This window comes from Aethalodelphis obliquidens, unplaced genomic scaffold (assembly GCF_003676395.1).
Source record: "Aethalodelphis obliquidens isolate GAN/ISIS:26980383/991018 unplaced genomic scaffold, ASM367639v1 scaffold50, whole genome shotgun sequence".
NCBI classification, from domain to species: Eukaryota; Metazoa; Chordata; class Mammalia; order Artiodactyla; family Delphinidae; genus Aethalodelphis; species Aethalodelphis obliquidens.
The window spans coordinates 9,406,341-9,626,961 of record NW_020837994.1 but is presented as its reverse complement, the minus strand read 5'-3'; the positions used below and the strand labels follow the sequence as shown (position 1 = coordinate 9,626,961).

The 220,621-nt window shown below is 40.0% G+C and overlaps 3 protein-coding genes across 18 annotated transcripts in view; 2 read left to right on the top strand and 1 right to left on the bottom strand.

Moving 5' to 3' along the window:
• RAB30 (RAB30, member RAS oncogene family) overlaps positions 1–58,129 on the top strand; it is an 80,695-nt gene extending 22,566 nt beyond the window's left edge. Inside the window, exons 2-5 of the mRNA XM_027083529.1 lie at positions 42,329–42,429; positions 45,769–45,852; positions 52,039–52,222; positions 56,988–58,129. Of these exons, the coding sequence (XP_026939330.1) occupies positions 42,337–42,429; positions 45,769–45,852; positions 52,039–52,222; positions 56,988–57,238 (612 nt within the window). The 5' untranslated portion in view covers positions 42,329–42,336 and the 3' untranslated portion in view covers positions 57,239–58,129. The remainder of the gene's footprint in view (positions 1–42,328; positions 42,430–45,768; positions 45,853–52,038; positions 52,223–56,987) is intronic.
• An 11,806-nt stretch (positions 58,130–69,935) lies between these two features.
• DDIAS (DNA damage induced apoptosis suppressor) lies at positions 69,936–105,473 on the bottom strand. 12 transcript variants are annotated; one of them, XR_003428107.1, is made up of 10 exons: positions 104,838–105,076; positions 99,582–99,652; positions 98,987–99,111; positions 98,049–98,095; positions 97,584–97,712; positions 90,667–90,828; positions 89,025–89,142; positions 85,265–87,900; positions 81,710–81,993; positions 69,936–70,196 (listed from the first exon to the last, which is right to left on the bottom strand). XR_003428107.1 is itself a non-coding variant. In XM_027083523.1 (9 exons), exons 5-8 carry the CDS (start codon positions 97,694–97,696, stop codon positions 85,300–85,302), a joined length of 2,994 nt encoding a protein of 997 aa, XP_026939324.1. In that variant the 5' UTR covers positions 97,697–97,712; positions 98,049–98,095; positions 98,987–99,111; positions 99,582–99,652; positions 104,838–105,076; the 3' UTR covers positions 69,939–70,196; positions 85,265–85,299. The 12 variants fall into 12 exon arrangements, 11 of the variants coding, with proteins under 11 accessions (XP_026939324.1, XP_026939323.1, XP_026939314.1 ...); XM_027083523.1 differs by lacking the exon at positions 81,710–81,993 and having other exon boundaries at positions 69,939–70,196; XM_027083522.1 differs by lacking the exon at positions 69,936–70,196 and having other exon boundaries at positions 80,538–81,993.
• PRCP (prolylcarboxypeptidase) lies at positions 105,223–178,473 on the top strand. Of its 5 annotated transcripts, none has more exons than XM_027083526.1 (10): positions 105,223–105,301; positions 106,797–106,979; positions 144,392–144,532; positions 147,646–147,747; positions 150,832–151,013; positions 151,250–151,407; positions 152,089–152,261; positions 167,489–167,653; positions 168,599–168,786; positions 177,357–178,473. In XM_027083526.1, the coding sequence occupies exons 2-10, from the start codon at positions 106,812–106,814 to the stop codon at positions 177,571–177,573; spliced, it is 1,494 nt and encodes a 497-aa protein (XP_026939327.1). In that variant the 5' UTR covers positions 105,223–105,301; positions 106,797–106,811; the 3' UTR covers positions 177,574–178,473. The 5 variants fall into 5 exon arrangements, with proteins under 5 accessions (XP_026939327.1, XP_026939325.1, XP_026939329.1 ...); XM_027083524.1 differs by lacking the exon at positions 105,223–105,301 and adding an exon at positions 105,601–106,450; XM_027083528.1 differs by lacking the exon at positions 105,223–105,301 and having other exon boundaries at positions 105,601–106,979; positions 177,357–177,573; positions 177,675–178,473.
• The last annotated feature ends 42,148 nt before the right edge of the window (positions 178,474–220,621 follow it).

The following is a 220,621-nucleotide window of genomic DNA, read 5'->3' as shown; positions in this document are numbered from 1 at the left end:
AAAAAAAAAAAAAAAAAAAAAAAAAAAAAAAAAAGATTATCTGTTTAGATGATCTGGGTTTCTGATAGTAACTTCTAGACAGCTTTACAATTTGCCCAAGGCGTCTGTTCAGGGGACGGCTAAGTGTATTTTTGATTTGGTGGAGCAAGGTGAATCTTAATCCTGTTTATCTGAGCTCTGGGCCATTTTTGGTGCCGCTGTCATCCAAAGGGCCAGTAGAACTGCTGCATGGTCCCCGTGTTGTATCATTTGATACACATTGACCCAGTGTACCCTCTTGGTGGGGGATTTAGTTCTTAGGGTTACTGCTGCAGAATCCATTTATTCAATCAGACAAATAACAATTGAGCTCCTGCTGTGCGTACTGATTCAGACTTGGGAATGCTCTGTGTGCAGAGCCAGAATGGGATTGATTGAGCAGAATTAGAATGCTAACATTTCTGGGTTTAAAGGGACTTTAGAGCTCATCTAATCCAGGGTCAGCAAGCTTTAAAGGGCCAGAAAGTAAATATGTTTTGTTTAGAGAACCGCATTGGCTTAGGGGGGTCTCTGATGCATATTATTCTTTATTTGCTTCATAACCCTTTAAGAATGTAAAAATCACTCTAAACTGGGGGGGACCATAGGCTGGATTTGGCCCAGGAGTCATAGTTTGCCAACCTCTGATCTAATCCATTTCCCTCATTTTATCAAAGAGGAAACTGAAATGATCCTCCCACTGCGTGCCTCCCCCCTCCCCCTCCCACCCAGGGTCACACAGCTATTTCTTGACACTACTAGATTGGTGACCCTTTGTAAAGAATCCCCAGAGGAAAAAAAAAAAAAAAAAAAGAATCCCCAGAGGTTCAGGCCCACATCTCAAAATGCCTAGTAACTTTGCAAATGTATAGTTTTGGTTTTGAGGGAAGTTTGAATCTTAGTTAATTAAGTCATTAGGTGTCTGCCACATTCTACGCACTGTGTTTGGGACTGAGGATGCGAAGTTAGCATGACAAAGTCCCAGCCCTCAATCAATTTAGTTGCTGGTGCAGGCAGATAAGATGGCAGTGTGGAGAGTAGCATATGGGGACAAGTTGTGGGTGCCACGGGAGCACAGGAAGGCTCTCTTCCCTCAGTATGTGGGATGCTTGTGTGGATGAATGAATGAATCCATACAATGCTTCTCCCACACTTGTATTTTGGAAACCACTACCCAGCCTAAAGGAAGGGGACAGGGACCTGGCTTCCCCTGCACTTGCCTATTTTTCTCTCTGGGGACTGATACCTTGTGCGCATCCTATGTATGCAGAGGTAGGTTATGAGGTTAAAGGAACAAAAGTGAAAAACGACTCAGAGAAAGATGGTTTATTTGTTGTACCAGTTTATCTAAGCAGTGTTACTGAGACATATATGAAATCATATAAGAACAGTCATAGAGCCTTTTAATATTCTAGTGCTGGAAGCAATTTTAGAGGTCCCTTAGCTATACCCTTTCATTTAACAGACAAAGAGTGTGAGGCCCAGAGATGTTAAATTTCTTACTCTGGGTCACAGCTAATTAATAGAATCTTAGGGTTATAAAGGACCTAAAAAGATATCTAGTATAACCACCCAGATAATAATAAATAATAATAATCATAGCCAACATTTACTGAAAGTTTACTGACATGTATAGGACTATATATTATCTCACTTAATTCTGACAGTAACTCAATGTAAGAGATATGATTACTGTCCCCACTTTACAGCTCAGGGAACTAAACTTGAAGAGATTAAATAAATTTGCCCACATTCACCCAGCCAAGTGGTAGAGCCAGGATTCAAGTCCAGGCTCAAGTGCTTAACCTGCTCAGAGCCCTTTACTCCAGCTTGTCTAAGTGTTTGGACTGTGCTTCTCCATTAGCTTATGAGCTCCTTGTGGGCAGGGGCCATGTCCCCTTCATCTCTGTTTCCCCATTCTGGGTTTGGCATGTAAAATTTCCTCAACAGATGTTTTCTCAATGAATGAATCAATGCGTCTGTCAATCAACCCATGCTTTAAGCAGTTAACACTGCTTTAAGCAGTAACAAGTAAATGGGGACTTTAAGCAGTTAACATGCTTTAAGCAGTAACAAGTAAATGGGGACTCTGGCTGAGCCAGACCCATGCCCAGGTCTGCTGATGTCTAGTCCTTCTACCAGACACATATGCTAATAGGCAGATGTGGGCCAGGAAAGCCCATCATTCTGCAGCTGTCTTTACAGTGTCAGTGAACAATTTTGAGAATTAATGTGCACAGAATTCTCTTTGAACATCAAAGGTCCCTTGAAGACATGATAGCCTGGTTGTTTTCTCTAATTCGGATGAAGTTTGTGGAGCCACTGGAAGATGCTGTCTGTATGTGGTACCTTCTTCCTTTTGCACAACCATTTTAATTTAAAGTTCTAGTTTCAAACTATAGTCTGAGACATCCTGGGGTTTGTGGGTTAAAGAACTGAGGGATTCTGTAAGAAAAAGTGGGCATGGATTTGGCTTTGAGTCAAATAATGCCTAAAACAAATATTTTTGCTGCATTAAACTTTCAGTTTTGATGGATGAGAACAACAGCTCATTAAAGTTACAGTACCTTGAGACATTTTCTTTCCTTTCTTATATAAATTGAATGTTTTTCTTACCTGACAATGGTAACACATGGGAATGCTTGAATGGAGTTTTCTGAAGTCGAAGACATTTTAATAGATTTGTAGAGATTGTTCTGAAAAATTAATCACTCTATCTAGATTACTATTTTTATGTAAAGAACAGTGTGGGCTTTGTTTGCTGTTCATTGTAGGCAGACGTCCTCTATATGGCACAGGAAAGCCGAGGTCCTTGGACTTCATCTCAGAAAACCATATCCTTTGAACCTAGGCCCCTGGGTTGGTTCATATAAGTCAATACACAGCATTAATAATTGCTGCATATCACTTGGGGGAAAATTCAAATTAAATAAAGGAGGCTTTCATCTGGTTGTGAAAAAACACATTTCCATTATATTGATAAGAATCTGAGGGATTTTCAGGGGGAAGAGATGTAATACAAGATACTTTTCTCATTTGTAGGCATTTGAGAAATCCCTTAAAATAGAGAAACATTTGATATTTGTTTCTAACACAAAATAATTCAAAGACCTGCCCATGGTTTTTGCCAAAGCTTTTTTTCTTTTCATGCTTTAGCCAACTTGCCACCATTTTTTTTTTTTGCGGTACGCGGGCCTCTCACTGTTGTGGCCTCTCCCGTTGCGGAGCACAGGCTCCAGACGCGCAGGCTCAGCGGCCATGGCTCACGGGCCCAGCCGCTCCGCGGCGTGTGGGATCTTCCTGGACCGGGGCACAAACCCATGTCCCCTGCATCGGCAGGTGACTCTCAACCACTGCACCACCAGGGAAGCCCTTGCCACAATTTTTTTCTGATTATATCAGGGAGAAAACCTCACTTAGGGATTGCTTGCTACTTTTAAACTACAGTACCCCCGATTTACTGCAGTTTCTATCTGTTCTGTCTCCCCCTTCAACAACAGTAGTCTCTATCTGTTTAAAGGGATGGGAGGCAGAGGATGGCAAAAAAAGGATGAGAAGGATCTATTCACTACATAGTGGTGTGCTGGGTTACCAGATAAATATTTAATGTCACCATGTTCTGGAGAGAGGTGGTAATTTTTCTTTCTTTTTGTTTTGAAAAATTTCAAATGAACAGATTAGTGCAAAGAACATTCAAAAACTCTTAGATTTACTAATTGTTAACATTTTGCCACCTTTGCTTTCTCTCTATATGCAGATTTATGTTTTAGGGGGGCAGACATCGTCATACTTGGTCTCTAAATATTGTCAGTATTTATCACCTAAGTATAAGGATATCCTTCTGCGTAACCACAATACCATTATCATGCCCTAGAAACTTACATTGATTCCCTAATATTGTCTAATATACAGTCTATATTTAAATCTCACTTTTGATCAGTTACCTTTCACTGCATAATAAATCCTGCCAAAACTTTGTGGCTTAAAACAACTACTATTAATTAATGCTCATAATTCTGTGGGTCAACGGGGTGGTTCTTCTAATGTGGATCAGGCTCAGCTGACCTTGGCTGGGCCCCCTCAGAATCTGGAATCTGTGCTGGATCTGCTAGGGGCTGGCTGGTCTATGTTGCCTCAGTTTGGATGGCTGGTCTTTACTCTAGAGGGTCTCTCAGCCTCCAGCAGTACAGCCCAGACTTATCCACGGCACACAGGCAGATTCTGAGAGAGAGTGGAAGTGTGCAAAGCCTTTTGAGGCTTACGCTTGGAGCTGGCACAGCATAACTTCTGTTGCAGTCTTTTTGCCAAAGCAAGGCACAAGCTCCTTTTGAAGGGAGGTGCTGCAAAGTCATATTGCTCAAGGGCATGGATACAGGGGAACGAACAAGTGCAGGCATTTTTGCAAGCAATCTGTCACACCCCTATTGTCCAAATAATAGGAATAATATTGTTAATTTTATAATGCTGATAACAGTTAATTGTTTTTAATCCAAGAGCTAATCAAGGACTATGCATTAAATTTAGGTATGTATCTTTAGTTTTTCTCTCTCTCTGTCTCTCTCTGTAAGTCTCTCTTATTTTTTTTATTTTTAAAATTTATTTATTTATTTTTTGGCTGCATTGGGTCTTTGTTGCTGCGCACGGGCTTTCTCTAGTTGCGGTGAGAGGGGGCTACTCTTCGTTGTGGTGCGCGGGCTCTAGGTGCGTGGGCTTCAGTAGTTGTGGCACATGGGCTCAGTAGTTGTGGCGCTCGGGCTTAGTTGCTCGGCGGCATGTGGGATCTTCCCGGACCAGGGCTCGAACCCGTGTGCCCTGCATTGGCAGGCAGATTCTTAACCATTGCGCCACCAGGGAAGTCCCCTTTAAGTCTCTTGTAATCTATGATTCTCCCTTCCTCTTTTTTGTGTTTTATGACACTGATATTTTTAAGATCCTAGGCCTGTTTTCTTAAGAATATCTCACAATCCGAATTTGTCTAATTATTTCTCCATGATTATATTCAGGTTAGCCATTTTTGGCAAGAATTCTAAATAGCTGATGTTGTTTACTTCCCACTGCTTCACAAGGGGAGGCACATAATGTTAGTTTACCCCATTATTGGTGATATTCTGTGTAATCACTTGGCTAAGTTAGGGTCTGCAAGATTTTGCAATCCTAAAGGTGCCATTTCCTATAGATAGATTTGTATTAAATCTGAACATTGGGTGCTAAAGTTTTTTCAGTCACATCAACATGTATTTATTAGATACCTACTGTGTATCTAATCTTGAATTTAGTGCTATGGAAAATCTAAAAGAATGGTAAGGAATGTTGACTGTCGGAAGGAATATATAGTTTGAGTTTGAGTTACTCTTTTAAAAACTGAGCAGAGTACAGGAGTGGTGATTCTAAGTTAATGATTGGTTTATAAAAACTTTATTGAAGTATAATGTACATACAGAAAAGTGCATGTATAAGCATATAGCTTGATGGAGTTTTCAAACTGAACATACCAGAGTTACAGTATCCAGGTTAAGAAACAGAATATAAGCATATCTCAGGAAGTCTGATTTTTAACCATAGAGAACTTGTATCAAAATGATGGTTATCTTTTTTTTTTTTTAAAGAAGATGTTGGGGGTAGGAGTTTATTAATTAATTAATTTATTTTTGCTGTGTTGGGTCTTCGTTTCTGTGCGAGGGCTTTCTCTAGTTGCGGCGAGCGGGAGCCACTCTTCATCGCGGCGCGCGGGCCTCTCACTGTCGTGGCCTCTCGTTGCGGAGCACAGGCTCCAGACACGCAGGCTCAGTAGTTGTGGCTCACGCGCCTAGTTGCTCCGCGGCATGTGGGATCCTCCCAGACCAGGGCTCGAATCCGTGTCCCCTGCATTAGCAGGCAGATTCTCAACCACTGCGCCACCAGGGAAGCCCGGTTTATCTTTTTTAATACTAATTTTTGAGTATTAAAAAATCAGTGTCATTTTGATACTGATTTCAAAATGGTGTTATCTAACTTGATCACTCTGTATTCATCCAGCTTGATTTGGAGTCTCTTTCAGAATGTCCATACACCAGTTTCTCCTCCTTGATTCCTGTCCCAGAGCAGAAGGTGACCTCTCCTTTCCCAAGGGTAACCTTTCCCTATGCCTTCTGTCCCTCCCCTCGTGACTTCCTTGGGTCTGGTCCTCCTTCTATTTCTTCTATCTCCTCCATCTGTCTTTTGTCTCCTGCTCCTTAACCTTCTATACTTGTCAGTGGTCCTTCTGCTTCTCCTCATCAGGCTGCTGTTCTTTCCCTCTCCTTTTTATCCCCAAACTTTTTTTTTTTTTTTTGCGGCATGCGGGCCTCTCACTGTTGTGGCCTCTGCCGTTGCGGAGCACAGGCTCCGGACGTGTAGGCTCAGCAGCCATGGCTCACGGGCCCAGCCGCTCCGCGGCATGTGGGATCTTCCTGGACCGGGGCACGAACCCGTGTCCCCTGCATCGGCAGGCGGACTCTCAACCACTGTGCCACCAGGGAAGCCCCCCAAACTTCTTAACAGACTGCCTCCTCTTCCTCTTTAACCCATTCATCCAAACGCCTTATGCGACTTGGTTTCTTTCCTCACCATTCTAGTGAAGTTCATCAGCAAACTCCGAGTTACTAAGTTAGCCTTTGTTCTCTTAGATTTCTGCTTCCTTTGGAAGTCTTACTCATCTTTTCTTTGAGACTCTCTCTTCCCTCAGCTTCCATTTATCGTGTGCTCTTGGTCATCTGCCTACCGCTCTGAGTGTCCCTCTAACAGTTTTGACTTAAGAACAACAGTAATTCCAGCTTCTTTTGGTCTGTATGAGAATGACATTTCTTAGTACCTTTTTTCATGGACTATGGGTCATAGTTATCTGCAGTTTGAAGATTGTGGTTCTAAAAGCAAATTCTCAATTAAATCGATGTAAATTCTCTATAACCTTAGTTTCTTGATGCTGTGCCTGGTAGGAAATCAATAAATGTTTGTTGGAATCATTTATTCATTCAATTATTCATTTATATGTTCAAAAATATTTACTAAATGGATTGAATTGTTTGTGAAATTTAACAGTAAGTTACTTTCTTTCAAATTATTGAAATATGGCTTCTTTGTCTTTTTCTTTCAACCTTTATTGAAGTTTGTTTATTTGCTTGGTTGTTTTCCTAATTTGAATAATTACTAGCTATATGACTCTTGGATAAGTTATTTAAGCTCTAGAGTCTGTTTTCTAATTTTTAATACAGGGATAATAAGTGCCTACCTTCTGGGTTGTTGTAAGGATTAAATGGAAAAAATGCACTGAGAACACACAGCATATGCCTAGCATGTAGTAATAGCTTAATGAATATTGGTTATCATTATTATTCTCACTATAATGTGTCAGATGCTGGACTTGGGTCCACACAACAAACATCCTAAATTAGGTATTGTTTTTCTCATTGTTCAAAGAGAGAAACTGAAACTTAGAGGATTTAAATATGTTGCCAGATGTCACAGAATTAATAAATTGCAGATCTAGGATATCTGATTCCATAGCTTGTACCTTTTGCTTATACAAAAAGCCTTTCATCATCTTATATGACACTTAGAAGTAAACTAGGAGTCACTTTACAGTGAATGAAATAAGCTAATATTGTTCTCATTTACCTTCTAGAGGGTAGGAGAGCTCTGCCCTGTTGGGCAAACTCTAGTCCTGAAGGTCAGATTAATAACATTTTATCGTAAAACCATAGAATTCTAGGGTTTAGAAGGATTTTAGGTTTTGAAGGATTTGCCCACCCAATTATTGAATTCTCTAACCATCTAGCCAAGGGGTCATCTGGTTTATTCTTTAACTCTTGCAGTGTCAGGGAAGTCATCATCACCCCAGGGCACCTCATTCCATTTCCCACAGCTCTGACCACGAGACAGCCCTTCCTTATATATAACTGAATTCTGTTCCTAAATCTCCCTTCCATCCATTTGTCCTGGTGTGGCAGTGATGGATGGCCCATGAAGTAAGTGGAATCCCTGTGTCCTAAGGCATTTATTCTCCATTTTCACCCCCAACACCTTTTCTTCCCCATTAAGTAGCTTCAAGCCTTTAATTCACAGCTTTCCCTGAACAAACAACTGGGTCTACTTTTTTTTTTCTTCTTGATGTGATAAGAATAAGAAGCATGCTATCTCATGAGCATTTTGCTTTTTCTCTAGTCTTTCTCATAATACATGGTACTTCCATCTACCCAGTTGTTCAACCTAGAAACCCAGGAGTTTGTTTCCTTCCCCATTCACATACAGTTCATCATCGAGTCTGTTCAGACCTATCTCCAAATGTAAAACCCACCTCTACTGCCATCATCCTGGGCCAAGCCACCATCATCTCTCCCCTGATTCCTAACTCTTGCCCCCTCCCTGCTGTCTGTCCTCCACACAGCAGCCAGAATCATCCCTTTAAAGCACAGATCAGATCGTGTCACTGCTTTAATTAAAACTCTTCTTTGATTTCCCATGGACCTCCCGACAAAATCCAAACTCTCTTCTGTGGTCAGCAAGGCCCTGCCTTATCTCAAATGTTCTTTCTTCCCTGTTGCTCACTCAGCCTTGGTCCCTGGTGTCCTTTATGTTCTTCAGACGTCCCAAGCCTTCTTCTGCAGGCGGTACTTGCCCTTCTAACATATTCCTTCTGCCCGCACTCTTCTTCTAGTTTTGCAAATGCCCGGTTCCTTCTCTTCTTTCAGATCTCAGCTAAAATGCCACTTCTTCAGAGCGGCCTGCCCTGATCACCCAGTTGAGGTCCTAATCTCATCATCTGCACCTCTCTTTCAGATCGCCTTGTCTTATCTCCTAATGAGAAAGTTAAGTTCTTGGGTAACTGGACCTACATTACACGTTAGCAGTCGGATCTTCTACAAGCGGCACAATAGCTTCCCAGAGAAGGTGCTCAATAGATATCGGAGGAATAAATGCATGGCCTCATGACTGAATGTTGGAGTCCTATTAAAAATGCATTTGAGGGCTTCCCTGGTGGCGCAGTGGTTGAGAGTCCGCCTGCCGACGCAGGGGACGGGGGTTCGTGCCCCGGTCCGGGAGGATCCCACATGCCGCGGAGCGGCTGGGCCCGTGAGCCATGGCCGCTGAGCCTGCGCGTCCGGAGCCTGTGCTCCGCAACGGGAAAGGCCACAACAGTGAGAGGCCCGCGTACCGCAAAAAAAAAAACCCCAAAAAACGCATTTGAATCTGAGCTTTGCCACTTTCTGTGTGAGTTTTGGCAACTTATGTTACCTCTCTGGGCTTCAGGTGCCTCATCTGTACAATAGCCGTCTTATCTACCTCACAGCATGTTATGAAGATTAATTGAGATAGCGGCTGTGAAGGTACCTGCCACAGCACCTGGCAGTATTAAGGGTTCAGGCCTCCTCCAAGCCTGGTGCTTAATTCTAAACATGTGGAGAAGAGTTCTATCAAGTTTCAGCCTGATTAATGGAACTGTTTGTATGGTGTGCCTGTGTGTGCGTGACCCCGTAGCCTGGGTGTAAGATGCCTGTGACTCCCCTCAGGTAACACTTGCCTGCCTGGGAAGACAGTTCCAACCCTGCATATCGGCTGTGGTACAGAGTGTTGCTCAGTCAGGTAACTCAGAGGTGCCAAGCCCAGGGCCTTCACTGGGCTGCTGAACACAGACTCCCAAATAACGCAATGAGCAGACATGACATTGTGTGGCCCGTCTCTTGCCAGGGTGGATCGGGATGCTCTGTCTAGACAGTAGTCTCCCTTGGGAAATCACAGTTGCTCTAAGAGAAGGCACACGTTCTCCTGTTAGGAATACGAAATAGGCCTGTGAGCTATTGATGGGAGAGGGAGGGGGGTTGCTGTGAGGTGTGTGGGCTTATGGAGAAGGGCCTGCAGAAAGGAGCTGTCGGCTTCTACGTGCACAGGTATCACGGGCTACACCGTCACGGTGGTGGCCTTCTCCTTCATACTTGCAGTGTCAACAGAGCCCATGGGAAACAACCCTGTCAGCCTTCCCAGAGCCACGATTCTGTGGATTGCTTGGAGGAATTGAAAGGTGACCCCAGAATGTGAATTACCTGCTGAGAAGCTGGCAGGAGTCTCTATGCAACTTGCTCGCTTGGCATGACTGGCCTCTGTGATTCCCATCTGTAGGCTGTAGGGTGACTGGTTTCACATGGGGGTGGGCTCCAGAATTAGATAGACCTGGGTTCAAATCCTGGTGGCGTCATGACCTTGGCCAAGTTACTTAGCATCTAGCCTTAGTTTCCTCATCGAAAATGGGGATAATAATGACCCGTATCTTGTCTGGTTGCTGTGAGGAGTAGATGATATAGTGTGTACAGAAATCTTAGCTTACTTCCAGGCACATAATTTTTTTTATTAAACAGGACAGGTCAGGATTTTGAGTTTATTTATGATGCACCTCACCCATATTGGACTTTGAGTCTTGGTTCCCCACTTGCCAGCTGTGTGCCTTGGACAAGCTATCTAACTTCTCTGAGTTAGGGGCTTTATCTGTTCAATGCAGTTTATAATTCCCACCTCATAGTCAAGGTGGAATGAGACCAGAGCGACTGACACGTAGTAAGTGATCAAAATATTCATTTCCTCCCTTTTGGTTCTTGAGTATCTGAAATACTGTCCCTTTAAGCTTGTTAAGATTCCTCACTAGCCTCGTATGCAGCTGTGTTCAGACAGCTTTGGCAGAAAGAAAGAGGCCCTTTTTTTTTTTTTTTTTTTTTAAATGACTGTTTCATAATCTGTTGGCTCAGACCTGCTGCTGCCACACCCTGTGCTTCTCAGGGTCCCTTGGTCCTGTTGCAATTAGCGTGTGCCTTGCCTCTCACCTAAATGACCCTGGAAGGTGGCTGCTATGGAAAGCATTGCTGAATACAAAATGGATCTTCCTCCCTGCTCTTTGGGGCGAAGCTGGCTCAGGGATTCCTAGCAGCAGGAGGAGGGGCTGGTGGGCCTGGAATGCAGTTGGACTTAGTGGCCAGGAGTTTTCTGGTTTTCATTAAAATTCTCTGGCTGTCTTTTGGGATTGCTCCATAGTCATTGGCTATGACTCTGCAACAGAGCTAGTTGTGCTGTTCTCTCAGCTACGCAGGCCCATCAAATCACAGTGGCCCTGAGGATGAGAGAAAATTGAAGGTGGGGAACAGGCTGGCTAAGGGGTCTTGCTCAGCAGTCTTTGTGATAAGGGACCCCCATCTACAACTGCAGAGCTTGAGTTTCGCAGATTCTTAAGTACCGATGTGGAGATAGACAAAGCTGAGCTGGGAATTGGTAGCAGAGAGAATCCCCTTAGAGCTTACTCCTAATGACAGACTTGCTCTTGAGAGCAGATAAAGGTTTCTTGGCAGCTGTCAGAGGATCCCCAAATGTTTAATGAATGAAATCAGTCTGGTCGAATCATTTTTCTAAGGTGCTGATACTCTCATATGCCCAAGGGATTGGGGTTGGATGTCACTTCTCTGAGGGTGACAGACGGTATTAGAGTAAAGAAGATTCTGTTTTTAAATGTTAATTTGTGGTAGCTGAAGAAATCTCACTTGAGATTGGAACTTGAATCTGAAAATCTAGATTCAAAATCATGACTTTGCTGTTGACTTGCTCTGTGACCCTGGGCAAGTGACTTCCCTGGGTCTCAGCTTCCCAGTGGGGTTGTAAGGATTAAATGAGATAAACTCTGTTAAACTCTTGGCATATCGTATGTTCACAGTAGATGGTAGATGTTGAGATAAATTGGGCTAGATTTGACCTGTCACTCCAGCTCACCAAGATATATGCCAATTCTGTCATCTAAAACATTTGTTCCATGTCCGTCTCAGCTTTGTGGCTTTTAAGAATTTGAGGCAAATGTGTTCCCTAGGGCAAGCTGAATCTCCTTTCACTGGAAAAATACATCAAAACCATATGATGTTTCCCCATGAGAGGCTTACAATGTTGGATATTTCATCTTCAGGTAACTTAGTAGAAAAAAAAAGAATTTTTCCTATCCTTCTCGATGGATAGGTTGTGAGAAAGCCATTTTAATTGATCTCGGGTATACATGTCCTTGATGGTCCTCCCAAGAGAGCATCACGGAGGCTCCCATTTGCCTTCAGAGTTAACTCCATTTCCAGTCTTTTTTCCTTTCACTCTTCAAATTCTATGTTCTAGCCACAGTGGACTGCTCACAAAAAAGTAATTCAAATGGAAACTATCATACATACCAAAGAATGCTTTAAATATATATTTACAAGTAAAGAACAATATGGTGAAAATTGTATATCCACCATCTAATTTATCAAATTGAACATTACTGATTCCTTAGAAACTGCTTGTGTACCCTCTATCCCCAAATCACATCTCCCCCCGCTTTTTTTTTAATTTTTATTTTTTCTTCTTCTCGTCGAGGCAATGGTTATCCTGACTCTTGTGTTGAGCATCCCCTTACTTTTCTTTATGGTTTAACCACCCATGTTTGTATTATTAAACTGTACATTGTTTAGTTTTTTTTAAAACAAAGGATCAAGTGCAAATCTAACAAACCTGTTGAAAAAGGGCAACATTGCCACTATTAGATCTAAAAATAAACCGAACAGACTCAGGTTCATAGTCTGGCAGTAGCTTCCCTGGGGGTTGCAGAGGATTCTGATGGGGAAGTCAGAGGGCAAGGCTGTGAGTGAATCCTTGGAAATACAAGGCTCACCACTCCTGGGGCATCTGGCGGGGCTCAGTGTGGGCCAGACACTGGACATCCGGTAGGATATGGGCACGGAGAATGGACTGCTATGTCTCTTCTACTTCTGCTTTCTTTGTGGCCCACCTCCAGCTCTCAGCAAGTAGGCCAAAGCAGGCCATCTCTTCTGTGGGATGAAGTGAATGCCCTCAGTTAATCCAGATGGACAGCATGGAGGGGATGAGCAGATGCTTCATTAGCATATGGTCAAGGTCAATAGTGCCAGAAAGAGTCTGGACCAAGTTTACCCGTCATTCTTGTCAGATTAAAAAGAGAGTATGCAGTACCACCTATGGAATATTCTTACCTAAAAGTTGACCCCTAAATCAATCAAACCTCTAGAGCTAACTTTTTTCAAATTTACTACTTTATTTTAAAATAACAATAAAAAAATTGAATCGTATGGTAACATAAATAAAAACTCTGTTTGCCAAAACAAAAAGAAATTAGCAAGAATGCCTTGTTTACATTTCTGCAAATTTCTTTTTTTCTTCCAGTTTTATTGAGATGTAACTGACATACAGCACTCTATAAGTTTCATGTATACAGCATACTGATTTGATTTACACATCCCATGAAGTGATTATCATAATAAGTTTTGTGAACATCCATCATCTCGTATAGATACAACACTAAAGAAATAGAAAAAGAATTTTTTGGACTTCCTTGGCAGTCCAGTGGTTAAGACTCTGTGCTTTCCCTGCAGGGGATGCGGGTTTGATCCCTGGTCAGGGAACTGAGATCCTGCATGCTGCATGGCGTGGCCAAAAAAAAAAAAAAGAATTTCTTTTTCTTGTGATGAGAGCTCTTAGGGTTTACTCTTTTATGGTGCCAACTTTGATTTATTAGAGAGGGGAAAGGGTGACAAATTAAATTACACTCTAAGGAAGCAAACAGATGAATTCAGAGTGTTGGACAACTGACTTGGCTTCTGCAACAAGTCAACAGCATGAAAAAAATAGTAATGTGACTTAAGAATCTGAAAAAAATAATAATGTGACTTAAGAATCGTAGCTATATGTAATGCATGAACCTTATCTTGATTCAGATAGTCTGTGTATTAGTTTGCTACAACTGTCATAACAAAATATCACAGACTGGGTAGCTTAAATAACAGAAATTTATTTTCTCAGTGTTTTGGCAGCTAGATGCCCAAGATCAAGGTGCTGGCAGGGTTAGTTTCCTCTGAGCCCTCTCTCCTTGGCTGGCAGATGGCCACCCTCTTCCTGCCTCTTCACATGGTCATCCCTCTGCACACAGGTGACCCTGGTGTCTCTCTGTATTTTCTAATCTCTTTTCTTCTTCTTCTTTTTTAAAAACTTATTTTATTGAGGTATAGTTGTTTTACAATGTTGTGTTAATTTCTGCTGTATAGCTAAGTGAGTCAGTTATACGTATATATGTACTTTTTCATATTCTTTTCCATTGATCTCCTTTCTTCTTATAAGGACATCAGTCAGGTTAGATTAGGGCCCACCCTAAAGGCCTTATTTTAGCTTAGTTACCTTTCTCAAACCCCTATTTCCAATTATAGTCACATTCTGAAGTATACCAGCACACAGGGATTCAACATATAAATTTTTTGGGGGGGGAGGGCGGATACAGTTCAGCCCACAACAGCCTAAGTATAAAAAGGCATTTTTGAGATGGTGGGGAAATTTTGTTATGGACTGATAAAAAGGAATTATCATTAATTTTTCTAGGCACGATAATAGTAATGTGGTGTTAGAAAATGGTAATGTAGAGATGGATTCTGAAGTATGCAGAGGTGAAATGCTATGATGTGGAATTTGTTTTAAAATATTTAAACAAAGAAAAAAATAGAAAAAAAGAGGATAGATTAATTAATAGGCCAAAACGTTCATAATTGTTGAATCTGGGTGATGGGTATCGGGGCTTACTTTTGAGTATGTTTGAAAATTTTATGCTCATATATTTTAAATATTTAGGTCAACAATAGCAAAGAGGGTTTAATGGCAGTGGGGTTGTTGGTGATGACCGTCTTCAACATGTCTGCCCTTTGAGTTGTACTTCTCCAGTCTGGTTGACTTCTTTATGTGGTCCTCTTGGGGTCCTCTGCTGCCTGTCTCTACTAGATCCACTGTTTCTTTTATACAGTTTGGTGAAGGACCTCCTACACAAGCTTCTTAAGAAAAGGTTCATGGAATGTGAATTTCTGAGATCTTATATACCTGAAAATGTCTTTGTTCTATTCTCATACTTGATCGATAGTTTGACTGGGTTCTTAGATTTCATTCTAAGTTGGAAATCATTTTTCTTCAGAATTTTAAAGGCATTGCTCATCGTCTTCTTGTTTTTATTGATGCTGTTGAGAATTACTATCTTGTTATAATTTTTCTTTTTTCTGTTTTCTCTTTCTTGGAAAGTTCTCCTATTCAGATATTGGGCCCCCTGTACTGGTCCTCTAGAATATTCCTAACTTTTCTTTCCTCTTTTCCATGTCTTTATCTTTTGATTTTACTCTCAAGGAGATTTCCTCAGTTTTGTCTTTCAATCTTTTTGTTGAATTTTTAAAATTTCTGCTGTTGTCAATTTCTAAAAGTTTTTTGTTGTTGTTCTCTTAGTGTGTCTTGTTTTATAGTGTCCTATTTTTGTTTCATGGGTACAGTTTTATTTCATTTTTGTGAGAATATTAATGGTATTCCCTGCCCCAAACCCCACTCCTCTCCACATGGTAGCTGTTTCCTTCCAGTTGCTTTTATGTGTTTGCTGTGGTCTGTATCTTCATTAGAGACTTCCCCAATATGTCACTCTGAATGTGATCCTTGGTTGTGTTGCTTCTAATTAAGGGCAGGGCGGTTGGATAAAAAAAGCTGTTGAGTGCTCGCTTTGGCAGCACATATACTAAAAAAAAAAACCTGTTGAGACCTTGACATTTTGGTAAGTGAAAGAAGCCACTCACAAAATACCACGTAGTGTATGATTTCGTTTATACGAAATGTCCAGAATAGGCAAATCCATGGAGACAGAAAATAGATTAGTAGTTGCCTGAGGCTGGAGAGTAGGGTGACTGCTAACGTTATAGGGTTTTCTTTGCGGTGATGAAAATGTTCTAAAATCGATTGTGGTGATGGTTGTACAACTCTGAATATACTAAACACCGCTGAATTGTACACTTTAAAAAACTGAATCGAGTATGTAAGTTACATGTTAATAAAGCTTAATATTATAGCTTAATAAACCACCCCAGTGGTGATGGTGATACAACTGTGAATATACTAAACACCCTTAAATTGTACACTTTTTAAAAGGGTGAAATGAGTTGTGAGTTATATCTTAATAAAACTCTCAAAAACAAAAAAAGCTTTCGGTAGTGTGATGAATTGGGAGATTGGGATTGACATTTATACACTAATATGTATAAAACGGATAACTAATAAGAATCTGCTGTATTAAAAAAAACGCTTTCAAGAAACCAAATATAGGATGGAGATCATTATCTCTGGGCCTCCCTGTAGCTTGATCTGGGCGGGCTGTTTGCTGGGAGCCCCTGGGACAGCATCTTCAGGTTTTCCCTTGGTTCTGTTCACCCAGGAGGACTCTTCCATCCTCCTAGCAGACTGTGGTCCACTTGACAACGTTCTGGCAGTCAAGAGGAAAGGGCATATGAAAACCTGTTACATTTCACCTTCAGTAGACACAGCGCCCTGTCTTTTTCTGTTCACCTTCAACTGTGCTGGGCATTCCTGGGCCAGAGACACTCTTACTTTTTATTATGGGAAGTTTCAAAGATTTACAAAAAGTTGAGAGGATAGTGCAATAATCCCCTACGTTCCTATTACCCAGGTTCACAAATGATCGCTTCATGAACATTTTCCTTTCATCCATATCCCCCATGCCCTTCCTCAGATTATTTTAAAGCACATACTAGACATTTCTGTTTTATGCTTTCTAGAGACTGAGCCTCCAGAATTTCGTCAGTCGGCGGGGGTGGGAGGTGGAGGTGGTGTCTGGGGCTCTAACTTCTTTTCAGGCAGCTTTCACTGTGGTCTCTATATAAGCATCCTATACGCCTGCTCTAGGGATACCTGGTACCGCCAGTCCTGGGCCTGGTAAGAGTCTGTGGTTTAAATCAGCCAAATTCTCAGCTTTCCTTGCATCTGGTTTAGGATTCAGATTTCTTGAGTCTGCTAAGTCTGTTAACTACTTATTCATCTGTTTCCCAGGCTTCCCAAATTTGACACCATCATCTCTCCTGTCTCCCTGGCCTGAACGGTTTTGTTATTAAGAAAAAAAGCAGGGGTCGGTGAAATTAGATGCATCTGTTCAGTGTGCCCCTTCTCAGGAAGATTGGCTGCTTTTTTGTTTTTCAGTTTTGCTATGTCCATCCCTATTCTAATCAAACCTAGAACCCTCTTTTATTTATTTACAGATGATTGATTTATTTGCCTGGAAAACTCCTTTCCGATCTTCTGAGGAGTAAGAGGAATGTCCTTGTTTTAACACGCCTCTCTTCTGACCTTATGCCCAGGCAAAGTTAAGGAGTCCCTGCATTTATGCCTTGCTGGCATTTTGTCCTCACCTCTGATTCTAACACTGTTTGCCTGAGCTCCGTGTGCTGCATTGCAGTTGGTTTTTACCTACCTTCCCTGTTGGTTGGGGAAGCAGAACTTGTGCCTAGGACTATATCTTGTTTTTCTCTGTACCATGAGCACAGTAAAGCTTGTACTGTACCTTGCTCCCAGTAAACATTTGTTAACCCCCAGACTGGGTAATTGAGCACCATGCTTCCAGGGTGGGGACAGGCAAGCAGACAATGCCCCTTTTCTTCTTGCCTCTCACAGGTCATGACTGTGATAAATATTAAGGAGCAAAACATACCTTGTCGGCTTGTTGTTATGCAACATTGTGCCCTTAGCTTTCAAGTCTGGTGTTTTTTTACCCAGTCAGCAGGTTGGAAAGGGTGGGAGGGTGGCTGTAAGGGTGTAAACATCCTACCAAAGAAGGAATGGACTCACTCAGAAGAGGGCTCGTTTTCCCTCCCTTGATTGAAAGGCTTGTAGTCTACACTCTGCCTCTCACTAGAGAAGGGAGGGAATTCATTCTGTCTCAGCTACTCACTCAGCCCTGCAGGGTCTTCTTCCTCTTGGACATGATACCAGGAGAATTTTTTAAATTGCTGATGATGTTGTTAAAGAAATATGGTGTTAAGAAATTATTTTGGAGAGGTCCTGTTAAGATGCAAATGTATAACTTTGAAAGGGTACCATTTAACCTGTTTCTTAACGTATGATCCTCAAGATGCTATAGATATCTTCCAGGGGGGAAAGAAATGGAGATGGGATGCTACGTTAAGCAAAGTTAAATAGGGTCCCTTCCAGACCTCCCAGAGCCTTGCTGCTGTGTATTGTGAATCTCCTAGAGGGGTATGCAGTAGGCAGCATTTCCTAAGTTTAGTTTACTTTTCATCTGAGGGGCCAAGAGCATTTTAGTAACGTGTTTTGTGGAACACATATAACTCTAGAAACAGCCCCTCAACTTAAGTTTATCCTTTGAGGTCCACTTGAAATGCCACTTCCTCTAAAGCCTTCCCATCTTCCCCTAGAGATATCTAAACTTTTCCTTCTTTGAATTGCCCGGGCTTCATTTGTCTAATTGTCTCCCTACCTCTTCTCTACCCCCTAGTAGGTCATAAATTCCTTGTACATGTTGTAACAATTTCACTGCATCTGGGACATTGCCTTGCACGGAGGTACTCGAGGTGGTTGCAGTACTGCTTTAGTGCCTTAACTGAGTAATCCTCAGAGTTCAAAGGGCACTGTCAGGGGTAGGAACCAGGGCTATGGACCAAGGAGAGGGCTCACAGCGAAGGCACAGGGCCAGTGTAAGAGCCTGGGCATGAAGGACAGAAAAAGAGAAAAATCTGGAGATGCTGAGAATATAAATCAAATGTACTGAAGGCCAGTTGTGTGCCTGACACCCTGCAGTAAACTTTGAATATTTAAACTTAATCCTGACCTTTCAAGTAGGTGAAATTCTTTCTGTTTCCTAGATGCAGAAATGGAGCATCAAAAAGGTGAAGCAGAAGTCAGTGCCTGTGCTGGGGATACAAAGATGAATAAAGCCCAGTCCTTTTCCCCAAGGAACCCTTGTTTTATGGAGTAGGTGGGCCTGTAAATAAATAATTATAAACAGTGGGGTAACTACAGAGATTAAGCTGTGGTCAGGGTCATATGGGAGAACCAAATGGGAGAACCTAACCTGTGTATGTGGGGAAAGGGTGGAAGCTGACAAATCCAGGAAGGCTCCCAGGAGGAGAGCGATGCCTGAGCAAGGTGGATTAAGAGTGCAGGGACAGCAGGGACCAAAAAAACGAAAGCATGGGAGTGAGAAATATCATGAGGAATTCATTGTTACTAGAGTACAGGATGTGAGGTAGGTGAGAAATAAGGCTGGAGAAGTTGATAGGATGTAATAAACAAGTTGAAGAGTTTGGGACTTGATTTTGAAAACCATGGGAAGCCATCATAGGGTTTTTAGCAGAAGAGTGGGCTGTCCAGCACATTTTGGATACCTACCCAGGTGGTGGGTGGTAGGTAATAGTATTCCTGTTTTCTAGGTGGGGGAACTGAGGCTCAGAAAGTGACTTGCCCAAGATCACTCAGTGTATCAGACGTGGAACAGAGCCACAATTTCAACTCAATCTGGATCTTTCCTCTCAAAGTAACAGTGGCCAACAATTACATGGAATTTCCTACTGAAAAGTACTCTCATTCTGATATTTGACTCAGAGAATAGTTTTAAGACTTAACGTGATCAAGGAGTTCGAGTCTTTTGAGCATGAGCCACCCGTTCTCCTTGCTTGGACCTTGCAGTAAACCTTTCTCTGTTCCCCTCCCCACCAAAAAACAAAAACAAAAAAAAAAGGTTTAATGTGAGCAAGAGCTAAATTTACATGGTACTAGTACTTACTGCTATAAAGTTTCAGAGAGGGAGAAATCAGGGAGGACGTCATGGGGGAGATGGCATGTATGTTGCCCTGAAGGAAGAAGTAAACTAGAACAGATAGTGAGAAACCAGGTGAGAGAAAGATGGGGTTGAAGGGGTGGTGCCGTGTCCATGTGGTAGAGCAGGAGTGGGCATGGAAAACAGATGACAAGAGGCCACTTCCTGGCACAGCCATAGTCACTTGCTTCCTGAGGTCGCTATGTAAATAGGAAAGAAACAAAACGATCATATAATGATTTCCGTCTTCACTTTGCTGAATATAAATACACAACTAACCTTCTAAAAGTATTTTTAACTACCTTATTACAGTCACTAGAGAGTTTATTCCCTGCAGTGTTCCCCCTTACTCTGCTCTGTGATTTATCTCAGTGTCCCCTTCCCGTCCTCAAACCCACTCTTTACATTAAAGGGCAGTTTTGGAGGGTTCCGCCTCTAGTAGGACTACAGCTAGATGTGCACTCATGAATGACATTTGAGTGAAGATGCAATAATAGAATTCTGTATGATGAACAGAGCTTGGTTACATACAAGAAGCGGTGTGTTTGTGTTAGCTCTCCCAGGTTCTCTTAAGATCCCTTCTAACTCTGTTCTGATTACCTTCAGAGCCTGGAGTTGTGATCTTTTGCAAATGCTACTCTATTAGATTACAGTCATTGGTGTGGTGGAAAAAGGATGCATGTATGAGTCAAAACAGACCTGGATTAGTATCCCATCTCCCTGCCTACCATTTCTTTTGCCTTGGGCACATTATTAACTGGGTTAAGACCAAGTCTTGTAGCTCCTTGATCTTCTAATTATGCCCCCTCTCTCTCTGCCATCATGAAATTTACCCTCATCACAGGATAATTCTCAATAGCAAATAAGCATTCTCTAGTATTTCTTACCTGAAAACAATCCCCCCCGCAAAACAATCCAAAATGTTTTCTAATTTTGTCTCTCAAATGTTATAAAATAAATTCGTTATTTAATTTAAAACTCTGTTGACCATATACCCACCCTCTAGCTATCTTCTAGTTTCTTTGTTCCCTTTCTCAGTAAAACCTAAAAGTTGTCCATTGTTTTGGCGTTGACTGCTTCCCCTGACTCTAATCTCTTCTCATCGTTCCACAGGGACTATTCCTGTCTGTGTCTGCCAGTGACCTTGATGTTGCCAAGTCGAAGGCCACTGCTTTGTTTTAGTCTTACTTATTCTCTCAGCAGCATGTGACAAAGTAGATCTCTGTTTTCTTTGACACTCTACTTTCCTGGGTCTCTTCCTACCACTCTGGTCTCTTCTTCAGTCTCCTTCTGTCCTCAGCCTCTAAATGGAGATGTGCCCCATGTTCTGAAATGGCCCCCTTCTCTTCTCTATTTATTCACCCTCCACAGATGTCCTCTTCTAATCCAATGGCTTTCCCTAACATCCATTTGCTAATGACCCTCAAATCTGTAGCTTCATCCTCAAACTTCTTCTGGAACTCCAGATTCATGTCCAGGTAGATCTCTAAGAGACATTGCAAATTTAACGTGGGCGGAAGAGCACTCTTGATTTAGTCTCTACCCTAAACTTGTTCTTCTTTCAATCTTCCCCACCTCAGTAAGTGGTGCTAGTATTCCCCTCAAGTGCTCAAGCCAAAATGTCTAGGCATTACTTTTGATTTCTTTCTTTCTTCACCATCATCATCCAATCCTTCAGCAAGTTCTGTCTTCTCTATCTTCAGAAACATTCCCAAATTTATCTCCTTCCCTCCATCTTCATTACCAGCACCCTAGTCCAAGCTACATCATCTCTCACCTAGACTACTAGCAGTAACCTCCTAACTAGTTGCCCTGCTTCAACCGGTATCTATACCGCAATACCCTCCATTGCAGGGACCAGAGAAATCTTTGAAAAATGTTAATTGGTTTATGTCACATTCCTAACCACCCCTCTCCCTCCAGGTGGCCTCCTGTTGCACTCAGAATGAAGTCTAAACTCCTTGTCCTGGCTGACCAAGCTCTATGTGACCTGCCCCATGTCAGTCTCAGCCCTCTTCTCCTTGACCATGCACCCAGCCTCATTGTTCTATTTTTGGCTCCTTGCACATGCCAAGTCCATTCTTGTTTTAGCGCACTTTGCATAGTTATTCCTTCAGCCTAAAATGCTCTTCCAGTCTTCATGTGCTTGTCCTTTTCTTATTCAAATCTCATCTTAAATAGAGTTGCCTCAGAGAGGCTTTCTGTGACAACTCACTCTAAAATTGCTGTCTGGGTACACTCTGTCCCTTCCTTTACTTTTTTTTTTTTTTAACATCTTTATTGGAGTATAATTGCTTTACAATGTGTTAGTTTCTGCTTTACAACAAAATGAATCAGTTATATATACACATATGTTCCCATTAGCGCTTGCTACTATCAGGAATTTTCCTTGTTTATTTATGTATGTGCTCATTTCCGCATTCATTCATTGCTCTCTCTGCTGCCTAGCTAGAATGTATACTCTATGAAGATGTGTGGCGGGGGAACTTGTCTGCCTGTTCATCACTGTATCCTCTGCTCATGGGTCGGTGACTTGCACATAGTGCGTGCTCACTACAAGTGTATGGAATGAGTGAATATGTTTATCTCATCTGTAGAATTCAGAGGCTAATACTTATGTCTCAGAGATGTTGAGGACTTGCGTTATCAAATTTGATAATGCGTCTAAAGTGAACGGTTCTGTGTCTGGCACCTTCTGCTTAATAAATAGAAACTATATTATTTTTAAAGTATCTAGCTCATTATAGACATTGAGCAAAGATTAATTCTCTCTTTTTCTTGCAGTCTGGGTCCGCTGCAATATTTTATATTGAAATAACCTGCACTCTGAACAAGGTTAAAAAATACTTCCCAATCAGCTTTTTTTTTTTTCCCTAAAGAAAAGGTTTAAAAAGTGCTGTTCAATAACTAGTCAACATCAGTAAGTTTAGAACCATTATTAATGTCACTTCTCCCTCCCCCTCTTCCAGTACACACAGAGACACTTCATTATAACAAGGTTTGGCTTTCCCCTGGGAAATTATCATTTTCTTTTCTTTGGTTATATGATCTTTGCCAATTAACTCTCCTTAGGATCAAAGTGTTTTGGGGTTTGCTTTCCTCATCCTTGTGTTTAGGTTCTCTGAAAAGTATTCCTAGCTTTTGCATGTTCTGATCAATATTTCTTTTGCATTTATATTTATTCAGGATCTACTGAGTGCCAGGCAATGGGGATACAGATAGGAATTCATAAGGGCCTCTGTCCTTTAGGTCTAGTGGGGGAAGCAGGATACCTAAACCAATGAGGATAATGAAGTATCTATGAAGACAGTCTCCACAGAACACAGTGGAGGCGTAAAGGAGAGAGCGGCTAATTCACATGGGGGGAGGGGAGGAAGGTTCCAGAGCTATGTGGTTCCTTGCCAGCAACAAGGAGAGAATGGCCCCATGTGAGTCAAGTTGTGGATGAACCTGCCTTGGGGGCCACACTCTGGGAGCTGGGCATGGCTATGTGATCATCGTGGTGATGGTAACTCAAAGGTCACGAGAAATGAAGCCAGAGATATGAGCAGGGGCTGGGTCATGGGTGGCTCTGTATGCCCTACTAGGGAATTTGAACTTTCTCCAACAGTGACAATAATAAGAGCAACACCTAAGATTTATTGGGTCCTTCCTGTATGCCAGGCTCTCTTCTTTGTGCTTTGTTGTATTAATTCTTTTCAGCCATACAGTAACCCTATGAGGTAGGTACAGTTATTATCCCTATTTACAAATAAAGAAATGTAGGCACCAAGAGGATAGGGAACTTGCCCAAGGTCACCCAACTCATGAAGGGCAGAGGTAGGACTCAGACTCAGGCAGTTTGGCTCCTACGTTCGCCCTCTTCACCAGGGTCCTGTCCTTCCTCTCACAGAGGGCTTGTGTAGGCAGCCGGGAGCCCTGAGGAGACTGAAGTGTGGGAGTGACATGGTCAGATTAGTTCTTTGGAAATGTAGTGGAGTCACACTGCACCTTGTCCGGGGGTTAGTGTCTAAAAGCCTCTAAAGCAAAGAATGCAGCGTGACGTTTTTCCTCGAAGTGGGGAGTATCTGAGTGAGGTTTGTTATGTTAGCGGTGGCATCTCATTGTCTCAATCAGCCCAGCAGCTTTCCCCCAACCTTGCAACAGAAGGCAGAGGCTTTGCTAGATATGCATGTAAGAGATGAAGAGTCAGTTTGTATTGAGGGACCCTGTTTTGTTTTGTTTTTTTTTAACATCTTTATTGGAGTATAATTGCTTTACAATGGTGTGTTAGTTTATGCTTTATAACAAAGTGAATCAGCCATACATATACATATATCCCCATATCCCCTCCCTCTTGAGCCTCCCTCCCACCCTCCCTATCCCACCCCTCTAGGTGGTCACAAAGCACCGAGCTGAACTCCCTGTGCTATGCAGCTGCTTCCCACTAGTTATCGGTTTTACATTTGGTAGTGTATATATGTCCATGCCACTCTCTCACTTCGTGCCAGCTTACCCTTACCCCTCCCCATATCCTCAAGTCCATTCTCTATGTCTGCGTCTTTATTCCTGTCCTGCCCCTAGGTTCATCAGAACCATTTTTTTTTTTTTAGATTCCATATATATGTGTTAGCATACGGTATTTGTTTTTCTCTTTCTGACTTACTTCACTCTGTATGACAGACTCTAGGTCCATCCACCTCACTACAAATAACTCAATTTTGTTTCTTTTTATGGCTGAGTAATATTCCATTGTATATATGTGCCACATCTTCTTTATCCATTCATCTGTCGGTGGACACTTAGGTTGCTTCCATGTCCTGGCTATTGTAAATAGTGCTGCAATGAACATTGTGGTACATGTCTTTTTTTAAAATCTTACAATTAAAAACTCTATTTTACCATGAATTTGGTTGAACTATGGATCAAATTTTACTGAGTATGTATAGACTGAGCCATTTCTAGAATTTTTTTTTGAATTTTACTTATTTATTTTATACAGCAGGTTCTTATTACTTATCTATTTTATACATAGTAGTGTATATACATCAATACCAATCTCCCAATTCATACCCCCCCCCCCACCGCAACCCCGCTTTCCCCCCTTGGTGTCCATACATTTGGTCTCTACATCTGTGTCTCTTTTTTCTGCCTTGCAAACCAGTTCATCTATACCATTTTTGTAGATTCCATATATATGTGTTAATATATGATATTTGTTTTTCTCTTTCTGACTTACTTCACTCTGTATAACAGTCTCTAGGTCCATCCACATCTCTACAAATGACCCAATTTTGTTCCTTTTTATGGCTGAGTAATATTCCATTGTGTATAGGTACCACATCTTCTTTATACATTTGTCTGTTGATGGGCATTTAGGTTGCTTCTATGACCTGGCTATTGTAAATAGTGCTACAATGAACATTGAGGTGCATGTATCTTTTTGACTTATGGCTTTCTCAGGGTATATGCCAATAGTGGGATTGCTGGGTCATATGGTAGTTCTATTTTTAGTTTTTTAAGGAACCTCCATACTGTTCTCCATAGTGGCTATATCAATTTATATTCCCAGCAACAGTGCAAGAGGTTCCCTTTTCTCCACACCCTCTCCAGCATTTATTGTTTGTAGTTTTTTTGATGATGGCCATTCTGACTGGTGTGAGGTGATATCTCATTGTGGTTTTGATTTGCATTTCTGTTAATGATTAGTGATGCTGAGCATCCTTTCATGTGTTTGTTGGCAATCTGTATCTCTTCTTTGGAGAAATGTCTATTTGGGTCTTCCACCCATTTTGGGATTGGGTTGTTTGTTTTATTGATATGGAGCTGCATGAGCGGCTTATATATTTTGGAGATTAATCCTTTGTCAGTTGTTTGAAAAGCCCCAAAGTGTCACACTCCTGCAGAAACCGAGCCCCTCCGTGACGACAGCATACTCAGCCTCCCCTCACTCTCTCCAGGGACCACATTCAATGGGCAGCAGAGCCCAGGCATTGCTTACATAGTGATTTTCCCTGTTGCAGTTTCTCTCGCTGGAGGGGTCCATGCTGGCTTGGATATCAGTAGGTATCAAGGAGGTTAACTATTCTGGGTCAGCTGACCAATTGGATTTGATTCCTTCAAGCTTTTTCTGATCTGAAAACTTAGTCCATTGTCATATCTATTATCTTTTCCAAGTCTGAGAAAATTCCTTCTAATTTCCAATGATGTCAGCTTTAGTAGCACAGCACTCTCCATGCTCCCCACTTATGGTTACTGATACTGGCCTGCGAGTCTTCTGCAGGTGTTAGGAACTTTGATCATTCCATCTGTTCTGTCACAATGGTACGATATTGCTGTTTTTTGCTTACAGTCAGACATTGTATGAGGTCATTTCTCTTGATAGTATTTCAAAAAACCCGTCGCTGTATGTTCCTACAGGTCTTATGTTACGTTCTCCAGTTTTTAAAAATTGAAATGGGGCTTCCCTGGTGGCGCAGTGGTTGCGAGTCCGCCTGCCGATGCAGGGGACGCGGGTTCGTGCCCCGGTCTGGGAGGATCCCACGTGCCGCGGAGCAGCTGGGCCCGTGAGCCATGGCCACTGAGCCTGCGCGTCCGGAGCCTGTGCTCCGCAACGGGAGAGGCCACAACAGTGAGAGGCCCGCGTACTGAAAAAATAAAAAAAAATAAAAAAATAAAAAAAATTGAAATGATTTTGTGACTACTTTAAAGAAAATGTTGTCATGATTCCAGTGATCAAAACCAAACCAAACCATCTAGTGCACAGGAAAAAGAGACAGGGAAGAACACATCAAAATGCTGGCAATGATTGTGTTCCTTTTGGTAATTCATTTTCCCTTTTTCTACGTTCTCTACGTTTTAAAAAAATGTGTCTGTGGTACATGCAAAATGTTAAAAGCTTGTTTATAAAGCTGGTGTGGGGGGGAATGAAAGTTAAAAAACAAAAAGCTCCCTGTGATCTCATAATCCAAACACAGTATATGTTCTTGCTTTTGAAATGCCCTTGTTCACATACATGCTTATTTTTTATAGCTGCAGTTCTGACAAATGCAGCTTTGTGTCTTCTTTTAATTTTACAGCCTATTTTCAACATTATTTCATAGTTCTACATAGTTTTCATAACTGGCATGATTATGGCTGCCCTGCATTCCATGGTGTTGATGTTCCATACAGAGCTATCCCAAGTTGGACATTTGGATTGTTTCCAGTTCTTTTAGATAAGATGTAATGAGAATTTTTGATCATGTTGCTTTTTGAGTTTGTTCAGTTCTTTTCTTAAAGTGAATTCCCAGTAGTGAGCTCTGGGCATGGAAGGTTTGAACTCTGTTATGGATTTTGGTCTGTACCAAGGAAGATGCTGCTTTCTAGAAGAGCCAGTTGAAAATGTGGATGGTCACTAGCTGGGTTTGTGTGTACCTGTCTCCTGTTTCACTCACCAGTATTGAGTCCATGTATTTTAATAAAGTGTATTGTTTCTAAAGGAGTCATGTTTATTGATGAAAATTTAGAAAAGATATAAATATATAAAGAAGAAAATCTATAATCCCACCACCTAGACTAAGCATTTTTTTTTTTTTTTTGCGGTACGCGGGCCTCTCACCGCTGTGGCCTCTCCCGTCGCGGAGCACAGGCTCCGGATGCGCAGGCTCAGCAGCCATGGCTCACAGGCACAGCCGCTCCGCGGCATGTGGGATCCTCCCGGACCGGGGCACGAACCCGCGTCCCCTGCATTGGCAGGCGGACTCTCAACCACTGTGCCACCAGGGAAGCCTAGACTAAGCATTTTTAAAATGTATTTTCTAACTGAAAGCATTTACACTAAGATCAGGAGCAAGACAAGGATGTCCACTCTCGCCACTGTTATTCAACGTTGTTTTGGAAGTCCTAGCCATGGCAATCAGAGAAGAAAAAGAAATAAAAAGAATACAAATTGGAAAAGAAGAAATAAAACTGTCACTGTTTGCAGATGATATGATACTGTACATAGAAAATCCCAAAGATGCCATCAGAAAACTACTAGAACTAATCAATGAATTTGGTAAGGTTGCAGGATACAAAATGTACAGAAATCTCTGGCATTCCTATACACTAACAACAAAAAGAGAAATTAAGGAAACAATCCCATTACCATCGCAACAAAAAGGATAAAATACCTAGGAATAAACCTGCCTAAGGAGGTGAAAGACTTGTACTCAGAAGACTATAAAACACTGATTAAAGAAATTAAAGATGACATAAACAGTTGGAGAAATATACCATGTTCTTGGATTGGAAGAATTAATATTGAAAATGACTGTACTACCCAAAGCAATCTACAGATTCAATGCAATCCCTATCAAACTACCAATGGCATGCTTCACAGAATTAAAACAAAAAATTTTACAATTTGTATGGAAACACAAAAGACCCCAAATAGCCAAAGAAATCTTGAGAAAGTAAAACGGAGCTGGAGGAATCAGGTTCCCCAACTTCAAACTATATTACAAAGCTACAGTAATCAAGACAGTATGGTACTGGCACGAAAACAGAAATATACATTAATGGTACAGGATAGAAAGCCCAGAGATAAACCATGCATATATAGTCACCTAATTTATGACAAAGGAGGTAAGAACATACAATGGAGAAAAGACAGCCTCTTCAATAAGTGGTGCTGGGAAAACTGGACAGCTACACGTAAAAGAATGAAATTAGAACACTCCCTAACACCATACACAAAAATAAACTCAAAATGGATTAAAGACCTAAGTGTAAGGCCAGACACTATAAAACTCTTAGAGGAAAACATAGGAAAAACACTCTTTGACATAAACCACAGCAAGATCTTTTTTGACCCACCTCCTAGAGTAATGAAAATAAAAACAAAAATAAACAAATGGACCTAATTAAACTTAAAAGTTTTTGCACAGCAAAGGAAACCATAAACAAGATGAAAAGGCAACCCTCAGAATGGGAGAAAATATTTGCAAATGAAACAACGGACAAGGATTAATCTCCAAAATATACAAACACCTCATGGGGTGCAATATCAAAAAACCAAACAACGCAATTAAAAAATGGGCAGAAGGCCTAAATAGACATTTCACCAAAGAAGACATACAGATGGCCAAGAGGCACATGAAAACAGGCTCAACATCACTAACTATTAGAGAAATGCAAATCAAAACTACAATGAGGTATTACCTCATATGGGTCAGAATGGCCATTGTCAAAAAAAAATCTAGAAACAATAAATGCTGGAGATCAATGGAACAGGATAGAAAGCTCAGAGATAAGCCCACGCACATATGGTCACCTTATTTTTGATAAAGGAGGCAAGAATATACAATGGAGAAAAGACAGCCTCTTCAATAAGTGGTGCTGGGACAACTGGACAGCTATGTGTAAAAGAATGAAATTAGAACACTCCTTAACACCAAACACAAAAATAAACTCAAAATGGATTAAAGACCTAAGTGTAAGGCCAGACACTATAAAACTCTTAGAGGAAAACATAGGCAGAACACTCTATGGCATAAATCACAGCAAGATCCTTTTTTGACCCACCTCCTAGAGAAATGGAAATAAAAACAAAAATAAACAAATGGGACCTAGTGAAACTTAAAAGCTTTTGCACAGCAAAGGAAACCATAAATAAAATGAAAAGATAACCCTCAGAATGGAAGAAAATATTTGCAAACGAAGCAACTGACAAAGAATTAATTTCCAAAATTTACAAGCAGCTCATGCAGCTCAATATCAAAAAAACAAACAACCCAATCCAAAAATGGGCAGAAGACCTAAACAGACATTTCTCCAAAGAAGATATACAGATTGCCCACAAACACATGACAGAATGCTCAACATCACGAATCATTAGAGAAATGCAAATCAAAACTACAATGAGGTATCACCTCACACCAGTCAGAATGGCCATCATCAAAAAATCTAGAAACAATAAATGCTGGAGAGGGTGTGGAGAAAAGGGAACCCTCTTGCACTGTTGGTGGGAATGTAAATTGATACAGCCACTATGGAGAACAGTATGGACGTTCCTTAAAAAACTAAAAATAGAACTACCGTATGACCCAGTAATCCCACTACTGGGCATATACCCTGAGAAAACCATAATTCAAAAATAGTCATGTACCACAATGTTCATTGCAGCTGTATTTACAATAGCCAGGACATGGAAGCAACCTAAGTGTCCATCGACAGATGAATGGATAGAGAAGATGTGGCACATATATACAATGGAATATTACTCAGCCATAAAAAGAAACAAAATTGAGTTATTCCTAGTGAGGTGGATGGACCTAGAGTCTGTCATACAGAGTGAAGTAAGTCAGAAAGAGAAAAACAAATATCTCTATTTTAAAGAAATGAAACTGGAAATTAGATGCTACTTGATGAATGTGGTTTATGTAAAGAGGTAAATCAGAGGTTCAATGACTAGTACCATTGTCAAAGAGAAGACTTTATCCTTATATCAAAAACAGTAAATAAATATAATGTTTTAAGTTAAAAAAAAAAAGAAAGAGAAAAACATATACTGTATGCTAACACATATATTTGGAATCTAAAAAAAAAAAATGGTCATGAAGAACCTAGGGGCAGGAGGGGAATAAAGATGCAGACCTACTAGAGAATGGACTTGAGGACACAGGGAGGGGGAAGGGTAAGCTGGGAAGAAGTGAGAGAGTGGTATGTACATATATACACTACCAAACGTAAAACTGATAGCTAGTGGGAAGCAGCCACATAGCACAGGGAAATCATCTCGGTGCTTTGTGACCACCTAGAGGGGTGGGATAGGGAGGGTGGGAGGGAGGCTCAAGAGGGAGGGGATATGGGGGTATATGTATGCATATGGCTGGTTCACTTTGTTGTATAACAGAACCTAACACAGTATTGTGAAGCAATTATACTCCAATAAAGATCTATTAAAAACTGTATTTTCTTCCAAGTATATATTTCATAGTGTTATATCATGTTGCTCAGTAAAAGTGTAACCATTTCTCCATTGTTGGATACAGGCTTTACTCGATCCATTTTGGGGGTCTATTCTAAGTAATACTGGAATGAACTTTCTATGTGTGCTACTGTGAATGAACCTTTGTGCACATCTTGGAATCATTCCTTAGGAAAATTCCCAGAAGCAAAATTGCTAGATCAAAGAGTGTGGATGTTGTTAAGGCTTTTGATAAATATTGAAAACTTGCTAGTGAGGAAAGTTGTGCCACTTTATACTTCACCTGCTTAGACGTCACTGGCTGGGTGAGAGGTGGCAAGGGCCTGAGCCAGGTTGGTGCGGTAGAGACAAAGGTAGTGCAGAGAGGGGTATTCAAGATACATTTCTGACAGCACATCTGCAGGCCTTGGCAACAAATGGCTTATGGCAGGCTGTGTGCTTGCGCGTGTATGTGTGTGTTGGGGGACCAGGCTGGGGGAGAATTTCTACCCCATCTTCCAGATAGGATTTGCCAGGATGCAGATAAGATAATTTACAGGACAGCACCTAGCAAACTTGAGGTGCTCTATAGATGTAAAAGCTTATTGATAGTAACTATGAAATCCCACCCAAAAGGCTGTTTCAAGGATGAAATGGGCTGGTGTGTATGAAGCCTCTAAGCTCTAGGCAAATAGTCATTCTCCTGTGACCTGGCACAATCTTGGGAGATAAACTTGGGAGAATTGCTACATTTTATCCTCATCCGTTTGAGTCATAGAGCACGTGGACACTTGCTTTCCTTTTCCTTTGTCTCCTGCTTCCAGTGAGGAGGGAATCAGCTTAAACAGCTGAGGGTAGGGTCCAGCCTGGAGTGACGGGGAAGGAGATACCTCCATGCTTGGTCTGCCTTGGGTCCCTAAGGCAGAGGGAAGTGCTTGGGGCTGCAGCCGTGACCTCTGGTCTCTTGGCTGGGCCACATTGTGCGCTCACCCTGGGGGAGGAGCCTAAAGATGCTGATAATGAGGCCCTTCCGGTGCAGCCAAACAGGCGCAGGAAAGCTTCTGCAGAGGAAAGATTAGACACAATCCCCGATTTAGAGAACACGATGGCGGGGGTGGGGGGTGGGGGACAAACCTCCCCCCCTCCCCGGAGCTCTTTGTGGGTGGTATTGTTTATTGTTGGAGGAGAACAATAGAGGGAGCCTGGCCTGGGCTTGTGCAGAAGCTGGAAACAGCAAGTTGGGTCTGGGGAAGGCCTTTTTTAGATCAGTGCAACAAACATGTTTTGCAGACTGAGGCTCCCAATCTTGGAAAGGGATTAATGAGTGGGACGGGTATCTTCCTTTTCCCCTGGAAATCAAGGTGCCAATACTACCAAGCGCATCCAAGGCTCTTGGTCAAGCACCTGCCCCCAGGTGCTGTGGTACAAAACAAATTAGCTCTGCCTGGGGAGTGAACTGAATGGGGGCCCAAGTGGGTCCTCAGCAGTGGCCCTCCCTCCTCCTCTCACTTATATGTGGGAAAACACATTTGGGCTCAGGGCAGTGACACCTTCTCACTGTGGAAGGTTAAAGAGCCTTGTTTACTTAAACAAGATCATTTGGAAGTGTGCTTTGGTTAAAGTTCTGATGAAATGCTGTTTCTTGGATTACTTTTCATTTTTCTTCTTTGTCCGGTATCCCAAATCCATTTTGTATTTCGAGGAAATAGGAAAATATAAAAGACAATATGTACAAAGAAGAAGGTAAACTATTTTATTGTCTTGGTTTTGAAAATAATATTGTGGAGATCTCAGGCCTACTTTATTTATTTATTTTTTTTGCATGTCTTAAAAACTATTCCCAAGGGCTGCTTTTTTTTTTCTTTTTCCTCTCTTCGAGATTCCTTTTATTGGATGTAATATCCCTCCCAATGCAAGCAAGCCAAGGGCTGCTTTTGACCTGCCTCCCATCCACGGGTCCATGCCAGCTTCCATTGGTGGTTAGGCCCGTGGCCTCGCCCAGTAGGGATTTATATTTGCAGACTTTATTTGTCCTGGCGGCAGCTCTGATTTAGAGTCAGGGGACCCACGTGTCTCTTCTGACTCTGTTGCTTGCATGCTGAGTGGCCTGAGGTGAGTCACTCTCCTACTTTCAAATGCCATTTCTGTGAAATGGGGAGAAAAGGACAGGCTTCTCCTGCTTCCTCAGGAAGATTCTGTGTCAGGGTACAGTGAGAGTAATTTCTGAGTGGTAATACATGATTTACATGGGCGAGAGTTTTGTTTTTATTAGTGACACAAATAGACTATTTTTCTCTCCATTGGATTTGGCTGTCATACGATGGGTATTTGGTTTTAAGGGGAGTTGATGTGAAAGAATGAGCCTACCATGTCGAGTCTTGCTGCTCTGAGACATGTTTTAATATATACCATGAACTAGAAAAAGCAACTGCAGAACTTGGGTGGAACATTCCTTCCTGAATCTCTGTCACAGGAAGGGGTGCAGCAGGGCAGACAAAGAGAAAAACAAATAGAGACGGAGCACCCCAAACATATTTTTAAAAGGGCCCCTTTCTCTGTATTAGGACAACTACCTTGCCTTTTTATTCATTTATTTATTATTATTATTATTATTATTTTTTTGGTACGCAGGCCTCTCACTGTTATGGCCTCTCCCGTTGCGGAGCACAGGCTCCGGACGCGCAGGCTCAGTGGCCTTGGCTCACGGGCCCAGCCGCTCCGCGGCATGTGGGATCTTCCTGGACCGGGGCACGAACCCGTGTCCCCTGCATTGGCAGGTGGACTCTCAACCACTGCGCCACCAGGGAAGCCCTACCTTGCCTTTTAAGCACTATTGTAGACTGAATGAAAGGGCAGAGTCTATTAAGAGTTAGAGGTTGTCTTCTTTCCCAGAAAGAGCTACATACTACAGCCTCTCCAGAAGCAAACACTGTTGCTAGTTTTCTTTTGTATTTTTCGGAGATATTTTATGCATATGCAGATAAATAATTATATGCCCCTCTTTTCATACTATACACACCATTCTCCACCTTGCTTCTTTCACTTAATGTATCTTACAGATATCCATAGTGGGCTGCGTGGTTTTCACCATCTGTACAACTATTTTCCTGCTGATGGATTTAGGCTGATTTCTTATTTGCTATTACAAACATTGTTGTAATGAATATCCTACTCCATGTGTTTTCGCACATGTGTATCAGTATAAGTGTAGGACAGATTCCTAGGAGTGAAATTGCTGGGTCGGAGGGGTTATAATAGCCCTTTTAGTTTTAACTCAGTATTGCCCTCCATAGAAGTTGCATTGATTTGCCTCCCACCAGCAGTATTCAATGCCCCATTTCTCTACACTCTGTCCAATACAGAGTGAATGTTGCCAATCTGATATGAAAAATGGCCTCTGATTACAAATTGATTATAGTTTTCATTATAAATTATTATTTATAATTATAAATCATTTAGTTTGAATTTACTCAAACTATATGAGTGAGGCTGATCTTTTCTTTTTTTTAAATGTAAGTACCATTTTAATTTCCTTCTTGTAAACTATCTGCTCATGTCCTTTGCCCTATTTTTCTATTGGGTTATTCATTTTTTCTTATTGATTTGTAGGAACTCTTTATGCATTTAAGGAAATTAGCCCTTAGTTATATGCATTTCAGGTATTTTAGTCAGTTTATCTTTTACTCTTTTGCAATGCAGAATTTTAAAAAAATTAGTCAAATGGGTCACTATCTTTATTTTATGGCTTTGATTTTGAGCAATTCTTAGAAAGCCTGCCCCACTTTAAGATTTATATATTTATGTATATCCTGCTTTCTTCTAGCACTTTCATGTTTTCGTTTTTAAAAATCCAAATCTTTAATCCATATGGAATTTATTTTAGTATAACTCTCACAGAGTTCCAACTTAATTTTGTCACAGAAAAACTTGGATTTTGAATCCTGATACTTTTACTCATTAGCTGTGTAATTTTGAACAAATAGGTTAACTTCTCTGAACCTCAGTTTCCTTATCTATATATAAGAATAATAAGCCTACCTAGAAGGAGGAGATATGGGGATATATGTATATGTATAGCTGATTCACTTTGTTATAAAGCAGAAACTAACACACCATTGTAAAGCAATTATACTCCAATAAAGATGTTAAAAATTAGCCTACCTAATGAGGTTGTTGAAAAAGGTAAATAAGATTATATATGGAAACAGCACAGTTCCTGGCACATAGTAAGTGTTCAAATTATGCTCCAAATACCCAGGAACCTGGGAAAACAGTGTGTTCATGCAACGGGGAGAAGTTCTAGGTGCATAGGATACAGAGGTCGCCTTGCAACTCACCAGTGTGTGACTTAGGATGAATCACGTCATCACCTAAACCCTTGGTTTCCTCACCTGCCTAATGAATGATAAGAACCAGTTCTTGTTGGCAGGTCCAGATTAGATCATGTCTGTGAAAGCATTTGGTAAACTGTAAAGGGCCCTATGAAAATGCTGGGGATTATGGCCTGATGAATGAGGAGCAGCCACGGCACAGGTGGGTGTTTGCCATCCCTGGCCAAGAAGAATAATTAACTCACAGTAACTTGAAATTAGCAGCTGATGTAAAGCAAGTGAGCTGCAGCAGTTGATTAAAGTAATGTTTAGTAATTGCCTTCTAGTAATTAAGCAATAATGAGCTTCCTGAGACAGAACCTTGTTAGAGCAAAAGACAGATCAAACAGTTCCAATTCATCCTATACTTCTTGAACACAGCCAGTGGAGTATGCAGACACGAGTATCTTGTTGAAGCGTGGTCCTTGTCTTTAAGGACAGACAGTAGGAGCAATAGATGTGTAGGGCACGGCCCCTCCACCAGACAGAGCACGTGTGGATATGTACTTGGAGGAAGGTCCCCAGTGCCCTGGGATTGTCCAGGAGGGAGAGACTCACTTGCTCAGCCCTGTGTGCCAGTCTGAACCCAGTCCCTGGAGTCTGGCCCAGATTCTGAAGAACCCCAGCTCAGTAATGCTTTCTTCAAATATTACTTGCTGCCCTTTTTTATTCCTTGTTTGGTTGTTTTTGATGTTTCTAATGTCCTGCCCATCTTCCTCCACAGCTGGGGTTGTGCTTAGGGCCTCTGTTTCTACTAGACCTGATGAGTCAAATTTTCCCTGGGTAGGAGTTGCTAGATAAAATATAGAATGCCCAGAGACTTCCCTGGCAGTCCAGTGGTTAAGACTCCACGCTCCCAATGCAGGGGACCCAGGGTCTATCCCTGGTTGGGGAACTAAGATCCCACATACTGCAACTAATCCCACAAGCGACAACTACTGAGCCCGCATGCCACAACTAGAGGAGCCCACGCACCGCAACTAGAGAAGCCCGTGTGCTGCAATGAAGACCCAGCTCAGCCTAAAAAAGTATGTCATAGGAAGTATTTGGGTCATACTTATATACTAAAAAATTATTCATAGGTCCCATGTAATATTTGGAGCAAACATATCAAAATTTATTTGTTTGCTATCTGAAATTGAAATTTAGCTAGGTCTCCTCTTCCTTCCTTCTTCCCTCCCTCCCTCTAGCAACCCTACCTGGGTAGCCCTGATTTCAAATGCTATAAAATAGCATTTGACACTAATGTTTCGTGGAGGCTTAGTAGCAAGGGATGTTAAAAGGTATTAATATAAGAAAAGATTTTTCAGCTAAAGTCATGTTTGGTAAATCCTGGATTAAACAGTTAGCCAGTTTTCTTCATTGTGGAAATTTTCAAAACCTTTTAAATCTCCAACATTGCGTTATAGTATTTAGTATTTCTCAGTTATGTCACTATCTTCCCCCTCCCCCTTCCTGAGTTTTTAGGGTCATAGGAGCAAGTGTTGAGTGAAGGCTGATGGGCATTCTGGGTGTCCATTCTTTTTGTAGACCGTGAGTTCTGATTCTGGGTTTTGGGAAAATAGCACTCTGTAGAAAACAAAAAACTTCTTGTAATATTATGATTGTTTTTGTTTAAAAAATCCATAAATGAAAAAACGCATAGATGTGAGAATATATATATTAAAAAAGTTAGAAGGATGTATGCCAAAATATTAACTGTACTTACCCCCAGGTGGGGTGTGGGTAGGGAAAAAGATTTCCCCCAGGTGATTTTCTTTCCTTTTTGTTTGGCTGTGTGCTCTGCAATCAGTATATGTGACTCTTGTCAGAGGGTTGAGGGAAAAAAATTTTTTTGATTATTATATTTTTTAAAACATTTGATTATTATACATTTGATTATGAATCACTTTTCCATATATTACCTGATTTGCCTCTCAAGCAACTCAGTGGTGTAGGTTCTGATACTATCCCGATTTTAGGGATGAGGAAACTTTACACGGCTCTCTGGCAGACCCAGTTCTCATACTGCCTCTTTGGGTTAGAGAAGGGGCAGCACACGCTGTCCTGGGGGAGGGGCTGTCCTGGGGAGGGGCTGTCCTAGGAGGGGCCCTGGCGCCTGTTCACCCACCCCTTCCATTTATAGACCAAGGTTGAGACCTTGAAAGAGAAAAGGACCTGCGTGAGACACACGGTTTTTGAACGAGGACAAGTCCCCCGAGTATCATTTTCTTGGGCAGGGGCTGGGGGTCAGAAGCCAGGGCAGGGATCTGGCCCTGTGTTCACCAGAAGCCTTGACTTTATCTGTTACCCTGAGCCCAAAAGGGCAAGGGGAAAAAATGTTCTGATGTACAGCAGTGAATACAGTTTGTTTTGTTTTTTAAAAAGGTCACTTTGATAAATGGTTTATGTTGCCAAAATCACATTGCTTAGAATTTTTTTTCTTTTAAGCTTTTCATAGTACATCTTGCTTCCTTATCCTTTTTAAACTCATTTTTTTCTTTTCTTCATCTCTTTTTCCTTTTTTGAATCTTCTGTACATATCCATTTATTTAGAGCTATCGTGGTGATGATATTTGAGGTTTCGCTTGTTTATCTGAGTAGCGTTCCTGTTTATATTCCCTGTGCCGATACTTGGTTACAGGGACAAATGGTGACTGAATTGTGGATGTGGTTTTCAAGGAAAAGTCTGGGTCCAGCTCCTAAAAGAGACCTGGGCTTGGAGGGCATCATGAGGAGCTGTGCTTGTATGACCTAGAATCAGTGTGTGGTCCTTTCAATGTGGGTGCATTGCTCCTAGACCAGGGAGGTTCCAGAACACTGCAGCTCCAAGGGACCTCAGGGCACATTCAACTGACCCTGCAGCCCTCATGACAGTTACAGCAACGCTGTCAGCCACGAGGCAGGGGGCCGCAGCATCCTATTTCAGTAGGAGCAGGGCTCTGGAGTCAGATGGATCTGTCTTTGGGTCCTGGTCCTAAGACTAACTAGCTGCATGACTTTAGGATAAACTCTTTGTGCCTGTTTCCTCTGCTATGATTAGGGATGGTAATCATAGTACCCTACCTCATACGGTTGTTGTGAGGATTAAATAAGTGAACACATGTAGAAGAATACCTGGCACATAATAAACATTGAATTAAGTGTCAGCTATTATTAACAATAATAGAATATACAGTTCTTAGAATTGTGCTTGGCCATTAGCGTATCTTGTGACATGTTTGCTCCCCAGACAAGGTGCAACTTTTGTTTTCAGTTTTAGGGCTGCGTGTAACTAACTGCTACTGAGTGGGATCCCCCTCCTTGGATGCTGTCTCGTCACTTGGTGATTGGTGATGCCTGAGCTGTTACATTACTTCCCAAACAGAAAAGCTTCCTCAGAGCATAGTTTCCAGAGATTCTTGTGAGCTTTTCATCCAGCAATGTGTTTTCTATTAGAAACAGAACAGTAACCACAGCCAGTAACCTGGAGTTTACAGTCCAGCCGTAGCCACAGGCAGCCTGCATTTCTAAAGAGACCAGACACTTTTTCTCCCAGAAGTTTATTTAAAAAAACATTTAACGGAGCATTAAAATAATTTCTTATAGAAAGGAGAAGGGCCTTCACTTTTTTTTTTTTTTTTGCGGTACGCGGGCCTCTCACTGTTGTGGCCTCTCCCGTTGCAGAGCACAGGCTCCGGACGTGCAGGCTCAGCGGCCATGGCTCACAGGCCCAGCTGCTCCGCGGCATGTGGGATCTTCCCGGACCGGGGCACGAACCCGTGTCCCCTGCATCGGCAGGCGGACTCTCAACCACTGTGCCACCAGGGAAGCCCGGGCCTTCACTTTTAGTCTGTGGCTTGCTCCAGGTGGTCTCTACCCGAGACTTGACTATGAACGTGACTCTGGCCACGTAACTCTTTGCCTTCCTGCTCTGAAGGTGCATAATTTGGGCACTGTTGACCTTCTCTTAGGAGCCCTGTTTCACAGGTCTTTGTTTTTGGACATTCTTCTCTCGATTCTCTGCTTTGTTTCTTTGACCTCTGCCAAAGATGGAGAAATAAATGTGTTGCAAACAATCTAAGCACAGAAAAAGAATGTGGCCCAGTACTGTGTTCTCTTTTTGTTGACTTAGGAAGCAGTGAGTTATGGTCCGCATATGAGCCACAGAGCCTCACATCTTCCTGCTCTCCTTGCACCTAGCCCTGAGATATATTTCCTTTTCACTTTTAACAGCTTTATTGAGTTTTAATCCCTGCCTTTTTAGCCAGAGTCTGACCTTGGTTCTTATTTAAACTGCTACAGTGTGGTAGAAAGAGTTCTGGATTTGAAGCCAGAGGGGAAGAGAAAAAGGAAATCACATTTATTGAGTCTTACCCTTCATCATTCCATTTCTTCAGATCTTTCTTAAGATGCTATTATAAGCCAGGCATTCTGAAAGGCACCGTAGGGCAGTGCTTCAGGGATGTGGGAGCTGGACCCAGGCTATCTGGGTTTGAATTGCACTTCCATCAGTGAAGGGGGACCCACCGTTAAGTAGGACCTTAATGACTTCTTATTTAACTTCTCCTGTGCCTCAGTCTCCCCATCTGTCAAGTTAGAATGCTAATAGTGTCTACCTGATAGGAGTGTTGTGAGGATCAATGAGTTAATAATAAAGAATGAGGTGATGATGATGATGACGGTGACAATGGTGATGATAGGGAGGGGCTGGGGTCAGGGCTCAATCAGACAGAGACTTCACTGCTCTCATGCTGCTCACAGCTGTGTGTGCGCGTGCACGTGCATGCTGAGGGATGAACTTGGAGTGTGAGACAGATATAAATAATTAAGTACAGTAAAACTTGGTGAGTTACTATAGGGCAGGGGAGGGGACTGTGGGAGCATATGGCAGTGAGGCTTCTTTTGATGGCATGTATACCTTCTGAACTTGAAGTCTGGCTGTTAGCTTTATGACTTTGGGTGACCCTCAATTTACTCACCTGCAAAACAGGTAACATAAAATACCAGCCTCATAAACTTGTAAAAACAAATGGAAATAGACATAAAGTGCCAAGTATAGTGCCTGGCATATAGTGAGTTCAGTGACTGTTTATGGACCCAGATTCTTTTGTTTTTTTTTTTTAAAAAAGATGTTAGGGGTAGGAGTTTATTAATTTATTTTTTTTTGCTGTGTTGGGTCTTCGTTTCTGTGCGAGGGCTATCTCTAGTTGTGGCAAGTGGGGGCCACTCTTCATTGCGGTGCGCGGGCCTCTCACTCTCTTGGCCTCTCTTGTTGCGGAGCACAGGCTCCAGACGCGCAGGCTCAGTAGTTGTGGCTCACGGGCCTAGTCGCTCCACGGCATGTGGGATCCTCCCAGACCAGGGCTTGAACCCGTGTCTCCTGCATTGGCAGGCAGATTCTCAACCACTGTGCCACCAGGGAAGCCCTGGATCCAGATTCTTGACAGAGAGATATTTTTCCTTCACAGTCCCGGTGAACAGAGACAGAACCCCCTGGGCTGCCACCTGCACGTTGGCTTGGCCGTCAGTCATCTTTCCAAGGATCATTGGAATCCACATAGAAACCACCTTTGCACACAGGGAATCTACTCCTCTGGCTCCTTCACAAGTCTCAGTGCAGTGGACTCCCCTTCTGTCCTTCCACCCTGCAACCCTCAGCCCTTTGAGCTTCAGCTGGCTGGTAGGAGTGACTCCGGGCTGCTCTAGCCTCCCAGGCACCCTTACCATCTTGGGCTCGCTGATCATCCTTTTCCTCTTCCTCCAGAGTCCCTTGGGCTTGTTCTGCCTTCACCTTATGAAATGAGTTTTTTTCTGGTTTTCTCAATTTTATTTAACTTTGTTATTGTTTTTTTAAAATTTATTTATTTAATTTATTTATTTTTGGCTATGTTGAGTCTTCGTTGCTGCCTGCAGGCTTTCTCTCTAGTTGCGGCGAGTGGGGGCTACTCTTCGTTGTAGTGTGCGGGCTTCTTATTGCGGTGGCTTCTCTTGTTGCAGAGCACGGGCTCCAGGTGCGCGGGCTTCAGTAGTTGTGGCACATGGGCTCAGTAGTAGTGGCTTGCAGGCTTTAGAGCGCAGGCTCAGTAGTTGTGGTGCACCGGCTTAGTTGCTTCGCGGCATGTGGGATCTTCCCGAACCAGGGCTGGAACCCATGTCCCCTGCATTGACAGGTAGATTCTTAACCACTGCGCAACCAGGGAAGCCCTGTTATTGTTTTCTAACTTTTCTCATGTTGGTTTCAAGGGCAGAGACTGTCTCATCTCTGTATTTCCTATGGTGACTAGCACAGTGCTGTAGTAGGTACTCAGTAGACAATAATTGTTTTTACGCGGGTAGGGCTTTGTGGTTAACCAAGCCTCTTTTGTATAGTTTTTTTTTTTTTTTTTCAAATCTGCACCACAGTCCTCTGAAGTAGACAGAGCAGGTAGTATTCTTTTTAGCACAATTAAGAAACTAAGGCCTACACTTCAGCCATAGGTCCATTGATTACTTAATTCTACAGAGAAGATATTTACTGAGTGTAACTCTGTCCCATGGGCTAGGAAAATAGAGCTGAAAGACATCATCCCTTCCCTCGAGGATGAGGCAGATGTTTGAACAAATAATTGTATGAAGTTTCAGGACAGAGGAACAATGAACGTGTTTATTGGGGGAAGATCAGCGAAAAATTGAGAGAGAAAGAGACGCTTGCATTGGTCCTTAAAGGGTTGACTTCACAACACAGAAAGGGTGGGCGGGAGGGCATCCCAGATAGAGGAAATACCATGTACACAGCCTATGGGAATGAAAAGACCAGCACCTTGGGAGATACTGCAGCATCAGCAAGGCTGGCAGGAGGTGTATAGCAACGGGGTGGTGATAGAAGGGAAGATGGCAGTAACTCCCACTGGTAAGACCCCAAGACCCCCAGGGCTTGCAGGAGACTGGAAGCTTCCTCCCTTTGTTCAGTCTCCCAGTTTCTAGCCCTTCCTCCCAGAGGCACTCACAGCATGTACATAAACCACCTTTCAGCTTTGGATGGGCTCCCCTTCGCTCTGCTTCCTTGCACCCCCAGCTTGTCTGCACAGAGATTTGCAATCTCCTTTTGATGCTAAAAGAAAACATCTTATCACATGAGAGACCTGCGACCTGACTGCTTGGAAGAATAAAGTTTACCAGGTGAAATGACCTCTGTGTCATTTGCTCTTTGTGGTGTGAGGTGACTGGGAAGGAATAAAGTCCGTCTGTGACCAAACACCTGTGTTCCTCTCTCACTGGCAGGGTCACCAGAGGGGAGTGTTAAATTGCTCCTCAAATGAGTCAGCCCTGCTGTTCCTGAGGAGACGGGGTGGTGCAGCTTGAGCTCTGTGGGCAAGTCTGACCAGGCCCATCTCACTCGTGCCTGTGTTTGCCTTGCAGCTGTGTAAATGAGTATGGAAGATTATGATTTCCTGTTTAAAATTGTTTTAATCGGCAATGCTGGTGTGGGGAAGACGTGCCTAGTCCGACGGTTCACTCAGGTAAGAAGTCTGAAGTCTGGGGTCGGGTTTTTCCATCTGGCCTTCGGGGTTAGGGGATCCTGACAGGATGGGTGAGTGGTACCTACGCCAGCCTCTTGGCTGCCAATGCTTAACGAGCCCTTTGCAAGTGTACCAGCTCCATAGCCTAGTCTGGAGGGTTTTTTTTCGACATTTAAAAATTTTCATCTTATTTGAAGTCTCAGCAACGGTGAACATGACCACTATTTTCTCTGTGAAATATCCTTTGCTCTTTCTTTTCTTTTGACTTTTTAAAAAAATTGAAGTATAGTTGATGTACAGTATTATATTATAGGTGTACAACATAGTGATTCACCATTTTTAAAGGTTAGACTCCATTTATAGTTATTATAAGATGTTGGCTGGATTCCCAGTGTTGTATAATATATCCTCACAGCTTATTTATTTTATACGTAAGAGTTCGTATAGACTAGAGTTTCTGAACCATTTCCAGGGAGCACGGCTCAGTGGGTCTCCACCAGCCCTCCCACGCCTCTCATGGCTTCTTTTAGTAAAAGGGGTGAGTGGTTTTGCTTTCAGTCCGCAGTATCAAAAATAGCTTATCAGATTAAAAAAAAAAAAGATTACTCGTTAATAATAATCCAAAGGTGGAAACAAATGAATCTGGATGTCAAGTTAAACCTAAATGTTAACTTTTTAAAAACTCAAATTCAAATTAAACCCCTCAAGCTCCCTGCTGATGCCCTCTCAGTTCCTCCCAGAAAGCTGATCAAATCGTTTTGGTTTAGAACCAAATATGCTGATTTTTCTAATCTATTCCACGGGAATGAAATGAGAACAGTGAAGGACTATTTGAACTAAATTAAATGTTCCCTCTGGGTTGAGTCCTTATCATTTGTTCTAAGTACAAGTTCCCTTTGGGGCTGCCCTTTTGAGAATTACTGCCAGAGATTATATACCTGATTTCACACAGAAATGGGTGGGAAATCATTCTGAGGTTGACCTTCTTCTGTGTTTTCCTGGAAAATTATGAATGGCATCCTTTTCAGGATTTATCATGCATGCATCTTGCATTTTCATAAAGTGCTAACGGGGAAGGTTGAGAATAGCTCTTCTGTCTAAGGCACAGGGCAACCTGGTGCCCAGGAGAGAACACTGGCTCGAGAGTGGAGACACGGGCCCTCGTCGCAGCTCTTGCCCTGTAAGCCTGGGGAAACTCCGCCCCCTTGCCGGGCCTTCCTGCCTCCCTGTGATCTCCAAGGCCCCTTCTAGCTCTGACAGTCTGTGGTTCTCTGGAAAACTGGAGAGACAGATTGGTTAACACAAATAGCTTGAGGGCAGAGAGTCATCTTTGGAAATGTCAAGGTTTTTCCCATGATAATGAACGCAGAATAGGACTTTTTACTAAGCCATGGCCTGGTGAAATCAAAAGTAACAAGCTGACAGGCATCTGGGCTCAGTCAACCGCCATGGCGTAATATTGGAAACTCCAACTGGTTTTACTTCCCTCTACCATTAGTAACCTTTCTGCTTTTGGCAGGAGGACAAGACTGCAGAGACGTAAAGTTTTCAGTCCCTTTGTCAGAAGTTCCCTTGACCTTGTCTAATGACTGAAAGTTCCCTTAGAGACTTTTCAGCCCGCTCTTCTCATTTTATAGGTAAAAAACTCAGGTCTTAGAGGGATGAAATGACTTGTTAGCATCTCATATCATGTTAGTGGCAAGGCTAGGAGTAGAATCCAGATCTTCCGGTTCACAGCGTGATATTTTTTATCTTTTGCATGTTCTAACTTCTGAGACCGTAGGAGTCTGGCTTTTCTTTTTAAAAGCATAATTCTTGTCATTAGGGGTAAAAATACTTTGATTTTTAAACAGTAATTTTTACCAATAAGCACACCACCCCTTATTTTTCTTTTCTGTTTACTTTTTACTCCTCCCAGTCCCTTAACTCCCCCCAAAGTTCATATTTCATAGACAGGATTATGTTTAGTTTTGTTATTTAGTAGACAGTTAAAATGAATTGGATTCAGCTGTTTTTGAGGCATGAGGAATTGGGGAACAGAATGATGAGGGAGACACTGGGAAGGATTTGTTTTATTTTTTGGCATTTGTTATACTGCAAAACAGCTGGAGCTGTAAACTTGAAGCTTGGCAGCCTTGTGTTTGAGCCAAACCAAAATAGAAGAAAATTGATTCAATATTTGTAAGCAAAGTTGTGAATGTTTATATTTACATCTTTTGCAGACGTGCAGTGGAACAGTTTCTGTTGGTCTGATGCTCAGTCTTTTAAGTTCATACTTTAATTAAAGAACCCTCTTGTTAGGGAATGGACTTAATTAAAGATGCCCCAGTCTTAGCTCCCGGAGCTAATACAGTCCATTTTACTTTAATTTCTGGAAATTCTGGAGTATGAATGTGAAGAGGGAAGAGAAACTAGGTGAAGGGTTCTTTCTTGATAGAATTCCTTCCCACTTCAACTCCCTCCCTAAGCTTACAGGAAATATTATGTGACAGTAAATTACATTATACATGTAATTTTTCTAAAATCATACCTTTCTAGTTCAGCTTCCAATTTGATGTAAAGCTTTGTTTTGAAATACTTACATCATACCAGAGAGAAGGACTGGTTTGCCTAAGGTCACTCAGAGATCCTTAGGCTGCTGCCTCCTGGTTTGGTGCTATTTCTACTATACTGTCTCCCTGGATGACTGCTTTTCTTCAGTTATCTTCCCAGGGTCATTGGCCCTGATCTCATGTAGTTATATCTGTATGGTACAGAAATAGTTATCACTCTCAGGGCGGATGGAAATTCAGAGGATCACTGTCTCATTCATGTTTCTTGTGTTGAGTTCTTGTTTGTTTTTTCATCTTGGTTGTTCACCCCCATGGCTGTCCATGCCCTAGACTAATAGCCAGTTTGAATCTTCCTTGAGCTTACCCTTTAGAGCACCTGTCCGTTTTGCCCCCACCCAGACCATCCTGATCTCATCCCTGCAGCTCCATGTCTTATCCTTGTGTCTGATTTTTCTGTTTCATTCTTTGAAGTCAGGTCCCCCGTCCTTTCCCAGTTCTCTTCTTTTACCCTCTGTCTGCTTCCTCCTTTCTTTGTACCCCTTTCCCCTTCCTTCTTCTTTCAGCATTTCTCTCTCCCCCATCCACCCTCCTTTCTCCTCCCCTCAAAACATACACACAAAGTTAAATTAAACAGGGTTCCCATGACACTAACCAGAGTTCTCTCTTCTAACAGTTAACTCAGCCAAAGGAAGGAGCTGGCGATGGGTAGTAATGGGGTGGGGTGGGGGGAGAATCTCATTTAATTGAAAGATTTGCTTATTGTTATTTTCTATTATTTCTGCTTTAGGGTCTTTTCCCCCCAGGACAAGGAGCCACAATTGGAGTTGATTTTATGATTAAGACAGTGGAGATTAATGGTGAAAAAGTAAAGGTAAGATACTAAGTGTTCAATAAGGGTTTCATTGTGTTGTGTGAGAGGAAGTAGTGTTTTCATAACATTTATTAAATCACCTAATGGAAACCCACACTGAAAATAACATACTCAGCCATGGCAGCTTATTTCCAAACAGAGTTCCTCTCTTCCATTTATAGGGGCAGGAAGGGGTTATGGGTGATGTGTTTACAAATGGGAAGACAGAGAGAGAAGAGCTGAGGCAAGTTTGTCCTGTCTCTTGTCATGTCAGACTTCCCTGGTGGTCCAGTGGTTAAGACTCTGCTTCCACTGCAGGGGGCATGGGTTCGATCCCTGGTCAGGGGACTAAGATCCCGCATGCTGTGTGGCATGGCCAAAAAAAAAAAAAAAGGAAGAAATTTCTTTTGGGGATCTCTTGAGTTGGGCCATTATGCAGAGCTATATCTTCTTCTTTTTTTTTTTTAAATTGGAGTACGATTGCTTTACAATGTTGTGTTAGTTTCTGCTGTACAATGAAGTGAATCAGCTATGTGTATACATATATCCTTTCCTTCTTGGACCTCCCTTCCCCCACCCCCATCCCACCCATCTAGGTCATAACAGAGCACGGACCTGAGCTCCCTGTTTCTTCTTAATAGCAGCTTCATGAAAGAGCCTCCCGATTCCTACATTCATTATGGGTCATTCTGTTGTATGAATCATTTATTGGAATTATTCTGTCTACCACCCTACCCCTATCCCTAGTAAGGGAGAAATACTAAATGAGGGGTCCAGGAAGGGTCCATGATCTGCCCCGTCCCCTTTGTGGCCTCTGGATGGTTTGGTACCTGTATGAGCTATGGCGTCTGAGTTCAGTAACAGGAGAAGGGAGGTAGTATTTTTCGAGTGCCTAATATGCATCAATCCCCCTGCTACCTGTTTTTACATTTAACTTAATCCTTTTTGTAAACTCTGTGAGGTAAGTGGTAAATTGTCTTCATTTTATAGTTTTCAGAGAGGTTGAGTGACTTATTTATCCAGGGCTACACAGTTTAGCAAGGGAGGTAGGCAGGATCTGAACCGGTTTTGTGTGGGCCAGTGCACCTCACTGCCTCCCTGACAGGGGTCTCTACTGCTCTGAGAGCAGAGGAGAATGAAAGCATAGTAAGCCCATTATCTCGGAGCAAGGAAAGCGGGAGGTGATGGAAAGAAGTGTGCAGTAATTACTTGGGGGACTTCCCTGGCGGTCCAGTGGTTAAGTCTCTGTGCTTCCACTGCAGGGGGCATGGGTTCGATCCCTGGTCAGGGAACTAAGATCTCACACGCCGCATGGTGTGGCCAAAAAAGAAGAAGAAGAAAAAAGACTAAATTACTTGGAAGGAGGGTAGAGATACTGATCTTTGGCACTGTGCCCCTCAGAGTTAGTGAAATTCCACGGTCAGATCTTTCAGAGCTGAGTCCCATGGAAAGAAGCGGTGACCCTGGCATCAGCAGCACAGTGAGGACCCTGGCATCAGAGTTCTAGCCAGATCCCAACCTCAGCATCCCAAGTTTGAGTCCATGTCACTTGCATCCTTCTCCCATAGGTACCTGCACTCCCACCTTCAGATGCCTCAGGAAGGGCAGAGAAGCTCCGGGGTGCTCTTACAGCATGTCACAGACATACAGAGATGTGTTTAGGATGAGGCTCCTGAGTGGGGGACAGTATCTTTCCTAGTGCCTCTTCCAGCCCTGACTCTTCAAAGGGTTTGTTTTTTTTTTTTACTGCAAAGACATCTACACTAAATACAATAGTGATGGAGAGCTGGGGGCTCTGGAAAATAAAAGCAGGGTGTGGAATCCACATAAATGCCAACTGGAAAGGTCAGAAAAACTGTGCATTGGGGTGGTGAGAAGAAGCTGGGTGGGGAGAGAAGGGAGCCAGGCGTGTGCACTTGAGAGGCGGCGGCAGGAAGAGCCACTTGTAGTTCCCTCCTGTTCCAGCAGAGGCAGGTGGTACCATCCCAAGGAGCTGGGTTAAGGTAACTTCTGTTTTAGGCATTGTATTCCCAGATGTTTGGGTTTCCCATTTATATACATATATATGTATGAGTTCATTCCTTTGACCAGAAAGGTTCATGCCTGCCATATGCCAGGCCCTGGGAATAGATAGCAGTGAATAAGAAATGGTCCCCACTGTTAAAGAACAGGCTTATTTTTCCTTCCTGAATCCCCAGATTTAGGTATTACATTTATGCCACTTTCCGTGAACCATAACCTCATTTTGAAGTACTTATTATACTCAGCTAAAATCCATCTTTTTATAGCATCTAACTCTACCACGAGACCACAGGCTCCCCAAGAACAAGGTTTATATCTTACTCATCTTTGTATCACAGCACAGTGCCCGTTCCCATCATCACTTTAGGCCTCTGGACCTTCGTCTATGAGAAGTGAGAGTTGGTTCATCTCCGAAATCCAGTCCTAATTAATTTGCCTGGGATTTTTTCTAACCGTATATGTAGAATCAAGATAGAAAATGACCCTCTTCAACTACATTAGTCCAAGGGTCTCATTAACACTTGGACATGTGAGGAGAGCAGCCCAGGCTTCACTAAGGAAGCAGTTGTTGTCTTATTATTGTTGGTGTTCTTTAACATTTACTGAATACCTCTTCTTGGTGAGAGTTAAGTGTCTTTTTGCTAGTAGTTTGCAGGCTTTCTCAGGGCCCCATAGAGCCAATGGAAAGAGAATCCACCCGTGGTTTGTACAGGATCACCCACCTGGCGAGTGGCAGGGCAGGACCAGAACCCTGGTTTCTCTCCTGACTGCTCATCATCCACCCTCAGCCTCTCCTACAAGTCCCATTCTTTCTAGGATGACTCCCAACATCACAGGCAGCTAAGCAAAGGTGATAGAAAGATTCTCATAGGTATTAAGTCTTAGTGCCCAATCAGTAGAGGCAAAGTTGAGGAAGAGGCCCTTCTCTTAAAGTGGTCTGTATTATGAAGGTGACCTTGGGTAGAAATTATAATTAAAACTTATATAGAAGTTTCTCCTAACCACTGATTTTTTCTAGCCTATCATAAATTAATGAGTAATAAGTAAAACTCTAAGCTCAGTTTATGACATTTTAACCTTAGGAGATTATAATAGAAGATTTGCTGGATTTTTCTCTCATCAGGTATTTACTGCATAGATAGGAAAGTCTTGAAAGTATGCATATGTATTTCCTCTCTCAGCCATCTGTCCATCCTTTCATTTATCCAGCCATCCTGTGTTAGGGTGGATGCTTTGTGCCAGGCACTGTGTTAGGTAAAGCATCTTTGTTCCCTAGTAACTTACTGTCATCTTGCTGAAACGTTTCATCTGTGAAATCTTCTTTAATACTCTGCTAATCATTTAAGCAGAATGAATCCATCCTTCCTTTGTGATTCCACCATCCTTTGTTCATTCAGTTAGCCATCATTCCAATGTGTCCACCACGTACCATGGCCTGTTTTAGGAAGGCAGTAGGGGTATAAGGTTAAATAAAAGGCAGCCCTTACCCTTAGAGAACCTAGTCTAACAAGGGGACATAGTAGTAAACCAATGATTGCAGTACGTTCTTGTAGCAGAGGCAATAGAGGTGTAAGTGGTGGTACAAAGAAGAGAGTAGACAACGGTGCAGCCCCATACTGGAGGTGAGAGTGGTTAGAAAGCCCAGGGCAGTGGTATTGAGAACATATTCATGGACATAAGACTAACACCAGGAGACACTCTCCTGCTGGCCCCTCTTTAATAAAACATCTCATATCTTACCATGGTTAGTCAACTATGTATTCATCCTCCCTGTACTAGGAGCTTTTTGAGATCAGGGATTGTGTTTTATTTATCTTTGCATCCTATCTGTGCTTAGCACAGTGTTCTGCATCTGTTAATGATCTATAAATGCTGAAAAAGAGCAAATGAATTGCAGAGAGAATAGTGAAACCAAGTTGAATAATCAAGGCAGTGGAATATGGATCTCCTCAGGAATTAACCATAGGGCTAGAAACGGGCAGCCTCTTTGGGAAAACAGCCTACATCTCAGCCAAGACATACAGTCAGTATTCTAGAAAATATCTCAGTGGTTTTCATTCTCAGAGCTGTTCTCAAGATGTGCCAGTCATGAGAACATACTGATTTCTAATGATTGGCAGTACTAAATCCAATCACAAGTGTTTCTCGAGGCTCTGTGCGGCATTAAAATAATAGTCTCTTGTTCTAAGACACAGCCTGGCAGAGGGGAACCATGTCCCTAGGTTTGAGGCAGAGAACAGAAGTAGCTTTTGTCCTGGCAAAAGCTGTAACATCTGTATGGTCGCCTTCAGCATACACAGGCTTTCATGTACATCATCAAAGGGCAGCTGTGACTCCAAATCAAAGGAGAGCCTGTGTGCCACTGATTGGTGGCAGGGACCACCGGTCACTCATCAGTCTCCTCAGCTAGACTGGTCTGAGCAGAGGGTGATACCAACTGCCTCATCCTCTTTGGATGCAGATGTACATTTAAATCAGTCTCTGGCAGCAAAGCAGCACGGTGTATGGACTGAGTCCTCTCCTGGGAGTCAGAAGGCCTGGAGTCTGCGTCCCAGCCTTGCGAGTAACCTGTTAATGAAAGAGAGGCATAAACTTGCCTACCTTACTGGGTTGTTGTAAGGATGAAATGAGACCGTGAATAAATATTTGAACATTTACTCTTTGCCAGACACTGGATTTGGTATAGGGGATAAGGGAGAGTAAAATGGACCCCAGCTTCCCCCTCATGAAGCTTTCAGTCTAGTGAGGAAGACGGTTCTGAAACAAGTTATTACAAGTAACTAAGTGATCCAAGTGTGTCAGGTGCTGTGAGGGAGAATTGCAGGGTAGGTTGCAGGAGAGATTATTTGGGGGTGGGGATGGGGAATCTGGCCTAATCTGAAGGTTCCAGAAGGTCTCCCCTGAGGAAATGATGTTCTGTTAATGGGGGTGAAGGCATTTTGTGACATGTGAAATTGATGCAGTTAGAAGGGAAGATTGTTGTTGGTGTGATTTTTCAAGGTCTCGGATTTGTTCTGCACTCAGCAGTCGCTCTGGGGAAGAGTTCTCTTTCAGAGGTCTGCTCTGTGCAGGGAAATTCAGGTTGAAGTGAGAAGTGTTTTGCCTTCTTTGTTATTAGAACCATCAGGTAAATGACTTCAGCAAGTTTGCATATTATTAACCTCTTTTTATAAAGAAGCCACCGAAGCCCAAAGAGATTAAATGACTTGCCCAAGGTCACAGAGCTTACAAGTGGTGGAGAGAAATTATTTTCTTTGCCTGCCATGGCATTGTTCCTGTTTTCATTAACAAAGATAATACCTTAATATATTCATTTGAATGGATTTTTTTTTCCCCTCTCCAGTTGCTGACTGAAATGCCAACAGTCACAGTGACAGCTTGCCCTGGATCCTGACTTTTGTAATTGGGCATGCATTATGATTAAGAGCAGGGACTCTGGGACCACACTGCCTGGTTGAATCAGCTCTAGGACATATTGGCTGTGAGACACTGAGCAAGTTAATTAATCTCTCTGTGCCTCAGTTTCCTCATGTAAGAAATGGATATAGGAATAGTACTTACCTCATAGAGTTGTTGTGAGGGTTAAGTGAGTTATTCTATGTAAAGTGTTTAGAATAGAGCTTGGCAAGTAAGTGCTCAATAGTTTGGTTGTCTTTTTTAAGATTTTTTATAAAGAATAGAAGGGATTGCTTATGACCAAAAGGAGAACGTTTGAAATATGTTATATGAATGCAAAGCTTTAATAAGACATAGGAATATACTTTCTGATTTAGGAAATAAACAAAATGGAAAATTAAAGATATGAGCAATGAAGAGTCTACAGATAAAAAAAGCAATTCTTATGGGAAATAGGCTTATAATAAAAATTAAGTAGATTATAAATACCCTAATTTTACCTTTTAAATGAAGTTATACAAAAATAATCTAAATGCCTTAAAAAAAAAAGAATAAAGGGGAAAGTCAAAATAATTTAACAAACTAAAAAACAAAAATCAAAGTGAATCCCTATCTTTAACCAGGCTCACCCAACAAATCTTTAAAAAAATTGTAGGTGCCTTTTTCTTGGGGCAAAAAATAACCATGAAATTATCTGGGTGAAGGTGCTTCTGTTTCTAAACTAAAGCAAGGCAGTGCTGTCTTTCTTTTTTGCTTCACCAACCTGATCCTTCTCTTCTGCCTTTACAGCTCCAGATCTGGGACACAGCAGGTCAAGAGAGATTTCGGTCCATCACCCAGAGTTATTACCGAAGCGCCAATGCCTTGATCCTCACCTATGACATAACCTGTGAGGAATCCTTCCGTTGCCTTCCTGAGTGGCTGCGGGAGATAGAACAATATGCTAGCAACAAGGTCATCACTGTGCTAGTGGGTAAGTAAGGACTAATGAGGAGGGACATTGATTTGTGAGCATCAGAGAATTTAGAATCACATAAGGCCACATGCCTTGGTACCTTCCGAGAGTATAGTCTACAGCTGTATAATTCATGTGGTCAACATTCAGTTCTTCTAAATGAAATTGAAGAGAAAATGAAATAGATCCTATCCCATGGTGATGGTTTAGAAAAGTAAAGTAGAAAATGTTGCTGATTGATTTTCCTATCAGTGCAGGCTCTAGGGAAGAAGGTGGATTGCCATGAAAGTTATGTGGGCTGCTAAACATTACAAAAAAATCTAGGCCATGGAAACTGCTGGTCTAGAAGTAAAATATATCTACGTTGATAAGGAATTCATTATTGAAGCAATTACTTTTTGCCTAAAAAAATGGACTTTGGTTAATTTTTTCCCTTCTTACATTTATACTGATTTGAAAAATTCTAATTTTCAGAAAGAATAAGGGAAATTCTGCAGTTTGTTTCCTCTTGTAGGAGGGTTGAACCTCTATTTAGAATGGGGGGAAAGCAGAAAATAACCCATGGTTTTTTTTTGTGGTGACAAATGCACCCATTAAAAATGAAATTGCGGCAAAACAGATTAGATTGTTAAAAATCCTCTACTGGTGATGGAAAAATGTTAATAATATTTGGTTGTTAAAATGTTTTCTTCCTGAGAATTCCCTGTCAGTCCAGTGGTTGGGACTCCGAGCTTCCACTGCAGGGGGCACAGTTTTGATCCCTGGTCAGGGAACTAAGATCCTGCATGCTGTGCTGTGTGGCCAAAAAAAAAAAAGAAAAAGTTTTCTTCCTAAGAAGGAACATTGTTGTATATTCTAGAAAGACCTGAATTTTGGAAATCCAGTAGAGAACCTCAGAAACATTAAGTTAAAAATCATGGTTAACAGTAAGTTAAACACTTTATAGAAAGCGTTATAGCTAGTGTATATGTGCCAGGAATCATATTAGGAATATTATGTGTCATGATCCCAAATTTACAGATGAGGAAAGCAAGGCTCAGACAGGTGAAGTTCTTTCCCCAAGGTCACTCAGCATGTAAGACTGACTTCAAAGCCTGTGTTTATCCAGCTGTAACGTGCTGCCTTGTAACAGATTGCTGGACTTTTCCTTCAAGCTGCTGGGTTAAGTATCTGCCTCTCTATGAGCTAATGCTCCATGCTCGGTCCTGAAAACCCTCCTGCACAATGGAGAACCTTTGCTGTGAAGAGCTTGAAAGACCTCCACTTTGGACATAAAGTCCTTGAGAACATGAGTCAAAGCATTACTACTTGGGATTCTATATAAAGGAAGTTAAATGAATGTATGAGGGGACATGATCAGTCAGCTCAGTATGAAAGAGGCACTACCTTTTTTTTTTTTATTTTTTTTTCCGCGGTACACGGGCTTCTCACTGCTGTGGCCTATCCTGTTGTGGAGCACAGGCTCCAGACGCGCAGGCTCAGCGGCCATGGCTCACGGGCCCAGACGCTCCGCGGCATGTGGGATCTTCCCGGACCAGGACACGAACCCGTGTCCCCCGCATCGGCAGGTGGACTCTTTAGCACTGCGCCACCAGGGACGCCCAGCACTACCTTTTTATTTATTTTTTATTTTTAAAAAAGTTTATTTATTTATTTATGGCTGCATCGGATCTTAGCATGCAGGATCTTTCGTTTCGGTGTGTGGGCTTCTCTCTAGCTGTGTGTGGGCTCCAGAGCACGTGGGCTCTGTAGTTATGGTACATGGGCTCAGTAGTTGCAACACAAGGGCTTAGTTGCCCCGTGGCATGTGGGATCTTAGTTCCCCAACCAGGGATTGAACCTGCTTCCCCTGCATTGGAAGGCAGATTCTTAACCACTGGACCACCAGGGAAGTCCCAGCACTGGCCTTTTTTTTTTTTTTAAACATCTTTATTGGAGTACAATTGGTTTACAATGGTGTGTTAGTTTCTGCTTTATAACAAAGTGAATCAGCTATACATATACATATATCCCCATATCTCCTCGCTCTTGTGTCTCCCTCCCACCCTCCCTATCCCACCCCTCTAGGTGGTCACAAAGAGGGGTGATCTCCCTGTGCTATGCGGCTCCAGCACTGGCTTTAAAAATTTTTTTTATTATGGAAAATTTTAAATATAAGCAAAATAGAGAAAACAGTATAATGAACACCCATATGCCCATTTCTCAGATTTGACAATTAACAACTCATAGCCCATCTTATTTTATCTTTTCCCCATCTCTTCTATCTGCCTTCCCCTTCAGATTATTTTGAAGCAAATCCCAGATGTCATATTAATTCAATTTATATTATTTCAGTGTGTATCTCTATAAAAGATATAAAATTTTTTAAAAAAGAGAACCTAACCACAATGCCATTTTCACACCTAAAAAATATTAATGAGTCCTTGATTGACTCATCCATCAGAAATTTATTCAAATCAAGATCCAAATAAGGTCTGTATGTTGTAATTAATTTTTATGTCTTTTGATTCTCCTTTTAGCTATAGCTTATCCCTCCATTTTTGCTCCCTGGGAATTTATTTGTTAAAGCATTTGTTTGTCCTGTGGAGTTTTCAAGTCTGAATTTTGTTATTTCACCCTGGTGGTATCATTTGATATGTTCCTCTATCACCTAAATTTGTGGCAGATATGTACGTAAATCTAGAGCCTGGTCAGATTTAGGTTTTGTTTTTCATTTTAGCAGATATACTTTATAGTTGGTATTCCAAGGTACTGTTCTCATAGGACAGTCAAGAAAAATGCTTGATTCTTTCTTTTCCATTTATTACTTTCCAAAGTAATGAGTTGGTTCCCTAGTCTTCCAAAAGCAACTGTTGAAGTTTGTTTATATTTTGAATATTGCTATAGATTTAAATATATTTGATGTATTCTAGCCCCTTGCAATTATTATTATTGATGCTTCAGTTGTTCCAACTTTGACAGTGGGAGCTTCTTCAGCTGGGCTCCTGAGTCCTTTTGACATGACTCAGGAATCTTTGATAATTTTCTTTATTTCTGGGATGACAAGTGTTCGAGGCACATCCAGTGCATTTCCTACCCCAGACCTGGAATTAGGCATTTCTTCAGGAAGCGCTGTTTCTTTTCAATGGGAAGTTGTATTTAGAGGCTACAACCAAGGTGATAGGAATCGTCTTTACTAGGTGATGGCTTTTAGGCTTTTCAGTGGACAGAGCTGGTGTGTGTGTGCGTATATGGTGAATTCTGTGGCATCCACAGGGGGTTGTCTCATTAGGCTCTGTGAAACGTTTTGATTGACGAGACTACCATAGACCACATGGTATCACAGTCACTTAGAAGGATACAGGACAGGAAACACAGCTTAGTAGTAAGCCAGCATCAAGCATTCCTCTTCAGTGGAAGCAGCCCTCATAGCAGTCCACAGAGCTGTCCAGGACCTCCCGGGACAGTTCAGATGTGAAGGGAAAAGGCTCACTTCAGGCAAGTGCAGGATCTGCCCTGGCTAGAAGCCTCAATGCCCCATAGGAGCCCATCTCTCTTGTAACAACCCGACAGGCCTAACTTTCAGGGTCTCTTCAGGTGAAGAATCATCACACTCAGGGAAGCCTAAAGTTAAGGCTTTCCATTAGGTATTTATAATTCATACATAGAATTCCCAGGCCAGATGGAATTTATCAATCAAGGGTCACTTTTACCATGAGCAATGTTGGGAAGTAACACAGTTGGCATATCACCTTTGTCAGATTTCCAAAACAGAAGTTGAAAATTTTTTAAAGATAAAATAACACCATGAATTATTCACACTGATACTTCCATTTGTAATTCAGGACTACAGAAATTTTACTTAACCTCATTAATCTTATATCCGTATTTCCTTTCTCCCATGCTAAAAATCCCTGTCCTAATGCCACTGGCATAATTACTCATTTGCTTTATCCCTTAAAACAGGTATAGTAGCCCCAGATAAATGATGCCAGCACTACCACCAACAAGATAATTACTGGACAGTTCAAGATTTTTTCCTTCAATTCTTTTTGTCCTTAGGGTATGTGCCACTGGGGATACATGGTTAAATTACTGGTTAAATTATCTTCAACTCACCTGAAATAGTTCCTCTTTGTGTGGTTATGCCACTTCATGATAAACAGGTTCATTTGTTTAATTTTGCTTTCAACTTTAGGAATTGCTTTTTAAATTTAATTTCATATTAATTGTGTAATCGTGTAAAACATTGATAAGATTCTGAAGTCAAATCTATAAAATGAAGTATATTTAGAAAGGGCTGGTTTTCATCCCTCAAGCTTGTTCCTTTCATAGGTAACCATTATCTTTAAAATTAAAATTTTGTTTTAGTCTCCCATTAAAAAAATAAGAATAAAGTGTATTTTTTCATCCATTTTTCTTAGAGAATTGTATATTATATACACTTTTTTCAACTTTGCTTTATTTGCTTAACAATATATCCTAATGTCTCATTCCATGGCAGCCTACAGAGATATTCCTCATTGCTTTTTATGGTGCTAAGTAGCTCCAAATAACTATGGATGTGACATAGTATATTCAGCCAGTGCCCAACTGATGGGCTTTTGGGTTGTTTCCAGTTCTTTGCCATTACAAATGGCACTGGTATTTTAAAATAAACAATCCAGGAATCACAGTCACATTTGTTTTGCTTTACTTGCCCATCTCTCTGGTTTGACTTCAGATACGGAGTTGAATTTTGATGTTTCCAAACTTGCAAAAAAGTCAAATGACGATTTCCTCTTTGATTTTACCACTATTTTAGGCAACAAGATTGATCTGGCTGAAAGGAGAGAGGTCTCCCAGCAGAGAGCTGAAGAATTCTCAGAAGCTCAGGACATGTATTACCTGGAGACCTCAGCCAAGGAATCCGATAACGTGGAGAAACTCTTCCTTGACTTGGCGTGCCGCCTCATCAGTGAAGCCAGGCAGAACACACTTGTGAACAATGTATCCTCACCCTTACCTGGAGAAGGGAAAAGTATCAGCTATTTGACTTGTTGTAATTTCAACTAAAGGCTGAGGCAAGGAGAAGCAAGAGGAATCAGCAGTTGCCCTGATGGGCCACCAATTGCTGGGGAGATCTGGCGATGACTATGGGTCCCGCTCTAGGACCTTCTGACTCCTGTGGGCTCCTGAGCTTACAAAGCATGGCAGGCCAAGGGCCTCGTCCACAGGCCAGCATTAGCAGAACATATAATGGTTTCACCCTTTTGCAGTCTGGAGTCGGATCAAGGAGAAAATTGCACTAGGCGCTCCATGATCTGCAGAGCATGTTGCTTTTGTTTTTTTTAAAAAAGCAAGTAAAATGCATTCCTGAACACAGTCCAGGGGGAGACGTACTGTAGGGATCCCTCCTGCACGTCAGTGGGTGCATGTGGGGGCTGCTCTTTAGGGCTTCTGGGGGCCCTGGTTTTCTTGTCTACCAGGTAAACCAAAACTGGGAACGCCAAGTCCTGTCTCTGGTGCGTGTTGATAGCTCCATGGAGATTTTGAAAAGTGTTATTTCTCTTTTCCATGGGCACTTTCAAGAACTTTGGGATGTAAAAATGAAACGAAACCTTTACCCGTGACAACAGTAGCAATCATTGTTTTATTAATGTATACAAGCTCCATGACTCCTTTTGGTGCTAATGATTCCACTCTTTCACAGACCAAACATTTTAGTACATTGATGTCCTTAAATACATTTCATAGAAATAAAAACGAAACAAAACAAAAAAAAGAAAAAAGGGAAGTCCATTAATCAGCTGTCTTTCTCAAAGTCTCATTATCACCTTTTCTAGGGTAGATTTGTTGGGAAAGAGAATACTTTCCTTTCCTGTTCCCCTCTAAATCTCTACCACTTTCTTCTTCAATTCTCCCATCTTTCCTGCCCTTTAAGTAAATGAAAAAGTTTGAAAAATGGAAAAAAAAAAGAGAGAATGGTAGATACCCTAATATAAAAGATTAGCTCTAAAACATTATGAGTAGTGTGAGAAAACAGACCCGATCTGACCAAAATACTGTGGATTAATGGACTGCCGTGCAGAGTTCCAAGCAGAGCACAGTCCTTGATAGCAGGTCACATCTTTTACTTCCTGGTACTATCCATCTTGGACAGACCAAGGCTTAGGATTTTGTAGAAGTTTTTAGTACGGTAAGTGAGAATAGCAACAGATGAAAAGTCTCACAATTTTTGTATCTGCAATGATAACCTTAGAAAAATTCTGCTTCTAGAAGCAGATTGAGTAGTCATTTGTCATCTCCTTGTAGTAATATTACTCTCTGACTCATGACCATTCATTCTTTCCTGTTTCTTTTTCTTTTCCTCTCTCTCTTTCCTGGTCTTCCCTTTTTACCTCCTCTCCTCCTTATCCCCCTCCTTCCCTCCCTTCCTTATATACATGTGTTACTGCAAATCTCCAATTCAAATGGAGGTATATATGCCTTTACTTAGCCAATTTAAAAACAGAACTCAAAATGGAAGCCATGCTGCTGAATATGTGTTACTGTTTCTTCAGTGCCATACTTTGATACCTTCCAATTTGTTCACTGATATAAATGCAAATTGGGAAAATAATTAAACCTATTTGCTGTTGATGCTGTCAGATGTTTCTGTAGCTTGCTGCTTAGTATAATTGAGGGATGAGTAATGGGATAAGGATATGATACATAATTCCACTGTTGCTGTAGATGGTGGCAGTCTTGGTCCTGATATATTGATGTGTGAAAGCTACTGAGTTTTAAAGCAATGAGTCATGTGGAGACACAATATTGGTGAAGCCTTTCTAGCATTTCCTTAGTAGGTTTCAGAGCGACCTATCTGCACATGGGGACTGTACATATTGTTTAAGGGACTGATACTTATGGTTGGCCTCACCACGCTTGTCCTGATCCTATGGGTAAGAGAAAGAGATCCCAGAAGTTTGAAATGCTTTTATTTTAGAACCTATCTCTATAGGAAAGAAAAATCATTTTAATAAACATCAAACAAAATAATTTATCATGGTTGCCTTTCCCTCCCCATTTTCCCCACCAAGCCAGCAAGTAAAGGTGTTCAGAAAAGTTCATCAAAGTGGGCAGAAGAACTCTTTTTAAATGTTGAGGAAATGTCCCTAAGTTTAGGTTTACTATCTGTCATTTAGGGCAAAAATCCAAAGTCCCCAGCATATCATGACTCAACTTTGTCTCACAGCATAAGTGTGTTGAAAATAAAGTTGCTTTATGAACTCAGAGAATAGAACATTGTTAGATTGGACAAATTTAGTTGTAAAATAACAGGTTGTAGGGCCACTCTTGCATTCTGAAATTATTTCCTAGGGCTCAGTCTCCTTTATCTACTCTTGGCCAAACTCAGAAGGGTATTAGAAAGCTCTGCTCTTGGCCCCTTTCTTCCCTGTGACCCTTCCCAGCCTTTCTGTACTTACAGTCACCCATCTATGGCACATCAGCAAGGACACATGAGAATGCAGGGCTTTGTTTCTTTTTTTCTCTTAGTTGTATGAATTCTAGATTAGGCCTTATGGACACTTGTTCACTGATGTATCTCAAGTTTGAGAACAAGCCCTGACAATATTGTAGGTGCTCAATAAATATTAGTTGAATAAACGACTTAGTGCCAAGAGGAGCTTTTTCAGTTAAACAGAAATTTATCAAATAGAACTTGAGAAAGGACACTAATTAAATGTGGCCATCTTAACACAGGCCAGGACCTAAACTTACTGGTTTGCCTACTAGTCCTTATTGTCTTGGCAATATTTGCTAAGATGAACCTTCTTAAATAAAAATGAATTCTCATTTAATGGTGGATGAAACAGAGAGTTGCTTTCTCATAATTCAGTATGGCTTGATCTGACTCAAAAGACTACCAGAGTCCATGTCTGCCTCCATTTTGGTGTGATCTTTTTCTTTTTTTTAATAATGTTACTAAATATATGGCGAACTTTTCTTCAATTTACAACACGTCGTATTCATGTCATATAGTCAGATTTGGGGAATCTGTGAAATCATGTAGTTTGCTTATATTAATGATATTATGGCTTTGTCCAGACTGTATCCTCAAAGGATTTTATGCTTTGTCCTTTACCTATGCAAGGCTTTTTAGTCCTTTATGTGCTTGTGTTAGATCTATTGAATTATATTAACATTTAAATTTGATTATATGGGGCCAGTTATCCTTTCTGTGGATTACTTAGATAGGCCATTAGTTTTTCCTGGCCATTTTTTCCTTCTGTTTTTTTTTAGTCATTTCATGTTAGCACCTCTACCTGAGTAAAGAGGAAAGAAAATAACTAAAAATGAAAGTGAAATGGATTGATTTGACAATGTGTCAATTTCTGAGTTAGAGTTTGGTAAGAAAGGTAAAAACCACTGGCCAAAATAAGACACTTGGATTAGGGCTGTTTCCTGTAAACAATTTAGACTTGCTGGAGAGGGGAGGCAGAATTTAACCAAAGGCTGGATTCTTCTTTCTTCTTCTGTTTATGAATTTATGTCTTTGGAGGACACTGGTGACATCCAGTGTTAGATCATGATTTGCCTCGTTTGCCCTTTAAGCTATCCCATAATTCTTCCAGATCCAGCATCAAGTTTCAGTTAATGCATCTTTCTGAAAAAACACCAGTTGCAAGTGATTTTGAATTGGTCCTCTGACTAAAATGGAAACTTCTTTTTTTTAATAATAAACTAAGCTACGTGAATGAGATCATATTATAATAAGGAAAAAACTATTTAATTTTTTGCCCCATGTATCAAACCAATAGCTTTAAAGATAGACATTTTCTATTTCTTAATCCTGCAGAACTCTGTATTTCATAACCATAAGTACTTTAGGGACTACTGCCCTATTAGCCTGTAGAAGAGCTCTTCTAGGGTTTACCCTTTTTTTCTAGAGTTTTTTTTTTTAACTTCAACTGGTTACTTATTCTCCTCAACCATGGCCCCGACAGATGTGTTTCAGTGCAACTATAATCCTCTTGAGACTTAACTTGAAAATGAAAAGCAGTGAAAAAACATGTGTTATCTCATCCTTCTGACAAAATGTACTCCATGTAAGCAGTGTGTGGCTGAACACTAATTTGGGGATAAGAGAGGGATGTGTTTTTTTGTTTTTCTTCTTTTTGGATTTCATATCTGTGACATGAGCCTACTTGTGTTTGGAGGGAAAACTGGCTTCCCTGACATTCTCACACTGGGGAGAAAGCATACTGAATTAAGAAATTATCATCCCTTCCAACAGCTCATTAATAATGTTAGAGCAAGGGAGATGATACTTCATCTCCTTTCCTAAACCCATGGGAACATTGCAATCATTCTGGGGAGCCATAGTTTAAAAACAAACTGAGGCATAACAAAGATGGTGAAGGAGTTTAAAATTTAAGACATCTGAAGAATATTTGAAGGATTTAGGGAAATATAGCTTGGGAAAGAGAGAGGAACACAGTACGTTAGAGCAAGACTCTGTTGTTCAAAGGGGTGGAACGAGGCCCACTGAATAGAGGTCATAGGGCCACAGATTTGAACTTCACGTAAGGGAGAACTTTCTCAAAAAGTTGGTTCACCATGGAAGGGGCTGCCTCTGTCAAGCAAAGGCTAGATAAGAACTTGGCAAAGATGATGTGGAGAAGATCCCAGCATTTGTTGGGGTGGCCCAGATGACCTATTAAAATTCTATGTTGTAGTACTTTGCTTCTCGTAACACGTTCAGTTAAATATCTGCTGACCCACAGCTTTTTTTTTTTTTTTTTTTTTTTTAAGGCTTTGCGCTTCTGCCCAAAGTGCATCCTACTCTCCAGGAAGGAGGGTGGTTACATGTCATTAGGTTGAGACTGGCTTGCTGTTATGCCCTAGGCTGGGATTGCTTTCCAAGTCCATTCATTGATATCCTGTTGAAATCACAAACTGATTCTTGAGTTAAAGATTAAAAAGGTATTGTTTTAGTAGAAGTTGAAATCTACATGAAATCATGGAAATTATGTATTTGTCACTTGCCAAACATAGGCCAAGCTCAGTGTTAGTGAGTAGTTGGTATTTCTTCAGGATTTCAGGATAGGCCTCTTTAGCAGAGCGGAATCGTCAGTTAAAATCCCGTAAATTACCAATGTAAAGTTTTGCAGCTCCTGTCACAGATGGGCTGATGGTCACTGGCAAAAAGCAGGCCCCAAAATCTATTTTGGAAAAGTCTCAAATGACATTTGGTTAGTCGATTTGATTCTCTTGAAAAAGCATGATCTGAAAATAATTTTAAAAGAACGGAGGCCAAATTGCTCTATGTAGAAAGTAACAAAATATAGGTCTTTGATTTGAAAATCAGAGATAACTATAAGCAACACTTGCTAATAAAGCCCATTACCCAAGTGATTCCTCCACCTGCAAGGTAACTTGCAACCTTGGAAGGCTGGTAGATGGCTCTTCATTGGTCTTTCTAAAAAAGTCATTGGTCTTGCATCAGTATGGTGAGAAACACTTCAGTTTGGGTGAGAATTTCTTTGACTCCTTTGGATAAGAAGTCAGAGCACAAAAGCTACCCTCTTCTTTAACTGACTTTGTGACATGCAAGAGTCAAAATTTTACTTTCCCACTGAGTTAAAGCAGAATTTTCAGAGGTATTGTGTTCTAGTTCCCTTGGCGGGTTGTGACTTTGACACTTCAGGGAGTGATGTAGGGAGGTATTTAGAAGGGGGGAACACTAGGCTAGGTGTTAGGGGTCCTAATATTCCCATGAATTAGCTATAACATTATGCAAAGCACAATCTCTTGCAGTTTCCTCCTCCACAAGATAGACTAATAGTAATAATACCTGTCAGAATTATTGTAAAAATTAGATAAATTGAAAATGCTTGGTAAACAGTAAACACTCAAATATTAGTTTTCTCCTTGATTAAGAGCAGACTTTGGATGGTCTGATACAACTATAGATCCTTAGAACAAAACAAGGAATCCTCCTGACTTAAAAAAAAAAACTCCATTTCTGAAAGGGCCTTAAAAGAAAATCACTCATTTGGTCCATTCTTCTGCCTTAGGGCATAACTGTTACCCAAGAGACTCCACTTCTTTACGTACTTCAAGAAAGGTATTCTCTCTCTCTACCCAGTGGGCAATTCCAGGGTCGTAAACTCATTATCAGGAAACTTAACCTTATTACCGAGATACCTCACAGTGCAATTTGAACCTCTCTCTTCTTGATCCCATTCTCCATTAGAAGATAAATGCGTTCATCCTGTTTTCTTTTTAAAGGGCCATGTTTGCCATTTATTATAGCCTTTCTGCCTCAATTTTTTTTTAATTGACAGAAAAATCTCATTAAGGTGATAATTATTATTCCCTTGGGGAATGTCAGGATAGGTATTTATAAATTCTTAGCTTCTTATTGATATCAGATTTAGATCACAATCTTACTGTTGATTAACTCTTCAGTTATCCATGTATTTTCTTCTTTAGTTAACATATAATTGATAACCAAGTATGCTTCTGAAGAATTATTCTGGTTATGTGGCTCTTGTTTTCTCCTCTTGGTAAAAATGGAGTCATGAATCCCAGTTTTGTCAACTGCTTTTAGGATGTAATTTCATACATGACATTATTTGATGGACGTAATTACCAACACCTAAATTTAGCAGGGTTTCTTTCCCTTTCTACATGTGCACTAAGTTCTGAAATAAAAATTGGAATACCAAATGCCTAATAAAGCAAAAATTCCTGCACAGAATATCAGAAGATACGAATCCGGTCTGCTAGGATAATTTGTCACTAGTTGGTTGAATGGTACAGAGCTTTTGTTTAAGGTTACACAGTCATGCCTGGGTTAAATAACAACAGCAAAACTTGATAAGCCCTCTGAAAAACAGCTGCTAAACATACTGCTTTCTGGAAAGTAATCATTAAGAATATATATTCTCTTGTCCTATACAGTTGCAGAATGTTAGTAGAACTTTCTTGTAGGCTCCCTGACAATGAATGTCAATTGATTTATTAAAAAAATTTTTTGTGTGTGAACCCTTTTATCCCTTTAAGGTATGTTGGGGCTTTCATGTTCCTGTTGTAGAAAATTTCAAATGACTGGAATGCTGACTCCTAATTTCTGCTCACTGAAGTGTCCTCTAGACATACCAGAAGGTTGGGGCTTCTTTGTTGATATGTAAGGGAGCTACTTAAATACACTTACATAAATGTAAGTGTGTGAGTAAAATTGCTATTTTCAGCAAAAAAAAACCAACAAAAACCTTTGCTTAAAATTTCAGATAAAAAAAATTTCAGATAATAAAGGGTTGAGTTTTTTTTAGATCATCTAAAGGGAAAAAGTGTGCCCATATATATTGTTGCATACATTTTAATGCATGACTTTTAGTATAGGGATGAAATAAAATACAAAATATATAATTCTGGAGGTCTTCTCAGCAGCTAGTTAAAATATTTAGAGAAGTTGTTTTATGAAGACTTAGAGAATCCCTGATTTCCCTTTTCCTATCTCTTTCGATCAAAATGTAAACATAGTTTTCACAAACATGTTCATCATGGAATCATATGAACTCAACTCTTAATTGGTTGTTGGTTTCAAGCATAGGCTCTCAGTAATATCTGAATACATCTGAATATAAAATCTATTTCAACACAAGCAAAATACTTGATTTTAAATGTTAATATGCAGATATTAACAGGATGCTGTATCATGTCTTATGTGTTCATGTATTTTTTTAATAAAATGCCTGTTAGAAATATAAGCTGATGATGACCTGAGTGCAATTAGCTGAAAACATTGTATAGAAAGGTGATTGTGTGAAAACGTCACTCAACATTAAAAAGGGGGATGAGGGAGCAGGAATCTGAGCAAAATATTTTAAAATGAAGTTGCATTTCTCTTTTTAAAATTAAGATATAATTCATACACCATTCAATTCACTCCTTTAAAGTGTATAATTCAGTGGTTTTTTTAGTATTTTTACAAAGTTGTGCAACCATCACCATTATCTAACTCCAGAACATTTTCATCATCTCCCAATGAAATTCTGTACCCATGGGCAATCACTCTCCCTGCTTCCCCACCATCATCTAGCAACCACTAATCTATTTTCTCATTATAGATTTGCCTATCCTGGACATTTCATATAAAAAGAATCATATAATATGTGCTCTTTTGTGTCTGGCTTCTTTCACTTTGCATAATGTTTTCAAGTTTCATGTTATACCATGTTTCATGTTATAGCATGAATCAATACATTCTTTTTATGGCTAAATAATATTCCATTGTATGTATATATGTACCAGATGTTACCTGTCCATTCATCAGTTGATGGACATTTGGGTTATTTTCACTTTTTGGCTATTATAAATAATGCTGCTATAAATATCTGTGTACAAGTTTTCTGTGTGGGCATATGTTTTCACATCTTTTAATTAGTCTAGCAAATCAAAGTCACTTGGGTTCATTTAAGTAGGGCCTCTTAAAATCCTACTTAGAGGATGCAACTTATAATCTTAGATCAACTGGTCAATTAGGAGATTCTTGAATAATGGCTAACACCCTAATATGGCTATAAGAATTTTTCTATGAGCCTATCATTTAGATAGTCAATTTCATGAAGACTGCTTCAGTCTTGTAGAAATTGAATTGTTATCACTAGAGAATTTCCAAGTCCTCCACATTTTTTGAAAGGGCGGCTACAAATCATGCTGGAGAGCAGCACTCAATCTTCTAGGATTCAATGAAGGAGCACTTTTTTTTTTTTTTTTTTTGGCGGTACGCGGGCCTCTCACTGCCGTGGCCTCTCCCATTGCGGAGCACAGGCTCCAGACGCGCAGGCTCAGCAGCCATGGCTCACGGGCCCAGCCGCTCCGTGGCATGTGGGATCTTCCCGGACCGGGGCACGAACCCGTGTCCCCTGCATCGGCAGGTGGACTCTCAACCACTGCGCCACCAGGGAAGCCCTAGGAGCACTTTTAATATACAATTTCCTTTACATATATCGACTGTCTTTTAAAGTTTGGGTTTTCCTTCTTTAAAAAACATTGTCAAATTGCCAAACCACTTGACTGTCCATTGTAGCTTCGGTTGTTATTAAGAAATAATTCATACTGAGAGTAAAAGTAAAAAGAATGTATTTTGTGTGCAAAGGATGAATGTATTAACAACTTTTTATTTGTAACAGAATTTTTTAAAAAGGTGAATAGAAATTGCTTTCCCATGTACTTGTAAATAAATAAACATTTCCTGTTGCCCACATTTGGACAATCATATGCCATCAAACTATGTAAAAAGCATACAAGCTTTAAGTACACTAATGTCCTTCAGCATGAAATGTGCTCTGGATTTGGGGATCTGGAGGCTTGAGTTTGAATGTCGATTCTCTAAATGGCTAACCTTAGACAAATTGTTTAACATTTTGCACCATGGATTTCTTTCTTATAAAATACGGGGCTACATTGAGTAAGGCCTCCTCCAATTATAACAGTAAATAAGATTCCTCTGCTATATTCAGGATGTGAAAATTATATGTTAGTTATTTCTAATGGTGAGAAAAATGTTTTATCCTATCATATATTGGAAGGAGTATTACACTGAGAAGCATGAGTCAAATTCTAGTCCCAGCTGATACTGAGAAGCTGTGTGACTTCAGGGTAATCATTTAATTTCAAGCCTTTATTTTCCCAACTGTAAAATATGGGCACTAGATTGGATATCTTTAAGATACCTTCCAGCTAAAACACATTATATGGTTCTATTTTTTTAGAGATATCATTTAAAATATTATCCTTCATAATTAGGAATAAGACTACTTATGCATTACTAATAAGGCACTCATTCACCCATTCATTCATTCGCCATTTATTGACCATATACTATAGGGTAGGTGCAGGAATCTGCTTTTAGATGTCTCTCACCTCCACTGCAGGAGTCACGGATTTGCACCTTTTCTTGAAACTCATCCCCACTTCACCTCTTGCCTCTCACTCTGCCTTGCGATATGCATTTGAGAGACAAATGTCCTGGATTAAGACTGAGTACAGTGGGTCATGGAGCATGGTAGAGTTAACAGGATAAAAAGGAATCGCACTATGACTTTGGGCTCCCTGGCATGGTGTTCTTCAGTTAACTGAGCATAGGCAATCTGTAACCTTATTTGACATTAACATTTTAACATTCATAAATACTGGGCTTTGCAAAATCACTTACTATAATTTTGCTTTTGTCAAATGATAGCTTCTCAGCAGTTGGTATGAGACTCAATTTTGCTCTTTTAACATGTTTATTAAAAAGATGTATTTGCAGGAATTTCTCTTCTGAATTTATATATCCTGTGCTTTTAAGTGTTCTATTATTAATATTAATTTGAACCATGTGAAATTGTGTTTTTTAGGTCAAAATCAGTCAGATATTGGCAATTTCATATGATTCTAATATGACCTAGTTAGTCGTAAGCAGCAAAGACTGGGAGGCAAATACCACCAGTTGGAGGAGAAACTTTGACTCTTAAGTGTTTTCATTCTGTTGTTGGGGGGGGGGGGGTTTGCCATTAAGGGAATTTTGACAAGTTTATTTCAACTTGTGCATTGGTTTTTTCCATTAGTTAAATGGAACAAATTGCAAACTCGAATAGAATTTTTAAATGCTTATTCATATACAAATCAGTACAGATCACTGGAAGAAAATTATAAATGTGGTTTATTCCCCAAATATCTAAATGTTTAGGTCACTGTGTTTCTCATTTGGGCAATGTAATGATTCAGATGTATAATTCTTTGGCAAATTGGAAATCAGTGTTTTGAAAAAACTTGAGAATCACTGTCATTAATTTACTCCATTATTTCACATCTTCTGACTGGCAGAATATACCTGCTATATGCTATCTATATACTCCCAAACACATCTGCAGCTGAGAGATGAAACCTGGAGCTATTTTTAAACCACAATCATGTGGCTGTGCTTTTGGCCAGGTGCTCACCTCTGAAGATTTCAAGAATCAAAATATCTTATTTCCATTACTTGCAGGAAACCACATATTAGTAACATAAGACAGACTATCTAAATTTTAATACTTGGAATTTATTCAGGCTTCCCAGAGAATAGTTGTATTTTCACATCTAGATAAAAATAAGCTTGAGGAAACAGGCTAGTCTTTCTGACTTTGATCTTAAAGATGAAACCACAAGAACTAACAACTTGCATGTGGCCTAAAATTCTATAAAGTTTACTGATGTTCATATTTACATTTAATCCTGATTGTAAACTTGTGAAATACTTTCAGCACTTTTGGAGTAGAAACTGCACAGGTAGGGACTTCCCTGGTGGTCCAGTGGTTAAGACTCTGTGCTTACACTGCAGGGGGCACGGGTTTGATCCCTGGTCAGGGAACTAAGACCCTGAATGCTGTGTGCCCAAAAAAAAAAAAAGAAAAGCGCACTGGTATAGAAGACAAAGATTAAGACCCTGCTTTGAACATGGAAAGCATTCTAGGCAAGTTATTTAACCTCTTCTTATCTCAGTTTCCTCATTATAAAATGAGGGTCTCAACATTGGTATTCATTTATTTATCAAGCACCTAGTATGTCCCAAGTAGTGTTCTAGTCACAGAAACTATAGCAGTGAACAAAGTTTAAAAAAACAAAACAAACACAACTTAATTTCATGGAATTGATTTAGCATGGGAGGGGTAGAAAATATGAACCTGGGCAAGGAGAGAAGCAGTGATGGTAGAGTATTGATACGTCATATAAGGTGGTTAAGGGAGGCCCTCATTGATAATATGTCATTTAATAGTAGACCTGAAAGAAGTGACAGAGTGAATGGTGTATGCATTTTGGTGAAAAGTGTTCTAGGCAGAGGGAACAGAATGTACAAAGGCCTCAAGGCAAAGGGATGCCAACAAGGCTAAAACAAAATGAAAAAGTGAGGGGCAAAGGTTTGAGGGGAGTGGTGGCATGGATCATTGCACCTTGGAGTCCACTGCAAAGACTTTGGTTTTTAGACTTAGAGTGAGCTGGAGCCTTTGGAGGGTTTTGAGTAGAGGAGTGACTTTACTTACATTTTAACAAGATCACCCTGATGCCCTGTTGAGGGTAGATTATAAACAGGCAAAGGCAGTACCAGGGAGACTATTTAAGGAGATCACTGCTATAATCCAGGTGAAAGAAAGTGACTTGGGACATGGGAGTAGGTGTGGAGATTGTGGGAAGTGCTCCTATTCTGGCTCTATTTTATTTACCTTTTTAAATTTTTTTAAATTGAGCTGGGGCTTCCCTGGTGGCGCAGTGGTTAAGAATCCACCTGCCAATGCAGGGGACATGGGTTCGAGCCCTGGTCTGGGAAGATCCCACACGCCGCGAAGCAACTAAGCCAGTGTACCACAACTACTGAGCCTGTGCTCTAGAGCCTGCAAGACACAACTACCGAGCCCACATGCCACAACTGCTGAAGCCTGTACGCCTAGAGCCCGTGCTCCGCAACAAGAGAAGCCACTGCAATGAGAAGCCCCGTGCACTCAACGAAGAGCATCCCCCGCTCACTGCAACGCCCGTGCGCAGCAATGAAGACCCAGCACAGCCAAAAATAAAATAAATTAAAAAAAATAAATTAAAAAAAAATTAAAAATAAAATACTAAAAAATAGAGCTACTCATATTTTTAAAAAATTGAGCTATAATTGACATATAACATTGTATTAGTTTCAGGTGTGCAACATAATGATTTGACATATGTATATATTGCAAAATGATTGCCACAATAATGCTAGTTAACATCCATCACCACACACAGAAACAATTTTTTGTGTGTGATGAGAACTATTTAACTTTTTATTATAGAAAATGTCAAACATAGGTAAAACATAGTAGACTAGTATTGATATAATGAACCTCCATGTACACATCACTCACCTTCAACAGTTACCGACTCATGATCAATCTTGTTTCTTCTATATTCCCATTTTCTCCATTCTGTAGTTTTGCAGCAAGGCCCACATATCATGTAATTTCATCTAAAAATACTTCAGAATGTATCACTAAAAGAATTTAAAAGACAACAATATTATAATCATATCTAAAAAGTTTTAAATAATTTTTAATGCCCTCAAACATGGATTCTGTATATATTTTAAAGATAGAGCCTACAGGTCTTGCTCATGGTTTATTTATTTTTTTGGCTGCCCTGCACAGCAGTTTGTGGGATCTTAGTTCCCTGACCAGGGATTGAACCCGGGCCCTCGGCAGTGAAAACACTGAGTCCTAACTGCTGGACCACCAGGGAATTCCCATTGCTCATGGTTTAGATGTAGAGAAAGAGGAGCCAAGGATGACACTGAAGTTTTTGGCTTGAGCAACTGGTAGTGTTTTACTGACATTTATAAGGAAAACACTGTTGGAGGAGTAGTTATGGCGGGCAGGGTGAACCAGGAGTTTGGTTTAGGACCTGTCCAGTTTGAGATGTCTATTCGATATCCAAATAGAGAGATTGAGTTGGCAGCTATATATATGTTTCTGAAATTTGGGAAGATCAGGCTGGAGGTAGAAATTTGGGAGCTGATACCACAATGATGGTACTGAAAGTCATAAAACTGTTTGATGTCACCAAAGAAGTGAATGTAAGTGGAAAAGAGGACTGAGGACTGAACCCTGGAGTACTCCCAACACTTAGTCAGGGATAAGAAAGAACCAGCAAGGGATAGAACACATGACCAGTGAAACAGGAAGAAAACAGAGTGGTATTCTGAAAGCCTAGTGAAGAAAGTATTTCAAGGAGGATGCAATCACCTGTGTCAAATGCTGCTAATATATTAAGAGAGGCAAGGACTAAGAGATGACCGTGGAGTTAGCAAGGGTGAAGGTCATGGATGATGCTGAAAGAGTTATTTTATCAGAGTGACGGGGATGAGAGAATGCCTTGCTTGGGTTCAGGAGAATCAGAAGAGAGATGAACAGTGGCTATAATATAAATCTTTTAAGGAGTTTTTGCTGATAAGGGGTGTTGAGAGGAATATGAAGTCAAAAAAGAGTTTTGGGGGCTTCCCTGGTGGCACAGTGGTTGAGAGTCCATCTGCTGATGCAGGGGACACGGGTTCGTGCCCCGGTCCAGGAAGATTCCACATGCCGTGGAGCGGCTAGGCCCGTGAGCCACGGCCGCTGAGCCTGCGCGTCCGGAGCCTGTGCTCCGCAACGGGAGAGGCCACAGCAGTGAGAGGCCCGCGTACCGCCAAAAAAAAAAAAAAAAAAAAAAGAGTTTTGTTTTTAAAGCAGGATATATTAGCACTGATGGGAATGATCATGGAATGAGACAGTGAGAATGTTAAATAATATATATGGGTACCTAACACATAGAAGGCATACAAATGTTAGTTCTTTTCTCTTCGGGCCTTTTTAATAAAGAGTTAAACAAGCTGGAGCCACAGACAGCTATTTTACTAATTAGTGGGCATCGAGAGCAGAATTATTTAGCTTTAGATAATTGTGCAAGGCAAAATGTGGGTGAAATACAGATATATGTGGCATATTTGGTTACATATAATAATAAACCCGAGAAAACAAGGCAGGGTTTCTTTTTCTCATGTGAAAGAAGTCTAGAGGTTGGAAGCCTGGAATGGGTAGTACTGTGGTTTCATGGTGTTATCAGTGACTTGGGCTCTCTCTCATTCTGGCCTCTATTTTCAAGACCACCTTCCTGTCCAGGATAGCTGCTAGAGGCCTAGCCATCACGTCCCAGTCTCCACAGCAGGAAGGAAGAAAGAGAAAGGAAGGAGGAAGAAGGGCTTGATCCCTTCATTCTAAGGAAACTTCTTGGAAGTTCCACACAACATTTCCATTTATATCTTTCTGACCAGAACTTGACCTGCCAGGGAGGCAGGGAAATACAGTCTCTCAATAGGGCATATTTCTCTCCTGAATAAAATAGGGGTTTTATTACAAAGGAAGAAGCAGAGAATGGATATTAGGGTAGGCTGTTAGCAATCTTTGCCTTAGTATTTGTGGGAAGAGCATGGACAAAAGACCTATGTTTGAACCCTAGCTCTACCATATACTGGTTATGGCCTTGAACAAGTTATTTTATCTCTGTGCCTCAATTTTCTCTTCTTTAAAATTGAGCTAATACTAGTGCTCAGAATACTAGTGCTACTCTGAGGATTAAATGAAATAATACAAGTAAAGTGCCATTGTGTCTGGCATATAATAGGCACATAATAAATAACACTACATATATGAAATAAAAATTAGTCATCTAGCAGGCCATTGAGAGATGGTGTCTTAGTCTCTTCAGGCTGCTATACCAAAATTCCATAGATTGGATGGCTTATAAACATCAGAAATTTACTTCTCACAGTTCTGGAAGCTGGGAAGTCCAAGATCGAGGTGCCTGCAGATTTGGTATCTGGTGAGGGTATGTTTCCTGGTTCATAGATGGCCATCTTTTCACTGTGTTCTCACATGGTACAAGGGGTGAGGGAGCTCTCTGTGACCTCTTTAATAAGGGCTTTTCCCTCATGACCTAATCACCTCCCAAAGACCCTACCTCCAAACATCATCACTTTGGGGATTAGGTTTCAACATAGGAATTTCGGGGATGGGGGGGACACAAACATTCAATCTACAGCAGATTGTATTAGTTAATTGGGCTGACTGGCTGCTTAGTTACAGGTTCAATATGAGAGTTACCATATCCACTTCCCCTTTGTTACATAAGAAATACCCCAAGATCTAAGAGAGCTGTAACATACTGTCAATGGCATTTATTGACTCCAGTTAACTTAATCATGTCCCTTAAGCTTATGCTTTCAATGAATCCCTTTATCTGATACCAGCCAAGCTGTAAGCCCTGAGACAAGTAATCTGGTTAAGGCCTGCTGAAAAAATGCCTGTTTTACCAAACACATGTATCTTAAGCTTAGATCTTCAAAGAGTGGGAAAATGCTTCTCCAGCTCCTGCTGATTTTTAGGTCTCTGTTTTAGCCATCTTTGATAACATCTATTTTGGTTGGTTGACTTTGTAATTATTGGAGTCATAGTCAATGGCCAGTGTATACAGCACCTGGATCTAATTACAGGTGCTATTGTGTCCATCAACCCAGGCCCTGAGCCCCTGTATTTGCTGTATACAAAATGAGAAAGCTGCTGGTCAGCCCTGGGTTTTGCAATGTCATGAGTTATCATTTCCCACCCAAGGCAGGCAAGGGATGGACAAACACCTGGCTCTTGGCAGAGTTGGTAGCTCGAGTTAGCAGAAAATTCTTCAGCCAGTGAAGGAATTGTGATGAAGGGAGATAGGCCAAGCGGTCATACACTTCAGCTTGGCACCTAAAGGGAACTGCAGGAAACAGACTGAATCCTATTAGGGAAAAGGCAATATTTTTATAGGTGAGTTCATTTCTCTCCCATGGAGATAATTTTCTCTTATCACATAACAAATTAATTTAGGCTGAAAGTGCAAGTGATGGATCAGATAAAAACAGTGCAGAATACTTCACCTGCCTTCAACCTTAAATTATTCAAGTGGCTGCAGCCACTGGTCAACAAGAAGGCAGAAGTTGTCTCACAGAGAAATGCCTGGCCTAAGAGGTGAGGGCTCTTGCAGCATTCCCCCTAAGGCCTGAGAGGCGGTGCAGTGCACTGGAAAAATCAGAGCTTTGGCTCTGCCACTTAGTGATGTGGCCTTGGCCTTGAGTGAGTTACCTGACTTCTGTAAATGACAAAGTATGTAAAATAACTATGAGGACTGGCCCAAAGAGAGATGCTCCACCTGTCTGTGCCTTTTGTTTCCCTCGTTACAATGCACCTACTTACATTCTTTTCAATTATTTTTAAAACATTAAAAAATATAAACTAAAACATAAATGCAGGAAAACAAGTGTATCATTTAGTAAACTATCATAAGGTAAACACACTTGTATTTGAGTCAAGAAATAGAACTTTGCCAACCATTCCTGAATCTCCTCTCCTTCTCAAAGAAACTATCTTGACTTCATAGTGATCAAGGAATTGACATACTCAAGTGTGCATCTCAAGGCACTGGAGTTTAGTCTTGCCCATTAAAAAAAATTTCATGCGCCTTTTAAATGATTTACAGGCTCCTCCACCATCTTTTTCTTTTCCTTAAAATCATCTGTTGAAGAACATGCATTGTCTGATATGCAGTTTCCTAGTCTGGATTTTGCTGATTTCATTTTTATTGGTGTAGGTCTGCATGTTCTTTTGTCAGTTGTGTATTTTGCAAATTGACAGCTAGATACAGAGGCGAGATTAGACTCAGGTTCAATACTTTTGGCAAGATTAAAGGAAGTGATATATTCTTTCATCTGGAAGCATATAATATCTTGTCTTTTTGGTTTTTTTGAAGATCTAATTGACTTTATTGAATGATTTATGAATCAGGCAGCAAGTCATCTAGTAAATAGACAGGTGCTCCTTGTCTCTTTTTGGAATATTAGCAGCCACTGATGCTCAATGAGCACATCCATTATTCATTGGGGATTGCAAAATGGTGATATTCCATTTCTATCATTTATGAAATGTATTAGTTGGAGTCTTTATAAGGAGAATCTCCCTACAGCTATTTGGTTATCCAATGGTACAGTTTATATAAGAAAATTAAGATAAATGTTTAATTCTTTCCCTTTGTTTTTATAAGTTTTCAAGACAATGAATTGGTTCTCTATCATCATTTGAAGGCACCTAGTGTTTAAAGTATCATTATACTCATGAAAGATATATACATATATATGTCTATATGTGTATATATGTGTACGTGTATACATATAATGCCATACACTCTGATTTTCACTTTTTAAAAAAATTTTCACTGGTTTTTTTGTATCCTTCCAGTAATATTCTACACATATAAAACCATTTATAAATGTTGATGATTATTTGTTTCACTATTTTGCTATTAAAAACAATGCAATATGGGATATCTTTCTTTTTTCTTTTTTTTTTTTTTTTGTGGTACGCGGGCCTCTCACTGCTATGGCCTCTCCCGCTGCGGAGCACAGGGTCCAGACGCACAGGCTCAGTGGCCATGGCTCACGGCCCCAGCCGCTCCGCGGCATGTGGGATCCTCCCGGACCAGGGCACGAACCCGCGTCCCCTGCATCGGCAGGCGGACTCTCAACCACTGCGCCACCAGGGAAGCCCTGGAATATCTTTCTTTAATACTTCTTTATATATGAATATAATTGTGGGATAACTTTTTACAAGTGGAAATGCTTTTATAATTTTCACAGATAATGCCAAATTATCTTACACAGAATTCATACCAATTACATTGCCATCAACAATGAATCAGTGATAAGGGATCATTTCCAAAAATACTTTGAGTTGCAAGGGGGAAGCAAGGGGTCAGAAAAGGATTGGATTTTAATAGAGGGAGAAAGATGGGAAGAAGCCATGGTGGAGGTGAGGAATCGGAATTGGTTAAAGGTATTACAACCATAGAGCAGATGCTAATTCAAAATGGTGTCTGAAGAATAAAGGGGTAGGTGAAAGCAAACAGAAAATTCTGGTATTGGAAGGTGTGGTGGTGTAGAAAGAACACTGAATTTGATGGCAGGAACATGTTCCACACTTACTGTCTTATTTAACTCTCACAGTAGCTTTAAGAGGTATTATTTCTGTTTTACAGATAAGATAGTAGAGGCTATGGGGATAACAATATTTTACAGGATTGAATGAAAGCTAAATGATATAATGTATGTGACATCATGTATTAGAGTGTGAGCTTCTTGATAGCAGTTATCTTAAACCTAGCACAGTGCCAGGTACATTCTGGAAGGCAACAAACAATTTGCTGAATACTTCTAATGAATGATAGAACCTAACAAAGGTCTGCCACATAAGTTATGGCTATCAAGAAATGGTTATCGACTCTTTAAAGACCAGCAGCTAAAAGAAAAGTCTGGCTGGCCGTGGTATCACATTAGATTCTGGTACGTATGCATACATAATCAGTCATCTAATAGGTATAGGTATGACTTTCACAACTGATAATTATCAAAGAAATCTATAAAATGAATAATGCTGATTGAGAAAACCATGTATCTAAAATTTCTCTCTTAGATAAATTTAGGAGTCTATATTTTATGTTTTCCTTGGTAAACACTCTAGGGAAATAAAAAACAGCAGTTTACATATACTTTACTCATTAAATGGTAACAATCTATTAATGAATTGAGGTTGGTTTTTAAATTTAAAAATTTACTTCACCACTTCCTTTCAAAACTAATAAAGGCATTTGTATAATAAAAGGCACTTATGCCATAATGTTAATAAAAATGGAAATAAAATTCAGATCACTTAAAAGGAGGGAGCAAACCATAAGACCCAGTACAGTGGCTATAACTGAGCATCATGTTTGGTTTTGAATTCTTTACAAGAAAAAGGAAAAACAGTCAAGGATGCAGTTCTCATTATTAGAAAATAATTAAACATATCAGTTTTAATGGGAAGACAGGTTCTTTTGCCCCTGGTATTAAATTATAACCAAAACATTTCGTTGCATCTTAGGTAGAAGATCCAGACTAGGCAGTGACTTTAAAGAACAAATGCTAACTAGATAATCCTTCTAGTTTTCCATCAGCTTTTCTCTAACCTTAAGTTTCCAGAGTATTTTTCTATTTAATAATCCTATCATTAGTGCCAAGTATCCAGAAAACACATGATGTTTGTTGTATGAATTCTTGAATTAAAAGAAATGTTGTTGCCAATCTTTATTTAGTATTCAATAATAAAGGAGGCAGAATGGGGCAATAGAGTCCTGGAGTAAGACTTAGGGTACTTCACGTTCTAATCTCTACCTTATGTAAATGTGAATTTTGGGAAGACTTTTAGCATCTTTGGGTCTCAGTTTCCTCATCTATGAGGTTTAGACCAGTGCTTTTTAACCTTGGATTCACATTAGAATCACCTGGAGAGTTTAAAAAAACTACTGATATGTGAGATTTATCCTCACAAATTCTGATAAATCTGGTCTGGGATGAGATCTAGGCATCAATATGGTTTTAAAAGGTCCCAAGTGATTTAAATGAGCAGCCTATGGATGAGAACCACTGATTCAGATGTTTTCCAAGGTCCCCTCCAGGTCTAAAATGCTAAGAACTGATGAGATGCAATATTTAGAAATTTAATAACTGTTTAACAGTCTAATAAGGTAGCTGCAACTTTGAGGGTAGTTTTTTTTTATCATCTAAAAGGAGTAAAAATCCTGGGACATTTATTATTAAATGATAATTCATGGCAGGTCAAATACTGTAATATAGTCACAAATAATTCAGCCATAAAAGATGGACAAAATGCTTAGGGGACAATCTTAACTCAGTTTTCATTGTTGTGTGAGGTATGGGGGACAGAAGATAACTTGCTCATGGTAAGGAATCTAATAGGATTAGGAATTGCCCATCAAGGCAGGACCTCAGAAGGTCTTCAGTGTAGGGGGAATCAGATATAAACCCTCAGCAGTGGAGGAAGGAAACAGTCCCTAAGAAGTTATAGTCATAATCTGACCCCTGTATGATTTAGCACCCAAATTCAGCTCATTTGGCGGATCTAAAAAACTCTCACAGTAGAAATTAACACAACATTATAAATCAATTATACTTCATAAAATAAATTAAAAAAATAAAAAGCCCTCAAATATGAATTTAGTTTAAGTTGTTTTATACTGGTAGTGATTCCAGGCACTTGGCAGAAGCAAATGGAAATCCTTCCCCAGAAAACATTTTCTTAGGCCTCAGAATTCTTATAAATAATTTTCCAAAGAAAACAAGTAGCTCCAGCTAAACTAGGCCTCAAGGAAACATGGCACTATGAGTGAGAACCAGCAGAAAAAAAATATGACAATAGGGACCTATCAAGACTTTAGTTACTGAAACTGTCAAACACAGAATATAAAACAACTATGCTTACTGTGTCTGAAGTAGTAACAGACAAACCTGAAAATGTCTAGAGGAAAAAGAACACTTTAAAATGTGATCTAGCAAATTCAAAAAAAAAAATCCAGCTTTCAGAAAATATATAATTTTTGAAAGAAAAACTCAATGGGTAGGTAGAAAAGTAGATTAGACACAGATGAAGATGTCAGAAGAAATTGTATAGAATGCAGCACAGATATAAAGAGGAAAACAATCAAGGAAAGGTTAAGAGAAATGAAAGAGTGAGAATGCATAACATGTTTAATTGGAATTCTCAAATGAGAGTGAATGGAGTAGAGGCAATATTTTAAGATTATGGCTGAGAAATCTTTAGAACTGTTAAAAGGCACTAATGCACAGATTCAGTAAACTTAATGAATCTCAAGAAGAATTAAAAGAAGAAATCCGAGGCTTCCCTGGTGGCACAGTGGTTGAGAGTCCGCCTGCCAATGCAGGGGACGCAGGTTCGTGCCCCGGTCCGGGAAGATCCCACATGCTGCGGAGTGGCTGGGCCCGTGAGCCACGGCCGCTGAGCCTGCGCGTCCGGAGCCTGTGCTCCGCAACAGGAGAGGCCACAACAGTGAGAGGCCCACGTACCGTAAAGAAAAAAAAAAGAAGAAATCCATATCTCAACACATCATTAATAGAACTGAGGAACACTAAAGGCAGAATAAAAATATCCAGAAAGAAAAATATCAGATTACTTAAAAAAAAAAAAAAAAGGCAGTTAGCTGATCTCTCAACAGCAATGAGAGCCAGGGACAGTTGAATGGCATTGTGAGTGCAAAGAGAATAACTCCTACCCTAGAATTCTACACTCAGAGAAAATATCTTTCAAGATTGAGAGTGAAAAATTGGGAATTCCCTGGTGATCCAGTGGTGAGGACTTGGTGCTTTCACTGCTGTGGCCTAGGTTTAGTCCCTGGTTGGGGAACTAAGATCCTGCAAGCTGTGTGGAGTGGCCAAAAAAAGAAAAAGATTGAGAGTGAAAATAAAGACATCTTCAAACAAATAAATAAATATGCAAATTCAAAAAACCTGAGTTTTCCATCAAGAAAATCTCAACAGAAGAAATAATTCTGGGGACTTCCCTGGTGGCACAGTCATTAAGACTCTATGCTCCTGATGCAGGGGGCCTGGGTTTGATTGCTGGTGATCCCACATGCATACCGCACACAACTAAGGAGCCCGCCTGCCCCAACTAAAGACCTGGTGCAACCAAATAAATAAATAAACAGTAAACTGCCAAAGCTAGGACACTCAAAACTCAAAAAACAACTCTGGATTAAAAGAAAAAACTACATAGATAAAAGTTAAAAAAAAAAATTCTGAAGGTTTTATTTCAGACCAAAGGAAAGTGATATAAGATCTAGGATAAAACATAAATTGAAGAGCAAAGAGAATGGTAAATATGTGGGTAAATCTAAAACAAAAACAAAAAAAATATAAAAAACTGACTATAGAAACTATATCTTGTGGAGTTAAAAATATAGAATTAAAACTTATGACAAACATAATTAAAAGAAATAGTAAATGTATTAAAAAGATTTAAGGTCTTTGGGAAAGGATTATAAGAAAAAGAAGAAGTCACAAAACATTGAATAGACAGGATAAACAGGAAGCATGAAATATGATAAACTCAAATATATTTAAATTATTACATTAATTGTTAATGGATGAAATATTCCAGCTAGAGGACAAAGATTGTCAAACTGGACAATAAAACAAAACCAAACTATATGAGGTTTACAGGAAACATTTCTATGATGTAAAGCTACAGAAAGATTTAAAAGAGAAATGAGGGACTTCCCTGGTAGCACAGTGGTTAATAGTCCGCCTGCCAATGCAGGGGACATGGGTTCGATGTGGGATCGAACCCATGTCCAGGAGGATCCCACATGCCACGGAGCAACTAAGCCTGTGGGCCACAACTACTGAGCCTGCTCTCTAGAGCCCACGAGCCACAACTACTGAAACCTGCACGCCCTAGAGGCCACGCTCCGCAACAAGAGAAGCCACTGCAATGAGAAGCCTGCGCACCACAATGAACAGTAGCCCTGCTTGCCACAACTAGAGAAAAGCCTGTGCACAACAACTAAGACCTAATGCAGCCAATAAATAAACAAACAAATAAAAGAGAAATGAAAAACAAAACCCACTAACCAAGACAAAACTAATGTAGTACAGTAATAACAATTAGATTTTAGGACAAAAAGCATTAATAGCAATGAAACGGGACTTTCCCCATGTCCATCAGGAAGACACAAGATTGAATTTGTGTCTAATAACATAGTCTCAAAATGAAATAAAAATTGACAGAACTAAAAGGAGAAATATACATATTCATAATCATAGAGGGAGATTTAAAAATCCCTCTTTCAATAATTAATAAAACAAGGGAAAAGTCAGTACAGATATAGATAATTTGAACATGATTAATATATGTAATATACACATATAAAATTCTGTGCCCAGTAACTGCAGAATATATGTTCTTTTCAAGCACACCTAGAACATTTACAATCTGGCTATAGATTGGGCCAGAAAATGTCTCAACAAATTTCAAAGGACTGAAATAATATAGAATAATTTTTCTGACCACAGTGTAATTCAGGTAGAAATCATTCATAAAGAGATAGCTAGGGAAAGAATCCTTTCTGTTTGGAAATGAAGAAATACATTTGTAAAAAATTCAGGGGTCAAAGAACCCACATGGAAATTATAAAACATTTTGAGCTGAATAATAAAACACTAACATACAAGTTTGGTCTCAGGAGAGTCTAGATAAAAGACAGATTTTGAATTAAACAGCTTATGGGTGGTAACTACAGATGAGTGGATAAATTCAACCAAAGAGTACATGTATTGGGTTGGCCAAAAAGTTCATTCGGGTTTTCAACAGAAGGGCCAATAACAGAACACTGAGGCACCATCTTTTAAAAGGCAGGCAAATGAAGCAGTCAAGGATAATAAGAGGGGATGATCAGACAGTACCTCTAAGAGCTGAGTAAGAAAGGACCCTGACCAGCCCCATGCTTCAGGGAGACTGATGCTTTGGAGTGTCTTCCTCAAGATTTTCTAAATTCACCTCCAGTTCCTGGAACTAAGGAAGGCACCCTGAGCCTGGATCTGGTCCCCACGTAGACGTGGTCGCCAGAATGCCTCTCTTGAGATTTTCAAGTCCCACTTTGGTGCTGGGACACATGCCATTTCTCCCATCTGAGGTACTCTCTGACCCTCTAACCCACTCACCTACTCTTCATGTGGAACAAAAGCTCTAAGGAGCTCTGGGTCTTGTGCCTATGGAATTTCCCTGGGTCTGAAGAGTGGACCATTTCTACTGGCCGAAGCAATATTTCCTTCACACAATAGTAGGAAACTGAGCTGCCAGAATGGTGCTTTTAGGTGACTCTCATATTGGACACAGAATGAATTCAGGGTTTTGGGTTACCAAACCATTGACCCTTGAGATTGAGTTGTATGTGTGGGTCTGTGCATTGGCTCCCACTGGTCTGTGTTCCAACTATGGGACTGTCTTTGGTCTGTAGACCACCAAGTTTGTGAGGATGGTGACATTGTTCTTAAATTCTGTCCACCTCCCACCACTGGCACCAGGGAGGTCCCCTTACCCTCTCTGCAGGTTCTGCACTGTGTGTCAGGACAGGCCCATCTAATCTGAGGCCTTTTAAGACTGCTGCTCTGCTATGCCAACTGGCTCTTCCAATCAATGTCCTCTCATTTCCAATTGACAGCAACCTTGTGCCCTCTAGGTATGGGCTTAAGCCATGCTGATGGAGGAATGGGCATTCCTTGCACAAATGAAACTATTCTTCTTGCTCCATCCGTGGGCCTCTTGACTATTCTTCCTGGGTGTGGCTAAGAGATCACAGTTTGGGAATGCAGTAATTACAGCCTAAAAAGTTCAAGAGAAGACACGGTTAGAACATGTGCTCTACGTCTATGCTAGAAAAGTCCAAATGCTAAATATCACCAGAAAATGAATTATTATTCACATTTTCCTGCATACTCTGTGTAAGATCTGCATTTTTGATAATCATCAGTGAAGCAGAGTAACAACATTTGAGAGAGTTACTGGAAGCCAGTACTCACGGTGGCACAATGGATGCAGCATGAGTAAAGATGTAACCAGCATTAAATAAATGACATTAGGGAACTGTAGAGGTAAGATCTACATAGTTCAATACAATAGTAACTACATTACTACTCTTTAATCACAGTGGGAGATATGAAATTAGCCAGGAATGGCACATTTGACAATAAAGAACATGAAGAGACTATTACCTTGGCCTGAGAAAGGGGTGCTGCCTGTATACTATAAAGAATCTTCACATGCACTGACTGGTCAATAAATGCACATCTTTTTCTTATCCATTATTCTAAATCTTCATTGATGAACTCTACCTTACATGGGACCATGAATTTTGTAATACATCTTAAAATCAAATTGTTTATATAGGGCCCAGCAAAAAAAAAAAAAAATTGCCCTGCAGGCATACCTGATCAGAGACTAGGAGAAACCAGAAACCATGAAAATGTTACCTGTATATAGAGTGCAAAGAGATCAAATAAAATAAGGAATGACAAATCCATTGGATTTGAGGGTTAGAAAACTACCAACACCATAGCCACTGGAGGTGGGGGAGAGAGAATAGATTGCAGCAGGTTGAATAGTGAGTGATGTGAAAGCTGACAGTGACTATTTTTTGATGGAGACTGGCTATAAACAATAGTAGCTAGAAGTGAGGGAGCAAGTATTACATGGAGTATCAAAAAGAATGAGTGAAACCGACTGTACATCACTGAGTAAGTAAAAATTCTTGAGTACATAGTGATAGAGAGCAGGAAATGGAAACTCATTAACACCACTGGTAGGCAACTATAATACAGACTCTTTACTCTTAAAAAAAGGAAAAAAAAGAAAAAAAGTACCTGTAGACTAGAGAGATCTGGTGGGCAACATCTTAAGCAAGCAATCTCACTTAGCATCATTAATAGTGGGATAACTTGATACTGTGTCTCCACTGATACAATATGAAGTGCACAACATAAATCCATGAAATATCTCTGCCCCAACCCTAAATCTAATCAGGTCTTTAGACCTTATTTACAGGAAACACTGGAGACAGAGAGACAAGGTAGTGATACTACAAAGAAGCAAATACAAAAATCTGTATGTGGGACATTCTACAAAACAATGGTCTGATATTTTCATAAACCCAATGTTGTGGGAAAAAAGAGGTGAACTTCTAGAAAAAGACACAGGAGACGTAACCAAACCCCATGGAGTCACCTTAATGAAATCCTGGTTAAACAACATCGACAACAATTACAACTTAGGGACAAGTAGAAAAACTTAAATATGGGCTAAACATTAGACAATGTTGTAGAACTACTGTTATAGTTTTTAGTGTGATAATGATATTGTACCAATAATTATGTAGAAGAAAGTCCTTATTTTAAGAAAACTCATGTTGAAGTATTTCAAGGTAAAATGTCATATCTGCAGCTTACCTTAAAAAGGTTCAGCAAAGGGACTTCCCTGGTGGCGCAGTGGTTAAGAATCTTCCTGCCAATGCAGGGGTCACGGGTTTGAGCCCTGGTCCAGGAAGATCCCACATGCCGCGGAGCAACTAAGCCACATGCCACAACTACTGAGCCTGAGCTCTAGAGCCCGTGAGCCACAACTACTGAGCCCACGTGCCACAACTACTGAAGCCCACGTGCCTAAAGCCCATGCTCTGCAACAAGAGAAGCCACCACAATGAGAAGCCCGTGCACCACAATGGAGAGAAGCCCCCACAGAAAGCTCGTGCGCAGCAACGAAGACCGAATGCAGCCAAAAATAAATAAGCTAATTAAAAAAGGTTCAGCAGAAAACAACTATATATATCTATAGACACAATGGAAAAAATACACCCATACACAAAAGGCAAAATGTTAAATGATTGAATCTAGGTCGTATGTATAGATGCTGTAACATTGTATCATTCTTTCAACTTTTTTGCAAGTTTTCAAAATTAAAAGTGGGGGAAGGGGAGAGAGCCAGTAGAGCAAGACGATAAAGATGGGTATAATGGATCAACAGCCCAAAAAGAAAGATTAGCACTAAATAGGAGGTGTGCATTATTTCTGAGGTTAGAGGAAGAAGAGTTGTGGGTGAGTCGATACAGACAAGTGGGTAAGTATGGGTGTGGGAAGGTAAGGGAATACAGGTGATCTCCGTGAAGTACGAGGCAAGAGTAGGTAGGTCGGTGGCACGAAGAATGGTGAGTATCTGGAATAGTTGCTGTGGGGAATGGCAAAGAGAGCTGACCAGAGACGCACAAATATTTTACAGGGTGCAGCTGAGGTGCTGCTAAGGACGTGAATGTCTAGAAACTATTCTTCATTTTTGCTCCTTATTAGCCCTTTGAGCTTATCTCCCTATCAGAGACCTGTTTACTCTTCTAGACCATGAGTTTCTGAGGTAAGAGCTTGACTTTCATTTTTGAATTCCCAGCACCTAGCATAGTGCCTGGCATGTAGTAAGCATTCAACAAATAATTACTGGATAAAATAGTGACAGTTTCACATTTACCTCTAAATTGTAAGTTTTTATTGACCTTTCTTCTTATCCCCAGCCCATAGATGCTGCTGGGTTAACTGATTCTCTGCCATGCTCCCAGAGCAACATAAATTTAATATCCGTTAAAAACTTCTATCATCGCATTTACTGCATTGTATTGAAATTATCCATTGTATTTCTGTCTTACCCAGTAGACTAAAATCTTTTAAGATCAGTGGCGTTGTAGCTTTGTATCACAAACTCAGAACAGTAGTTGGCTTAATACATGGTAGACATTTTCTGATCTAAGCTGAACAATTAAGAAAGACTTTAAGTTTTGGTTTGCAAAGGTTTTATTTCTGAATGTATGTGTGATTTTAACAAATACTTTCAATAAGCAAAACTGACAATATTACATAAGTACAATCAATAATATAAGATAAAGTGCCAAATTATCTGAAATCAGAGTATTCTGGATAAAACACTGGGAAGAACAATGGCTTCCCCCCATATAAAAAGGCACAACAGCACCTCTTTTCTATTTGCTTCTCTTCAAGTGTTCAAAATGGTAAGAATGCTTTCCATGACACTGGAGGCAAGAGTTTCCAAACAGACTTACCTTTAAAAGCTCAGAAATTGGGTTCAGGTGACATTTTATGAGAACAATTCAGGAGACCAAGCACTTTTAGTTTCAGGCACTGAAGGTGACCAACCTTCTGAAAATGGAAGGCAACATTTGACTTCTGAATGCGAAGCAAGTCCCAAAACCGACTCCTTGAAAATCCAGCCTAACCCTGTACTGTTATAGTCAGGAGATTTCTGTTCTGCTGCTGTAAGCATATTCTTCAAATTTAACTTTTTCTTAATTAAGCATTTATCAGTTCTTTGTTTGACATATTTCAGTTTTTTTCTTGGTAACTCTTTTTGATCAGGAGAATTATAAGCAGCTGGGCATTTCCTTAGACCCATGGCCTGGAATCCAAGCATTTCTGAAGGAAATACTTTTTGTGTGGTAGGAGGGACCCATTCATCAACATCAGTTTCAAGGTACTTAGCAACAGGACAGTTGTTGGAGATCTCTGGTTGTGTAATACTAGATATAGTAGGGCTTCTGGATTTCTGGCTGGTTGTCTTTATATTTTTTGGACAGCTTGGGGTGGTTTGCTGTGCATCATTTACAGTGGAAATCCTTGTCTTTTTATAGTTAGCATCAAGGTCCAAATAAAAGGCAGGTAATTTTTTGAAAGCTCCTGTCATTCCATGAATTCTAGTTTGGTGGAATCCTATAACTGGAGTTGACTGTGAACATGGAACAAAGTCTTGGCTATCTTCAAAATCATATTCTGAATCTGACTGAAAATGAGGTGGAGAGGGACACGTTTTTAGATACAGAGAGGCAGATGTGTTTTGCAAGGATAACTTTTGTGAAGACTGGCTGGAGTTTTCAGAGAATGATCTCAATGAAAAATCAGATTCTGTAGGATGACTTTCTGCCGAAGACTTTCCCCACTGTAACAAAATATCCTGTGACTTTTTGGTCATTTCTGTTGCCATGTCCATTTCTTTAGGACTATCATCAAAGAGATCAGCAGAAGCATTGTAGCCACCTTCATGACCAGCAGAACAGTTTGCTGTTAGGTTATTACCAGTGTGCTCATAAGACATTTCTTTCAATGCGTTCGTACTTCTATCTGGCATACTGCAAAGAGCTTCTAAAGGATATGTGAGTTTCCTGCAAATTGTCAAACTGTCACCCTGGTTCTTTGGCCGCCTACAGTATTGTTTATTTTCTAAGTTGTGAAGGTTGGAAACATCATTATATCTCCTAGAACTCAAAGTTGTCAACTTTTCACTCCTTTCGGATAGTGATTTTTCTCCACATCCATTAAAATATTTGCTATTGAGACAAGAATGGTCAGTCTCTGAAGTATCGTGCTTAAGTGAAATTTCAGCCTCATGTGGTGGAATTCTGGTAGACTTAAGAGTAACTGTTGTGCCTGAGCCTTTTGAAGATGGAAACAGAACTGACAGGTAAACATTTGGTAGAAGATTTTCAGAAATGCCTCTTTCACTACTACTTACAGAGATAGTCTCTGCTGTGTTCTCTGGTTGTGACTCCTTATGAATGCTAGGACTTGGATTTGCTTCACAGTCGGAAAGGAAGTTATTTTTGCTGGAGTTTGCTTTGACTGTTGCTTGTGGTGATCTTAAGCCTACAGGTGGTGCATGCAAGGATCTAGTAGTTCTCTGTGGAGTCACGGATATCCTGCTGTGGTCTGCATGTAATTTACTGACGTCATTATCTAGATGACATTTCCTGCTACTGCCATCTGTCTGGGTTATAGCAATCTCACTTTCGATAGCTGCCAGAAATTTGTTTAGGCTTTCAGAGAGTGGAAGGTCAGCCCAGATCTCAGGGTCACAGTCCTGAGAACCCCCAGCTATCTCTTCAAGTCTGAGTGATGAAGGTGGACAACACACAGATCTCTCCTGAAAGCTAGCGGGGGTATCTACATCATGATACTGGTGACATGTTAGCTCACGCTGGGAATATATATTTTTAACTTCCACTGCACTGTGGAAGGATTTTGTATTACTTGGCTCAAGGGGCTCTTGCACTTTCAAAGGGAATAAATTAGAACCAGGAACTCCAATTTCATGATGATTGCTATGAACCGCACTTGGCTGATCAGCTTGTAAGCCAAGTTCTTCACCCAGCTTTTGTGCTGCACTATTTTGATCCATATAAGAAACAGGGCTCCATAAACCCTGAATGGTATCATGGCAGCTATTGGAACCAGTGGCCTCTGCAGAGGAGATGCACATTCTGTTCTGGTGAAGAGTATCAATGGCCTTGCTTTGTTCTGAAGCTGAAAAATCATCATCATCTGTTAGTTGTGAAACAACGGAAGTGAGTTCAAGTGATAGCTGCCAGAATCCTGAAAAATCATCGCTGCCATGGGACTCAAAACAACAAGAACTGCTGTCAGGGCCACATATGCTGCTGACATCGCTATTTGAATTTTCTAAAGCAAGTAGGTGGCTATTAGGTGCCTGGGAGCCACAGCGAAGTTTCCTGATATCAGAAAGCTGCAAAAGCCGATGGAAATAGTCAATGACAGTGAAGCCTACGACACCTGGGTCTGGTAGAACAATCTGGCAAGCTACTAGCGCTTTAACTTCTCTCTTGTGGTCTGAGCACTGCTCTAAGAGGTTACTGGAACCTGAACCTTGTCGATGTTGGCTTTCAAAATTCTGTGAAAGAAGTAAATGAATTTAAATCAGAATAATATTTTCTTCCTTTGACTCAAATGTGAAACAGGGTTTTAAAAGGTTAAAAACAGATGCAACTATAACCCCCACCCCTGTAATTTCAATTCCTCTAGAGTTATAGGGTTTAACGCTAGAGGAATTGAAATTATGGGGAAGTAAACCTTGGAGTAAAGAGACTTGTCTTTAAATTTTGGTTCTAAAATTTCCTAGTGTTGGGACTTTGGACAAGTTATTAGCAGCCTTAGTTTTCTCATTTATAAAATAAGGATAAAAATGCAGGATTACTGTATTAGCAATAACACACAAAAAACTATAGTGCTTAGCAAATAGTAGTTGCTCAATAAATGGTAACTACTATTATATTTCTCATTAGCTTCCATAAGCTTTCAGTGTTTAAAGGAATGTTCTCACTTTAAAAAAAAAAAAAGAAGAAAAAGAGCCGTCTGAGATTTTAAGAAAGAAAACCTCTGAGCTTCTAATTTCATCTTCCCTTTGGGTTTTCTCACTGTTCAGCTGTGAAGTGCTGTATTCCGCTTTTTAAAACACTGACTGCAGTGTAGGCAAAATACTGATTTGTTCCCTTTAGCATACAAGAGACAGAAAACGATTACTCCTTCAGTCAGCACATTCTCTGGACTTTTTCTATAGTCACTTTTATAATTATTTAAGATGATCCTTCCTAACCTATTCTTACAGTTATCAACACTCAGTTACTTTGCCTTCAAGGTTAGTTCCCTCTTTCTCCCTTTATAGATAAGATTAAAAAGCTAGAGTTGACGAAAGTTTTACTACAGAACCTGAACTGAATTTAGAGGGTATAGTAAATACCAAATATCAAAACAAAATATCTAGCACTTGTGAATTTATAATAAATTTAGATTTTTAAAGTTCTGAATGCATTTGAATGGGGCTCTTCTAACTTTTGAAAGAGGAAGTTGTCATACATGGTATTTTAACAGATCACCTATAGCCTATTTTTACAACGCTTAAAGTGCTTCCACAGGCTCTCACACTTATGACTCCTAAAAACTATTTAGAAAATTAAAATCATTTCATTACAATGGAAATGTTAGCATAATAATAAAAAGAAAGCTAGTCTCAATTACCGTCACTCCAAAAATAAAGCTTTGTCCAACAAAGCAAGTTTCAACTGCTTTAGTTAATAGGGTCTGAGCTGCATCACTGTCCAGTGTTTCTGGAATTTCATTACGATCTTGAATGTACCTTGATTGGAAAGAAAATAAAAAATGGGAAGAGATAAGCTTTGAAATTTTAACTTTCCACAAAGAAGACACAATTAGTTTGAAAATACAGCATGAAACTTTTGAGTTACATATAGGGGGGAAAAAAAAGTGACTTTAAGAGCTACGCATCTTGTTCCCTCTAGGTTCTTATAGCCTAGAAAGACAAAAACAACTGATCAAATGTGAATAAAGTAGATGCCTGCCTAGTAATCAGGCCCAGCAATTATTCTAAAAGTGTCAGTGGGAGTAGTGCTGGGATCTTTAACCCTTCTCCTCAAAGCAGAGGGGGAAGTCTTTCCTCATCGCTGGCAATCCTGGCTGTGGTCCCTTGGCCCTCCCTTTCTTCAAATCACTTTGCTCTCAACTATAAGGAGATGAACAGAGATTTCCTCTATTAAGTATTAGGGGAGGAGGGCAGAAGATTGAACGGGAGAAAAAGTTTCAGTTGCTTACATATCTCCTTACATTCTCAGAACATCTTAACAGGTCAAACTATGCAGATGAACTTGCAATGCAAATGAAATAAATGACAAAATTCAATTTCTGATATGCAAATATTCCTTCAAATAGCTTCTTCCACCTCAAGAGACCTTAGCCACTTGATTTGAAAAATCCTTCAGTTTGAAACAATTTTACTTTCTTTTTTTCTTTTTTCTTTTTTGCGGTATGAGGGCCTCTCACCACTGTGGCCTCTCCCGTCGTGGAGCACAGGCTCCGGACACACAGGCCCAGCCGCTCCGCGGCACGTGGGATCCTTCCAGACCGGGGCACGAACCCGCGCCCCCCGCATCGGCATGCGGACTCCCAACCACTGCGCCACCAGGGAAGCCCTACTTTCTTATTATATATTTCTCTAACTTGGATTAGAGTTTTGTAATTTAATAGTCTAATTACAGTTTGGTTGGAGCATGGTTTAACATCATCACAATAGGTATTCAGTAAATAAACATCTTTCTATTTCTCACTTGATTATCTTTTAAATGAACTGATGATCTGAGGTCGAGTGATCATCTGTTTTTACTAAATGCATATTACCTTAAAAACACATATCTTTGGGGGCTTCCCTGGTAGCGCAGTGGTTAAGAATCCGCCTGCCAATGCAGGCGACACGGGTTCGAGACCTGGTCCGGGAAGATCCCTCTACCGCGGAGCAACTAAGCCCGTGCGCCACAACTATTTAGCCTGCGCTCTAGAGCCCGTGAGCCACAACTACTGAAGCCTGCGCGCCACAACTACTGAATCCCGTGCGCCACAACTACTGAATCCCGTGCGCCTAGAGCCTGTGCTCCGTAACAAGAGAGAAGCCACCACAGTGAGAAGCCCGCATGCTGCCACGAAGAGTAGCCCCCACTCACCACAACTAGAGAAAGTCCACAAGCAGCAACAAAGACCCCACACAGCCAAAAATAAATAAAACAAAAAAACCAAAAAAAACCCACGTCTTCAAATTCTATTGATGTTCTAAAGTAGTAGCTAGGAAAAAGAATGCTTTAAATATTCTTACCTGTGCAAACCAGTGGCTGTAAGACCAAAAAATGCATCTAAGCAGCTTCCAAATACAGTAATACCAAATAATTTGTTTGATTCTGCAACTTTTAAGGCAAGCTTATATCTGTAACTGGCATTTTCAGCTTCACCAGTAGAGCCACATTTTGGACAATTAGACCTGGAAAAGTGGAGGAAAAAAAGCATAGAGACGTTCACTTACTTTTTTTTAATATGATGTAAAACAAATCTGGAAAAGTAAAGATTAAAAATAATATTTTATGTACAAAATGTACAAGTTACATCCTTCTTAAACGATTTCAGATCAACCTCTTTTGAATTTTCTCTATTCATAACAGTTACTTTACTGATTTAAATTAAGTAGCACCAAATTGATAGAAATTGAAGGAAAACTGTGTGTGTGTATGTGGGGAGAGAGAGGGGTGTGGGGAGGGAGGGTGGCTGGTTGGTTGTTACTGGGTAGCTAAGTCATCATTAACAAATGAGGCATATTATAGTCTGAGGTTGGGGGTGGGGGCAAACTAGATATAATGAAGCAAGCACCACACCAACAGAAGACCTGAGTCTATCTTCTGTTAAAAGGACAATGAATAATCTCAAAACATTTAACAAATATTTATACACAAAGTACCTAGTCATATTTTTCTCACTATTATAAGAATAACTTTACTTTCTTTAATTTAGTTCATTGAAATATGCTGAGAATTTATTAGATTACAAAAAATAGGTACAAAACATCTTGTTTAACTTGTTTGTAAGGCAATTATGGCCAAAGGCATTCTTTTTTTTGGGGGGTGGTGGTGGTGGTTCATGTTTAATAGTGAAGATGGCCTAGGTCATGTTTAGACATTAGTTGGTTTTCTTTTTTTCAAGTTTGAATTCTATCAAACACTTTTTTTTTTTTTTTTTGGCCAAATCCTTTCTTATCAAAAATTACTGTGTATGGGCTTCCCTGGTGGCACGGTGGTTGAGAATCTGCCTGCCAATGCAGGGGACACGGGTTCGAGACCTGGTCTGGGAAGATCCCTCTACCGCGGAGCAAATAAGCCCGTGTGCCACAACTACTGAGCCTGTGCTCTAGAGCCCGCGAGCCACAGCTACTGAAGCCCGCAGGCCTAGAGGCTGTGCTCTGCAACAAGAGAAGCCACCGCAATGAGAAGCCCGTGCACTGCAATGAAGAGTAGCCCTCGCTCGCCACAACTAGAAAAGCCCACGCACAGCAATGAAGACCCAACACAGCCAAAAATAAAAATAAATAAATTTATAAAAAAAAAAAACTACTGTGTGTCAAGTATAACACTACTGTTATGTACTAGCAGTCTGGTCTTAGGATAGATACTAAATCCCTTAAATTTAGATTTCCTCATCTGTGAAATCCAGGGTTGAAGAAGGATAAAATGAGACAAAGTATAAGAAAAGAAAGTAAAGAAAGAATCTAGTACAGATCTTGTCAAATTAATGTGTTTAGTCTGCTTCTCCCTCATAATTATATTAAGTATTGTGATGGTTACCGTCACTTCTACTTATGCTTCCCCTCTTTTCTAGTTGTTTACAATATCTTAGAACTCTGCTATCCATTTTTCACATTCTTAATTTAACAAATTTACCCCTTAAAACATCTTATGGTAATGGTTAATCCTAGAACTGTTTTTTCTTCATGTCGCTAATGATCTGGCTTAAAAATGTGCATAGAAAATGTTAGAGACAGTTGTATAAATTTGATTGCTCCCAGACAGCCACTAGGGGGAGCCTGAATTCCATGGCTCACAAGGTGACTCTTGAACAAAGGTTAATCCTTCATATAAGAAGTTACTGGGGCTTCCCTGGTGGTACAGTGGTTAAGAATCCGCCTGCCAATGCACGGGACACGGGTTCGAGCCCTGGTCCGGCAAGATCCCACATGCTGCGGAGAAACTAAGCCCGTGGAGAAACTAAGCCCGTGCGCCAGGACTGCTGAGCCTGCACTCTAGAGCCTGCAAACCACAACCACTGAGCCCGCATGCCACAACTACTGAAGCCCATGCGCCTAGAGTCTGTGCTCCGCAACGAGAAGCCACCGCAGTGAGTAGCCTGTGTAGCCCCCGCTCGCTGCAACTAGAGAAAGCCCGCGCGCAGCAATGAAGACCCAACGCAGACAAAAAAATAAATAAATAAAAACAATAAATAAATTAAAAAAAGAAGTTACTGATTCATCATCATTACATCTGCGCTAATTATTAATTTTTTTTTCCACACTGATGATGGATCTGTGCCAATCCATTCATATAATCTTAACCAAATTGGCTGGAGTTTGTGTTGTAGTCTGGCCATAGAAGGAAGTGAAGGTAATCGACTTACTGGGGCATAAAACCTCATTAGTACCAAGCTCTAGTGAAATGAATTAAGTGTTTTAAATATATATTAGAACTTCTTTAAAAATTATGTACTAATAACGCATTCAGATCTAATGTAAAATTCTTAGCAAATCTTACAATTAATGTGCATCAGTGTTTTACAGTTTACAAATGTTTTCAACATACATTATTTCCTTCTGATACATAAACAAGTCATTTACTCCCATTCACAAACTGGGAAATTGGGGTGAATTTTTGCCCAATGTGACAAAGTTAGTGATTTTTATGACCAAATCCAAGGCTTTGGATTCCTTGCCTGGAGTTCTTTCTTGTTTAACTATAAGAACAGTATGGTTAATAATGAACTACCTTACAAATACAGAGTATCAATGATAGCCTAAGAAAGACTAGTATTAATGCATTATTAGCATTAATGCATATATACGCTAAATTATTTATACTTTTATGTTATATATAAAATGAAGATATTTATGTAGTTTCCTTTAATCCTTTTGGGAATAAGTCTGAATTGAAATAAATGTTAGTATGGAGTAATACAGATCACAGCTTTTCAAACTTCAGTATGTATACCAATCACCTAGGGATCTTCTTAAAATGAAGATACTGATTCACTAAGTCTGGGACAAGGCCCAAGATTCTGCATTTCTAACAAGCTCCCAGGTGATGCTGATGCAGCTGTTCCTCAGACCACATTTTGAGAAGCAAGGGTAGAGACAACACATTGAAATCACAGTCCTCTGATTTAACTTCTAGAGGCACCCCTATTTCCAAAATGTCATTTGTTATGGAATAGCAGTTTTCAAACATATTTGGTCTCAGGGATCCTTTATACTCCTAAAAATTATTGAGAATACCAAAGAGCTTTTGCTTATGTGGGTAATATCTATCTATATTTCCAATTGAAAATGAGAAGTTAAATGAAAGTGAGAATTCTAAAAAATACTTATTAATACCTTAAAAAATAGATCCATTGCATAGTTAACAAAAAGAACATATTTTTACAAAAAATAACTGTGTTCCAAAATAAATCAGTGAGAAGAGAGTGGCATTGCTTTATATTTTGCAAACCTATTTAATGTCTCTCTTGACAGCTGGATTCTCATACCTCCTTCTCTGCTCACTCTGCTGTGATATCACATGTCATGGAGCCTCTGGAAAATTCCACTATGCACTTTTACAAGAATGAGAGTGAAAAGGCAAATTATGCCTTAGAATTATTATGAAAAGTTTTGACCCCAAGAAGCCTCTGAAAGGATCTATCTAAAATAATACTTATATTTGCTACCTTTTTTGTTTGATACCAGTTAAAACATTCTTTCATTCATTTATTTTTCTAGGTTAGTGTACTTATATTTAGCCCCAAAGTAGAAAAATTGATGAGATTAGTAACTCTTTGAAAATGTGATGAAAGCAATGGACTCTCTTCTCTCCCAGAAAACTGCACACATAACCATAACACACAATATTTTACATATTTCACAGGTAAAGGTAATGAAAAATATTAAAAAATAACAGGAAAAGAAAGTTCTTAGTGCAGAGACAGATTTCTAGACCAAAGGGATAATGGGTTCCTTTAAGTGAATCAGAAGGGCAATTTACGTGTTTGGGCTGGCCAGATTGCTTATATGGACAAATGAGTCCCCTTTCTTGCTCATAATTTTTGGGAGTACATACACCTCCCCCATACATATATAAAATCATATATATATATATATATATATATATATGTTTGTTCCTTCATATGAGATTACCATATTCACATATACAAATGTGTACATATATATATATATATACATATTCACATATATATGAATATGATAATGAAGGACCAAACTAACTTTTATACAGCTGACCCTTGAACAACACAGGTCTGAACTGCAACAGGTTCACTTATACATGGATCTTTTCAAGAGTAAATCCTATATAGTACTATATATTCTGTGGTTGGTTGAATTCTTGGATGTGGAACTGTGCATATGGAGGAACCACAGGTATGGAGGACCTGCATAAATGGAGGAACTGCACATATGGAGGGCCAACTATAAGTTATACTGTGTAGAGGGTTGGCGCCCCGTGTTGTTCAAGGGTCAACTGTACATATAGTTTTTACATTTTTATTTCTTTATCTGTATCTTTATGTCATGGAATCTTTTTTGAAAAGAAATCTAATTTGGAACCCTAATTCAAGGCTGAGAATGGAGCTGTTGTTGAAACTAAAGTGGGGGCCCTAAAGCCCTACCTACTAGTCAGCACAATCCACTATTACTTCTCTAATCCTATCTCCTTCTAGAAGCATAGAAACCTAAGGCTCTGCAGAACAGTAATTTGAAAACCACCACTGCTCTAATCTTGGAGGTTAACAAGAGAAAAAAGTTAATCCCATAAAACACAAAACGTATTATGGTGGTTGTCACTAAGGATTTGGGGTTCAATGAAAAACTTTTAGGGAGCAGTCTTTTTGTTCTTCACTGTCTCTAAAATCTTCTGCAAAGGCTACAGTGTGGAATTCCTCTGTCATAAACTTGCTGTGCTGCAGCAGTGAGGAATTTCTGTTTCCTGTGCTGGCTTACAACTGACTCCAGGTAAGAAAAAAGGAAAGCAGAGATAACAGTAGAAAAGATAAGCACTGGAAATTATGGGAATAGACTTTGTGTAGCACTGTTAATGTAATATCTGTAGAGGAGAGGCTATATTTTTGTGGACTACATTTCCACAGGCAAGGACAAAGTGCTGTGGATTTTATGTGACTAAATGGTCCAATTAGAGCTCAGTTTTCTGAGGGCATCTTAAACTCTGGGAAAGAGAGCGGGAGGTATCATTCTGGATACAAATTTCACTGCTAATTTAGAGGTAATATAGTAATTATGGATCTAGATAGCAGTCAGACTGTTTAGGCTTGAATATGTTTCTGCCACTAACTATCTGGCTTTGTGATTTGGGGCAATTTATTTTACTTTTCTAAGCTTTAATTTTCTCCTTTGAAAGTTGGCATTAACAGTAGCATCACCTCACAGGGCTGTTGTATTAAAAGATATAATGCTTACAAAGTTCCTAGTACCATGTGTAGCATATAGTAAACATTCATTAATGTTATCTATTGTTATTACCAGTCTAAAGAGGTAAAAATGGCAGTATTGTTCAACCTAAATGGTTGTTATAGATTATCTTTAAAAGAAATGACTTGGGGGAAAAAAACTCAGTTTTAAAAATGTTTCACATTTATATATTACTAATTATGTATCACACAATGTTTGAAGCATTTATTAATTCACAACAATCCTATGAAGCAGATATTATTAGTTTCCCCATTTTGAGATCCAGATAATTTAAGTGACTTGCCCAAGGCTACAAAGCTTTAAGTGGCAGGGTTGAGAGTTGAACCCAGGCAGTCTGGCTCCAGAGAACTGTGCTTTTTAATCACCAGGATATAATGCAATAGGTAAAGTATACTTGCCCAAGATCATACAACTATCAAGTGCCAGAGCCTATCTACAACCCTGTTGTGTTTTCCGAAGCTTGAAATCGTTCCATTTTACCACACTGCTTCTAAGAATAGGTCCTGATCAAAGGAAAACAGTCCCTGTGTTTTAGTTTTTTCAGAAAATAGGTAGGAACCTGAAAAGAGTGAAGCTAAGTCTAGATCGAAGACAACCTAGACACTATCACATTGTCATTTATTCATTCATTTAACATTTATTGTGTATTTTCTATGAACTAAACCATAGGCTGAATGCTGAGGATTTAATGATGAATAACACAAATAGGTTCTTTCTCTCAATTTACAAATGAGTACTTGAAAGAATAGCTTAATAAAGAAATAGTGAAAACTACTGGAAGGATGACTTAAGAGTCCAGGTGTGGGTTGGAACTGTCAATTCCTCCCCATACAATGCTAACTAGACAAAAAAGACTAGTTAAGCATATTGCTGGCCTACTACTCTACTTACATACTACTAGGTACTTACTAGATATTCTTATTCTCACCCCTAGGAAGAGAGAATGTATTCTTAAGGAACTCCAACCCTAACCTCTCACCTGTACTCTATAAAGATCAGAGAAGAATCCTAGGCTCTCAGGTCTAGTTGGCCTGAATCTGGGCACCATAATAAAGTATTATGTGCCAAGCACAGTTCTAGGTGCTGAAGGATACAAAGGTTACAATAACAAAGTCCCTGTTCTCAGGGAGTTTATTCATTTATTAAAAAATAATCTGGAGATTATGCAAAAATAAGCAAACAATGAACAAACAAAAAACCCCTACACTATTTCCAGGGATATCCCAGAAGTGTATTAAGTTTTTGCATCAGGCTCGTGATTTCCTCTCTGAGAAATTAGTTTTCTTCTCTGAAGCAGGTACTTAGTAAAGACTTGGAGATAATGTGAAACATCCCTCTAGTAATAGAGGATTACCAGCCAATTCTATTCCAGGATTTACAGAAGAACCAATCTAAGAGAATCTTACGTCCTGATACAAATTTAATCCTTACTTGCCTTTGAGCCATAGGAAATCTACAGTGTACACTTGCATTTTCTTTCTCACACTTTCAGGCTTTATTTTTACCTTTTGGAGACCAGGAGTATTCGAGAGAAGCACTTTTGACATGAAGGATATATAAAACTAGAATTCTGGAGAGCAAGAACTGAGGCAAGAAGAAATTTTCTTCTTCTATTCATGTGTCCTCACTGTGGTCTGCAAAACAAAATAACCATGGGATGAATGGCAAATCTTTAATTGCATGTGTGTAATTCATTTCTTAGGAAAATCACTTAAACTTCACTGCAAAGTCAATAGATGTTTTTTTTTGTAGTAAATGTTAGTGTATTGGAAAACTAATTTTCTTTTTCTGTTTAATTAAGAAAATAAGATTTAAAACAGAGTAGTTCAAGCAAATATTCTGTTTTTGAATAAATGCTCCACCCCAGTAATTCAAGAAAGGTATCATTTAATTTCTTTCAACATCTTTATAAGAAGAGCTATATAGAACTTGTTTCCACTATTAATAGAAAGGAACTTAAATGAACTTACAGGAATGTTTAAAAGAAACGAAATTGGTGGGAAATAGTTCTTTTCAGCTGGAAAAAAAATCACTTCATTAGATTTCAGTATGTACATTTCTACACAGCTTGAAGAGGGAAAAAAAGACAATTTAGAGTGTACAGATAGAAAAATAAAAATGTTGCATGGTCAAATGAGAGTTCAAAGTGCTTTATGAGCCTTGTATAAAACACGTCAGAGAAGTAAAACAATAAAATAGCAGTTCGCCTCTTTTATACTTTCCTTTTAAAAACTCAAATGTTGGTTTATCAAAATTTTTAAAATTGATTAGCTTATTTATAGCATAATATAAATGCTCTGAAATAAAAATCTCTGTACATGTTCAAAATAAAGCTATACCAATAAATTTTCATTTGTAAACACACGGCAAAAGCTTTCAATTTCTGCAAATGGGTGAAACTTTCTGAGACTGGCATCAGCAAATTTTGACAAAGTGTAAGTCATCAGTTTCAAAATCATAAAAGAATCTTTTAGGTATAGCTCCTCCTGAGGATGATCACGAATTTAGAAATGTGATTATGGAATGGGTATCTTAAAATGTTTCTAATCCTGTCTACCAATCAAAATATTCCTGTGAAAATAAAATCTTGCCACCTAAGGCAGTAAGATGGAAACGTACAAAGATTATAGATAAATGGATTTACATAAATCACCGATCTATGTTATTAAAGCGGGCATAGAAAAAAAAATCTAACTCTGCTTAATTCTTGTTGTTATCCTTGTTTTTGAACCCTTAGGTATACATGACTAATAAGGTTCTACCAAAAGCAGATATGTCTTCCTAGATTTGGCTGTCACTTTAGGCTACATGGCAATCTCTAAGGACAAGGTAGAGGAGGTGATACAGGATACAAGGAAAAGGCAGAAAGAAAAGGCCAGAGAACACTGCTATTTTTAGTGCTACTTACCTCAAGTTCCTTTTACCAATGCAACAAATGATGGAATGTATGTCAGCAAAGGCATCCTCCCTCTACACTTCCTCTAAAATCCAGTTTGGGGTAGGGTGTAACAAGGTGGTACACCTGCCTATGAGCTAGGAGAGATAAAACAGGGCAAAACTCCCTCCTGAAAATGTCGTCTTTTACCTGATTAAAATCTTGCAGTTTAGAATGAAGCCTCAATTCCTCACAATACCTGTCAGGCCCTAGCTCATCTAGCCCCACCTCCTTGACCTCACCTTGTACCACTCACCCCCTTAATCACTGCACTTCAAGCCATGCTAGCTTTCTTTCTGCTCCTCAAACACACCAAATAATCTTTCTTAGGCTTCTGTGCTTACCTTTCTCTTTGTCTAAAATGCTCTTCCCTCAGTACTTCAAATAGCTGGCTCATTCTCATCCTTCAATCTTTAATGTTACCCCTTAGAGAGCCCCATTTCATCTCAGGTAAATACTTCCTTCCTCTTAGTTTCTATGATATCACACAGTTTACTCCTTCATGGTACTAATCGTGCTCGTGATATATGCAATCATGAAAATTATATATCAGATGATACATGCTTACTTGTTTTTGTTGGTTCTACCCCCATTAATCTTAAAGTTTCATGAAGATGGAGACCTGGTCTATCATGTCACCTATAAATGAAAAACATATATAAGCAGAAATATTTGCGAATTAATTTCTAAATTAATTGTGCAAGCACTAACTGCTGTTATTCTTAAAGGAAGGAAGGTTAAATTGTCATTATTTAAGGGTTTACTGCCCTCTAGTGGAGAAATAAATAAATTTGAGAACTGAAATGAAAAAGGTCATTGAAGTATTTTTTACTATTTGCGTTTCACTTGGTAAATTCCAGCAAATGGCTAAAAGATTTTCCATTCATTGGCTGGTGAAAAAAATGCAATAAGATCCTTTTAGACAGTCACTATTAGTTATTCCTTTTGTTATTTTCATAGTATTTCCTTATGATTCTTGTCATCTAGTTTGTTTTGCCTCTCTCTCTACTGCCTGACTTAAAGTATGTTGAATTAATGTTTGATGGATAACTGAATGAAGCATCAGGAATGAGCGAATATTAAAGTTAGGAAAACATGATCACAGACTTAGGAACAATTCCATATGTGGTATCTATTGCAATTTATCTTTCTTCTTGATTTTATTGGGAAGGATGGTGATATTGCATTACATTACTTTCAGTTCCATCACGGTCAGCAAACCATATTCCAATTTAATAAGTCCAATATATTTACTTATGTATCAATCATTTATTGTACAGCTGATAAATACCAGGTGATGGGAATAATATAAGAGATGGACAAAATATACAAGGTCCCTACCTGGTCACTAGACTTATAGTGACCAATAATCACACCAAAAAACTGAAATTGTGGAAAATTCTATAAAGAAAAAGTACAGAATACCATGAGAAAATACAACAAGGGGACTGATCTAGTCTTAGCTTGGCGGGGATGGGGAGAAAGAGAATAGTTAGGCACACAGATAACCTTCTTTTAAAAAGTACTTTCTCTCAGAGTTGTCAGATTAAAGGTGATTTTTATTTCCATTTTAAATATTTTCTAAATATTTCTTATTTAAATATTTTAAATATTTCATAAACATATTACTTTTTAAATTAGAAAAATCAATAAATATAATAAAAACCTTGGGTCCTCTTAATCTCTCACATATAGAAGTAGAAACAGGAGAATGAGATGGAGAGAGAGGGAGAAAAGTATAAATGTTAGGGAATTAATTAGGACCTCAGTTGGCTTTTGTTTTGACGGCCAGAGATTGCTCAAGTCAATGTCCAGGACTGAAGACTCTGATAGACTTATGCTTATGAAAATATGCTGGGTCCAGGTGGACATATTACAGTGCATTTTTAATTTAACATGGAATACTCTGGACTACTTGCTTTCTCTGTTTCTAGCCATGGGAGATGAACTATAATCCAAGATGCTTTACTAATTTATCACAAAAAATTACTGTCACAAGGAAGGAACTCATCTTAAGCCCATATCTTCTTTTGGATAAAACTAGATGTTAAAAAAAAACATATTAAGCTAAATTATAAACAAAGTTACTTGAAGAAGGGGCATTAGGTGAAGCAAATATTTAATGGACTCATGCTAACACAGGTGATGCACCCTTTTCACACTAGAGATGCTTTGGGTTCTCAAACTTTAGTGTGCATCAAAATGACCTGGAGGGACTGCTAAACCACAGATTTATGGGCCCCAATGTCAGAGTCTGATTTCATTAAGTCTGGGATGAGGGCCTGAGAATTTGCACGTCTCACAAGTTTCCAAATAAGGCTTACGTTGCCTACACGTGAAAACTACTATTAAGGCTTTTCAGCTTAATTCCCTCATTACCAAGTTTTTAGAAGGTAACTTAATAGCCTATAAAAAAATCATGCTCATATATGCACACACACTGATACAGTTTTTTCCTCCTTTGGACTAGATTAGAAAATCCAAAATAATTGGTCTACTAGAATAATTCTTCTTAAGTGTTAGATCACGGAGAAAAAATTTAATTAAGTATTTAATGTGAATTAGCCTATGGGGAGGGTGGTGAAGAGAAGTGTAAGATGTGGATTCTATTTTAATGAAGTTTATAACCTGGTTGGGCTCATAAATTCTTCTGAATGCTTTACAGTTCTCTCTCTTATACGATTATCTGATCCACTCAGAGAAATTAAGTAACTAATTAAAGGTCAAGAAGCAGGTAGCATCAGGTCTGGAATTCATGCCTTCTGATGAGTAGCTCACCAGTCTTTCTAGTCCATTACATTGTTTGCTCAAGCTTCACACAAACTATTTGTATTTGTTTCAAGGCTGTGACCAAAGGATGAAATCACTCCTTTAAAAAACTACTCTCCACTTCTAATGGCATACAGAAAAGGAGATATGACTAACTCTTCTCCCTTTCTTCATTCCTTCCCAAACTGTTCTTGCTTTGCAAGAAAATCTTTGTCACTTTGCTGCTCTCAGATTTCCCGTTTCACATTTTACAGGACAGAGTCCTCAGCTATGGAAAGGGTGGGTATTCTGAGTTGCTTTATTAAGACTAACTAATGGTCTCCTCAAAGGGTACATACTTTGTCTAATTTTCTAAACGCAGTCATAACAAGTCCCTGAGAAATGATTTTCTGACGTTAACATGAAAAATCTGGAAAGGGGAGAGGCAGGCAGGAGATAAGAAAATTAAATAAGCAAAAACCAGACAAAACCTCTTTTATTTGGAGAAATACTGGTGAAAAATATTTTTAAAACATTAGCCAGGAAAAGCTTAGTGAGTATAATGCACAGTTTGTCCACTGCATTTATGATAGGTAAAGTACTATTCTAGGGATGGGGAAGGGAACAGGGTTACAGATAGAAAAAACAGGTTCTCTGTTCAAAGAATTTATAATCTATTGGCTAAGACAGACAATGTACAACTACCAACAAAGTGACACAAAGGTACACAATATGTGTAAGTTCCAGACTTCCATATCTCAACTGCTTATCTGACAGCCAAATGTATTTGGATATCTCATAGTCATCTCAGGGCTTAATAGGCTAAAAAAAAAAAAATCTGAATTGTTAGTTTCCTTTCAAACCTCTTTAATAGTAACTTTCTCCATCTCAGTAAATGGCAGTACTCTCCAACTAGTAATTCAAGCCAGATACCCAGGAGTCAAGTCATCTTTCATTCCTTTCTTTCCCTCAAGTCCCACATCACATTCATCAGTCTTTTTTGACACCCTTCAGTCTATTTCCGCATCTAAAAACCATCATTCTGGGACTTCCCTGGTGGCACAGTGGTTAGGAATCCGCCTGCCAATGCAGGGGACACGGGTTCAAGCCCTGGCCCGGGAAGATCCCACATGCCGCGGAGCAACTAAGCCCGTGCGCCACAACTACTGAGCCTGCACTCTAGAGCCCGTGTGCCGCAACTGCTGAGCCCACGTGCCACAACTACTGAGGCCCGCATGTTCTTGGGTCCATGCTCAACAAGAGAAGCCACTGCAATGAGAAGCCCGCGCACCGCAACAAAGAGTAGCCCCTGCTCGCCGCAACTAGAGAAAGCCCACGCATAGCAAGGAAGACCCAACGCAGCATAAATAAATAAATAAATAAATAAGAACCATCATTCACTCTTCCCCTAATATTATTCTACCACCAGCTTAATCCAAACCACCATCATCTCCTGCTTATGCTGCTGTATTAGAATCCTAACTGTGTGATCTGGTCCCTGAACATTTCTCCAGACTCATCTCATAAAACTGTTCTTTCTGAACATGATCCAGCCACACTGGTCTTTTTTTAGGTTCTTGAACACTAAGATGCCAAGCTCTTTCCTGCTTTAAGGTCTTGGCATAACCTATTCACTCTGGAATGTTCTTCCTTTCTTCTGTTGCATGGCTGTCTTTTAGGTCTCAATTTAACTGTCAACTCCTCAGAGAGGCCTTCTCAGACCAACCCAAATCAAACAAATTCCACTTTACTCTTCTTAAGTCCACCCATAAAAGGTTTAAGTTCCATTAGAACAGGAATCTAGGACTGCCCTGGTGGCATAGTGGTTAAGAATCCGCCTGCCAATGCAGGGGACATGGGTTCGATCCCTGGTCTGGGAAGATCCCACATGCTGCGGAGCAACTAAGCCTGTGCGCCACAACTACTGAGCCCGCGCACCTAGAGCCTGTGCTCCACAACAAGAGAAGCCACCGCAATAAGCCCGTGCACTGCAATGAAGAGTAGCCCCCACTGCCCACAACTGGAGAAAGTCTGCGTGCAGCAACGAACACCCAATGCAACCAAAAATAAAAATAAAATTAAAAAAAAAAAGAAAGAACAGGAATCTCACATCTTGGTCACCATTGTAATCCTAGTACCTAGCAGTTCTTGGAACAGAGAAGGGAGGCATTTAAAAACTATCTGTAGCATGAGTAACTAACTACTGGGTGCTTTGTGACCCAATCTTGCAGGGTTAGGAAAGGCTTCTTAACTTAGAAGGCTTCATAAACGGAGACCCAAGGAATGAGTAAGAATTAGCTGTGTTGGTGATGGGATTTAGAAGAGGTCTGGAGGTGAGGGATAATGGTGCATTTGAGGAACTCAGAAAGACAAGAAGGGCCCTGTGAACCATGTTAAACTCAAACCTGAGGGCAAATAGGAGGGGCTGAAGGAAAGGTTTTTAATGGGGCATGCCAGATCAGATTTGTGCTTTATCAGCCTCCAATGTGGTGTCTGGATTGAAATGTAACAGGATTGAAAGAAAAAGAACCAGCCGGGAGGCTACTGGCATAGTTACGTAGTAGTCGTGCTGAACCAAAGTAATGACAGTAAAAGTGGCGAGAAGTGTATGGATCTGAGATATTCAAGAGGCTGGTATGACTGGCTGGATGTGAGAGATAAGAAAGGCACCTAGAAAACTTTCAAGTTTCCCAAGGGGGAGGGGGAATAGGGGAGAAAAGGATTGCGAGTTTGGGATTAGCAGAGGCAAACTATTATATATAGAATGGATAAACAACAAGGTCCTACTGTACAGCACAGGGAACGATATTCAATATCTTGTGATAATCCATAATGGAAAAGAATATGAAAAAGAATATATGTGTATAACTGAGTCACTGTGCTGTACAGAAGAAATCAACACAACATTGTAAATCAACTATACTTGAATAAAATTTTTTTTTTTAAAAAGTAAACTTTCAAGTTTCTGGTTTGAGCACACTGCTCAGTTAAGCTCTTTCCCTCTGGGTCGTCAAAGCAGTTTGGAAAAGCCAGCTGCCTACTTATCTCCGAGCACCTCAAAAGTCGCAAGTAGCACCTTTTCCTCCCTGTATGTCCGGTTCCAGACGCTCACCCGTGTCCACCTGATGGCACATACAAAAGCTAGCTGAGTGACTGCAGCAGCACCGTCTCAAATTAAAATAATTGACCTTCTTACTCTTTTACGCTCATAACCGCCCTTTTCTAGAAGAGACTGACTCCTGAAAAAACAACATAGAATGCACTGAGTCTCACTCAGAACGACGTTAAGGGTCTCGTTAGGAGTCTCCGGCCCTTGCTCCCCGAGAACCTCCTCTCCCAGCTCCTCACCTGAGGCACAGGACGGGGATCCTTGCCCGGGCGAAGCACAGTGACGCAGATCCACAAGACTCAGCGGAAAACGAGCGCCCTCCAATCGAATCTCCCGCGCTTCCTTCCGCCGGAAGTGACGCTATAGCCGTCCTTCCTCAGAGCCAATCAGAAGAAGGAGTCGCCGATGGTGGAGATTTAGCACAACAGCCTGTGAGCTTTTGCGGATGACCGTTTTTGTCAGACAGGGTTTGACGAAGGTTCTTTACCGACTGGGGGAGCACTAGTACAGTCTGTAAAGTTGGTTTTCGGGTAGCGTTGAGCCAGCTGGGCGTAGGGACCCCAGGAAGGGGTGGGGGTGGGCGGGAGCGCCCCTTGGACCGGGGTTCAGCGGGCTGACTGGAAGGAGAAGCGGACGTGGGTGCTGGGGGAGCCGCGAAGACAAAAGGGGCCTCTGCCGGCTAGGGATGGCACTGCCGGGGGGCGGGGGGAGGGGAAGGCGGGGCTTGAAGCGGTTGCGGGTTGCCGGAAGAAGAAAGGAGGCGTAACGTGGAAGAAGGGCCCTGTATCTAGTGGGATTCCCGGGCGACCTCCGTTGTCGGTGAGGGATGGCCTGTGTGGGCTACACGGAGGTTTGGGGTGACCCACCAACAGAGTACCATAGGAGGTGGTTAGGCTGACATCATGGAGGTGGGGTGCAAAGGAGCCACACTCAGCGGTCTGCGAAGCCAGTGCTCCACCGCCTCCTGAGTGACCTAGTGCAAGTACCAGCACCTCTCGAGTTTCCTCAGTTTCCTCAGCTATAAATGGGAATAACAATCATACAGGACCCACAAAATAGGTGGGATGGTTGAGTTAGATGAGATGGTGTGCCACTAAGCCTAGTGCTGTAGTGAACCATCAATATATTGTCATGGTACTGCCCACTGGGAAAAAAAGAAAAAGCACACAGTGAGAGTTGTGAGTTAACTTTTATTGGGGACAAAATGAGGACTAGAGCCCGAGAGACAGCATCTCAGATAGCTCTGTGGAGCTGCTCCAAAGAGGTAGGGGGGAAGGTCAGTGTTACATATGATTTTAGTGAAAGGGGGTATGCACAGTCAAGCACACATTTTGGCAGAGGCTAGCTGCTAGTCACAAGGAGCAGATGTCACCATTGATGATCTTAGTGCTTTTCTAGATATGAGAAGATGCAAGAATTTGGGCTCATAAAACCTCCTGAAACTATATCTGAAAGGCCTGACCTGCCAGTTTTTCCCAGAGCACAGAGTGCCTCATTCCTGATCACCCTGAACTCCTTTTAGGGTGTGTTGAAGGTCAAGGCTGCAGTGGCTAGTGACTTAATCCTTGTAGAGGCTGATGGCAAGTACCAATTTTTAGTTGGCTATAGTATTATCGATATTATTACTATTATATGGAATTTGTGGAGGACAAGGCTGTGGCAATGGAATTAGAGTGCGACCGGAATAAAGGTGGACTCTAAAGAGGGGATGGTACAAGAGAGAAGTAAAATCTGGTGGCACCTTCTGGGACGGGGACGGGGTCTGTATGGCTTGGGCGACCCGGGTTTGTGCGGAGTTGCTGAGGGGCGGGGTGTGGCTTTGGGTTTCCCCCGGGGAGGAGGAGCTTGTCTGCCGCGGGCGGAGCTGCGGGCGGGCCCGGCTCGGGCTGCGCGCATCTGCCAGTCTCCCTTTTACCCTCTCTGCAGCAGCCAGCCTGAGCCATGGGGCGTCGCTCCCTCCTGCTCCTGCTCCTGGCTTTCCTGACTCCTGGGGCCGCCACACCCGTACCGCCGGCCCTGAGGGCCCTCAGCAGCCTGCACTTGTCAACCAGCTTCAGATCCCGTCCCGCTGTTGCCATGAAGTACTCGATTCACTACATCCAACAGAAGGTAAGGGGGAAGGGGTTTGGGGTGGCGGAGCGGGTGGCGAGGACTGGCTTCGTGGTTCCCAGGCACCAGAGCTCACCTGAAATTTCGGACCCCTAATGCCTAGGACTTGTCTGAACTTTGGCTTACACTTTACAGATGGTGGCCCCAGGTCCCCAGTCTGTTTAAATTCTGTCCTCCCATTACCAATGATTTATTATCAGTTCTGGCTCTACACTCTCTTCTGTGATTGGCCACAGCAGTGACTCCAACGCCTTCTGCTTCCAGAGGCTACCCTAATGAAAACTCCTTTGGCCTCCCGCCAAATTCAAATTATTTAATCCCAACTCTGGCACCTACTTCAAGGTGACAGTCATCCTTTGTCCCAAAGCAGCCCCTAAATTCAAACTTCCAATATCTTATTAGATAATATCTAGTATTTATTCAACCTAAATTACCAGCCTGTTGTCTCATGTTCAGCTCAGAGTTGATTTTGTAGACCTTTTTAAATTTTTTTATTTTTTAAAAATAATTAATTATTTTATTTTTGGCTGTGTTGAGTCTTCGTTGCTGCATGCGGGCTCTCTCTAGTGATGGCGAGCGGGGGCTACTCTTTGTTGTGGTGCGCGGGCGTCTCATTTCGGTGGCTTCTCTTGTTGTGGAGCATGGGCTCTAGGTGCGCGGGCTTCAGTAGTTGTGGCACGTGGGCTCAGTATTTGTGGCTCGCGGGCTCTAGAGCGCAGGCTCAGTAGCTGTGGCACACGGGCTTAGTTGCTTTGCGGCATGTGGGATCTTCGCGGACCGGGGCTCGAACCCGTGTCCCCAGTGTTGGCAGGCGGATTCTCAACCACTGCGCCACCAGGGAAGCCCCGTGTAGCCCTTTTATTAAGAGTTTTTAACCTTCCCTGTTCTCCGTGAAACTGAACATATATGTAGCTCACACTTGTAAAAGAAGTTGTAGGATTTTCTCAAGATTTGGGGAGGGGGGTGGGGGTGAGCATCTCTATAGTTCTGAAGCCTGAGTTTAGGGGTTTAAGGTAGGCATAATGCCTTTGTGCTTGGCTGAAGCATGAGGTAGGTATTCCCTGAGAAGCCTGGATGAAGAAGTACATCCTGTGTGAAATGACAGGATCCCTTACAGTTCTGTATTTCTGGGAGCCTGTGAAAAGATAGGCAAAGATTTGGGAAAGGTTGGGATTAGAAGTGCAAGAGTCTGAGGTTTGGCTTTAGGAGTCAAATAGACCAGGATTCCAATCTACTACCTCTGTGACCTTGGGAAGTTTCAAGTACTTCTCTGTGCCCAATTTCTAGATCTCCAGAGGATTTGGTGATGGTTAAATGAGAGCAGATCACATGTCCCTAGCAGAGTATCTGGCCTCAAGTAGGCACTTATTAAACTCATGGTTACTGACCTATGAATTCTGAATAGGAATTTGAGATAGAGGGATGGTGTGAACTTATAGAATAATTTGTAAGAAATTGTTTTTAACCCAGAAATTTAGAGATTATGAGGAAGAGAAAGCATTCTAGTTTTAGCAGGAGTACTAGGAAACAGGGGTCTTTTTCTTAGGCAACTCTCTAGGCTACAGTTTCCTCATTTGTAAATTGAGAGATCTGGACAAGGACCAGTGTGTTTCACATTTTACTGAGGAAAATTAAGGGCTCTTTATGGAGCTGTCTCAAAGGGATGGGGAAGGCCCAAGTGGAATCCAAGTTAGGGTACCCCAGAACTCCCTCTCTCCCTGACCTCTTTCAGCCTGAACTTTATGTTTTTATCTGTTTTATATACTGGGATATTGCAGAGTTCCATAATTAAAGTGAAATTGAAGGGGAACTATTGGAATGAAGATCTCTACAATCCTTTTAGGAATGATGAGAGAGAACTATCAGCAGAAAAGCGGGGTAGGGAATGAAAGGGTAGAAGAGACTGAATGATCTCTTAGGTCCTAATTTATATTCCTTCACTGTGGATTCCTTTCTTGACCACTTCACTCTTTAGATATATAAGTTGAGGCCAGTTCTTTTTCCATTTTTGGTGATTTATAAGATCTGGCCTTAGCCATGTTTTGCCCTCTGGTTTATATTTAGTTCATATTTTAGGACACAGATTCTACAAATGTTTTATTACCATGATAATTTTCTTTACATCAACTCCAATTGAGTTTTATTTCATTTTTTTGAGAAAAACTTTCACATATGTATTTGTTGCATAATAATGGTTTTATAGTAATTGCCAACTTTTCTGGACCATAGATTTTTAGTTGGGACTGAAAAGTATGTGTAAACTCAACTTTAATTTTTTTAGTTAGAGCACATGAAATACTTTTATGCCTTTTAATAATAAACAATTATTATTATAACTAAGGTTTAGTTTTTTTATTTTTATTTTTTTTTGCGGTATGCAGGCCTCTCACTGTTGTGGCCTCTCCCGTTGCGGAGCACAGGCTCCGGACGCGCAGGCTCAGTGGCCATGGCTCACGGGCCCAGCTGCTCTGCGGCATGTGGGAACTTCCCGGACCGGGGCATGAACCCGTGTCCCCTGCATTGGCAGGCGGACTCTCAACCCCTGCGCCACCAGGGAAGCCCCTAAGGTGTAGTTTTTATTCAAGGTTTAATTTTCATCAAACATTAAAATAATTTTATTTATCTGTGGTTATATCTGTCCAGCTGACCAAGTGATTCCCAGCTGTCCTTATATGCACATAAGCTCCATGAATGGTCTTGGTAAAACAGCTGAGCCCTCCTTCATAACTCTGATTACTTGCAGAATGAAGGGCCAAGTCCTTGGTATTGTTCCTCATTTCATAACCCCAGCTGGTCTTTCAGCTTCATATCCTGCCATAGGCCCCTGCCTCCCCGCGCCTTCCCTGTACACATATACTTTTAGCAACATAGAACATAGAATTGAACTTGACTGTGTCAGAAATTGTGTCTGGAATACCATCCCTCTTCTCCGCTAGTTAAACTCATACCTCTATCCCAGCTGAAATGTCACCTCTTCTGTCTGAAATACCATCCGTCTTCTCTGCTAGTTAAACTCATACCTCTATCCCAGCTGAAATGTCAACTTTCTTGACTTTAGTTGGTCTTTTTTCACATGTACTATTTTGTATGTGTCTCCTCAGCTAGATAGCACTGTCCAGTACCCAGAAGAGCCCATAAAAATATAAAGTACAAAATAAATATTTGTTGAGGGAGTGAATGGATGACTATCCAATGAAAACCCAAACAAAGCAAAGTCTACCATTATTTAATTGACACAAATCATTTTTTGTTTATTTTTCTTTTTATCTTTTAATTCTGTTCTTTACCAATTATATTTTCTTTTCTTTCAGCGTCTTCAAATGTTGTTGATTTAGTAGGAATATTTGATATCTTTTATCCAAAATAACTGAATCAGGAGACCAGACAAAGGATAAGCACATCACTCGGGCACATCAAGACTCTGGGTACATGTGTGATGCCAGTGTTGTAAAAGGCTCCTTGGGATGCATGGCTTGTGGTTATGAGGTTTCCCTGCTCTTCATTACCCTCCTACTCCCACCCGAGCCCCTCTGACTGGAATGTGAATCCTGAGGGCATTTTACTATGTGATGTAGTGAGGAAGGAGAATGAGTCCTTTCAGGCTGTCATTTTCCTCACTGGTGAAAGTAGAAATCAGTGTTTACTGAATTAGTCAGGGTTCTCTAGAGAAACAGAATCAATAGGATGTGTCTGTGTGTGTGTGTGTGTGTGTGTGTGTGTGTGTTTATTTATGTATATCTTTCTCCACAGAGAGAGATTGATTAATTTTAAGAACTTGGTTCATATGATTGGTGAGCCTTGTAAGTCCAAAATCTGCAGGGTTGGCCAGTGCGCTGGAGACCCAGGGAAGAGTTGCAGTTTGAATCCAAAGGCAGTCAATTTGCATAATTCCTTGCTCAGGAGAGGTCAGTCTTTTTTTTTTTTTTTTTGGCGGTACGCGGGCCTCTCACTGTTGTGGCCTCTCCCGTTGCAGAGCACAGGCTCCGGACGCGCAGGCTCTGGACACGCAGGCTCAGCGGCCATGGCTCACGGGCCCAGCCGCTCCGTGGCATGTGGGATCTTCCCGGACCGGGGCACAAACCCGTGTCCCCTGCATTGGCAGGCGGACTCTCAACCACTGTGCCACCAGGGAAGCCCCAGTCTTTTTTACTATTTGGGCCTTCACCTGACTGGATGAGACCCACCCACGTTATGAAGGGTGAAGCTGCTATACTCGAAGTCCACTGATTTAAATGTTAATCCCATCCAAAAAACATCTTCACAGAAACATCTAGAATGTTTGACTATTTTGGACACCATGGCTCAGCTGAGTTGACATGTAAAATTCACCATTACATCTACCAAGGTTGTTGTGAGGGTTAAATATGGTAATTCAGGAAAGCACATGCATGGTGCCTGGAACATTAGGAAATTAAGGAACTTAATAGAGTAAATGCTGGTTCCTCCCCTGCTCTCTCTTAAAACCACACTCTCTGTAGTGCTATACCTTTCAGGTTGATCCAGATGCTGACAGTTGTGGTAATGTCTGTTCTAGAAACCTAGTGGTCAGTCATCTACACTCAACTGTTCTTACTTAACTACTGAGCAGTGTTTATGTGAGAGCTCTGCATCTTGGCCCAGCATTGAACTCATGGCTGCTGACTCCTGCAGGGCCTTCCCACAGCTCCTTCCTTATCTACTGTGAGACCATCACAGTGGACTAAGCTATTTTGATTTATGTATGTCCCTTACAGTTCTACTTTCAATTCCTTTTCTGGGTTTCCCTTTCTTGTCATGGTGGCCCTGATGTCTAGTAAAACGGAGCTGTGTCAGGCCTCTTGGAAGGGCCTATTGCTTTTTCTCCTCCTCGTCCTCTTTTCATTTTTCCCTTCTTCTCTTTTTCTTATTGGTTCATCTGTTGATGGCCTTCCCCTGAGGCCTGGAGCATACCGTCACAAATATTATGTGAATTCTGAACTGATTTCTGTTTTTGCTCACAGAATCATTGTCAGAAGGGGTCATTGTAGTCCACCCCTTAGATATGATGAATTGACTGTGATCAGAATTATGGAGGGTTAAGAACTTGATAGAGCTTGAATACCATACAGGTTTGAGAATGAATTCTGTTTCTAACACTACCTGAGTAACTTCAGACAAGTTACTCTGAGCCTCCATTTTTTATAATCAGCCAAATAGGGATAATTATACTACTCATCTCACAGACTTCTTGTGAAATGAGCTGGTATGTGTAAAGTGCTTATCAGGCACAGTTTAGATCACTTGGTAAACACTCAATAAATGGTAAATGTTATTTTTATTTTATCTTGCAGTTTCTTAATATGGCTTTTAACTTACCTCCTCTCCACTCAGAATAAAATATTTAAGTCATTCCTTGTCATACCTAAAATAATTATTCTTGAAAATCTTTGTGAATTCTTTTCTGTTACATAAGTAGTACATATGTGTCTTTTTACCAGTGGGATATAATATAGTACACTTGTAAATAAGGCATAGAAATTAATTGTTTTCCTCACTTGAAATCATTTTCTGTCACATAAGACTGATATATAAAGAAAGTCATCTGAAGCTATTTCTATTTTTTTTCTATGCTATTTTGAGTTTTGGTAAATTGTGGAGGGGAAAATACATGATAATAAATGTATCCTTTTAGGTTTTTGCAAATACCATCTCTTCTTGATAATAATACTAAATCTAACCTGTCTTTCTGATAGAAGAGTTTTGAATATTTTATCAGTTAATGCTAAAATGTAATTTCAGCAAAAATTTTAGATTTTGTACTGTCATGTTTGTATACATCAGCATACAGGGACTTTGTGCTTTAGCCACATAAAACACATTTTCAAAATTTGAGTGCTAGTATCAGCCCTGCCACTAACTTGTGTTAATATTGATACCTTGGGCAAATTGCTTCGCTCTAGATCTCAGTGTACTAATATGTAAGATAAGAAGATTAGATCTGCTGATCTCTGATGCATCTGTAATTCTGTTCACAACTGCCTCCTGTCTATAGGGCATTATATCAGGAGCTGTGGAGATGTAAGCACAAGTTCTATTTTTTGCCCTACCCATTAATTGCCTTCGGTAAATCAGACCTAAACAATTTTTCCATGTCAACTTTGAATAAGATACAGACTCAAATCATGTAAAATGTTTTTTAAATTAAAAATTAGCTCTCCCACTGATACCATATTTATAACATAGAACATTGTATTTATGTTTATGATTTTAAAGTTTGCTTGGTTGAAGGTGGATTGGAGAAGAAAGAAGAATCAGAGGTAAGAAGAATAACTGATGATATGTGTTATTTGTTTTCCTTCCCAGTGCCTTGCATGGTACCCTCTACATAGTATTTCTTAATAAAGATTTTTTGAATAGAAAAAATTGGCTATAAATTAAAATGAATATGGAGTAAGGGGGGAGAATAAATTGAAATATGCAGTGCATAAGTGTCTAATGCATTAATAATAATAATAATCTGCTACCATTTATTGAAATACTTATATGCTCTAGATACTGTGCTAAATACTTAATAGACATTCACTTATTTAATCCCTATAGCCATCCTACAAGGTAGATGCTATTATTGTCCAGCTTCATAGGTGAGAGAACTATCATACAGAGAGGTTAAGTTACATGTTCAAGGTAAACCACTTATCTGTACCATTTTGTTTTTCTAAAAATAAACTCATGAGTTCTAAAATGAATGTCATTACCCTGCTTGTTGTAGTAAGCAGGATAGGCTAGGTTGTGCTGCAGTAACAAAACTCCAAAATTTCAGTGATTTAACCCAATAGAAATTTGTGGCTCACAGTGTATTTCCATTCAGGTGAGCAGAGGGTTCTGCTCATTACATTCACTTAGAGACTGAGGGTCTGATAGAGGCTTCCTCTCAATTTATGCTTTCACGATCAATGTAGCAGTGGAGAAAGAACATAGAAGGCTTCTGCTAGCATGTAAATGCTCCAGCCTGGAAATGATAGGTCACTTCCTTTCATAAGTCATTGGCCAGAACAGGTTACATTGCTTTCTCTAACCACAGGGTGGGGAGACAAAAAGTATTGACTCTGGAGTGCCTAGAAGGAGAGAAGGCACTAAAGACTGCCATACTTAATCAGTCACTTACTCACCTACCCATCCACTTACTCAATGTTTATCTAATTCCTTTTATATTTCAAGCACCAGGCTAGGTCCTGGGGAGGCAGAGATGATTATATCCTGGAGGACTTCACGTTACATTTTTTGACCATTCCAATAGCACATACTTAAGTTGTATCTGAAAAATATGGAAAAGCACTAATAAATTTGTAACGTCTTGGCATTTATTTGATGTTACAGAAAAACCCGAACGAACATTTTGGCCAACCCAATATATGGCTGCAGCTCACAGATTGCTTCAAAAAATAGCCCTAAAGTGAGGCTGGTCTACTTAGTATTTTCTTGCTCAGCTTACCATCATCATATATATGTACATATACACATATATGTACACATTGAAGCACATAATAAAAAAGGGAATTAATTTATTCATATTGTCATTCAGTAATTAAAAATAATTGTTTTGGGGCTTCCCTGGTGGCGCAGTAGTTGAGAGTCCGCCTGCCGATTCAGGGGACACGGGTTCGTGCCCCGGTCCGGGAAGATCCCACATGCCATGGAGCAACTGGGCCCGTGAGCCATGGTAGCTGAGCCTGTGCGTCCGGAGCCTGTGCTCCGCAACGGGAGAGGCCACGGCAGTGAGAGGCCCGCGTACCGCAAAAAAAAATAATAATAATTGTTTTGCTTTTTTTTTTTAATAAAACAAACAATATATAGATTTATACAAAAAATCTTACTCATGCTTTGTAGGTATTAGATAATTGTCCATCAAAACAGGAAAATTCTGCATTGATAATATATATTTTATTGGGGAATATATAAAAATCTTTTTTCTTCTAGTTCACAATTTAAGAAAAGTCCTAGTTATTGTTTATGAGCAGCGAACAATGAAATTTATCGATTATCTAATCTGGGCCAGATATTATGCTAAAATCTTTTACATACTGGTTAATTATTACAATCACTTTTAAAAATAGATGGCTTCATTGAGGTTCATATAGGCTAAATGTCTCGATCAAGCTATTAAGGGAGAATATTGTGAGTTATATTTTAATCTGTTGCTTCCAAGATCTATGACCTTTCATTCAGTTGACACCATGATGCCTCTATGTTGTAAGCAGTAGTAACAAAACTCACATCTCTGTATCTATTTATATTCCACATTCAGTCTTTACAACAATCCTGTGAGGTAGATATCATCCTCATTTTTAGATGTGAACCTACCAAGGTTCAAAAAGATCAAAGAAGGAAACATCCAAAATATCCTACTTGTAAATCTACTGGTTTTTCACTGTAAATATATCATTGTAAGTGATTTGTGGTGTATCCATTAAATGGAATATTATTACCTGTTAAAAATGATGGTCTTGAAGTATATCTGATGATGTGGAAAAATAGTCATGAATTAATGATGTGAAAAAAACAAAATGGAAAACTGAATGTACAATGTATTTCCAGATTCATTTACTCAATTTTTTTTAAGTGCCTACTATGTGCCAGGCACTATTCTAGGCAGTGGGGAAAGAGCATTAAAAGCATTGGGAAGAGCAAGTACAAAAACCATGAGGTAGGTGTGTGCCTGATGGGAAAAACTGCAAGGAGGCCAGTATGGCTGGAGGGATGTGCCCAAGGGAGAGAGTAGTAGGGGATGAGGACAGTGAGGAGGAGAGAGAATGTACATACTCCTCTAGTAGAGAAGGAAGGCAAATGAACTAGGGAAATAGAGTTTGACTGCAGGGCCGTTGTGAAGTCTCATGCAAGTTAGTAAGACCACATGACATGGCTGTATGTTTCTATAGCTACATTCAGTTTCTTGGGTATGGGTGTGGGGTTGGTGGAGAATTCTTTTCAACTAGGATTTTGCCCTTTTGCCAAATGAGTAAAACAAAATGAGAGAGAGACATGGAAGCTGAGGGGTGTATGCAAAGGAGTTATGGACCACAGAATTTAAGCCAAGTAGGGAGGTGAGTGAGGATGGGGTGAGGGACAGTGAAAAGGTGGATAATGTGAGGTTGAAGGATTTGGAGAATCATAGTAGAAGAGGGAATGAGCTGGAAAGATAGAGGAAGTAGAATGCTTAAAATTGAGGGTGTGGCAGGATTACAGTTACTGGGAGTGACAAGGTCTAGGGTTTGACCATGGGTTAGTGACCAAGGTAGGTGAAGGACAAGGTCCTTGGAGGAGAGGAGCAAAAGGAACTAAAGGGCCAAGATACTGAAGTCACTAAGAGTTTTTTTTTTTTTTTTAGTAAGTATTTATTTATCTATTTATTTATTTTTGGCTGTGTTGGGTCTTCATTTCTGTGCGAGGGCCTTCTCTAGTTGTGGCAAGCAGGGGCTACTCTTCATCACGGTGCGCGGGCCTCTCACTATCACTGCCTCTCTCATTGCGGAGCACAGGCTCCAGACACGCAGGCTCAGTAGTTGTGGCTCACGGGCCCAGTTGCTCCACGGCATGTGGGATCTTCCCAGACCAGGGCTCGAACCCGTGTCTCCTGCATTGGCAGGCAGATTCTCAACCACTGCACCACCAGGGAATCCCATCACTAAGAGTTTTGAAAGGAGTTATGTTGGAGCGACAGTGAACAAGGAGCTAAAATCTTCAAGGCATGAAGGGAAGTGAACCAGGGGTCAGTAGATGATTGTAGTGAGAAGGGTAGTGGGATGTTATAGTTTGATGACATAATATTTAAAGGTAGCGAATTGGGGAAGACGGAGGAAGAATTAGGAACAATGGAAATACCTATTCCACCTCCAGACCCAGTGGTGGGAGAGGTTTGAGAGAAAAATCAACTACCAATTGAGAGGGTCAGATATGTTTAACAATATGTTTATAGCTGCACAGAGAAAGAGTAGAAGAAAATATACTAAAATAGTAACAATGGTGGAAAGATGTGTGATGTTTCATTTTATTCTTTATACTTTTCTGTATTTTTCACATTATCTGTGATGAATCTGCATTGTTTTATAATCCATTTAAAAAGAGTATTATTAAAAAAAAAAAAAGCAGTTGCCCTGTCCTGGCTCACACAGGCAGTATGTGGCAGTGTCAGAACCTGGGCCTCAGGACTCCAGACTGCACTACCCAGCACCACATCTCTGGGTAAGCGCTCAGACTACTCTTGTTTCTCTTTCGTTGCCTGGCTATGGCTGCTTTGCCATTTTTTCCTTGAATATTTTACATCCTTATCTTCCATACACAGCTGAAACAAGGATGACGAACTCATTTGAGTGGAGATAGAGGAAAAAAAGAACAATGGCCCTTTATAACCCCATTTCAACCTAAGATTTTACTGAAAGGAAGGGGAGAAGAGGGTGACAGGAAAGAAGAAAGGTTTCCAGAGGAATTGTACATGTTTCAAACAGACGGGGGGGAATTCAGGCCACCTAAGTAGAACCAAGGCATATATTTTCCCTAAGTCTCCAACCCCTCCTATCTGTGCTTTTCACAGATAGGAGCCCATGGTTCCTCTCATGGCTGCTTTGCAGATCATTCCCAAATCCATAATTGTAGATCGATCTGTCTCTGTCTCACTTTTGGCATATTTCTCTAAGAATAATCATAATAGTAATAATCGAAAATATTTATTGGGCTCTTACTATGTACAAGGCAGTGTTCTAAACACTTTACATATATTAGCTAATTAATTCTCACAGTGACCTCACGAGGTCTCGGTACTGCTATCCCCAATTTATAGATGGAGAAACTGAGGCACCAACTGCGTTTTAATTACTACCTCATCTGCCTCCTTATATTTCTACTTGGATCTGTAGTTCTAACTCAAAACCAGACTTATCTGGTTAAGTGGTGACTTTCTCCTGGTGGCGCTATTATCATTTTAAAAAAATTATTGAGGGCTACATATATGCCAGGCATGGTTCTTGAGACAATAGTTGGACTGCTCGTGTGGAGCTTATTTTCTGGTTAGGAAGTAGATAGTAAGCAAATAAACATTAAATAAATAAGATAATTATAGATTGTAATGATTGCCTTGAAGGAAATAAGCAAGGTGATATGTATGTGTAAATATGGGGTACAGCGGATGGGAAAGGCTTATCTCAGGAAGGTTTCCCTGAGGAAGGGACACTGGATCAGAGAGGGAGCAGAAAGTATAAAGTCCCTAAAGCTTGAAACGTCAGGTATTTTTGGCTCTTCTTTCTCCCATATTCTTTGTAACAACAAGTTACGTTGATTCTATTCTCAGAGTATATCTGTTATTTTCACTTGTATGGCCGTCATGCTTTGTTGCAGCTTCTATTACTGCCTTCTTGGACTGGAAGAGTCTCTTAACTGGCCTTCCTTGCAACCTACAGTTCCCCCTCCACTGCAGTCCCCATGGGCCACATTAATCACCTCCCCTCCAGTCAAACCACTCTTCCGCTCAGGACCTGCAATGATTCCTGATTGTTTGCTTTATTAAGAACAAAATCCTGTATGTTTGAGGCCTTCCACCCTTTGGCTGCAACCCACCTTTCCAGTTTGCTAATCTGTTCTCCACACATGCCCATTTCTTTCCTGTTTCTATGCTTTAATCCACATTGTCCCTTTGCCTGGAATGCCTCTTCTCTGGCCCTTCCCTCCTTTATCAACCCCTTGCATTTTTTAAGCCCCATCTCAGACACTGCCTCCTCCAGGAGCCATTTCTTAATCGCCCAGAAAGTGTGTGATTGGTCAGATCTTTCTTTGTACTTCTCTCATGGCATGTGTCTTACTCTAGCCTTGTGTTAAAACCTTTTGTTCCCTTTTTAAAGCAGGAAGCCTGTCTTGAAGGATCCATACCCCTCCACAGCATACAGCACGCTCTTTTACTTAGAGTGTCATCTGCACAAACGTTTTTTGAATCTATATCTTCCCCCTTCCCTTTTTCTGCTTCTCTGCACATTGCAGTAAGGAAAGGGTGTGTATGTATAGGGAAGGAAAGGGTGTGTATGTATAGGGAAGGAAAGAGTGTGGAAACTTGATTCTCAACTGTCTAAAAGGCTTTGGGGGAAGAAGGTAGGAAGCCAGGCAAATAAAAACAGGCTTACTTGTTCTCATCCTCTTATTTGGATGATCTGGAAGCTGGTTGTCTGTACTGACCCTTCTCCCAAAGTATCTACATAGAAGGAGTCGTGGGAGGGACTGCCGCAGCCCCTGTTTTTTCTGCTTTGTGTGAGGATGTGGGCTAGGGGAAGGGTGAAGAATGAATGTATCAGGAACAATATCTCCTTAAAAGCTGCTTCTGTGGTGGCTGTGTACTGCCTTTGTTTATCAGAGAGCTAAAGTAAAGGGAGTACTTTTTATGGTTTTGGCTTTTCATTTGTAAACAGAGGCTAATTAACTATGTGTATTTGTAAATCCTTGCTGTCTATTGTGTATGAATCAGTTAGTTCCAAGTTGCCCTTCAGTGCTGTGACTGGAGAGAAGCAGCTGACCTGTCTCTGTCAGGCTCATGATCTCTTTCTTGCTGCTTGTATTGTGAGGACTGCCCACGTGGGGTTAAGATAAGGCAGATTTATTAAAGTCAGATTTCTTTAGGAACTTTTCCCAGAGCAGCCCTGCAGTTTGGTTATATGATACAATTTATATGTGTGAAAGTATAACTATTACAGAAGTTATGATAGCTAACATTTATAGAGTAAAGCAGCACAGTTATATATTCATTCAACAAATATTTATTGAACTCTCCCTATGTGCCATATACTGTGTCAATAGCTAGGGATAAGGGGAAAACAAAAACGTACATCATGAAGCTTACAGTTTAGTGGGAAAGAAGATAGTGACAAGTAATTACAAGTGTGATGTGTGTTTTAAGGAAGTAGTTTGCTGCGGAATCTACGGTACGGTCCTAAGTCTTGCGTATTAGGGCTTCCTCTGGTCAGTAATGGTGTTAAAGCAGAGACAAGAAGCTGAGTAGGGGTTGGCAAGGAGAAGGGAGGTGATGGAGATTTCTGTCCAGGTAGAGGATGTATCATGTACAACATACTAATTTAGGAAAGAGTAGGAGGAATTGAAAGGAGGTCAGTAAGACTGGGACAGGGGGCAGAGATGATGAGGCAGGAGGTGGGCGATCAACACTGTGAAGTCAGTGTTGTCACTATTTCCACTTACACACTCATGATGTGGGTATTCCTTCTTTGAAGCTTTCATTGACTTTAAGAACATAACTTGGTGTTGAGTTGGTGCTGGGACAGAGCACTGCTCTGTTCACCATAGTACGACATGTTCACCTTGTGACAGGTACTGCATATGTGCTCTTCATATAATTATCTTAAACCCTGCATGAAGATACTACATCTCTTTTACAGAGGAATAGAGGGCTCAGAGATGAAGTAATTTTATTCATGATCACATAGCTGATAAATGATAACACCAGGATTTAAACTGAGCTTTTGTGTCATCAGAACCCATACTCCATGTTGCCTCTGTAATAGCTGTATTTCTGGAATAGATAGAAGATTTCGTAATTTATGGTCTGATTTAGAGATAGTTGTGGAAGTCATATTATATTAAGGAAATCCAGATTACACATTAATAAAGTTGAGGAATAAGAGGAGTTTCAATTCTCTTTTTAACAGCAAGTTGGGTGATTTTGGAGAGTAAAAAGAAACATAACAGAGTTTTTAACAATACAGAGCTTTCTTCTGGCTTTGGTTTTCTGTTATGGAAAGAAGAATTTAAATGAATGGGATTATAGGATTATATGGTAGCTCTAACTACCATATGATCCTGCATTCCCATTCCTAGGCGTATACACAAAGAAAACCATAATTCAGAAAGATACATACACCCCAGTGTTCATTGCAGCACTATTTACAATGGCCAGATATGGAAGCACCCTAAATGTCCATCGACAGAGGAATGGTTAAATATGTGGTATATATATACAATGGAATATTACTCAACCATAAAAAAGAATGAAATAATGTCATTTGCAGCAAGATGGATGGACCTAGAGATTGTCATACTGAGTGAAGTAAGTCAGAGAGAGAAAAACAAATACCATATGATATTGCTTATATGTGGAATCTAAAAAAAATGTTACAAATGAACCTATTTACAAAACAGAAATAGAGTCACAGATGTAGAAAAAAAACTTATGGTTACCGGGGGGGAAGAGGGGGCAGGGATAAATTGGAAGATTGGGATCGACATATATAACTACTATATATAAAATAGATAACTAATAAGGACCTACTGTATAACACAGGGAACTCTTCTCAATACTCTGTAATGACCTACATGGGAAAAGAATTTTAAAAGGAGTGGATATATGTGTATGTATAACTGATTTACTTTGCTGTACAGCAGAAACTAACACAACGTTGTAAGTCAACTCTACTCCAATAAAAGTTAATTTAAAAAAATGAATGGGAACTACGTTAGTAGCAGAAGGGGACTATGACACCTGAGACAAAATGTACTATGAAATATTTTTGGGTGGCTCTGTACATTCTAGAGTAAAGGATGTTAAGAGACCTCCATTGATGATCACAAAAAGGTATTCTCCATGGGGAGTAAAGTAATGAGGTCACTACTGTGGAACTTTGTCCCCTTAAGCTTGGTGCTTAATACAGTTTACCATAAATACATTAGCGAATCCTCCATTTTAAGCTTTCCCAGCAGTCCATGTACAAAATTTGGCTTGGAATAAGTTAATAAGAATTCATATAAAGGTCCCTAATCTATGCTGCATGGACTAGTCCCTGCCATATCTTCATCTTCCACTCCACTTGCAGAGGGCCTTGCATGTTCCCCCTCCTACCCAGTAACTCCAAAGGACAGAGGTCACTGTTTGGCACTCTGTTTTTGAAAGTCTCCCAGTCTCTGGGTTAGGGAGTCAAGTCCAGTTAACTCTACCCATGTATTTTGTTTTCTTTAGAAGTCTGGATATTGGTCTCATCTTTAAACACACTGTTTAGAATAATAGTACTAGGCTCCTGTTTATTTAATAAAGTGTTATTGTTTTAAAGGATATTAGACTGAAAATTTAAGCTAATCTCTTTAACCAGTTTTATGAGAAGGCCGGCTATTTGAACCATTGTTTTGCCACCTAAGAGGAAATAAGTAGTTCCTTGAGATGTGGATTTATAATCTTCAGCATATGAAGTGATGAAGGGGATATCACAGATTATTTTAAATTTCTTTATAAATAAGATATCCAAAGCCACCGTGTTTCATTGCTGCAGTATGTACCTTTCCTCAGAGCTACGTAGTTTATACAGCAATGAATGTGTACCAAAAATATATTGCACTGTCCTAGCACTGGTAAGTGGGCAGAAAGTCAAAAGCAAAAGCATATCCCATACTAGACCACAACATATTTTGTGTGTGAGATGCTCTCACTGTCACCAAGTCATTACCTAAGAGAGCTGAAAAAAAATTTATTTAAAATTTTACTTTGCAAGGTTATGGCTTTTTAAGTGAACACTCAGAACAAATTGCTGAGGTTTCATATATTAATTTCTTCCTTCTAAGTGGCAATATTAAATACATAATATAAATTGTGTATGTTCGTGTGTGTTTTTGGAAGTGGTTTCAGACTTGGGAGGTGCATGCTAATAATACACTGCAAAATATATTAATAATACACCAAGCTCTCACTTCCTGCCAGCCCTTGCTGGGCACTTGCATGAATGTATTATCCAAGTTAATCATCACAAGACACATCTAGGATAGGTATCATTATTATTATTTTTTTTTATTTTACGGATAAGAAAACAAACCCAAAGACATGAAGTACCTTGTTCAAGTTCAGATAGCTCTAATAGATAGCAGATTTGGCACTCACACTCAAATCTGTCTTCAAATTCCCATCTCTTTCCACTACATCACAGAACATTTGTGGTTTTCAGGAGGAAAACAAAAAACAAAGTGTTTGAAAGATGCCCTTGGTACTGGTTAGATTTTATTAGTGTAAAAGCACGTGTGTGTTTTGTGTGTGTGTGTGTATTTAAGCCTTGACACACTTTGGCATTTTTGATAAGTTTTGCTGATAGCATATGACTAGCATGTTTGGCCAGCATCATTGTGATTTAATAACCTAATTTAAACAAGGAACTGCAACCCAAACAATGGCTGATTCATCAGATAGGAAAGTGAGGAAGTACTTGTTATCATTTGTCAGTTAATTTTTATTTTTATGCAGTTTGAACCATGGGTCACACTGCAGACACTGTGCTTTAAAACTGTCGGAAACCTCTGTCACTTCCTGAGCACTGATGGCCTCTTCCTTTGAGGGAGCCGCTCATATAACAATTTTGGAAAGCAGTGATGATGACTTCCTTCTCCTTGGCGTCGGATGCTTCCTTTCTCTTGAACAATTGGCTTTAAATGACCATGACTGGTGCAGCCAGTGCAGACCAAAACAGGCTTTTTGTTTGCCTTTTTATATAGTCTAGACTATATAAATATCTAGAAAATGACCACACTTTAAAAGAGAAGGGAATTCATATTTACCGAGCATCTCTCCATGATCTCCTCAAAGGCAACAATCTTGGGTTTCACTCATTTGTGGTTCTGGGAGGCCACAGCACCAAGCTCTGTATATGTGGAACTGAGCTGATGGAATGACACTGCGTATTATGTCCTGTTTTATTGCAGACATTAAATGCAAATATCTGACCTTAGGCAAGGTATAGAAGAGCCTATTGCTGTTACTTATATACCCCCAGTGCTTTGGTCCATCTCTGAAGAATGTGAGTGTTACCATGGTGAAATGGATGTTGGCTGAGATGCTAGGGGAGTTACTTTCCAAAAAATATGGATCATGGTTTTTAAAGATTTCCAGAAAGGCTTTTTGCAGTCAAATTCTATAACATTGCCAAATCCTTTTATTAATTTGAATTTATAGTCATTTGTCTGTAGTGTCTATTCTTCATGTGACCTTTCTCTACTCCACACTCAAGGCAAATATATATGTACACTTTTTCCTGTTGGTCTTCCTGCAAAGCTTTATTCTTTAAATACTTCAATTTTCGAGGTGTCTGGCTTGTTTTAACACTCGCATGTTCCCTTCTGTTAAAAAATGTCTCCCTCTAGGAAGCCCTTTTTTGTTAATTGGAAAAGTAGTGAGGTCTTCTGTTGGTCTTTTGCTCCTAATTCATACTCCAATTCATTTACTGTCCCTCCTTCGCCTTTGATTACACATATCTAACAAGTGCAGGCAACTTTAGTTGACGTGCAGATTCCATGTACTTCATTTAATTCCAAACTGACTGAATCCATGCCTCTCAGGATATCTTGACTGCCCCATTCCTGGCTTAGCTAGTGTAGGCTTAGGCAATGGAAATACATTTTAGGATCAACCTTTACAAACATAAATGTGCTAGGAAAAAAATCTCTAACACTTGTTATTTATTATTGACACTTTGTGCCATGCATTACACATTGGTCATCTCATTGTTTTGTACACACTATGCTGGGATGTGGTTTATACAGTGCTGGTATCTCTCTGCTTGGAATGGTTTGTCTTTCTCCTTTCTCTGCTTGGCACGCTCCTGTTCATCCTTTGCTGCTCATGTCTTGCACCACCTTCTCTGTGAAACTTTATGGGACTGCTTTTCTTCTTTCTGATGGGCTGGGTAATTGACTTCATCCCCTTTGTGTCTCCCATTGCACTCTACAGGTACTTCTGTGCTACTACTCTGGATTGCAATGATTTGTTTATATGTTTGTGTTCCCATTAGCCTGTGAGCAGCCTGAGTCCTGGGACCACATCCATCAGTGTATCTTCAGTGTATGCGCTCAACAGCTGTTTGAATGAATAACTGGCCCAAGCTGAAGTGGTTACTCCGTCTTCTGAACGCTGTTAACACTTGCTTTTATTATATTTTGCCTAGTGCTACCAGCGTGGCATAGACACTGCCCAATCAAAGCAGAAACTGGTCATAGAGCTGAGGCCTCTTAGAGTGCTGTAGGTTAGTTCTTTAGGTCTGTAGGTGTGGAGAAGGGACTGGGGCAGCTGGGAAGTTAGGCACAGAGAAGGGGATGATGTCACTCAAGGTGCTAAGGTAATTATTTGCCAACAGGTATGGAAGTGTTTTAATATTTTAAGAACTGGCTGAGTGTCAAGCCTTGGTTCTTCCAGGTAATGAGTGCCTTAAGAATAGGATGCTACTTACATTGCTTAGTATCCCTCATATGGCTACCTAGGTACAACTCAGAGGTATAAGCATTCAGAATAAGATAAACTTTTATAACAAATATTAATGTTTTATTACATTTTGCATGAGACTCCCGTCTAAAACGCCTTTGATTTTTTTCACATTACTGTTAATGGCACTACTCTCTTCTTGGTCACCCAGAATAGGAAACTTTAGAATCATTTGATTCCCTCACCTTCACCTTCATGCCAAAAATCCAATCAGTCATGAAGACTGTCCATGATTCCTTCCTAGTTTTTGCCCCTTCCTTTACATTCCCAGAATTATTACCTTGTGTAGGCCCAAAGTAAACTACTACAGTAGCTTCTTGAGTTCCTCTGTTCTTTAGGCCTCTGTCCAGGCTAGCTGGCACTGTGTTTTTTTCTCTTCTCCTCTTTTCCAATCCACATCTTACTGGGCCCTGCTTAAGCCTCACTTCTCAGGGAAACCTTCCCCAACTGACCTAGCCTAGCATGAGCTATCCTTCCCTGGGCTTCCCTAGTACTTGATGTCTGTAGCATTCATTTGACTGTTAACTGTGCTCTACTTTGTGAAATGGCTCTTGTTGCCTGAATTATAATTACATCTTGGAATGTGATTTAATAGATAGCTATCCCTCAAGTAGAAAGCCTTAGAATTAATACACCCATAGGAGCATAATGATTCAGGCTATTAGATTTTAAAAATTTCTTGGTAGACATAGATTCTGTAGCTAGCTTGCTGAATAATGTGCAATTTTGTTAAAGAGAAATGCTGACTGTGACCCACTAAATGGAGTTTATAACCCACTAATGGATCACAACCTCCATTTTATAAAACACTAATCTAGACTAGATGGACCTTACAAAGATGAATCTTTCCCTGTAATGGAGAGATTAAGTCCTGGAAGCAAAAATCTTTACTAAGGGTGAGTGTAAAGTATTGCAGGAGAGGTATATAGCATGAGAGTTCAAAGGAGAGAGACCTGCACGGTGAAAACTATTCCTACTGTAGGGACATGATTCTGTTTGGGGAAGAAGGGACTTGGGGACTTGGGTATCCCTTAGTAGTCTTACAGATTTTTCCTTTGGTAGTTAAATCATTCCTTTCAGGGATTTTTCCTTTCACAGGGGCAGGTGGGAATAACACACATTCATTTCCTCTTTACTTGTTTTCTTCCTTAGTGTTTATGTGCTTGCATAATAGCAGGGCTTGTAATTGAGATTTCCTGACTTGGATTGTATTTCTAAATACTAAGGAGCAAAAGCAGGATACTGTAAGGGAGAAGATTTATTTCTTGTTTAATACTCATCCATTTTGAGAATGAACAAAAAAGACTTTTTAAAATGGGGAACTTTAAGAGGTACTATGCTATGAGATGAAAACACCATCACTTACAAATGGTGGTAATTACCTTTTCATTGTAGCCTTCTTGAATTATAGTTTTTTTTTTTTTTTTTTTTGCGGAGCACAGGCTCTGGACGTGCAGGCTCAGCGGCCATGGCTCACGGGCCTAGCAGCTCCGCAGCAATGTGAGATCTTCCCGGACCGGGGCACGAACCCATGTCCTCTGCATCGGCAGGCGGACTCACAACCACTGCGCCACCAGGGAAGCCCTTGAATTATAGTTTTAAAGGAAGAGGATATTCTTTTTTTTTTTTTTAACATTTATTTATTTGGCTGCGCCAGGTCTTAGTTGCAGCATGTGGGATCTAGTTCCCTGACCAGGGATGAAACCTGGGCCCCCTGCATTGGGAGTGTGGAGTCTTAACCACTCGACCTCCAGGGAAGTCCCAAGGGAGGGGATATCCTATAGTAAGTAGTGTTGACAGACTGTAATTCTTACCCCTGAATAATTTTCCTAAGAATGTGCTGTTTCTTTTCCACTGATTTTTTCCTTCCCTTCCTTTCTTTCCTCCCTTCCTTCCTTTCTTTTTTAAATGAAATAAGCCTTTGAGGTGAAGCTTTTCTTGGTTATATACTTCTGGCAGCTCTTTTCTCTTGTAGAAGATCCTTTATGTAAAGGCTATCTTGCATGATTTTTTTTTTTTTTTTTTTTTTTTTTTTCTTTTTCCGGGCCTTTCCCTTTTTTTGCCTCTCCCGTTGCGGAGCACAGGCTCCGGACGCACAGGCTCAGTGGCCATGGCGCACAGGCCAAGCCGCTCTGCGGCATGTGGAATCTTCCCAGACCGGGGCACGAACCTGTGTCCCTTGCATCGGCAAGCAGACTCTCAACCACTGCGCCACCAGGGAAGCCCCTATCTTGCATGATTTTTACTGCCTTAGTAAAGACAGAATTATACCTGGGGAAAATGCATTGTCAAATTGCTTTCTAGGTTCCCCAGGGTCACATGTTAAATGTTGTAAAAATATCCATATGGTTGTAATGTACTTTTGTGTGTTTTTTTAAATACAAAAAATAAAATTATTGATGGCCATCAATCCTCAGGGGTTATTTGCTATAATTCAATAAATTTTGAGCCTTTACTGTGGTCAGGGATTTGTATACATACTTGAATCCTGGCAACCTTGTCAGGAAGATATTAGTAGCCCCTTTTAGAAATGAGGCAACTGAGGTTCATAGATGTGAAAATATTTGCTGGAATCTACCTCACTGGAAAGTGGTACAATCAGCATTTCAACTCAGGATTGCCAGACTACAAAGCAGGGCTTTTTCCACTGGATAAGGAGCATTTTCCTCTGGGCCTAGGGTTGTCTTGGAAGGATTTACAGAGGGGACAGTGCTTGAGTGAACACCTGGATGCATGGAGGGTGAAGTAGGAGTTTTCTGTAATGACGTGAGGGAGGAGGACATTCCAGGCAGGGGTAAATCTGTGTGCAGCATATTATATCCAGATGATATAAAAAAGCATGTTATATCCAGATGATTTCTGAATTTTGAAGAATTGAGAAAGCATATTATATCCAATGATTTCTGAATTATGAGAGGGGCAAGTGGCAGAAGATGAGGTTGGAAAAGAGGTGGGCATGGTCCCAGCACAGGCATTGTCAGCTTCTCTGAGTTTGCCTCTTCTCTAGCCTCCTCTACCGGCAGTTAGTTGGGTTGTGTCTCCTCTTGGCTGCCGTAACAAGCATCCTGTGCATAATGTGCATCCCTTGTGTAGAAATAGTTTCTTTACTCACTTGTTTCCACTAGTCTGTGTCCTCTTTGAGAGCAAAGACTGTGCTTTTTATCGTATCTAGTATAGCCAGACACATGCAGTAGGCACTCAGGAAGTGATGGGGTATGAAAGGGCCTTGTCCTTGCTAAGGAGAATCAGTATTAATCATGGTCACCTCTGTTTGCCACTCTTCTACTCTTTCACAGTTGAGTAGGATTTTAACTTGGTAATTTTAGGATCTCTTCACATTTCCTGAGGCTAACACACCTGATAGAAAGCTAACAGAGGGGCTTTCCCTGGTGGCGCAGTGTTTGAGAGTCTGCCTGCCGATGCAGGGGACGCGGGTTTGTGCCCCGGTCTGGGAGGATCCCGCGTGCCGCAGAGCGGCTGGGCTCGTGAGCCAAGAAAGCTAACAGAGCCTTACTGGTGGCCCCAAGGGCCCGGAGTAGAGTTAACTGGTATAGCCTAAGTCCAGCCTGGGTTACTTGGTCTCCTGGTGTCACATCACACTTCTCACTTTTTCTGCTCAGTTCAACTCAGCAGTCATTGATGGAGCAAGTCCTGTGCCCATTGTACTTTGTGCTATGAGGATTCAGACATGAACAAGAAAGGGGAGGCAGTATGGCACGGTGCAGCCTCTTCACTTCATAGGGTTCCTGTGACGAACAAATGAGAGAATGTACATTTAGCCCTTAGTGCAGGCCTTACATTATTCACAGGGCAGGTGGGAATAATACACATGGTTTTGATCAATAGATTCTAGCGTCTTATTATATAGGGTTACTTTAGGGTTTATAATAGTATAGCAGGTGTATGACATGTGTAAATAGGTAAATACAGTGCAAAGGCTACATTTGAAAAGCACTATAATAGAGCTGAAATTACCATGGAAGCACAAAGAAGGCAGGAAGACCAAGGAATGCTTTGTGGAAGAAGTGGCATTGAATAGAATCCCCTTTTCACACAGTTGACATACCTAACTAGAAGGCTGTGGAGATTAAAGGCTTAATTAACTATTGCCTGTTCTGAGACCCCTTCTCTGATCACCCTATTAAAATTAGGTCTATCTCTGTTATTCTCTGTCAGAGTGAAACCTGCACAATTACAGTTTCTAAGTGTTTCTTCTTTTTGAAATTTATTTTATTTTATTTACTTATTTTGTCTGCGTTGGGTCTTCATTGCTGCACACAGGCTGTCTCTAGTTGTGGTAAGCAGGGGCTACTCTTCGTTGTGGTGCACGGGCTTCTCATTGCAGTGGCTTCTCTTGTTGCAGAGCACGGGCTCTAGGCGTGCGGGCTTCAGTGGTTGCGGCACGTGGGCCCTAGAACGCACAGGCTTCAGTAGTTGTGGCGTGTGGGCTTCAGTAGTTGTGGCTTGCAGGCTCACTAGTTGTGGCTCGTGGGCTCTGGAGCGCAGGCTCAGTAGTTGTGGCGCCTGGGCTTAGTTGCTCCGTGGCATGTGGGACCTTCCTGGACCAGGGATTGAACCCGAGTCCCTTACATTGGCAGGTGGATTCTTAACCACTGAGCCACCAAGGAAGTCCCTCTAAGTGTTTCTTTATTTGTGTATTTGCTTGTTTATTATCTGCTTCTTTCATTAGACTATAAGCAGTGTGAGGGCAGTGACCATATCTACCTTGTTCACTGTTGTATCTCTAGCACTAACCCCTGGTAGGCACTCAAGAAATACTTGTGAAATGAATGAATGACTGTAAACAATGACTGTCATTTATCTATATATCGTATTAGCTCTGGGCAGTTGCTATGCAGGACTGTGGCCTAATGACAAAAGCACCTGAAAATAATCAAGGAGCAACTTGGTCCTGTTTGAACTTGCTGCCATTGTTCTGAGCTTTTTGGTTTCAGCTGAGGATATCCTTTTCCCTTCCTTTATCTTTCTTACAGCGCCCTTATCATTCAGACCGGATGAATGCTGAAAACAATGAGCAGTCTATAGAGTGTATTTTTAAGATGATGATTAAGAGTCTCTAGAGGCCATTTTATAGTGAAACCAGGACTGAAAATTGGATGTTGGAGTTCCCCAGAAGGAAAAAGCTCAGGCTGCTACTTTCTTCAATGCTTCCTTTTGTGTATGATCTTCATGTGGGCATTTTGTAAAGTTTAATTTTTTGGAATGCTAAAAGCCTTTAAAGTCATGTATTAGTGTAATAAAAAATTATTTCTTTAAAGCAATCTCTAAAGAGAGAATGCTTTAAGTTTTCTGTTTCAGCAGTTCTCACGGTATGATTCACAGAAGGTCCTTTGTGGGGGAGGAAGAGGTGCATTTTAGCATTGTGTAGTAGTATCTTCTTTGTATACACTACTTTTTAAAAATGTAGTTTATTGATTTGACAGAGGTAACCAGGTAAAGATTGTGGTCCCTGATGTCTTTTGTCACACCAGAGAGGAACAGAGACCATCAGCTTTGAGAACAATTACATTCTCACGTTGTATAATTTCTTTAGTTTCTGGATGAAAAGGGTAGAAGTAAAATCTGCTTTGTTCACATCCATTAAATGCTACTGGGAGCCTGATGGCCTTGGAACTCTTTCACCATTTTAGCAGGGCTCTTGCTATTTAGAATGCCCAGAGTCAGGGTCAGTGCAGAATCAGTTATTAAAGGACAATAGTGGTGGTTATAGCTATTCAAAAGACTTCCTTTTGTTGATTGCTGTTATGCAAATACTACTGATGTCATACATTGGGTCTTTTTTCATTGTGATCTTTCCTGGGTGTATTATGATTTTAGAAAGTGGTGTATGATGTTATATATATTACATATATAGTGACTGAAGAAACCTGGCTTATTTTTCAGTCTTACCATGATCTCTTACCTGGACCTTTCAGTAGCCTTTTGTTTACTCTTCTCCCTTTCTTTATCATCTCATTCTCCAGGCCAGTCTCCACAGAGCAGCCAGAGCGATCTCTTTAAAACATAGATCAGAATAACTCCTACAGCTCTTTAGGGCTTTCTCACTGCTCTTTGTGTTAAACTCCCTACTGTGGCCCACCTGGCCCTGAGCCTCATCCCATACCACAATGCTTCCCCTTGTTCACCATGTTCCAGACACTGTGGTCTCCTTTCTGTTTTTACAACATGCCAAGTCTCTGAGCCTTTGTATTTTCTGTTCCTTCTTTCTAGAGTTCTTCCCCTGGCTGGCTTCTTCAGGCTTTACCCCCAGTGCCACCTCCACAGAGAGGCCATCTATGTTAGTTTCTTAGGGCTGTTGTAACAAAGTACCACAAACTGGGAGGCTTAAAACAACAGAAATTTATTTTCTAACAGTTTTAGAGGCCAGAAGTTCAAAATCAAGGTGTCGGTGTGATTGGTTCCTCCTAGGGAGAATCTGTTCCATCTCTCTCTTAGCTTCTGGTAGTTGCTGGCAATCCTTAGTGGCTTGCAGTTGCATAATTCCAGTGTCATCTTCTGTCATCACGTGGCTGTCTTTCTTTTGTATAACTGTGTCTTCACATGGCCTTCTCTTTGTATCTGTCTCTGTGTTTCTTCTCTTCTTATAAGGACACCGGTTTATTGGACTAAGGGCTAACCCTATTCCAACATGACCTCATCTTAATTAATCATATTTGTAATGACCCTATTTCCAGATAAAGTCACTTGCTGAGGTTCCAGGAAGAACATGAATGTTGGGGGAGACATTATTCAACGCAGTACACTTTCCCTGACTCTCAATTTAAAGTAGGCTGCATTAGTGGATCTATATCTATAAACATACTCACAAGTTATTTATTTCTAGCCATTGGTGAGCAAGGCACTTCATTAGACCACATTTCATGCATTGTGCTCAATTCTGGGCACACCATCCATGAAAGGGAAGATAATTGAACTAGGATGTGAATGGGGTTGTGAAGATTTTAGAAATCATGTTATATGGGTAAGAACTGGGGTTTTGCTCAGTTGGAGAAGAGTAGATTTGGGAAGTCATCACAGCCCTCTGCAGGAGGACCATCCCTTCAGAGGAGGGGGAATACGGCCGATTGGATTGTAAATTACATACATACACAGGTCTGTATCCTGTACTTGAGAAGTATGGTTTTGCCTTTTTGGAGGTGGGGGTGGGGGTCTTTATTGTTTTACCTTTTACCAGATACCAGCCTCCATCTCTTCCATCATAAAGGAAGAAAAACATTAGTTTGTCCCCCTCATCTGCGGTTTTCCTTTCCACAGTTTCAGTTACCTGCAGTCAACCTTGGTCCAAATATATTAAATGGAAAATTACAGAAATAAACAATTCATAAGTTTTAAATTGTATGCTGTTCTGAGTAGTGTGATGAAATCTCACGCCTTCTGCTCTGTCCTGCCAGGACCTGAATCATCCCTATGTCTAGCGTATCCACGCTGTATATGCTACCCATCTGTTAGTATAGGAAAAAACATAGAATATATTCCCTTTGTACCCACAGGGAATTGGTTCCAGGACCCCTCCGCGGATACCAAAATCCACGGATGCTTAAGGCCCTTATATATCGTACCATACAATGGCATAATACAGTTGGCTCTCTGTATCTGTAGGTTCTGCAGCCAAATATATGGGTAAGAATATGGAGGGCTGACTATATTGGGTTTGCTGACCGTATAGGGTTCAGCACTACCAACAGTTTCTGGCATCTGCTGGGGGTCTTGGAATGTACCTACCATGGATGTGGGGGGGGATTACTGTATATGAGTTCTGGCAAGATTTTTTACTTTTTAAAATGGAATAAATATAACATAGTTTAGATTCCCTTGCAATTCAGCAAGCAGATTTCAGCAGCATTTGCCTGTGATGGAGAGGACCTCATGGCTTTGGGTATTCATGGCTTTGGGTATTCATGGCTTTGGGGATGCATGGACATCAGGGATGACCTCAGCTCCCTTGCCTCCTGTTCTCTGTCACAGCCTCTTTATGAAATTCCTATCCTAGTTTTATCTAGCCATTAAACTTCTCTACTCCTGTCCTGGGTGGTGGATGTCTGTTGAAGCAAACCCACAACTAGGTAGATTGTTGTACCTGCAAATTTAGTCTCTAAACTCAGGGATCCTATGAAGGCCTGAGCATCAGTTCCTTCTTCCATGCTGCACTTTCACCTCTATCTTCAAATCATTGCCACACTATGCCCTTTTACTCTCTTTTAGTAGATAGCCTTGCCCCCTACTTCAGTGATTAAAAAACTTAGTTGTTGTACGAGAGGCGTTTTAGCCAGAACCCTGTCAGTGTTCTCCTTTTCCACCTAGAGATGTAGTTCCTTCTGTACCCATCTGTTTCCCAAAGGAGGAGGGGTTCCTCCTGTCCAAATCAAATCCCTCCATATGTGTCTTGACCTCATTTTCTCCTGTCTCCTCAGAATCTCCCAGCATCACTAATCCCCCTCTCACCTATAGTCTCAACTATTCCCTCTAATCACTTTTTGCCTTTGGGCATTATACCTCTACCATGTTTCTTTCTTCTTCATAAAACTCTTTGTGGAAAAACGTGTCTTACACATTGCTCAAATCGACATTTTGCAGCACATTTGGGTGTACTGAACACTAGTATGCTGCTGAATGATCCAGTATAATATACAGAAGCTGTCATTCAGGTTAAATAACTGCACTGCCAGAGAGCCACAGGTTTAAGTCCTTTACAGCCCTAAAAACAGTGACTATAACCCTGTCACAAGGTCATACCTGACCTTTTAGGTTATATACTTCAGTAAAATGCTGATTAGTCCTTCCCCTGCTCCTCCACCTAGATGCTGGCCTTTTGTCTATATTAAATCTTCCTGTTTCTCCTCCCAGCAGAGGGCATGCAGTTCCTGGTTCCTCAGCAGCCTGGATGGATAACGCTAAACTCTTGTGAGTCGGGTTTAGGTTTTATGCTTGGGTTCTTCCTCAGGCACGTGATTTGTCACTGGGCAAAAGGCACATCTGACTACAGCATTCTGCAACTCTTCCAAAGCCAGTAACAGACCCATGCAATAAATGAATTCTCACAAACTTGATTGTGGGAACTTTGATTTCTATTCTCATTGCTTTGAGTCATGCTGTTCTCTGAAGCTGTGTTGGGTTTATTTTAATACCATCTGCAGAGCTAGGATGTATGCATGCGTGCATTTATTCTGTGTATGGTCATTGATCTTCTACCATGTGCCAGACATTATTCTAGTCACTGGGGACTTAGCAGTGGACACAACAGATGAAAGTCTCTGCCTCATTAAGGCTCTATTTCTAGCGTACCTATTTCATTCACTGTTGGTTTAGAGAGGCAATCTCAGATTTCAGTTAGGTTTCTCTTTATAGGGAGATTTTCCTATGTACATCAGGTGGCAGCCTGGTGAATCTAATCTCATCTCCCATCTCTTCTCCTCATGAATTATATATCTTCTGCCACAAACAACAACAGTTCCTGAATATGCTTGTTCTGCAGAGTTCCTCATGCTCCCTTTGCTTGACATGCTTTTCTGTACTTGGAAAAATTCTTGTTACTCTTCTGAGTTCACCTCAGATATCACTTCTTTGGTGAAGCCTTGCATGATTCCTGCAGGTCGGAACGTAACTTCTAAGCTCCCACAGCACTTTGTATATAGAACTTAAACCATACCATCTTGTGATTGTTTATTAGTATGCTCATCACTTTTTTTACATTCAAAACTTGAGAGATTGAATTGTATCTTACTCCGTTCTCCTTCCTAATGCCTGTCACTAATGAATACTCAATACACATTTTTAAGTGAAAGAAAAAACATTTTTTTTAAACATCTTTATTGGAGTGTAGTTGCTTTACAGTGGTGTGTTAGTTTCTGCTTTATAACAAAGTGAATCAGCTATACATATACATACATCCCCATATCTCCTTCCTCTTGGGTCTCCCTCCCACCCTCCCTATCCCACCCCTCTAGGTGGTCACAAAGCGCCGAGCTGATATCCCTGTGCTATGTGGCTGCTTCCCACTAGCTATCTATTTTACATTTGGTAGTGTATATATGTCCATGCCACTTTCTCACTTTGTCTCAGCTTACCCTTCCCCCTTCCTGTATCCTCAAGTCCACTCTCTATGTCTGTATCTTTATTCCTGTCCTGCCCCTATGTTCTTCAGAACCATTTTTTTTTTAAGATTCCATATATGTGTTAGCATACAGTATTTATTTTTCTCTTTCTGACTTACTTCACTCTGTATGACAGACTCTTAGGTCCATCCATCTCACTACAAATAACTCAATTTCGTTTCTGAGTAATATTCCATTGCATATATGTGCCACATCTTCTTTATCCATTCATCTGTCGATGGACACTTAGGTTGCTTCCATGTCCTGGCTATTGTAAATAGAGCTGCAATGAACATTGTGGTACATGACTCTTTTTGAATTATGGTTTTCTCAGGGTATATGCCCAGTAGTGGGATTGCTGGGTCATATGGTAGCTCTATTTTTAGCTTTTTAAGGAACCTCCATACTGTTCTCCATAGTGGCTGTATCAATTTACATTCCCACCAACAGTTCAAGAGGGTTCCCTTTTCTTCACACCCTCTCCAGCATTTATTGTTTGTAGATTTTTTTTTTTTTTAAGAAGATGTTGGGGGTAGGAGTTTATTTACTTATTTATTTTTGCTGTGTTGGGTCTTCGTTTCTGTGCGAGGGCTTTCTCTGGTTGCGGCAAGCGGGGGCCACTCTTCATCGCGGTGCGCGGGCCTCTCACTGTCGCGGCCTCTCTTGTTGTGGAGCACAGGCTCCAGACGCGCAGGCTCAGTAATTGTGGCTCACGGGCCCAGTTGCTTCGCGGCATGTGGGGTCTTCTTGGACCAGGGCTCGAACCTGTGTCCCTTGCATTAGCAGACAGATTCTCAACCACTGCGCCACCAGGGAAGCCCCTGTTTGTAGATTTTTTGATGATGGCCATTCTGACTGGTGTGAGGTGATACCTCATTGTAGTTTTGATTTGCATTTCTCTAATGATTCGTGATGTTGAGCATTCTGTCATGTGTTTGTGGGCAATCTGTATATCTTCTTTGGAGAAATGTCTATTTAGGTCTTCTGCCCATTTTGGGATTGGGTTGTTTTTTTTGATATTGAGCTGCTTGTACATTTTGGAGATCAATCCTTTGTCCGTTGCTTCATTTGCAAATATTTTCTCCCATTCTGAGGGTTGTCTTTTCATCTTGCTTATGTTTTTCTTTGCTGTGCAAAAGCTTTGAAGTTTCATTAGGTCCCATTTGTTTATTTTTGTTTTTATTTCCATTTCTCTAGGAGGTGGGTCAAAAAGGATCTTGCTGTGATTTATGTCACAGAGTGTTCTGCCTATGTTTTCCTCTAAGAGTTTGATAGTGTCTGGCCTTACATTTAGGTCTTTAATCCATTTTGAGTTTATTTTTGGGTATGGTGTTAGGGAGTGTTCTAATTTCATTCTTTTACATGTAGCTGTCCATTTTTCTCAGCACCACTTATTGAAGAGGCTGTCTTTTCCCCGTTATATATTCTTGCCTCCTTTATCAAAAATAAGGTGACCATATGTGTCTGGGTTTATCTCTGCGCTTTCTATGCTGTTCCATTGGTCTATATTTCTGTTTTTGTGCCAGTACCATACTGTCTTGATTACTGTAGCTTTGTAGAATAGTCTGGAGAAAAATTTAATATAAATGTGATTTAGTATAATATAATTTACATATGACTATAGTGAAATAGAAATATAAACATCATATGTACATAATACGTGTATCTTAAAGGAAATCTTAAGTGTTTACAAATCTATTTGCTAATTATCTTATAGGTATAGAAAAATGCACCATCCTAAATCCAGAATCCTCTCATTCTCTTTTAGAGTGACTTTCCCCCGCAAGGGTAACCACTAGTCTGACTTCTAACAACATGCATTTTGAACCCTGACTTTAAACTATGTGAATATATCTTTATTTAAAAAGAAAGATGTAAAATAATTGACATTTTTGTATCTCAGGTTTTTTTCATTTAAGAGTTTGGACTTGAGATTTAAGTTCCCTTACTGTCCTAAAATTTTATGTATCTAATATTTAAAATCTAACGGTTCAAAAAAAAAAAAAACCTAACGGTTCTCCTGCTTTACTATTGGATTGGCCAAGAAGTCGTTTGGGTTTTTTCCATAACACGGAAAAACCCGAACGGACTTTTTGGCCAATCCAATATTTATACAACAGCGCCCTCTGACGATGTAACATTTACTAAAATTTAGATATTTAATAATTGCAGTGACACTTTATCTCTAATTTGCGAGCTTAAAATGTGCTCAGGTAATTCTAGTGGTACAGAGCTTCCTGAAGCCACAGGAAGTTATTGATCGTGTGGTGCTCTCACAGAGCTGTTTAGCCAGTAGATGATGCCAGAATTTTCCTCTGCTGAAACACCTGACTATTGTTGGACAAAACATGTTATTTCTTGATTTACTGGAATGTTTTAGGTGTTCTTAAGGGCAGGATATCTTCACCTTTGTTTTAGTAGAGCAGAGAATATTTTGATGTCATAGAATTTTGGTAATTTAGAATGGGATTCTCCTTTTGGGGTCCAAGTCTTTGGTCAGGGGAAAGGAGGCTTCCTGAACACTGTAGAATTGTGTTGAATCCATTTTCCTACCAAGTATATACTATTGAGAATAGTATATACTGTTTTTAGATGCTGTTGTGATATTTATTTATACCACTATTGAATTTATAATAGCTTCTCTTATATTTTCTCAAGCACTGGCTTGATATAACACGATATAAAGTGTCTATGAGAATTTTAACATTAACAAGAGGACCTTTTACACAGAAATGTGGGGGACCACATTAGGAAGATTTGGACTGCATTCATTTGATAATTATTTATAAAGTATCTGTCTTGTACAGGGGCACTGTGGTAGCTATTGTGTTCTTGCCTTTCTAACAATTCATTTGTAGGTGTAGGAAGCTGGATAGCCAAACTTTTTCCACAGTGGACTCTCTCATATCCTTTTATTCCCTTCCCAGTTTGTTTTATCTTTAAGTAAATAATTTATATCTAAGAGTTTCTTTTTTGAGACTTGGAGCAGGTTACAAATAATATACAGAAGGAAGGAATACAGTTTTCTCTCTTATATTAATATGGACAGAAAGATGTGTGAAGATATGCAGCATCTTATTACATAGAAGGATGATTTCACTTGAAGGTTATCTCTGAGGAAACTTCCACCTTCCTTGTTAAAATGGAAACTAGACCTGCTAAGGTTGGCTATAAAGGGAGCATCCCTGTGGGAAGGGAATGACATTCCTGTTTCTTGGATTCACCTTCCTCTTGGAGAGACTTGTGATTCTTTTCCTTATCACCACCACCACTCTCATCAAGGGATACTGTTTCCCTTTTAATTCTTTTAAGTCAGATTTACTCTCCAATCTTTCCTGGTATCTTTGTAGTACAGATGAACAAAGGTAGAACGTTCAAAAGATTCTTGAAAGGTTCTGACATAATAAAGTAGAAATAAACCTAGTCACCCATGATCTGACTCATAAGATATGGCTTGCTCTCCCGTCTTGACCCAGTTCTGTGGCTACTCCTGGGTGAGGGACAACTTAGTAGGACCCCACTCATAGGACTTTTCTCCAACTATAGACCCAGATCCTGCCTAAACCCCACCTTCCTTTCAGGTTTTGGTTCCTTCTTTGACAAATTGTGTCCTTCTAACATGAAGGTGTCTACCCCTTCAGGGGAGATCAAGCTTGCCTAGAAACAATGTCGGTCTCCATTTAGGAACTCTAATAGAATGTAATGCCATAATTCCATAATTAATACAGGGTACATAACATCAAATGGGAGAAAGAACATCTTATTTCATTTTAACATCTCTGGATTAGAATTGGAGACCAGAGAGCCCTCTTTCAAGGTGCTTTAATGTATTGGAGGTGTGAGTCTATTTTTTTGTCTTGTATATCTCTGAGTATACTTTTCATATGTTTAGTAAAATTTCAATTAACTATTATCATATATCTGGGTATGTAAATGAAACCAACTGTATACTGAGTTTCTTAAAACTAAAAGCTACTAAGAGTCAACGTGATTTTTTTTTTTTATCAGCAGCCTGATTAAATGAGTTAAAAACAATATAGTAACAATTCTTGAGTCAGGTCAGTGAAAAGACCATATGCTTCAGTATAACTGTTAGTATGTATTTGGGGATATGTACTTCATTTTGCAAATGAAGATACTCTAGTGTCCCCTGCTGAAGGTTGCAGTTTGTAGCCAGCCCTATCTGCCATAGTGTGTTACAGTGAAAAAAAGCAGGCTGGATTTTGTCAGAAGTAGGATTGGGTAGTGGATAAAGCACATGAAAAACAATTGTATTTGACTTTTATTTATTAGTTATATTACCTTGGACAAGTTATCTGACCTCTCTGAGCTTCAGTGTCCTTATTATGTAAGACTGGTATAATGAACGTGCCCCCAGAGGGTAATGGGGAAGATGGTGAGGTGATTTGTGTAAAGCACCAGCACAGTACCAGACACAGAGCAGGTGCTCTGTGTTAACCCTCACTCCAAGTTGCCACCAAAACTGTTTCTAATAGATGTGATGTTCTTACAGGCTTTTCTGGGTGTAAATTTTATTTTTGAGCAGTTTTAAAGTCCAAATAGTTATTTTTGCCACAATAAACTATTTAAAGGATGTTGTTCTCTTTATTCCTTCTTGCCTACCCATTCTCATGGATCTCTTTATCCTCTACAAGGTGAAGAAGGGGAGCATCTCTTGGAATTTCTAGGACCACATTCTAGAAAGGACTGCTGTGTGTGACTAGAGGTGTTTTCACTTTTTGAGGTCATGCCTGTGTGGCTTTTACAGTGCTATTAATTATTTTAGTTATCTCAATACACTAAATTGAAAAAACAATTAAAAATTCCAGGTTTGCCTCTGACTTGTAACCTTGACCAAGGCACTTGACCTCTTTGAGTCTGGTTTCTTCAGTTGAACAATGCAGATCAAATGGCTTCTACGTCCCTGTCTCCTTTTATGTTGTGATTTATAAAATCTCTGTTCAGGAGCACAGGACTGTAAGTGGCGTGCAGGCCTCAGTTCTCAACAGCAGAGGGCATGCTGCACCTAGTATGCTGGGTCGTTAGGTATTGGAAAATATCTATAGCTGTGTAGCCCGAAGTTGATATCGTTGATAATTAGGAAGAGTCAAGAAAATTCTGCAAATTAATGTTTTGTAAATGATATTTCACTGCCTCTTTCTAGCTGTTTAATATTTAGGTGAAGCACTCAAGAGATAGGAGATTTTGACATTCTAAGGGTATGTCCTATAATTCTGTGAAGAGCTTCATCACTCTCTGCCTTATTTACCCCATCTAAGTACTCCATGCTTAGGATTGGTGTGCAGATGGGATGGAGTGGAGAGCTAACATTCACTGAGCATGTATTATATACCAGGGACTATACCTAATACTTTGGATATGTTTTCTCTAATCTTCACAGCAATCCTTTGAGTTATGTGTTATTATCCTTATTTTATATAGGACAACAGTGGGGCTCACAGAGGTTAAGTGACTTGCCTGAGGCCCCACAGTAGGAATTCAAGTTTAGATCTGTTGACTTCTAACCTGCTTTCTTTCTGTCATACCAGAGTTCCACCCGCTTTTCCCCAAGCTAAACAGTTAGGGATTGCTAGGAGCAGGAGTGCCCTGAGAGCAGCCACAGAAGGAGGTTTGGCTTTCTCTGTCTAAAGTTCTTGTGGCTCTTGTAATTCTAGATACAGGCTCTTCCTCTGGCGAGAATTTTTTCACCATATACATTTAACATGATATATACAAACACATACCCATGTTTTCAAATTTGAAACCTTTAGACTGTATTATTGAAATAGGTTTCTTGGTGGGCTGCTTTTAAAGGGAACAGTGATATCTCATTTTACAAGGCTAGGCTCTAAAGTCAGTGGGTAAGTTGAAAATCACTATGGCAGAATTATCTTTGAGAATACCAGGAGAAGGCATCTTGTTAGAGAGCTGTGTACTTCCTTCCTTTAAGTCCAACACAGCTAGTCCTTCCTCCTTTGTTGAAACAGATGATGGTTTTTCCTGTTGAGCTTCAAATGATGCAGTTGGCTTGTATTTAGGGGCCATGTTGGGTGGTAATTCACATCTTTAAACATCAGAGTTTCATTCAGCATACTGAGATGCTTACATATTAGAAGTATTCTGAAACCTAGATCAAGAGAAGGAATAGCAGATTCTTGTCTTATTTGGGGGCTTATGCTAACTCATTGTTCTCAAAATGTTAGCTGTACATCAGAATTACTTGGAGGGCTTGTTAAAACACAAGTTACTGAGTTCTACTCCCCACAGTTTCTAATTCAGTAGGCCTGGGATTCAGCCAGAGAATTTGCATTTTTAACAAGTCCCAGATGAAGCTGATACTGATATCTAGGGACCTCATGTGGAGAAACACTACTAATTTGAATGGAAGCAAGTGGAATCACTTGTCTATCTTCCCTTCACTGTTTGCCTGTTTCTCTTGCTCTTTTTTACTTTTAGGCTTAGTGGGTATAATTGAATTAGTTTAAGTTAAATCAAGGAGCTGTGGTTCAGCTAATGCTTTATCCTGTTGCTTAGTTTACTACTTGGCCTAGAACAAGTACTTGGCCCATTCAATAGATGCTTGTTGAATAAGTGACTGAGAGAGTTAACATATGTCATGGGAGGGGTTTTTTAGCACATGGACATCATTATTATATACCTGTTCCATACAGACTGCTTATTTTACTGAAAGGTAGATAGTCTTTATATTAGAATAGCTTGTATTTTAGGACTATATATGGTGATGATCGTGGACATTGGGATGTGTGCATTAGGTGCAGTTTTGAGAAACTTGCATTTTGGGACCTCTGGTATGAATGTGAAGTATGCATGTATATGTGTGTGTGTGTGTGTGTGTGTGTGTGTATGTGTGTGTGTGTGTGTAGATGGAGTGGATGCAGGAAGTTCCATCTGTTTTAGAACAGCCAAGGGAAATCTTACAAGATCTGGATTAGGTCAGAACCAGCTCCTGCCCCAGGAAGGCTGGAGCAGTACTGGATCAGCCTATGTGTGCCCCAGAGCACCCTGCATTCTCACTCCTGTCCCTCCAAAGCACTGAAGAATTCAAACACTATGACCCTAAAGGCTCAGTGGGCTCTGTACTGTTGGGTAACTCTTTAAATTCAGATAGTTGTATATGAACTTTACCATATTATAGGGTTTAATAATTGTATTTTTTAAATGGTGAGTTTATTAAGAGAAGGGTGAAAAAGCTCAAAAAATATATTTAAAGTGCAATGTAAGCTTAAAATTGTGTCATTCTGACATGTTTTATATTGTATCTCACAAAGTCTCAGTATCCAGTGTGTTTTTTTCTCTCAGTGTAGATTATATTTTTTCCTTTAAATTCATTTTACTTTTTTATGCTGAAGTATTTTCAAGTAAATTATAAACTGCATGACGTTTTCTCTCTAAATCCTTCAATGTACAGCTGTAGAAAAAGAAAAACATTTTTTTATGTAGCCAAAACAATATGATCACTCTTAACAAAATTAACAAGTCCTTAGTCTCACCTAATACCTAGTCCATATTTAAATTAACCCAGTTGTCCCTAAATTGTCATTTATATCTTGTTTGTTCAAACCAAGATACCATCTGGAATCATGCATTGCATTTGATTATTATGTTCCTTAAAATTTATTTAATCTAAAACTGTCCTTTTATCAGGATATTGCCTTGCCTTTTTCTTGTAAAATGTCTTACCTTTGGATTTGTCTGATTGCCTCTTCAGAGTATCTTCAGTTTGTTTTTCTACCCTTTGTATTTCCCAGAAACTGGAAATTAGATCTAAAGACTGGACTAAGCTAGAAGTCGAACATTTTTGGCAAGAATTCATCATAGGTGAAATGTGCTTTGTGTTGTACCATGTGAGGAGATACATAATTCCTGCTCACACCACTATTAGTGATGCTAACTTTGATTACTAGGTTAAGGTGATGACAGCCTGATCTTGTGACAGTATTCTCTATGGTATTACTTTGGAAATAATATGAATGTTCATTTTCCTGTCATCCATTCTCCTAATGCTTTTAACACTATTTGGTAATTCTTGCCTGAATCAGTAACTTCACTAGGGTTTGCCAAATATCATTTTTCTAATTCTGTCATTCCTTCTGCATTAGCTGACATTTGGTAAAACAGAGCTCTTTTTCATCAACTGGGACTATTTGGTACCCTGAAATATAATTCTATTGGAAAGGCAGGTTAAATGTTGAGTTCTTTACTTTTTTATTTACAACTTCTAAGTGAGGAGTTGGTTTAATAAATAACTTAAGTGGTGGCGAACGAATATTTTTCTTGCTTTTTCTTTTTTGATATCCTTATGGAGTAATGGATTTTCATGAATTGAACGTTTCAATCAACTACAATCATTATTCTTATGTTCAATTTGTTTTATGTTCAATTTATTAAAACTTTAGCCAATGATAGTCCTTTGTAGTTGTCTCCTATATTTGTTAGATATAACTCCATTAATTTTTGAGTGCTTCCTTGCACAGGAAGATGCATTGGTTTATCTCGTAGCTTTCTTGTCCCAAATGTCAGGCAGCCATTTCACTAACAAGCCCTATTCGTTTTAGTGGGGAATAGTATTAGATACCAAAATCCTGGCCCTTGGAATGTTAATTGTTATTGGGGTGACAATGTTTATAGACCTTTTCAGTGGTCTGTTTAGTCCTTGAATTTTGATATTAAAAGTTTCAATAATGAAAATTCAGGTAGTAAGGAATGTCTGTATTTTAAAAATGAATAGGTTCCAATTAATAGGTTCTACTGTTTCATTCAATTTTAACATTATTGTTTTTAAGTAGCTACTTGATTTTATAATTGTATATTTTGTGTTACACTGAAAATCTTGACCACCAATAACATTGCTTTATCTTAAAATATAAAGAAAATAATTTCAAAATAACAATATCAATATTACTACTACTAATGAAACCAAGTGAAGTTTAAATTTTTTTGTGATTTTTGTAGCATAGATTGATTTTAATGGAAGAATAAATATAAATACTTGTTTGATATTTAATTACTTTCCTTTGAAATATGTCTTGTCTGTTTCTTTTTTGTCATAGGTTGATCATTTTGGATTTCATACTGATAAAACTTTTAAACAACGGTACCTAATAGCTGATAAACATTGGAAGGAAGATGGTGGATCTATACTTTTCTACACTGGTAATGAAGGGGACATTATCTGGTTTTGCAATAATACGGTATGTGCAGATTTGTGAAACTCTGGGCTCAATTTCCTTTTTATTATCATCAACTGGAAAAAATCTTTTGCAGTATATATGACTGAGTATTTCTGTATTGTGAAGTTCTTTAAAAAATAACAAAAAGATAAACTCACGAATAATAGAAAAACAGAAAAAGTACATGAATAGGCAGTTCACAAAAGAATAAATACAGATATCCAACAAGCCTGTTCAGCCTTAAAGAATTACACATGAAAAGAATGAAATACTGTTTTTGGACAATTGAATTTTAAAAGATTTAAAAAAAATATCCCAGCTTATTTAACGATTGAACAAGGATATGAGGGAAATGGGAGTGGGAATGTTATGGCATATAGTTTATTATTATTATTATGGTCTCTAGAATGTGAACACAAGGGCAGGAATTTTTGTTTGTTCAGTGTTGTATGCTCAGATCCAGGACTGTGCTAGGCATATAGTAGGTACTCAATAAATATTTGTTAAATGAATGAATTAATAAAATCTAAACAAAGCCAGTGCAAATAAGAAAAAATAATACAAGTTTGATTGTCAAATAGGAATGGACAAAGGTAAAACTGTAGCTATATTTTAGCTTCCCTGTTCTACCATTTTTCTTATATTTGTGAGGGTAAAAAAGTGTAGCTGTTATCTTGCTTCCCTGACTATATATTCTGTCATCTTTTATAGTAATGCTTGAATCTGTTAACAAAACTTAATTTAGGAGGACACATGGAAGGAAGAAATTTTCCTTTTTAATGTTCCAGAGCTAAGACTAGAAAATGGCAACTTTCTACCAAAAAGCTAGTCTGTGAACTACCTTAAAGTGAGGACTGAATCGTATTTTCTCCACTGCCAATGTCTGGCGTGGTGCCTGGTATTCAGAAGGTCTTAGTAAATGTTGAACTGAACTGCACTGAAAGCAAAGATATGAACCCAATTATACTGTGTTATCACATTCCACATTTCTGATTATTTCCTTAGGAATGCTAATAGTCTAAATATGTTAGTTGAAAATAAAATAATTCCCTAAGAGCTGAGATCCTAGATATCTGTCTCTCTTAGATGAGTGACAGATGAAATCAGGACTTACTTTCCATCAGATTCCTGCTCTGTTATTCTGTGAAACAACTGAGGCTGCCTTGTCTCCCTTTCTCTTTCTAATGTGATTTCTCTTTTATGCCAAGGCCACGGGGCAGCTTCTCCTATCCAGTTATCTTCCCAGCTCCTGTTCTTTATCATAGGTAGGCAACTGTTCCTGCCTCCACAGACCCCACTGCTCTGACAGGCACTGCAGCATAATTTAATAAGACTTGCTGGGAATCTCTGACCTCTGAAGTGGTAGAAAGGAAGAGCTACTCAGGGTAGGAAGAGTTCCAGGTACCTGATAGAGGCAGATCCTAGAAGGACAGATCTTGACCCTTTCCCAGCCCTAGACACACCTTCCTTTACATACTAAAATGTTTGGGTTGCATATTTACATATTCTGGACATTTATTTATTGAGAGGCAGTATAGCATAGTGGTCAAGAGTGAAGATGTCAGCCAGTGATAAGATTTGAATTCTGGTTTTGCCACTATGCTTTGTGACTTTGAGTAAGTTTCTTATTCTGTGCCTTAGTTTTTATATATTAAACGGTTATAATAATGTCTAGTTAATTGAGTTGTTATGAGGGCAAATAAGAATTAGGAACTTAGAACAATGCTGACACATAATGTTATTTAATATTAATATGTTACATGGACCTCTTTTGAAAAATAAAACACCCTGAAATAGGTGCAGGTAAATAATCAATACAGTTGCTTCCTCTCAAACCCTGAGGTCAACTCCTCTGGCTATTTTGATGGATGATCCTTACCCTTAAGAAGCTCATAGTCTGGTAGGGTCAGACACACATGTAAGCAAATATTGCAGCAGAGTAATAGAGATCTATACCTAGCACAGTGGTGTTGAGCGGAGGGTGTGATCAGTAAGCCATAGTGGGGACAGGCAGAGGAGGACATCTTGAGCTGGTGTTACAGAATCTGTAGATTCATGGCAGGGAATGAGCAAGGTGTTAAGAGAGAAAATGGGGGTTATTGAAACCATCACAGATATCAGGTTAAATTCTCTGTTCTCACATGCATACAGCCCTTTTAATTGTTCATTTATTGGTCAAGACAAACAAAAAAACCTTAGAGGTTCTTAGTCTTTGTTAGGGAGCAACAGCTCATTAAAAAGCAATAATGTACACAGGGAATGACAAATCTAGTCGATTTGTCTAGATCGACTGTGCTAAATCTAGTCGATTGAAGTTGGGCACCTAGAATGCTTTGTTAAGAAGGATTCTGAAGGCACAATTTGAGGTAAGTGAAAAAATGCAATGGTTGATTAATGACCAGCATTATGTGTGGAAATAAGGAGGTCTTACTGCACTTGATGTGGTTGTGTTCTGGAGCCAGATGGCCTGTGCTTGAATCTTAGCTCTGCCACTTTCTAGCTGTGTGACTGTCACAGGTTATTTAAACTCTTGTGCTTCAGTGTCCTTGTCTGTAAAATGGGTATAATCAAAATGCCTATCTCTTAGATTGTTGTGATAATTAAGTGAATACATATAAAGTGTTTAGAAGAGTATCTGACAAGTTGTAAGCACTCAATTAATATTAGCTATGGTTAGCTACTATTTATCTTCATGTAAATAAGATTAACCTAAAACCCAAGGGAGTCCAATATGTTTATTTGTATTGTTCTCTTTCATGTTATAAATAAAAGTTATCTGTGAGTAGACAGATAACTTAGTTATCCGCAGGTCTTTCCTAGATTTTTTGGCACACAGTGCAATTTGAAGGCTATTTTAGACATAATGTTGATTCTGAGGCTAGAGTGTCAGAATAAGGAGAGTTGGAATGACTGGTAGTTGAGCAACTTGGGCTTATTTTTAATTGTTTCACTCTAATACAGTGTGAGATTGATGTGCAACAGTGAAACAGCAATTATATTGTTTACCTATGGAACAAATATGAATTGTGCAGCTTCTCAGAGAACTCTTTTTGGTCCATTTCATGAGTTGCAAAGAGATTCAGACTTTTTTTCACGACCTGATTTTATCCTGTGAATTTGTAAATTCCTCCTAGGGGTTCATGTGGGATGTGGCTGAGGAACTGAAAGCTATGTTGGTGTTTGCTGAACATCGATATTATGGAGAGTCCCTACCCTTTGGTGCCAACTCCTTCAAGGTAAGTGTATTTTCTACTTTTAAGTTTAGAACATTTTCTAATTACATGTCCCACTGTAAGAAAGAAATGATAGCTTTAAGTTGAACTGCCTGAAATTTCAGTAATTTGTATTTAATCTTCACTTTTTATGTATAATGATCAGCCTTTAACTCAGTGTGATGAGGCTAGCCTTCACCAGGCAAATCTTAATCTATGGCTACAGAGATTGGAGGGAACTTTTCAGTGTTTAAAAAATGTCAGTAAATAATCTGCTTTATAAATTATACACTTAAATTATTGGGTCTACCACTGGAAAAAAATGTAATGAGTGCGCAAATGTTTGCTTAGTAAGGTGTTTTTCAATACAATAAGGACAAATCATCACTGTGATTCAGTGAGGCCAACTGGCCTCTTGGATTCCCTTCTGGCCTTTCTGTTCTCACAAGGAGCTTTGGCCTCAGCCAAAGTTACAAATCTACACTTAATAAGCCAGGACACCTTTTCCTCAACTGAGTCACTCATGTACTACCCTTGTGATTCTGGCTATATGAATTGCCATCTGTATTATTATTCATTGACTATTTTTCTTTAAATAACTCACTTTTTTTTTTTTTTTTTTTTTTTTTGCGGTACGTGGGCCCCTCACTCCTGTGGCCTCTCCCGTTGCGGAGCACAGGCTCCCGGACGCGCAGGCTCAGCTGCCATGGCTCATGGGCCCAGCCGGTCTGCGGCACGTGGGATCTTCCTGGACCGGGGCACGAACCCGTGTCCCCTGCATCGGCAGGCAGACTCTCAACTACTGCGCCACCAGGGAAGCCCCTTTTTTCTTATTTTTTTTTTTTTTTTGATGTGGACCATTTTTAAAATCTTTATTGAACTTGTTACAATATTGCTTCTGTTTTATGTTTTGGTTTTGTGGCCCCGAGGCACGTGGGATCTTAGCTCCCCACCAGGGATCAAACCTGCACCCCCTGCATTGGAAGGTGAAGTCTTCACCACTGGACTGCCAGGAAAGTCCCACAACTCACTTTTCAAACTTAGTGTTATCTTAGTAAGGCTTTATGTACTATTTTTCTCTAAATTACATTGAAATAAAACAAGTATTACATTAAAAATGTTTGCTCACTACCTAAGATCATCATACATACCACCGTTATACACATACCATGCTTTTGGAGAAATATGAGTTAGAAATGATTGGGGTTAATCATTTTCTAGGCTTCCTGTTTTGAAAGGACTTTTTATTTTTATTTTCAGAGGTTTTATTATCTCATGTTATAAATAAATAAATAATAAATAGTCCTTGTTTTATAAATGAAAAGCAGAGCAATTTGCTGATATTTGTTAGGCTACATGGGAAACTCTATCCTTTAGCTTATTATTTTGCATAATTATCTGATTAGGGGAGTTGACAGGTCCTGAAACCATTGGGAGGTAGTCAGCTTGTTGCAGGTAGAAACATAACCTCCTCTCCTAGGTCCCTGTGGTTCATATGTTGCTAGCAAAATGGCGGTAAGGGCTGTCTTTGATATGCTTCCTTCCCTTCATGTACTCACAGAATTTGTCAGTAGCGTAGGGGAGTATTACAGATATACTGTGAGAATTGGGAAAAAACTGCACTCAGCTATACATAGTGCCATGAAAACTGGAAGTAAAGAATAGTGACAGACAATGAGAGAGAAGGTAAGAAGCCAGAAAGCATACATCTTGGATAAGAGGGAAGGTTAAAGGAGTAGGAAAGAGGAAAGATGGAACTCTGGTTCCAAAATATACCAGGTGATGGGAGTAGTCAGAGTGGTGAGACTAAAGTATGAAGGTCAAATAGGATAGTCTGATATGGGTATGTAGGTGTGTTAGTCATCTATTGCTACATAACAGTTTACCTTAAACCTTAGTGGCTTAAAACATTTATTATCTTACAGTTCCTGTGGGTAAGGAATTAGGAGTGGCTCAGCTAGGTGGTTCTGTTTCAGGGGATCTCATGAGCTTAAGATGTCAGTTAGTGCTTCAGTCATCTGAAGACTTGAGTGAGGCTGGAGGACCCTCTCTGCTCATATGGAAGATCCACATGAGTGACAAACTGATTCTGGGTATTAGTAAGAGGCTTCAGGGTATCCCCTCTTGGGTTTTTCCAAAGGCCTGCTTGAGTGACCTTTTGACATGGCAGCTACCTTCCCTCAAAGTTGACAATCCAAGAGAGCAAGGTAGAAACTGCAGTGCTTTTTATGACCTGACATTGGAAGTCACATATCACTTCTGCCACATTCTATTCGTGTTAGAGCCAAGTCACTAAGTCCAGCCCAAGTTCAAAAGGAGAAGAATTAGTTTTCACCTTTTCAAAGGAGACACTTCATTAGCCTTCTCAGCTAAGCAGGACTCTCAGTTCCACCTCCCTATACTGCAATGAGGAAATTCTCCCTAGGTAGAGAACTAGATGATCATGGAACTTACTTGCGGAGTATCCTTCTCTCAGGACTCAAAGTCTTGTGTTGCTTGTTTTCCAATGTCTGAAAATAGTTGTTCCATAGGTTGCTGTTTTTCTTTTTTTTTTTTTAACTCCAATTTTATACTTGTACATCAGGCAGGCTGATTTGTTCCAGTTGTTGGTATATCAGACGTAATAATCATCTTTCTGATGAGGAAGGATGAGTTTTATTTTTACTGATGATTCTTACTTCAGTTTTCCACAGAGTTTAGTTTACCTTTGCCTGTATGGTAGCCATTGTAAATGTTTCAAGATTTGAAATAAAATTAGAATAGAGTAGTTGTCTGTTAAGATTAGTATTGTATTCTATCACATTTGTTGTTAACTGTTACTTACAGTTTGTCTCTGCTGTTTCTACTACCTCAACAAGGTCTTTGGTAAATAGCATTTAATAGAAATTACATTGAATGCAAAATACCTTATCTTCTTCCCACAAACTTAAAGTCACTTTTTCATGAGTTTAAATCAGCATTGCTGTTGCTTTGACTGGGCGTTTTAACTCAGTTGCCTAGAAATTCTATTTGGAGAAAAGCTTATCTGGCTTTTTTCTGGATCTATGCTATGCCTAAGCTGCTATTATGTGCACATTTATACCCATGTTCTTTGTTATTTTTCTTTAGGATTCCAGACACTTGAATTTTCTGACAACAGAGCAAGCTCTGGCTGATTTTGCAACGTTAATCAAATACTTGAAAAGAACAATCCCAGGAGCTAGAAATCAACCTGTCATTGCCCTAGGGGGCTCTTACGGTGGCATGCTTGCAGCCTGGTTCAGGATGAAGTATCCTCATTTGGTGGTTGGGTAAATGCACTTACGTTGGATGTGAGCACTTTCTTAATAATTGTCAAGGCAACCGTAGGGATTTGTTTTGGGTAAAACATGTTCTATTCTGTTGTACTGAGATTTTTCATTTCTATTTCATTAACAGCTGTTATTTTTCTCACCATTTTTGTTCAATATAAGTTTCAATTTTAAAACTTGAATTCGATGAGTTACATTTTTTTCTTTTCTCCTTCCTTGGACTTCTTACCATTTAGAGCTCTTGCATCCTCTGCCCCCATCTGGCAGTTTGAGAATATGGTACCTTGTGGTGTATTTATGAAGATTGTAACTACAGATTTTAGGAAAAGTGGCCCAAATTGTTCAGAGAGTATCCGCAGGTCCTGGGATGCCATTAGTCGACTCACAGAAAAGGGTAAGCTTTAATTAAGAGAATGGAATCTTGGGATTTTTTACCTTTTAAGTATAAAATTTAACACTTCCCACTTTCTAAGTAAACTTTTTATATATTTAATTATAACATATGTATTTAAATATAACATATAGAAAAGTACACAAATCAAAATACACAGCTTGGTGAATTTTTGCAAGGTGAATATATAGTGTAATGAGTATGCAGATCAAGAAATCCCCTCAAGCCCTTTTCAGATACTACCTCTGCATTTATCAGGCTACACTATCCTGCATTCTAGAACCATAGATTAATTTTGCTTGCTCTTGAATTTTTTAGTAATCAGAATTGCATAGTATGTATTTTTTGTCTCTACTGTCTTTTGCTCGGCACTGTCAGATAAATCCATTTGTATTATTTAGTTGTAGTTTATGCATTCTCATTGCTCTATATGTTCCATTTATTTATTTACAAAAGGGAATGATTCAGAATACTAATTCTGGTAAGCTTCATGAAGATAGGCAACTTATCTATCACGAGATTAACCAGTTCTAAAAATATTTTGTTCAATGTTGAAAAAGCATTCTTGGAGAAACTGTATAGAAGACTGAGTTTTCTAAAATACCAAGTGAAGAATGAATGATCTGTAAAGCCCTTCTGTTGAGCAGTGCTTATTAGATTCCAACAATTTGATTCTATTCTCAGGTACTGGCTTGCACTGGCTTTCTGAAGCCCTTCACTTATGCACTCCATTAACAGAATCTCAGGATGTTCAGCATTTGAAAGACTGGATCTCTGAAACCTGGGTGAATCTGGCAATGGTGGACTACCCTTATGAGTCCAACTTTTTACAGCCTTTGCCTGCTTGGCCTATCAAGGTAATAGGAAAATATCCTTTCATCACTTTTAATCACATACTTCTCTCTCTCTCTCCTTTTTTTTTTTTTTTTTTTGGTGCATTCTCTGACTTTCAACATCAGAGGAAGTCCTAGTGACAAAGGGGCTCTGAAGTTAGTCAAACCTCAAACCTAGGCAAATCCTGACTTTTGTCACCTTCTGGTTCCTCAAACTTGGACATGTTACCTAGCTCTTCTGGACCTCAGTTTTCTCATTTGAATAATGGAGATAAAATGCAGAGATTACAGAGTTGTATGAATTACAACTCTTAGAACTAAGAACCAACTCTTAGAAATAAGACCAATAGTTGCTGTTAATGGAATAATTACTATGTACCAAATTCTGTGCTCTGCACTTCATATACACAGTTTATATATGTGAGACACATAGAGCTATATAATACATGGTCTGTGCTTAATAAATCGCAGCTGCTATCAAAGTGCTATGATTCAGTCAACTGCTAACACATTCTAAGTGCTACATATATCATAAAGGCATGATCCCCACACAGCAAGGTAGAGTGGAAAGAGCACTGACTCTGGTTCCTTGTTCAGAACTACCATTTACCAGCTGCGTGATCTTGGGCAAGTCTGTTCTCTTCTTGGGCCTCCGTGTCTTCCTCTGCACAATGGGATAACAATACCTATGTTCTCAATAGGGATGTGCTGAGGATCAAATAAAATATTGGATGTGAAAACACTCTGGAAAATTTAAAGACACTTGACACAATAAATTTTAAGGTTCTTTTCATGCCAGAATTCTTTATTGTATGTGTTCTTTTTAAGCATTCCTTTGTAAAGAGCATTCCTCTTAGTTTTAAAAACAAAAGCTGGCCAACTTGATGGTTATTAAATTTAGAGAATACAGCAGACTCTACAGCTAGAATGAATGCTGTGAATGTAGGTAGAATTGGTAATACAAGAACCAGGTTTCAAAAGCACTTTTAATTTAACTGTCCCTTTGAATTATTAAATGCACACCTTGTTTAAAACTTTGTAGCCTAAATGGAACAAGATCATTTGCTATTAGAGATATTTTTCTTCATCTAAAAAGTAGAATGACCAGTGAGTATATTGCACATAGCAAGCCAGAGGTAAATGCATATTGAATTAAATTGAATTTTGACAATACAAAGTTATTTTAAAGAACAGATCTCTCTCATGGTAAGAAAACCTAGATCAAAATAATGAGAAAAAACTAAATCCGAACCGATGAGTCTCCATAAATGTCTATGTGCTAATAATGTCTTATCTTTCTGTATTATTTTACTATTTACAAAGCACTTTCATATATACTATCTCATTTAATCCCCACAAAAATACTGTGGGAAAAAAGAGTTATAATTCCAGTTTTATGGAGAGGATATTTAAGCTCAACTAAGAGGTAGTGGTAGAGGATATTTAAGCTCAACTAAGAGGTAGTGGAAGTGGGATTTGAACTCAAGTCTACCATTGTTCAGAGGCTATGATCTTCTCCCACATTGCACTGAACTAGAAGACTTGACTGAAGATTTGGGTAGATTGCTGGCCACAGTGTGACAACTATCAGATTTAACTTTGAACTCTGTGTACAAAGTGAGAATTACATTTGCATCTTTATGCCCACTTGGAGAACAACTGAGTTGTCAGATGATAAAAACATATGGGCAATTCCCTCATTACTTAGAATAGGGGTTGGCAAACTTTATGTGTAAAGAACTATATAGTAAGTATTTTAGGCTTTGTGGGCCATGTAGTTTCTGTCACAGCTACTCAACTCTGTAGTTCTAGCAGAAAGTAACCATAGACGATATTTAAATGAATGAGGAAGACTATGTTCCAACAATACTTTATTTATAAAACAGGCAGTGGGCTGGCTTTGGCCTGGGGCCTGTAGTTTACCGCCCTGACTTAGAAAAAATGCCAGAGGAATACAGCTTTTTAATATTCATTTGTTTATGATTTGGAACAGTGAACAGTCTAACTGGTTTTATCTCTGCTTCTTTAATGTTCCTTTTGAGATATTTTGCTGTTGAGTCTTAAACGTAAATATATATTCTATCCTCTCTCTCTCCTAAATAATCACTCAAAATTAGTGGAGTATATCTCAAATATTTTGTCATCTGTTTTTGATTTAGCACAATCTTTCTTTTATCTTTTGTGTACATATGTATTTTAAAAGTTTATTTTATTTATTTTTATTTTTATTTTTTTGCGGTACGCGGGCCTCTCACCGCTGTGGTGTCACCCCGTTGTGGAGCACAGGCTGCGGATGCGCAGGCTCAGTGGCCATGGCTCACGGGCCCAGCCGCTCCGCGGCATGTGGGATTTTCCCAGACTGGGGCACAAACCCGTGTCCCCTGCATCCACAGGCGGACTTTCAACCACTGCGCCACCAGGGAAGCCCAAAAGTTTATTTTTAAGGCAAGATAACTTTGTGTCTTTGCCTCACAATCACCTTTCACTTCTTTTTTTTTTTTTTTTTTGTGGTACGCGGGCCTCTCGCTGTTGTGGCCTCTTCCGTTGCGGAGCACAGGCTGCGGACGCGCAGGCTCAGCGGCCATGGCTCATGGGCCCAGCCACTCCGCGGCATGTGGGATCTTCCCGAACTGGGGCACGAACCCGTGTACCCTGCATCGGCAGGCGGACTCTCAACCACTGCGCTACCAGGGAAGCCCACCTTTCTCTTCTTTTATCCAGGACTTGTTTTTGTCATTTCCTCCAGTTAATATTTTTTTTACCAACTTTATCCTTTCTTTTGACATACTAAGGAATTCTTTATTGCTTATGATATATTTATAATTCTGTTTCCTGCCTGCACCCCACCGAAAGTAATCTCTCTTTGACTTTTGCTTGAGAAACTTCCATTGCCTACATCTATCTCTAATTTTATCCTATCTGATTTCAGAATTTTTCCACTACATGCCTCTCTTCCCAACTCTTAGCTTCAGATCAATTTCTTTCACTGTTCATTCTGTTTCTCCTTTCTTGACCCCCTCTCTGTTCTCCCAACCCCCTAATCCCTGGAACACTACCCAGTTGGGGACTGCTCTTTCACTTGGATAGTTCCATTTAACCAGGACTCCTCCTCCCTCCGATACACTTCCTCCTTTTTAAAGGGCTGACAAACAGTCGTCCTTTTCTGAGCCTGTAACTCAGGCTTAGGATGGTGAGATAATATGTAATAGTTGGGTTATGAAAAAAGCAGATGATTTCCAATTCTGCCTGGACCTTGTACAGTTCTGAAGTATCCACATGCAGCAACTGAATGCCATTTTCCATGTCAACTCAAATATCATTCTTTCTAATTTATCTTTGAGCCATGCACACTCAGACTCCATTTGCTTTTGTTTACTGTTAACAGAAGCTGCAACATTCATGCAGAAATAATCATGGACTTGGCTGATAGAACACAAGGAAGAAGAGAAAAGGGAAATAGAAAACCTCTGTGTCATTTGACTGCTCTGTCAGCATAAAAACTGCTAGTTCTCAGTTCTCAGCTTAATGACCAGTTTTAAAGGATACTGTAGAGTTTGTCTATTTTGGAATCATTTTTCAGCTGATAACTCACCAAATCTTTTGGCTTAGCCTCCTGAGCATGCAGATAGATACAGTGAAATAATAAGATATAAGATGGAAAATCTCTTCCGTTTGTCTTGGTGTTTGATAATGTATGCGACCTCTCTGGGTGGTTTAAGCGGTTTAGGTGCATTCTATGAAAAGGGAGCTTTTAATGACAAAACTAATGTGATTATCTGAGTGAGGGTGAGAGGCGTATTGAAGCCTTAGAGAAAGAAAATCTGTTAGAAAAGCTGAATGTATCTGCTTAATCCTTTCTCTAATGTGGATGGACCATACTCTCTGAGAAGAGATGGGTTTTTTTTTTTTTTTAAACCTATCTTCTTTCCTTCTCCTTTAAAAACATTTTCTTTGCCTTCTTTTTCTCTCTTATTCAAATGCTTATCCTCATAGGTACAGGGACACTTAAAGCTTTTAAACAATTCATTATCTTCACTTTCTCTGGTGTACATGGGTCAAAGAGCAGAACCTAAATATTTGGGTACAGAGTTGATTAGTTTGGTACTAAGATTACAATGTTCTACTATCTCCATAATTTCTACACTCTTTAACACAGAATTATTAAAATGGACCTCTTATGCTCTTTTTACATTTTTCCTGAATGTTCACATTTGTTCTAGGAAGTAGAAAGTGAATTAAGTCTGTCCATTTCCTGAACCTCATTTTGCTCTACTCTTTTACAGTTTCCTTTTCACTATTGCATAATAAGAAGTTTTATAATTTTATATTGCCACAGAATCCCTTCTATCTAAGTTTCTACCTAAAACAAATAAACTTAGAAAAATATAATCTAAGAACAAAAAAATATTTGTTTAAAAAATTAAGCATGAGGCTACAGGTATGTTTAGGTACTGTACGTGTTGTTATTTTTCTCTTATATTATAACTTCTAGGTTGAGTGTGTGTAGTGTAGTGGTTACAAATGGAAACTTCAGAGTGGGTCTGCATTTGAATCCCCGTTCTGCTACTTCCTAGCTGTTTGACTTTGGAGAAGGTTCTTAACCTCTCTGTGCTTTAATTTCCTCAACTGCAAAATGGGGATAATAATAATTATAGTGCTTCTTAGGGTCATTATGAGGATTTAATAGGACCTGGTGTATAGTAAGCACTAAGTTGATGCTAGTTATATGCATATAATTGTTATTATATGATATCAAAGAGATATTTGTATACCAGGACTTTGTAGCCAAAGTTTGGGTTCAGAACTTATATTCACAGTTTTAAATTTGTGTGTCTGTAGCAGACCTCTCTGAGCTTATTTCCTTCCCTGTGAAATGCAGATGGTTATTATATGTTTCTCCCCGGGTCATTGTAGGGAAAGCACCTGACCTCAAGGAATAGTCAATAGTTTTACTAGCAGACTCAGCCCCAGCTGCCCCCTTATCAGTAGATTTATAGTCTAAGTAGGAATGCTGTGCCTTTTGTAGAAATTGTTTAGAAGATACTGTTTGCTAGTGTCTACGAAATAAATGGAAAGTGTAGTACAGGGGCTACCTCAGTGCTGAGTATTTCGGATGGCAGTGGTTGGCAGAGAAGCTTTCCTTGTCTGATTTAGATGACAGTCCCTAAGTAAATAATCAACAAACCAAGTGCTTGCCCTCATCAGATGGGTAATACCTGCAAATTATCAGGCGTAAGCTGAAGTGTTATATGAGGTTGAACCAAAAATGCCAATATTTGTGTTTGACTTATAAACATGGCAATTTCATATGGTTCGGCTTAACATTTACATATTTTGTGTATCCTATAGATCTTTAATAAAAGTATATGAATATATCCTGTTGAATTACTAGTCTTTAAATAAGCATGGGAATAGTGCTGAGGTTTTGCTAGTATAATTTAAGTATTTTGGGGAAAACTTTATTTACTCTTGGCTACTAAAATTCTTAATGGAATTCCCTCAGTATCCATGGTATCCTCAGGGGATTGGTTCCAGGAGCCCCTGTGTATACCAGAATCCATGGAAGCTCAAGTCCCTTATGTAAAATGGTGTAGTATAGTCAGTGGGCCTCTGTATCCATGGGTTTCCCATCCGTGAATTTAATCAACCTCAGGTGGAAATGTCCATGCATGGATGCCAAACTTGTGGATGTGGAGGGCTGACTATATATTTATTGAAAAAAATCCGTGTATAAATGGACCCACTCAGTTCAAACCTGTGTTTTTCAAGGGTCAACTGTACATAGAGAAATGTAGAGAGTGTGTCTTTTATCTAGAGGATGATGCTTAGACTTACAGAACCTTTGAGTTAGAGAGGAAATTTAGAAACACCTAAAACAACAAAATTCTCTTATTTTAAATATTTGTAAACAAATTTTAAGTGATATTTTTCAGGCCTACTGTCTGTCTTACTGGTAGAATTATCAGCTGGTACTTCCTTCCTATAAGGCAGTTTGACATGATGTAGCAAAGGCCTAAAAAATGTTTATTTCCTTCAAACCAATAATTCCTCTAAGAATTTATCTCAGGAAAACAAGGGTAGATAGGTAGATAGATAGATAGATAGATAGATTTAGCCCCAAGGATATTTATTGTAGCCTTACTTGCAATAGTAAAAGATTGGGGATGATTCAAATGACCAATTATAGAGTTTCTTCAACTATTCCTCAACTCCCCATCCTGATTGCTCCCCTGTGAATTTCCTCATGTTGGTCAGTGTCCTTACTAGAGTGTGGTGCTCAGAATTGGACACAGTACTCCAAGGGTGCTCTGACCTCACAGAGGACAGTGGGCCCAGGATTGCCCTTAATCTGGACATGGAATTTCTATCAGCAGAGGCCAAGTTTCTGACCAGGATGTTCTCTCTGTGTAAGTGGGGCTGCCAAAACCCAAGTATTGTCAGCTGGTGCCAGTCCCCAGCCATGCTTGTGTCTCTTAGGGAGTGACAGTAACTGCTGTTTGCAGAGATGGCTATTCATAGGGACTCCTTTTCTTTGCCTGACAGAGGCCCAGTGTTCTAGCTCTGAGAGGGGATCTGATGCCAGCATGTGAGTCACACTCACTTGTTACTGTTCTCTTCGAGAGTATTAGGCCACTTGCTGCTGCATATCAGCACTCCCTTCTCCCCCTGCCCAGCTTGCACTGTCACCCGGCCTCATCTCCCATGCTGTGCTTGAACGTAATGCTCTTCTCTGCATTGCATGGGTCTACTCCGTAGTTTTGTGCTGCATTTTGAAAGAGCTAAGTCCAGTGGGGGTGTCCACATGCAGGAAAGAATGCTGATCAACTGTTGGCATTAGATAGTTTAATAAATTCTATGATTGGTTCTTGATTTCCATATATTCTTGAGTATTTCTAATTGGCATATTTCTCAGGAACATTTTCTGAGAAAAGGGCTATGCAATTAGGTATTTTTGACTTACCATGAATAATTGAGAGTTGTCAGAATAGCAAAACAATCTTTTGCCTTTTCTCTTCAACATGCATTTCCTTATTGCTTTAGGCTTGATAGGTTTTTGCAGCTTTCAGTTTAGTTCAGTTCTGTTTCTTTCTTTTTTTTACATATAAATTAATTTATTTTTAGCTGTGTTGGGTCTTCGTTGTTGCACGGGGGCTTTCTCTGGTTGCGGCGAGTGGGGGCTACTCTTTGTTGTGGTGCGTGAGTTTCTCATTGCGGTGGCATCTCTTGCTGCGGAGCACGGGCTCTAGGTGCATGGGCTTCGGTAGTTTTCACGCACAGGCTTAGTTGCTCTGCGGCATGTGGGATCTTCCCAGACCAGGGAAGGCATTGGCAGGCAGATTCTTAAGCACCGCACCACCAGGGAAGTCCCAGCATGGTTTTTTAAATTAAAAAAAAAAAAAATTTTTTTTTTTTGGATTCTACATATAAGAGAGATAGATCATATAGTATTTGCCTTTCTCTGTCTGACTGATTTCACTTAGCATAATGCCCTTAATTTCTACCCATGTTGTCACAAATGGCAAGATTTCATTCTTTTTTATGGCTTAATAATATTCCATCATATACATGTACCATATCTCCTTTATTCATTCATCCGTGATGAACATTTAGGTTGTTTCCATATCTTGGCCATTGTAAATAATGCTGCAATGAACATGGAGATGCATATATCTTTTTGGATTAGTGTTTTTGTTTTCCTTGGGTAAATACCCAGAAGTGGAATTGCTGGATTTTATGGCATTTCTAGTTTTAAGTTTTTGAGGAAGCCTCCATACTGTTTTCAAAGTGGTGTACCAATTTACATTCCTACCAACAGTGCATAGGGTTCCCTTTTCTCCACATCCTTGCCAACACTTGTCATTTTCATAATAGCCATTCTAACAGATGTAAGGTGATATCTCATTGTACTCTTGATTTGCATTTTCCTTTTGATTAATGATGTAGAGCATCTTTTCATATACCTGTTGGCCATCTGTATGTCTTCTTTGGAAAACTGTCTATTCAGATCTTCTGCCCATTTTTAATAGGACTTGTTGTTGTTGTTGTTGAGTTGTATGAGTTCTTTATATATTTCGGATGTTAGCCCTTTATCAGATATATGATTTGCAGATATTTTCTCCCATTCAGTGGGTGGCCTTTTCGTTTGTTGATGGTTTCCTTTGCTATGCAGGACGCTTTTAGTTTGATGAAATCCCACTTGTTTATTTTTGCTTTTGTTGCTTCAGGAGTTGTGGCTCACAGGCTCTGGAGCGCAGGCTCAGTAGTTGTGGCACACAGGCTTAGTTGGTCCGCGGCATGTGGGGTCTTCCCAGACCAGGGCTCGAACCTGTGTCCCCTGCATTGGCAGGTGGATTCTTAACCACTGTGCCACCAGGGAAGCCCCCCATTGTATATTCTTGATTTGTCATAAGTTAATTGACCATATATGCATGGGTTTATTTCTGGTCTCTCTATTCTGTTTCATTGATCTACGTGTCTGTTTTTATGCCAGTACCATATTGGTTTTTTTTCGTTTTGTTTTTTTTTTTTGCGGTACGCTGGGCTCTTACTGTTGTGGCCTCTCCCGTAGCGGAGCACAGGCTCCGGACGCGCAGGCTCCGCAGCCATGGCTCATGGGCCCAGCCGCTCCGTGGCATGTGGGATCTTTCCAGACCGGGGCACGAACCCGTGTCCCCTGCATCAGCAGGCGGACTCTCAACCACTGCACCACCAGGGAAGCCGCATATTGTTTTAATTAATACAGGTTTGTAATATAGTTTGAAATCAGAGAGTGTGATGCCTTTACCATTGTTCTTTCTCAAGATTGCTTTGGCCATTTGGGGTCTTTTATGGTTCCACACAAATTTTAGAATTTTTAATTTTATTTCTGTGAAAAATATCATTGGAATTTTGATAAGGATAGCATTGAATCTGTATATTGCTTTGTGTATGGATATTTTAACAATATTAATTCTTCCAATCCATGAGCATGAAATATATTTTCATTTATTTGTGTCTTCTTCAATTTTTTCATTAATGTCTTGTTTTTTTTTTTTTTTTGCGGTACGCAGGCCTCTCACTGTTGTGGCCTCTCCCGTTGCGGAGCACAGGCTCCGGACGCACAGGCTCAGCAGCCGTGGCTCACGGGCCCAGCCACTCCGCGGCATGTGGGATCTTCCTGGACCAGGGCACGAACCCGTGTCCCCTGCATCGGCAGGCAGACTCTCAACCACTGCGCCACCAGGGAAGCCCAATGTCTTGTATTTTTTAATATATAGGTCTTTCATGTCTAAAATACCTCCTCCCAGGTATTTTATTCTTTTTTGTTTGTTTGTTTTTTGTTTTTTTGTTTTTTTGGTGGTACGCGGGCTTCTCACTGCTGTGGCCTCTCCCGCTGTGGAGCACAGGCTCTGGACGCGCAGGCTCAGCGGCCATGGCTCACAGGCCCAGCCGCTTCACGGCACGTGGGATCCTCCTGGACCGGGGCACGAACCCCTGTCCCCTGCATCGGCAGGTGGACTCCCAACCACTGTGCCACCAGGGAAGCCCTATTTTATTCTTTTTGATGTAATTGTAAATGGGATTGTTTTCTTAATTTCTCTTTCTGATAGTTCATTATTAGTATATAGAAACGCAGAAGATTTTTGTATGTTGGTTTTGTTTCTTGCAAGTTTACTGAATTCATTGATTTTTCTTAATAAATTCATTAATTTTTCTAACAGTTTTTTTTTTGACCACACCACACGGCTTGTGGGATCTTACTTCCCTGACCAGGGATCGAACCCATGCCTCCTGCAGTGCAAGTGTGGAGTCCTAACCACTGGACTGCCAGGGAATTTCCTGTAACAGTTTTTTGATGGAGCCTTTATGGTTTTTTATATATAATATCATGTCATCTGCAAATAGAGGTAGTTTTACTTACTCCTTTCAGATTTAGATGCCTTTTATTTCTTTTTCTTACCTAATTGCTCTGGCTAGGACTTCCAATAGTATGTTGAATAAAAGTGGTGAGAGTGGGCATCCTTGTCTTGTTCCTGATCTTAGAGTAAAAGCTTTCAGCTTTTCACTGTGAGTATGATGTTTGCTCTGGGCTTGTCATATACAACCTTTATTATGTTGAAGTATGTCCCCTCTATACCCAGTTTGTTGAGAGTTTTTATTTTTAATCATAAATAGATGTTGAATTTTGTCAAATACTTCTTTTGCATCTATTAAGATGATCATTTAATTTTTATCCTTTATTTTGTTAATATGGTGGTTCACATTGACTGATTTATTGATGTTGAACCATCCTTGCTTCCCTGGATAAATCCTACTTGATCACGGTATATGACCCTTTTAGTGTATCATTGAATTCGGTTTGCTAATATTTTGTTGAGGATTTTTGCATCTATGGTCATCAGGGATATTGGCCTGTAATTTTCTTTTCTTGTGGCATTCTTATGTAGTTTTGGTATCAGGGTAATTCTGGCCTTGTAAAATGAACTTGGAAGTGTTCCCTCCTTTTCTATTTTTTTGGAAGAGTTTAGGAAGGATTGATATTACTTCTTCCTTGAATGTTGGTAGAATTCACCTGTGAAACCATCAGGTCCTAGACTCTTGTTTTTTTGAAGGTTTTTGTTTACTGATTCAATCTCCTTACTAGTATTCAGCCTGTTTGGATTTTCTGTTTCATCATGATTCAGTCTTTTTTTTTGGCTGTACTGCACAGCATGTGAGATCTTAATTCCCCAACCAGGGATTGAACCTGTATCCTCTGCAGTGGAAGTGTGGAGTCTTAACCCCTGGACTGTCAGGGAAGTCCCCCATGATTCAGTCATGATAGGCTGCATGTTTCTAGGAATTTATGCATTTCTTCTAGGTTGTTGAATTTGATGACATATAATTGTTTATAGTACTCTGTTATGATCCTTTGTATTTCTGTGGTATCAGAAATACATAGGATCTGTAGTATCTGTAGTATCTCCTCTTTCATTTCTGATTTTATTTATTTGAGTTCTCTCTCTTTTTCTTGGTCACTCTGGCTAAAGATTTGCTAATTTTATTTTTCAAAATCCAGGTCTTAGTTTTATTAATTTTTTTTCTATTGCCATGCTCCAGACTGCAGTGTTTCCTGGAGGGGAGCTTTACACGTGTCTGGTGCCCTGGCTTTTATGTCTGGCACCCCAGTTTTTGTGGCTCCCACCCAGGGGACACCCCTTGATCACCTGGCTCTGGTGGCTGGGGGGTTGGGTCTTACATTCCTGAGTCCCATGGGACTGTGCTATTGGAGCTCTGGTTCTTGTCAGGCTGCCACCCTCAGGGCACTGCATAGACAGCAGACTGAGGTACACCCCCTAGTCTTTTTGTGAAGGAGACTTCTTTGCTTGTTTGGAGCTTCTGCCTGAGGGGCAGGCTTCAGGTTTAACATGTATTTAGTGGCCTGCAAAGCTGCTCTTAAGGGATGTAGGCCATGGATGCCATCTTGGTGCTTTCCCTCTGCCTTGCTTCAGCTTGCTGATATCACCTAGAAAAGAGCTTATACACTCATCTGGAGCCCTGTTTTTTGTGACTGCCCAGTGGACACTTCCAGATCACCTGACTCTGGTGGCCAACAGGGCTTATGCTTGCAGTCCCACAGCACTGTATATATTTGCATACTTTTAAAAGCTAGTGCTTGAGGGTCTGGCTTCTAGTCATCCTGAATGAAAGGGCTAAGATCCTCCCTTTTGGGATGCTGACAGGTTTTGGCATGTCCTCAACTACTTGGAGTTATTAAAAATATAATAGGCTGCTTGGATAAGCACAAAGGTTTGCAAGACACCCAAGAGCTAAGGCAGGGTTGAACAACAAGGGTCATCTCCTACACGAGGCCACTCCTTCATGACTGGGAGAGGTGGTTTTTTCTATTATATAGAAACTAACACAGAGAGTCAAACAAAATGAAGAAATGGAGGAATATGTTCCAAATGAAAGAACAAGATAAAACCTCAGAAAAAAATCTTAATGAGAGTGATATTAATTTACCTGATAAAGAGTTCAAAGTAATGGTCATAAAGATGCTCACTGAACTGGGGAGCAAGAATGGATGAACACAGAATTTCAGCAAAGAGATGGAATATATAAAAAAAGTACCGCATAGAAGTCACAAAGCTGAAGAATACAATAACTGAAAAAAATTACACTGGAGGGGTTCAACAGCAGATTAGATGAAACAGAAGACAGGATCAGTCAACACAAAGACAGGGCAGTAGGACTTACCCAGTCAGAGCAGCAGAATGAAAAAAAGTGAAAATAGCTTAAGGGACTTATAGACTAACATTTACATCAGGTGGTCTAACGTTCACATCATAGGGTTCCCAGAAGGAGAAGAGAGAGAGAGAAAGGGCAGAAATCTTATTTGAAGAAATAATAGGTGAAAGCTTCCCTAATCTTCCAGATCCAGGAATCCCAGAGTGTTCCAAATAAGAGGAATCCAAACAGACCCATACCAAGACACATTATAATTAAAATGTCAAAAGTTAAATACAAGGAGAAAATATTAAAAAACAACAAGAAAAAGCAATTTGTTACAGGCAAGGGAGCTCCCATAAGACTATGAGCAGATTTTTTAGCAGAAACTTTGCAGGCCAGAAGGGAAAGACACACTATATAAGGTGCTGAAAGAAAAAACCTTTCAACTAAGAATACTCTACCTGGCAGTTATCATTTAGAAGTGAAGGAGAGATAGAGTTTACCAGACAAGCAAAAGCTAAAGGAGTTCATCACCATTAAACCAGCCTTATAAGAAATGTTAAAAGGTACTTCTTTAAACTGAAAAGAAAGGGCACTAAGTAGTAACAAGAACTCATATGAAAGAATAAATCTCACTGGAAAGGCAAATATATAGTAAAGGTAGTGGATTAATTACTTACAAAACTAGTATGAAGGCCAAAAAAATCAAAGGTAGTAAAAATAACTATGATTACAGTAACTTGTTAAGGATATACAAAAGAAAAAGATGTAGAATGTGACTTCAGAATTATAAAATGGGGGAGTAATAATGTTGAGCTTTTCAGTGGGCTCAAACTTAAGTTGTTATCAACTTAAAATAGACTTTTATCGATATAAATTGTTATATGTAAGCCTCATGGTAACCACAAAACAAAAACTTATAGTAAATATACAAAAGATAAAGAGAGAGGAATATAAACATACCACTAAAGAAAGTCATCAAGCCACAGAGGAAGAGAGCAAGAGACAAAGAAAGAAAGGAGCTAGAGGAGCTACATAAACAGCCAGAAAACAATGAACAAAATGGCAATAAGCACATATATATTAATAATTAGTTTAAATGTAAATGGACCGAATTCTCTAATCAACAGACATAGAGTGGTTGAATGAATAAAAAACCAAGACCCATCAATATGTTGCCTATAAGAGACTCACTTTAGATGTAAGGACACGAACAGACTGAAAGTGAAGGCATGGAAAATGATATTCCATGCAAATGGAAACCAAAAGAAAGCTGGGGTAGCTATACTTATATTAGACAAAATAGACTTTAAAATAAAGACTATAATGATATACAAAACAGTGTGTTACATAATGATAAGGGAGTCAATTCAACAAGAATATATAACATTTGTAAATATTTTTGTGCCCAACATAGGAGAACCTAAATATGTAAAGCAGATATTAACAGACCTAAAGGGAGAAATAGACAGCAGTACATGAACAGTAGGGGACCTTAATACCCCACTAACATCAATAGATAGATTATCCAGGCAGAAAATCAATAAGGAAACATTGATTTTAAACAGCACGTTAGACTAGATGGACTTAACAGGTATTTATAGAACATTCTATCTCAGAGCAACAGAATATACATTCTTCTCAAGTACACATAGAACATTTTCTAAGATAGATGAAATGTTAGGCCACAAACAAGTCTTAGTAAATTTAAGAGGATTGAAATCATATGAAGCATCATTTCCAACCACAGTGATATGAATCTAGAAATAAATTACACAAAGGAAACTGGAAAATTCACAAATATTTGGAGATAAAGCAACATGCTATTGAACAACCAATGGGTCAAAGAAGAAATTAAAAGAGAAATTTAAAAACTACCTTGAGACAAATGAAAATGGAAATGTAACATACCAAAATTTATGGGATGCAGCAAAAACACTTCTGGGAGGGAAGTTCATAGTGATAAATGCCTACCTCAAGAAAAGTCTCTAATAAACAATCTAAATGTACACCTCAAGGAACTAGAAAAAGAACAAGTGAAGCTCCAAGTCAGTAGAAGGAAAGAAATAAAGATTAGAGCAGAAATAAATGAAATATAGACTGTATACTTCAGCTTTAACATCACTATCTAGAGTTCAATATTTGTTTATAAATTTTTTGAGGTAAAATTTACATACAAATTGTGTGTTGTTTGTTGTATAGTCCAGACCCCTATGAAGATAAGAAATATTTTCATAACCTTGAAATTTCCCCATGTCCCTGACTAGTCAGTCCTGCCTTCGCTCCCAACCCCAAGTGTTACCTGTGACTTTTAGCTCTGATTATAGTCGAGTGTTAGGAGTATTTTGAACTGGGGAGCTGCCTGATATGCTTCTTATAATGTTACAGATGTAGGAGCTTGGTGTAGTTTTTCCAAAAGAAATTTCATAAATTTTGCATTTTCATAAAAATATAGTCATTCATTCAGCAAACATTTAGCTGCCAGATGCCTTGCTAAGTACCATGGGAGACATTCTGGAATCAAATGAGTGCGGTACCAGCTCTGATAGAAATAAGCACAGGATGAGGAGGCACAAAGAAGGGAGTGATTTAGTTCTCCCTGACTTGAGGGCATAGGCAACAATAGCCTCATAGAGGAGGTGACACTTGAGCTGCGTTGAAGAAGATGAGTTGGTGTTTGCCAGGCAATAGTGGAGTGGGAAAAGGGCATTTCAGTGTGAGCGAAGGCAGTGAGGAGGGAAAGAAGTTGGTGTGGTGGGAATGGTTTTGCTAGGCTGGAGCAAAGGCTGCAGAAGATAAACCTAGAGTGGTTAAGTGGGGAGGACTTTGCATACCATGCAAATGACTTTGGTTTATTTCTGTAGTTTGGGGAGTAATTTGAAAGGTTTATTCATTTATGAAGGTGGTTATATGCAATAGATAGAAATTGTCAGGCAATGCCGTTAGATGCTTAAGATTGTTTTATGATCAAATCAACTCATATTTCTTCTTTGTTTTATTAAACTGTAATTTTATATTTTTATTCGACTCTTCTCCCTTTTATCTCTCTAAAATGACAGGTAGTGTGCCAGTATTTGAAAAATCCCAATGTATCTGATACATGGCTGCTGCAGAATATTTTCCAAGCTCTGAATGTATATTACAATTATTCGGGCCAGGCGAGATGCCTGAATATATCAGAGACAGCAACCAGCAGTCTGGGAGCCCTGGGTTGGAGCTATCAGGTAAGTGTGTATATTTCCCCAAGCGGAACTTACTTTTCACTGATATGGTTGTGCTATAACAGAGAATTTGCAAGATTTTATCACCTGGATCCAAATCTGAGTTCTATTACCTTATACTTTGAGACTATGGATAAGTTTCCTCATTCATACATTCATTAAATACCAATTCCATTTTTTTTTTATTTTACTGAAGTAAAGTTGATTTACAATGTTGTGTTAATTTCTGCTGTACAGCAAATTGACTCAGTTATACATATATATATTCTTTTTCATATTCTTTCCCATTATGGTTTGTCACAGGATATTGAATATAGTTCCCTGTGCTATAGAGTAGGACCTCGTTGTTTATCTGTCTTATATATACTATATATACTAGTTCAGTTTGGTATTTAATCATCACAGAATATATTCTGAGTACTTACCACAAGTCAGGCACTTTTCTAGGCTCCAGAGACACAAAGGTAAATGAGATACGATCTAATCATCAAATATAGCTTGGTGGAAATGATAGGTAACTAAACTAATGGTTACAATAGATCTTGGTAAGTCCCATAAAGGTAGCATTTTATGGACATAGAAAAGAAGGGGGAGTCTAACTTGATTCTGTCTGAGCCTCCATTCATTCCTTCATCTGTACAATGAGACTAGTAATAATAATAGTAATACTTTCCTCCAGAGTTGTTTTGAGGATTAAATGTGATAATAGATGTGAAATGAAGCAGTTTGCAAAGAAGGAATGTATAGCCCCAACTTCTGTGACTTCTCAGCTGAGCCTTTCCAGGAATAATGAGAGGTGGTATGGCATAAAGAACAGGGGCTCTGAAGCCAGACTCCCTGAGTTCAAACCCTGGCTTTACTGCTTACAGGCTGTATGATCTTGGTCAATTTCTTCAACATTTTATGTCTCATCTTCTCACTGGAATCTCTCCTGGTTTGCTTTTTCAGACCTGCACAGAAATGGTCATGCCCTTCTGTTCTAATGGTATTGATGACATGTTCGAACCTCACTCGTGGAACTTTAAGGAATTTTCTGATGACTGTTTTAAACAGTGGGGTGTGAAACCAAGGCCCTCTTGGATCCCTACTATGTATGGAGGCAAAAACATCAGTTCACACACGAACATCATTTTCAGGTGAATTTTTGCTGATCCAAAGAAAACTTTGGTTGACGGAGACATTTTTAGAATAGCTGAGAAAAGAGAACCAGGAAAATGCTGCACAGTTACAACAATATAGAATACAGCAGTGGTATCCATCATGTTTTTCTACTTCTTGAAAGACAGAGGATGCTGAGAGGTGATATGAATTTTTGCTCTATTACCAGTATGCTTAAAGGCTTAAAAACAACAGCAGCAAAGTTAAAATATTAAAAAAATACTCTCCAACACAAAGTGAAGCATCATCTGTTGTTCTCAATTTGTGTTACTATTGTTATCAATGATAATAAAAAATTTTAATATATATTTAACAAACACTTTTGAAGTGCCCACTCTGTTCTGTCCCAGACACTGTATGAGGCACTTTAAATAAATTACTTAATTCAATTCTCACAACAACCCTTGGAAGCAGTTTTTATAGTCCCTTTTTTACTGAGGAGAAAAATGAAGGTCACTGTGAGCAGTCACTTGCCAAAACTCATCCAGCTTTGTTTTAGTTACCAAGTGATAAAGTCAGTTTGCAACCTTGGTGTGTCTGACTACAAAACCCGTGTTTGTTCTTCTGTTACACTGCTGCACTAGTAGTGTCATATTTGGTATTGGTTCACGTTGGAGTTAATTGAGTAGACTCTATGTGTCTGATTGCAACTTCAAAATTTCCATGTTTTGGCTTGAATATTAGGTTGTTAGTTATTAAAATAGCAACCATTTAATTAAAAATTTCCCCAAATCTATATGGAGATAGTAGAGAGATACCTGTACATATCCCTTAAACGGGACCTATTGTTTAAATTGTAAATGTCATTCTTTTACAAACTCTTCTAAACAGAGTTACATTTGACCTTCTAGACATGGCCAATAGCTTTTAGGAGTGAGGAATGCTGTTTTGACTGAAGGATCACTCTCTGGGTTTAGGCCAGTGGCACTGCCCATTTTGCAAAAGAGCCTCTGTCTTATTGGGTTCATGCTATTTTCTCACTCAGTAGGGTACCTGCCCCCACTGTATGGAAAACTTAAAGATTCTTTTTAATTTCCTGAAATTGTTTTCCTTGTCCTCAATAGGAGTCTGCAAAACTATACTTTTCATCTCAACCTTATGAAGTGACAGTTGAGCAAATAAGTATATTTAAGGTATTTAAGGAAACTGCCAAGTTAGGATGTTTGAAATCAGGAAAACATGAAAGGACTGAGAGGACTGAAAAAGGCTTACCTATAAGCCTTGGGTGTCCAAGGTCATCTTTGTTGCCTCAGAGGAGGAAGTACTTTGTCATGTTCTTGTTTTTCTTTAGGACCTTACCTCCAAGTAGTATTTGTATGGATTTCTCTAGCGTGCTGATGCTGTAAGCTCAAATCTGAAGTTCAAGTTGAATTGTAAAGTGGAGTCTTTAAATCCTTATATAAAGGTTTTAATATCTGAGTTTTCGTCAAATACATTATCCTTTTTTATTGGATTCATCCATTACAGATGAGTATTTTAGTGATCCATTTGTCCTTTTATACTGTTTTCCTCAGGGTATCAAAATAACAATCGTCATCATCATCATCATCATCATCGGTGGAAAGGATAGATTTTGTGAAAAAAGGTTGAGGAGTAGAACTGAAGCCAGTAGGTGGAAATTATGGCTCAGTGTTAAAAACTTCTAGCTCAGTGTAAGAAAGGACTTCCTAACAGAGTTGTGCAAAGGCAGAATGAGCTGTCTTAAATTACTTAAGCTCTTTGACCCTCAGTTTTCTCTTCTGTAAAATCACCCACAGAGTTGTTGTGATGCTTAAAAAATTTAACCTAGTGAAGTACTTGGCCCAGACCCAGCAAATATATATGCTCAAAAAATGTACGTTGAATGAATAAATGGAAGTATACTCTCAGCCTGTACTTTACCTTCTAGCCAACAGGGGACTTATCTGTCCCTGAATGTCCTTTCCTTCCCCTTTTTTCTTTTTCCTAAGGCTCGGGCATCCTCCAAGAAACCTTCCCTGACACCTCCAGGGAGGTTAGGTTTCCCCCACACACTTAGCTCCGCTAAGGCCTGTGACTATCCCTTAGCGCCCTGTGTGGAAATTATCTGTTCGTGTTTCTATCTGCCCCATGAGACTGTAAACTTCTCAAAGACAGAGACTTTGTCTTAATCATCTCTGTGCCTTTAGCACCTGCTACAGTGACTGGCACAGAGTGAATGCCTAATATGTTTGATAAGGATGAGGAATGATATAAAGCTCAGAAAGGCTTCAGAGGCATGTGAAAGTTTAAAGGCAGAACTATATGAAAATGCTGGTTTATCTTTGTGCAGTGGCAAGACTACTTTTAAAAAGAAATCTTTTCCCATATGCTGCTAGGTGTGAAGAATTCAATGTAAAACTTAAGTTATTTAAAAATTCAAAATTCTGCTGCTTTTCTGAAGAAAGCATATTCTGAAAGTAAAAGAGCAGCTTTAGGTGTGTCTGTTCTGTCTACTTAGTGGCCATCAGCTAGAAAACATTACTGGTTGATGAGTAAGAAAATGTCCAAGGAACCATGTGGAAAGTGTATTTTATGTTCATGCTTCTCTCAAGTCACCTCACACAAATCCAACTGTGACTGCTTTTCTGGTTAGAAAATTCAGTCTGTTTTTAATGGTTGGATTAGAGATTTGCCAGTTAAGAGCTTGGGCTTTGAAGTCAGGGAGACCTGGGTGCCATTCTGCTTCTACCCTGAATTAGCTGCGTGGCCTCAGGCAAATTGCCAATTTTTATGAGTTAGAAATAATGACTACCTGCCAGAGTTACTTCGAGGAGTAGATAGATTATCATAGAAGTGAGCACTGTGAGGGCAGAGGTTTTGTCTGTTCATGGTTAAGTCACCTGTACCCAGTCAGTACCTGACACATAGTAGGCACTCAGTAAATGTGTTGAATGAATGAGGATTTAATAGTAGCTATTAATAGTTCCATTTCAGCAATTTTCTTATTCCACAGTGGTTTTGTTGGAAGGATTTATTTTTTTCCCCAACTCCAGTTGGTAAGAAATTATCTTACAAATGGTCATTTTCAGTTATTTAAATATAAATTCAAAAAGGAGTCTCTGAGAAGCTGGTTACTTTAACATCATTTCTCAGGCAAATTAATTGTTGCCAGCAATTAAGTGAGGCTCACTGTTGGGAATTTTATCCAGGCATCTAGATTCTCTCATGAAAGCCAGTATTTTTTTTTCCTGTAAATTTCCCAGTGACTGGTTTAGCTTTCACATGTCTAGAACCAAGAAATTCAAGTCCATGTGCATCTTAGGTCTCTCAGCAACTCCAAACACTGTTGCTAAGCCACTAGGCTGATTCAGATGACCTTTTAAATCAAATGCAGTTTGCTTATTATGTGGCTGTTGGGATAGCTTTTTTGTTTTGCAAATAATGGAGAGTTTCCTATCTGGGTTGGTCCTGTCAAATTGCAATAATGATAAAGGCCATTTGTTCACTTAAGAGAATCCAACCCCTTGTGTAGTTTACTTTAAAAATTTATCTCATAGTTGAAAACTAAGGCTCCTATTTTGCATGTGAGTTTTTCCTCTTGTTTTTAACAAAACCCGCCAAAAAAAGTACATTTTTGGAGTGATTTTTTTCCCCCAAGAATGATGTTGTTAAGTTGCAATTGAATTAATTTTTTTAAGAAGAAAAATGTGGTTAAAAGTGTGGTGAGGGTAGAACAGGGGTTTTAAACTTGTATTTCAAATACACATGTATTTAACGTACCTAAATGCATATTTCTTTTTTAATTTGTACATTTACCTAGAAAATTGATTGCATTAGTTTTCTGACCAAATTTCTGTGAGAAATGCTATTGCATCCCTTTTCATCATTCATTTACCTCTCAGAAGTATTAACACTTCTTATGCTTACAGAATATGATAATAACTCTAATAATGCTGCACATTCATGTGTTTTATAGTTTATACCTGATTTCCACATATATTATTCAACTTGGGCCTCACAATATCTCTGTGAGTGAGGGGCATTATCTTTCAAAAAATTTTTTTTGGTAATATACATGAGAATTGAGGTTCAGAGGGGTCAGGTGACTTACCCAAAGTCATGTGGCTTAATAGGGTATAAAACTTAGGTCTGCTGACTTAGTTCATTGTTTCTTGCCAGTATTACACATAACTGAAGGTCAGTCTCTCTATATTTATATGAATCACTTAGGTGAACTCTGCTTTCCCATGTAAAAAGTACTGAAGTGATTTACATGTTCCTAAACTTGCATGCGTGTATTTATAGATCTATTTTGTGTAGGGCATCTGATGTAAGGCCACAAATAACTACATACATTCTTTTTTCATTCATTCGATAAATATTTGTATGGCTCCTACTGTGTGCCAGGTGCTGAAGATACAGTAATAAAACAGACAAAAAGCCCTGCCCTTGGGGAGTTCTAGTTTGAGAGATGGATAATGAACAAGATAGCACTTATAAGCATGTTAGAAGGAGATAAGTGCTAAGGGAAAAAAAAATAAGGGGAAGAGGGTTATGAAATCTTGGTGGGGGTGGGGAGAAGTTTGAAGTTTTAGATGAGGTGACTAAGGAAGACCTCACCAAGGGGTGACTTTTGTTTTTGTTTTTTTGTTTTTTTTTGTGGTTATGCGGGCCTCTCGCTGCCGTGGCCTCTCCCGTTGCGGAGCACAGGCTCCGGACGCGCAGGCCCAGCAGCCATGGCTCATGGGCCCAGCCGCTCCGCGGCATGTGGGATCCTCCCGGACTGGGGCATGAACCCGTGTCCCCTGCATCGGCAGGCGGACTCTCAACCACTGCGCCACCAGGGAAGCCCAGGGGTGACTTTTGAATAGTGATGTGGAGGAAGGAGCTAGCTAGCCACGAGTTCGGTGGGCTAAGAATACTCCAAGCAGAGAGGTAAGCAGAGGCAAAGGCCTTGAGAGGTAAATGTCCCACAGCATGTTCTCCTCCAGGTAGGAGGAGAAGGTCAGTGTGAGAAGGTCAGTGTGGCTGGAGTGGAGTTAAGGAGGGAGAGAGTAGCAGGAGATGAAATCAGAGAGGCAGGAAGGGCCCAGATCATTTAGAGACTTGTAGGTCCTGCATGTTTGGTTTTTACTCTGAAGGAAATGGGAAAACTTGGAGTGTTTTAAGCAGGGGAGTGACAGAATCTGATTCAGATTTTAACAGCATCAAATTGGCTGCTGTATTGATATTAGATCGCAGGGAGACAAGAGTAGAAGCAGGAAGATCAGTTAAAAGGCTCTTCAGCTGGGTTTCCCTGGTGGCGCAGTGGTTGAGAGTCTGCCTGCTGATGCAGGGGACACGGGTTTGTCCCCCGGTCTGGGAAGATCCCACATGCCGCGGAGCGACTAGGCCCGTGAGCCATGGCTGCTGAGCCTGCGCATCCGGAGCCTGTGCTCCGCAACGGGAGAAGCCACAACAGTGAGAGGTCCGCGTACTTAAAAAAAAAAAAAAAAAACTTAGACCAGAGCAGTGGCAGTGGGGTGGTGAGAAGAGTTCAAATTCTGGGTATGTTTGAATTTATAGCTGACAAGATTTGTCGACAGATTAGATATGAAAGAGAGATTAAAAAGTAACAAGTTTTTGGCCCAGCAACTGGAAAGATAAGGTTGCCATTGACAGAGATTGGGAAGATAGTGGCAGGGCTGGTTGGGAGTTGGAGAGTATAAAGAGCTCTGTTTTGGACCTGAAAGCTTGAGATGTCTCGTTAGACTGCCATGTAAAAATGTCAAGTATATAATTGAATATTGGTCCTGAAGTTTAGGGGAAAGGTCCTGGCTAAAGATATTATTTGATAGTCATTTGTGTATAGATCGTACTTATAGATGATAGGGTTTTTCTTAAATGATTATGCAAATTATGGAAATAATTTCATATGTCTGATAATATGACCTTGAAGATTTGTTATTTCAGGCTTTGTAACAATATCAGCAAAATAGAATGTGCATTAAACAAATGTCAGAACACACATTAAAATGTTCTGTAAGTGATTTCAAGTGATTTATAGATAGACATACCAAGAGGTGCTGTACAGGGAAAAGTGACCTAATACCTACCATGGGCCAGGTACTTAAATCCAGCTGTTTCAGCCCCTGTTATATCCTGAGGAATCTAAGCTTCCATGAGATTAGTAAGATGAGAGGCAGACCTGGGACTGGAACCCAGGTGTGTCTGATCCCGAAGTTTGTGCTCTTCTTACTCTGCACCACACAAGCCAAGATGGTATGTGCTGTTGATTTCCAACAGCAATCATGTGTCCATGAAATGCAATGTGTAGTATAAAATGAGCGTTGGAATAGGCTTACAAGATCTGAGTTTGTATCTCAGAGGCTTGATTTGAGTAAGCCGTCTAACTTCACTAGGCATTAGTTTTCTCATCTCTAAGAGTTGTAATTAAACCTACCTCACATGGTTGATATAATGTGAGGTCAAATATGAAAGGCTTTGTAAACTTTAAACCAGTCAGAAATTGACAAACTGATCTTAAAATTCATCTAAAAATGCAAGGGACCCAGAATAGCTAAATCAATCTTGAAAAGGAAGAACAAATTTGAAGAACTCATACTTCCGGATTTCAAACTTTGTATGAAGCTACCGTAATCAATACAGTGTGATACTGGCATAAACATAGACATATAGATCAGTGGAAGAGAATTGACAGTCTAGAAGTCAGCCCTTATCTGTGTGGTTAATTGATTTTTGACAAGAATGCTAAGACAATTCATTGAGGAAAGAATAGTTTTTTTTAAGAAATGATGCTGGGAAAACTGGATATTCACAGGCAAAGAATAAAGCTGGATCCCTATTTCATACTATACAAAAAAATTAACTCAAGATGGATCAAATGATTTAATTGATAATTCAATTTAAAACTGAGCAAGGATCTGAGTAGACATTTTTTTCAAAAAAGATATACAAAAGGCCAGTCAGCACATGAAAAAAATTCTCAATACCATCAGTCATTTGGGAAATGCAAATCAAGACCACAATGAGATTCCATTTCACACCCACATAGGATGACTATAATCAAAAAGACACATAATAAATGTTGGTGAGGATACAGAGAATTTAGAACCCTCAGATGTAGTTTGTGGGAGTATAAAATAGTGCAGTCACTTTGGGAAACAGTTTGGCAATTCATCAAAAGGTTAAGTCATTATATATCCCAGAAATTCCGTTCCTAGTTATATACCCAAAAGAAATGAAAATATTCATCCATGTGAAAACTTGTACACAAATGTTCATAGGAGTAATATTCATAATAGCCAAAAAGTGGAAACAACACAAATGTGCATCTGATGAATGGATAAATAAATGTGGCATATCCATATACAATAGAATATTTTTGGCAATAAAAAGGAAAAATGTACTGATACGTGCTACAACATGGATGAAACGAAAATATGTCAAAGTGAAAGAAGCCAATCACAGAAAACACCCATTATATAATTCCATTTATATGAGATGTCCAAAATAGGCAAATCTATAGAGATAGAAAGTAGATTAGTGCTTGCCTGGGGCTGAGAGTGAGGGGAAGTAGTAGAGGGGAATGGGGATTTGACTGCCAGTGAGTATAGGTTTCTCTTGGGGGTGATGAAAATGTTCTAAAATTGATCGTGATGATGGTTGCACATCTCTGAATACACTAAAAAACATTGAATTTGTACGATATAAGTGTCCCTTTTGTGGGAGATGAATTATAGCTCAACAAAGCTGTTAACAAATATTATTAGGGATGCTGTCTGTGTTTGTATTGGCTTTTTTTTCAGCTAAACTAAATATCCTGTTTCAATAACTGATCCTGTTTACATCATTCTGAAATGTGTTGTGTGAACCAGCCAGGACTAATAACCTAATAGCATTTCCTTAATTTTAAAGCTAATGTAAAATGAGTATCTTGAGTAATGCCCAAAAGTTCTGATTCTAGATTCAGAGCAGTTTTTTCAGTCCTACCGCCCTATTTCCCAAAGTACTATACTAAGAGGGACATTTTTTTTAAAAAAATGGTTTGTTTTCTTAAAGAGCCAAGAGATAATTAACATTTTTAAATATGGAAATTTTTCTTTATCACTTTGGTATTTGGGTCTTAGGAAAGAAGGAGACTGGCTTTAATTGAAAGACTCCTATGTGCCTGACACTTATTAAACATATCCACATGTAGCATCTGATTTAACCCTTGAAGCAACCTTATGAGGTAGGCCTTGTTAACTCTACTTTACAGATAAGGAGACTGAGTCAGGTAACTTGTGTAAGGTCATACAGCTTTTGAGTGATGAAGCCAGGATTGGAATTCAGTCTTCTAAATTCCAAGTCCCAGTACAATCTAGGTTGATTCATGGGGCATCACCTTCAGTCTTCTCTGGTCCTATTTCTGTACCTGCTTGCAGAAATATTGTCAAACTCCAGGATAAAGCACCTTTCTATATGACAGATTAAATCCTCAGATCAAATCCCCCAGGTTATAAGCTTATAATTTTAGGTGTTATGCCTATAGTAGGTTTCTCCTATCTTATATTTGTGTAGATATAAAAAACTAATAATCTGTTTTTTTTTTCTTTCCCTCACTTAGCAATGGTGAAATAGACCCGTGGTCAGGAGGTGGAGTAACTAAGGATATTACAGACACCTTACTTGCGATCGTCATCCCAGAGGGAGCGCATCATCTAGATCTCCGAGCCAACAATGCCTTTGATCCCGTCACTGTGCTATTAGCCCGCTCCTTGGAAGTGAGACACATGAAGCAGTGGATCAAAGATTTCTATGCAAGTCTGGGAAAGATGCACTGAGTAACGTTAGATCATTTTCAGTTTCTTCTTTTAAGTTCATTCCACCCACACTTCCATTCACTTTGGTTTTCTGTACATAATTACTTTCCCTTGTTTATTAGATTTGGTGTGGTGAAGGTTGAGACAGAAGAGAACGTGATGGTGGTGATAGCAGCCATCCAATGACCTGAGTCCTTGCCATCTTTGTGCCACCTCCAGGAAGAATTTCTTCATGACAGCTTTCCCACACCATCAGTGGCCTTGATAACTAGAGCAGAGTATTGACTGCCTTTCACAAGAGGGGGGAGTCACTTCCTTGGTTTCTCTGAAAGCAGGGATTTATTGGTTTCGAAGTTGAAGTCTCTTTGGCCCATTTGTCACTAGCCCCTCTTCTACTTTCCCAAAAGGAAAAGCAGAAGATGGATAAAAATGATGTAATTGCAGCTGGTAGGAAGGATATCCAGTGCCAAACCAGGAAATGGGAACCATTTCTTTTGTGCTTGATTTAATGACTTTGAACTGTGCTGTAAATAAAGAATAGGGCTGGACCTTATACCTGTGTGTTGCTTCTGAAGCTCACTCCAGCTGTTGGGAATGCTGTGTGTGCTGGGCTTGGCTGTTTTTGTAAAGTCCTTTAATTTTCTCTCTTCTATTTGGCAGCTTTTCTTAGTTCTGGGATATTTGCCACCATGGTACTGCCAGTAAGAAATCTGGCCTTTTTCTGCTCCATTTCTCTTTGTTTCTGAGGTCAGTTTTGTGGTAGTTTGGTCAGGTTTTGCCAGTTTAGGAAAATGACTCTGTTTTCCTTTTCTTTTTACATCTGAGCAGGTTATATTCTGTGGTTACTGATGATACTTCAGTAAGAAGCCTTTAAAAACTGATGAATCAGCTATTCAGAAGGCAAAATACAATTATGTTCAGCATTTTGGTTTTTTAATTTTATTTTCTGGTGATTGTTATGCTGTCATTAAAGCCAGAAGTGTCAGGACACTAAGAGGCAGGTGCACAAGAACTTTTCTGTATGGCTTCCAAAAGACAAGCTGACTAATTCATGCAGGCAGCATATTTGACATTAATAAATGGCTGAGCCATTCCTATTTCCAAGGGGTTGGCTTCTTTCAAGCAGTTCTTACACTGAGACCTTTCTTCAGAAGAGCTTTTCTAGGATAACAAATAGGGTTGGATCAAAACCTTTCAGGGACAGAGAGAGAGACTAACAGTTTCTACTCTGTTGAAAGATTTCTTTTCCCTTGTTTCCTTTTATTTTCTCTCAGTTTTTTTTTTTCTTCACTCTGCCTTGGGAACATTTTCTGCTTTTTAAAAACTGTATCTTGAGCTTGAGTATTTCTAAAGCACTTATTTTTTTTTATAAAATGCAGATATAATGTTCATTCTCGGGTGGGAGACTGAAATATTCCCCTTACTTTCCCTGGCATCTGGGAGATACGGAAAAATCTTTGTCTGGTTTCGGAAGCCTTCAGTTCTCATTGTGATAAGTTGTCCATCAAAGCATTTGGTCACTATTTTCATTTCAGCATCAGAGAAAAGTCTGCTGGGGTGGGAATTTAAGGGTCAAGACAATACTAGTTTTTATTCTTTGTCAACTAAGAAGTTATATAATGCAGGGTTTATGGGCTTAATGGAGAATATTCTTACTATTTATTTTAGGCTATATTGATTTTAGGATATTTTCATTGAAACCTTTTTTACTTAAAATCTTTAAAATACTTTGCCACTTCATTTAATATTGATTGTTTGGATGAGTTGCATTTTTGTGAAGAGAAAAGTTGTCAAAAAATGACTGTTTTTTATGTACATGTTTTTTCTATGTACATTTCATGACAGATAGCAACCTTAACTAAAGTTGGCCTAATTATAATATGCTAAAATTTAATTTTAAATTGAAAAATAATTGAAGCATCAAATAAGCCTTATTTAAAGCATCCATCTAATTATTAGATGATGCTTTTGAAGACCAGGAAAGAGAGACACAGAGAGTTGGAGTGTTTTTTATTCTGTGTCTTTGTTACTCTAACTACCTAGAGTCAATGGGCAGAACTAAAGAAATTTAGAGATCTTTCTTAAGGGATCTGTAGAGTCAAGAGATTATCCAGAGGAGCCAATGTCTAGTCTAGTATATTAGAGAGTTCTGAAGGCAACTTTGATGTCATCCAGTCCAACCACATCATTCGTAGGTGATGGCATTGTGGCCCACAGAGAAGGGACTTGTCTAAGGCCTCACAGCTCATTTTTAGCAGAACCCAGCTTTGCATCCAAGTTTGTTTGTTGTTGTTGTTTTGTTGCTTTCACTTTATTGGTGTAGCTTAAATCTTTGTTTGAATTCAAGCAACAAAACCTCATTAAACCAGCTTAAGCAAAAGAGGGAATTTATTGAAGCTATGTAGTAATAGCTACAGAACTTGGGTAATGAGGAATTGTGAAAGAATGGAATTAGGGTCTGGAAAGTCATTAAAAGTCAAGACTGCTACTTTCTCTCGCTTACAGCAGAGGTCACCAGTTGTCAACCAGTGCATACGATTTGCTTCTCTTATTTGTAGTTTGGTTAGCAGTCTAAAGTGTGCATGTGCATCAGAATTACCCGAGGGGCTTGTTAAAACATTGATTGTTGAGCCCCATCCCAGAGTTTGTAATAATATGTCTTGGGGTGGATCCTGAGAAGTTGCATTTTTAACAAGTTTCCAGATGACGCTGGGGAATCACACCTTGAGCACCACTAGTTAAGAGAATTCTGAATTTGAATTTCCTCAGACAAGGCATGTGCCTTCAGTTCTCCTCACTCCTGTTGTCCTACCTGATCCCATTTGAGTAGGGGAGCCCTGCCGAACGCTTCCTTTCCCATGGCTGCTTCATCTCTGCAGATCAGTTTCCTCTTCTCTGCTCACAAAAGGCCTGTGACGACTTTCCAGAATGGTGTCCTCAGGCTCCTGAGGCTGCACCATCTCACAAGCCCACAACTCTCAGATGGTTAGGGAGGGATAAAATCATAAACGCATGGCTTCAGAGACACACTATTTAGGATGAGGGTGGAGGAAGAGCATCTCAAGCAATTCAGTGTATATCTATCAAACAGTGTTTCTTGGAACATAGGTGTCACAAAATGCCAATGACTTACGTAATAGAAAGATCCATAGTTAAGCAAGGTTGGAAAATGATGGGTTAAAGTTAAGTAGTTTTTTTTTAAAACTGTAAATATGCAGTGTGACTTTCCGAAATGGTGATCAAGAATACAACTTTTGGGCTTCCCTGGTGGCGCAGTGGTTGGGAGTCCGCCTGCCGATGCAGGGGACACGGGTTCGTGCCCCGGTCCGGGAAGATCCCACATGCCGCGGAGCGGCTGGGCCCGTGAGCCATGGCCGCTGAGCCTGCGCGTCCGGAGCCTGTGCTCCGCAATGGGAGAGGCCACAACAGTGAGAGGCCTGCGTTACCGCAAAAAAAAAAAAGAATACAACTTTTGCTTACAGAAATGCTCTTACTTACAGAGCATTTACAAGGCATAAGATGTTGTTCTGGAACCTGGAGGATACAATGGTGAAAAAGCAAACACAGTGTCTCTACTAATAAGGTTTACATTCCAGTGGGAGGAAGGCACGAAATGTCAAATTATACAGACAGAGGGTACAATTATAAGTGTTATGAAGAGTGGTGTTATTAGGAAATTTAGCAGGGAATAGTCTGAGCTGGTCTGTGGGAGCAAGAGAATGCTGTTCTGAGAGGTGATGTTTTAGGTTATCTAAACGGTAAATGGGGGCTATGCTAGAAGAGGAGTGGAGAAAACGGCATGCGCAAAAGCCCCGAGTGTAGTATACTCAAGGAACTGAAAGAAGGCCTCTGTATGGGACAGCAGATGACCACATGACCACAGAGAAAGTGACATAAGATGAATCTGGAGACCTGGGCAGGGAGGAAGCTCATTCAAGTAGACCATGATAAGGAGTCTTTATAAGGAATGAAAAACCGTCGACTGTCCTTATTCAGGGGAGTGACATGAACAGATTTTCATTAAAAAGATTACTCTGGCTATAAATTGTAGAGTGTATTGGAGGGGGTAAGCATGTAATATAGGAGGCCACAGTTGCAGTTGTCCAAGTAAGAGAAAGAGAGCTTTGACTAGGGTGGTAGAGGTGGAAATGAGAAGTGGATGAATTTGAGAGAGATTTGGTAAGGAATGCCAGTGGGATTTGGTGATGAGTTTTATATGAGATATGAGTTGGGCAGGAGATGTCAAGGTTGATGATTTCTGACTTGTGCGCTTGGATAGATGGTGGTGTCATAAACTGGAAAGAAAGCCCCACTGGGTGACCAGGTTTGGCAGGAAGATTATGAGTTCAGTTTTGTCATGCTGAGTTTTATATACTTTTGAAATAACCAAGTGGAGCTAGCTGTCAAGTAGGACTGTTGGATGTAAAGATCTGTAACCCGGTCTGGGCTGGAGAGCCATGGTCAATAGATGGTAATCAAAGCATGGGACGTGAGCTCAAGGAACTAGTGTTCAGGAAATATACTTCAGGAGCTGCTACTATACTGTACTTACCACAATACATTCTTAAGAAGACCCCAAACATCCTAATTCTCCTACAACTGTAGTACATTTGACTCCACTGAGCCAACCCATCACTTGATCCCTGGTACAGCCTTTGCTAAAATTGGGATCTACCTCTCTGCACTCATTTCCCGTTCTTACTGCTGCCTTTGACTTTCCTAACAACCTGCACTTCAAACACAAAAATTTCTGTTATTCTAAAATACTGTTCCTGGGCTTCCCTGGTGGCGCAGTGGTTAAGAATCCGCCTGCCAATGCAGAGGACACAGGTTCAAGCCCTGGTCCGGGAAGATCCCACATGCTGCGGAGCAACTAAGCCTGTGCGCCACAACTACTGAGCTTGCACTCTGGAGCCTGCAATCCACAACTACTGAAGCCCACGTGCCACAGCTGCTGAAGCCCGCAGGCCTAGAGCCCGTGCTCCACAAAAAGAGAAGCCACTTGCAATGAGAAACCCACGCACCGCAACGAAGAGTAGCCCCCGCTCGCCACAACTAGAGAAAGCCTGTGCGCAGCAGTGAAGACCCAACACAGCCAAAAATAAATAAAATAAAAAATTAATGTATTTATTTTAAAAAATAAATAAAATAAAATACTGCTTCTCTGTCTGATTCCCTTCTTATCACTACCCTCCAATGTGTTTTCACTGGCAAACTTCTTTGCATACTTCAAAGCTCAGATCAACTTGATTACCTATCTGAGAGCAGGGACTATGCCTTACTTCTTCTAGTAATCAGCATCTAGTAATGGCGTGACGCTGGGCAGCTGGTCTCAGTAGGCCCTCGGTAAATTTATACAAATGGATACTTTCCAGGGTGGAAAGGCCAAGCTTTCTGTTCATCTATAGCCAAGCATCTTTCACAGCTCTGATGTGCTCACATGACCTCCTGTCCTGGGCTTCCCTGGATTTTGGAAAGTACTTCCTACCCTGGGCTTCCCTAGGTCTCCAAGTACTCAATACCTCTAAAACTTGGACCCACTGATTTTCCCTCACTTCAACTGCTCATGCCCCAGCCTCCCTCTCCTACTCCATCAGCCTGGCACTTTTTATCAAGGGAGCTGAATATAACTCTGCCTTGATGTTAGGTGGGAATAGAACACTGACTAGAAATAGCCATTCAAGTGGATAGATTCTCTGGAGCCACTTTTCAATGCAAGGGGGTGAAGGAAAGGGCTGGTTCTAACAGATATTGCTGCCTAATAGTGGAGACACATAAAATTGCAGAGCTGAAAAGCAGTCTTGGGATCAAACACATGTGTGTTTAACATGGCTAACATCTTTAATAAGAAACCCACGGGCTTCCCTGGTGGCGCAGTGGTTGAGAATCTGCCTGCTAATGCAGGGGACACGGGTTCGAGTCCTGGTCTGGGAGGATCCCACATGCCGTGGAGCGGCTGGGCCTGTGATCCACAACTGCTGAGCCTGCGCGTCTGGAGCCTGTGCTCCGCAACAAGAGAGGCCGCGATAGTGAGAGGCCCCGCGCACCGCGATGAAGAGTGGCCCCTGCTTGCCACAACTAGAGAAAGCCCTCGCACAGAAATGAAGACCCAACACAGCAAAAATAAATAAATAAAATTAATAAATTCCTATCCCCAACATCTTCTTAAAAAATAAATAAATAAATAAGAAACCCAGGCCTGGAATGTGAAAGTTACTTGCCCAAGGTCATACAGCTCACATGTTTATTTATTATTTATTTTAAGATTTTTGTCACACCTGGTTCTGAAAGGATTTCAGGTGATCTAAAGATATACAGTAAGCACAGCATAAGTGGGACAGAAGAGATTTAAAAGGGATAGGGATGTAAAATTTATCTAGGAATGCAAATCATAAAGCAGCATTTATAAAACAGTTTCCACAGAATGCTAGTAAGGCCAGATGTAAGTGGGTGTTATATAAAAAAGAGGTACATGATCAAACTGTTTGAATATGGTTAAAATAAATTTAAACAGATTATCTTTACTACAGAATCTCTCAAAACTTTGATATGCCACGTTCATTGTGAAATCAACAAGAATGTGACATTTCCCAAACTGATCTCGAACCCCTTTTTCAACAACATTTAAGAACTAATGCTCTGCCAAACACACACTGGGAAACGCTGCCATGGAATTCTAGATGTTTTCTGATGATAGAGGCCAAGAAAATTTGGCTCTAAGCTTTTTATCAGCCGTCTACAAAGAGGAAAACAAAGTCAAACAGTTCACACTGTACTTAAGATCAGTCAGCCTGGAGAGTCCCAGGCAGGAACTTCCTGAAAGAGCCTCAGAAAGTGGAAAAATGTAATGTAATGAATAAGATTTTCAATTTCTCTATACATATTGCTAAATTTCACTGTATTCATTCTTATATGACCTTTCAGTATAAAGGAAAGTCATAACACCAAAGTATAATGATTAAACTGTAATGAACTAATGAAATATACTACTGGTATGTATATATATTTGGGGGGTGTGTGTGTATTTGCTGATCTGACTTAATCTAGAAATATATGGATTTTACAGTGTCTGGAGGAACACTCTCAGTCAAAATTTTTCTGAATAGATGTTCGTTGGCCAGTTTAAATGTCATTGTAGATAGTTGAATAAGGGGAAGAATGATGTTTTGTAACAAATGAAGTAGTTTGAAAAACTGCTTCTGAATCTACTCAGACATTTGTATCTACTATTACACTACTTGGCTCACAGATGAACTATGGGACCAGTAGCAGCTCACCAGCCATGTGGAGGCAGAGCAGAGATAGGGAATGAGGTGATTCTATGCAGTGATGTTTGCATCTGTTAACAAACTTCCTCCTTAGCTTTGGGAGAGTGGTTTTAACTGCTTTTCTTTGTTTTGTAGCCCCTGAAATCTAGATGCAAAGAGCCAAAGAAAGGCGTGCAGAAAACCATCCATCAGTAACTCCAAGATATTAAACTCCAAGTGAAACTTTTTGCTCAGGTGATATGTAAGGCGCTATGACACTGAGGATGTATAGTAAATGCCCTTGAATAAGTGCAGTACAGTGGAAATAGCCAGATGATTTGATAAATGGCCTCCTTTTTCATTGACACAGGCTATCAGATTATTCTTGTTTCAGAAATCTCACGGTCGACAGGGGACATTTCATGTGTTATCATGATGTCAATTCATTTAGTTAATCAACTACCTTCAGAATGGAAGGTACAATATAAAGCAGTAAAGTAAATTTTCTGCTTTATCTCTAAGGAACTCATGGTCAGTTACACTACCTGTTTTGTCTTCTTTTCTGATGCCACAAAACCCTCACCTGCAGGAGTTTATTCTTTAGGTCTAAGCCAGTGGTTGTCAACTGGTGTCAATTTTACCACCCAGGGACATTTGACAATGTCTGGAGATGTTATTGGTCATCACAAGTCGATGTGTATGTGTGTGTGGGGTGAGGGGGTGGGTTGTACTGGCATCTAATTTAGTGGACATCCTGCAGTGCAAAGGACAGCCTCTCACAACAAAGAATTGTCTGGCCCCAAATGGCAATAATGTTGGTGTTGAGAAACTCTAGTCTAACCTAAATCTTCTCCATTATAATTTAAGGCCCTTTCCTCAAGTTTTACCCAGCAAAGGAGATGAAAAACTGATGGTTTATTCAGCTCATCCAATAGTCTTAAACTCTAAAAATAACAATAACACAGTGTGTAGTACAGACACATTATCTTCTCTAAAATTTAATAACCTTTATTTTGAAGTCTGATTCTTAAGTTACTCCTTGAATTTCTCTTCACTGGGCCAAATAACTGCAATTCTTTGGATTGTTTGTTCATTTATCATTTGTTCATTCAAACGTTTATTGAATGGCTACTCTATGCCGTACAGTGTTAGGTAGTAAGAATTCAAAGGCAAAGCCCTATTGTTTTCAAGAAGCTCACTATTAAAGGGGAGAGACGGTCACAATGTCAGATGATTAAATACTTTGGGCTAAGAATTTGGGTTGCATTCAGAATGCTGTGGGAGCATGAAAGCTGAAGTGATGAATTCATCCTGAAAGTTTGAGGAAGGCTCTAAAGGAGAAGTAACATTTGAACTGAGACTTGAAGGATGGAAGTTTGCAGGGAGGATGGAGCTTGGTGAGAAAGGCAATAAAAGCACTATTTAAAAAAAAATCTTAAGCACTCATCATGTACCAAGGGTTAGGCACCCATCATGTTATTGTGAAAAAGATAGACATAGCTCCTATCATCATGGGGGTTATAAAAAGAAAGCCAAAAGATACCTCCCCTGTAATGCTTGTATCATAGTTTACATGAACTCTGCTGCCTGCTTTTTCTCATTTTGAGCCCCTTAACATCCCTGTGCAGGAAGCAAGGCAGATATTACCTACCTCCATGTTATAAAGGAGGACCATAAGGCCAAGAAAAATGAAGAAACTCTTCCACCCCCAACCACTAACCACAGATCTAGTAAATGGCATGTTCTGATCCCAAATCCTGTGCTTTTCTACCATTCCTTGGTTCCAAATGCAATTTCCTGTGGCAGAGAGGCAAGCACACTCTTTCTACCCCCCTCCTTTCTCTGCTGTCTTCATCCCTGGCTAAACTTTTGTTTTTTTCTGGCCCCAGCGCAGAAGTTTTTCAGTCTTCCCAGTTCTGATTGCTAAGGGACTTCCCGGGGAAGGAAGGAGTGAGAATTGCTGTCCTGCCACTATCCATTTGCAAAATAATTTCTACCTTGATTTCCCAGATTTTTTGAGGAATAAGGAAAACTGAGATGTGGAACAGAAAATCCCTTTTGTTTGTCTTGGTGTTTGATAATGTATGCGACCTCTCTGGGTGGTTTAAGCGGTTTAGGTACTTTCTACAAAAGGGAGCTTTTAATGACAAAACTAATGTGATTATCTGAGTGAGGGTGAGAGGCGTATTCAAAGCTTAAAGAAAATCTGTTAGAATAGCTGAATGTATCTGCTTAATCCTTTCTCTAATGTGGCTGAACAATGCTCTGGGGAGCCATTGGTCCGTTCTTTCTTCTAGTAAATGCCTGTCTCCAGAGGTAGGGACTGTTTGCAGCTTTTGATACCCTTATGCTTCACCTTCTCAGCTGCACAAAAGTACAGGAAAAGCCTGGAGGAGCTCAAAGCACTGGCAGAAACCAAGTGTCTCCTGAATGCAGAGGGCAAAATGTACAGCCCATGCATGCTTTCTCCTCCAGCGTGCGAAGAAGTAGGGGCCGCAGTAACCAGCGGGAATGGCATCTCGGAGAAGGGCCCTGTCTTTGTGCCTGCTTTCATTGGGTGCTGGGTGAGGGATCACTTGTGGAAGCTTAAAATCTTACACCTGAGTTTTAAGAGTGGTTGAGCTGCTCCTTTTTGGGGGGTGGGGGTGGGCAAGAGAAGCATAAGAGGGGAGAAAAGTGATACAGGTTTGGGTTCTGCAAATTGCTCTGTGAATTTGAAGCAAAATCAAGGTCCTTTCTCTCATTTGTGAACTCAGGATAATAATACCCGCCACATAAATTCACTGTGAAAACCAAAGTGAAAACCTGAATGTGAATGTGAAAGTGTCACAGCCAGTCTAGAGCATGATCAGATAACATGTTGTACACTTTTATTTTACCTTTATTTAAAGTATTATTTTAAATTCTTGTTCTTTTAAGAATACCTTTCTTTTCTAAATGTATAATTCAGTTTATCTTAAAACATTTATTCGTTACTTACTATGTGCTGGGCACAGTTCTGGGAATACAGATATGAATAAGTCTCTGAACTTTAAGGAAGTCATAATCTTGTAGGGAAGACAGACCTGTAAAATTCAGCTTGATAAGTATGCATCAGAAGTGATTAATTTTAACCTGGAGTCAATAATAATAGCTAAATGTTATACAATACTTATTATTTGCCAGGAGCTGAGTCAAATGTCTTCCTTAGGTTACCTCATTCAATCCTTGTAGCCCTATGAGGTAGGAACTATTATGCCCATTGCACAGATGAGGAGGCTGAGGCTTGGTCAGATCAATTAAGTCAGTTTTCCACCACCATAGGTGGTGGGCCAAATTAGAGTCCCAAATCTGTCTGACTTTACAGTTTAAACCCTTATTCATTGTGCCATGCTGCATCTCAAATCAAGGAAGACTTCCCTGAGGAGTTAACCACGGCTGGGTTTCAAAACAGAATTAGAAGTTTTCCAGGTGTATAGAGGAGAAAGGCAGATGGAATATCATAGGTAAGAGAGCACATTGGCTAGAAAAGCATTTGTGCAGAGAGGAGTTAGAAGCAGTTTGTGATGATAATGGAGTGGGCAGGTTGGATGAGTAAGTTGGGGCCAGATTATGATCTTTCACACTGCACCTTTGTGGAAAAAGTATGTAAATTATTTACTTTAATTAATTACTTGATTCATATTTTGTTTATCAAAAAGGGTTTTACAGGACTTCCCTGGTGGTCCAGTGGTTAGGAATCCGTCTTGCAATGCAGGGGATGCTGGTTCGATCCCTGGTCAGGAAGCTAAGATCCCACATGCCGCAGGGCAAATAAGCCTGTGTGCTGCAACTACTGACCCTGCGTGCCACATCTGGGGAGCCTGTGTGCCACAACTATAGAGCCCATATGCTCTGGAGCCTGAGTGCCACAACTAGAGAGGCTTCATGCTGCAACTACTGAGCCCACATGCCGCAACGAAAGATCCCACATGCAATGCAGCCAAAAAAAAAAAAAATAATAAATAGTTTTTAGAAGGGTTTTGCAGAAAGTGGGAAGGGTAGCCACTTTTATGGTGCAGAATCACAAAATATACTTCAAATTTTAGAATCAGAAAACTTTCATGATGGAAGGCACTTAAGAGATCGTGGACTCATTCTATGCAAGAGGAAATCAAGGTTGAATGCGTGTAAATGTCTTAATCAAGGTTATAGAGCAGTTTAATCAGCTGAGCCAGGAATATCTGTGTTTTTCAGATGGATTATGGAGTTAAAGTGAACAATAAATGATAGTTACAGGATTATCTTCAGGTGCATTTATAGAAATTGGTGAATTGAAAAGAGGGATAGATAAAGTAGATAATTGCAGGGAATGGGAATAAAGTCCTTAGCTGAAGCTGTAGGTTCCCCACTGGCAAACTTCATGACAGCTCTCTTTGAAGAGTGGTGTTGGATATGTAAGTGAGTGTCTTGGCTGAGCTGAAGCTGGGAAACGAGTTTGCCGGAAAACAGAGTTAAGGTATATCTTCCTACGTCTACTTATTACATTTTTTTGGCCACTTTAAATGGGGACCTGGAACAGATGTGAGCTGGTTCTTGTTCTCATTGAGCTCACAGTCTGAAAGATGGGACAGACAAGAAAACAGGTAATTGCAACCAACTGAATTTAGTAATAAAAATAAGGTATAGGATGCTATGGCAGCCCAGAAGGGGCATGAGTAACTGTGTTCTGGATGGGCAAGGAAAAGCTTCCTTGGGTCGGGGTGGGGGTGCGGGGTGCAGGTAGTGACATCTAAGGTAAGACCTGAAAGATGAGTAAGAGTGCAATGCAGGAGAGGGCAAAGAGTGCTCTAGATAAAGGGAACAGTTTAGGCAAATACCCCAAGTAATTTGGGAAAGTTAACTTGAATGTACCATTCCCATTTGGTATAGCCGAAGTGTAGTGTGTGAGGAGGGAGTGATATGAGTTTTCTTCTCTGACCTCCCCTTCCCCAATATGCAAGTTTACATATACAGGCGGTTTACTAGAGAGTGTCACAACTCTGACAAAAAAGATAGAAATGTGTTTGGGAGTACCACAGAGAGCAGGTGTTGACGTGCTAGGAGCACACTAAATGATTGCAGAAAACAAAAACTCCAGTATTCCCCCCTCCCTGTGTCACTACAGCTATCCCACTGACCTGAGAACCAGCCTTCCTAAAGAAACTACTTCTCACCTCTAAGACAGAAAACAAAAGGCATGAAATCAATGCTCTGAATGTAAACGAGACAAATAAATGTCAGTGCAGCAGGAGGGGAGAGCAATAAAGTGAGCAGGCCTGAGTGATGGTGGTAACCTGCTGAATTCTCAGGTCACAGAGTAATTTACTGACTGGTCCTAGGCCACTAGATAATTATCCAGACAGCCCTGATTCTGGTGCAAAGCCTCCTGCTGCTTATGTTATTAATACCAGCAGCAATCAGCGGGCGTTGGTGGGAGCAAACCGAGTCCCCAGGCTGCTGAGTGAATGCACAGGCACCTTCCAGGGCCCTCTGAGCTGGACCTCACCAGGAAAACTGGTCGGCTCCAACATTCAGCTCTTTGCCCAGCTGCTGTGCGGTCCCCAGGGAGAGGCTCCCCAAGGGTGGCTGAGGGCTTGGACAAAGGAATAAGATACCCAAGGTCTGGAGTCTGACCACCTTGTGCAAAGAACCTCTGTCCTGTCCCCCCTTGGATCTGACTGGAAAGTGACTTTGAGGCCTCCCCAGAATAACTTAAATTAATATCCATGGAGCAATGTCAAACACTTCTCTTTGACATGGCGTGGGAATTAGACTCCACCGCGTTTATATGGGGCCAGGGAAAGTGATGGTGTCTGTTTTAGGGTTTAATCATTTGGGAGCTTGACCTCAGGTAACCCTGAAGGGATTTTAGGGGGCAGTTGGTATGGGAGTAGAGCTCTCTTATCCCATATCCCTCTTTAAAATATGATAATATATGCAAAGTGCCCAGCACATAGTAGACATTTTCAATCAATGTGACTGTACTCCCTCTTCTTCCTCCTATGACATTATGTGGTGAATGGCCTCCTGACTGATCTTTCATTTTCTTTTCCCTTCAGGGCAGTGGTTCTCATTCCGGGACAATTTTGCTTCCTAGAGAACATTGCCAATGTCTGAAGAGACATTTTTGCTTTCATAACTGGGGACAGGAGAGTTAATGGTAATTAGTGGGTAGAGGCCAGGGATGTAGGATGCTAAACATCCTACCATGCACAGGACAGCCCCTCACAGCAGAGAATTAATCAGTTCAAATATCAGTAGTGCCGAGGTTGAGAAGACCTGCTCTAGGAGATTCTACACACTGCAGCCAGAGTAATCCAATTAAAGACAAATCTTAAGTCACTTTCTTGCTTAGGAAGTTCCAAAGGGTTTAGTCATCATAAATGCATAACTAGTTATTCACTCAATATATAGGGAGCACCCGCCCTGTGGCAGGCACTGTGAGATTGCACAGATACATCTGCATAGGGCCTGCCCTTGAACTGATGATTGCAAAACACTGACTTTCTGTCATCTCCAGGGTAAAGTCCAACCAACTGAGGGTAGAGAAGGAATGTAGGGGAATGAAAAATGAGAACTTGGTTTCAGGACATGAGGAGTGATTCTGCTTGTGGGACATCCAAGAAGATTGCACAGAAAGGACAAGAAATATCACCGTAGCTGCAGCAGAACTCTCTACAACCAGAGTGGTGGGGGTGGAGTGCTGTGTTTCTAGTTTCAGTAAATAGAACTCCCAGCTTCTCAGGTGCCAAGCCTGAAGCCCAGGCTTCCTTCTTGACCCTTCTCTGTTTCTCAGACTCTCAATTCAAGTCTTTTTTGTGTATTCAATGAAGGAATTATGCCCCAATGCTTACAGTATCTATTGTGTGTAATGAATCAACTTTTCTCCATTGCATCTGGAAATGGCACCATCCTTAAGAGAATTAAAAAAAAAAAAAAAGTCATTCGAAATATTTTCTGTAAGATTTAATTTTATCGGGGGACCGTTGTTGAAAAAGGTTGCCATGCATCACGTACCTATGGCTTGTGTTTTAGTTGAACTCATTATTATGATCTTCAAATATTTTTTTCTTTGGAGAAATGTCTATCCAGGTCTTTTGCCCATCTTAAAGTCAGGTTATTTGTATTTTTGCTATTGATTTGTAAAAGTTTCCTGCATATTTTGAATATTAACCCCTTATCAGATGTATGGCTTGTAAATATTTTCTCCCATTTCATAGGTTGCTTTTTCATTTTGTTGATTTCTTTTTTTTTTTTTTTGCGGTACACAGGCCTCTCACTGTTGTGGCCTCTCCCGTTGCGGAGCACAGACTCCGGATGCACAGGCTCAGTGGCCATGGCTCACGGGCCTAGCCGTTCTGCAGCACGTGGGATCTACCCAGACCAGGGCACAAACCCGTGTCCCCTGCATTGGCAGGCGGACTCTCAACCACTGCGCCACCAGGGAAGCCCTCTCAAGTCCATTCTCTATGTCTGCGTCTTTATTCCTGTCCTGCCCCTAGGTTCATCAGTACCATTTTTTTTTTTTTTTTAGATTCCATATATATGTATTAGCATACAGTATTTGTTTTTCTCTTTCTGACTTACTTCACTCTGTATGACAGTCTCTAGGTCCATTCACCTCACTACAAATAACTCAATTTCGTGTCTTTTTATGGCTAAGATTCCATTGTATATATGTGCCACATCTTCTTTATCCATTCATCTGTCGATGGACACTTAGGTTGCTTTGATGTCCTGGCTATTGTAAATAGAGCTGCAATGAACATTGTGGTACATGACTCTTTTTGAATTATGGTTTTCTCAGGGTATATGCCCAGTAGTGGGATTGCTGGGTCGTATGGTAGCTCTATTTTTATTTTTTTAAGGAACCTCCATACTGTTCTTCATAGTGGCTGTATCAGTTTACATTCCCACCAACAGTGCAAGAGGGTTCCCTTTTCTCCACACCCTCTCCAGCATTTATTGTTTGTAGACTTTTTGATGATGGCCATGCTGACTGGTGTGAAGTGATACCTCATTGTAGTTTTGATTTGCATTTCTCTAATAATAAGCAATGTTGAGCATCTTTTCATGTGCCTATTGGCCATCTGTATGTCTTCTTTGGAGAAATGTCTAATAAGGTCTTCTGCCCATTTTTTGATTGGTTGGTTTTTTTTTTTGTTATTGAGTTGTATGAGCTGTTTGTATATTTTGAAAATTAAGCCCTTGTTAGTTACATCATTTGCAAATATTTTCTCCCAGTCCATAGGTTGTGTGTTTTTTTTTAATGGTTTTCTTTGCTATGCAAAAGTTTATAAGTTTGATTAGGTCCCATTTATTTATTTTTGTTTTTATTTCTATTGCCTTGGGAGACTGACCTAAGAAAACATTGCTTTGATTTGTGTCAGAGAGTGTTTTGCCTATGTTCTCTTCTGGGAGTTTTATTGTGTCATGTCTTATATTTAAGTCTTTAAGCCATTTTGAGTTTATTTTTGTGTAGGGTATGAGGGAATGTTCTAACTTCATTGATTTACATGCAGCATCCAACTTTCCCAACACCACTTGCTGAAGAGACTATGACCATTATTTTGAATGCTTTATCAGGTAAATCCCTTATCTCTGTTTCATTAAGGTCTGTTTCTAGAGTTTTATCTTTTAACTTTGTTTGGAACATATATCTCTGTTTCTTCATTTTCTTTGACTCTTTGTGTTGGTTTATGTAAATTAGATAAAAGAGCCAACTCTCCCAGTCTTGATGGAGTGGCCTCAGGTAGGAGATGAACCTTATTGCTCAGCCCAGCCCTAGCTCTTAATTGTCTCACAAACCTTTGTGATTGTCCAAAGTGCCTTCTTTGTTCTTAATGACTATTTAGTAGTAGGCGTGTCAAGACCTGTCAGTGTGCCAAAGGGGAGGAATGCATTCAGTACCTACATGCAGGCTGATTGGAAGCTGGCCCCTCAGGCAGCAGCAGGGAAAGTATGTATTTAAGTCCCTTTCAGGAAGAAACTGGTAGATGAGCATTTTTGCCTGCTCCCTCTGTGCTTGGCCTGAGGTGTGTAACCCGGGCGGGCGGTGTATTCCTGAAACCATTAAGAACTGTGTCTTTGTTTGCTACAGTCCTATGGGACTTGTGGATGCAAGCCCCACTGGCCTTCAGAGCCTGGTGTTCTGGGGGCCTATCCCTCAGGTTAAAAGTTAGATCACAAAATGTGGGTCCAAACCCGTTGCATTTCAGGGAGAAGCTGGATGTTGGGAATTCCTTCCCAACTACATGGTGCTGTGCTGGTAGTAGAGTCTATGGTAAGTGTGTCTCAGTTTTTCCTACCTGTTTTGATATGGGTGTTTTCTCATTTGCCTGATGTGTAAGAGTTTCTCAGCTAGTTTCTGTATTTATTTCAGAGGGAACTGCTCTGTCTATAGCTATATGTTTGGAGTGTGCATGGGAGCACGGGAGTTCAGCAGCCTCCTGTGTCAGCAACTTGGTCAAACTCCTGAATGTCCTTAAGGTTTTTAACCTATTATTTTAAAAAATATTTAAAAAATATTTAAAAAATAAAATATTTAAAATATTTAAAAAATAATAGGTTGGGTGTGGAGGGAAAAGATGTATGTGTATATTTTGACAGGAGGGTGAAGTGGTATGTGTGGTGGTGGTGGTGGTGGTGGTGGTGGTGGTGGTATATGTGTGTGTGTGTGTGTGTGTGTGTGTATGTATTAGGGGAAGGGGAAGGTAGGTAGTGGATGTGCGTAAAGCCTTCCGTTTTTACTCAGAAGGTTATTGTGATGATAAAGGAGGTTTTACAGGATTTTAGAAAGTTAAGTGCTGTAGAAATGTAGTCGCTGTTATCGTTAGTGCCTGGAACAATATAAGCCAGCCTCTTGGAGATGGCACCACGTTGGGCCAAGCACCAGGATTTTCTCTCCTAACCCCTTCAAGGCTTTGCTTCTTCAAAGCCCTGCCTTCAAAGGGGTTCTCCTTGGCCTAGAAGCAGAGGGGGAGTATAGAATTTATACCATCTATCCAAGTCAAGACAGATTAGAAAGGAAGGCAGGGACACTTCCCTAAGCACTGTGAGCAGGTACTCCCTTGCAGCAGGGAGTGAGGGCCCTGCTTGGTGGTTTGTATTTGGCCTAAACTGAGATGACTTGTTGTGTTGCCTCTAGCCACACAGACATTGCCAAAGGACATTGACTCCTTAATATGCACAGCAGCCAGGCAGTGAGCTTCAGGATAAGATGCTGTTTGTCCAGGTATAGGTATAGGGGCTTTACTCTCTCTGGAGGTATCTCAGAAGTGAGGACTAGCCCGGGTATCAGGACATCTGAATTCAAGTTCAGGCTTTGCAATTCACCAAGTGTGACCTCAGGCAAGTTCTTTTTATCATTCTGGACCTCAGTTTCCTTAAGTATGAAATTAAGGAATAGAATTTAAGTTGTAAGGGCACTGTTGAGAATAAGAAAAGAGACTTCTCCCCTCCTTTTCCTTAGAGCATTTTAAAAAGAAAACTTACAAATTCTTTCTCTACCCCTTTGAGATGTATATAAATCTTTTAAAAAGCATCTTGCCAGTTTTACAACCCAGGAATGCCTTTCAAGGACTTGGGAACCATCTCTCTTTTTAAAATTGTGGCGAAATATATATATCATAAAACTTACCATGTTAGCCATTTTATTTCTATACTATTATTTTTTTCATGTTAGCCTTTTTTTCTTTTTCTTTTTTTTTGCGGTACACGGGCCTCTCACTGTTGTGGCCTCTCCCTTTGAGGAGCACAGGCTCCGGATGCGCAGCTGCTCCACAGCATGTGGGATCTTCTCGGGCCGGGGCACGAACCCGTGTCCCCTGCATCGGCAGGCGGACTCTCAACCACTGCGCCACCAGGGAAGCCCGCATGTTAGCCCTTTTAAAGTGGTTGGTTCAGTGGCATTAGATACATTCTCATTGTTGTACAATTGCATCACCATCCATCCTGGGAGACTTCTCTTTGAAAAGTAACCATTAAGGGAGACAGAACACCTATATCCCAGTTTCTGGGAGAAGGTAGGAGCCTAACCTCAGTGGGTGACCTGCTTCAAGTTGTAAAACTTCCTCCTTTCATAAAGATATGAGAAGTTTATTTTTCTTTTGGATAAAACCAATTAGCAGACATAGATGGCCCCCTCAGTTACCAGGTGAATATAGGATAAACTATATGTGACAAGTCCTCTTACCTGAGGACTAGCTCTTGTTTTGCTTGAGAACATGTTTGAAATGGATTGCATCTGCTTTGGTTTGTTAGGGCTGCCATAACAAAATACCACAGACTGGGTACCTTAAATGACAGAAATTAATTTTCTCACGGTTCTGGAGGCTAAAAGTCCAAGATCAAGATGTCAGCAGGTTTTGTTTCTTCTGAGGCCTCTCCTTGGCTTGCAGATGGCTGCCTTCTTGCTGTGTCCTCACATGGTTTTTCTGTTATGCACACACACCCCGGTGGCTTTTATTTTATTTATTTACTTTTTAGAATTTTATTTTATTTTTGGCTGTGTTGAGTCTTCATTGCCACCTGCGGGCTTTTCTTTCTTTTTTTTTTTTTTGGCACGCGGGCCTCTCACTGCTGTGGCCTCTCCCGTTGCGGAGCACAGGCTCCCGACGCGCAGGCTCAGCGGCCATGGCTCACGGGCCTAGCCGCTCCGCGGCATGTGGGATCTTCCCGGACCGGGGCACAAACCTGTGTCCCCTGCATTGGCAGGCGGACTCTCAACCACTGCGCCACCAGGGAAGCCCATGTCTTTTTGTTTTGTTTATGGTTTCCTTTGCTGTGCAAAAGCTTTTAAGTTTAATTAGGTCCCATTTGTTTACTTTTTTCTTATTTCCATTACTCTAGGAGATGAAAGACGAATCCAAAAAGATATTGCTGTGATTTATGTCAAAGTCTGTCCTGCCAATGTTTTCCTTTAGGAGAATTATAGTATCTGGTCTTACATTTAGGTCTTTAAACCAGTTTGAGTTTATTTTTGTGTATGGTGTTAGAGAAGTTTCTAATTTCATTCTTTTACATGTAGCTGTCCAGTTTTCACATCACCACTTATTGAAGAGACTGTCTTTTCTCCATTGTGTATTCTTGCCTCCTTTGTTGTAGATTAATTGACCATAGGTGTGTGGGTTTATTTCTGGGCTTTCTATCCTGTTCCATTGATCTATATTTCTGTTTTTGTGCCAGTACCGTACTGTCTTGATGACTGTAGCTTTGTAGTATAGTCTAAAGTCAGGGAGCCTGATTCCTCCAGCTCCATTTTTCTTTCTCAAGGTTGCTTTGGCTATTTAGTGTCTTTCCATACAAATTAAAAAAAAATTTGTTCTAGTTTGGTGAAAAGCCATTGATAATTTGATAGGGACTGCATTGAAACAGATTGCCTTGGATAGTATAGTCATTTTGACAATATTGATTCTTCCAATCCAAGAACATGGTATATCTTTCCATTTGTTTGTGTCATCTTCAATTTCTTTCATCAGTGTCTTATAACTTTTGCCTCCTTAGGTAGGTTTATTCCTAGGTATTTTATTCTTTTTGTTGCAATGGGGTTGTTTCCTTAATTCCTCTTTCTGATCTTTCATTGCTAGTGTATAGAAATACAACAGATTTCTGTACATTAATTTTGTATCCTGAACTTTACCAAATTCATTGATGAGCTCTAGTAGTTTTCTGGTGGTGTCTTTGGGATTTTCTATGTAAAGTATCATGTCATCTGCAAACAGTGACAGTTTTACTTCTTCTTTTCCAATTTGTATTCCTTTTATTTCTTTTTCTTCTCTGATTGCTGTGACTAGGACTTCCAAAATTATTTTGAATAAAAGTGGCAAGAGTGGACATCCTTGTCTCATTCCTGATCTTAGAGGAAATGCTTTTAGTTTTTCACCATTGAGAATGATGTTTGCTGTGGGTTTGTCGTATATGGCCTTTATTATGTTGAGGTAGGTTCCCTCTGTGCCCACTTTCTGGAGAGTTTTTATCATGAATTGGTGTTGAATTTTGTCCAAAGCTTTTTCTGCATCTATTGAGATGTTCATATGGTCTTTATTCCTCAGTTTGTTAATGTGGGGTATCACACTGATTGATTTGCGGATATTGAAAAATCCCTGCATCCCTGGGACAAATCCCACTTGATCATGGTGTATGATCCTTTCATTGTATTGTTGGATTCAGTATGCTAGTATTTTGTTGAGGATTTTTACATCTATGTTTATCAGTGGTATTGACCTGTAATTTTCATTTTTTTGTGGTATCTTTGTCAGATTTTGATATCAGGGTGATGGTGACCTCTTAGAATGACTCTAGAAGTGTTCCTTACTCTAATTTTTTGGAATAGTTTCAGAAGGTTAAGGGTTAACTCTTCTCTAAATGTTTGATAGAACTTGCCTGTGAGGACATCTGGTCCTGGACTTTTGTTTGTTCGGAGTTTTAAAATCACAGATTCAATTTCAGTGCTTGTAGTTGATGTGTTTGTATTTTCTGTTTCTTCCTGGTTCAGTGTTAGGAGATTGTACCTTTCTTAGAAGTTGTCCATTTTATTGGCATATAATTGCTTGTAGTAGTGTCTTATGGTCCTTTGTATTTCTGTGGTGTCAGTTGTAACTTCTCTTTTCATGTCTAATTTTATTGATTTGGGCCCTCTCCCTTATTTTCTTGATGAGTCTGGCTAAAGGTTTATCAATTTTGTGTGTCTTTTCAAAAAACCAGCTTTTAGTTTCATTGACCTTTTCTATGGTTTTCTTAGTCTCTGTTGTATTTATTTCTGCTGTGATCTTTATTGTTTCTTTGCTTCTACTAACTTTGGGTTTTGTCTCTTCTCCTTTCTCTAGTTGTTTTAGGTGTAATGTTAGGTTGTTTATTTGAGATTTTGCTTGTTTCCTAAGGTAAGATTGTATTGCTGTAAACTTCCCTCTTAAAACCGCTTTTGCTGCATCCAAAAGGATTTGGATCATCATGTTTTCATTGTCATTTGTCTCTAGGTATTCTTAAATTTCCTCTTTGATTTCTTCAGTGATCCATTATTGTTTGGTAGCATATTGTTCGGCCTCCAGCTGTTTGTATTTTTTGCAGTTTTCTCCTGTATTTGATTTTTTAAAAAATTATATTTATTTATTTATTTATTTTAGTATATATTTATTTATTTATTGTCCACACCACGTGGTATGTGGGATCTTAGTTTCCTGACCAGGGACTGAACCCATGCCCCCTGTATTGGAAGCACAGAGTCTTAACCACTGGACCACCAAGGAAGTCCTCTTGTAGTTGATTTCTAATCTCATAGCATTGTGATCGGAAAAGATACTTGATATGGTTTTAATTTTCTTAAATTTACCAAGGCTTGCTTTGTGGCCCAGCATGTGATCTATCCTGGAGAATGTTCCTGTGCACTGGAAAAGAATGTGTATTCTGCTGTTTTTGGATATATTGTCCTGTAGATATCTATTACGTTCAACTGGTCTATTGTGTCATTTAAGACCATTATTGCCTTATTGATTTTCTGTCTGGATGATTGCTCCACTGATGTAAGTGGGTTGTTAAAGTCCCCCGCTATTATTGTATTATTGTCAATTTCTCCTTTTATGTCTGCTAGTATTTGCTTTATATATTTAGATGCTCCTATATTTGGTGTGTATATGTTAACGAGTGTAATATCCTCTTCATTTATTGATCCCTTTATCGTTATATGGTGTCTTTTGTTATAACCTTTTAAAAAAGTCTATTTAGCCTGATATGAGTATTGCTACCTGCGCTTTCTTGTTGTTTCCATTTGCATGAAATATCTTTTTCCGTCCCCTCATGTTCCATCCCCCCCCGTGTGTGTCTTTACCTCTGAAGTCATTCTCTTGTAGGCAGTATATAGAAGACTCTTGTTCTTTTATCCAATCAGCCACCCTGTGTCTTTTGATTGGAGTATTTAGTCCATTGACATTTAAAGTAATTATTGATAGGTATGTACTTATTTTTTTATATAAATTTACTTATTTGTTTTTATTTATTTAGTTGCAGCAAGCAGGGGCTACTCTTCGCTGTGGTGCGCAGGCTTCTCATTGTGGTAGCTTCTCTCATTGCAGAGCATGGCTCTAGGCATGCAGGCTTCAGTAGTTGTGGCATGCGGGCTCAGTAGTTGTGGCTCATGGTCTCTAGAGGGCAGGCTAAATAGTTGTGGTGCACGGGCTTAGTTGCTCCACGGCATGTGAGATCTTCCCGGACAAGGGCTCAAACCTGTGTCCCTTGCATTGGTAGACAGATTCTTAACCACTGCACCACCAGAGAAGTCCCAGTAGGTATGTACTTATTGTCATTTTATTACTTGTTTTCCAGTTGTTTTTGTAGTTCTTCTCAGTTTGTTTCTTCTTTTTCTTTCTTCCATTGTGGTTTGATGATTTTCTTTTGTAGTATGCTTGTGTCCCTTTCTTTTTAGTTTTTGTGTATACATTACAGTTTTTAAAAATACATTTCATTTATTTATTTATTTATTTTTGGATGAGTTGGGTCTTTGTTGCTGCACGTGGGCTTTCTCACACGTTGCGGCAAGTGGGAGCTACTCTTTGTTGTGGAACACGGGCTCTAGGCACATGGGCTTCAGTAGTTGTGGCACACAGGCTCAGTAGTTGTGGCGCATGGGCTTAGTTGCTCCATAGCATGTGAGATCTTCCCAGACAAGGGCTCAAACCCATGTCCCCTGTACTGGCAGGCGGATTCTTAGCCACTGTGCCACCAGGGAAACCCTATATTATAGGTTTTTGATTTGTGGTTACCATGGGTTCATATATGTCTACTATAACTATATCTACTTGTTTTAAACTGATATGAATTTAAATTAAAACACATTTTAAAAGGTCTACATTTTTTATTACCCTCCCCCACGTTGTGTTTTTGATGTCATATTTTACATCTTCATGTTTATCTCTTAACTGTTTATTATAGTTATAGTTGCTTTTACAGTTTTTTTTTGTCTTTTAATCTTCATAGTGGCTTATTTAAGTGGTTGATCCTTGGTCTTTACTCTATATTTGCCTTTCCTTGTGGGGTTTTCCCTTTCTGATATATACTTACTTCTTTTCCTCTTAGAGAAGACCCCTTAACATTTCTTTTAGGGTAGGTTTAGTATTGATGAGCACTTTTAGTTTTTGCTTGTCTGAGAAGTTCTTTATCTCTCCTTCTATTCTAAATAATAATATTACTTGGTAGAGTATCCTAGATTGCAGGTTTTTCCTTTTCAGCACTTTAAATATACCATGCCACTCCCTTCTGGCCTGCAAATTTTCTGCAGAGAAATCAACTGATAGCCTTAGGGTATTCCCTTATGTATAACTCTTTGTGTTTCTCTTGATGCCTTTAGAATTCTCTCTGTAACTTTTGCCATTTTAATTATGATATAGCTTGGTATGGGTCTGTTTGGGTTCATCTTGTTTGGGACTCTCTGTGCTTTCTGTACCTGGATATATGTTTCCTTCTTCACATTTGGGAAATTTTCAGCTATAATTTCCTCAAATAAATAATTAATCCTCTTCTCTCTCTCTTCTCCTTCTTGGAGACATATAATATAAATGTTGGTGTGCTTAATGTTACCTCAGAGATCTCTTAGACTATTTACATTTTTTAAAATTTGTTTTTCTTTTTGCTGTTCTGATTGGGTGATTTCCATTTTTCTATCTTCCAGATTACTTATGCATTCTTCTGCATCTCTAAGTGTGCTATCCATTCCTTCTAGTGTGTTTTTTTTTTTTTTTTAATTTTAGCTATTGAATTCTTCATTTCTGATTGGGTCTTTTTATATTTTCTAGTCCCTTGTTAGAATTATCATTGTGTAAATCTACTCTTTTCCTTAATTCAGTTAACATTTTTATAACAAATGCTTTGAATTCTTTACATGGTAAGTTATTTATTTCTGTTTTATTCCATATTTTTCAGGGGTTTTCTCTTGCTCTTTTTTTCTTTTCTTTAACATCTTTATTGGAGTATAATTGCTTTACAATGGTGTGTTAGTTTCTGCTATATAACAAAGTGAATCAGCTATACATATACATACATCACCCTATGTCCTCCCTCTTGCATCTCCGTCCCACCCTCCCTATCCCACCCCTCTAGAAGGACACAAAGCACTGAGCCGATCTCCCTGTGCTATGCAGCTGCTTCCCACTAGCTGTCTATTTTACATTTGGCAGTGTATATATGTCCATGCCACTCTTTCACTTTCTCTCAGCTTACCCTTCCCCCTCCCCATGTCCTCAAGTCCATTCTCTTCATCTGCGTCTTTATTCCTGTCCTGCCCCTAGTTTCATCAGTACCTTTTTTTTTTAGATTCCATATATATGTGTTAGCATATGGTATTTGTTTCTCTCTTTCTGACTTCCTTCACTCTGTATGACAGTCTCTAGGTCCATAGACCTCACTACAAATAACTCAATTTCGTGTCTTTTTATGGCTGAGTAATATTCCATTGTATATATGTGCCACATCTTTAAGCATTCATTTGTCGATGGACACTTAGGTTGCTTCAGTGTCCTGGCTATTGTAAATAGAGCTGCAATGAACATTGTAGTACATGACTCTTTTTGAATTACGGTTTTCTCAGGGTATATGCCCAGTAATGGGATTGCTGGGTCATATGGTAGTTCTATTTTTAGTTTTTTAAGGAACCTCCATACTGTTCTCCATAGTGGCTGTAGCAATTTACCTGCCCACCAACAGTGCAAGAGGGTTCCCTTTTCTCCACACCCTCTTCAGCATTTATTGTTTGAAGATTTTTTGATGATGGCCATTCTAACCAGTTTGAAATGATACCTCATTGTAGTTTTGATTTGCATTTCTCTGATGATTAGTGATGTTGAGCATCCTTTCATGAGTTTGTTGGCAATCTGTACATCTTCTTTGGAGAAATGTCTATTTAGATTTTCTGCCCATTTTTGGATTGGGTTGTTTTTTGATATTGAGCTACATGAGCTACTTGTATATTTTGGAGATTAATGCTTTGTCAGTTGCTTCATCTGCAAATCTTTTCTCCCATTCTGGGGGTTGTCTTTTCGTCTTGTTTATGGTTTCCTTTGTTGTGCAAAAGCTTTTAAGTTTCATTAGGTCCCATTTGTTTACTTTTGTTTTTATTTCCATTTTTCTAGGAGGTGGGTCAAAAAGGATCTTGCTGTGATTTATGTCATAGAGTGTTCTGCCTATGTTTTCCCCTAAGAGTTTTATAGTGTCTGGCCTTATGTTTAGGTCTTTAATCCATTTTGAGCTTATTTTTGTGTATGGTGTTAGGGAGTGTTCTAATTTCATTCTTTTACATGTAGCTGTCCAGTTTTCCCCGCACTACTTATTGAAGAGGCTGTCTTTTCTCCATTGTATATTCTTGCCTCCTTTATCAAAGATAAGGTGACCATATATGTGTGGGTTTATCTCTGGGCTTTCTATGCTGTTCCATTGATCTATATTTCTATTTTTGTGCCCGTACCATACTGTCTTGATTACTGTAGCTTTGTAGTATAGTTTGAAGTCAGGGAGCCTAATTCCTCCAGCTCCGTTTTTCTTTCTCAAGATTGCTTTGGCTCTTTGGGGTCTTTTGTGTTTCCATTCAAATTGTGAAATTCTTTTTCTAGTTCTGTGAAAAATGCCATTGGTTATTTGACAGAGATTGCATTGAATCTGTAGATTGCTTTGGGTAGTATATTCATTTTCACAATATTGGTTCTTCCAATCCAAGAACATGGTATATCTCTCCATCTTTTGGTATCATCTTTAATTTCTTTCATCAGTGTCTTATAGTTTTCTGCATACAGGTCTTTTGTCTCCCTAGGTAGGTTTATTCCAAAGTATTTTATTCTTTCTGTTGCAGTGGTAAATGGGAGTGTTTCCTTAATTTCTCTTTCAGATTTTTCATCATTAGTGTATAGGAATGCAAGAGATTTCTGTGTATTAATTTTGTATCCTGAAACTTTACCAAACTCATTGATTAGCTCTAGTAGTTTTCTGGTGGAATCTCTAGGATTCTCTATGTGTAGTATCATGTCATCTGCAAACAGTGACAGTTTTACTTCTTCTTTTCCAATTTGTATTCCTTTTATTTCTTTTTATTCTTTGATTGCCATGCCTAGGACTTCCAAAACTATGTTGAATAATAGTGGTGAGAGTGGACATCCTTGTCTCATTCCTAATCTTAGAGGAAATGCTTTTAGTTTTTCACCATTGAGAATGATGTTTGCTGTGGGTTTGTCGTATATGGCCTTTATTATGTTGAGGTAGGTTCCCTCTATGCTCACTTTCTGGTTCAGTCTTGGCAGGTTGTGCATTTCTAAGAATTTGTCCATTTCTTCCAGGTTGTGCATTTTATTGGCATAGAGTTGCTTGTAGTAATCTCTCATGATCCTTTGTATTTCTGCAGTGTCAGTTGTTAATTTTCCTCTTTCATTTCTAATTTTATTGATTTCAGTCTTCTCCCTTTTTTTCTTGATGAGTCTGGCTATTGGTTTATCTATTTTGTTTATCTTCTCAAAGAACCAGCTTTTACGTTTATTGATCTTTGCTATTGTTTCTTTCATTTCTTTTTCATTTATTTCTGATGTAATCTTTATGATTTCTTTCCTTCTGCTAACTGTGGGTTTTTTTTTCTTCTTTCTCTAATTGCTTTAAGTGTAAGGTTAGGTTGTTTATTTGAGATTTTTCTTGTTTCTTGAGGTAGGATTGTATTGCTATAAACTTCCCTCTTAGAACAGTTTTTGCTGCATCCCATAAGTTTTTGGTTGTTGTGTTTTAATTGTCATTTGTTTGCAGGTATTTTTTGATATCCTCTTTGATTTCTTCAGTGATCTCTTGGTTATTTAGTAGTGTATTGTTTAGCCTCCATGTGTTTGTATTTTTTATAGTTTTTTCCCCTGTAATTGATATCTAATCTCATAGCATTGTGGTCAGAAAAAGGTACTTGATATATAAATTTTCTTAAATTTACCAAGACTTGATTTGTGACCCAAGATATGAGGTATCCTGGAGAACGTTCCATGAGCACTTGAGAAGAAAGTGTATTTTGTTGTTTTTGGTTGGAATGTCCTATAAATATCAATTAAGTCCATCTTGTTTAATGTATCATTTAAAGCTTGTGTTTCCTTATTCATTTTCATTTTGGATGATGTGTCCATTGGTGAAAGTGGGGTGTTAAAGTCTCCTAGTATTATTGTGTTACTGTTGGTTTCCCCTTTTATGATTGTTCGCATTTGCCTTATGTATTGAGGTGCTCCTATTTTGGGTGCGTAAATATTTACAATTGTTATATCTTCTTCTTGGACTGATCCCTTTATCATTATGTAGTGTCCTTCTTTGTTTCTTGTAATAGTCTTTATTTTAAAGTCTATTTTGTCTGATATGAGAATTGCTACTCCAGCTTTCTTTTGACTTCCATTTACATGGAATACCTTTTCCTATCCTCTCACTTTCTGTCTGTATGTGTCCCTAGGTCTGAAGTGGATCTCTTGTAGACAGCATATATACAGGTCTTGTTTTTGTATCCATTCAGCCAGTCTGTGTCTTTTGGTTGGAGCATTTATTCCATTTACTTTTAAGGTAGTTATAGATATGTATGTTCCTATTATCGTTTTCTTAATTGTTTTGGGTTTGTTATTGTAGGTCTTTTCCTTCTCTTGTGTTTCCTGCCTAGAGAAGTTCTTCTAGCATTTGTTGTAAAACTGGTTTTGTGGTGTTGAATTCTCTTAGCTTTTGCTTGTCTGTAAAGGTTTTCATTTCTCCATTGAATCTAAATGAGATCCTTGCTGGGTAGAGTAATCTTAGTTGTAGGTTTTTCTCCTTCATCACTTTAAATATGTCCTTCCACTCTCCTGGCTTGCAGAGTTGCTGAAAGATCAGCTGTTAACCTTATGGGGATTCCCTTGTATGTTATTTCTTGCTTTTCCTTTGCTGCTTTTAATATTTTTACTTTGTATTTAATTTTTGATAGTTTGATTAATATGTCTCTTGGCGTTTTTCTCCTTGGATTTATCCTGTATGGGACTCTCTGCTCTTCGTGTACTTGATTGGCTATTTCCTCTCCCATATTTGGGAAGTTTTCTACTGTAATCTCTTCAAATATTTTTTCAGTCCCTTTTTTTCCCCCTCTTCTTCTTCTGGGATCCCTATAATTTGAATGTTGGTGAGTTTAATGTTGTCCCAGATGTCTCTGAGACTGTCCTCAATTGTTTTTATTCTTCTTTTCTTTATTCTGCTCTGTGGTAGTTATTTCCACTATTTTATCTTCCAAGTCACTTATCCCTTCTTCTGCCACAGTTATTCTGCTATTGATTCCTTCTAGAGAATTTTTAGTTTCATTTATTGTGTTGTTCATCATTATTTGTTTACTCTTTAGTTCTTCTAGGTCCTTGTTAAATGCTTCTTGTATTTTCTCCGTTCTATTTCCAAGATTTGGATCCTCTTTACTATCATTTCTCTGAATTCTTTTTCAGGTAGACTTTGTATTCCCTGTTCATTTGTTTGGTCTGGTGGGTTTTTACCTTGCTCCTTCATCTGCTGTGTATTTCTGTCTTCTCATTTTGCTTAACTTACTGTGTTTGGGGTCTCCTTTTTGCAGGCTGCAGGTTTGTAGTTCTCGTTGTTTTTGGTGTCTGCCCCCAGCAGGTAAGGTTGATTCAGTGGGTTGTGTGGGCTTCCTGGTGGAGGGGATTGGTGCCTGTGTTCTGGTAGATGAGGCTGGATCTTGTCTTTCTGGTGGGCAGGACCATGTCCCGTGGTGTGTTTTGGAGTGTCTGTGACCTTATGATTTTAGGCAGCCTCTCTGCTAATGGGTGGGGCTGTGTTCCTCTCTTGCTAGTTGTTTGGCATAGGGGTCCATCACTGTAGCTTGCTGGTCGTTGAGTGGGTCTGGGTCTTAGCATTGGGATGGAGATCTCTGGGAGAGCTTTTGCTGTTTGATATTATGTGAGGCCTGGAGGTCTCTGGTGTACCAGTGTCCTGAACTCAGCTCTCCTACCTCAGAGGCTCAGGTCTGACACCCGGACGGAGCACCAAGACCCTGTCAGCCACACGGCTCAGAAGAGAAAGGAAGAAGGAAAAGAAAGAAAGAAAGAAAAAATAATAAATTAATGTTATTTAAAAAAAATAAATAAAAAAGTAATAAAAAGAAAGAAAGAAGAGGGCAACCTCACCTAAAAACAAAAATCCACCAATGATAAGAAGTGCTAAAAACTATACTAAAATACAAAAAAAATACAGACAGAACCCTAGGACAAATGGTAAAAGCAAAGCTATACAGACAATGTCACACAAAGAAGTATACACATACACAGTCACAAAATAGAAAAAGGAAAGAAATATATATATATATGTATATATATATATATATATATAAAGGAAGAGAGCAACCCAATCAATAAACAAATCTGCCAATGATAATAAGCTCTAAATACTAAAGTAAGATAAACATAAAACCAGAACAAATTAGATGCAGAAAGTAAAACCCAAGTCTACAGTTGCTTCCAAATTCCACCACCTCAATTTTGGGATAATTCATTGTCTATTCAGGTATTCCAGAGATGCAGGGTACATCAAGTTGATTGTGGAGATTTAATCCGCTGCTCCTGAGTCTGCTGGGAGAAAACTTCCTTTCTCTTCTTTGTTTGCACAGCTTCTGAGGTTCAGCTTTGGATTTGGCCCCTCCTCTGTGTGTAGGTCGCCTGAGGGCGTCTGTTCCCTGCCCAGACAGGAGGGGGTTAAAGTAGCAGCTGATTAGGGGGCTCTGGCTCACTCAAGCTGGGGGAAGGGAGGGATATGGAATGTGGGTTGGGCCTGTGGCTGCAGAGGCCAGCGTGAAATTGCAATAACCTGAGGCGCGCTGTGTGTTGTCCCTGGATCACGGGACCCTGGCAGTGGTGGGCTGCAGAGGCTCCCGGGAGAGAGATGTGGATAGTGACCTGTGCTTGCACACAGGCTTCTTGGTGGCTGCAGTAGCAGCCTTAACGTTTCATGACGGTCTCTGGTGTCCGTGCTGATAACAGCAGCTCCCGCACGTCTCTGGAGCTCGTTTAGGCGGTGCTCTGAATCCCCTCTCCTCGCGTACCCCGAAACAATGGTCTCTTGCCTCTTAGGCAGTTCCAGACTTTTACCTGGACTCCCTCCTGGCTAGCTGTGGAGCACTAGCCCCCTTCAAGCTGTGTTCACGCAGCCAACCCCAGTCCTCTACCTGGGATCTGACCTCCTAAGCTAGAGCCTCAGCTCCCAGCCACCACCTGTCCTGGAGGGTGAGCAAACAAGCCTCTCAGACTGGTGAGTGCTGGTTGGCACCGATCCTCTATGCGGGAATCTCTCTGCTTTGCGCTCTGTACCCCTGTTGTTGAGTTCTCCTCCATGGCTCTGAAGATTCTTCCTGCCAACCCCCGTCTCTGCCAGTGAAGGGGCTTCCTAGTGTATGGAAACCTTTCCTCCTTCACAGCTCCCTCCCACTGGTGCGGGTCCTGTCCCTATTCTTTTGTCTCTGTTTTTCCTTTTTTTCTTTTGCCCTACCACGTGGGGATATTCTTGCCTTTTGGGAAGTCTGAGGTCTTCTGCCAGCGTTAAGTAGGTGTTCTGTAGGAGTTGTTCCACATGTAGATGTATTTTTGATGTATTTGTGGGGAGGAAGGTGATCTCCATGTCTTACTCCTCCACCATCTTGAAGGTCTCCGCTTGCTCTTTCAATTGAAAGCAGCAGTTACTCTGCCTTTTCATTTTGCCTAACTTTCTCTGCTTCTATGAATTTAGGTGAAACAATTACCTATTGTGGTCTTGAAGTGGTGTTCTTACGTGGGAGCATTCATATACAGACTGCATGTGCCCAATGCCTTTGGTGAGAGAGCTGGATTTGATGTGGACCCAAGTCACGTCTTTCCTCAAGTTGTGCTGGCAGCTATCACCTTGGTAGGGGGTGGGGCTAGAGATGGAAGTGCTAGAGCTGGAGCCCTTTGTAAGGTGAGACATCCCCTCTGCTCTGGCTATCACCACTCCACTGGGGGTATGATCTAATCCCAACTGCTGGAGCAGAAGCCCTGAGGGTCTGGCCCAAGCTGGCTCTGTTTCCTTTAATTGTGTGTTTTCCCTTCTCTCCTCACTGGGATGGTTGCCACAGAAGGGAGCAGTGCTGAATCAGTAATTCATAAGTGTAATGGAATTGTAGAATGGGGTCTATTATCATTTGAGGCTGCTGAGCGAAAGTTAGCCAAGTGTCCTCCCTCTAGCTCATCGCTTCCAGAAGCATAAGAGAATATAAAGTACCCCATTGGTTTGGGTTTTGGATCCATTCAATTTGCTTTTTCATTTTTGTCCTGACTGTGCCTTGTTCCTTTTGAGACTAATTTGGTGCATCAACAGCTTCCCGCCATCAAGCCCAATCTCAGCCATCTTTGACTTCTTTCTCTGGCCTGAACCCCACATCCAACCCATTGCCAAGTTGGTTCTTCTGTTATCCCAATACCTGTCTCATCTGTTCATCTCCACTCATAAAGCTCATAGTAGCAGCTTGATCTGATTTCACTGGGCCCGCTCCTCAAATTGTCCTCCCAGCTTCCTTAATTTGGTGAAGTGTTACCTGATTTTTAACACTCAGATTAAATTTGGCCAGTTTGTTAAATCTGTGCTGAAACTTCCCCTTGAGGGTTACTATACTGTATACTATGCTTTATACTTATTTTTTTAAATTGAAGTATAGTTGATTTACAATGTTGTGTTAATTTCTGTTGTGCAGCAAAGTGATTCAGTTATACATATATATACATTAAAAAAAATCTTCTTTTCGGGCTTCCCTGGTGGTACAGTGGTTAAGAAGCCATCTGCCAATGCAGGGGACATGGGTTTGAGCCCTGGTCTGGGAAGATCCCACACACTGCAGAGCAACTAAGCCCATGCACCACAACTACCAAGCCTGTGCTCTAGAGCCTGCGAGCCTACTGAAGCCCGTGCGCCTAGAGCCCGTGCTCCACAACAAGAGAAGCCACCGCAATGAGAAGCCTGTGCGTTGCAATGGAGAGTAGCCCCTGCTCACTGCAACTAGAGAAAGCCCGTGTACAGCCAAAAATAAATAAAATAAATAAGTTTAAAAAAAAAAGGCTTAAAAAATTCTTTTCCATTATGGTTTATCACAGTATATTATTGAATATAGTTCCCTGTATTATAAAGTAGGATCCTGTCATTTATCCATTATATATATAAAAGCTTACATCTGCTAACTCCAGCCTCCCACTCCATCACTCCCCACCCCCACCCGCTTTGGCAACCACAAGTCTGTTCTCTATGTCTGTAAGTCTGTTTCTGTTTTGTAGATAAGTTCATTTGTGTCATATTTTAGATGCCACATATAAGTGATATCATATGGTATTTGTCTTTCTATTTCTGACTTACTTCACTTAGTATGATGATCCCTCGTTCCATCCATATTGCTGCAAATGGCATGATTTTGTCCTTTTTTATAGCTGAGTAGCATTCCATTCTATATATGTACCACATCTTCTTTATACATTCATCTTTCACTGGACATTAGGTTGTTTCCGTGTCTTGACTATTGTGAATAGTGCTGCTATGAACATAGGGGTGCATGTATTTTTTTGGATTAGAATTTTGCTTGGATATATGCCCAGGAGTGGGATTGCTGGATCATATGGTAACTCTATTTTTTGTTGTTTAAGGAAGCTCCGTACTGTGTTCCATAGTGACCACACCAACTTACATTCCCACCAACAACTTACATTCCCACCAATGGTGTAGGAGGGTTCCTTTTTCTCCACACTCTCTCCCACATTTGTTACTTGTAGACTTTTTAATGAGGGCCATTCTGACTGGTATGAGGTAATACCTCATTATAGTTTTGATTTGCATTTCTCTAATAATTAGTGATGTTGAGCATCTTTTTATGTGCCTGTTGGCCATCTGTATATATATTCACTTATATTTTGTACACACCTCTTGTAGCGTTCATAATATCACAATGTGCAGTGGACTGAATGTGTCCCCCACCAAATTTATATGTTGAAATCCTCAGCCTCAATGAGATAGGAGATGGGGCCTTTGGGAAGTAATTAGGTCATGAGTGTGGATCCCTCATGAATGGGAACACAGTGAGAAGGCAGCAGTCTACAACACAGAAGAGGACTCTCACAGAACCTGACCTTGCTGGCACCCTAATCTTAGACTTCCAGCCTCCAGAACTGTGAGAAATAAATTTCTGTTGTTTATAAGACACCCAGTCTATGGTAATTTGTTAACTAGAACTAAGATACAATGTAATTACTTGTTTTTCATGTTTATTGTTCTCACTACGCTGGGAAATCCTTCAAACAGGGATTAACTCCCCTCCCCCTTTCTAAACTATCATTTATTGATGAACTTCTATGTGCCAAGTACTATTTAAGAATTGTACCTATGTTATCTCATTTTATTGTTTCCTCAGCAACCCCTGGAAATAGATATCATGAGTCCAGGTTAGAGGTGAGAATTATAAGAACAGAGAGTTTATTTATTTATTTAACATCTTTATTGGAGCATAATTGCTTTACAGTGTTGTGTTAGTTTCTGCTTTATAACAAAGTGAATCGGTTATACCTATACATATATCCCCATATCCCCTCCCCCATGCGTCTCCCTCCCACCCTCCCTATCCCACCCCTCTAGGTGGTCACAAAGCACCGGGCTGATCTCCCAGAACAGAGAGTTTAAGTGACTTGCTGAGCTGCGGTTTGGAAATGTCCTCTTTGTATTCTGTTGTTTCATCCAACTCAGTGACCAGGCATGTGGCAGATGTCCATTGCTGAGTGGCAAGCTAAAGTTCCTGAATGTAAACCTGTTTAGATACCACCTGTTCTAGGTACCCTTCTGTACCCTAATGTTACCTCTTTGTTGTACATAAATCCTGATCAATCCTCTGTTACCACCCTTATCACTCTGACTTGTGATCTTCCACTAGGCAGGTCAGTTTTTTAAGTGTGTTGAGTCGAGTAGATGGATTACGCTCCTCTTCTGGTCTGAGCGGGCAGGGCTGGGAGGCTGGCCTGCTGGGCCAGCTTGGGAAGAAATGCTCCAGGAGCACCCAGGGCCGAGGCAGTTAATTTGCCCCAGTGGTGAGGAGGAAATTTCTTGTAAAAGCGAGCTCCCCTCAGAACAATGCGGCCTTTTCTTTTTTAGCTTTGGAATGGAGCCTAGCTGTCCGTGGAAACAAAGAGAGGAGAGAATCACTGAACCAGTCTCGCACATAAAAAACTGACCATGTCTGTCTTTGAAGTCTCCTTTATGTCGTTTTGAAAACTTTGGATTATAGGGGTGCTTTTTCCTCTTTTTCCTCCTCAGTTCCTTACCCCACCCCAATTTTTTTTCAGAGAAAAGAGAGAACTGGGTGTAAGGGAACCTTTCTTTGAAACAGGGCAGAAGTCATTAATTAAGGCTCCCATTCATTCCTGCTGACACTTGCTCATCAATCAGATTTCCTCTTAGCATTCTGATGACCCTGCTGACCTGGAGTCCTCCATACTGTCTGCCAGACAGAATTGAAACTCAGACCACACACCAGAAAAGAGAGAGTGAGCCCTGGCTCCTGGCTTCCTGAGATGGAGGAGAAAGTGTCTGGGGACAAAGCTGGCTGGTCGGGAGCACTTCGGCATCGAGGTGAAGGTGAATAAAGAAGATATTTTCCCTGCGGAAGCAAGTGTTGCTCACTTCACTGAAACAGTGATCTATAGTTGCTCTTCCCTTTCTCCCCCAATCCAGGGCCAGCCATGCAGCTCGGAGCCCGGCCAGCTGAGCCAGGGAAACGAGGCTAGCAGTTTCTCTCTGCCGGCACTTCTGAAAGAAGCTAAGAGCTCGAAGCCTTCTTTCAGAAAAGTACAGGGAGCTGTTCTGGAGATGACAGTTGTGGGGAGGGGTAGTCAGCCTGAGCTGTGGGACATTTATTGTATTACTTATTCACTTATTCACTCAATAGCCATTTACCTGGCACCCACTGTGTAGTAGGCATCACACTAGATACTGAGGACAGAACTGTGAAAGAGGGAGATGCAGTCTGTCTCGTCATGGAGCTTATAGTCTATCTGGGAATGTACCTGGGCCTTTTCTTCAAGAAAAATTGGGTATTTAGGAGGACTGACTGTGGTCATGTGCAATTAGAATTCAATGGCTATGTGTTGGTCTCCTTCTATGTACTAGGCATACTGAATACTGAAATGAGAAAGTAAAAAAAGTGTCCACATTCCATGTCCTCAAGGAATTAACAGAGTAGGCAATGGCAGACTGGTAAACAAGCTCATTAGTATTCAGTGTGATAAGTGTTATTACAGGTACATACAGGACTCAGAGGAAATAGAGACTAGTTTATTCCTCATGGAACTCCTTGGCTCTTACTCTGAGTGCAATGGGAACTGCTGAAAAGTTTTGAGCAGAGAAGTGACACAATCTTACATATTTTAAAAAGTTTGGAGAATAGATTTACAGGGCAAGGCAAGGGAGGAAATAAGGACTCTGGTTAGTAGTTTTATCGCAATAAACCAGGTTTGTTGTCTTGGACCAAAGAGCTAAAAATGTAGGTGTGGAGAAGAGGTTGGATTGTAGATATTTGGAAAACACAGACAGCAGAACTTGGTGATGGATTCGATGTCTGGTATTAAAGGTGTCAATGTTGACTTCAAAGTTTTTGATGTGAGAAGCCAGAAGTTTGGAGTTTTCATTAATTGAGATAGAGAAAATTTTGGAAGTAGAGGTTTTAAGGGAAGATCAAGAGTTTGGCTTCAGACCTGTTAATTTCAGATGTCTATTAGACTTCTAAATAGAGTTATTTGATTAAACAGTTGGATATTTAAGTGTGAAAGTCAGGTGAGAAGTCTGGACTGAATTTATAAATTTAAGAGTTGTCAGCCAGGCAATTGTACTTAAAATCATGAGACTGGATGAGATCACAAGGATATGAGTACATGAAGGAAAGAGAACAGATCTAAGGGCTAAGCCCTAGGGTATGCCAATGTTTAGAGGTCAGGAAGATAAGGAAGAACCAGAAAAGGACACTGAGAAGGAGCTGTCAGTGAGATGAGGAGGTTTTCAGTTTCTTAGATTCCTAGTAAACACGATGTTTGAATGAGGGAGGAACCAAATATATCAAATGTTCCTGATTGTCGAAGTAAACTATGATTAAGAATTAGTCATTGGATTTGGTAGTGTTGATTACTAAAGACCTTGATAAGAGTAGTAGCTATGAAATGGTAGGAGTGAATTCTTGTTTGAGATGGATTCCCTAGAAAACACAAAGAGAGGAACTGGAGAAAATGAACACGAGACAAACCTTTCAAGAATTTTGCTTTACAGCAAATAAATAAATTAATATTTTTTAATAAATGGAAGAATTTCAGGTGCTGTTTATGTAGATGGGGATGATTTTATAGAAAGATAGTAATCAATGACATAAAAGAGAGAAGAGAATGACTGGAGTGATGCCCTTGATTATAGGGAGAGGAGAAAGAATCACTATAGGAGTAGACAGGTTGGCCTTTGGTAGGAGGAGACTGTCCATTCACAGTAATGAGAGGGAAGGTGGAGAACGTGGGCACAGACACATGTGTGAGGGCAAATGTGGTGATGCAGCTTCTGAAGTTCTATGTGAAAGGCAGCAATGATGGAAGAGGTGTGGAGGTTATAGAGAGGAAAACATATGAAATACTTACCTGAGAAAGTGGGAGAGTGAATGGATCAGGGAGACAATTCCTGAGCTCTGAGGGTCTGCTCAAGCTTAGGAGTCATGAACTTAATTCAGACCAGTCAGCATAGTTGTGTGTTTATTTCCAGCCAGGTTCAGCTGCTTAGGTGCCGGCTAGGAGAAGTGAAGAGGTGGATCTTGCTGAGGTTGGAATTTTTCAAGAAGAGTACAATGAAGCGAGAAAGGAAAAGAGAGCCGAAGGAGCATGTAAGGGAGAAATTATTATGTTGAATTATAGACGCTAAGCTGGATAGAGATGGGAGGGAAGCCACAGCAAGGTGCTATAGTGGGGAATAGTGAAAAAGAGTAGGATCTATAGATTGTAGGTCTTTGTGGGGTCAAAGACTTGTTGGAATTGGAATACCCAAACTGGAAAGATAAGAGGTGGTGGTGATCAGAATTGGCATGCTTGGAACTGAGATGAGGTAGAAGTTGCAACTCTTTGTAATAATAAGGTGTAGGATATGACTATGGGGATGAGTGATTACGTTGGGGTGTAAGACAATATCACTGGAGGAGATGAGGTCAAGGAACACAAAAGCCAGGACATGGGGAAGAACAGCTATATGATTATTGAAATTATGTCTCAGTGAAATTATTGAATTATAACTGAGAATAAAAGTGAGATACCGTCTCCAGGAAATGAAAGAGCATGACTTAAAGGTCAGGAGGTGACAGCAACAATGAGAGGGTAGAGGGTAGTATGGTCTGGCAACATTATTCAAAGTTGGGAGTTTTAGGAGGAAAGGGTAAGCATGGTCAAGAGACACTAGGATGGGAAAGGAGAACATTTACTTAGCCTGGGTCTGTGGTACAAGGGGTTTGGAGATAAGACAAAACCCACTTGAGAGCATTGATGGGTAAGCAGTGCCCTGCCAAGAGAGTCAGATTTCTGTTAGAATAAGAAGGCAAAGGGACAGTACAAGATTGAGGATATATAGGATTTGCTGATGACTGCTCTGACTTCCAGAGGGATACAGAGGAAGGGTCTCCTCAGGTATTTCCTGAAGTCAAAGGCATCAGAAGTTTGGATATAGAGAGCCAAGTGAGGGATGAGAGCCCAGAGGATGAGGATGCCCTGACTACAGGGTGTCTGACTTAAACAGGTATAAAGTGTATATGAGATTAAGCTTGAAGGTCTCAAGGCAGATAGTGTGAGGCTGTGAGTGTTAGACAGGGGAAGGAGGGGGAGGTCAGGGTCCCATCAGAAGCACAGAATTCGGAGAGAGGCGGTCTTGTCTGTTTCAACCCAGCCTCCAAAACACTCTTCTCATTTATAAAGCACAAGGTACTCTGAGGCTTTCTTTTTCTTTTTTTCTTTTTGATGCGGACCATTTTTAAAGTCTTTGTTGAATTTGTTACAATATTGCTTGTTTTATGTTTTGGTTTTTTGGTCGTGAGGCATGTGGGATCCTATCTCCCTGACCAGGGATCAAACCTGCACCCCCTGAACTGGAAGGTGAAGTTGCAACCACTGGACTGCCAGGGAAGTCCCTCTGAGGCTTTCTTCTGACTTTGTTGGTGGACTTTTCTGGTGAAACTGGGTTGCTGTCACTTTTTAAAACCATCTGTGTTGATATTATATAATATAGACCTGCTTTAGCTCTCCGGATAAGTTGGGGTCTTGGAAAGTGGCCTGGTTGGCCTGCCCCTAAATTTGACTCTAGGAATAATGAATAACTCAGTTTGGCTGAAGAGAATCACTAGATTAAAATAGAACATTTGTGATAGGATATAACTGAGGCAGGATATCTTTGATTTTGAGATGTCTGGCAAAACACTAGGGAGTAACAGTTCATTGAATCTTAATATGTTCCTTGGGCCAGCTCTGCTAGTGGTATACATGCCTCTCTAAAAATATACTTTTTGGACATTCAGATGAATTTTAATATAAATCTTGTTACCTTGTAGCTCCTTGCTCAATGACTCAATGACTCTTTCATTGGGAGGGCAGAGAGACAAGATAGCAGAGTAGAAGGACCTTGGGCTCATCTCCTCTCACAAGCACACCAAAATCACAACTAACTGCTAAACAACCATCGATGAAAAAGACTGGAACCTACCAAAAAAAGGTATTCTACACCCAAAGACATAAAGAGGTTTAGGACATAAAGGACAGTTTCACTGTCCCTCCACAGTGAAACTGTAGGAGGGACACACTCATTCTATAATCCAGTCCCATACCACTGGGTGGGCGACCCACAAACTGGAGAAAAATTGTATTGCAGTTGTTCTCCCACAGAAGTGAGAGCTCTGAGTCCCACGTAAGGCTCCCCAGCCTAGGGCTCCGGCATCGGGAGGTAGAGCCCCCAGAGCATTTGGCTTTGAAGGCCAGTGGGGCTTGATTGCAAGAACCCCACAGGGCTGGGGAAACAGAGACTCCACTCTTGGAGGGTGCACACAAGGTCTCGCGTATTCCGGGACCCAGGGCAAAAGCACTGGGACGGCAGATACCACCTAGAACAAATTGTCTATTATTCAGCTTTCAGTTTCAGACCTGAATTCATTGATGAATGCTTAGGAGGAGAATATTTTTGAGAATCAGGCATTTTTGAAAGAAAAGATTGACTTCTAAAGGTCTTGAGCTACCTTTATATATCAAAGGTGAAGCTTAGATTTCCTAACGTGAACATTTAATTTTAGTGTGGTTTTCAGACTTTTTGACCACAACCCATTGTAGGAAATGAATTTTTAAAATCATCATCCAACATACACACACATGCCTATATTCATGTAAAATTGAAACAAAAATTTCAGGAAATAAAAACAAACAGTACAATTAAAAAATGAGCAGAGGACCTGAATAGACATTTTCCCAAAGAAGACATACAGATGATTAACAGGCATCTGAAAAGATGCTCAGCATCACTAATCATCAAGGAAATGCAAATCAAAACCTCAATGAGATATCACCTCACACCTATCAGAATGGCTACTATCAACAAACAAGAAATAACAAGTATCAGCAAGGATATGGAGGAAAGGGAACACTTGTGCACTGTTGGTGGGAATGTAAATTGGTGTAGCCACTATGGAAAACAGTATGGAGGTTCCTCAAAAACTTAAAACTAGAACTACCATATGATTCAGCAATTCCACTCCTGGGTATATATCTGAAGAGAATGAAGACACAAATCCGAAAAAATATATGCACCCCTATGTTCATTACAGCATTATTTACAGTAGCCAATATATGAAAGCAACCTAAGTGTCAATCAATAGATAAATGAATAAAGAAGATGTGGTGTATATATACAATGGAATATTACTCAGGAAGAACGAAATCTTGTCTTGCGGCAACACGCATGGACCTAGAGGGTATTATACGAAGTGAAATAAATCAGGCAAACACTGTATGATTTCACTTATATGTGGAATCTAAAAAACAAAACAAATGAACAAACAGAACAGAACAGAAACAGGCTCATAGATACAAAGAACAAACTGGTGGTTGCCAGAAGGGAGGAGGTATGGGGATGGGCGAAATAGGTGAAGGGGATTAAGAAGTACAAACTTCCAGTTATAAAATAAACATGTCATGGAAATTTAATGTACAACATAGGGAATATGTATAATCAGTACTTTGTATGGTGACAGATGGTAAACAGATTAATTGTAGTTTTTCATAATGTATGAAAATATTGAATCACTGTGTTATACACCTGAAACCAATATAATATTGTAAATAATTATACTTCAAAAAAATTTCAGAAAATAGTATTACTCTTACTTCAGGGGATGCCCTCTAATACTTTCTATTCTGTTCAATTCTATTTTATTTCATTTATAAAAATGCTCGTCTTGACCCACTAAATTGATTTTGCAACAAATTAATAATTTATAACATAATTTAAATAGCTCCTATAAATCATAGTCCAGGGAACAGTCAGAGTACACAGGGAAAGGCTCTGACTCATGAGACTGAAGAAATTCCACCTGTCTTAGCATTGTTAATGTTGGAAGAAGAGAGACCATGGAAGAGGTAGAGTAAGATAGACACTGGAGTCCTCATCATGCCCACCCTCCTGTAGGGTACAAGCTTGAGGTGTGTGTATGTCACATTTATGTGTATGAATGTGTACGTGTACCACAGAAGTCTTCAGATAGGTATGAGGGAATGGTAAGCGTTGGAACTAGTGGCCTGGGTGCAGGGCCTAGGGATGCTTCAAGTCTCTAGGAGAAGTTGTGCATTTGGGTTAGTACTAAACCTGACCAGAATCAGGAACTGTACAGTGTAACAGTACCTGAGAACTGGTCTCGATAGATGGTGTAAGATAGCACTGCTGGTTCCCTTGGCTTGTAAAGCACACAAGGAATTTAAAAGTTTCTGCTTGGGTTGGTGATGGGGCTGAGATGTGCTGAGAAGCTTGGTGGACTAAACAATAGGGCAGATAGCAATAGAAATTTTGCAACTTCGGGCAAATGACTAATAGTTTGAACTTTAATAGCAGCAGACACTGATATGATATCCCCAAAGATCTGATGGCATCAACAACACCTCTGTGTGTACCAGTCTAGGGACCAGACATGAGGGTGATGCATAAGGAACTTCCTAAAGAGATATGAGGGACTTCCTCCCCAGCTGCCCCGGACCTGTGTAACCCCCTCCTCACAGATCCAAATACCATTCCTGGGGTGGATTACAAGTAGGAGGAGAAAGCCAAAAGCCTGAGCATTTACCCCCAAGACATCAAGATACACGCAAGAGACTAGTAGTTGCCTTTTTGTGTCTGGCTTTGCTGTTCAGGACTAATGGTGGCTGAATATCTGACAGGTGATAAATGGCAACCATTTATTTCCCTTTCTGTAGTCTGAGGGTTGGTAACCACTGCAGCAGAGAAGCCGCTGCCCAAAGCTGGGGTGAGGCGGGAGAGGGGGCTTCCGAAGATGCTTGGCCACAGGCAGATACAGTTACACAGGGCTCTGCTTCCAGATCCTTTGAAGGAAGCTCCTGCCTGTATGCAGACCTTTCTGACCAGCTGGTTTGGTGCCTTTTCCTCCCTGGTTCTGAAGCATCAGAGAGGGTGAGGGATAAGGGAAAATGCTTTCTTGCTGACTAGAGACCTAGATTGGAAGTCTGAATTATTTGGCTTCCACATTTAAAAAAAAAAAAAAAAAAGCTCTAAATGAATTGTGAACAGAAGAACTGATGTGTCTCTTATCAGTCTGCTGCCTGTTGACTTTGGCTGGGAGATAATCACCATGGTTAACAAGGCTCTTGGCAGCCAGTTATTATTCATTCCTGACCATTCTCATTCACCATTGTTTCGGCATATAAAACCCTGAAAGAATATGAAATCCCCAGTGCTCTGCTGCGTTGTGAGTTTCTCTTTAGGAACCACAGCATCCTTATCCTTTCCCCAGCTCTCTCTCCCTTCCTCTCACCCCTACCAACTGCATGGGATAAGGAGGGGGCTGAGCAGGTGGCCTTCCAGACCTCATAGCCTCACTCTACCCACAGGAGCTTTATGAAATGACCTACGGGGCACAATGTACTCCGAAGTGTTCCTCTGTGAAACAGTTGAAAACTACACGCTCTCAGATGTCCACGATCTCCAGCTACAAGCCCTGACAGGGGTGAGGCAGTTGCATTCAGGCTTCCTGTTCTCCACCCATTGCATAAGTAAGTACAAATCATTGTTAGCCCTTGTTATCGGTCCTCCCCCGATCTGTGACACTAGAAAGAAGGTGAAGGAGCCCTGGTGCATCCTGTTTGTACAGGTGTCTGACAGCTGATTGAATTCATTTTTTAAGTCAAGCCCCAAGTCTCTGAAGGTAGAGCTAATTTTCCTGTCAGGAAAAGGGTGGTCACTCAAGTTTTCTCAGGCTTGGTCCAAATTTTCTTTGGTTCCTGGGGTAGGTTTGAAGTGCCACAGATTAACAGTGTCCACGTTGTTCTCTTTCTTTAACTATCCTGGGCTACTTACTCAAATTCATGGTGGGAGGATACAAAAGGAGCAGCAGGATTGGCTTCCGGTCTCCAGAGGTAATTTGGGCGTTATCACGAGCTTCCTCCAACCCAGTTCCTTGCTCCCTGGCGCCCAGTTTGTCTCTCATTGATCCCTTGGCTCTCTTTAGTTGACATACTATTTTGGACTCATTTTCCATCACAAGGTCATCATTTTATTTTAAG

Excerpts from the sequence above, each read along its gene's own strand:
- DDIAS (XM_027083513.1), bottom strand. The coding sequence starts at position 97,696 with ATGAATAGAAGAAGAAAATTTCTTCTTGCCTCAGTTCTTGCTCTCCAG. Across the intron at positions 89,143-90,666 it reads ACAGCCACTGGTTTGCACAG|GTACATTCAAGATCGTAATG; the intron begins GTAAGAATATTT and ends TTTCCAATCAAG. Across the intron at positions 87,901-89,024 it reads GCTTTATTTTTGGAGTGACG|AATTTTGAAAGCCAACATCG; the intron begins GTAATTGAGACT and ends CTTCTTTCACAG.
- PRCP (XM_027083526.1), top strand. The coding sequence starts at position 106,812 with ATGGGGCGTCGCTCCCTCCTGCTCCTGCTCCTGGCTTTCCTGACTCCT. Across the intron at positions 151,408-152,088 it reads TAGTCGACTCACAGAAAAGG|GTACTGGCTTGCACTGGCTT; the intron begins GTAAGCTTTAAT and ends TTCTATTCTCAG. Across the intron at positions 167,654-168,598 it reads CCCTGGGTTGGAGCTATCAG|ACCTGCACAGAAATGGTCAT; the intron begins GTAAGTGTGTAT and ends TTGCTTTTTCAG.